The sequence below is a fragment of the Choloepus didactylus genome, chromosome 3 (genome assembly GCF_015220235.1).
Source record: "Choloepus didactylus isolate mChoDid1 chromosome 3, mChoDid1.pri, whole genome shotgun sequence".
Lineage (NCBI taxonomy): Eukaryota > Metazoa > Chordata > Mammalia > Pilosa > Megalonychidae > Choloepus > Choloepus didactylus.
In genome coordinates, this window is record NC_051309.1 from 82,869,729 (window position 1) to 83,114,431 (window position 244,703).

At 36.8% G+C, this 244,703-nt stretch overlaps 1 protein-coding gene and 1 pseudogene across 1 annotated transcript; both read right to left on the reverse strand.

Moving 5' to 3' along the window:
• Nucleotides 1–30,893: 30,893 nt before the first annotated feature.
• Nucleotides 30,894–207,495, reverse strand: CNOT6L (CCR4-NOT transcription complex subunit 6 like). The gene is given in 14 exon segments (XM_037830059.1): nucleotides 30,894–38,223; nucleotides 42,663–42,865; nucleotides 70,857–70,925; nucleotides 70,928–70,961; nucleotides 70,964–71,085; nucleotides 73,603–73,754; nucleotides 99,358–99,512; nucleotides 101,456–101,613; nucleotides 104,670–104,738; nucleotides 138,327–138,416; nucleotides 158,731–158,816; nucleotides 160,124–160,310; nucleotides 166,085–166,206; nucleotides 207,213–207,495. Coding segments are annotated over 13 exon segments (1,650 nt in total). The 5' UTR covers nucleotides 166,197–166,206; nucleotides 207,213–207,495; the 3' UTR covers nucleotides 30,894–38,010.
• On the reverse strand, nucleotides 121,985–124,367 carry LOC119529556 (annotated as a pseudogene).
• Nucleotides 207,496–244,703: the final 37,208 nt, after the last annotated feature.

Here is a 244,703-nt window from a genome sequence, read left to right on the forward strand (position 1 = left end):
GAAACCCCATTAACTGTCTACATACTTCCTTTTCCTTCTCAGCCTCTCAGTTAATGGCCTTCCCTTCTCCCACCCCAGCCCAAAACTGAGCCAGGAGATATGGTTAGTATTCTCCTCACTGAATATGAGCTTCCAGACCATAGCTCCCTAATATCAATAAATAATCCCACTTACTCAGTCCATATGGGATTCTCTCAACATTCCTGTGGCAGTCAGCCATCAGCTTGCAGGATGCCTCAGTTTCCTCCATGTAAAGTTCACTGTTTTCATTTCTACCACATACCTTATCATCTTCTTGGTGAGTGTTCTGCTTTGCTAATGCTGCCATTATGCAAAATACCAAAAATGGATTGGCTTTTATAAAGGGGGTTTATTTGGTTACAAAGTTACAGTCTTAAGGCCATAAAAGTGTCCAAGCTAAGGGGTCAACAAAAGGGTACCTTCACTGAAGGATGGCCAATGGTGTCCGGAAAACCTCTGTTAGCTTGGAAGGCACATGGCTGGTGTCTGCTTGCTCCCAGGTTGTGTTTCAAAATGGCATTCTCCAAAGTGTTGCTCTTGGAGTTTTTTGTCATCCCTTAGATGCAGCTGCTCTTCAAAATGTCACTCTTAGTTGCTCTGAGCTCCTTCTGACTGTGAACTCCTTTTATAGGACTCCAGTGATTTAATAAAGACCCACCCTGAATGGGTGGGGTAACCCCTCCATGGAAATTATCCAATTAAAGATCTTGTCCAGTTGATTGAGTCACATCTCCATGGAAACATTCAACCAAAGATTCCAACCTAATCAACACTATGTCTGCCCCCACAAAATTGCATCAAAGATAATGGTGTTTTGGGGGACATAATACATCCAAACTGGCACAGTGGGGTACAGTATCAGAGTTGACAATTCAGCCAAACTTCTGGCCTCACAGCTTCTCAGAACTTTCCTCTTTGACTCTCTAATCCCCTCCACCTTGGTGTTTCCCCTGCCCTCACACCTTGCCTTACCTCCACCCCAAAACACACAGCCATGCCTTAAAGGTTTATATGGGATATTGAACAATTTGAGCTGCTTTCAAAAGTGAATCTGACTTCCTTCCAAAGAGCACAATAGGATGGGGGGACAAAATGGAGGAATAGGGAGGAAGCAGCAGAACCTACTTCTCTCCCAAAAGCAGTGAGTAGCTATGCAGAAGCTGTATGAATCAACTGTTTTGGGGATTCAGAGACTGGGGGAGTTGAGTACACCATCCAAGGGAAGTGCAGGACAAAGAAACTAAGAAACCATGGTCAGAGACTGTGAATCACAGCACACACCTTGGAATTTTGGAGAAAAACCCTGTCAACCTCTGCAGATAACTACTCTCATTTTGAGAAATAGCTTTTGGCTTGCTACCAGGCCTTGGTAGAGACTGAGCAATTAACCATGGGCTACCAAGTTACCATGAGGCCTGATTTGCCTATTATGAACTGAGTGTTATCTCATCCACCAGGCCATAAAGTTGGGCATACACAGCAGAACTCCATTATTGAATAGATGTGGTATATACATGATAGGACTCAAATGGACCCTGAAGACACAAGTAAGATACATGAGGAATGGCCCAAACACCCATGGCCCTCATGCCTGCCACATTACTTTCTCTTTCCCAGCCCACAGCTGTGGCCTCATGGAGAGTTCCCTATGATTAGTTGACTGAGGAAGAGAAAACTTGGGCCTAGTTTACACACAGTTCTGCATGAGATACAAGCACCACCCAAAATTGGACAGCTGCAACACTATAGCCCCTTTCTGGGACATCCCTGAAGGACAGTGGTGAAGGAAAATCCTTTAAGTGGGCAGAATTTTGAGCAGTGCACCTGGTTGTTCATTTTGCTTGGAGAAGAAAATGCCAGAGGTACTTTTTGTATACTGATTCATGGGCTCTGGCAAATAGTTTGACTGGGTGGTCCGGGTCTTTGGAGGAACATGACCAGAAAATTGGTAACAAAGAGGTCTGGGAGAAGTATGTGAATAGATCATTCTGAAATGGCAAAAACATGAACATATTTGTGTCCCATATGAATGCTCACTAGAGGGTAACTTCAGCAGAGGAATATTTTAATAATCAAATGGCTAGGATGACCCAACCTGTGGATACCAATCAGCCTCTTTCCCCAGCAACTCCTGTCATCATTGTCTCATGAACAAAGTAGCCATCATGGTAGGGATGGAGGTTATGCATGGGCTCAGCAATATGGACTTCCACTCACCAAAGTTTTTGACCCAGCTACAGCCACTGCTGAGAGCCCAATCTTCTAGCAGCAGAAACCTACACTCAGTCCCCAATAGGGTACAATTTTCTAAGGTGATCAGCCAGCTACCTGGTGACAGGTTGGACAACTTTCATTATGGAAGGGGTAGTATTTTGTTCTAGTTACAACAGACAAATACTCCAGATATAGATTTGCCTTTTCCGCTCTACTAGTCAGGGTTCTATAGGGAAATGGAACTGACAGGAGATACATATGTTTGTGTGTGTGTGCATGTGTATTATGTAAATATTACAAGATTTTTTTATAGAAATTGACTTACATGGCTATAGGAATGGGCAAGTCCAAATTTCATAGGGCAGGCCAAAAGCTGGAACACTGATGAATATTTTCGAAGAATTCCTCAGAAACTGGCTGGCTGATGTAGAGATGAAAATTCTCCCTTATGACTGCTGAAATAATCACTTCTCCTTTGAAAGCTTTCAACTGATTGGATGAGACTTCTCTCATTGTTGAAAGTGGTCTCCTCAGTTGACTGTAGTTGTAATCAACTTACAGGTGAATTATGTCCAGGGAATATCCTCACAGTATAATCAGTCCAAAGCTTGCTTGACCAAACAACTGGACATCCTAACCTGGCCAAGTTGACACATGAACTTAACCATCACACCTGCACACAATGCTTCTGCCAGAACTACCATCTGTGGACTTACAGAGTGCCCTATTCACTGTCATGGAATTACACACAGCATTGCTTCTGATCAAGGAACCCACTTCACAGCAGATGAAGTACAGGAATGGGTACACGCTCATGGGATTCACTGGCCTTACCATGTTCCCTATCATCCTGAAACAGCTGGACTGATAGAATGGTGGAATGGCCTTTTGAAGACTTGATTATGGCACCAACTAGGGGACAATACCTTGTTGGGCTGGGACAAAATTCTCCAGGACGCTGTATATGTTCTAAATCAGCACCTATAGTGCTGTTTCTCCCAGCCAAGATTCATGGGCCCTGAATTGCTTAAAATGGGAGCAACATCACTCATTATTACCCCTAGTTATCCACTAGAAAAAATAATTTTCCTATCCCTGGACCCTAAGCTTGCTGGTCTACAAGTTTTAGTTCCAAAAGGAGGAGTGCTTCCACAGTGATAATTCCATTGAACTGGAAGCTATGACTGTCATTTGGCTACTGTGGGCTCCTGATGCCTCTGAATTAATAGACAAAGAATGGAATTACTCTACTGGATGGGATGATTGATTCTGATTATCAAGGCAAATAGGACTTCTTCACAATGGAGATAAGGAAGAGTTTGCTTGGATACAGGAAAACCCTTAGGGCATCTCTTAGTACTATCATGCCCTCTATCAAAAGCTAACATTCTGCCACACTTGCTCAAAATTGTTTTTCAAGGAAATTGTCAAAATAATTAAGACCTCCTGTATACCCCTCCCTATACCATTCACTTCTCTTATTTATAGATAGTTTTAGTTTCCTGGGCTGATCCAGCAAATACCATGAAATGGGTTGGGTAAAATAATGGGAATTTATTTGCTCATGATTTTGAGGCTAAAAGAAAGTCCAAATCAATGCATCATCAAAGCAATGCTTTCTTCCCAAAGACTGGCATTCTGTGGCTAGCTGCTGGTGATCCTTGTCTTGACTTTTCTGTCACCTGGCAATGAACATGATGACCTCTCATTTCTCTTTTGGGTTCCTTTGATGTTTGGCTTCTGGCTGCTTCCTCTGGCTGTCTCTCTCTGTCTGAATTTCATTCCACTTATAAAGGACTCCCGTAATAGGATTAAGACCCATTTGATTGGGCTGGGCCATACCTTAACTGAAGTAACCTCATCAAAAAGTCCTACTTAAAATAGGTTCACATCCACATGAATGGATTAGATTTAAGAACATGTTTTTCTGGGGTACAGAGAATTTCAAACCACCAAAGATAGTATCATCAGTATTTGAATGGCATCATAATATATCCCTCCGGAATTTTTTTTTTTTTTTTTTTTTTTTTTGGCTTAATATGTTTTTGAGATTTATCCATGCTGGTAAATTCTGTATGATGTACCATTTTCTGAATATTCCATAATTTGTTTATTCTGTTTCTTTTTGACAAATACTTTGGTTGTTTCCAATTTTCTGCAGTTACAAACTACATTGCAATGAACATCCTTGTGCTTGAAAGTCTCACCACTTTTTGGCTGAGGTCAGATTTTGAAAGGCCTGGAATACCACTGTACCCTCCTAACTTCACCTCCTTCCAACCCCTTCCTTCTTTATTCTCCTGCCACAGATGTATGTTAAGTATAACATACATCTTTGGAGTAAAAAGGGGAGGAGTATTGGAGGCAGCTTGCTTTAGAGAGATGCCTTATCAGCTGTATTGAGGCATGTGTTGGATAATTCAGGTGGACTAGTTCCCCTCACAGGCCACATGCTTTCCAAACTGGGGAAGAGAAAAAGCTAAGCCATGGAGGTTTGAATGTGTGAGAGATTTTCTAGCTATTATAACCCAGAAGTGGACCTGCTGGGTCTAGGGATCTAAGAAACTTCAACTTTACTCAATATTGCCAAATTTTGCAAAATATTTCCAAAAATTTTCCAAGGTGGTTGTTCCAATTTCTACTTCACTTAAAATTTTTTCCCAGATGAAAATATATTATCAAGTTAAGAAAGAAAAGAACCAGTTATTCTAGTGACCACATAACAGAAAAAGTACACTGGTCTTAAAGTGTAGGAACCTTTAAGAGGTGGGAAATGAACATTTATTGAAGACCTGCTATGTGCCAGGCCCTATGTTAGGTGAATTACATTTGCTCTTTCAATGAATCCCATTACCTATCAGTCACCAAATCCTCCTAATTCTACCTCCAAAAGTGTCTTTTAAATCCATCCCTTTCATAACTTTCTTAAGAAGGTTTTGCAAAGGTACAAATGATGCCTGCTACATCACCAACTAGTCTCCTTGCTTCTAGTCTTTGTTCTTACCAATCCATTCTTTACAGTTGTGAGAACTGTTTTTCTAAAAGCACAAATGGTACCTTAACTCTCCCCTCCATGAAAACTTTTTAGAGGTTTCACATTGACTAGAGGATAACTTCTCACTTGTTTGTTGTGACCAGATTTTGAAAGGCCTTGAATAGCACTAGACCCTTTCAACTTCACCCCCTTTCCACCCCTTCACTTTTTATTCTCCTGCCACACCAGTTGGACTAGATCCCCAAATATTCCATGCACTTTTCAAACTTGCAGAGCACATAACAAAACCATGGAAGTTTGAATGTTCTCTCTACCAACCTCACCTCTGGGATGTTAACTATAACATACATCTTTGGAATGGGAAGTGGAGGAGTATTGGAGGCACTTGCTTTAGAGAGATGCCTTATCAGCTGTATTGAGGAATGCGTTGGATAATTCAGCTATGTGTCTGGGCTGGAGGGACCATAAAACTTAAAATAATTTAACTTGTATTAAACATAAAATTCAACTGGGTCACTTTTGAAAGCCAAAGGGAGGAGGATAAAAACTTTTTGGAATTCGCTTATTAGCGAACATTGACTTTGCTATATTGGTAGACCTATAAAATAGTTCTATTTAAAATTATTAGTGATGAAAGTGACATCAATTTATGTATATTAAACCAAAATATCTTAACTATAAAAGTAAATGTATCTTTAATGTTGACAATTGCAACTGAATTTGCAGTAGCATTCACAGTTATTAGAGTTGTTTCACTTTCAACAGAAGGACCATCCAACCTCAATTCCCTGTAGTAGATTAAAACAAAGCCAATACGAACTTAACCTATCTCTTTGAAGCATCTGAAGACATATAAAGCTGGTATCATTTAATACTGAGAAGTTCTGCTAATAGAGCCAACACACTTCCAGTTCTCAATTCATTTTTGCACATGCAAAGAACACTTGGAATTGAAAATGAGAAAAATAATTTAGAAGTTTGCTCTAAATTAAAAGTAATACTTCATGGGGTAAAAGTTAGCATTAACTTCTGAGACTGCACATGTTAAATTGGCTTCTTTAACACAGTCTTTTATAATACCCATTGACTTTTTTAAAAGGCAGTATACTGTCATTTTTAGCAAAAATTCTAAGAAACTACACAGATTATAAAAATTCTAAGAAACTACACAGATGATAAGTATGGAGCCCAATGAATATGCTAAGATAACCACCACTGAGATCAAGAAATAGTATGTTAGCAAGACCCCTTTTTCCCAGCCATTATACACCCTCTTTGCCAAGGGTAATCATTATTTTGGCCCCATACACTATCATTCAGTTTTGTCTACTTTTGAAATTTAAATAAATGGCATCACACATTGTGTATTTTTTGCTTCTGGGTTCTTTTCCTCAATACATTTTTGTAATTCAACCATGCTGCCATATAGCAGGAGTTTTTTCTTTGCTGCAAAGTATTCCTTTGTGTGAATGCCACAATCTATTTAGCTATTCTCCTGTCAATAGATATTTGATTTCTTTCCAGTTTTGACTATTGTGAGTAATGCTGTTATGAACATTATTGCATCTTTGCTGAGTAAATACAGAGGAGTAGAATAGCTGGGTCATAGGGTAAGCATATGTACAGCTTTAATAAGTATGAAAAACTAGTTTTCCAATATAACTGCACCAATACTAATTCCCTGTAGCAGTGTCCACATTTTCCACATTTTCACCAACTCTTAGTATTTCCAGTATTTTAATTTTAGAAAATCATGACTACTTCTTGGTGTGGGTGCTGATGCTACCTCAGTGGATTGTGTCTTCTGGTTTTCATATCATCAATATTATCATTATGGCCTCCATAGTAGGTGGTAAAGGTAGACAAATGCTTTATACAAGTAACATGTTCATCATCAAATTTCTTGAAAAACTGAATTACAATATTTAAGCATTTTAGACTTGTTGCTGCTGACAGGATTTCTTGCAAAACAAGCAACTTCATCAACTAATAAAATTTAAAAATTGTTGTAGATTTATATGATACAGAAATGACAACACTATGCTCTGCATCAGGATTGCTTCAGCTTCTATTTCCTACACACAATTCAGCTATTTTTGACCTGTGACTTCCCCTGTTTCCTGGCTGGATGCCTGATGGCTTAGGCATCTTAGTCTGGGGCATGGGCCACAGCATAATTAGCTGAATTACCAAGTAGACATAAAAGAAGGAAGCATGGAATACTTCCCTCTTCTCATTTCTTTGTAGGGGAGGGGTAAACCTGATTTGTTCTCCCCGAAGACCAGGAAGTAGGGGAGGGTGAGTGTATTAGTAAGGGTTCTCTGGGGTAACAGAACTGATAGGATATATTTGTAATATATCCTGTAATAATGATACTTATTATAGGAATTGGCTAATGCAACTGTGGGGTTTGGAACATCCAAATTCCATTGGGTAGGCCATAAGCTAGAACTCCAACAAAGATTTTGATGAATTACCCAAGAGAAGCTGACTGGCTGAAGTAGCAATGGAAAATTTTCTTTCCGAATGCTGAAATTGTCAGTTCTCCCTTTAAGGCCAGTAACTGATTGGATAAGACTTCTCTTGTTGCCGAAAGCAAGCTCCTTTATTGACTGCAGATGTAATCAGCCATAGATGCAATCAACTGACTGATGATTGAAATCCATGAAATAGTCTCACAATAACAATCAGGTCAGTGCTTGCTTGACCAAACAAATGGACACCATAACCTAGCCAAACTGACACAAGAACTTAACCATCACAGTCCATCCATTGTCAACTTGGAATCCATATACATCTCCTTAAACCATACTCTTTTCTTTCATTAGAGAAGTTGTAGGCTTACACAAAAATCATGCAGAAAATTCAGACTTCCCACCTGTGATGGTTTGAAGTTGCATGTACTCCAGAAAAATATGTTCTTAAATCTAATCCATTCCTGTGAGTATAAACCCATTGTAGGTAGGATCTTTTGATTAGGCTACTTCAGTTAAAGTGTGACCCACCTCATTCAGTACTGGCCTTAATCCTATTACTGGAGTTCTTTATAAACAGAATGAAACAGAGAGAAAGTCATGGAAGAAAGAAGCCAAAATCAATGCAACCTGGCAGAGAAAGGGAGAGACAAGTAGATGCTACCCTGTGACTTGCCACGTGGCAGAAGAACCAAGGATCACCAGCAGCTGGTCTTCAGGAAGAAAGTATCACTTTCATGATGCCTTGCTTTGGACATTTTACCATATTCTAACTGTAAGCAAATAAATCCTCATTGTTTAAACTGAACCTATTTCATGGTATTGCTTTAAGTACCCTAGAAAATTAAAACACCACCCCATTATTAACATTTTGCATTAGTGTGGCACCTTTATTGCAATTGCTGAGATAATATTATAATTGTACTCTTAACTATACTCCATGGTTTACATTAGGGTTCACTGTGTTGTACACTCCTATAGTTTTTGTTTTTTTTTTTCAATTTTATTCTAATAATACAACCTAAAATTTCCCTTTAATTATATTCAAATATATAATTCAGTGGTGTTAATTACATTCACAGTGTAGTGCTACCATCACTACCATCCATTACCATAACATTTCCATAAAACAAAACAGAAATTCTCTGCACATTAAGCATTAACTCCTCAATCTCTATCACCAAACTGGCCCCTGGTAACTTGTATTCTGGCTTTTGACTCTATGTACTTGCTTAGCCTAATTATTTCATATCAGTGAGATAAATACATATTTGTCCTTTTGTGTCTGACTTATTTCAGTAAACTTGTTGCCTTCAAGGGTCATCCATGTTGTCACGTGTATAAGAACTTCATTTCTTTTCACAGCTAAATAATAATCTGTTCTACATATATGCCACATTGTGTTTATCCATTCATTGGTTGAGGAACACTTGGGTTGCTTCATTCTTTGGGCTATATGCCACTATGAATATTGCTGTGCCAATATCTATTCAAATCCCTGCTTTCAATTCTTTGGGGTATATATTTAGAAATGGGATTGTCAGATCATGTAGTAATTCTATACTTTCTGAGAAATGGTGACATTATTTTCCACAATGGCTACACCATTTCACATTTCCGCCAACAATGAATGAGTGTTCCTGTTTCTCCACATCCTCCCCAACCCTTGTTATTTTCTATTGATTCTTTTAAAAAAATAGTAGCTATGCTAGTGGGAATGAAATAGTATCTCATTGTGGTTTTAATTTGTATTTCCCTAATGCCTAATGATGTTGAACATCTTTTCATGTACTTTGAGGCATTTGTGTATCATCTTGGCAGAAATGTCTATTCACATATTTTGTCCATTTTTAATTGGGTTGTTTGCCTGTTGTTGAGTTGTGGGATTTCTTTATCTATTCTGGATATTAAACATATCAGATACGTGGTTTCCAAATATTTTTTCCATTTTTTAGGTTGCCTTTTTACTTTCATAATGAAGTCCTTTGATGCGTAAAAGTTTTACATTTTGATTAGGTCCCATGTATATGTTTTTTCTTTTGTTGCTCACACTTTTGTTGTCAAGTCTAAAAAAAATCATTGCATAACATAAGGTCCTGAAGATGCTTCACTATGGTTTTCTCCTAGGAGTTTTATAATTTAGGTTCTTATGGTCTTTGATCCATTTTGAGTTAATTTTTGCATATAGTGTGAGTTAGAAGCCTGCCTTCATTCTCTGCATATGGGTATCCAGTTTTTTCAGCACCATTTGTTGAAGAGACTATTTTCTCCCAATTGAGTGGACTCGGTACCCTTGTCAAACAATTGGCAATAGATACAAGCAAGATGGCAGAGTGGTGAGGTGTGGCATTTAGTTATTCCTTGGGGGCAGTTGATAGAAAGCCAGGAACTGAATGGACTTGACACCTCATAGGAATTTGAGTTTGGACATACTTCATACAACACCCAAAAACATGTGCAGCAACTGAGATCAGCAAAATCTTTAAGTTCTTGTGGCCAGGGGGCCCATGTCCCTCCCTGCCAGGCATAATCCTGAGGGAGGAGGGGCTGTCAGTGCTGGGAACCGGAAGGGAGAACTGCATTTACAGTACTGATTAAAAACTCAGATGGCTGATCAAAAACTCCAACCATAAATAGACTGAGACCAGACACCAGAGAATCTGGGAGCAGTCAGTCTAGTGGAGAGGAGATAGGTCCAGCAAAAACAGCAAAAAATAAATAAATAAATAAATAAACAAATAAAATAAAATAAAATAAAATAAAATAAAATAAAATAAAATAAAATAAAAACAGAGACTTTTTTGGAGTTGGGATGAACATAATACAGAGAAGAGTTGGGCTCAAACAGAGTCAGGCACACATGCAAATCCAAAACCCTGCTCTAAAAAGCCAGTTTCTCTGCTTTCTTTTTTAATTTTTTTATAGAGATTGTTCACATACCATACAATTATCCAAAGATCCAAAGTATACAATCAGCTGCCCATGGTCCCATCATACAGCTGTGCATCCATCACAATTAATTTTTTTCAATTTTAGTACATTTTCATTACTCCAGAAAAGAAATAAAGACAAAAAAAAAAGGAAACTCAAATCCTCCCATACCCCTAACCACCCCCACTCTATTATTGATTCATAGTTTTGGTATAGTACATTTGCTACTGTTGAAAGAATGTGAAAATACTACTAACTGTAGTATACAGTTTGCAATAGGTATATTTTTTCCCTATATGCTCCTCTATTATTAACTTCTGGTTATAGCATCATACATTTGTTCTAGTTCATGAGAGAGATTTCTAATATTTGAACAGCTAATCATGGACATTGTCCACCACAAGATTCACTGTTTTATATATTCACATCTTTTAACCTCCAACTTTCCTTCTGGTGACATACATGACTCTGAGCTTACCCTTTCCACCACCTGCACACACTGTTAGTTATTTTCACAATGTGCTACCATCACCTCTGTCCATTTCCAAACATTTAAGTTTACCCTAGTTGAACATCATGCTCATAATAAGCAACCACTCCTCATTCTTTAGCCTTGTTCTATATCCTGGTAACTTATATTTCATGTCTATGAGTTTACATATTATAATTAGTTCATATCAGTAAGACCCTGCAATAATTGTCCTTGTGTGTCTGTCTTATTTCACTCAAAATAGTGCTCTCAAGGTTTCTTCATCAACCCATTTCTTTTAAGATGGTTTTGTTCACACACCATACATTCCATCTTAAGTAAACAATTGTTGGTTCCCTGTATAGTCATGTATTTATGTATTCAGCACCATTGCCACTATCTATATAAGGACATCTCCATTTCTTCCACACAAAAAAAGGAGGAACAGTCAAAGAAGTTAGAGGGACAAAAGAAAAAGAAAAAGAGAGATGGGAAAAAACCATGATAGCTAGAAAGCAATAAAAAGAAAAAGAACATTACACTGAAGTAGAATAAAGAATCAGACAACATCACCAATGCCAGGAGTCCCATACCTTTCCCCTATGTCTGCCTCCCATATGCATTTAGCTTTGGTATATTGCCTTTGTCATATTAAGGGAAGAATAATACAATGTTTCTGTTAATTATAGTCTCTAGTTTGCATTGATTGTGTTTCCCCCCAATCCACCCTATTTTAACACCTTGCAATGTTGACATTCATTTGTTCTACCTCATGTAAAAACATATTTGTACCTTTTATTCCAATTGTTGAGCACCCTAGGTTTCACTGGGTTATACAGTCCCAGTCTTTATCTTTTGTCTTTTGTTCTGATGTCCCACATGCTCCTAACTTTCCTCTTTCAACCATGCTCACAGTCATCTTTGTTCAGTGTACTTATATTGCTGTGCTACTGTCTCCCGAAATTGTTTTCTAAACCTCTCACTCCTGTCTTTTTCTTTCTGTCTGTAGTGCTTCCTTTAGTGTTTCCTGTAGAGCAGGTATCTTGTTCACAAACTCTGTCATTGTCTGTTTGTCTGAGAATATTTTAAGCTCTCCCTCATATTCGAAGGACAGTTTTGCCAGATATAGGATTCTTGGTTGGTGGTTTTTCTCTTTTGGTATCTTAAATATATCACACCATTTACTTCTTGCCTTCATGGTTTCAATTGAGAAATCCACACATAGTCTTACCAAGCTTCCTCTGTATGTGATGGATCACTTTTCTCTTGCTTTTAGGATTCTCTCTTTGTCTTTGATGTTGATAATCTGATTATTAAGTGTCTCGGTGTAGGCCTATTCAGATCTATTCTGTTTGGGGCATGCTGCACTTCTTGGATCTGTAATTTTATGTCTTTCATAAGAGATGGGAAATATTCATTAATTATTTCCTGTATTATTGTTTCTGCCCCTTTTCCCTTCTCTTCTTCTTCTGGGACATCAATGACATGTACATTCCTGCATTTCATTATGTCCTTAAGTTCCCAGAGATGTTGCTCATATTTTTCCATTCTTTTCTCTATCTGTTCTTTTGTGTGAAGGCTTTCAGGTGTCTTGTTCTCCAGTTTCTGAGTGTTTTCTTCTGCCTCTTGAGATATGCTGTTGTATGTTTCCATTGTCTTTCATCTCTTGTGTTGTGCCTTTCATTTCCATAGATTCTGCCAGTTGTTTTTTTCAAACTTTCAATTTCTACCTTATGTACACCTAGTGTTTTCATTATATGCTTCATCTCTTTTGCCATATCTTCTCTAAACTTTTTGAATTCATTTAGTATTAGTTGTTTAAATTCCTGTATCTCATTTGAAGTGTAAGTCTGTTCCTTTGACTGGGCCATAATTTCATTTTTCTTAGTGTAGGTTGTAGTTTTCTGTTGTCTAGGCATCTAGTTTCCTTGGTTACCCCAATCAGGTTTCCCAGACAAGAACAGGCTCATGTCTTGGAAGGATGAAATAGTATCCAGTTTTCCTGAGGGTGTCTTAGAAGATTAGTACTCCCTGTGAGGCCTCAACTCACTGTGCTTCCCCAACCAGCAGGTGGAACCTATCAGCCTGTAGCTCCAGCCTGGTGTAAAGAGGTGTGGCCTGTGGCTGTTTAACCCCAGGCTCTGGGGTCCAGTTCTGAATGGAAGGTGGGTAGTAGAGCTTGGCACCACCTTCTTCCTCTTAGGGAAGATACACCCCCTAGGGAGAGGTCATTTACATTTGAGTAGTCTCTCTGCCAGTGCTATCCTCACCCTTTTCTGGGTCAGAGCTCTGGGAACTGAAAATGGCTGAGGCTTTCTCCACTGAGCTGAAAAAGGGACTAAAAGCCCCCTTCAGGGCCAGTCCACCACCACCCTCCAGCTTTCCAAGGTCAGTCATCACCAAAAGCCTCTGTTGGCTTGTTTGGGATAAGTATCTTGTATTGACCAGTCCACATTTGCTAATTAAAACCCCAGTTGGAGCTTAGCTGTGCTATATTGGCTTGTTCTGAGAGCGCTGCTCTCTAGCACTGTGAGGCTTTCAGTTCAGGCTGTGGGGTGAGGAGGCTCCCAGCTTGATTCACAGTTTTTAGTTACAGATTTTATGCTGCAATCTTGGGCTTTCTTCCCAATTCAGATTGGTGCATGATGAGTAGACTATCACTTTTGTCTCCCCACCATTATTCCAGATTATTTGCTAGTTGTTCCTAGTTGTTTATTAGTTGTTTCAGGGTGACAAACTAGATTCCACTTTTCTCTATGCCACCAGCTTCTTCCATTTCCTCTCTGCTTTCTTGATTGTTCCTTAATTGTCTTCAAGTCCTTGTCTTTTAGCATTTCAATAACCCAGCAGTACTGCAAGGACTGTAAATAGTCCATACTGGGCCTTTCTTTTTCTTTTTCCTTTTTTATCTTTTTCTCTCTCCTTTTTTTAAATAACTATTCTAAGAAGCCCATTACAGAAAGCCTCAAAGACTTGCAATTTGGGCCCAGGCAAGAGCAGAGTTAAGATAGCTCCAAGAGAAAATGCAATGTCTAGAAAATTTGGTTAACACCATAAGTTCCCAAGAAAAGGTGGATGTGGCCCAGCTCCACTGGTAGCCCTCCTATTGGGAACTCAGACCCCAGGGGCTGGAATTCAGAAACCAGCTTCAGTCAGCCATGCTCCTAACAGGGTCAAGGTCACTGGTGGGGGAGCTGTGGGTTGGCAGGCACTAACTGCTGGACAGCAAAGGAAAAGCACTGAGTCTAGAGGACTCACAGGAGGGTCTCATTCTCAAGGAATCTCCATATGCTCCTCCTGAGACCTGGGCCTCTCTGGTCTGGGAAACTCTGACTGGGGCTGACCATATCTGAGGAGACCCTCACACAAAGAGGCTACATTGAGTCAGGGAAAGAAACAGTAAAACAAGAGGTGAAAAACTCTGACCAACTAAATAGAACCTAAGTTAGAGGCATAGAATAAGCTGAACTAAACATCAGAGGTTAGAGAACAAAACCAACCAACAAGAAAACCCTAGGTAAAAGAGAGAAAATGAGCTCCAGAATAAACTAATCAAGAAAGTCAGATGCCTAGACAGCTCAAGATTACAAGCCATACTAGGAAACATGAGAATATGGACCAACCAAAAGAACAAACTAATAGTTCAACCAAGAGTTGAGAAAACTAATGCTAAATCAATACAATGAACTGAAGGAAGAACTAATTAAAGATGTTAAAACAAATCTCCTAAATCAATTCAAGAATCAAGTCAATGAACTGAGGGAAGAGACAGAAAAAGGGATGAAGGATATAAGGAAGACATAAAAAAGAATTCATAAACTTGAAAAAACAAATGGGAGAACTTATGGGAATGAAGGGCATAATGGAGGAGATGAAAAAGACAATGGAGGGATACAATAGAAGATTTGAACAGACAGAAGAAAGGATCATTGAATTGGAAGACCAGACATTTGAATTCATGCACACAAAAGAACAGATGGTGAGAAGAATGGAAAAATATGAGCAGGGTCTTAGGGAGCTGAGTGAAAACATGAAATGCACAAATATCCATGTTATGGGTGTCCCAGAGGGAGAAGAGAAGGGAAAGGGGGCAGAAAGAATAATAGAAGAAATAATCATTGAGAATTTCCCAACTCTTATGAAAGACAGAAAATTAGAGATTCAAGAAGTACAGCATACCCCAAACAGAATAGACCCCAATAGACCTACTCCAAGACACTTACTGATCAGATTGTCCAATGTCAAACACAAAGAGAGAATTCTGAAAGCACCAAGAGCAAAGCAATCCATCACATACAAGGGAAGCTCAATAAGACTATGTACAGATTTTTCCATGAAACCAGGGAGGTGAGAAGACAGTGGTATTATATATTTAAGGTACTGATAGAGAAGAACTGCCAGCCAAGAATCCTATATCCAGCAAAACTGTCCTTCATAAATGAGGGTGAGATTAAAATATTTTCAGACAGACACTGAGAGAGTTTGTGAATAGGAGACCAGTGCTACAAGAAATACTAAAGGGAGTGCTACAGGCTGATAGGCAAAGACAGGAGAGAGAGGTTTGGAGAAGAGTGTAGAAAGGAAGATTACCAGGAAGGGTAAAAAGAGAGAGAGGAAAAATTAAGACATGACATATAAAATCCAAAAGACAAAATGGTAGAAGAAAGTACTGCCCTTACAATAACAATGCTAAATGTTAATGGATTAATCTCCCCAATAAAAAGACACAGATAGGCAGAATGGATTAAAAAAACAGGACCCATCTATATACTGTCTATAAGAAACTCACTTTGGACACAAGGACAAAAATAGGCTGAAACTGAAAGGTTGGAAAAAGATATTTCATGCAAGCAGCAACCAGAAAAAAGTAGGATTAGCTATATTATTATCAGACAAAGTAAACTTCAAAAGTAAAACAATTAAAAGAGACAAAGAAGGACACTATATATTAATAAAGGGGTCAATCATCAAGAAAATATAACAATCATAAATATTTATGCACAAAGCCAGAGTACTCCAAAATCTGTGAGGCAAACAGTGAGAACACTGAAAGGAGAGGTAGATAACTCCACAATAACAGTTGGAGACTTCAATACACCACTCTTATTAATGGAGAGAACATCTAGACAGAGGATCAATAAGGAAACAGAGATGTTGAATTGTGTGATAAATGAACTAGAATTGACAGATATTTATAGAACACTGCATCCCACAAAAGCAGGATACACATTTTTCTCAAGTGTACAACTCTGCTGGCTTCCAGTAGTGCTCTATCTTCCACTGGCTAGCAAGACCTGGGTTTGTTTTGGTGCCCTGCTTTAACAGCTGGGTCTTCCCTATTTCTTAGCTAAAATAGGGCTGGGTTTCCATACAGGGTGTGTAGACTGTCCAGCAGATGGCCCTGTTCAGTAATTTAATCATCCTCAGAGTCTGTTTTGCCTCAGAGCACAGGCTTTGTCTGACCCAGCAGGGTGAGATTGCAAGATTCCTATGCCCTTTCCTCCCCCCATCCCCACCCCCCCAGGCCCTCGGGTGTGAGTTCTTTGAGGGAGGGCTGCCACTTTAGTGGGCCCTGCTCCCCTTTTCTTAGAGAAGATACATACCCCCCAGGGAGTTATCTTCTACACTTGAATTCCTCCTTTGTCTCTCTGACTCTTAAATCCACCCTTGCCTGGGTCAGTGCAGACAATTGAAAATGCCTGAAGCTTTCTCTAACGAGCTGCTTAGAATGAGAGGAAAAAAAGGAAAAAGAGTGAAAGCTCCCTTTCAGAGCCAGTTCCCAGCCCCTCAGTTTCACTGGTCAACCAGTGTTTGTACACAGTTCTATGTGCCCCTTTTCTTGGGACACAGCCATTTTCCAATATTCTGAGCCTCTTTTTTATTTAGTTATGTATTTCTTTTTTCTTCAGCCCTGCCCCCTCTCTGCAGGGAGGGTCCTCAGATTCCTCTTGCTCAGGGCTTATCTGTGCTTGTAGCTTGTGTTCAGTAGTCCAAATTTGTTAAATTAAAACCACAATTGGAGTTTGGTTGAGCTACATTCCCTTGCTCCCGACAGGGACTGCTTCTTTCTCCCATAGCAAAGTTTTGCGACACAGCCTTCTGTGCCAGGAGGGAGGGGTATCAGCTCTGAGTCTTACAGTTTTTATGCTGCCATCTCTGCCATTCCACCCATTCCTGACTGGTGTACAATGTGTAAATAGCCATAGATGTCCCCCAAGTTGTTACAGACCATTTACTAGTTGTTCCTGGCTATTTACTAGTTGCTCTAGCGGACTAACTAAAATACACATCTCTTTATGCCACCATCTTGCCCTGTCCTCAAATTCTCTCAATTTTTAAATTCTCTATTTCATTTATCTCTGCTTTAATCTTTATTTCCTTCCTTCTTCTCACTTTGGGTTTAGTTTGATCTACTTTTTCTAGATCCTCTTATTTGAAATATTTCTTCTTTTTTAATGTAAGCACTTAGAGATATAAATTTCCCTCTCAGCTCTGCCTTTGCTGCATCCCATATATTTTGGTATGTTGTGTTTTCATTTCCATTCACCTCCAGGTATTTTCAAATTTCCCTTGTGATTTCTTCCTTCATCCATTCCTTGTTTAAGAATGCATTGTTTAATTTCCACATATTTTTGAATTTCCCAATTCTCCCTCTCTTATTGATTTCTAGTTTCATTCCATTTTGGTCAGAGAAAAGACATGGCTTTATTTCAGTATACCTGTCTTAGTTTGCTAACGCTGCAGAATGCAAAACACCAGAGATGGATAGGCTTTTATAAAACGGGGGTTTATTTTGCTACACAGTTACAGTCTTAAGGCCACAAAACGTCCAAGGTAACACCTCAGCAATCGGGTACCTTCACCGGAGGATGGCCAATGGCGTCTGGAAAACCTCCGCTAGCTAGGAAGGCAGCTGGCGTCTGCTCCAAAGCTCCGGCCTCAAAACGGCTTTCTCCTCGGACGTTCCTCTCTAGCAAGCTTGCTCCTCTTCAAAACATCACTCCCAGCTGCACTCCATTAATTCTCTCTCTCTGAGTCAGCTCATTTATATGGCTCCACTGATCAAGGCCCACCCCGAATGGGCGGGGCCACACCTCCATGGGAACATCTCGTCAAAATCATCTCCCACAGCTGGGTGGGGCACAGTCCAAGCAAATCTAACCAGCACCAAAATTTCTGCCCCACACAGGACCACAAAGATAATGGCATTTGGGGAACACAATACATTCAAACCGGCACAATACCTAAATTTACTGACTTGTTTTGTGACCAAACATGTGGTCTATCCTGGAGAATGGTCCATGTGCACTAGAGAAGAATGTGCATCCTGCTGCTGCTATTGGCTGAAGTGTTCTATATATGTCTGTTAGGTCTAGTTGCATAATGTATTATTCAAGTCTTCTATTTCCTTATAGATCTTTTGTCTATATGTTTCATCCATTTTTGAAAGTGGTATGTTCAAGTCTCCTACTATTAATGTTGAACCATCAATTTCTCCTTTCAAAACTGTCAATATTTGCTTCATGTATTTGGGCCTCTGCCATTAGATGCATATATATTTATAGTTGCTATGTCTTCTTTTGTTGAATTGACCATTGAAGACAAATATCTTTATCAGTGTATTGTGACTTTCTTTGTCCCTCATAAGTTTTTCACTTAAAGTCTATTTTATCTGATATTAATACCATTATCCCAGCCCTCTTTTGGTTACTATTTGCATGGAATATTTTTTCTACCCTTCCATTTTCATTCTACTTGAATTTAAGGTGATCTCTTAAAAGTAGCATATCGTTGGGTCATGCTTTTTTATCCATTGTTCAATCTCAGCCTTTTGACTGGAGAGTTAATCTGTTTACATTTAAAGTAACTACCAATAATGTAGGACTTCTGCAATTTTGCTATATGGTATGCGTAAGTCTTATATTTCTTGTCCCTCAATTCTCCCATTAATGTCCACTTTCATATTTATTTAATTGTACCATTTTGAGTCCCTTCATGTTTCTTTCTTTATATATTTATTTTCATATTTTTCTTTGTAGTTACCATGGGTCTGAAATTTAACATCCTAAATCTATAAAAATTACATTTGATTTGATACCATCTTAATTACAATAGCATATGCATACATTGTTCCTATACCCTATAATCCCACTCACATTTATGTTGCATTTGTTGCAATTTATATCTTTATACATTGTATGTCCCAAATCATACATTTATCACTACTTTTTCTGCATTTACATTTTCTTCAGGCCACTCTTTGTTTCTTACAGTGCTTTATCTGTGGGCAAGCTACACATACTTTTAAGGCAAGCCTGAGACAAGTTTCCTAGATTAGTGTTTAAGGCTATACCACCTGACTGATCGGCACTTACATAAAGGCAGTGCAGTATTTACATAGGGGTCACTCTGCTTCTGCCAGAAAAGAGCCTAGGACCCACTATGGGAGCACAGGCGGGCTCCACACCACACAGTGGCTGGTGGTGGGGCAGGCAGGCAGCAAGACATCCACAAGCTTCTCCTGCTGCTTTTAAAGCTGCATATTCTTGGTTCGGCACTCACACAGTTACTGCAACCCTGTCTTCAGAGTATTGAGGAAAATGGCTTTGCCAGTTTTTGCTAGTCATTCAAAGATTCTGTGGCGGAATGGTACTCTAAAATGTCTCATGTCACCATCTTGGTCAACCAGAAGTCACATATCTTTAATGTTGAGAGATCTCCTCAGTACAGCAAACTGAGAAATAGGTGCTCATTTGGCTCTGACCTTGAGAAACTCACTCATTATTTGTTTTCCAAACTTGAGCGATTCATTTTATTTTGGCCCTCAATTGCTTCTCTCTATAGATCCAATCAATAAAGCTAAGGTGACTGAATCTTACAGTGAATCTTAAAAATAATAAGGAAGAAAAAATAATAACAAGCAGTGCTATTACTATGTGCCATAGACCCCGATAAGCTCTTTAATTATTTGGATTGAATGGGACAATGCATTCATATCCTGCTATTAAACCTATTTTATATAGCAGGAAACTAAGGCTTAGAAAAGTTACCTGACTTGCCAAGGACACACGGAGCAGGGATTTTTAACCCAAATACATATGCCACATTCTGACATCAAAGCCTATGGTCTTATCCAGACCCAAGGAGTCTTCCTAGGTCAATCTGTGCTCTTAGGAAGTATTTTTCCTAGTGTTCAGAGTAGGGTGGCCATGTAACTTAGCCCTCAAACTGGAATACTGTGAGAGTAAAAGGGAGAGCTAGTAATAATTACACAGTAACCACAGACATAAACCAGGACTGTCCCAGTTTACCCTACTTCTGACCTCTAGCAAACAACAAATTCCAAGAGTCTTCAGAGATAACTTACACACACAGTGGTTTTCTAGTACTAAACAAGCAGATTCATTTAGATGCCTAATCTAAGGTTCTGTTGCTATATTAACACCAGAAGTCTTCCTAACCCAGCTGGCAGAAATAGATCCCTGGAATGGTGCCTTCATACACAGCTGTTGCCCATTCAGGGGCATAGCATCTGCTCCAAAGTCCCACCACGGTTTATCTCTTACTGCCCTATTAATGTTCTGGAGGATAGTTTCTATTTACTCCATTGCTGAAGCATTTAGAAGATTCCTGTTTGCAAAACAGGTTCTCATTCCTGGAAGCCTTTGATATGATATGGAATAATATTGCCCTCTGGTGTTACCAAGGAGGTAGCGAGCAGCTGCACATATTTGGTCCAGAGGAGGGACTGAGGTGAAGACAAGGAAAGCAAAACCTAGCTCTTACCAAACAAGTGTAACACATATTTTCCTATTTAATCCTTACAACTTTGTAATGTCCATTATCATATACCCTATTTTTATCAATAAGAAAACTATTCAGAGAGACTAATTTATTCAGTGTCACACAGGTAAGAAATGGATTTGAAATTTGAACCTAAGTATGTCTGGCACTTTTCCATTGAACCATATGATAGGCCATATAAAACTGGGTCTCCAGATTTTCAAACATATTTATTGATCACCCATTTATGCAAAAAATTGAACTTGAAGGATAGGTAGATTTATTCCATAAAGTGACCACATGTTTTTTTTAAAAGGAAGTGTATGCACAGTGTGTGTGTGTGTGTGTGTGAGAGAGAGAGAGAGAGAGAGAGAGAGAGAGACAGGAAACAGGGCCTCAGTGTCTTTGATCATGTGATTTCTTTCACCTGTAATGCCTTCCTACCATTCTGTTCATATTTTTCTCTCTCCTTCATAAAAATTCAGTGTTCTTCATTGATCCTTCTCTTTCATTTACTTTTGAACTCCTATCATAACTTTATACTAGTTGTCTTACCTTGTATTATAGACATGAATTTGTGTCTAATTCCCTTTTTCATCCTCCTTTTAGAAAATATACTACTTGAGAGATGAGGCTATGTCTTACTTTTTAAATATTCAAACCCCTATAGCACCTATCACAGTGCTCCACAAAGAATAAACACTCAAGACATTTTTGAATTTGGACAGCAATAGATGTCACCCACTGTCATTGATGAGAACTTAATCCCAAGAAATTAATGTCATTTTCCAATTTGATAACTTCCCATTGTTGCCTTTTACAAGGTAAACTATCCATATTAAATGTCTAACAACCTGGCAGGAACCAACCTCTCCTAACTCACATGCACGTTCTGGTGAACATATAAGAACCTAGTTGTTGGGAGATGGGCTGGAGCTGTTGTCTCCTTCCTTACCTCAAGTGTGGAGGCTGTAGGGGCAGTGTTCTGCCATCCTGGGTTTATGTCTTCCTTCACTTAACTATTATCCTCCTCCATATTTGGTAGTTATTCTGTTCTACCCTAGCACCATCTTATTCTCTCATTTAATTGCTTCCTTAAATAGAGCTTTCTGTCTTTTCCTTTCCCTAAACGGCTTTCACTGATCCTCACTCTGGTGTGTCCTCTGTTTTCCGGGTAACGTGATTAACCTCCTGATCTCAAATTCTGTTATAGACCAGCTGTCTTCCCACAGGCCATATAAGCAAGTCCTTAAATTCCTGGGAGGTTCAGTCAGCAGCATATTAACAGCAGCACCATATGGTAGGGATTTAACCAATGGTGGAAGTAGATTAGAAACCTAAGCTTCCATATGTGGCTATGTATGAGTCACATAATATCTTAATGCTCTTCTGTAATTCCATTCATTCTAAGTGTTAGGCAAGTAAGTCTGATATTGAAAAGGAAAATTTTTAGTACATTTTGGTTAGTTTCAGTAATATGTATTACACAATATTAAAAGCAATTTAAATACTTAATAAATACACAATTCAGTCACATGACAGCAGACTAAAACATTTTGAATGTTTTTGTAATATTCTGCGGTTTTAAAGAATACTTATTAGCCTGGAGAAATGCTTAAGTTAGAATGTTAAGTGGGAAAATAGCAGGATGTAAAAATGAATTAAAAAGTAGCCACGATGTTGACATATTTCCATCTAAACATTTTTTCCTACACATACAGATTTTAAAACAGAAGAACTTGCTATTAGTTTAAAAAGAACTTTTACATATCCATAGTCATAACAAATCAATGCTGATATAATTCTGTTACGAGTACTGCATGCTAATCAGCATAAACTCATAGCCAATAGATGGGAAGAACCACTTTATTGTTTCACCAGTTCCTGGAACTTTTTTCTACTACTGAATTCTTCAACAATAACACCATAAAAAACCAACCCTTTCATTTCTCTAATTTCTTCACAAAGTCATCCTAGGCCCTTCTTTTTGGAATCTCTCTGGGTCATAGATAAGGGGAATAGAAAAGCAAAGCAGAGCAAACCCTTCTCCCATGTCATCTTTTCAACACGACTGTCCTCCATATGTCACTGAAAAGACACAGGACACTGTCACTAGAGAGAAAGTGGTTGCCCCTGAGTACACAAGTCCATTAGAAGGTGACAATCCCACCACCACCATTTCAAACAAGCAATGTCAGAAGTTTGTATAGTAATTGCCTAATTCTGGCAAACAGGCAAAAAAAAATTACATTTGCTTTTAAAAACCATTGATGATAACAGAATAATTAAAAAAAAAAAACTTAGAACTACATAACACAAACAGTACACTCTAATCCAAATTATTGGCTATAATTACTAGTATGATCATAATAATATGATTTCATCAATTGTAACAAAGGTACCACTAACACTAATTATCATTAACACTAATGCGAAGTGTTAATAAAAGGGAAAATTGTGTGTTGGGGGCATATATGAGAACTCTGTACTTTCTGCATGATTCTTCTATAAGCCCACAACTGCTGTACTTAAAAACAAAACAAAACAACAACCCACCCACTCTAAGACATTGTTACACCCTGACACACATGCTGAAAGGATTTTATATTCCTTTTTCTGGTGTTTGCTTTCAGGATATGGTGAGAAGAGCTGAGAGCCCACATAACATAACACTTGTCCCTCCAGACAGCTGAGTATTTCCACAGGAGGACCACGGCATCTACTTGGGACTTCTTAAATATGTATTCCAATAGCAGGTGTTCAAAACACAGTTCAGTCCTTCCAGACAAAGAGCCATTTCCAATCATTCCATTTGTATTCAGAATGCAATCAAGTCAGAGGAATACCTCTAGATAATGTTAGAGAAAAGGAGAAGGTCAGTATAGAACAATATAGCCCATCCTTCATGGCTTGGAATTTATGGAAGAAGTATACAGAGGAGAGGTACACTTTCAGTTAGTTCTTTGATGTCTTCCATTTTTATGAGTTCCCATGCCTGACCATATATCATTGCTGTTATTCTATTACAGCAAACACACTAATACACCACCGCCAACTGTTGAGATTAAGTTCTCAAATAGTCACCAAAACAATGACCCTTATAAATAAAACAGCACAATAAATCAAGAGACTATCACCAAACTTTCGTACAACTTAAATTAGTAATAATGAGTCTATCCTTAATAAAATGGAGAAAAGATATTAGTTACCAGGTCCTACTGATTATACATCTGTAATATATCTGTCTGACCTTTCTTCCCATGGCTCCCAAACCTTACTCCAGTCTTGAGTAGAATCTTTTACTCACCTTTTACTCACCCAAGATACAAAAGAGGATAAACAGGATTGAGGATGGAAAGATTTATTTAATTTGGAATACAATAAAATTAGTTGTGCCCAGGAATTTCCAAGGAGGGGTTAGAAGTGGAGGACTATAAACACAGATTAGGGTGGAAATGGACATTAGGGAGTCATCTAAATAGTAATGATGGATGGGATAATGAAAAATAAACGATGCAAGCAGAGCTGCAGCTTGGGATAATTCAAGCACAGTGGAGGGAGAAAGAAAAGAAACGAGACATATACAGGAGAAGTAATTTTTCCTCTGGTTCATATTCAAGTCTGAAGGTCCACAGAAGAGAATGGAAAGAGGGCTTAAAGAGTGAGTGAGCAATGAGGAAAACAAGAACAAGAGAGTAGACTGTCCTTGCCCTTTACTACCAAACTTGTTATTGCCCACCTTCTCTATCAAGATGAGGGGGTAGTGAAATCAAAGGAACTTTGTATAGAATGAAAGAGATTTAATTATGTTTAAGAGGCTGAGCGGTTGTTCAATTACACCATATAAGTAAACAAATAATCTATGACACTTCCTTCAGTCTGGGTTTTATTTAAATTCTTTGCATACCTTGAAGACATTTTTTACTAATAATGACAAACATAACTATCTTGTGAAAATGAAAATTGAAGATTCTACAATTTTAAAGGGCAGAGTAGGAAGTCTAATCATTGGTCATTTAGCCTGATCAATTACAGAGACCATATTTTTCTCCTATGGTATTTCCAGAAGTAGTAGCAGGGAAGTCTCTGTGAGTAAATTTTTAAACACTTCTAAGAATTTAAAAACTCTCCCTTTTATTATTCAGTGTGACTTTAAGGGGAGCAAAACTAAGAATAAAATGTGGCTATTATAGAGAGGATCAACTTATTTCCTTTCCCATATAACAATTCTCATATATTTGAAGAGCTGCCATATTTCTAAGCCTTTTAAAACATTTATTGAGGGCACTGTGCAAAAGTGAGAAAAATTCAAAACAGCCTCACCTTTCAAAATTGGGGAGTTGCAAACAGAATCAAGTCGGATATCCTATCCCCTCTTCAACATATCCTATCCCTTTCTGAATGCCCCTAAGCCTTTTTTTCCCCTGAAAGTGTACCTAGGGTCTGCCCTGAATCAGGAAGTAGAAGAAACATTCATCCTTTACCTTCTTCACCAGAATCCAGTATTCAGTGTCACAGCTTGTAAGTGGTGAGTCTGTAGGCACTTAGTAACGCTCTTAGGCTCACCCAAAAGTCAGATGTTTATGGTGATTAATCAAAGATAGTCCCTTGGCTCTAATGAAGGCATTACCTTGTAAAATGGAGAAACTGGCCAAGGGGATAGCATCCAAGACTCTTCAGAAACAACTGCTTGGCCAGTTGTGTTAGGGAGAAACCCAGTTTGATGGGTTGAAGGAAGCAGCATATTCTCACACTGTTGGCACCTCCAGTAAATTTTTCTTCCTTTCACTGGAAAAAAAGTGGAAGTAGTTCCATGGACCATTAGATGGATGCCTAAATCTAACTTCATAACCACAAATTCACAACATGAAGACTTTTTTTCAAAAGCTTGGTATAGAATGTAAGGGTACAAACTTTTAAATTTATCTGATTTTTGTAGATACAGCTCAGACTATTAAAGGCATAAGCAAAAAGTTTGGCTAGAGTATTTTTGACTTATAATAAGACTCTTAAAACAGGTTTTCTTTTTTTTCTCCAGATTATTTAATTGATGTGGAAATAAATATCTCTAAGTAGGATTCTCCATAGTATTTCTTCTCCATATGTTTAGCACCTCATTTTCACATATTATTTGTGTTCTACTAAATTTAGGCAAATCATCTTGGCTATTCAGTTGCAAATCACCAAAGAAAGCCAAGCTTATAGAAGAGACTATGTATGTTATTCTTTGTATTTTCTTTTTTTCTCCCGTCAGGAAGAATTTTTAACAAAGTAGTCAGAATAAGGAAACTCAGGTAGAATCTTATTTAAAAGCTTGCTATTTTTAAGTATTTTTATTCCTTTCATAAAATATCTATAACGATTTCTCCTATATATAAAAAATGTAGGTGGCCCTGCCAGAAATAATGCTGAGGTTACACAAGATTTATCTGGCATTCTTGCTGTTACTAATGGCAAATATGTATCAATAGCACACAGCCATATATTTGCAGGTTGTTCTGAAGCATCTATGAATCCATTCCACGTTATCTAGTGTGCTCGTCAACTGCCTGCTTTTGCTCAGATTCATTCCTGATCCTTCTTCAGTTCTGCCTGTATCTCAAGTCTACATTTCCCAGGTTCCCTTGACAAGTGTCTTGTGAGGAGGGTTGTCTAAAGGAGAAGTCTTGTCAGATTACTTGGGGTGGGAGCAGGGAAGAAGCCAGAAAGTTTCTACTCTTTCTCTACTTTGGTGGTATCTTTGAGAGTGGCTGTATTTCCTCTGTAATACCAGTTCTCATTGTATAATCCCTTCCTGTGTATTCCCAGATCTCACAAAATAGTCATTGGGAAGTTCCAGCCTCTATAAGATGGCTCGGCTTCCAAGCTCTATTAATACAAGTCTTCCTTACATCTCACCAGCCCAAATGGTAGTAGCAGTTTTCTGCTTTTCCTAATTTCAGGATTGCCTCGATTTCTTCTTATTGGGCTTCCCAGGTCTTCCATTCTCTATGTAACCAGTTCCCAGGACTAAGTTTCTTTTGTTTGATATACCCAGAAGAAGTGGTTTCTATTTTTATGAATGGCTCCCTACTGATAACGCTCTTTGTACCAGAAATCGTCCCAGAAAACTGATACTCAACTTTGAAACTTTGGGATTGTATTGACCATGAAAGCAGTGATGACCTCCTTACAGGCAATAACTGAAACACTAGTAATCTGTAGTATGCAGTGGAATCACAATTACTTAAACTATAAACTGAGATTTCTTGAAGCAAGACATAGCTTTGCAAAGAAACTGCTGCACTTGATGATTATGACAGCAATTATGATTAACAAGGATTATTATGAGGGATGGATGCTTCTGACTATCCTGAAGATAAGCCTAGAGCCTTGAATTTTTAACACAAAAGCATAACAAATTCCAAAGCCATGTATCCATAGAGCAGACATGACTGAGAATCAGGCCCAAGGCTTGACTGTACAGGTTGCAAAGTTGCAACATGACTTATATGCACAGCCCTATCAGGTATCTTACTCTAAGGGCCCTGGTTGGAAAGGGGTGAAGCAGCTCACAACCAATCTTCACTTGCATAGAATCCTTTACTTGATTTCTCTTGTGGCAGCTGAGAAATAAACCGAAGATACTTATTCTCCTCAGAACCCATTCTAATCACCCATCACCATCTCTAGTCCCATAAAAAGAGTTCAATCCCAACATAGCCCAGACAGAAAAGTGCATGGTCTACCCCTAGAAAAGACAGCAAATACACCAAAGGAGTTGCAGAATCTTGTCAACTTGTATTGGAAGAAATCTGGGGAACAAATATGGGAATGTAAGACTGTTAAGAAAAGGTGTTTCTTAACACTTTGGTGAAAGGAGTGACCTCTGGGTCCTTTAGGTGAGGATATGGTTGGGAGTGGCTAATCATTTACACATTAAGAATTCATGAAGAAGGGAGCATATTTGCATAAAAGGTAGTTGCATCCTGTTAAAAGTAGAAGCATTAGGCTGTGGTTGTACTGAAGTTAAACAATGGTTAGAAGTATGAGAGCAGATGCTGAGTAATAAAAAAGGTAGTGTATTAGTAATTTCCTTGCTTGCTTACTCTCTGAATGTACAGCCTTGAAGGAGGTAGGGAATAGATCCAAGCCTCTAAAGCCTGGGATGGGGACATTTGGGTAGAAAAGCCTGAGAGGCTTGAGTCCCGATATCCCTCAACCTGCAAGGCCAGCAGATACTTCTGACTCTTCCTCCCTAGAGGAAAGAAGCTTCCATTTGCCTGAATAACCTGCAAGGTCCTCACCTAAAGTAGATTCCTCACAAGATGATGCTTGTCTTCCTTAAGATCCACCCCTGCCTCCTCATTGACTTAAGACCAGTAATAATGGTCACATCATAGTATATATAGCCTGAGCAGATGCTCAGCCTTCCTTATACAGAAGAAAACGGCTTACACACCAAAATACCTGGGCTAATGTTATGACCAGAAACTGGAGAAACATATGTGGAAGTGGATATTGAAAATGTTGGACCAGGGAAAACAACTGCATAAGGAACAACTAATCAAAATGGCAGCACTCTCCAGTGATTCAGGATTGTCTTAGCAAAGTCCTGGAGCCAGTCCTAATATGCTACTGGCATGACTCTTTGGAACTTGGTGTTGCAGGTTGTGTTCCATGGGCAGCAGACTCTGAGATGGAGATTAGGAAATTTATTAGTGAGTGCTCTCAGGATCAACACATGTGAAAGGAAAGGAATCAGTATTGAACCAAGGGAGGAGTTAGGGTACAATGCAGTCTCAACAAAAGCACACAGGAGGTAATTTATACCTATGCATTGCCCAGGCATTGGATGTAGGCTGCCCTCAGGAAGAGGTCATTTTGGGCTCATAATGTTGTACAAGCAAAGAAAATATTCATCATATTGGCAGGAAGAAGCAAGCTTGGAACACAGGGAATTCTATGGGCATCTCTTGGTGCTTTCTTACCCAGGGATACACAGGCAAATTCAGCAACCATGGCCCAACAGGTATAAAGCAAGTAATGGCTCTGGCAGAGATGAAAGTCTGGGTCACCCAACTCCAGGAAAGCAACCCAACCACGAACAACTGGTGCAAAGCTGAGTAAAATCTGGAATGCATGAGGAGGAGGGAGATGATACATGAATCATAGCCTCGGAACCATTTTTTTGTTGTTGTTGAGCTACAGTCAACCACCAGAGAACCCTCTGATGAAATAGATTTAAACTTGGGCCCAAATAGATCTGAGTGGTACAGTGGTACACTGTACTGGACTGCTCTTGTGCTCTGCCTCACATCCTCTCAGCTCACTTTCTTACTTCCAGCATTGCTTTGGCAACATGCAGCACACAGATATAACCTTATAGCAATTTGCCTCAGTTGCTCCAAATGTTTCTTGCTTTCTACACCATTCCCCTTCTCCCCTCCACTGTGAGACACCTATAGAAACCCACTTAGTGAATATGACACATGCACAACATGGATGGGGAAAGGACTTAATACCAAGGAGTAACCCTTGAGTCACGGGAGATAGAAGCCAATAAATAAAATCTCCCCTTCCCCATCCCCCATGAAGACAATTTTGAGGTGCATTCTACTCAGCTTCTCAGAAGGTCCTTGGAAAGATTATGCCACAGTTGCCCACAGTGGTTTATCAGTCCGGTAATGCAACCCTGGCTTTCCTTCATTCCCAGTTGTCCACTCTGCTTTTGAGATCACTTCCCCAAATAAATTCCTGCATGGAAGCCATCTTGGTCTCTGCCTTTTTTGAGAATCATTTTATGAAATTCCTATCACCATTCATCAACAGTCAGAAGGTATAATTTTTTTCTTACCCAAGGTCAGAAGGTAGAATGCCGGACACTTGGTTAATGTCTTGAATGTCCTATCTTTGGAAAATCTTCTTAATAAGGCAGTATCTTGAAATCTGGACCCTTTACAATCCACTTCAGGATGCATAATTCCACTTTAGGAAGAACTTCATAAAGGTGTGACCAACATAAAGGGCAAGTCCTTGTTAAGAGAGGGTCTTTAATGTCATCCTTAGTAGGGAAGAATGAATCAGTAGACGAACTCTCAGCCTAGGGACTTCTGATGTTGGCAATCTGTTCTATAATGATCTATTATCCTCCCCAAGCACTTGACTAAGCTAGACAGTTGTTTCTTGTTTTACTCTCTTCAAGAATAATCTGTTCTCAATCACACCATATCTTAAAATCATTTTCAATTTAATTATCCCAAGCATATTTGCAGAATTCCTAATTATTTCACTGTGTGCCTTTCCCTCCCCCTTCCCAACATTCTAAGGTTTAAAATACCCTATTCTGACTAAAACACTTCTATATATTCTGTTCCACAAATAGTAGAGTGTTTGGAATTTGATCTCTTGGAAGATGGGTAGTCTGTCTTTTATTTACATATCTCCAGTGTTCATAGTAGATTCTTGAAAGTTTGTTGAATGAATTTACTCCAGGTCCTGGCAAGTTCAGCTGTTGAGTTTATTTGGTCAATAATGACAAGTCAGTCAGGATGGCCTACATTATGTGAATAACAAACCTTGGTTTTATTGAGACACTGAGATTTGACTGTTGTTTCTCATACCACATCTCTGATGTAAGTCAGCAGGGGAGCTCTGAGCTCTGTTCATCAACATCACTCAGTGATTTAGGATTAGAGGTTTCCTCTCAACCCAGACTTCCATGATCACTGAGGCAAAAAAAAGAGGCAGAAGGAAAAATGTACAGTGGCTCTTAAAGCTCTACTTGGACATAAAATGTTTGCTTGCTCAGATTTCTTCAACCAAAACAAGCCACATAACTATGATTAACTTCAGAATCTATTCTTTAAAAAGTACTTGTAGTTTTCACCAGAATAATGTAGCACGAATTCATAATTATTTTTCATGAATTATCTTGGCTCCCTACTTGATTTTACACGAGAAGTACTGGCCTAGAAGCAGAAACTTACACTGCACAGATAAGAGTCAAAAAACCAAGACAAAGGTATGCAGTTGCAAAATGGCCATTTATTGCCTACAGAGGAGGGTAAGGGAGGGATAGAAGGGGAAGTACACAGGTGCAAGGAAACAAGCATATATTTAGCCCTATACATCATGTGTGAGCAGTACCCAATCTCCAAAATGGAAAAAAGTATTTTGTCATCTGACATAGTAGTTAAGGTTCTTAAGCACCTCCCTTCTGAGCTGCCACAAGATTTAAAAGGCAGGACTGCTTTGTTTAGTCAATGTTCACATTAATGAAAAAAATACTACCACCCAACTGTGTCCTTTTGCACACATATTTTGTACAGTGTCTACTGCAAAAAACATCTCAGCTGAGCAGTTTGGTCAAGATTCAGATCTTTTCAACTTTTTAACTATAATAAATAGAAAAATAAAGCAGCTGGTGATTTTGTCAGAGAGAATGTGTTCAATAAGAGTAAAACCACTTTCTCCAGGGATGACAGTGTTAAATGATGAGAACACCACAGAACCGGTCTATTAAACATTAGCAAGCTACAATTACATGGCACTTCATTAAATCCCCTATAATTCAAAAAAAGAAAAAGAAAAAGAAAAAGAAAATCCTAAATTTTAAACTGATTACTGGAACACAATAAAACATGGACTTAATTGTTTGGCTTTTTCTTAGGACAAAAGCAAACTAAACACAACCTAAAACAGTAGAATTTTGGAATAGTACCAATAGAAACTATCAAATATTTATAAAAAAAATCACTAAAAAAATTGTTCAGTTTTAAACTCCTGTGCTTCACTTTCCAACAATTAGAATTAGATAGTTACAAAAACAATTCATAGGCCACAGAATGACTCAATTGCAAGCAAAACAATGAAATATTCAATTTAGTGCCAGGTAATGAAAATAAATGGACCATTCCCTACTCAAATGGTAAACTGAGTGGAAGAGTAGATCATCTCATGGACAATTAGTTGGCACTTGTGAATGGTTGAAAGTAATCACAATAAGAGATATAAATTAATCCATGGTGAATCTGACCAACACCCTGGCCTTTTCTGAAAAAAAAAAGATACACATACACACTTCCTAAAACATAAAAACTTGCATACCACTGTAACCCAGAGTACTTGAAACATTCACCCTCTTTGAATTCTATTTCTCAGCTTCTCCTAGATGAAAGAATTGCTTTCATTTGGACAACCGTACGAATGCCCATTGTGCACTTCTCAGTGCTGCTGGTGTTTAAGAAATTTGCCACTTACAACACTGAACAATTCCAGATCCAGTGTGCAAGTAACACAGCCACCCATACCCCCCACCCCAACCCGCTTTAAAAGTTGGTAGAGCACCGCTCAGGAATTTCACAGGTAAGGGAATATATTTTTAGCAAGTTAAGCACAGAGAAAGGACAGTACAGTTTCTGAATAAATACAAACCCAGACACTGCATCATTTACTGCATCAAGATTGAAACAAGTAGCAGGATGCTAAGCCTGTTCAGTAAGAAGCAAAGCCACTGTTTGTCACATCAACACTGAGTCAATTTTGTGAGTTTAGATAACTATAGGCAAATTAAACAAATGTGGTACATACAATGATTGACAGCTTGAAAGAAAATACAGTCATATATCAGTAATTAGAAATTAACACAAAACTGAAATGAGGAAGAAAGGGCCATTTCTAGGAGGGATACCATGATTCTTATGCTTTAGAATTAAAAGTGACACAGAAACAGGGAAGTCATTTAAATTTGGGGAGAGGGTTATGACAAAAATAACTAGTATTAGGTGCTAAACTATGCCTTTGGAAAGATTTTGAAAACCGCATGTACTATATACTGTGCCAAAAGAGTCATATCACTCGGCATTTGCATACTCTTTTCACAATGTGATTTATTTCTGATGACACCATTTCTAATTTCAGTACAATGCTATTGAGTTGTGTGCCATGAAATTAACATTTAACAGCAGTAATGCCTTTCAGATGCTTTGAAAATGGAAGCTATTTTACTGAAAAATATTGTTACTATGATGTCATGTTTGTTGAATGAAAACTCAACATGTGTATTTCCTTTGGTGCCAAGAATAACCCAAGTCTATCCAAACATATTTATGCCAAAATAAGTTACTAACTAGGCTAAATAAAGCTCACTTTTCCTGATCTCTCCCTCTTTCTTATTGTAGGGCTTGTGGTTTAACAGAAATTTACATCAAGAAGGTTATTTGGTTAAAATAAGAAATATGCATGCCCTCTATTACCACCTTCCTGAAAAGAACTTTTTCTTCCTGACTCTAAATCTTGTTCAGAGCATCCTGCAGTACCCTCAAGCTTTAAAGGTGACACTTATAAAATAAGATTTGCATACTATTAATATGAAAGATGCTCTTGGCATCTCATTCTTAAACAGATTACAACTTTGGTAAATAAGCCAGGTTAAAGGTGTACTGATTTACTTAAGTTTGAGTTGCAAATTAGGGGTTCAAGATGCTATTTAAAAATTTAAATCACCCAAAGCAACCATAAACACAAAAGTTCTCATCTGTCTTCAAAGGAAAACTTTAGCTGTAGATCCTGGCTTAGAAAAATATTCTTACTTCCTTAGTTAATTTGTCTACCTACAATTCACAAAGTTCTACAAACATGATACAATTCAGAAGGAAAGAGGCAAACATTTTGGTATCTTGAATTAAGCAAAAGACTATTCTACAACTTCCTTCCTACCTTTGGAAGCTTGAGCTGAATCCTCCACACATCTGAAAAGTGATTTTTTATAAAGGGAGGGCAGGTGGGAGAGACAGAAAAAAAGAGAACACCTTACAAATGTGAGACTTCACATTTCTGTCAACATGAGTGCTATTTTGAAAATGTGCCATAAAGTCTTGCTCATTACAAAACCATTACTCTTCTTATGGGCTGCCAAATGAATCGGAAACTAATCACACTTTCTGTGAATGCAGCTACTGATCAGTAAGGGTATCTTGAAAAGCTATTTAAACATCACAGAAACTCAGAATATAGACCTTTGATCAAATAAATTTTGGGACCCAGTCAATTTTATTGCTAGAAACTCTAGCCTTGTATTATGAATAACTAACCATATACGTCTCTTCCTCCAAAGTACATATTCAACCTATTTTTCCCTTGTGCTTTCTCTACTCCTTGCTATTTGATATTTTATAGATGGCATTAGTGATTTTTAGAAACTCTTAAGAATGCAAATAGAGACTTAAATTTTCACCCATTTAACAACAGATACTTAGAAGATAAAAGTTTAAAATGGAACACAATATGTTTGCCCATGTTCTCATTTTAATGTGCCATACTCTCAATTCTAGAATTGAATCAAGTGATATGAGCCTTGGATATCTTTCAACTTTCCCTCTTGCTTCTCTGTGATTTTATATATAACTTTAAGACACCAAAGAACAGGGACAAATAAGAAACTGAGCTTTTATATTTCTGCAAACTACAACACTAAAACATAGTGGCTTCTTTAATACATTCACACAAGATGCTTGTTAGTAAAATTAAATATTTGTCTATGAATATCAGAACAGCAATTTGAAAAGAAAAAGCGTGGAACAAGGCAAATGGGAGGAGGGAAAAAGCTGGTCTCAGAACCCATTGTGCCATACCTGACTTTAACATGTGATATTCAAATGTTCACACACCTTACATCAAAGAAATGAAACAAAAATATTCAGCTACATTGTACAAAATTTTTTTTACATAAAACATCATAAATCTTGAACAGATTTACTATATCTGAAGTCTAAAAAGTTGCCTATAGAATGGTGCTGGGATTCTGTTCTCTGCTTGCTTTTAGGCAGTGCTGTTGCTTAAAAGTTGACACCAGGCACAATATTTTAAAACAAAGTCAACAAGCAAGGAGCAGTAAGTGGATGTGAGCCTTTCCCAGATGTCAGTCCTGAGGATGCTGCAATATTCCCCCATCAAAATGTGTAAAGCTATGAGGTGGACACTGATGCCTGAGAGAGTGGGTGACTTGACATGCACTTGTATGACAGTTGTAATGGCGAACAGTGCAGTTTTCCTTTCCTCAAACAACACTGGTTATGATAAATTTAAAGAACACTCCAGTTCTTAGACAAATATCAGAAATCATATTTAACAGCTTAAAAAAACACATATACCAAGATCTAAAAATGCCCAATTTTTCTTTTAACTTCAGATAAAATATGCAGCAGCCCCATGGAATAAAGCTTATTAACTTATTCTGAGAACTAGAAAGTATATGAAAACATATTTTACTTTCACTGAATATATACCATATGTCATTCACCTCTTCCTTTTGGCTTCTCACTGCCAAAGTTCCAAATGGCAAGCATTTTAACAAGACAATACTGAGGAGAGCAGCATTTCTGATCATCTGAATTGGCAGCTCAAAACAGATACCACTCCTTTTACAAAGGGAACAAAAGGTGAAGGGTGTGTGAAATTTGGGCAATGGGCTAAAGGGAAACTGTGCACATGAAATTTGGGTCACCATGCCCCAAGTGTGCGCCACCCTAAACGACACATTACCTACTTCAAAGAGCTACTGCCGACATTTACTAAAACCACATTAAAAATACACAGGATAATGAATGGTTGAAAGAGTGCATTTGGAAGCAGAGAGAACCCAATTACACACCTTCCTGCAACAGAGTGCCTCGATCATACACAAAATAAACTTAAGCTGTTTACAATGTTTCCCAATTTTTTTTTATTTTTTCCCTCTACATTTAACTATTAAAAAAGTTTTTATTAATAAATGGGCTCCTCTGTGGTTCATATACAATCATAAGTGAACTTTAAATTCCATTTTATACAAACATCTCAAAAAATATTGGGAGTGAAGTATGGTAGGAAATATTGCTCACATTGCTAATTAACATGCGTATATGGAAGGAGGAAAATGTTTTGTTAGTGCATATACCTCCAGAGAAGAAAACCCACCCAAAACAAAGGGTTTAAAAATAAAACATACAGTAGCTGATTACAAAAAAAGGTAATGTCCACAAAATTAAGTTTTTCATGCTATTCTACTTTCCAGTACTATGCTTCAGGTAATCAATTTGCATGGCTAGATGTTGAATGCTTGAGGTATATAAGAAAGGATACCTGCACACTGAGGAAAATCTGTCATCTCAAGGGTTGTTTCTTTATATTTGTTAGTTTATTCTGGTACTTTAACATAGTTAAAAGAATATTTTATTTACATTAAACTTGACTCAACTACAATGGCATTCCAATTATAACAAAAGACAACGCCTCTAACACTAGGCACTTTAAAAAAGGGAATTAGGCTTTACAGAACCCTTCTGATGCAATCTCATAGATGATATTACATCATCCCACCACCCTCATCCTACTAAAATTACCCTCAGGGGAAATAATATTTTATATAGCCTGATTAATTTACTATGGAAGAAATTAGTATAAAATGACCAAAGGAAATGCATCATTTAAGACTAATAAAATAGCCTAAGATGTCAGGTTTGAAAGAGGAGACAAATTGAATATATTTAAAACTAATTAAATAATTTAAATTTGACCTGTACTTTATATATTAAATGAGACACAAATATAGGCTATTTTCTTCTAAAATTTCATTCACATAATGGAAAATTTCTCGTTTATTAAAAATATCACATTTTGAGACTAGAAACAGTAAAGTGCATGAAAGGTTTAAAATATAAATTTCAGAAACTCTTATAGCAGCAAAAAAGCAGAATAAAGAAAAACTTAACAACACAGACACAACCTTTTCCTGTTACTGTGCCATAATTAACATCAAGCAGCCAACCAATTTTTCCCCCAGAAAATGATATTACATACACTGTCTTTTAAGTCACAGATTTTAAACTGGCCCCTCCAGGGCCAAAAAAGGATTCCAACAATATCTAAAGAGCGTCAACAGCTGGGAATAAACCAGTAGCTTCTTAATTCAACCCTGACAGACAACGGAAACAAAGATTAAAAGCATATGATGGCCATTTGGCAGCTAGAGTCAGGAAAAATGAGCCAAGGTTTTCAGATACTCCCTACTATCTATGTTCTCTTCTTCCCCAAAATCCCTTTCACTGTCAGTTCAAAATAACCAAAACCAACAGCCACTTAACCTACTTTAGGAAGCACATGAAATCTCAATTTACATGGTTTTCCCCTTTTAAAACTTTGATCAGGAATTTCTTATTCAGAATACTTATTTTTTAACAGCAAAAATGATACAAGTCATATAATATTTGTTTTTCCAGCACAACCAGACAGAAAAGAAGGGTAGATGGTAATCAATGAAAAATACTGGACACTAATTTTCTGAGCTTCCTAAAGAAAATTTTTTCAAGATGTGTGGCAGTATAAATTACTTGCTGTTTCCCCATAAATAAACTGGAAAGACAGGCTTAAACTTAATACTTCAAATAAAGTTATAATTAATAGGGGGACAAAAAGTAGAATGATTCCTCAAAAACAAAACAAAAACCCCAAAAACCAGCATTTGCACAATAAACTGTCATGTGCTTTTAACTGCTTAATTTTGATAGCATATTGTGCAACCATCTTTCTCAGTTTTTCTTTATAGCTAGAGGCTATTCCATGGTTTACATACAAAACAAGTAAATTTAAGTGCTTTGTTAATGTGCCAACGACTTGGGGGAGCCAAAATTCAGTTTGCTATAAAGGAAAACAGAAATTCAAGAAAGTTTTCCCTGTAAGGCATACCATCATTCAGTTTAAAATCTTGTATTTACAGTTTTAAAAAACTGCCTTTCACAAAAGTGGCCGACTCACTTGAAACCAAAGGAAAGTATTTGTTTTGGAAAAACAAATACACTGTTGTTGGGCCTGTAATTGGTGATTTATCAATTATGAATGCTGACTCCTAATATAATATGAAGAAGGTCCAATTTTAAAAATGTTAAATTTAAAAATTTGAAAAGAGATTAATACTTTGGTTCTTGCCCTAGTGCCAAATGATACCAATATGCACAAAAATGTACAAGATCTTATTAGAGCAACACATAATGAAAGGAACCTGAAGAAGCAGCTTAAGGATGGCCATACTTCACTCCTACATACTTTGATTTACAACTGTACAGGTCCATAGCAACAGATCCCCGTCCTTACGGGGCAGTACTCCACTACCTCCGATTAGGCAAGTGAACACCATTGACAAGAGGCAGGAGTGGAGGGTGGAGTTCAAGTTGTGTTAACAGTGAGAAGTGGTCTGAAGGGATGTGAGGGTGCGGACACCCAGTGATGTTGTTCTCAACCAGCCATTGAGGATCTAAAGGCCCTAGGACACCAAGCACGTTCATATGAGTCTTGGAATAGAAAATGTAGTCAATCACACCCTGGAAAGAGATTGGGGATTGGGAAAAAAAAAATATGCTTTTTAAAAAAAAGAATAATTCAAGATACATAAAGAACAATCCACAATTTTTCAAAGTCAAATAACCTGGTAATCTGTACTTCTGGTACCTACTGTCTTAACAGTGGGTCAAATAAGGCTTGTTTTAATGTGTATTACATGAAATAAAGGTGGCTCAACACGGAAGCACAGCACCCAGCCTTGAATTTGTGCATAAGTGATAAACAAACTGAGAAGCTAAAGACACTAAATTAAGTTGAGATATTTTTAGAACTGGCCTGCTTGGTTTAGTGAAATCTAACATATCAACACAAATATTTTGGAAACTGCATTAACTATCATTTACAATAAGTGAATGTAAGGGTATTTATATAAACACATACATAGTTAATGAAAAGATATGACTCGAATTAATTTCGTTAACAATAATTGGCATATTTTCAATTATTTGCACATCAAGATATCCAAACACATCTGAATGAAGCTCCAGTAAAACATGTTTTCAGATTTGCTAATCCTAGTTCAGTTTTCCAAGATTTGCTACATACATACAAAACACTACAGAGAGTAGACTTTTCTAATATATTCTCTAATTTAGAATACTCATTTTCACTACTCCTGGTGGACTGTAAATATGGATTTTTTTGCTACCCAAGGATAAATCAGAGAAAAAAAAAATTCAGCAGGGATCCATATATGTCAGTTGTATCTTTCAGAAATAGATGATTTGGTTTGTCTAACCGATAAATCTCAAAATCAGTGTGCCTTTATTGCCTCAGAGTAAAGTCAAATTTCTTCCTATCTAGTTCCTATCCTAATCAAGACAGCCCAAGTCAAGATATGGGGAAATATTTCCATACCTAGAAACATCTATTGACAAATACTATGCATAATGAGTTCCATCCAAAACTTTAAATGGTATTACAGTGAAATGAGCTACCTTTAAAAGATAACTTTTAATGGAAAAAAAAAAAAAAAACCTTTATATTGCGAAGTTTCGGAAACAATTTTAAGTAAGACATTCCCTTCAGCATGCTGAGTTTAAAATGACCAAGAACCAAATACCAAAATAGTTCTCTTGTGGGAGAAAGTCTTATTCAACATTAGGTAACCTTAAACTTACTCAAAAATTGATATGGTATTCAAGAAATATGATCACAAGCTATTATCCCTTCATTTAGACTAATGCCTAGTTTTGCAATGACATTTCAGGAAAAGAGTTATAAGGGTTAGGGTGATTTTACTTCCCCTTACAAGACCATTCTATTCTTCAACTAGAAAGTAAATACAACAAAAATGAAATATTTTTGATTAATAAAATCTCCTATCTCTTCTAACTTTATTAGAATGCAATAATTCACATCAGCTGCTAGAGTTACAGAATATTCTGCAAACATAAGCCCCAAGAGAAATATTAAGCACTCTAGAAAATAAGATATATTTAATTGGAGGCATTACTTGTAACTATTTTCTTGGTTTGAAATGTTCAGAATAACAGCTCTTATCAAAACCCTTGGCAAGACCATGTTTGTGAACTCACCCAAATAACTGCACATATGTGTATGTGGGGTGGGTTCTTAAGTTTGTCATTTTCACATAAGAGGCTATGGACTTGTGATTCTTAACTTTTTTTGATTCAAACTGTGTCTTTTATAAAAGACTATAATGTTTACATGGACAGGGATGATTTTTAGTCATTAACTCTGACGGGTAAAGAAGGAAAAGACAATGTTTGCATATGAAGATGGTTTCCTACTGTATTTATTTTTTAAACAGGAGAATTACTGTGGTCAAATGTAGTCTGATGTTTTTCACTACTATACACAATATATTTTTATTTTTTAAAAGACTATAATGTGTAAAAATAAAATCCTTATATTAATAAAGACTGTATTGTTTTAAGTTTATAGAACAGTATTTGAGGGAAAAAACAGTAAAAATAGTTTACAAGTTAGCATTATGCTAAGATTTGTTTTTTATAAGAATGTGAGAAAATTTTATGATACAAATCTGATAATGTAAATGAAAGCACTACTACCTGACATTTAGGAAAGTTGTCCTTGCTCTTCTCATTAAATGATTCAGGCATACTCTCACATTCAGGGGGTAGGGGAAAGAGCAGTAGAGTTTGAATTAAGTTGTTTACTTACCTTGTCTGCGAGTAATGGTACGAAAGGAGTAATTTTCTCCTAACTCCTTACCCTTCAGTTCACCCCAGATCAGTTCTAGATTACACGAATTTGAGTTCTAAATACCATTCTTCTACATTTCTATCTTATTCAAGGGACCAGGAAAGTAAACAAATGCTAACCAAGTAAGAACTAGATGGCTACTGGGCTTGTATCCATATTTAACGTTGATCACAAGACAGTTTATATTTCATGTTACCTATTCTTTTCTACTGATTGCCTTCAATGTTTGTACAGCATTAGTTACATAAAATGTTTTGTATAAATTGAAAAGATCTGTTACTGAGACCAAAAAAAGTGCAATTCTTTCTGGTCAGGTGTGCCCTTAGTTCATTCTCTGGCCATCCTTCCTTCTACTCTCCCATCCCATCCATCCACCCATCCACCCAACCCTTTTATCTTCCTACAGATATCTCTTCTCTCACATCTATTTATTGTTCTCTCCTTCTTTCCCATCCAATGCCATATATCCAAAAATCAAACACTCTCTGAGCTAGACACTTTTGGTTCTTTAACTGGACTTTCTTAGGCAATGTAAATGGCTCAGTAAGAATTAAATTATTATCATGTGTGAAATCTTTCTATGAAACATCAACAAAGATTTTAAACCATTTCAGATGACTGAAGAAGATGGTTTAGATTAATATCCCAAATTTGATTTCTGATTCTTGCTTTATGAACAAGGGAAAAGTAATATTAAAAAAAATAGGTGAGGTAGAAATTATATGATCTTTTTACCTACACACATATCAAAACAACAATAATAGGTATAAAATTACTGAACACTTATTTGGGGGAACATTATTATGGGTTTTCTGGGTTATGCTGACAGAGACGTGTTATATATCATCAAAGTAACGATAGGATTAAATCTATAGTAAAGTATATATCATTAAATCTAGAGGTCTTCCTTTATGCCTACATAAGAGCAGCGATGTGCTGGAGCTGGCTCATACCAGCTTTCTTGTATATTCCTTCCTGACTCCACCATCAGTGACATTATGTTGGATGTTGAAATCTGCTACAGGGGGAGTAATTATACCACAGAAACCAGCACACACTACAAATAGGGACTTCTTTTTAACAGAAAGCTAGTTGTTAAATATTTACCAGGATGTAACTACATATAAGTGACTCAAACAAAATGAACTATCACTGATAGAATGATCCACTCTAATTAATAGTGAGAACAAAAATTAGACTCAATTTCTTCTAAGGAATTTTTTTTTCATTTCATGATTACAAAGGCTTGTTAATAATACCAACACATGAATTTCCTTTCTTCTCCTATTCCTTTCTCAGAAAAGGGGCTAATAAACACTCAAAGTGGACAACGTTATTGGAAATGTGAACAAGCCTATTTCACAAATTTCCTTTGGTATTTTACTAAATTCATTCTAGGCTTCTTATATCAAATCATTTTCTAACATATACACTTTTTCAGAATAGTATAAGATTTTAGTACAGATGCATGAAATGTCAGAAGGTCATATAGAGGTTGATGAAGTGATCAGAAAATTTACAAAAGGAAAAGGATTAACTATGGAAAGCTACCAAAATCAAACTTTCTAAATAGCTGGTCCTGTATAACAGGCTTCCCATTTTTTCTTATTTTGCTAAAGTATCTTTCTTTTCCATTTTTAAGCTGGAGTGTTTCATTGCCTGGCAATGTATTAGCAGTAATACATGCATGTAAACAGAACCTAAGTACAATCCTCTTTAAATTCCATCCCCATAAGAAATTTGGAAAATTTAAAGACAAATGAGATATCAGTTGAAAATAAAATGAGGTATCAGTCAAAAGTACTGAGAAATTTTTGAAGGAATAATAAAATAAATTTATTCAAGGTGAGCCTGGCTATATTGGGTACTTATTATTTGGAATCCTTGCGGAAAGTTAGGGGTGGTATGTACAAGTGAGGATTAACTGTATTAATAAACATAGAGTACTTTCAACAGTGCCTGACACATGGTAAGCACTTTTCAAGTTTTTACAATGATCATTATTTGAAATTTGAGCAAACAAGGGTTTAAAAAGAATTCTCAAGACAATAACCACCACAAAACCCAACAAACCTCCTTACATTTAGGTGCATACTTAGCCTAGACATTCTGAGACTCTAAAAACTTCTGAAGATTATAAAATTATGCATAAATGAAGAATTTAGACCTTTCTTGTTGCATGCTTGTATTTAAAAATGATTTGTATATCAGCCCAGAGGCTGCCACTCACTTTGAAATCAAAGGTGTAATTGGTATAAGGCATCAAGTTATTTTCATAGGCGCTCTTAAGTTGGAAGCCATGTGTGATTCTCCCTTCTGAGCTTCCATTCTTTCCATTGCAGCTGAAGTTCATAAGACACTCATTGTACCTTAGTTCCTTGAAGTCTTTATGGTTGTCAGCAACTCCTCCATTGCTTAAATATTCCACAACACCTAGTGGAGTAAAGAAAGAACACTACCATTTAGTATTTATTTCTCATACAAGACTTCATAGTTAAGACGCACTGCCAGGTGGAGGCACCAAGTTCAGAGTGGTATTATTAGGTTGAGCCACATGAAGCTGGAAATTTTTTGTTGTTGTTAAAGATAATGGAATATAAGCAGTTTCATATGGTTCAACCTAATTGAATGAAGGGTACTCCTATATCAGAGCAAACTATCAGGATCATGAACAGTTTTTTTTTTTTCAATTTTCTTAATGGCTCTTCAGACTAAAGATGATTCCCAGGGCATTACAGGGTGACATTCACCAGCAAAGTGTTCATCCTACATTTTTTTTAGAATATTATATCAACCCAATGTCTCTTTATTATTTTTCTGTTCTGTGTAGTCAATGAACAATGTTGGGAATACATAAAATGTAGTACACAGAATAAAAAATCATTTACAACAAAAATAGATTTTGCATCTTCAACATTTCAATGGCTAATGTCAACTAAGCAACATCACTATTTTGAGGCAGAATGAGTTTCTTCAGTCTGACACTATAAAAAACACATTATGCTAGAGGTATTCTACTTGGTCAAAAAGCTTAGATGTGCCTAAAAAGCTGAAGAGAGTAGAAGAATTCAAAGAAGTATACTGCTTCCATTGAACGTCAGAGAAAAAGTATCAAAACCTTTCTTTTTAATATTATTAGTGAACAATGTTAGTCATCTCTTTCTATTTGTGATAGCAAGGAATGACAGCAAAACATACTGAGCAAGTGAAGAGCACAGTATCAATACTCTGGATAGTTGAAAAGGAGATACTTAACTAGCATTTACTACGTGCCACATACTGTTCTAAGTGTTTTACACACTATAACCTTAAGAGGTGGAGAAAATTATTATCCACTTATTACAAATGAGGAACTTAGTCATAGACTGCACAGCTAGTAAGTTGCAGAACTAGATCCAATCCTGACAGTCTAATTCCAGAGTCAGCTCTCTATGCTGTCCTAATTGGCTTAAACAAAACCACGCTTCTCCACTGTATCCTGTGCCTCAGCAAGCTGGCCTTTATTGCATCAACTTTGTAAACCCGTTCCCACTAGCTTCCACCTGGATTTGGTAAATGGGCAGTACTAGCAGGACAACAGAAGACACTGAGCAGAGTGAGGTGGAAGTACATATTCCTCTGGCTCTTGCTGATTTGCCAGAGATTGGAAGCATCCCCAATTCACCCCTCCCATTATGTGACCCTCTCCTAATATTTTAACTATTTTTTCCAAATTCTAATGACAATTCTCATTGCTATCACCCTTGGGCATAGCAGGTTGGCAAAGGGACCTTAACTCCCCAGATTACTGCATCATTCATTGTTGGTTTCCCTTTGCCCTGCCCATATTTTTGGAAAATAGCTTCTTATTAAAGTCTCCTCATCCTACCCCTTGTATTCTGACTGATACACTCCCTAATTTAGAAGAAAAATGCTCTACTCAAAAGTTAGGAGCTAGCTAGCCTTTCAATTAAAAATAAAAGCGGCACATCATACATCAGCCAGAAACGAGTGGAAGTGCAAGGCTGATAAATCACATCGAAGAGCTCATGCTGTAGAGGCCGATGTCCCTCCCTCACTGACATAGACAGCTGACTCAGAGTCACCCCCTAGTGGGAAAAAGAAGCCCCCTATACAAGGAGCAAGAGAAGGAAGCTCAGCCAGGCTCCAATTGAGGATTTGATTAACGAATTTGGACTACTGAATATCAGCTCTGAGCACAAAGGTACAACACAAAGAAAGAAACCAGGAGTTCTGTTTCAGTCCTGCTCCCAGCAGGGAGAAAGCAAGGCTGATGGGGGGAAAAAAAAGATTTCTGGAGTTGGCTGAGTTCAGTTTGCTGGAAAAGGGCTGTGCCGAAAAAAAAGGGGCGTGCCCAAAGAAAAGGGGCATACAGAGCCAGATACCAACTCCAGCTCTTGACTGACAAACCCAGGAGGCTGGGACAAGCTCTTAGAACAGCTTTTTCTTTTTCTTTTCTTTTTTTTTTTAAGCAGCCCATTAAAGAAACCAGCCAGCATTCTTCAACTATTAAAGAAAGCAGCCAGCATTCTCCATTTTTAGCCCTACACCAGGCAGGGGCAAAAATAGAGTTGAATGAAAGATAAAATAACCAATCAGGTAGAGGAGGTAGTTCCTTAAAGGGCATAACTTCCCCCCAAAAAATGGAGGGGTGGGGAACAGAGCCCAGAACAAGTGGCAAATGGCATCTCTCATTCAGAGAATTTAGACCCCAGGGCTGGGATATCACCAACAGTTTCAATCTACAAAAAGTGGTGCCCAGGATGTCTCAAACACACTCCGGCAGGGGCAAAGTGGGGATGCTCGAGAGTCCTGTAACTTTTCCAACCACTGGGGAACAGGGGGCTGAAGAGCAGTTCCTCCCCAAGAAAAGCAGAGGGACAAGGCTCAGCACAGGCGGTGAATATCATTTAGAGAATTCAGACCCCAGGAGCTGGGAAAACAGAAACAGTTCAAACCCACCTCCCCCTTAGCCTCTGTCTCAACCATGCCCCTGGCAGAGGCGGGGTCTGCTGAAAACTAAAGGCACAGTACCACTTTGGGCATGTGGGGAGAGGCAGGCTGACAAGAGCCATCTGCTGTGCAGGACAGGAAAAGCAGAGAATGAGGAGGTTTCAAAGGAAAGACTGGCACCCTCCTGGGTCTCATCCCCAGGGAACCTTGATATCAATCTACACCCCCTTTATGAGCCCTGGACTTGTCTTGTCTGGGTAAAACTTACTAGGGTAGGTCGTCTCTGGGGGGACCCTCCTCCCAGAATCAGCTGTCCAGGTAAAAGTTGTTAGAGGTAACAAAAAGAGTGTTGAAAACATATAGAAGCAAAAAACAAAAACAAAAAACAAACAACAAAAACAAATCAACATTCCCTGAGGAGGAAGAGAAAAGAGGAAGCTTTCTCCTGGGGGAAAACAACTGCACAAAAAAGGCCAATCTCAAAAAAACAAAAAAAAACAAAAAAAAAAACATTCCATATACATAGGGGCAAGAATCAGAAAAATAAGAGCTGAAAAAATTCTGATCAGTTAAACAGGAGCTATGCTCTCTAGCAGAATAAGGTGAATCAAATATCGAAGGATAGAGAACGAAGCCAACCAAAACAAAACTCCAAACAAAAGAGAGAAAACAACCTCCAGAATAAATTAATCAGGAAAAGTAGATGCCTAGACACCAGCAAAAAATCACAAGACACACTAGAAAGCACAAAGATACAGCCCAGTCAAAGGAATAAATTAAAAATTCAGATGAGATACAGGAGTTGAAACAACTAATTAAAGATGTTTAAACAAATTTTTAGATCAATTCAATGAGTTGAAGGAAAATGTGGCAAAAGAGATTAAGAATAGAAAGAAGACACTGGGTTAATAAAAAGTAAAATTTGGAAGCTTACAAAAAAAAACCAGATAGACAGTATGAGAATAAAACGCACAACAGAAGAGATGAAAAACACAATGGAGACTTACAACAGAAGATTTGAAGAGGTAGAAGAAAGGATTAATGAACTAGAGGAAAATATAACAAATTTTACAAAAGAACAGACAGGAAAAAGAATGGAAAAATTTCAGCAGGGTGGCAAGGAATTGAATAACACAAAGCACGAGAAAATACGTGTTTGGGCATCCCAGAAGGAGAAGAGAAAGGAAAAGGGGCAGAAAGAATAACTGAGGAAATAATAGCTGAAAAATTCCCATGTCATATGAAAGACATCAAATTACAGGTATAAGAAGCAAAATGTACCTCAAACAGAATGCATCTGAATAGACCTACTCCAAGATACTTACTGATCAGACTGTCAAATGCCAAAGACAGAGAGAGAATTTTGAAAGCAGCAGGAGAAAATGATACATCACATAAAAGGGAAACTCAATAAGACTAGGTATGGATTTCTCAGCAGAAACCATGGAGGCAAGAAGGCACTGATATGACATATTTAAGATACTGAAAGAGAAAAACTGCCAACCAAGAATTCAATATTGGGCAAAACTGCCTTTAAAAATGACGGAGAGTTTAAATTATTTATGGATAAACAGACATTGAGAGAGTTCATGAACAAGAGACCTCTTTATAAGAAATACTAAATGTACCACTACAGGCAGACAGGAAAAGACAGGATAGAGAGGTTTGGAGAAGAGGGTAGAAATGAACACTATCAGGAAGGGTAAAAAGAGAGAGAGGAAAAAAATATCACATAAAAAATCCAAAAGAAAAAATGGTAGGAGAAAGTACTGCCCTTACAGTAATAACATTAAATAGTAATGGATTAAACTCAGGCAAAAAGGACAAAAAAAAAAAAAACAGGATCCATCTATATGCTGTCTACAGGAGACTCCCTTTAGGCACAAGGACAAAAATAGGTTGAAAGTGAAAGGTTGGAAAAGATGTTTCACACAAACAACAACCAGGAAAGAGCAGGGGTAGCTATACTAATACCAGACAAATTAGACTTTAAATGTAAAAGTTAAAAGAGTCAAACAAGGACAATATGAATTATTAAAAGGGACAACTCATCAAGATTAACAATCTTAAATATTTTTACACCTAACCAGAGTCCCCAAAATACATGAGGCAAACACTGACAACAGAAAAGGGAGAAACAGACACCTCTATAATAACAGCTGGAAACTTCAACACACCACTTTAATCAATGGATAGAACATCCAGACAAGGATCAATAAGGAAACAGAGATCTTGAATAATATGATAAATGAACTACACTTACAAATTTACAGAACACTGCACTGCACAACAGCAGTGCATTTCTCTCAAGTGCTCAGGGATGATTCTCCAGGATAGACCACATGTTGGGTCACAAAGCAGGTCTCCATAAATCTAAAAAGATTGAAATTATGCAAATTACAGTCTCAGATCATAATGGAATGAAGTTGGAACTCAATAAAAGTGGAGGGGAAACTAAGATGGCAGCTAGCTGAGACAGGGCGAAAAAAACACCTCCGTGAAAAACACTAACTAAAAACCAGAAAGTGACCCAGAATACCGGTTACAGCAATGCGTCAGCTGGACGAGGGCTCCTAGCTCCAGAGGGGCCGTACACTTGGTGAAACCGGGAGTCGACATTCTGAAACGAGTAAGCTGGCTGGAAGACCCGCAGCGGCGTGGTGGTCTGGGGAAGCCAAGGTTCAGCATTTGGAGACCAGATGGCTCTTTTTTTTTAAAAAAAAGGGAAAAACCCAGGAGAGCCTCCAGCTGCGATTGTGGGAACTACACAGTAAAACACAGCAAGAGGGGGCTGGGCTGGCCTCTCGGTGTCTGGCCGGGAAGATAGCCCGCAGCAGATACCCTTGGGTCCGGGGGAATGGAGGGGAGAACTGGAGGCAGAAAGAAACCCTGCGGCTAGCAGCTGGCCCCCCGGAGGGCTGGATAAACTCCTGCCCAGGGCCGTGCCCACAGCCCAGAGCCCCGCCAGTTGTCCCGGAGCTGGGAAGGAGGAACTGTGCGAGGAGGAGGGGTCTGAGACACTCCATTCAGCCATTTTTGCTTCAGGCTGAGAGCGCGCACCCACATGGCCCAGTGGCCTGGGGCTTCCCTTGAGGGATGGCACGCACTGGTGACGTAGCACGGCATTCCCTCGGCTGAACTCCTGGAGGATCACGGCTGGGAGGGGGGACCCGCTCGGAGAACCCAGGGACGCTACGCCAAGTCCGGTGGTTTGTGGATCAGCAAGAGAGAGGGTCTGGGGCTGAACTGAAATGAAGCCTTAGACTCTTGTGGCGGCCTTGAATCTCTGGGATCCTGGGGGATTTGAACATTAAAACCGCCCTTCCTCCCTGGCCACCCGTACACACGCCCCAAATTCAGGGCAGACGGCTCCAGCAACACATCCAAACTGAGTTCTCCAACTGAACCCACAAGAATCATTTCCACACACAATGCAGGAACAAGGTTGAGAACTGACTTCAGGGATACAGGTGACTCACAGACACCATCTGCTGGTTAGAGAAAGTGTACGTCACCAAACTGTGTTTCTGAAAAATTAGATCGATATCCCTTTTTTTTTTTTTTTTTTTTTTTTACAACTTGAAAGAACCCTATCAAGCAAAACAAATGCCAAGAGGCCAAAAACAACAGAAAATCTTAATTCATATGATAAAACCACAACATATGGAGAATCCAACTCCAAACACACAAATCAAAATATCGGAAGATACACAGTACCTTGCAAAATTAATCAAAGAACTACAATCGAGGAACGAAAACATGGCAAAGGATTTAAAGGACATCAAGAAGACAATGGCCCAGGATATAAGTGACATAAAGAAGACCCTAGAAGAACATAAAGAAGACATTGCAAGAGTAAATAAAAAAATACAAGATCTTATGGAAATAAAAGAAACTGTTGGCCAAATTAAAAAGACTCTGAATATTCTCAATACAAGACTAAAGATTCTGGACACTCATAGTACAAGACTAGAGGAAGTTAACAACGAATCAGTGACCTGGAAGATGACAGAATGGAAAATCAAAGCATAAAAGAAAGAATGGGGAAAAAAATTGAAAAAATCGAAATGGACCTTAGAGATATGATAGATAATATGAAACGTCCGAATATAAGACTCATTGGTGTCCCAGAAGAGGAAGAAAAGGGTAAAGGTCTAGGAAGAGTATTCAAAGAAATTGTTGGGGAAAACTTCCCAAATCTTCTAAACAACATAAATACACAAATCATAAATGCTCAGGGAACTCCAAATAGAATAAATCCAAATAAACCCACTCCGAGACATATACTGATCACACTGTCAAACACAGAAGAGAAGGAGCAAGTTCTGAAAGCAGCAAGAGAAAAGCAATTCACCACATACAAAGGAAACAGCATAAGACTAAGTAGTGACTACTCAGCAGCCACCATGGAGGCGAGAAGTCAGTGGCACAATATATTTAAAATTCTGAGTGAGAAAAATTTCCAGCCAAGAATACTTTATCCAGCAAAGCTCTCCTTCAAATTTGAGGGAGAGCTTAAATGTTTCACAGACAAACAAATGCTGAGAGAATTTGCTAACAAGAGACCTGCCTACTGGAGATACTAAAGGGAGCCCTACAGACAGAGAAACAAAGAAAGGACAGAGAGACTTGGAGAAAGGTTCAGTACTAAAGAGATTCGGTATGGGTACAATAACGGATATTAATAGAGAGAGGGGAAAAATATGACAAACATAAACCAAAGGATAAGATGGCTGATCCAAGAAATGCCTTCACGGTTGTAACAATGAATGTAAATGGATTAAACTCCCCAATTAAAAGATATAGATTCGCAGAATGGATCAAAAAAAATGAACCATCAATATGTTGCATACAAGAGACTCATCTTAGACACAGGGACACAAAGAAACTGAAAGTGAAAGGATGGAAAAAAATATTTCATGCAAGCTACAGCCAAAAGAAAGCAGGTGTAGCAATCTTAATCTCAGATAAAATAGACTTCAAATGCAGGGATGTTTTGAGAGACAAAGAAGGCCACTGCGTACTAATAAAAGGGGCAATTCAGCAAGAAGAAATAACAATCGTAAATGTCTATGCATCCAATCAAGGTGCCACAAAATACATGAGAGAAACACTGGCAAAACTAAAGGAAGCAATTGATGTTTCCACAATAATTGTGGGAGACTTCAACACATCACTCTCTCCTATAGATAGATCAACCAGACAGAAGACCAATAAGGAAATTGAAAACCTAAACAATCTGATAAATGAATTAGATTTAACAGACATATACAGGACATTACATCCCAAATCACCAGGATACACATACTTTTCTAGTGCTCATGGAACTTTCTCCAGAATAGATCATATGCTGGGACATAAAACAAGCCTCAATAAATTTAAAAAGATTGAAATTATTCAAAGCACATTCTCTGACCACAATGGAATACAATTAGAAGTCAATAACCATCAGAGACTTAGAAAATTCACAAATACCTGGAGGTTAAACAACACACTCCTAAACAATCAGTGGGTTAAAGAAGAAATAGCAAGAGAAATTGCTAAATATATAGAGACGAATGAAAATGAGAACACAACATACCAAAAAACTATGGGATGCAGCAAAAGCAGTGCTAAGGGGGAAATTTATAGCACTAAACGCATATATTAAAAAGGAAGAAAGAGCCAAAATCAAAGAACTAATGGATCAACTGAAGAAGCTAGAAAATGAGCAGCAAACCAATCCTAAACCAAGTACAAGAAAAGAAATAACAAGGATTAAAGCAGAAATAAATGACATAGAGAACAAAAAAACAATAGAGAGGATAAATATCACCAAAAGTTGGTTCTTTGAGAAGATCAACAAGATTGACAAGCCCCTAGCTAGACTGACAAAATCAAAAAGAGAGAAGACCCATATAAACAAAATAATGAATGAAAAAGGTGACATAACTGCAGATCCTGAAGAAATTAAAAAAATTATAAGAGGATACTATGAACAACTGTATGGCAACAAAGGGGATAACGCAGAGGAAATGGACAATTTCCTGGAAACATACGAACAACCTAGACTGACCAGAGAAGAAATAGAAGACCTCAACCAACCCATCACAAGCAAAGAGATCCAATCAGTCATCAAAAATCTTCCCACAAATAAATGCCCAGGGCCAGATGGCTTCACAGGGGAATTCTACCAAACTTTCCAGAAAGAACTGACACTAATCTTACTCAAACTCTTTCAAAACATTGAAGAAAATGGAACACTACCTAACTCATTTTATGAAGCTAACATCAATCTAATACCAAAACCAGGCAAAGATGCTACAAAAAAGGAAAACTACCGGACAATCTCCCTAATGAATATAGATGCAAAAATCCTCAACAAAATACTTGCAATTCGAATCCAAAGACACATTAAAAAAATCATACACCATGACCAACTGGGGTTCATTCCAGGCATGCAAGGATGGTTCAACATAAGAAAAACAATCAATGTATTACAACACATTAAAAACTCGAAAGGGAAAAATCAATTGATCATCTCAATAGATGCTGAAAAAGCATTTGACAAAATCCAACATCCCTTTTTGATAAAAACACTTCAAAAGGTAGGAATTGAAGGAAACTTCCTCAACATGATAAAGAACGCACAGCCAGCATAGTACTCAATGGTGAGAGACTGAAAGCCTTCCCTCTAAGATCAGGAACAAGACAAGGATGCCCGCTGTCACCACTGTTATTCAACATTGTGCTGGAAGTGCTAGCCAGGGCAATCCAGCAAGACAAAGAAATAAAAGGCATCCAAATTGGAAAAGAAGAAGTAAAACTGTCATTGTTTGCAGATGATATGATCTTATATCTAGAAAACCCTGAGAAATCAACGATACACCTACTAGAGCTAATAAACAAATTTAGCAAACTAGCGGGATACAAGATTAATGCACATAAGTCAGTAATGTTTCTACATGCTAGAAATGAACAAACTGAAGAGACACTCAAGAAAAAGATACCATTTTCAATAGCAACTAAAAAAATCAAGTACCTAGGAATAAACTTAACCAAAGATGTAAAAGACCTATACAAAGAAAACTACATAACCCTACTAAAAGAAATAGAAGGGGACCTTAAAAGATGGAAAAATATTCCATGTTCATGGATAGGAAGGCTAAATGTCATTAAGATATCCATTCTACCCAAAATCATCTACAGATTCAATGCAATCCCAATCAAAATTCCAACAACCTACTTTGCAGACTTGGAAAAGCTAGTTATCAAATTTATTTGGAAAGGGAAGACACCTCGAATTGCTAAAGACACTCTAAAAAAGAAAAATGAAGTGGGAGGACTTACACTCCCTGACTTTGAAGCTTATTATAAAGCCACAGTTGCCAAAACAGCATGGTACTGGCACAAAGATAGACATATAGATCAATCGAATCGAATTGAGAATTCAGAGATAGACCCTCAGATCTATGGCCGACTGATCTTTGATAAGGCCTCCAAAGTCACTGAACTGAGCCATAATGGTCTTTTCAACAAATGGGGCTGGGAGAGTTGGATATCCATATCCAAAAGAATGAAAGAGGACCCCTACCTCACCCTCTACACAAAAATTAACTCAAAATGGACCAAAGATCTCAATATAAAAGAAAGTACCATAAAACTCCTAGAAGATAATGTAGGAAAACATCTTCAAGACCTTGTATTAGGCGGCCACTTCCTAGACTTTACACCCAAAGCACAAGCAACAAAAGAGAAAATAGATAAATGGGAACTCCTCAAGCTTAGAAGTTTCTGCACCTCAAAAGAATTTCTCAAAAAGGTAAAGAGGCAGCCAACTCAATGGGAAAAAATTTTTGGAAACCATGTATCTGACAAAAGACTGATATCTTGCATATACAAAGAAATCCTACAACTCAATGACAATAGTACAGACAGCCCAAGTATAAAATGGGCAAAAGATATGAAAAGACAGTTCACTGAAGAGGAAATACAAATGGCCAAGAAACACATGAAAAAATGTTCAGCTTCACTAGCTATTAGAGAGATGCAAATTAAGACCACAATGAGATACCATCTAACACCGGTTAGAATGGCTGCCATTAAACAAACAGGAAACTACAAATGCTGGAGGGGATGTGGAGAAATTGGAACTCTTATTCATTGTTGGTGGGACTGTATAATGGTTCAGCCACTCTGGAAGTCAGTCTGGCAGTTCCTTAGAAAACTAGATATAGAGCTACCATTTGATCCAGCGATCGCACTTCTCGGTATATACCCGGAAGATCGGAAAGCAGTGACACGAACAGATATCTGCACGCCAATGTTCATAGCAGCATTATTCACAATTGCCAAGAGATGGAAACAACCCAAATGTCCTTCAACAGATGAGTGGATAAATAAAATGTGGTATATACACACGATGGAATACTACGCGGCAGTAAGAAGGAACGATCTCGTGAAACATATGACAACATGGATGAACCTTGAAGACATAATGCTAAGCGAAATAAGCCAGGCACAAAAAGAGAAATATTATATGCTACCACTAATGTGAACTTTGAAAAATGTAAAACAAATGGTTTATAACGTAGAATGTAGGGGAACTAGCAGTAGAGAGCAATTAAGGAAGGGGGAACAATAATCCAAGAACAACAGATAAGCTATTTAACGTTCTGGGGATGCCCAGAAATGACTATGGTCTGTTAATTTCTGATGGATATAGTAGGAACAAGTTCACAGAAATGTTGCTATATTATGTAACTTTCTTGGGGTAAAGTAGGAACATGTTGGAAGTTAAGCAGTTATCTTAGGTTAGTTGTCTTTTTCTTACCCCCTTGTTATGGTCTCTTTGAAATGTTCTTTTATTGTATGTTTGTTTTCTTTTTAACTTTTTTTTTCATACAGTTGATTTAAAAAAGAAGGGAAAGTTAAAAAAAAAAAGAAAAAAGAAAAACAAGGAAAAAAAAAAAAGATGTAGTGCCCCCTTGAGGAGCCTGTGGAGAATGCAGGGGTATTCGCCTACCCCACCTCCATGGTTGCTAACATGACCACAGACATAGGGGACTGGTGGTTTTATGGGTTGAGCCCTCTACCATAAGTTTTACCCTTGGGAAGACGGTTGCTGCAAAGGAGAGGCTAGGCCTCCCTATATTTGTGCCTAAGAGTCTCCTCCTGAATGCCTCTTTGTTGCTCAGATGTGGCCCTCTCTCTCTGGCTAAGCCAACTTGAAAGGTGAAATCACTGCCCTCCCCTCTACGTGGGATCAGAAACCCAGGGGAGTGAATCTCCCTGGCAACGTGGAATATGACTCCCGGGGAGGAATGTAGACCCGGCATCGTGGGACGGAGAACATCTTCTTGACCAAAAGGGGGATGTGAAAGGAAATGAAATAAGCTTCAGTGGCAGAGAGATTCCAAAACGAGCCGAGAGATCACTCTGGTGGGCACTCTTACGCACACTTTAGACAACCTTTTTTAGGTTCTAAAGAATTGGGGTAGCTGGTGGTAGACACCTGAAACTATTAAACTACAACCCAGAACCCATGAATCTCGAAGACAGTTGTATAAAAATGTAGCTTATGAGGGGTGACAGTGGGATTGGGAATGCCATAAGGACCAAACTCCACTTTGTCTAGTTTATGGATGGATGTGTAGAAAAGTAGGGGAAGCAAACAAACAGACAAAGGTACCTAGTGTTCTTTTTTACTTCAATTGCTCTTTTTCACTCTAATTATTATTCTTGTTATTTTTGTGTGTGTGCTAATGAAGGTGTCAGGGATTGATTTAGGTGATGAATGTACAACTATGTAATGGTACTGTAAACAATCGAAAGTACAATTTGTTTTGTATGACTGCGTGGTATGTGAATATATCTCAATAAAATGATGATTAAAAAAAAAAAAAAAAAGAAGGGAAAGTTAAAAAAAAAAAGAAAAAAGAAAAACAAGGAAAAAAAAAAAGATGTAGTGCCCCCTTGAGGAGCCTGTGGAGAATGCAGGGGTATTCGCCTACCCCACCTCCATGGTTGCTAACATGACCACAGACATAGGGGACTGGTGGTTTGATGGGTTGAGCCCTCTACCATAAGTTTTACCCTTGGGAAGACGGTTGCTGCAAAGGAGAAGCTAGGCCTCCCTATATTTGTGCCTAAGAGTCTCCTCCTGAATGCCTCTTTGTTGCTCAGATGTGGCCCTCTCTCTCTGGCTAAGCCAACTTGAAAGGTGAAATCACTGCCCTCCCCTCTACGTGGGATCAGACACCCAGGGGAGTGAATCTCCCTGGCAACGTGGAATATGACTCCCGGGGAGGAATGTAGACCCGGCATCGTGGGACGGAGAACATCTTCTTGACCAAAAGGGGGATGTGAAAGGAAATGAAATAAGCTTCAGTGGCAGAGAGATTCCAAAACGAGCCGAGAGATCACTCTGGTGGGCACTCTTACGCACACTTTAGACAACCCTTTTTAGGTTGTAAAGAATTGGGGTAGCTGGTGGTGGATACCTGAAACTATCAAACTACAACCCAGAACCCATGAATCTCGAAGACAGTTGTATAAAAATGTAGCTTATGAGGGGTGACAATGGGATTGGGAAAGCCATAAGGACCAAACTCCACTTTGCCTAGTTTATGGATGGATGTGTAGAAAAGTAGGGGAAGGAAACAAACAGACAGAGGTACCCAGTGTTCTTTTTTGCTTCAATTGCTCTTTTTCACTCTAATTATTATTCTTGTTATTTTTGTGTGTGTGCTAATGAAGGTGTCAGGGATTGATTTAGGTGATGAATGTACAACTATGTAATGGTACTGTAAACAATCGAAAGTACAGTTTGTTTTGTATGACTGCGTGGTATGTGAATATATCTCAATAAAAAGATGATAAAAAAAAAAAAGAAAAGAAATAACAAGGATTAAAGCAGAAATAAATGACATAGAGAACAAAAAAACAATAGAGAGGATAAATATCACCAAAAGTTGGTTCTTTGAGAAGATCAACAAGATTGACAAGCCCCTAGCTAGACTGACAAAATCAAAAAGAGAGAAGACCCATATAAACAAAATAATGAATGAAAAAGGTGACATAACTGCAGATCCTGAAGAAATTAAAAAAATTATAAGAGGATATTATGAATAACTGTATGGCAACAAACTGGATAATGTAGAAGAAATGGACAATTTCCTGGAAACATATGAACAACCTAGACTGACCAGAGAAGAAATAGAAGACCTCAACCAACCCATCACAAGCAAAGAGATCCAATCAGTCATCAAAAATCTTCCCACAAATAAATGCCCAGGGCCAGATGGCTTCACAGGGGAATTCTACCAAACTTTCCAGAAAGAACTGACACTAATCTTACTCAAACTCTTTCAAAACATTGAAGAAAATGGAACACTACCTAACTCATTTTATGAAGCTAACATCAATCTAATACCAAAACCAGGCAAAGATGCTACAAAAAAGGAAAACTACTGGCCAATCTCCCTAATGAATATAGATGCAAAAATCCTCAACAAAATACTTGCAAATCGAATCCAAAGACACATTAAAAAAATCATACACCATGACCAAGTGGGGTTCATTCCAGGCATGCAAGGATGGTTCAACATAAGAAAATCAATCAATGTATTACAACACATTAACAAGTCAAAAGGGAAAAATCAATTGATCATCTCAATAGATGCTGAAAAAGCATTTGACAAAATCCAACATCCGTTTTTGATAAAAACACTTCAAAAGGTAGGAATTGAAGGAAACTTCCTCAACATGATAAAGAGCATATATGAAAAACCCACAGCCAGCATAGTACTCAATGGTGAGAGACTGAAAGCCTTCCCTCTAAGATCAGGAACAAGACAAGGATGCCCGCTGTCACCACTGTTATTCAACATTGTGCTGGAAGTGCTAGCCAGGGTAATCCGGCAAGACAAAGAAATAAAAGGCATCCAAATTGGAAAAGAAGAAGTAAAACTTTCATTGTTTGCAGATGATATGATCTTATATCTAGAAAACCCCGAGAAATCGACGATACAGCTACTAGAGCTAATAAACAAATTTAGCAAAGTAGCGGGATACAAGATTAATGCACATAAGTCAGTAATGTTTCTATATGCTAGAAATGAACAAACTGAAGAGACACTCAAGAAAAAGATACCATTTTCAATAGCAACTAAAAAAATCAAGTACCTAGGAATAAACTTAACCAAAGACATAAAAGACCTATACAAAGAAAACTACATAACTCTACTAAAAGAAATAGAAGGGGACCTTAAAAGATGGAAAAATATTCCATGTTCATGGATAGGAAGGCTAAATGTCATTAAGATGTCAATTCTACCCAAACTCATCTACAGATTCAATGCAATCTCAATCAAAATTCCAACAACCTACTTTGCAGACTTGGAAAAGCTAGTCATCAAATCTGTTTGGAAAGGGAAGATGCCTCGAATTGCTAAAGACACTCTAAAAAAGAAAAACGAAGTGGGAGGACTTACACTCCCTGACTTTGAAGCTTATTATAAAGCCACAGTTGCCAAAACAGCATGGTACTGGCACAAAGATAGACATATAGATCAATGGAATCGAATTGAGAATTCAGAGATAGACCCTCAGATCTACGGCCGACTGATCTTTGATAAGGCCCCCAAAGACACTGAACTGAGTCAGAATGGTCTTTTCAACAAATGGGGCTCGGAGAGTTGGATATCCAAATCCAAAAGAATGAAAGAGGACCCCTACCTCACCCCCTACACAAAAATTAACTCAAAATGGACCAAAGATCTCAATATAAAAGAAAGTACCATAAAACTCCTAGAAGATAATGTAGGAAAACATCTTCAAGACCTTGTATTAGGCGGCCACTTCCTAGACTTTACACCCAAAGCACAAGCAACAAAAGAGAAAATAGATAAATGGGAACTCCTCAAGCTTAGAAGTTTCTGCACCTCAAAGGAATTTCTCAAAAAGATAAAGAGGCAGCCAACTCAATGGGAAAAAATTTTTGGAAACCATGTATCTGACAAAAGACTGATATCTTGCATATATAAAGAAATCCTACAACTCAATGACAATAGTACAGACAGCCCAAGTATAAAATGGGCAAAAGATATGAAAAGACAGTTCTCTGAAGAGGAAATACAAATGGCCAAGAAACACATGAAAAAATGTTCAGCTTCACTAGCTATTAGAGAGATGCAAATTAAGACCACAATGAGATACCATCTAACACCGGTTAGAATGGCTGCCATTAAACAAACAGGAAACTACAAATGCTGGAGGGGATGTGGAGAAATTGGAACTCTTATTCATTGTTGGTGGGACTGTATAATGGTTCAGCCACTCTGGAAGTCAGTCTGGCAGTTCCTTAGAAAACTAGATATAGAGTTACCATTCAATCCAGCGATTGCACTTCTCAGTATATACCCGGAAGATTGGAAAGCAGTGACACGAACAGATATCTGCACGCCAATGTTCATAGCAGAATTATTCACAATTGCCAAGAGATGGAAACAACCCAAATGTCCTTCAACAGATGAGTGGATAAATAAAATGTGGTATATACACACGATGGAGTACTACGCGGCAGTAAGAAGGAACGATCTCGTGAAACATATGACAACATGGATGAACCTTGAAGACATAATGCTGAGCGAAATAAGCCAGGCACAAAAAGAGAAATATTATATGCTACCACTAATGTGAACTTTGAAAAATCTAAAACAAATGGTTTATAATGTAGAATGTAGGGGAACTAAGAGTAGAGAGCAATTAAGGAAGGGGGAACAATAATTCAAGGAGAACAGATAAGCTATTTAATGTTCTGGGGATGCCCAGGAATGACTATGGTCTGTTAATTTCTGATGGATATAGTAGGAACAAGTTCACAGAAATGTTGCTGTATTATGTAACTTTCTTGGGGTAAAGTAGGAACAGGGTGGAAGTTTAGCAGTTATCTTAGGTTAGTTGTCTCTCTCTTACTCCCTTGTTATGGTCTCTTTGAAATGTTCTTTTATTGTATGTTTGTTTTTTTTTTAACTTTTTTTCATACAGTTGATTTAAAAAAGAAGGGAAAGTTAAAAAAAAAAAAGAAAAACAAGGAAAAAAAGATGTAGTGCCCCCTTGAGGAGCCTGTGGAGAATGCAGGGGTATTTGCCTACCCCACCTCCATGGTTGCTAACATGACCACAGACATAGGGGACTGGTGGTTTGATGGGTTGAGCCCTCTACCATAAGTTTTACCCTTGGGAAGACGGTTGCTGCAAAGGAGAGGCTAGGCCTCCCTATGGTTGTGCCTAAGAGCCTCCTCCCGAATGCCTCTTTGTTGCTCAGATGTGGCCCTCTCTCTCTGGCTAAGCCAACTTGAAAGGTGAAATCACTGCCCTCCCCTCTACGTGGGATCAGACACCCAGGGGAGTGAATCTCCCTCGCAACGTGGAATATGACTCCCGGGGAGGAATGTAGACCCGGCATTGTGGGACGGAGAACATCTTCTTGACCAAAAGGGGGATGTGAAAGGAAATGAAATAAGCTTCAGTGGCAGAGAGATTCCAAAAGGAGCCGAGAGGTCACTCTGGTGGGCACTCTTACGCACACTTTAGACAACCCTTTTTAGGTTCTAAAGAATTGGGATAGCTGGTGGTGGATACCTGAAACTATCAAACTACAACCCAGAACCCATGAATCTCGAAGACAGTTGTATAAAAATGTAGCTTATGAGGGGTGACAATGGGATTGGGAAAGCCATAAGGACCACACTCCACTTTGTCTAGTTTATGGATGGATGAGTAGAAAAATAGGGGAAGGAAACAAACAGACAAAGGTACCCAGTGTTCTTTTTTACTTCAATTGCTCTTTTTCACTCTAATTATTATTCTTGTTATTTTTGTGTGTGTGCTAATGAAGGTGTCAGGGTTTGATTTAGGTGATGAATGTAGAACTATGTGATGGTACTGTAAACAATCGAAAGTACGATTTGTTTTGTATGACTGCGTGGTATGTGAATATATCTCAATAAAATGAAGATTAAAAAAAAAGCCTCATTAAAAAAAAATATTGAATATACTCAAAGCACATTCTCCAACCACAATGAAATACAAATAGAAGTCATTAATTTTTGAACTGCAACTCCACTGTTTACTTCCTACATGATATAAAATACACCAACTCTAAGGAGAAATCAGCGGTTTTCAACTCAATGTAAAACATGTAACTTTAGACAACTATATAAAGGTGAGGGAATGGAGGACTATAGGAACATAGTTTATGTGCCCTATTGAAGTGAAGGTGGTATCAAAGAAAAACAAGATTGATATGGATTTAAGAGGCTAATTTTAAGCCCCACAGTAAACATAAAGAAATTATCAGAGAATATAACCATAGAGATGACAAGCAGAGTTTGGGTTAAGAGAAATGGGGAAAGGGGCAATGGGGAGTTAAGAAATGAGTGTAGGGTTGCTGTCTGAGGTGAGGGGAAATTTCTAGTGATGGATGGTGGGAAAGAGCATTACAACATTCTAAATGTGATTAACCCCACTAATGAAAGGCTAGGGAGGGGGTGGAATGGGAAGATTTAGGTTGTATATATGTTTCCACAACTGAAAAAAAAAAAAAAAGACAGTCTAACTAGATGACAATTGAATGCTAAGGATGAACTTGGATGGGATTGGAGGATAGAGGACAGGTGGCTCAAAGGGACACAGTTGAGATGTAAGGAAAAGGAAATATAGAATGTAAGCTTTGTATCATTGTTAAATCTATTGTACTTCTTAGCTGCGCTTAATGGAATTGCATAAAAGAATGTTCATGGGAAGTGTATACGTGAATTATAGTGTAAGTTCAAGAATGTGTGCAGCTAACTCTCATATGTTCAGAAGACAGAGCAATAGATGATGGATGATAGATAGGGAGGGAAAGAAATAGTAATGTGACAGCATGTTAAAGTTGGTGGATTGAGCTATCGGGGGAGGCAGGTCAGAGTATGATGGAATTCTGTGTATGGGGCTAGTATTGTAGTATTGTTTTTTCAACTGTTCCTATAACTTTGAATTTATTTCAAAAAAAAAAAAAAAAACATAGTAAAAAAAAAAAGTGGAGGGCTGGAAAATTCAAAAAGATATGGAGGCTAAACAACTCACTCTTAAACAACCAATGGGTCAAGGAAGAAATAACAAGAGAAATCAGCAAGTATCTTGATGCAAATGAAAATGAGAACACAGCATTATCAAAACTTATGGGATGCAGCGAAGGCAGTGCTGTGAGGGAAATTTATTGCCCTAGAAGCCTATATTAAAAAAAGAAGAAACCAAAAATTGAGGAGTTAACTGTTCACCTGGAGGAACTAGAAAAAGAACAGGAAACTAACCCCAAAGAAACAGAGGGAAAGAATTAACAAAGATTAGAGCAGAAATAAATGAAATTGAGAACATGAAAACAATAGAGAGAATCAACAAAACCAGAAGTTAGTTCTTTGAGAAAATCTGTAAAATTGATGGACCCTTAGCTAGGTGGACAAAGGAAAAAGGAGAGAGGATGCAAATAAACAAAAACAGAAATGGGAGAGGGAACTTACTAATGACCCCGCATAAATAAAGAGATAGAGAGGATACCATGAGCAACTGTATGCTAACGAACTAGACAACTCAGACAAAATGGACAACTTCCTAGAAATACATGAACAACCAAAACTGTCTCAAGAAGAAACAGAAGACCTCAACAAACCAATCACAAATAAAGAGACTGGATCAGTCATCAAAAACCTCCCAAGAAAGAAAAGTCCAGGCCAGATGGCTTAAAAACTGAATTCTACCAAGAATTCGAGAAAGAATTATTACCTATCCTGCTCAAAACCCTCCAAAAATTTGAAGCGGGAAAGCTACCTAACTCATTCTATGAAGCCAACATCACCCTAATACCAAAGCCAGACAAAGATACTACAAGAAAAGAAAATTACAGAACAATCTCTCTAATGAATACAGATGCAAAAATTCCAACAACATACTTGCTAATCAAATCCAGAAGCACATTAAAAGAATTATACACTGTGACCAAGTGGGTTTTATTCCAGGTATGCAAGGGTGGTTTTCAACACAAAAAATTAAGTAACATAACGCATCACAAATCAAAAGGGAAAAACCAGGATCATCTCAATTGGTACAGAAAAAGCATTTGAAAAATTCAGCATCCTTTCCTGATGAAAACCTTCAAAGGACAGGAATAGAAGAACTCCCACAACATGATAAAGGGAATATATGAAAAGGACATAGGTACATCATACTTAATGGGGAAAGACTGAAAGCTTCACTCTAAGATCTGGAACAACAAGGATGCCCACTGTCACCACCATTATTCAACACTGTGCTGGAAATTCTAGCTAGAGCAATTAGGCAAGAAAAGAAACAAAGGCATCCAACTGGAAAAAGAAGTAAAACTTGCACTGTTTGCAGATGACATGATCCTATATGTAGAAATCCAAAAATCTACAGCAAAGCTACTAGAGCTAATACGCGAGTTCAGCAAAGTGGCAGGATACCAGATCAACATGCATAAATCAGCATTCTATACATGAGTAATGAGCAATCTGAGAAGAAATCAAAAAAAATTCTATTTACAATAGTAACCAAAAAGAAACAAATACTTAGGAATAATTTAACCAAAGATAAAGACCTATAACCTATACACAGAACAAAGAAACATTGCTAAAGAAATCAAGGAAAACCTAAATAAATGGAAGGATATAACCGTTATGGATTTAAGACTAAAAGGTGTCAGTTCACCCAAAATATTTATAGATTCAACGCAATACTAATCAAAATCTCAACAACTTACCATGCAAAAATAGAAAAACCAATAATCAAATTTACTTGGAAGGACAGGGTGCCCGAATACCTAAAAACATCTTGAAAAAAACACAGTGATGCTCGAGATCTCACACTAACTGTCTTTAAAGCATATTACAAAGCTACGGCGGTCAAAACAGCATGGTACTGGCATTAAGATAGATACATTGACCAATGGAATCAAATTGAGAGCTCAGAAATAGACCTTCTCATCTACGGACAATTGACTTTTGACAAGGAGGCCAACTCAGCTCAACTAGGACAGAGCAGCCTCTTCAACAAATGGTGCTTGGAGAACTGGATATCCATATTCAAAAGATGAAAGAGGACCACTAGTTCACATCTTATACAAAAATTAACTCAAAATGGATCAAAGACCTAAACATTAAAGCTAAGACCATAAAATTCTTAGAAGAAAATGTAGGGAAATACATTAAAGATCTTGTGATAGGAGGTGGTTTCCTAGACCTTACACCCAAAGTGAAAGCAATGAAATAAGATAAATGGGATCTCCTCAAAATTGAATACTTTTGTGCATCAAAGGAATTTGTCAGAATAAAAAGCCAGCCTACTCTATGGGAGACAGTACTTGAAAACTATGTTTCTGATATGAGCTTAATATCCAGATATATAAAGAGATCCTAAAACTCAACAACAAAAAGAGAAAAACCTAATTTAAAAATCGGCAAAAGACACAAAGAGACACTTTTCCAAAGAAGAAATTCAAATGGCTCAAAAGCACATGAAAAGATGGCTCAAATTCACTGGCTATTATGGAACTGCAAACCAAAACTGTGAGATATCATCTCGCACCTACCAGAAAGGCCATTATCAAAAAAACAGAAACCTACAAGTGCTGGAGAGGATGTGGGAAAGAGGCACACTTATTTACTGTTGGTGGGAATATAGAATGGTGCAAACACTCTGGAATCCAGTATGGCGATTCCTCAGAAAACTTAGTATAGAATTGTCACATGATCCAGCAATCCCATTACTATGTATATATTCAGAGAAATGTAAGATAGGGACACGAAAGGACATTTTCACATTGATATTTATAGCGGCATTATTCACAACTGCCAAGAGATGGAAAAGCCCAAATGTCCATCAATGGACCAGTGGATAAAAAACTGGTATACATATGATGGAATATTACACACCTGTAAGACAGAATAAAGTCATGAAGCATGCAACAATGTGGATGAATCTTAAGGACATTATGTTGAGTGAAATTAGCCAGAAACAAAAGGACAAATACTGTGTGGTCTCACAAATATAATCTAACTATAATGAGCAAACTCTGTGAGTTAAAGTTGAGAACACAGGTTATCAGAAGATAGAAAGAGGGTAGAGTTTAGGCACCCAATGCTGAAGGAGTAGAGAATGTTCAACAGCATTAATTTTTTTTTTTTTAAGTTTTAATTTTTTTTACTATGTCAAGTCTAAACTAATGATTCTGAAACCTGGCTACATATAAGAAAAAGAAGCAGTTTAAAAACATAGAGTCCTGGGTTCTACCACCATCTTCCTGGAGCAGAATCTCCAGATTTCTGGTGCAGGGATCTGTATTTTTTAAGACATTCTGCAGGCTTTTTTTTTTCTATAGTTTGCAATAGGTATGTACTTTTTTCCTTCATGCCTCTGTATCATTAACTTCTAGTTATAGTGTCATACATTTGTTCTAGTTCATGAAAGAGATTTCTAATATTTGTATAGTTAATCACGGACATTGTCTACCACAAGATTCACTGCTTTATACATTCCCATCTTTTAACCTCCAGCTTTCCTTCTGGTGACATACATGACTCTGAGCTTACCCTTTCCACCACCTTCACACATCTTTCAGCACTACTAGTTATTCTCACAACATGCTACCATCACCTCTGTCCATTTCCAAACATTTAAGTTCACCCTAGTCGAACATTCTGCTCATAATAAGCAACTGCTCCCCATTCTTTAGTGTCATTCTATATCCTGGCAACTTATATTTCATGTCTATGAGTTTACATATTATAATTAGTTCATATCAGTGAGACCCTGCAATATTTGTCTTTATGCATCTGTCTTACTTCACTCAATATAGGGCCCTCAAGGTTTCCTCATCAACCCATTTATTTTAAGATGGTTTTGTTCACATGCCATACATTCCATCCTAAGTAAACAAATGTCAGTTCCTTGTATAGTCATGTATTTATGTATTCAGCACCATCACCACTAGCTATGTAAGGACATCTCCATTTCTTCCCAAAAAAGGAAGAAGAGTCAAAGAAGGCAGAGAGAGAAAAAAAAAGAAAAGAGAAAGAGGGAAAACAAAAAACATGACAGCTAGAAAGCAAGAAAAGGAAAGACAGCATTAATCTTAAGTATAATAGTCAGACAACATCACCAATGCCAGGAGTCCCATACCCTTCCCCTATGTCTGCCCCCCATATGCATTTAGCTTTGGTATATTGCCTTTGTTATATTAAAGGAAGCATAATACAATGTTTCTGTTAATTATAGTCTCTAGTTTGCATTGATTGTATTTCCCCCCAATCCCACCCTGTTTTTAACACCTTGCAATTTTGACATTCATTTGTTCCACCTCATGTAAAAACATATTTGTACCTTTTATTACAATCATTGAGCACCCCCCTACATTTCATTGAGTTATACAGTCCCAGTCTTTACCTTTCATCTTTTGTTCTGGTGTCACACATGGTCCTAACTTCCTCTTTCAACCATTTTCACAGTCATCTTTGTTCACTGTACTTACATTGCTGTAAGTACTATCTCCCAAAATTGTTTTCTAAACTTCTCACTCCTGTCTTTTCCTTTCTTTCTGCATTACTTCCTTTAGTGTTTCCTGTAGAGGAGGTATCTTGTTCACAAACTGTCACTGTCTATTTGTCAGAGAATATCTTAAGCACTCCCTCATATTTGAAGGACAGATTTGCTGCATATAGGATTCTTGGTTGGTGGTTTTTCTCTTTCAGTATCTTAAATACATCACACCACTTCCTTCTTGCCTCCATCGTGGAGAAATCCTCACATAGTCTTATCAAGCTTCCTTTGTATGTGATGGTTCACTTTTCTCTTGCTGCTTTCAGGATTATCTCTGTCTTTGATGTTTGAAAATCTGATTATTAAGTGTCTCGGTGTAGGCCTATTCAGATCTATTCTGTTTGGGGATATGCTGCACTTCTTGGATCTGCAATCTTATGTCTTTCATAAGAGATGGGAAATTTTCATTGATTATTTCCTCTATTATTGCTTCTGCCCCCTTTCCCTTCTCTTCTCCTTCTGGGACACCAATGACACGTATATGCCTGCTTTTCGTTTTGTCCTTAAGTTCCCGGAGACCTTGCTCATATTTTTCCATTCTTTTCTCTCTCTGTTCTTTTGTGTGTAGGCTTTCAGGTGCCATGTTCTCCAGTTTCTGAGTGTTTTCTTCTGCCTCTTGAGATATGCTGTTGTATGTTTCCACTGTCTCTTTCATCTCGTGTTGTGCCTTTCATTTCCATAGTTTTCTGCCAGTTGGTTTTTCGAACTTTCAATTTCTCTACCTTATGTTTGCCTGTTTTCATTATACAGTTCATCTCTTTTGCCGTATCTTCCCTAAACTTTTTGAATTGATTTAGAATTAGCTGTTTAAATTCCTGTATCTCAGTTGAAGTGGAAGTTTGTTCCTCTGACTGCATCATAACTTTATTTTTCTTAGTGTAGGTTGTAGTTTCTGTTGTCTAGGCATGGTTTCCTTGGCTACCCCAATCAGGTTTTCCCAGACCAAAACAGGCTCCGGTACCAGAAGGAAGAAACATTCATTATCTGGTTTCCCTGACCATGTCTTAGAAAATTGGTACACCTTGTGAGACCTCAGGTCACTGTGCTTTTCTGCCCAGCAGGTGGCACCTGTCAGACTGTAACTCCAGACTGGTGTAAGGAGTTGTGGCCTGTGGCTGTTTTCCCCCAGGCTCCGGGGTCTGGATCTGAATGGAAGGTGGGTAGTAGAGCTGGGCCCCACCTCTTTCCTCTTAGGGAAGACAGTCCCCCTAGGGAGAGGTCATCAGCATTTGAACCGTCTCTCTCTGCATGTGCCATCCCCACCCCACTCTGGGTCAGAGAGCTGGGAACTGAAAATGGCTGCAGGTTTCTCCACTGAGCCGAAATAGGGACAGAGAGCCCCCTTCAGGGCCAGTCCACAGCCACCCTCTGGCTCCCCAAGATCAGCCGCCACCCAAAGCCTCTGTTTGCTTGTAGGGGATTCATAGCTTATATCGAGCAGTCCACGTTTGTCAATTAAAACCCCAGCTGGAGCTCAGCTGAGCTGCACTCACCTGCTCAGAGAGAACTGCTCTCCAGCACCATGAGGCCCCGCAGTTCGGGCCGTGGGGGGAGGGGGCTCATGGCTTGGATACGCAGTTTCCACCCACAGACTTCATGCTGCAGCCTCAGGCACCCCTCCCAATCCAGACAGGTGCATGATGAGTGGACGGCCATGCCCGTCCCCCCGCAGTCACTCCGGATCATTCACCATTTGCTCCTGGTTGTCCACCAGCCGTTCCAGGGGGACCAACCTGCCCCCCACCCCTCTCCACGCCGCCACCCTAGGGCTGTGTGCCAATCTGACTGTACTATGTCCCCCCAAAATGCCAGTATCTTTGATGCAATCCTGTGTGAGCAGATGTATTAATGTTGATTAGACTGGAATTCTTTGAATGTTCCATGGAGATGTGACCCACCCAACTGTGGGTGATAACTCTGATTAGATAATTTCCATGGAGGTGTGGCCCCACCCATTCAGCATGGGCCTTGATTAGTTTACTAGAGCCCTACATAAGCTCACACAAAAGGAACAAGCTTGCTACAGCCAAGAGGGATATGGTGAAGAATGCACAGGACCTGAGAGAGGAGCTTCAGCTTACAGAGACATTTTGGAGATGACCTTTGAAAGCAGACACCAGCTGCATGCCTTCCCAGCTAACAGAGGTTTTCTGGATGCCATTGGCCATCCTCCAGTAAATGTGCCCAACTGTTGATGCATTACCTTGGACACTTTATGGCCTTAAGACTGTAACTGTGTAACCAAATAAACCCTCTTTATAAAAGCCAATCCATAATCTGGTATTTTGCATCCCGGCAGCATTAGCCAACTGGAACAAGTCTCTATCCAGGATTAATTTTAAAGATCCAGAAATGAATAGCACAATACTATGTGATGGTTACACAATACTGTAAGCATAATGAACAAAGCTGAAGGTAAATATGGTTGAAAGAGGAAAGCTAGGGGTATTTATGACACCAGAAGGAAAGAGGGTAAAAACTGGGGCTGTATAACATAGCAAAACTGGAACCTAGAGTGGACAAGATGGTGACAAAATGTACAAGTATAAGAAAGTGTTTACCTGAGGGAGAACAATTGAATGTAACCACTGCAAGGTGTTAAAAATGGGATAGTATATGGGAAAAAGAAAATATTTAATGCAAACTAAGGTCTATGGTCTACAGTAACATTGTAGTGTTTTTTTCATTATTTGTTACAAAGGCAATTTACCAAAGCTAACTGTTAATAAGGGGGATTTAAGGGAAAGGTATGGGATTCTTGTCGTTTCTCTTTTTTCTCTTCTTTCTTTATGGAAGAAATGAAAATATTCTCATACAGATTGTGGTGCTGAATGCATAATTATGTGATTATGCTGAGAACCACTGATTGTACACTTAGGATGATTGTACACTTAGGATGGATTGTATGGTATATGAAATAAAACTGCTTAAAAAAATAAACAGAGATAGAAGTGCTGGAGAAGAAGTGAAGAAGGAGATGTACCTATTCAGTGTTAGTGGGGAAGTGAAATGGTACAGCCCCTCTGGAGGACAGTGTGGTGGTCCACAGGGAGGCTAAGTATAGGGATGCCACATGATCCTGCAATCCCATTATTAGACAAAGACTTGGAAGAACTAAAAGCAGGGACATGAACAAGCATTTCCATACTAATTTTTAAGAAGGCATTATTCACATTTTGAAATGGATGGAGGTGATCTAAGGGCAGATTGACTGATGAACAGAAGGGTGAATTGTGGTATACACATACAACAGAATATTAAGCAGCAGCAGGAAGGAATAAAGTCGTGTGGCATGCAACTAGGTGCATGAACCTTGAGGACAAGTAATGTATGGTGTCACTAATATGAACTAGCTATAATGAACAAACTCTGAGAACTGAATTTTAGTGCACAGGTTATCAAGAGATAGAAGTGGGCAAATAACGGATAATTAATGATTAACGAGTACAGAATGTTCAAATAAGACCCACTGTTAAGGTTCCTAGATTGTCAGCTCTTACAGCAATCACATCTATTCCTGAGTTTTAACTATTTCTAAATTCTGAGATGCTATGCTCTTTATGTATAACCTGGTAGCTCCCTGGAACACTGGATATCTGTGTGACATCTAAGACTCTTTAGAATTCTGCAGCTGTGAAAGTCAGCGTTACTCCATATAGCAATTGTTAAAAAAGCTGAAAAGAGACCTCAATTAGAGATATGAATGAAACTGATCTGGTTAGGATTAAGGCAAATCACACTAAAGGGTAAAAGACAATACTGACTGTGTTTTAAAACTTTAACATCTGTGTGACATCAAAGGAAGAGATGTGTATTTGGTGCAAAATTTAGATTTTCTGTAGCACACTATCTAATTTAACTTGTATGATCTGTTTACTTGAATACCATAATTATATGGAAGCTTGAATAGGGAGTGAGATCTTGTTGGTTTGTAAAGGTTAGTGTGATGCCTAATACATCCCAGAGTAATTTGGTAAAGAACAAAAAGGTTTTTGCAAAAGCCCCCTTGAGGGGACTGGAGAAAAATGTGGGAAATATTAAACCATCCCCACTTGTCGAATTCCTGATACACTTACAAGCATTGGGGGACCTACCACTTTAGATAGGCCAAGCCTCAATCTTGGGGCGTGCCCTTATGAAACTTACTCCTGTAAAGGAGAAGCTAAGCCTACTTACGTTTAACAAGATTGATTGTAAAGGTTCAGAAATGGATAGCACAATACTGTGTGATGGTAGCACAATATTGTAAGTATAATGAACAAAGCTGAGTGAGAATATGGTTGAAAGAGGAAGGGAGGAAGGCTAGGGGCATGTATGGCATCAGAAGGAAAGACAGAGGATAAAAACTGGGACCGTTAACTTAGTGAACCTAGAGTAGACACTGATGGTGGGTTAATTGTATAAATTTTAAGAGGGTTCTTACATGAACTAGAACAAACATATGTCACTATTACAAGGTGCTAATAATAGGGTGCTACATGAGAAAAAACACAATTAATGTACACTAAGGTCTATAGTTAACAGTAACATTGTAATATTTATTCTTTAATTAATTGTAAGAAAGGCACTCTAACAAAGCTAAATGTCAATAAGATGGGATATTAAGGGAAGGGTATGGGATTTTTTCCTTTGGAAGAAATGAGAATATTCTCATACTGACTGTAGGCAGTGAATGCGTAACTATTTGATTATATCAAGAGCCCGCTGATTGTATCACTTAGGATGGACTGCATGGTGTGTGAATAAAACTGTTTAAAAAACTAAAAACATGCCTTCAAACAAAAAAAAGTAAAAGCAAAACTGAAAGCAAAAGTGTAAATGGGTATCATAAATACCTGAATCTGGCAATGAGTTAAGATCTGCACATAGCACCAGCGGGATGGAATTAGGATCTGCAGCTGGCTGCCAGGCCTACTAGAGGCTTTCTCCAGAATGTTTTTAAAACCTCTGAGACAAACATCATGGTCTGGATGAGTTTCACATCAGAATACTCTGGGTCCCAATGCATGTGGGCATTTGCCACGATAAGCAGCTGTTTGTCTGCAGCATGAATAGGCTTCATACCTAAATGCAAACATTAGAAAAAGGAGGATAAGGTTATGCTTTATGTGTAAAGATCTTTCTCCCAAAGATCCATAGCCACTTTTTTTACTCTTCTCCATGAATCTATACCTTTATTTTTAACCTCATGATGTAATTCTTAGAAGCTGAAGTGTTAAGATTACGGTAATCCTAATCTAGGAAATACTCCTCTAGATAGCAATCTGCAACACATGAGCTAAATCTGGCTCACAGCCTGTTTCTGTACAGTTTGTGTGAGCTAATGATGGTTTCACATTTTTAAAGGGTTGTAGGAACAGAAACCATGTGGCCCACAGAGCCAAAAATATTTTCTATCTGGCCCTTTACAGTAAGTTTGCTGACACCTGCCCTACATGCCCAAATTAGAAATCATACCACAATATAATTAACATTTGATTATAGTACCGTGCATTTGTTGAGTTCTTAGTTTTACAGGCATTTAAAATCTGTCATTTAAATATCACAATAACCTAGTGAGGCAAGTTTTGGTTATTTGAGTTACCTGAACCTTAATTTAACTCTTCCCACTGCCCAGTACTCATTTACCTTGCATATCCTGAGCACATCAATGACAGGACAGAATTAAAAGACATTCATATATTAGCATATACAAAATAAATTCAGGAAGTGAATTTGCTACCAAAGCAAATTCATACTGCAAACCAATATAAAGTAATTTTTTTAAAATGAGGATTAGGAAGTAGTGTACCCTCTAAGTTTGGACACTTAGGTTTTCCACTTGGCTTTATTACTAAAATTATTTTGCATGGTCTTGAGCCAGAAACTTGACCTATTTTGAGTTCAGGTTCATTTGGAAAATGAGACATTCAGCTAGAAAATCTCTAATGTTCTTTGTTTTCCGTAAAATCCTGTGTTTTTTAATTCTGTAAAGAATACATACTAATATAAGGAAGATGTCCATAAAATATCAAGACATGAAGTTCAATATGCATGGTATGATGCCATTTAAATAAAATACATTCTATATATGTTAGTGTGTGTATAGAGAAATGAATAATAACTATCCCTCATAGTGTGAATGTATGAGGGAACTCTCGCTTCTTAGTTTTCATATTTTTCTACTGTTGGAACATTAGTGAACATACAAATTCAATTATTCAATTGAAATTTTCTATAGAAAGTTCTCAAATTTTTCCACTGAAAAATAAACTTTGCAGAAAAAGACCTAATATTCTAAGTAACTATTTTGGTAAATATAAGTTTCCTTCTAATCTTTCCAAGTTATAATTACTTTCCATGTTGAGAAAATAAGTAACTAAAATCTGTTACATGTGACAGAAATAGTCACTTTTCAAAGCAATTTGACCATAAGATAAAAACCTGCAGGCAAAATTCTTAAGCTGTCTTGTTTTCCTAGAAGTTTTACACAGTCAATTTTAGCTATGGATTAAATGTTCAATGTATTAAATATTCTTAAAAAAGGATCCTTTAAGGAGCCATAGGCATCTTTTACATTATTAAATTCTTCTTCTAGGAGTGTAAGAGATACATATTTTAGAATGTGAAGCATCCACTGTACAAATTATATTTATTCTTCTGAAAATTTTTTCAAAGGAAAGTAAACTCCAAAAGAAATCTGATTTTCTATTACCAGCAAAAAAAAAAATACCAACTTTTGAAAAGAATGGGATTGGAAAGAACAAAAAAGTAGATAAAAATGGAGAGGTTAAAAAGAAGAGGAAAGAATTTAAATCTCATATCAAAACTGATTATCTTTGATGATGGATAAACTGAAGAATGATAAGAAAAGGAGGTTTGCTAGATACGCATGGTCTAAATAATCAAATCAATAGTGAAGGCAAAAAGGCAAAAATCTCTTCTGCTGCTGCTAGCAGGTACAGAAAAAAAAAAAAAAAAAAAAAACAAATTGATTTGGCCTTAACTCTTCTCCTTGCTCTTGACTAAAATATACTAAGTAAACAATGAAAATGCTCCAAGGCAAGCAGTAAAAAAGAGAAAAAAGGTCTGGATAATGCAAAGTACATAATGAATTTCTTACTCTGAAAGAAGCTATAAATAATCTAAACACTAAAGAAAAGTACCAGGTAGATAAAAGATCCTGCTTCTATTCTGACAATGACTGAAATATATCACAAGGAAAACAGGGAAAACATGCCAAGTACTTAACCTTAAAAACAAAAGATTCACCATCAAGAAGTTAAAAAACATGGCTTAAAAAAGAACCAAGCCATCATAATTTCCAATTCAGTCCAACCAAAACATTGCCTATTTCAAAGACCTTTTAGAATTAATGGCATATTAAAAAGACTTTCTTTTACACAGATTACCTGATAAGAAACATTCCAAGAAGAGTATGATCTTTCACACAATTAGGGTTACCTTCCTGCCTATTTTCCCTTAACTTTCCTCAAAAGATAATACAAGAAAATATGCAATAAATAACAGCAAGATTCTCTGCAGCGCTTTGAGATGGAAAACTTGGGATGTGTTTATTTTTATTATTTTAAATGCACTCACCTGCTCCAAATAGTTCTTTGTGGACCTCTAATACCACAGCAACACCAATGTTATCTTTTGTCATCACTCTGTTCAGCATAGCTTCGGATCCATCTGAATTAGCCATTGCCACTTGGTTAAATTCCACTGTATGCTTCTGCACCAATGTAAATCTAAAAGGTACAGTTCATTATTATGCTGATTTTAGGTACCTGGACTATCACATTAAAGGAAATTAAATAAAGGGGACATGAGATACAGACACTATTCCTTGTTTCCCTAGTCATTTTCTAGCTGCAAGTCGCCATGAGATGCAGTTCTGGCCAATGAGACATAAGAAGTCTAATGCAAAAACTTTCTTGAAAGCCCCGCCAGGAAAGATGGCATATCTCTTTGCCCTTTTGTACCTTTGCCCCATCCAGTGCCTGAAAGATTAATAACATCTTGTGACCATGTGGTGAGAAGCGGGAGGTTGAAAACTAACCCACTAAAGATGGGGAAGCAGCTAAAACAGTTCTGGAGTGCCTATTTCTGGACTTTGTGTGTGATAATATTACCCTTCTCCCATTTATTTAAGCTACTGTTGGATTTTCTGGTATTTAAAAGCAAACACAATCATATTTGAGTACTTTAAAAGTAAACACAATTCTATTTGAGTCCACAAGTTAAGGAAGAAGAGAAGAATAAAATCTACCTACCCTGTTTGCAGTTTTATTCTCATCACTTCTAAGAGATTTGTCAAAGAACAGAAACAAACAAACAAAAAACAGGGACACACCCTATCTCAGCTAAGGAGTTAACAGTTTTCCATATGGCTTTTACTAGAAAGCTGAAATTTAATATAAGCCTTCAGAGGCTTATAAATGAAAAAATTGCTCTTCCTATGATTATGTCTTTGTACTAATAGTATTTTCTTATCTTAGTGCCAAATTGTTAAGCATTGTAGGATTGTAGGACTTAACAGAACTGAACATAGTACTAACATTTAATAGCAGTGTGGCCTCGGTCAAGCCAATTAACCTTTTTCAGCCTAATTTTATTAATTTTGTGAAATATTTATAAACCTACTAAATATACTGACTAGTTTTCACCAGGTGTTAAGATGAAGAGAAGACATCTTTGCTCTCATAACTGTCACCCTCCTCATCTTCCACCTGGCTTTGAAACAGTAGCAGGCACACATAACTTCAAAAATATTAACTAAAAGCCCACTATGTGGCAGGACACTGTGCTAGATGAAATACTTTCCTACCTGCTCCAATTCTGAACATCTCAGATGTGCTGAGAAGAGAAAAGGAAAGGCTCACGTGCCTATTTCTAACCAAGATTGCTGCTTAAAGGAATCAGTCATGTAAAGAGTGGAACTAAGAACAATCAGGAAAGAAGGAAGAACTGAAAAGGTTTTGAGACAGCGAAGAGCCTTGTATGTTTCTCGATTAGCAAAGAACGGGTACAAAATGTGTTAAGGGTGACAGGAAGAAAGTTTTCCAGGTTTGGATGAGGGGTGAGAGGTGATAGTGGCTTGGACTAAGGCTGAAGAAATAAAGAGAAGCAGTCTGATTCAACATATGTTCTGTAGGTAGATTGAATGATCCTCTACATCAAATTTTTTCAACGGTTTTTAAGTAGTGGAATACCTTTTTCAAACATAATTTCGGGTGAAATTACCACATATTGAAGCACATCAAAGCAGTATTATCTTGGAATAAATCAATCGCTGAAAACAATGAATGTATTTTCATAAATATAAAATTTGAAATCAAAGGTTACAGATGTTAATTATAGTCAGATCAGTAGCAGCATTCAATTAATTTCTGTATATTGTTGTGATTACAAAGTGTAATAATCTAAGAACAGATATTTTTCTAGTATGAGTCACACAGATACACAGGTACAAGTGGTAAATAGATTAACAACTGGCTTTGCACTCAGAAAAGACAAGAAGGAAGGTAGAAATCCAATCAGAGTTCTGCATCAAAAGAGGGCGGCTAAGCAGCACAAATCAGGAACATGCTAGTGATTTCCAAACTGCTAAAATTTGGTATTTGAAACATTTGAGTGAACATGTTATTTTTAAATTACAGTTCAATTTACTTGTATTTAATTACTGAAATATCTTCTAAATATTTGCAGAAGTCCTAAAGCTTATTTACAGGAACCTGAGATTCTGCAGAAAAAACTGAAAATCCTGAATATTTTTAATATTGGACTATTTTACTTCTACCAAAGTATAGGCCATTCTATTTTTGGGAGGTGGGGAGGTGAGGGGGGAAGAATCACTTTAATTAGAAATATCTTCCTTAACAAAAATTTGCTTCCCTATCTTTTTCCCATTAAACCTAGATCTAGATTTTTTTTCTTTAAAGGAATATAAAATGAATCCAATTTCTCTTTCACTTGATATTCCTTTAAATATCTGACAAGATCTGTCAATAATCTTCTACACCTCTAATCTTCTCCAGAAAGGAAATGGTCAATTTCTTATGTGACATCTGGCTTTAAGACAGTTGTTCATTTGAACAACTTGGGTTTACCTAAGTCTATCCAAGGGTGAAAACTTACAGTACAGTACCTAGAACTGAACATAAATGAACTTTTGCCTTATTCATTCTGGACTCCATTTTTGTTAATAAATACTGAAATTGTACTTTGGGGACAGCCATATTAGTTATAAACTATTATCAGAATATATATCTAAAACCTTTTGTACTGTTTCACGCTTAAACCAGGTCTCCTCAGTCCTGAGCATTTACAAATGCTTAAAAACACAAACAAGTGGGGTGGAGGGGGCAAGATGGCAGAAGAGAGAGGAGTGGAATTTAATTAGTCTCCTGGAACAACTAATAAACAACCAGGAACAACCAGAAAATAATTTGGAATAACTGCTGGGGGACAACTGTGACTGTCCACACATCCTACACCAAGAAGGACTGGGAACAATGCTTGAGATCGCAGCATAAAATCTGTAAGTAAAAACTGCGGAATTGTGCCGGGAGCCCCTACCCCCACAGCAAGCTGAGCTGTAAAACCTCGCTGTGGTAGAAAGCAGCATTCTCTGAGCAAGCGAATATAGCTCAACTGAGCTTCAAATGGGGTTTTATTAACAAGTGTGAACTGCTGAGTACAAGCTAGAAACCTCAACAAGCAGACAGAGGCTTTTAGCAACAACTTACCTTAAATAACCAGAAGACTCATTTGTCCTGGGGTGGGGAGCCCAGAAGACCAAGTGTTAACACTGGCTGACGGGTGAAACTGGGGGGCCATGTATGGGCTCTAAAAGGGGGCTTTCTGTCCCTTTTTCTCTCTCTCAACCTGAGGGGCTCAGTGAAGAGAGCCTCAGCCGTTATCAGTTCACAGAGCTCTGACCCAGACAGAGATGGAGATAACAGAGTCAGAGAGACAACAATTCAAATGCACATGATAACTCCCTAGGGGGTATATTTTCCCTAAGAGTAAGGAGGTGGAGCCCAGCTCTACTACCAGTCTTCCCTTCAGAACCAGACCCCAGAGACTGGGAGAAAACAACCAAAAAAGAAACTAAAGGGTCACGCAGATCTCAAGAGGCAGAAGAAAATACTCAGGAGTTGGAGAACAAGACACCTGAAATCCTACACACAAAAGAACAGATAGGAAAAAGAATGAAAAATATAAGCAATGTCTCAGGGAACTGAATGACAACATGAAGCACATAAATGTGTCATAGGTGACCCAGAAGAAGAGACGGGAAAGGGGGCAGAAGCAACAATAGAGGAAATAATCAATGAAAATTTCCCATCTCTTATGAAAGACATAAAATTGCAGATTCAAGAAGTGCAGCATAACCCAAACAGAATAGATCTGAATAGGCCTATGCCAAGACACTTAATAATCAGATTATCAAACGTCAAAGACAGAGATAATCCTGAAAGCAGCAAGAGAAAAGCGATTCATCACATACAAAGGAAGCTTCGTAAGACTATGTGAGGATTTCTCAGCAGAAACCATGGAGGCAAGAAAGAATTGGTATGATATAGTTAAGATACTGAAAGAGAAAAACCGCCAACCAAGAACCTTATAACCAGCAAAACTGTCCTTCAAATATGAGGGAGAGTTTAAAATATTCTCTGACAAACAGACAATGACACAGTCTGTGAACAAGATACCTGCTCTACAGGAAATACTAAAGGAAGCACAGATAGGAAAAGACAGGAGTGAGAGGTCTGGAACGTGGTTTTGGGTGATGGTAGCACAGCAATGTAAGTACAGTGAACAAAGACGACTGTGAGTATGGTTGAAAGAAGAAGGTAGGAGCATGTGGGAGACCAGAAGGAAAGAGGAAAGATAAAGACTGGGACCGTATAATTCAGTGAACCCTAGAGTGCTCAACAATGGTAATCAAGTGTACAAATATGTTTTCACATGAGGTAGAATAAATGAATGTCAACCGTGCAAGGTTTTAAAAACAGGGTGGTATTGGGGAAAAATACAATTAATGCAAACTAGAGACTATAGTTAACAGAAACACTGTATTATGCTTCCTTTAATGCAACAAAGGCAATATCCCAAAGCTAAATGCCTATGAGAGGGGGATATAAGGGAGGGGTATGGGACTCTTGGCATTGGTGATGTTGCCTGACTCTTTTACTGTACCTTAGTTTAATTCTATCCTTTTGTTGCTTTTTAGCTGTCATATTTTTTTTCTTTCTTTTTATTTTATCTCTCTACCTTCTTTGACTCTTCCTCCTTCCTTGTGGAAGAAATGAAGATGTCTTTATATAAACAGTGGTTGGTGATGGTGGTGAATACATAAATATATGACTATACAGGGAACCACTGATTGTTTACTTAGGACGGAAAGTATGCTGGGTGAACAAAACCATCTAAAAAAAAAAAACAGGTTAATGAAAGAAACCTTGACAGCAATATACTGAGTAAAGTAAGTCAGGCACATAAGGACAAACATTGCATGGTCTCACTGATGCGAATTAATTATAATATGCCAACTCACAGACACGAAATATAAGTGTTCTAGTTTGCTAATGCTGCAGAATGCAAAACACCAGAGATGGATAGGCTTTTATAAAACAGGGGTTTATTTCACTACACAATTACAGTCTTAAGGCCACAAAGCATCCAGAAAACCTCTGTTAGCTGGGAAGGCAGCTGACATCTGCTCCAAAGCTCCGGCCTCAAAACGGTTTTCTCCCAGGACGTTCCTTTCTAGCAAGCTTGCTTCTCTTCAAAACATCACTCCCAGCTGCACTCTCTTTCCTCCCCCCCGAGTCAGCTCATTTATACAGCTCCACTGATAAAGGCCCACCCTGAATGGGTGGGGCCACGCCTCCATGGGAACATCTCATCAAAATTATCTCCCACAGCTGGGTGGGGCACACTCCAAGCAAATCCAACCAGCACCAAAAACGTTTGCCCCACACAAGACCACAAAGATAATGGCATTTGGGGGACACAATACACTCAAACTGGCACATATAAGTAACCAGGATATGGAATGAGGCTAAAGAATGGAGAGCGGTTGCTTATTATGAGCAGAATGTTCAACTAGGTTGAACTTCAGTGTTTGGAAACAGAGAGAAGTGACGATAGCACATTATTGTGAGAATAAATAACAGAGCTGAATGGTGTGTGAAGGTGGTAGAAAGGGGTAGCTTAGAGTCTTGTATGTCACCAGAAGGAAAGTTGGAGGTTAAAAGATGGGAATGTATAAAACAGTGAATCCTGTGGTGGACAATGTCTGTGATTAACTGTACAAATATTAGAAATCTCTTTCATGAACTAGAACAAATGTATGACTATAGTTAGAAGTTAACAATAGAGGGGTATATAGGGAAAAAATACCTACTGCAAACTATGTACTACAGTTAGTAGTATTTGAACATTCTTTAATCAATAGTAACAAATGTAGTATACCAATATGAGTCAATAATGGAGGGGGGGTGGCTAGGGGTATGGGAGAATTTCAGTTATATTTTTTGACTCTATTTCTTTTCTGGCATTATGAAAATATTCTAAAAATTGAAAAAAAATTTATTGTGGTGATGGATGCACAGGTGTATTTTGGTACCATGGGCAACTGATTGTGCACTTTGGATCTTTGGATAATTTTATGGTATGTGAACAATCTCAATAAAGTTAAATTTAAAAAAAAGTGAAAAAGCTGAGTCTATTAAGTTAAATATGTTCATAGTAGATTTGGGGAAAAAGCAAAAGTATAAAGCAAATTTAAAGTTACCTGTAATCCAACACCTCCATTAACAAGTGAATACATTCCCTCAGTCTTTTCTCTATGCATACGCACACAAATATTTTTACACAACTAGGATAATACTCCATAAGTTTATATTTGGTTTACTGATGAATATTATATCATGGACACTGCCCTATATCATTGAATATACTTCAAAATCAATTTTAATGGCTACATTATCACATTTATTTAATTATTCTGTTAGACATTTAAGTTTTTTTCCATTTGAGTTATTGCAATAATGCTGTGATGAACATTTACACATGTAAACATATTTCTGTACTCCCAGTTGATTTTCTTCTCCCTTCCTCTCCCTTTTCATTCCCTTAATATTCTAAGAACAGATGTTATTTACCTCTGTTAAGTTTCTTTCCATGACCTTCTGCCCATCATTTCACTCATTCAGATATTAAGTGCACTCTGAAATTTCATTCTACTTTACCAGAGGATTAAATATTCTTAACAGCTTTTTGGCTTTTATAATTGTATGTGCATGCATTCTATTTTCTCTTAATCAAAATTCTCAATAGGACAGAGGGAATAATAAAAATACCCACAACAAAAGCAGCCACTACTGAGGATCTATTCTGTATCCATACTTATTAGTACTAAAATTTGTAAAAACTTTGCAAAGGAGATAAGGTGGACATGAAGGTTCCTCATCAAGGAAAAACTTGCTACTCCAGCTTCTGGGAGTGCTATCAGCCTCATCAGGGATTCCTTCAACTACAGAGAGCTGTCTTCCCCAAGGTCATACATTCTGGGAGTGGCCTATATCCAACTATAGATCAAAGCAAAAGATAAAGGTCCAGCTATTTTGGTGCAATATGAGTTAAACACACAGGTCATTTCTGTTCCAAAGCTCAATTTGGATTCAGCTGAAGCTGTCAGGCCTGTAACCCAACTCAACTTCTCTTCTGTCCAACCCTGGTACCACTCCCTCCTTTCCACAGATGTTGAGCCCTAATAAATTCCTGAAGACCAAACTCTATTTCAGCCTTCTTTCTGGAGAACCTAAGTTGTAAGAGGAGAGGTCGTACTATTCCCATTACACAGATGAAGACGACTAAGGATGGGAACTGTGGAAGTCTTTTTGAAAAAATTGGATGTGAATCTATCTCCAATATTCTAGAACTTCTCCTATAACTCCAATATTCAAAAAAGATTACTCATGCCAGTTCTCTAATCACATTTTTGTAAGATATTTCAATACCATGAGATATAATTTATCTTGATTTGGAAACCTACCAATCTCAACTTCTTGGTTTACCAATCTCTTCTTCACCTGGTCTATCTCAGGCTTTCCACTTTGAAGATAATTCTCCTCAATAGAGATCATGAAAGAAAACTGATGTTGTATAGCTCTGTTTTTTCTCAACCATCAACTAATGACTGCACATCCTGCAGTGGTCTGCCCCTTCTTTGTTCTTTACAGTTCATAAAGACAGTTAAAATACCATCCTCATTCATTTCCTTAGCACTTTCACAAAGTTTTAGCTTTTTCTTGGTTTTAAATTTCTTGGCAATGATTAGATTCTTAAAACCCTTTTTAAAATCTATGTTTAACTTCATTCAAAAAAATATAGTAATTGGGTTTTCTAGATATCTTCCCCACTCCTTTAACTTTTGTCCTCACCCTATATTTCCCTATTTTTTACTTTTAAACTTTCCAATTTTCTTGAAGTATCTTCTTTTTAATATCTTGCATTTCAAAAAGTTCAGAAAAACAAAGGCAGCTTTACTAAACAAGCTACATAGGTCATTATGCTGAACATTCTCTCCCATGGCTCACAGAAACTCCAGAAGAGACAGAGTCAGGACGGAGGGCAAGATGGCAGCAAAGGGAAGTGTGGAATTTAGTTAGACCTCTGGAACAACTACCATACAGCAGGAACAACTACTAACTAGTCTGGAACATCTGTAACCAGACAAACACTGCACACCAGTTAGGAATGGTGAGATCACAGCATAAGAACTATAAGTAAAGCTCCTGAAACTATGGAGCTGGTGCCCCTCCCCCACAGGCACAGCAGACTGAGTTGGAACACTTCCCTGTGGAAAAAGGAAGCAATCTACTAGGAGGAAGGGACAATATCTCAACCAAGCTCCAATAGCAGTTTTAATTAATGAATCTGGACTACCGAATACAAACTACAAATACAGATAAATCTGGAGCAAACAGGAGGGGAACCCAGAGGTTCCTTCTGGCAGAGAAGAGGTGGAAGTGACAGAAAGAAAATGAGTAAATAAAACCAGAGGCTTCTGCAATTGGGTGAGCTCAGAATACTGGAAAAGGGTAGTGTCCCAAGAAAAGGGGCACACAGAACTGGCACCAACTCCTGTTCTTGACTGGTAACTGGGGAGCTGGGGACTGGCTCTGAAAAGGGGTATCTTTTTTCCTTTATTTTTCTCTCAGTCTAAGTAGCTCATTAGAAAAAGCCTCAGGCATTTTCAATTGTCACTGCTGACCCAGGCAAGGGTAGAGTTAAGATAGTCAGAGAATCAAAGGAAGAAATCAAGTGTAGGTGATAAATCCCTAAAGGACTTATCTTCCCTAAGAAAAGTGAGAGGCAGGGCCCAGTTCAATGGGTTGCCCTCCCTCAGAAACTCAGACCCTAGGGGAAAAAAAATAGAACACTTAAACTTGGCTTCTGACACTCTCAGATCCTGGCAGGGACAGGGTCTACTGAGAATTAAAGGCACTGCACCTCTTTACACCAGTGGGGAGCTATAGGCTGACAAGTGTCACCTGCTGGGCACAATAGGAAAAGCACCATGTCAAGTGGCCTCACAGGAAAATCTAACAACTGGCTAGGCCTCAACTTCAGGGAAACCTGGTACTGATTACATCCTCTTCCTGAGATGTGAGCCCATCTGGTCTGGGAAAATCTTATTGGGGTAATCAAGGAAACCAGATGCCTATACAACAAAAAATTATGTATCAGACTAGAAAAAAACAAAGACATGGTCTAGTCAAAGGAACAAACTTACACTTCAAATGAGATACAGGAGTTGAAACTAATTAAAGATCTTCAAACAAATATGTTAAATCAAAAATCAAAAATTCAATTCAAAAATCAAATCAACCAGTTGTGGGAAGATATGGCAAAAGAGATTAAGGATATAAAGAAGACAATGGCGAACATAAGGAAGGACTTGAAAGTTTGAAAAAAGAATTTGCAGAACTTATGGGAATGAAAGGCTAAACAGAAGAAATGAAAGACAATGGAGACATATAACAGCAGATTTGAAGAGGCAGAAGAAAGGATTTAGGAACTAGAAGAGAGGTCATCTGAAACCCTACACAAAAAAGAATAGATAGGGAAAAGAATGGAAAAATATGAGCACAGTCTCAGGGAACTGAATGACTACATGAAGCACATGAATATATGTCATGGGTATCTGAGAAGAGAAAGGAAAAGGGGCCGAAACAATAATGGAGGAAATAATCACTGAAAATTTCCCATTTCTTATGAAAGACATAAAGTTGCAGATCCAAGAAACGCAGCATACCTGAAACAGATCCGAATAGACCTACTCCAAGACACTTAATAATCAGATTATTGAATGTCAAAGACAAAGAAAGAATTCTTACAGCAGCAAAAAAAAGCAATCCATCACATACAAGGGAAGATCAATAAGATTATGTGTAGATTTCTCAGTAGAAACCATGGTGGTGAGAAGGCAGTGGCAACATACATTAAAGATACTGAAAGAGAAAAACTGCAAACCAAGAATTCTACATCTGGGAAAACTGTCCTTCAGAAATGAGGGAGAGTTTAAAATATTTTCAGACAAACAGATACTTAAAGTTCGTGAACAGGATACAAGAAATACTATAGGGAGCACTACAGGCAGACAGGAAAGGACAGGAGAGAGAGGTTTGGAGAACAGTACAGAAATGAAGACTATCGGCAAGAGTAAAAAGAGAGAAAGTAAAAATAAGATATGACATATAAAATCGAAAAGACAAAATGGTAGACAGTAGACATTACATTGAGTGAAATTAGCCAGAAATAAAAGGACGGATACTCTATGGACTCGCTAATATGAACTAATATTGATGAGCGAAACTTGAGCGTTCAAGTTGACAAGACAGGTTGACAGAAGATAGAAGGAAGTTAGAAAATGGGCATTTGATGCTGAAGGGGTACAGAAGGTTCAACAGGATTGATTGTATACAGCCATAAATGGATAGCATAATACTGTGTGATGGGAGCACAATATTGTAAGTACTCTGAACAAAGATGAGTGTGATATGGTTGAAAGTTGAAGGCCAGGGGCATGTATGACACCAGAAAGGAAGAGAAGATAAATACTGGGATTCTGTAACTTAGCAAAACCTAGAGTGGTCAATGCTGGTGATTAAATTTATAAATATAAGAGTATCTTTAAAATGAATGTCTACATTCCAAGGTGTTTAAAATAGGATAGTATAGGGAAAAATACAATCAATGCAAACTAGAAGCTATAGTTAACAGTAACATTGTAAAGTGCTTCCCCTAATTGCAACAAAGGCAATATAACAAAGCTAAAGGTCTGTAAGAGGGGGAAGTAAGTGAGTGATTTGGGATTCTTGGTGATATCACTGTTGTCTGACTTTTTCATTGTATTTTATTTTTTTTTATTTTCTTCTATCTTTTGTATTTTCAGTCTTCATTTTTATTCTCCTTTTTCTCTTTCTTTGTGGAAGAAATGGAAATGTCCTCATATAGATTATGGTGGTGAATGCATAATTATGTGATTATACCGGGAATCACTGATTGTATACATAGAATGGATTGCATGGTATATGAATAGAACTGTTTAAAAAAAAAAAGAAAAAAAAAAACAGAAGGATACAAATGCCGGAGAAAATGTGGAAAGAGGGACATACCTATTCACTTTTGGTAGGGAAGTAGAATGGGGAAGCCCATCTGGAGGGTGGTTCCTCAGGAAGCTAACACAGGGTTGCCATACGGACCTGAGACCCTGTTACTCGGTATATAATTGGAAGAACTGAGAGCAAGGACATTAATGGACATTGCACGCTGGTGTTTATGGTGACAGTAATCATGATGCACAATGGATGGAGGAGACCTAAGGGTACACCAACTAGTAAACGGAATGGTGAACTGCGGTGCATACATACAATGGAATACGGAGTGGCAGCAGAAACAAACAAACAAAAAACAAACAAAAAAAATGAAGTTGTGAGGTATGCAACTAGGGGAATAGACCTTGAGAACAGTATGTTGAGTGAAATAAGCCAGAATCAAAAAGACAAACATTATAATGCCTCACTAATATGAACTAACTTTAATGTGCGAACACTGAGAATTGAATCTAAGAACATGGGTTCTCAAGGAAAGGCTTATGGTAAAGGTTCCTAGATTGCAAGTTCTTATAGTAATCACATCTATTCATGAGTTGTAATGGTTATTTCTAAATTCTGAGATGATGAGCTGTTTGTGTATAACCTGGTTGGTCCCTGGAACTTTGGGTATCTGTGTGATACCTAGACCTCGTCATAGTTCAGTAGCTGGCACGTGGGACGGACTCCGGGGATGAGAAAGAAGGTCAGTCATGGATTGAGAAAGCCTTCTGGAGCAAAAGAAGGAAGAGAAACAAAACAAAATAAAGTTGCAGTAGCTGAGAGATTTAAAATGGAGTTGAGAGGCCATTCTGAGGTTATTCTTATGCATTATACAAGCATCCCTTTTTAGTTTTTAGTGTATTAGAATAGAAGGAAATACCTGAAACTGTTCAACCACAATCCAGTATCCTTTATTCCTTTTTTTAATTAAGATTTATTCACATTACCATACAATCATCCAAAGTATATAATCCATTCATCACATTACCATCATATAGTTGTTCATTCATCACCCCGATCTATATATTTTTTTAACATTTTCCTTGTACCAGAAAAAGTGAAAGAATAAAAACTTAGGAGTGAAAATAGAACACCCAAATTGTTCCCTTCCCACCCTATTTTTGCTTTAGTTTTCCTGCCCCAGTTTTTCCACTCATCCATCCATACACTGGATAAAGGGCAGTGTGATCCACATGGCTTTCACAATCATACTGTCATCCCTTACAAGCTCCACTGATAGACAATCATCTTCAAGATTCAAGGCTACCAGGTTGTAATTTGATAGTTTCAGGTATTTACTACTAGCTATTCCAATTCATTAAAACCTAAAGAGAGTTATCTATATTATTCGTAAGAGTGCCCACCAGAGTGACCTCTCAGCTCCTTTTGGAATCTCTCAGCCACTGAAACTTCATTTCATTTCATTTCACATCCTCCTTTTGGTCAAGAAGATGTTCTCCATCCCATGATGCCAGGTATAGATTCCTTCCCGGGAGGCATATTCCATGTTGCAGGGAGATTGACACCCCTGGGTGTCAGATCCCATGTAGGGGGAAGGGTAGTAATTTCACATGCCAAGTTGATTTAGCCAAACAGAGGGGGCCACATCTGGGCAACAAAGAGGCATTCAGGGGGAGACTCTTAGGCACAATTATTAGCAGGCCTAGCTTCTCCTTCGTGGCCAAAAGGCCTCCCAGGGGCAAGTCCTGTGATAGAGAGTTTGGCACATCAAACCGCCAGTACTCAATGTTTGTGAGCACATCAGCAACCATCCAGGTGAGGAATCTCAACTCCTCTGCATTTTCCCCCAGCCCCTCAGGGGGGCTCTGCATACTTTTTCCACTTTTTTTTAATTAACTATTAACTATATCAAAAAATTGTTAAAAGCCGTACAATAAAAAGACATTTCAAACAAACCAAGGGAATAAGAAAGACACATAACCTAAAATAACTACATTGCTTCCAACATGTTCCTATTCTACCCCAAGAAAATATACAGAGTATGAACCAGGAAACAAATAAGAAAGAAAGATAACCTAAGATAACAACATTTCTGTGAACTTCTTCCTACTATACCCACAAGAAATTAACAAAACACAGTCATTCCTGGGCATTTCCAGGACATCAAATTTACCCACAATAACTTATCTGTTCTTATTAGATTATCATTCCCCCTTCACTAATTGCTATCTATAGCTAGGTCTCCTACATTCAACATTATAAACCATTTATTTCACATTTTTCAATGTTCACATTAGTGGTAGCATATAATATTTTCCTTTTTGTCCCTGGCTTATTTCGCTCAGCATTATGTCTTCAAGGTTCATCCATGCTGTCATATGTTTCACAACATTGTTCCTTCTTCCTGCCTAGTATTCCATCTTTGTATGTATCACATGTTATTTATCTACTCAACTATTGAAGGACATTTGGGTTGTTTCCATCTCTTGGCAATTGTGAATATTGCTGCTATGAACATTGGCTTGCATATATCTGTTTATTGTCACTGCTTTCAGATCTTCCAGGTATATACCGAGACTGTGATTGCTGGATCAAAGGGTAACTGTATCTAGTTTCTAAGGAACTGCCAGACTGTCTTCCAGAGCGGCTGAACCATTATACAGTCCCACCACAAATGAATAAGAGTTCCAATTTCTCCACAACCTCTCTGGCATCTGTAGTTTATCTATTGTTTAATGGCAGCCATTCTAATTTTTGTGAGATGGTATCTCATTGTTGTCTTAATTTGTATCTCTCTAACAGCTAGTGAAGCTGAACATTTTTTTCATGTGTTTTTTTGGGCCTTTTTATTTCCTCTTCAGAGAACTGTCTCTTCATATCTTTTGCCCATTTTATAATTGGGCTGCCTGTACTACTGTCATTGAGTTGTAGGATTTCTTTATATACGCAAGATATCAGTCTTTTATCAGATACATGGTTTCCAAAAATTTTTTCCCACTGAGTTGGCTACCTTTTCACCTTTTTGACAAATTCCTTTGACGTACAGAAACTTCTAAGCTTGTGGAGTACACATTAGTTTATTTTCTCTTTGTTGCTTCTGCTTTGGGCATAAGGTCTAGGAAGTGACCACCTAATACAAGGTCTTGAAGATGTTTCCTACATTATCTTCTAGGAGTTTATGGTAATGGTCTCTTATGTTGAAGTCATTAACCCATTTTGAGTTAATTTTTGTGTAGGGTGTGAGGTTCAGGTCCTCTTTCATTCTTTTGGACATGGATATCCAACTTGCCCAACCCCATTTGTTGAAAAGACTGTTATATCCCAGTTCAGTGGCTTTGGGGGCCTTATCAAAGATCAGCAGACCGGAGACCTGGGGGTCTATCCCCGAATTCTCAATTTGACTCCATTGATCAACATGTCTGTCTTTGTGCCACTACCATGCCGTTTTGACTACTGTGGTTTATAATAAGTTTCAAAGTCAGAGAGTGTGAGTCCACCGGCTTCATTTTTCTTTTTTAGAGTGCTTTTAGCAATTCAAGGCATCTTCCCTTTCCAAATAAATTTGACAACTAGCTTGTCCAAGAATACAAAGTAGGTTGTTGGAATTTTGATCAGGATTGCATTGAATCTGTAGATGAGTTTGGGTACAACTGACATCCTAATGACATTTAGCCTTTCTATCCTTGAACATGGAATATTTTTCCATCTTTAAAGATCCCTTTCTATTTCTTTTAGTAGAGTTATGTAGTTTTCTTTGTATACGTCTTTTACATCTTTGGTTAAGTTTATTCCTAGGTACTTGATTTTTTTAGTTGGTATTCAAAATGGTATCTTTTTCTTGGGTGTCTCTTCTGTTTGGTCTTTTCTAGTGAATAGGAACATGACTTATGTGCATTAATCTTGTATCCCGTTACTTTGCTAAATTTGTTTATTAGCTCTAATAGCTTTATCATCGATTTCTCAGGGTTTTCCAGATATAAGATCATATCATCTGCAAACAATGACAGTTTTACTTCTTCCTTTCCAATTTGGATGCCTTTTATGTCTTTGTCTTGCCAGACTGCCCTGGCTAGCACTTCCAGCACAATGCTGAATAACAGTGGTGACAGTGGGCATCCTTGTCTCATTCCTGATCTTGGAGGGAATGCTTTCAGTCTTGTGCCACTGACTACTATGCTGGCTGTGGGTTTTTCATATATGCTCTTTATCATATTGAGGAAGTTGCCTTCAATTCCTACCTTTTGAAGTGTTTATATCAAGATTGGATGTTGGACTTTGTCGAATGCTTTTTCAGCATCTATTGCGATGATCATTTGATTTTTCTCTTTTGATTTATTAATGTGTTGTAATACATTGATTAATTTTCTTATGGTGAATCATTCTTGCATGTCTGGAATGAACCCCACTTGGTCATGGTGTATGATTTTTTTAATGTGTCTCTGGATTCGATGGCAAGTGTTTTGTTGAGAATTTTGCATCTATATTCATTAGGGAGACTGGCCTGTAGTTTTCCTTTTCTGTAGCATCTTTGCCTGGTTTTGGTATTAGTGTGATGTTAGCTTCATAAAATGTGTTAGGCAGTGTTCCATTTTCTTCAGTGTTTTGAAAGAGTTTAAGTAAGATTTGTGTCAGTTCTTGTCAGTTCTTCTTGGAAAGTTTGGTAGAATTTCCCTGTGAAGCCATCTGGCTCTGGGCATTAATTTGTGGGAAGCTCTCAGATGACTGACTGGATGGATCTCTTTGCTTGTGATTGTTTGCTTGAGGTCTTCTGTTTCTTCTCTGGTCAGTTCATGTTGTTCATATGTTTCCAGGAAATTGTCCATTTCCTCTACATTATCTAGTTTCTTAGCATACAGTTGTTTATAGTATCCTCTTATAATTTTCTATATTTAATGCAGTAATGTGACCTCCCTCATTCATCGTTTTGTTTATTTCAGTCTCTCTTTTTCATTTTGTCTGTCTAGCTGGGGCTTGTCAATCTTGTTGATCTTCTCAAAGAGGCAACTTTAGTGTTATTTATTCTATTGTTTTTTTGTTCTCTATGTCATTTATTTCTGCTTTAATCCTTGTCATTTCTTTTCTTCTACTTGGTTTGGGATTAGTTTGCTGTTCATTTTCTAGATTCTTCAGTTGCTCCATTAGTTCTTTGATTTTGGCTTTCTTCCTTTTTAATGTATGCATTTAGCACTAGAAATTTCCCCCACAGTACAGATTTTGCTGTATCCCATAGGTTTTGATATGTTGTGTTGTCGTTTTCATTCGTCTCTACATATTTAGCAATTTCTCCTGCTATTTCTTCTTTAACCCACTGATTGTTTAGAAGTTTGTTGTTTAACTTCCAAGTGTTTTTGAATTTCTAAGTCTCTGATGCTTATTGAGTTCTAATTATTTTCTATTGTGATCAGAGAATGTGCTTTGAATAATTTCAATTTTTAAAAATTTATTGAGGTTTTATGTCCCAGCATATGATCTATTCTGGAGAGAGTTCCCTGAGCACTGGACAACAGTGTGTATCCTGGTGATTTGGGATGTAATATTCTATATTGTCTGTTAATTCAAATTCACTTATGATTGTTTAGGTTTTCAATTTCCTTATTGGTCTTCTGTCTGGTTGATCTATTTATAGGAGAGAGTGCTGTGCTGAAGTCTCCCACAATTATTGTGGAAACATCAATTGCTTCCTTTAGTTTTGCCAATGTTTGTCTCATGTATTTTGGGGCACCTTGATTGGGTGCATAAACATTTATGATTGTTATTTCTTCTTGTTGAATCATCCCTTTTATTAGTATGCAGTGGCCTTCTTTGTCTCTCATAATATCCTTGCATTTAAAGTCTATTTTATCTGAGATTAATATTGCTACTCCTGCTTTCTTTTGGCTGTAGCTTGTATGAAAGAATTTTTCCATCCTTTCACTTTCAATTTCTTTGTGTCCCTGTGTCTAAGATGAGTCTCTTGCATGCAACATATTGATGGATCATATTTTTTGATCAATTCTGGCAATTGATATATTTTGATTGGGGAATTTAATCCATTCACATTGAACATTATTACATTGAAGGCATTTCATGAAATAGTCATCTTATCCTTTGGTTTATGCTTGTCAGATATATTTTTTCCCTCTCTTATTTTCCTTTAATGAACCAATATTGAATCTCTTTAGTACTGAACCTTTCTCCATCTATCTCTCTCATTTCTTTGTTTCTCTGCTGGTAGGTCTCCCTTTAGTATCTCAAGTAGGGCAGGTCTCTTGTTAGCAAAATCTCTCAACATTTGTTTCTGTGAAAAACTTAAGCTCTCCCTCAAATCTGAAGGAGAGCACTGCTGGATAAAGAATTCTTGGTTGGAAATTTTTCTCTTTCAGAATTTTAAATATGTCATGCCACTGCCTTCTCACCTCCATGGTGGCCGCTGAGTAGTCACTACTTAGTCCTATGTTGTTTTCTTTGTAAGTGGTGAATTGCTTTTCACTTGCTGCTTTCAGAACTTGCTCTTCTCTTCAGCATTTGACAATCTGATAAGATTATGTCTCAGAGTGGGTTTATTTGGATTTATTCTGTCTGGAGTTTGCTGGGCATTTATGATTTGTGTATTTATATTGTTTAGGAGGTTTGGGAAGTTTTTCCCAACAATTTTTTTTAATACTCTTCCTAGACCTTTACCCTTCTCTTCCCCTTTGGGAACAACAATGGCTTTTATATTTGGATGTTTTATATTGTCCATCATACCCCTGAGGTCCATTTCAATTTTTTTTATTTTTTTCCCCATTCCTTCTTTTGTTCTTTCACTTTCTGTTCCGTCTTCTTTGAGGTCACCAATTCCAAGTTCAGCTTCCTCTAATCTAGTACTGTATGGTACTGTAAGTATCCAGAATATTTTTAATTTGTTTGACACTTTCTTTGATTTCCATAAGATTGTCTATTTTTTTTATTTACTCTTGCAATTTCTTATTTATGCTCTTCTAGGGTCTTCTTCATGTCTTTTATATCCTGTGCCACACTCTTGTTGTTTGTTTTTAGTTCTCTGATTAATTGCTTCAAGTACTGTGTCTCCTCTGATCTTCTGTTTCGGTGTTTGGGTTTGGGTTATCCATATTGTCTGTTTTTTTCATATGCTTTACAAGTTTCTGTTGTTTCTGACCTCTTGGCATTTGCTTAACTTGACAGGGTTTGTACTGGTTTGTATATATTACGCCCCAGAAAAAGCCATGTTCTTTGATGCAATCTTGTGGGGGTAGACATATTAGTGGGGATTAAGTTGGAACCTTTGGATTAGCTTGTTTCTATGGAAATGTGCCCCACCCAACTGTGGGTGATGACTCTGATGGGATACTTTCCCTGGAGGCGTGACCCCACCCATTCAGGGTGGGTCTGAATTAGTTCACTGGAGCACTATATAAGCTCAGACAGAAGGAGCGAGCTTGCTACAGCCAAGAGGGACACTTTGAAGAATGCACTGGAACTGAGAGAGGAGCTTCAGCTTACAGAGACATTTTGGAGCTGGCCTTTGAAAGCAGACTTTGCTCCAGAGAAGCAAAGGGAGGACAAACACCCGAAGAGCAAGTAAGAGTGAAATTTTTGAGGAGCTGAAGCCTAGAGAGGAATGTCCTGGGAGAAAGCCATTTTGAAACCAGAACTTGGAGCAGACGCTGGCCACATCCCTTCCCAGCTAACAGAGGTTTTTCAGATGCTATCGGCCATCCTCCGGTGAAGGTACCCGATTGTTGATGCGTTACCTTGGACACTTTATGGCCTTAAGACTGTAACTGTGTAACCAAATAAACTCCCGTTTATAAAAGTCAATCCATTTCTGGGGTTTTGCATTCCAGCAGCCTTAGCAAACTAGAACAGGGTTCTTTTAGGATATGTAGGTTTATTAGAACAATTATCTCTAATTTGTCAGATCTACAGCTTGCTGGAGTATACTTTCTCTAACTAACCAGCAGGTGGCATCTGTGATCCACCTATTCCCCTCAAGCCAGTTCTCCCCAACTTTGTCTTTGTGGTGCGTGGGGGTCTGAATCTTGTGGGGGTCCAATTGGTGCACCAAGTTCCCGTGTGTAGTTGGTGCTGCCTGCCCTGCAGGCAGGGTGTGTGTCTGAGCGGTTAGGCTTTAATAATCACATCTCCAAGATGTTCCTGGAGACTTAAAGCTGTTGCAGGAGTCTAAACCTTCAGTTCATATTCGCCACAGTTTGTGTCTGCCGCTGACCCACAAGTCCTTGGCGTTGGTGTATGTTCCCTGGGACTTCCCAGTGGGTCCATCTTCCAAGCCATGCCCTCCAAGAACCTCTGCTGAGGGAAGACTGTGCTACGTCACAGTGAGTGCATCCCCCCAAGGGAAGTTCTGGGCTGCAGGGCCATGTAGGGGTGTTCCCAGCCCGCTGAAAGGATGGCTGTAAGGGGCACGTTAATTTCCCCTTTTTCGCATTCCTCTGCATTCCCAGCTCTGGGACAATTAGCTGAAGGTGTGCGAAAGGCTATAGTCCATGCCAGCTATTGGCACATGTGCGCATGTTGCTGGAAACAGTTTCTGCCACGCTGGGTTGTGTGGCAAGGCTCTGGGCCGTGACGCCAGGCGCCAGGCACCAGTCAGGAGCGTTCCCAGTCTGCCAGGAAGATGGCTGTATGGGGCATGGTTATTTTCCCATTTTTCACTGACCTCCACCTTTCTAGCTCCAAGACTATTAGCTGCAGGTATGCGAAAGGCTATTGTCCACGCCAGATATTGAGGCGTGCCCACAGGTTGTGGGGAAGCAACTCCCGCTGTGCTTTACTGTGCAGCTCTCACTGCTGGATCCGCAGCCACTTCTGGGTTTTTAAAACTAATCCGACTCCACACGCCAAACCCTGGTTTCCCAGATTGTGGCGTGGCCACCAGTTCTCCAGCAGGCTCACTCACTTGTTTCAGAACGCAGACTCCTGGTTTCACCAAGTGCATGGACCCCGAGGATCTAGCAAACCTTGTCCAGCTCATGCCTCAATGGAAATGGTGCTCTGGATCGCTTTCTGTCTTTTATTGAGTATTTTTCATGGAGACTTTTTTTGCCCTGTCTCTCCTAATCCGCCATCTTCTGGAACCCCTTTATTCTTGAAGGGGATTGTATAACTACATAGCTTATATGGGATGACTGTGTGACTGTAAAAACCCTGTAGCTGAAACTTCCCTCATCCAGTATATGGACAGATGAGTAGAAAAAAAGGGGGACAAAAAGGAAATGAATAATAGGGAGGGAAAAGGAGTATGAGATGTTCTGGGTGTTCTTTTTTACTTTTATTTTTATTCTTATTTTTATTTTCATTTCTTGGAGTAATGAAAATGTTCAAAAAATTGGTTGTGGTAATGAACGCACAACTATATGATGATACCGTGAACAACAACATTAGATGATTTTATGGTATGTGACTATATCTCAATAAAATTGTGTAAAAAATAAAAAAATTTAAAAATTTAAAAAGACAGACTCACACTCTCAAATTTTATCACTTCAATTTCACCAATAGTTAATGAATCAAAGAGAGTTCCGTCTTTCAAGTGACAGGTGAATAAGAGTATGCATCTGCTTCTTGAACCTTAAGAATTTATCAGGTACTTTGCTTTTAGAAGAATAAGGTTTCTAGTCTAAGTGCTGATAATTACAATCTGCTACTACTTACCTCATTTCTATGTTCATTTTATAATGTATTTATAATACATTAAGAAATAATTATCCATATCTATTCATACTATCTGAACAATAGTACTACTTCATACTTTTCCCTCCCATATGCAATATATGCACTCTACTCTGCTTCTCCTTTTTGTTTCACAGATTTCCACACAGGTGATATCTTGATATATAAAGGTCTTCCTTCATTCCTTCTATTAGATGTTTCTTTTGAATAAGACATACTGGTTCATAGTTATTTTCCAGTCATTAAACCAAGTCCATCAAGCCTTGAAAATACCTAAAATCTTAAACTTGCCTCTGTATTTTAATATTTCAGTTCATTTTATTATTCTTACTCTGTAGCTGTTATACAGATGCTATAAGCATTATTTCTGATGCTATTTTCTTTTATGTTATTCTACAAACAGAATACATTCTGTATATTCACCTTTTTGAAAATTCTTAAGAGAAGACCAAATGGGTATGAAAGAGAACATACACAACAAAGATTATTGATATGGCCAAAGAAAGAAAAAAAAAAAATTCTTACATGATTTGAGAAGGATTATTAGGATGAATGTTTCAAATACAGGGAACATACCCAAAGAGCCCTTCATAAAGAACAAGTAAAGAAATAATTCCATTTCTTAGCAACTTGAAGTCTAAAAGTAATTTTATGGGCTGTGATGTGATTAAATTAATGCCATAGAAAGGATAGTGAATGCTAACTAGGAGGACTTAAGTAAACTCCCCCCACCCAATTCATTTACAAGCAGAAAGGAATAGTGTAGCACATAGTCAGGAAGACAGTAAAACCACACAAAAGTTAATTCTGACGCTTTCTGGATCACACCTCAGAACTTTTAAACCCAAACTGAATAGAGGTTTTTATATAAACTCAGTTCTTAGGTCCCTTCAGGTAATCATGGGAGTACCAGAAAATCATTTACTAGAAAAGGAAAGCTTAGAGAATGCGATAAATGGAAGGAAAAGTAGATAAACACCATCTTAAATTTGTACAGCTCTTTTAACTACTGAAGGCACTTTCACATTCTTTATTTAGCTCCATAAGATGCCTCTGAAGTTAGGAAGATCAGTTATTATCCATATTTGAAAAGTAAAGGAAATTGTGGCACAAAGCAATAATTGTATGAAGCGGACTGAATTAAAGGGAAAGCTGACATTAGAAGTCAGAAACCAAAATCTCATTTTTTAAAAACCATGTAGACAAATTCTAAATGCACTCACCACGTATGACAGAGCAATCTTAATAACTGAGAGACCAATGAGATAGTATTATCACAATAGTCCATTTTGAAATGACACTATAATCACCTCTGAATGTTCCCTTCTCAAGCAAAAAACTGCCTGTAATCATATGGGATGGAAATGCAAGGACCTGGCCTTACCTGGAATCTCTGACACTGGAAGCAGGTTAGAGAGTAGAGGCAATATAGCTAGGACCAAGTACCATGAAAACCTAGTTTTCAAACGTGTGAGAAGAATTTGCCTCTTCAGAGTGCAACAGCCACACTGCTCTAAAATTGCTGTTCTCATCTTTCCCTTTCTCATTGCTTTGAAATAAAACATGATCAGAAGATCAGAACTGCTAACCTCAGGAAGATCAAGTAAGTCTAGGTCTGGTTTTCATCTCCCTTTTCTCCACTTTGGATTTCTTCAAGTTGTGTATCTGGTTCCAAAACCCCATTTCTATTAACTGTTAAGTCTATAGGACAAAACATGGCAAAAAAGAAATTTAAATTGAGTCTAAAAAAATTTATCTACAATAAATCAGCAGTCTCTCCATATGTACACACATATATACTTTGGACTGAAGATAATACTTGTTGAGATAAAGGACAAAGGAAAATCTGATTTCTGGCATTTAATCAACCAAAATTTATGTTTTCTAGCATTTCTATGTAGGTAACTTCCAAACAACAACAAAACGATGTTCATAAGGACCACAAGGTACTGTCAAATCTTGAAGTGCCTTCTGAATCCCCAAAGAAAGATTAAAGTAAAACCAGAATGAATATGATCTAAAGAATATTTTATTCTTATTCTAATTTATTACATATTGCTAATCTGTACCCTAACCTTTACTAAGCAACCTTATCCCTTCATTATGATTGAGAAACAATTTTTACTGCAATACTTTGCTAAGAAGTCATTATTAAGTTTCCATTTATTGGTACCTATTCTGTACCATTGATTTCCATGAAGGATAAAACCATCATCAATGAAGACAAGGAATTTTCAGATAATGTGCTCTGGTTTCAGAAGAATGAGGCTTTGACAATTAGTACAGAGAGCTGAGGCATTCTTCCATAGCTATCTTTTGACCTTATTAATTCTGTAAACTATATAAAGAAATGATCTTACAAGGTAATGATATACAAATGAGGAAACAGGTCCAGAAAGACTCCTCCAAGGTTATACAGCTAAATAAGGGGGAGAACCAACTGGCTTCAAAATTCACAGTCTTTTCTTTGCATTATATTATCTCTCCAATCTAAACAAAGAATAGAAGACAGGTAGGATGGTATACTTCGTGTTAAATTCCAAACAGTTTGGCATTGGATAGTAGCTAGTATGTCATGACTAAATAGTTGGTATTGAGTCAAATATTGGGTGGTTTTAGTCTATCCACTATAGTAGGTATAGACCTGCTATTCCAGGAAAGAAGTTCAGAAGAAATACAACGTAATACTGTATCACATTCAAATTCTTCATCTGTTGTTTAGTCCATGTTACCACTTAGGAAAAAAGCACTGAGAAAAGGAAGAAATGCAGAGGATGGGTCTAAGAATTTCCTGTGTAGTCATCTCTTAACTAGTTCTAGGCATATTTAATAATCCAAGAATCAATTTTTCAAATATTCAGTGTTTACAGTTTCCTAAATAATAGTTATAACTGTTAGTTCAAAAACCTTAACTACCTCCAGTAAATTATCAATGAATTTTAGATTTTCCTTTCAAAACTGTGAGAAAAAAACAACAGCAGATGGAAGAAGAACTTGACATTAGATGTCTCAGTGTTATCGGTACATTTTTTTAAAATTATGGTGTTTATGAGAAATTTGTGTATAAACACAGGAAACAAACATCATATTCACAACAATTTTTCCAAATGAGGTAACTTCATAAGAGGTACAGGTAATATTGGAAGTCAATCCAAAAGCCTAGAGATTCAGTTTAGTATTACAATTAAAAGCATGAACTATGAAGCCAAAGTGCTGTGTAACCTTGGACAAGTTATTAATCTCTCTGTGCCTTGGCATCCTCTATGAAAACAAGTAAATAGCTGTATACCTACCTATTAAGATTGTTTTAAAAATTAAGTAAGATAATCCATATAAATACTTGAACAGATCTGACACATGATAAATGCTATCAAAGTAATAGCCATGGTTATTTTTTAATTTTGTAAAAAAAAAAAAAAATTAAAAATAACAAAACCACCAGAAGATTAGTATACTGACCTAAAATACTATTGGACTGTACAGTAATTATTAACCAGAACAAGAATAAATCTACTAAAACTCCATGCAAAAGATAAGAAAGAAGGTACAGGTAAATAAGTAGTGAGTAAAATTTCTTTCCAATTCATGGATTAATTTACTTAATATAACAATTTAACATGTCATTCTCGTAATAAGCTTCTATCAATAGAAACACTGACTGGCTTTGTTATAACGGGTGTCAAAAACAGGGAAATATCGAAAAATAATATAAGCATGGATATCCTATAAGTAGATGATCCCCTATTTAATGAATCAAATCCAAATTATTAACCATAGGATTCAACTTCTATCAAATTTCTCCACACACTTCAATCTTCTGTTAGAGGTTTCTTCAAATTTCCTACTCTAAAATCAGGAGCCTTTTAGAGGCAAAAATATGCTGCTTTCTTTTCCTCAAGTCTTTCATCAAGATGATAACCAGAAAAACTATCTTTAACGATCTGGTCACTTAGCCAGCACGCAGAGATCACCAACTGAGCATGTTATAGCACCCAGAACTGTTCCTTGAATAGGAAGTGCAGTTCTTAAATCTCATGCAGAGGACATAACAAACCCACCAAGAGAGAAATAATAAAATTTAAAAAGACTATAAAGAAATGTGACAATAATAAAAATGTTATTTTTCTTCCAAGTCAATGTTTCACAAAGTACTTACCCATCCATTTCATTTCATTCATTCTTGGAACTACCTCTGAGATAAGCAGGCTGAACAGACACTGTTTTCCATTTTAAAATTAAGATATTAAAGCACAGAGGGATCTACAAGATTGTTTATGTATTTTGATAAACAGATTCATAATATTCTTATCTTTGACTATACTTTCATCAACTTTTATCAACAAGCCCTGAAAAAACACAGGCCATATTTTCTGCATGTTTGATAATGACTACTTTCCATTGTCCTGCTCCAATTAATCCTTAAGCTTCCCTACCTCTATAAGTTCTATACCTCTATTTTGTCCTCCCTTATCTATGCATACATCTACCTTACAAATATATTATATTATATATATCTTATATGCTTACCTTTTCCTACTAGACTTGAACTCTGAATAAGACTAGGAACTATGTCTTGGCTATCTTTGTGTCCATTGCCAGCACAGCACTTGTCACCGAGCAAACACTCAGCAAACATTTAGTGAATAAATGATTAAATAAATGTATGAAATGTTAATTGAGAAAAATGAAATGTTTGATAAAGTGAATAAGTCTGAGAAAGATGAAAAAAAAAACTAAAAACCCATAGAAAAAAAAAACCCAGATCAGTTAATTTCTAATTTAAAAGGTACCATCATTTTCTTATAACAACATATTCAGATCTACACTGCTAAAATTTTTAGTACAATTTGATAATAAAAGCATAAAGAATAATACAATAAACATATTTGTTCTCAATCCACAACCTTAGAGATAAAACATTACCAACAGAGTTTTAACTTGCTTTCTAGCTTTTTGTTTATTTTATAGGGGTAGACTAAAGACAATTTCAAATATATGACAAAGAAATAAGTTTACAGAACTGTACTTTGTGTCCTTAACTCACTTTTCCGTTTTGAAGAATATTGCACAACCGTCCACATGCTTTCTCTCCTGCTCAGACATGATTTTGGCACGTGACTTTGGAGAAAAAAATCCATCATATCCACGCTCCTTCAACGCTGGCAGAAAGAGAGTGAAGTATTGCTCTGTTTCCACTTCCTGAGATGAAAGAAAAGTTATCATCTACATGACAGTGGAAACTGATTAAAATAAAAAATTCTTAGCATTATGAGTAAAGTTTAATATAAAATAAATTATGTAACAAAAGTTATCTATTCTTACCTTATTGTTAGCAGCTGCCATTTCAGCTTTTAAAAGCTGAAAGAACCAGAAAGGTTACATGATTTTCTCATGCTCACACACAGCTAGTTAGTAGCAGGTGTAGGACTACATTTCAGGTCTCTTGACTCCCAACTGAGAGTTCATTCCACTATACTTCATTTCCTCAAGACTAATTATTAAACAAAGAAAGTTGATCATATGATAGATCAGGTGGTAGGGAATAGTAAATTTTATATTTAAAAAAGGTAATTTTAAAAATTATTCATCCTTCTCAACTCTGGTTGAAAGGAATAACCAAGAGTGAGAAGGATAAGATCTAGAAAAAAAAAAATTCTACTTTAAGGAATTTTGAGGTATCGGGATACACCAATCACCACTGGTCTCTGCTAACTTAGTAATTATTAAGTTAGACTATTTTATTCTTTGACCCATAAAAATATAACAGATCTTTCCAAATGAAATAATCAAATAAGAAGACAATGACCTATGTACGAATGCTCAAAATGGCATTATTTTATAACCACCAAAACCCATAAACAGCCAAAAATGTTCAACAGTAGGCAAAAGGCTAAATTAAGATATATTCATATAACTAATTGTTTTTGGAGAATTTTCATAACAAAGTATACTAAGTGAAATCAACAAGAAACAAAATGTCAACAATGTGATTCCAATTTTACTCTGAAAATATATCTGTAAATAAATAGATAAAGTAGGGGAAAAAAAAAACTGTCTAGAAGAAAATACACCAGAAATTTTAATACAGCAATTATCTCTGCAATATGGATTTACGCAATTCCGCCCCATCATGCTTTGTTTTTTCAAAGTTTTAACTTCTCTATAATAAATGTTTTTATAATATACTATGACTTTCATTAAGAAAACATTTTTTAAAATTCTTTTTATCCTTCAAACTATGCTTGAAGGTTGTAAGATTGTTATTACTAAAATATTCAATTAAAAGGAGGAAAATAAAGTAACTACAAAAGCCTACTTTTGTTTTGCCTCCTCCTACCCCCGTTATGTGTCATTTCTGAGTATAGAAAAAGATGTTTACTTCTTGTTTTTTCCCAGGAAGTCATAAGAACTACAGACAAAATAAAAGAAAATTATCAAATTACTCTAGCAGGAAAAAAAAAATTAAGTATTTTTCCTCAGACTATGCTGGAAAGGATAAGTGAAATTATAACATTAAAAAAAAATTTTAACATCTTTAAGCACTTAATATGCTTTGAAAGTTGCTAGGAAAAAAAACATTAAAATCTTCTCATAAACCTTGGCTAATAATTACCTAAGTTTTAAAAAGAAGCAAGAAAGGTGCTGATTCTTCAGTTATATTCATTATAACAAAGTGTTATCAAACAGAAGAGTTTAAATCCCAGAGGTGGTCTTTAGAGTAAGACAAAAAACACATTCTAGTACAATATTTTTAAATATTTTAAATGTTTATCTTTAGGGACAACTATGTGCAAAAACTATTTTGTTTGTTTTTACAGATTCCATTCTAAGTTAAAATTATATTCCTGAAAGATCAGCAGTCTTCTGCAGTTTTCTTTTCAGTAATACCAGTGATTTTTTTAATAGGTGAGTTATTTTCACTTAAGAAAGTAATAATGAAGAAAAGTGGATGGCTATACTAAGTCAGCAAAACTGTTTTGCTGTAGAAATGTCTTAAATGCCTGTCCTTTTGTTAAGAGCAGGAGAGAAAACAATTCCTTCGGAGTGCTGGTTTGAACACAGTATCTCTCCCAAAGGTAAGGATTTCTAAAATTTTTAAGTTCACCTTTAAGTTAAAGATAATTTAATTTCTATAGTGTTACCTGAAGACTAATGATATCTGCATCACAGTTAACAATTTCTTCCATAATTCCCTTTTTCCTGTATTCCCAGTTTAATGCCCAGGATGGGCAATAGCCATATAGCTGCCGGGTGGCGTATTTATCACATAACACATTGTAACACATAACCGTGAATGATGCTAAGAAGTGGGAGAAAAAAACAGACAAAAGGGAGAAAATTAGGCATCTTTTGCTAAAGCAATATCACGAGTATACCAGCACAAGCACACACACCACATACTCCAAATATCATCATTGTGAAATGCCTACAGCAAGATTTGTCTGTTAATCTATATCTACTAAAACATCACTGGAATCCATCATACAAAAGTTCTTTTACTAGTCTGGAATTAGACTAAAGGTTCACATTTGAGATTTTTAGGAAATTTATTTTAACAAATAATTCAAATTTTAAATCAGAATGCTAATTCTTTGCATGTAATTTACTGTGCAAAGCTTCTCTCCATAAATGGAACAAAAGTAAACTTAAGCTTTGTTCAAATTAAAGGACTCTAATTTCATGATTTTTTCTTAACAAAATATCCATACTTAATACTTCTTTGGGCCTCTCTCTGCTCCAAGCCAGGAGGGGATGGACTAACAGAGTTTAATTATAAGAGAATTTCTTTTTGCCAAATCAAATGTTCATTTCTGAAATAAAATTCTCCCTTTAAAATGTCCTCGAACTGTAAAAGGATTGTAAGCAAATTGAGCCAGGAGAAGATCGTTTGTATCCTTGCTCTTCAAAGTGTGCTCTAAGGACCACCAGCATCATCTACCTTCTAGGAACTTAGAGATGCAGAATCTCAGCTGACCAAGAACTAGTGAATCAGCATTAGCAATTTAACAAAAACACCAAATGTTTCACATGCAAGTTAAAGTTTGAAAAGCCCTGATTTTTATCAGCAATTCTCTATCCTGGCTGTCCATTAGAATCATTCTGTAACACTTTGGAGAAAAAATGCTGATATCCAGGGCCCCACTTCAGACTAATTAAGGTAGAATACTGGGGTCTGGGTATTCATATTTTTAAAAAGCATCCCAGGAGATTATAACAGGCAAGCATGGATGAGTATCATTCATTTAGATAAAATGTGAGGGATCCAATGTAAAATAACATTTGAGGTTGGTGTCAGATTTATATGACTGGAAAGGTAGTAAGAGAAACTTATTTTTCAATGGTCACCTGTGATTCTGATTGGTGGCCAGGTTGTATACTGGGGCATAAATTTCAGTTTGAGATAATTTGTATCCTCTGGTTATTTATCTGGGAAATAATCCCAAGGCATTTAATATCTTCAGAGTCACTACATTCTGAAGTGAGCACCCTGAGTTCACCTAACCCCTCTTGATTTAAAATGTCCTTTAGAAGTGAAGGGAAAAGTAAGGCAGATGGTTACTTGCCTCATTCAGTTTTTCTTCAAGACTTTGTGATTTTTGATATTTTACAGAAAAGGCCAGAGATTGCAATTCTATAATACATACAAAACTCCTTATACTACAGCCAATGCCTGAAACTGAACCAGCAATTTTTAAACAGGAGAAAATTAATTAAGTCACTATTATAGCTACTCTCTTACACCTTTTTATACCTGGAAGCTTTTCATTATCTTTGGTTTGATTCCTACACTGTTCAGTTACTATTATTGTTTTATGGCTACAAACCATGTTTAACTGGCCATTTATTATACACATACTCTCCATGTAGCAGAAGTAGTACAAGGTATTTTTTAATAATCTCTTTTTTAGCACTCAAATTCTACTCAATGAAGAACCACACATTCCAAGAAAAATCCATACAAGGAAAACCCAAGAACATATTACTTTTAGATTACAGCAACTAATGAAAATTTGTTTCTGTTGTTCCTTTTCTTAATGGATAGTAGCTCTGTAAAATTAAGAAAGCTTTTCTTCAAGAATGTGTTCACTCCTGCTCAAAAAGGGATTACTGTGAAAATTAGAAAATGGCCTTTTTACTATCAGAAGAAAGAATTACACACTAGGGAAGGTCAAGTATAAAATAAGTCCACCTAACTTAAGGCTTTGTAGAAAACCTTAGGTATTCCTTTCACTCAGAGCATCAATATGCATCCTGATAATATTAGTGTTATTTGTGATAACACTGACAGATGCCTCCTGTAGCAGACTCATACTATGGCTCTGTGGTGTGGTGGTGTAAAAATTATTACCTCTGGAAGATACAGAAATATATTGTATATTACAATACTTCTCAGTGTTAAAATACAAACAGAACCATGAAGATGTTACACTTCCCATAGTTTCAAATACATCATTACCCCAATACCAAAGCAAACAATTTGTTCTGAATCCTTTATTTCTTAACTTAAAAAAATGAAAAACAAAAATCACCTAACAAATACAGGGCTTTAAACTGTTAAAAATGTACACAATAAATCTTAAAAACTGTGATTTACTCTTTAAAAATTACTGATTTGACCTTCATATTGAAACAGTAAAATTTTCGTTTGTTAATTTTAACTTAAATTTGTTAATTTCATGAAATTAGATAACATGAAAACTACTCTTGTGTTTAAAAAAGATATTTGGAGAAATACTAATTTATAACTTATTTTAAGTAGACGCTCCAACCCAAAAACGTCTGATCTGCTTAAGCCATATAAGTGTCAAATCATTATTGGTCCCCTGAAAAAGATAAAATTTTATATTTTCTAGACTAGATACAGTTCTAGAAATGCTAGATTATACCCTTAAATTACTCAAATACTTACCCTGTACCATTTCTGCACCCATGGATTGGTGTCATATTTTATTGCCAATACAGCAAATAAATACCCCAGTCTAAATTATTCTTCCAAAAGAATGCTAATATCAGTACCTACATAGTTTAAAATTTTTCAAAAGAAAATTCTTTACTGCTCATTTTCTCAAATCACCCAATACAACATGTGAAGGTGTTCTTCAGAAAGCAGCATTACAAGGAATAATTTTAAAATCAAGAGCAGCATCAAGGTATGAGATATTGCTACATAAACCCATCTTTGTGTTGACCTATTTTTTTTTAAATGCTGACTTTTTAAAGTCTATCCATTAATATGTTTAAACTCATCTCCCTGCAGGAGGTAAAAGGAAGCCCTGTTAATTATAGATCACAAAGCCCAGTTGGTATTCCAAGTATTTCTAAAAAAGTCAAGGAAGAAAAAGAAAAACTGTTTACCTGAGGGCAGAATTTGGTCTCGTTCTTTTAATGTAATCCATGGCCTCGGAGGAAGCTGCTCTGGGTGAACTGGAAAAAGAATTGCTTTAAACATTAGTTAATTGCATGTGTTTCTAAAATTAGTATCATTTACTTTATAATATCAAATTAGCTTTTGCTTTCTCTTCAGCTCTAATGGTCTACAAACTGACTTAGAAACTTAACACTGACATTTACTGAAGATTTAGAAACCAAAGAAGTTTAAGAACAGCTAGGCATAAAACACAGAACTAATATCAGAAAAGAATACTAGGGAACTCATCAATGGGGTTTCCACTTATGTGGTATTTATGAAAAGTAACTATTTAAAACGTTAAGTACAATCTTATGTTTTAATTACATATATAAATTGTATTGACTCAGCCTTGCTCCTGCTGAGAAAACAAAGCCAGGTGAAGCTCTAACATACTGATGAACAAAACACTCAAACATCTTAAAAAAAAAAAAAAAAAAACATAGAATAATTGAATATTTTAATGAAGCTTTTGTTTCCTAATTTTAATCTCTCTCTCCTAATGCCAATGTAAAGCAGGAGATAAAAATAGAACACTGTACAGACAAAAAAGCACTGGTTAAATATTAATTGCTCAGATATGCTTATCAATACCAAAGAACTATAAGCTGCCCAACCACCAGATGAAAAAAAATACACTGAAGTTAAGATTTTTCTTCTTCCTCTTAAAAATCTTTGCAATTACAGGACAACTTGAGTCAAGATTCCAAAATTTTCCAGGGGATACAAGGAAATGTGTTCCTTTAAAACAAAACAACCCATCTTCAACAAGTCACTGTCAAATTTTGACCAAAGTATCCAAGATCTTAAAAAGTATCACTTCACTAGCCATTCTGGTATTCCATAGGTCTACCTGGAGGACGTCTGTTTTAGCATCCAGACTTTTCAGAGAGGAATGAATATTATTTGGCATATTCTGTATCTTGCCAAGAAAGGAATAAAGGTTATCATAAAATGACAAACAAATCCCCAGCTGGTTCAACATACTGAATCCTGGAAAATGATGTTGCCTGCTATGAGTGCCATGCCAGGATCTTTGCAACTGTCTCAAAATGGAAAGCTCAAGATAAAAATAAAATGAAGAGGAAACAAGCAGGTTTCTAGATGTTGGGATCCTTATCAGCAAATTAAACCTAACCTGGCTTGGTTAAAAATTCAGAAATCATGAAATTTCTCTAAATAAAATAAGTAAAGTCAACATTCTGGTGCTTCCCAAATCTTAACTAATACATCACAATATATCAGGTAAGTAAAATGCCTAGTATCTGCCAGTAAAATTCACAGAGCCAATACACATTTAATAAGACTCTCTATATTTTACCAGTAACTAGGAAAATTTCAAAGATGAAATAGCATGTTTATTTGCTCTGACTGACAACAAATTTTGAAGTTTAATAATATCTAGAGTTGGTGATGGTGATAAGAAACAGCGACTTGCATGTAAAGCTGATGGGACTATAAATTGGCACAGCTACCTGGGAGGGAAAATTGGCATCATCTTACAAATTTAAAACAGGCATGTCCCTATGACCCAGCAATTCTATTTCCTGGGATCAGCCCTATCACATATCTGCTTAAAGTAGCATTAAAAAATATATTACATATACCACGTTTATAATAGAAAAATAATGGGAAATGACTATGTAATAGACATATTAAGGAATTCTATGCTGCAGTTTAAAATAAAAGGAATAGATATATGTGCTAAAGTATTGAGTAAAAAGAAGCAGAAAATATACATCATAATAAAATGTGATATATTTTACTAGACAATAAAAAACCCACTTGTAAAGTAATACTACAAAATTTCCACTAGTATATAGTTTTTAATTTTAATATTTACTTAATCCCTTATATAAAAATATTGTAATTCAGCATGTAATCGATATGAAAATTATTGAGATATATTACACTTCTTTCTGTTCCTATGTCTTCAACATCTGGTGTTCATTTTTCACTCACAGCGCATCTCATTCAGACATCATTTTCATCGGACATACTTGATATTTGGAATTTGCAAAATTTTTTAACTGCAATTTTATTGAGATACATTCACATAACATACCAGTATAATTTCTGTATGTAAATGCCTACAAAAAAGCCTGTAAGGAAACACTCAATTTACAAGTGTTACCTACATGGAGAAGACAGGGACTAAGGGTGGCAGTCAAAGGAAATATTAGCCTTAATAGGAATTTTAACATTTTTACAAGGAGGATAATACATTCATTTGTGGAATATATTTAAAATTAATTTTTTAAAAAGATAAAACTTTATGGCCAATGAAGGATAGGAAGACAAAGTTATATCAGCTACCATCAAATAAAATAAAGACTGTTTAATAGGTAAATCCATATGGTCCTACACACGGTACCAGAATTTGGATTAAAATTGAAGAGAAATCTGTCTTTATTATGAATAGAAAGGAAGATATAATAGTTAACATCTTAATTTATCTCTTAGCATCATAGTTGAAATTTGATGAAACAGTAATTCTCAGCAAGGAAAGGAAGAAACATGCCCTAGGGAGGATTCTCAGAACCATATAAAGGACCGCTATGCTAAAGAATACAGTCCATCACGAGAGAACAACTTGGTCTTTGCCAAGCTTTCAAGAAAGTCAGCAACCAGACATAACACAAAGATGTGCCAAATATCTCTGACAAATAACTAAGAAACTACTAAGAGTTGTAAATGATGAAGATGGTTGATACTTTTCTTAGCCTGGAGCAATCCCTCTGTTTATGACGCACTGAAGAAATGCCACTTGAATTCAAATACTTATTACCACATCTTCAAAACAGGATTGCTCTTTTACCTTACCACTGTCAAAATCTTTACCAAAGTCTTTATGTACAACTTATTTCATTAACACTATTAGTTCTCAGAATTATAAGAACATGGAAAAACAACCAGGAACATTACAGCGGAGTATATTATAACCTTAAAGAAAACAATACCAAAATATTTATATTATACTCATGAACTTCATGGGAAATGATGTAAATGGCAGATCCAGAGTCTTATCAATTATTCTTAAAATCTGGCTATCCAGGTTCCACTTTTAGAAATCATAAAATAGCTTCAGAACAACACTATCATTAAGAACAATTTAAAGTTCTTGACAAGCTACTAAAAGCATTTGTTTGAAGCAATAGGGGATTTAGCAAGTGAAGAATTACTAGCCACATTCCTGGAGAAGAAGGAAATCCAGAGAGATTCTGGGGGCCACTTTGTTCCCAGGAACATCTACTGATACCAGAAGAGACAGGTGACAGTATGAGAACCGACGAGAACTTTAGACAGATTCATAAAACTAATGGGATAAAACCGGGGTTCAGGATCTACCAAGAAAGGTAGGTAAAATTCCCCAGATTTGGACTTGGAATCTAAAAGACCTATACTCGGAGTAAATGTGAACAAAAACAGACATGCACTCAAAGGGATGGAAGCTCAGCTTCAAATAATTTCATTTCTTAATTGCTTTAAAGTGATCCAGGATTGTTAGTGACCTTAGCCAACCACCAGAAGCACACATAACACTATTACTTAAGTGAAAAAAAAAAAAAAAAAAAAAGCCAAATATATAAGAACAAAACACTATTTAGTGAAAACAAAGAAATACAACAACAACAACAACAAAATAGAAACAGAACCATAGTGGATCCAGATAATGTTCTTTTAAACAAAACTAAGGTAAGAAAAGACAAGATTGGGAGTGTTACAGACAAGTGAAAATTTAAAAATAATCAAACTGAAATTAAAATACTGAAAAATCCAATAATTGAAACTAAGAAATCAGTAGACGATTTTAACAGATTATACTCAGCTGAAGAGAAAATTAGCGAATTTGCTTCATCCTGGATATTTTCTAATTTTACAGAGACAAGAGGATGGGAAATAAAGAAAAGAACATAAGATATATAGAAGATATAGTGAAAATATCAATCATAAACATACTAGTGTCTCAAAAAAAAAAAAAGATGAAGCAGCAATATTTGAAGAAATAATGACAGAATTTACCAAAACTGACCACCAATTCAAGAAGCAATTCAAGAAAACAAAATCAGGCATAGGTATGTAAGGTAAACTGAAAGAAAAAGGAAAAAATCTTAACTGCAGAAAGAGGAAAAAACTGAAGGAAGCCTTTATGAGAAAGAAGACTTTTATTTTATATCAATTCAAGTTAACATTGTCAAACTGAAACTTAAGTGAGGCAAAAAGGAGGCACAAAATTTAGGGAAGTTCCAAAAAACTCAGTAATCAAGATAAATAATAAATAATGTTTCAATGCAATATTTTTAAAATAAAATTAATGCTAAAAAATTCATAATGAACAAAGTATTAAAAATTTAAATAAGACAGGATCCAAAACTGTACTTGCCTCATCCTAATCCTAGCCCTGGGTCACAGGTCATAGTTTGTCAAATTGATTTTTTTTTTAATATTGCATTACAATATTATTTATCCTAATTATTGAGTTTTTTGATGACTCTTTAAATTTTCCAACTGAGGCAAGTGTATCCCTTGCCAAACCCTAAGCCTGACCCTGGTTCAAGATCACAAAGCAATGGCTAGGTCAGAACTCTTCAAAGGAGCAACAATAAGACTAATATCTGACTTCCTGAGAGAGAAAATAGAAGCCAGAAAAAAAAACAGAATGCTTTTTTTCAATATGCTGAAAGAAAAGTACCAACCTAGAATTCTATATCCAGAGAAAATATCTATCAAAAATGAATATGAAATAAAGATGTTTGCAGACAAATAAAGATTAGCATGAATAGAATTGCTAAAGGATATTCTTCAGGCAGAAGAAAACTGATTCCAGGTGGAAGCTCAGGGATGCAAACAGGAATGAAGAGCAACAAAATGTAAATGTGTGAAAAATCTAAAAAAATGTTTATTGTATAAAGCAATAATATTAATGGATTTTAAAATATATATGTAATTAAAATATATATGGTAAGTGGAGTTAAGAATTTTTAAGCCTTACATTGTTCAGAAAGAGGTAAAATTACTCATTCATAATCGAGTTTCATAAATCAAGGATGAATTTCATAATCTTTAGGATAACTACTAAAAGAATAAAAGACAGTGTAACTACCAAACTGATAGAGGGCAAAACTGAAATAGCAAATTAAAAAAAAAAAAAAAATCCAAAGGAGAGGCAAGAAAGAAGAAAAAATGAATCTAAAACAGGCATGACAAACAGAAAGCAAACAGTAAATTGGTATATTTAAAACCCAGTATGTCAATAGTTTCATTAAATTAATAGACTAAATGCTCTAAATAAAAGACAGAAATTGCCACACATTCAATATTACATTGTTTAAAAGAGACACTCTAAAATATAGAGAAACTGGCTTCCATTTCTGGAACAGGATGATACAGACACAACTTTCTCTCCACCTCCCCTTCAAATACAGTTAAATATCCTAAAAATAATTCAATAGATAATTAGTTACAAAAGGACTCTGATGAAAGGTAGAAAGAGGAAGTAGAGTAGCTAGGGACACTGGGACTTAAAGAAAGATACTTTGGTGTATTCCCTTGGTTTATTTTTATCTCCCATACATACCTCGCTATGAGCTAAAGAGCCCTGCAATCCGGAGACACCAGGACTAGAGGAGGGAAACAAACAAATAAACCAAACACACACCAAAAAAACAAGAAAACCCTGATTTCTCTGACCAGGAGGAGAAGCCCAGTAGAAACTAGGTGGAGCAGCGATGGCTCAATCTGCCCAAGGCAGCATCTCCAGCCCGAGTCCAAGAGGGCTAACTCACCCCACACATCACAGTGGCTAGCAGCATAGGACCTGATTTGCCCATAGTGAGGGTGTCAGCTGAGCCCAGGAGGCCTGCCAGAACCTAGACCCTAAACATATGCAGTGTAATTGCCACTAAAATAGAAGATTTCAATAGGATCAAGAATTTCTTAATGTAATATCCAAAATGTCCAGGGTGCAATAAAAAATTACTAGCTATACCAAGAGACCAGGAAAATCACAACTTAAGTGAGAAAAGACCATTGACAGATACCAACACTGAGCTAAATCAAATGTAAGAATTATCTGACAGAGATTTGAGCAGCCATCATAAAACTGCTTCAACAAGTTAATTGCAAATTCCCTTGCAAAAATGCTAAAATCAGGAAACTTGAGAACAAATCAACAGAATTTACTCAATGTGAACAACAGAGAGAAAATAGCCTGAAAAAATGAGCAGAGCCTCAGTGACCCATAGGACTATAATAAAAGATCTAACATTCATACATCAGAGTCCCAGAAGAAGAGAAAGAATGTGGTGCTGAAAAAGAATTCTAAGAAATAATGGCTGAAATGTTTCCAAATGTGTCAAAACATACAAACCTATAAATTCAAGAATGCAAGCACTCCAAATAGAATAAACCCAAAGAAATCCACACCAAAACACATCATAATTAAATTTCTGAAAACTAAAGACAATGAAAATCTTAAAAAAAAAAAAAAAAAAACAATGATGCATATACCAATTACAATGAGAGTGAAATTTTCATCTTAAACCATGGAGGCCAGAAAGAAGTGGTACAACATTTTTCAAGTGCTGAAAGAAAAAAACTATTAACTGCAAAATCTATAGTACTGAAACTATCCTTCAGAAATGAAGGAGAAATCAAGACAGTCTCAGACAAAAAAAACAAAAAAAACAAAAAACAGACATTGTCACTAGCAGACCTGTCCTTAAAAAATGGCTAAAGGAAGCTCTCCAAAAAAAAGTACATTGCAGAAGAACTGGAAATTCAAAAAGAAAAGAAAAACGGAACATATAAAATTAGGTAAATATATAGATTATCCTTCTCCACTTATGATGGTGAAGCAAAAATTAAATCATCTATTGTGATCCTCAATGTAGATAGAAAATTAAATTAGAGAAAATTATATTTTTAAAAGTGGGAGTGGGGGGTGGTGTGGTGAAGGGACCTAAGTGGAAGTAAAGCTTTAATACTTCACTTGAATTGGTAAAACATCATAATTTGTAGCATATAAGTTGTGTATGTATATTGTAATATCAAGAACAAGCATTAAGAAAATGATACAAAACAATATATTCAAAACAGCATAAATACAAGATAGAAGCCAAGAAAAGAGAGAGGAAAAAAAACAAAATAATTAATAAACATGGCAGAATTAAATTCTAGCATATCAATAATCACTTTAATGTAAATGCTGTAAATATGCAATTTAAAATACAAAGACTGGCTGAGCGGATTAAAAACATGGCATATGGTCCAAATATATACTGTCTTTAAGAAACTCACCTCAAATTTTACAACAACACAGGTAGGCTGAAAGTAAGAGAGTGGAGAAACATATACCATGCTAACAATTAAAAAAAAAAAAAAAAAAAAAGCAAGTGTGGCCATATTAATATCAGATAAAACAGACTTCAAAGCAAAGAAAACTACAAGGGACAAAGGCAGCCATTACATAATGATAGAAGGATTGATCTACCAAAAGATGTAGTGACCTTAAATGTGTACTAACCAAACAACAGGGCTTCAAATACATGAAGCAAAAAATGACAAAAGCTGAAAGGAGAAACAAACCCATAACTATAGTTGTGGATATCAACACCCCAATATAAGCAATTGATAGAAATACTACATAGAAATTAGCGAAGATATAGAAGGAGAGAACACCAAATGACCAATATGATCTAATTTACAGCTATAGAACACTCCACACAACAATGCAAATTACACATTCTTTTCAAGCATCCATGCAATATTCAACAAGATAGGCCATATCCTGGATCACAAAGCAGACTTCAACAAATTTAAAATACTTGAAATAACAAAAAATATGGTTTCCAACCATAATAGAATCAAAAAAATCAGTAACAGAAAGAAAACAGGAAAATCAAAAACAATTGGAAATTAAACGATATATTTCCAAATAATCCATTGGTCAAAGATGAAGTCTAATGAAATTTTTAAGAATATATTAAACTGAATGAAAATGAAAATAAAACATACCAAAATTTCTGGGATGCAGATAAAGCAGCACTGAGAAGGAAATTTATGGTGCTAAAGGAAAAGGATTAAATCAATTACATAAGTTCCTAGTTCAAGAAACTAAAAAAAAGAACAAAATAAACCCAAAGCAATCAGAAGGAAGGAAATAAGGTACTAGTGACACATGAAAAGAACAGAAACAGATACACAATGTAAATTCTAACCAAAAGAGAACTCATGTAGCTATACCAACATCAAAGAAGATTTTAAGGAAAAGAGCAGCAGAATGATAAAAGGTTCAAATCACCAGGAAGATAAAACACATGATAACATACCCTCAACATATATAATTTAAAAGATGAAAGAACTACAAAAAGAAGTAGACAAATCTACAAAGTCGGAGATTTTAACATAGCTCTATCAGTAATGAATGAATAGACCATACAGACAAGCATTAACTATAAAGAAAAAACAAACAATACAATTAACAAACTTCAAAAAAGATACATAGAGTACTGCCCTGAACAACTGCAGAATGCACATTCTTCTCAAGTACACACACAACATTTATAATTAAGCAAGTGCTGGACAATAAATAACAAATTTTTAAGGCTCTAAATCATATCAGAGTTCTCTGATCACAATGGAACTAGGCAAAGAATCTATGACACAGTCAGGGACAACTAGTAAATAGTCTGGAATAACCGTTTGGGGGAAATCCATGATTGGACACACATCATATACCAGTCTGGAATGGGTAAAAGGACGGAGACCACGACATAGAACTGTGAGTAAAACCCCCTGACACTGTGGAGGCAGTGCCCCTCTAGCACACGGCAGGCTGAGTCGGAACTTGTCTGTGGGAATAAGAAGCATTCTCTACTGGAAGCAAGGAAAGGTAACTCAACCAAGTTCCAATACGGGTTTTAATTACCAAATTTGGTCTACAAGCACAGATAAACCCAGAGCAAGCAAAAAAGGAACCCTAAGGTCTCTCCCAGCAGAGAGGAGGTGGGGCTGACAGAAAAATAGAAAAATAAATAAACAAACAAACAGAGGCTTTTGGAGACAGCTGAGCTCAGAATACTGGAAAAAGGCTGTGTCGCAAGAAAAGGGGCCCACGGAACCAGGTACCAACTTCAGCTCTTGGCTAGAGAAACTGGGAGGCTGGGGACTGGTTCTGAAAAGGGGATTTCTTTCTTTTTTCTTTTTTTTCTCTCATTCTAAATAGCTCATTAGAGAAAGCCTCAGATATTTTCAATTTTCAGCACTGACCTAGGCAAGTGTGGAGTTAAGATAATCAGAAAGACTCAAGAAGTCAAGCGAAGGAGATAATTCCCTAAAGAGCATAACTTCCTAGAAGAAGGGGGGAGGGCAGCTCAACTGGCTGCCTTGGCTCAGAGAATTCAGACCCCAGGGCCTGGAGGCGGTGGGTGGTGGAACAGCTTAAGCCTAAGTTTGGCTTCTTGACCACTCCCCTCCTCAGCAGGGACAGGAGCTGCTGAAAATCAGAAGCACTGCACTGCTTTATGCCAGTGGGGAGCTGTAGGCTGAAAATTGCTACCTGCTGGACAGGACAGGAAAAACACAGCTTCTAGAGGCCTCACAGGAAAGTGTGACAATCTTCTGGGGCTCCTCCTCAGGGAAACTTGATACTGATTACAACCTCCTCCTGAGACCCAGGCACATCTGGTCCGGGAAAATCTGATTGGGGGAATCAAGGAAACCAGATGCCTAGACAACAAAAAATTACAAGTCACCCAAGGAAAAATTAAGATATGGCCAACTTAAAGGAACAAACTTACACTTCAAATAAAATACAGGAGTTGAAACAACTAATTAAAGATGTTTAAACAAATATGCTAAAACAAATCAACGAGCTGAAGGAAAATGTGGCAAAAAAAGATGAAGGATATAAAGATGACACTGGGTGATCATAAAGAAGAACTTGTAAGCTTGAAAAAGCAAATGGCAGAACCTATGGGAATGAAGGCACAATAGAAGAGATGAAAAACACAATGGAGACATACAACAGATTTGAAGAAGCAGAAGAAAGAATTCATGAACTAGAGGACAGATCACCTGAAATCCTATACACAAAAGAACAGATAGGGAAAAGAATGGAAAAATATGAACAGCATCTCAGGGAACTGAATGACAATATGAAGCACAGGAATATACATGCCATGTGTGTCCCAGAAGGAGAAGAGAAGGGAAAAGCAGCAGAAACAATAATGGAGGAAACAATCACTGAAAATTTTCCCATCTTTTACGAAAGACATAAAACTACAGATCCAAGAAGCCCAACATACCCCAAACAAAATAGAATTGAATACACCTATTCCAAGACACATACTGATCAGATTATCAAATGTCAAAGACAAAGAATTCTGAAAGCAGCAAGAGAAAACTGATCCATCGCATACAAGGGAAACTCAATAAGACTATGTGTGGTTATCTCAGTAGAAACCATGGGGGCTAGAAATCAGTGGTAGGATATGTTTAAGATACTGAATGAGAAAAACTGCCAACCAAGAATTCTATAACCGGTAAAACTGTCCTTCAAAAATTAGAGAAAGTTTAAAATATTTTCAGACAGACAGACACTGAGAGAGTTTGTGAAAAAGATACCTGCTCTACAAGAAATACCAAAAGGAACACTATGGGCAGATAGGAAAAGACAGGAAAGAGAGGTTTGAGAGGCTAAAGGAAAGACAAAAGATAAAAACTGGGACTGTATAACTTAGTGAAACCTAGAGTAGTCAGTGATGATGATTAAATGTACTAATATAAGAATCTTTTTACAAATGAATGTCAACATTGCAAGGCTTGAAAACTGGATGGTACACAGGAAAAAAATACAATCAATGCAACCTAAAGTCTATAGTTAACAATAACATTGTAATATGCTTCCATTAATTGTAGTAAAGGCAATATACCAAAGCTAAATGTCTATAAGAGGGGGATAGAATGGAGTGGTATGGGATTCTTGGCATTGTTGTTTTATATTACCTTTTCATTGTATTTTATTTTACTTCAGTTTTTTCTTCTATTTTTTTAATTCCTCATTTTTTTTTCTCCTCTTCCTCTTTCTGTTGTAGAAACGGAAATGTCCTCATATGGATTGCATTTGTAAATATATAGCTATGTGATTATACCAGGAATCACTGATTGTTTACTTAGTACGGATAGTATAATGTGGGAATAAAATTGTTTAAAAAATAAACAGAGGGATTTAAGTGCTGGAGAAAATGTAGAGAGAGGGATGCACCAATTCACTGTTGGTAGGGAAGTAGAATGGTGCAGCCTATCTGGAGGGCAGTGTGGTGGTTCCACAGGAAGCTAAGTGTGGGGTTGCCATATGGTCCTGCAACCCTGCTATTGAGAGCAGGGACACAAGTGGACATTTGCACACTGGATGAAGGTGGCCTAAGGGTACACTGACTGAAAAATGGAATGGTGAATGGTGGTGTATACATCAAGGGAATACTGAGCGGTGGCAAGAATGAATGAAGTTGTAAGGCATGTAACTAGGTGAATGTACCTTGAGGACAGTATGTTGAATGAAATAAGCCAGAAACGAAAAGACAAACATTATAACACCTCATTAATATGTACTAGCAATAATGTGCAAACTCTGAGAACTGAATGTGGGAGCATCAGTTATCAGAAGGCTTACTGTAAAGGTTCCTAGACTGTAAGCTCTTACAGCAGTCACATCTATTCATGAGTTGTAGTGGTAATTTCTAAATTCTGAGATGCTGAGTTGTTTGTGTGTGACCTGGTCAGTCCCCAGAGCTTCAGGTTTCTAGTTGACACCTCAGACTGTGAGTGTTGGCATTGTCCCATCAAACAACTCTTAAAGAGGCTGAAAAGGAGATCAGACTTCAATTGGAGATGTGAATGAAATAGACTTGGTCGAGACTGGAGTTAGATCAGACTAATGGGTAGAGAATGATATGAGTAGAGAGGTCATTCTGTACTGGAGGTTACTCTCATGCGTTAGAGAGATCCCCTTTTAGTTTTTAGTTTATTAGAATAGCTAGAAGGAAATGTCTGAAACTGTTAAACTGCAATCTAATATCCTTGGTTCTTGAAGATGAGTGTATAACTATACAGCTTATACAGTGTGAATGTGTGATTATGAAAACGTTATGGCTCACACTCCCTTTATCCAGTGAATGGACAGATGAAAAGAAAAATGGGGGGAAAAAGTAAATGAATAACAGTGGGGGAAGAGGGGTAGAGGATGTTTTGGGTGTTCTTTTTTACCTTTATTTTTATTCTTATTTTTACTTTTAGTTTTTGAAGTAATGAAAATGTTCAAAAATTGATTGTGGTAATGAACACACACTTAAATGATGATACTGTGAACAACTGTTGTACACTTTGGATGACTGTATACGAACAGATTTCAATAAAATTGCATTTAAAAAAAAAAAAGAATCTATGACAAAGAAAACTAGAAGAACTCACCCTTGGAAAAGAAACTCCTAAATGACTCGAGTCAAAGAAGAAATGCTGATGGCTAGTAAAATATATTCTGAACTAAATGATAATGGAAAAAATAGAAATTAAAACTTGTGGAATATACATAAAAGCCATGTTTAGAGGGCAATTTATAAATGTATATATTGGGGAAAGAAAGAAAAACTAAAAGTTAATGATTTAGGTGTTCATCTCAAGAAGTTAGAAAAACAAGAGCAAATGAAACCCCAATAAAGTGAAAGGAAATAATGAAGATAAGAAATTAACGATATTGAAAACATATAATGACGAGAACCAACAAAGCTAAAAATTGGCTCTATTTTTCAAAGAAAAATAAACTGATAAATCCCTGGACAATACTAAACATAAAGAAAATAGATAAGACACATATAACTAATATTTGGAATGGAAATAAGAAATCGCTATGCATCCTACAGACATTAAAATGTCATAAAATTCCAAACAACATGACAATAAATTTGAAGATTTAAAGTGTGCCAATTTCCAGAAAACACAGCTTTCAGACACTGATACAAGGAGAAATGGAAAATAAGAATATTCCTACAGTATTAAAGAAATTACCAGTAATTAAAAGTTTCCTACCAAGAAACTTCAGAACCAGATATATTCTACCAAACATTTAAGAAAGAAATAACCTCAATCTTATAACTGAACTTCCAAATAATAGAAAATGATGAAATACTTCCCAAAAATTTTTATCAACACTTGAAAAGGACAAGGAAAATTACTGACCAATCTCAGGCACAATCACAGATGCAAAAAACCCTAAGTAAAATATTAGCAAACTCAATCTAGGATTATATAAGAAAGATAATAATATATCACAACCATGTTGGGTTTCTTTGAGGAATTCAAAGGTAGCATAAAAAAACAAAAGCAATGTAGTTACCATACCAATAGAATAAGGGATTAAAAACATACTCCTATCAAGGATGTGTTAAAATTCAATATCCACTCATGTTTAAAAAAAAAAACAAAACACCTAGAAAGCTAGGAATAGAACAAAACTTCTTTAATCTGATAAAGGTTATCTACACAAAAATGATAGCCAACATCATAATTAAAAATTATTAAAAGTCAGGAATGAGACAAGGGTGTCCATTATCACCAATTTTAGTTAGCATCTTACTGTTGGTCCCAGCATTAAATATAAGGCAAGAAAAAGAAATAAAATATATAAAGTTTACAAAGAAAGTGACAAAACGGTCATTATTTGCAGATGATATGATTGTAAAAATGAAATATGAAATAAATATTTATTAGAGTACACCAATTTTCATAGCAGCATTATTTAAAATACCTAAAAGGTAGAAGCAACTCAAATGTCCATTAGTAGGTGAATGGATAAACCAAATGTGCTATAAACATACAATGGGATATTGTAAGGAATGAAGGAATGAAGTTCTGATACCATGCTAATACATGGATAAACCCTGAAGACATCATATTGAATAAAATAAGTCAGACACAAAAGGACAATTACTGTATGATTCTACTTATATGAAATATTTAGAATATGCAAATTCAGAGCCAGAAAGTAGAGTAGTTTCTCTTTGGGAGTGATGAGAAAGGTCTAGTGGAGAGGACAGAATAAGATTGTGATTAATCCCTACGAATGGTCCTAGGGAGTGGTTTCAGTGTTTCCATGATTAAAAAATAAATAAATTAATTAAAGCAGCAACTAAAGAGACAATGGAAATTAATGAAAGACATGATCCTGGCCTGGATCTAATAATAGAGGAGGACAGGCCAAAAAGGAAATTATTGAGACATATGAAAAACTGGAATATAGACTGTAAGATTTAAATTCCTATAAATTCCTGAACTCGGCAACTGTACTTAAGATGACTACATAAATGAATACCCTTGTTCTTAGGATATGTACATGGAAATATTAAATATTTAAGGAGCATGATACATGCAATCTATTCTCAAGGTTTTAGAAAACAGGCAAAAAGACAGAGACAGAGAAGCTAACAGACATATAATAATACAGCAAATGTGGCAAAAATTTTTAAAAAAACCCTGGTAGATCTGGGGGGGGGAGGGGCGGGCAGGACACTGGAGTTCTCTGTATAGGTTTTGTATTATTTTTGCAACTGTTCAATAAGTTGGAAATTATTTTGAAACAAAAAATTTAAAGAAAATAGAGAAAAATTTATTAGAATTAAAAAGTGTTTAGCAAAGTGATGAATACACATTTAGCAAGGTATTTGGCAAGTGTTTAGCAAGGTGACTGAATACAACCAACATACAAAGCTTAACTGTGTTCCATTTTAGCAGCAACTTTTTAAAAAATAAAATTTATTTAAAAATGCTATTTACAAGAACAACAAAAAAATACTTAGAATAAATGTAATGCAAAATTTGCAAAACCACTACAAAGAAACCTAAAACTCAATATAGAGAGAAATTACAAAAGGCACAATAAATGGAACAATATTATTCTACACTGTTAATTACAAGACCCAGTGTTTTAAACACGTCAGTTCTTTCAAAGCAATCTACAGACAGATCCAGTACAATCCCTGAAAATTTTGGGGAGGGAGGATGTGCCAGTTTGAATGTATTATGTCCCCCAAAACACCATGTTCTCTGATGCAGTCTTATGGGGGCAGATGTATTTAGTGTCGATTAGATTTGAATTCTTTGATTGAGTGTTTCCATGGAGATGTGACTCAATCAACTGTGAGGGAAATGTTTGATTGGATAATTTCCATGCAGGTGTTACCCCGCCCATTCAGGCTGAGTGTTAACTGGATCACTGGAGTACTTTAAAAAGAGCCACACATGCCCAGATGCTTGCTACAGCCAAGAGGGACACTTGGAAGAAAGCACAGGAGCTGCAGATTAGAGACAGTTTGAAGACAGCCGTTGAAAGCAGACTCTTGCTCTGGAGAAGCTAAGAGAGGACAAACGCCACAAGAGCATCTGAGAGTGACATTGTGAAGAGGAGCTGCAGCCTAGAGAGGAATGTCCTGGGAGAAAGCCATTTTGAAACCAGAACTTGGAGAAGATGCCAGCCATGTGCCTTCCCAGCTAACAGAGGTCTTCCAGACGCCATCGGCCATCCTCCAGTGAAGGTACCCAATTGTTGATGATTTACCTTGGACACTTTATGGCCTTAAGACTGTAACCTTGTAACCAAATAAACCCCCTTTATAAAAGCCAATCCATTTCTGGTGTTTTACATCCAGGCAGCATTAACAAACCAGAACAGATGAGAACTGAAAAGCTGATTCTAAAAATATAAATGAAAATGCAAGGCAGAAAATTGTAAGGAGACAAAACTAGCCAAGACTCTTTAAATCAGATGAAGAGGGAAGATTTACTCTACTGGATCTCAAGACTTTTAGGAAAGCTACTGTTCCGGATTGCTAATGCAATCTAATCAACACTAATACGTCTGCCCACACAAGATTGCATCAAAGGTAATGGTGTTTTGGGGGACATAATACATTCAAACTGGCATAGCTACCGTAAGTAAAGACATTGTTATACTGCTATAAAGATAATGGACAAGAAAAGAGAATTCAGAAACAACCCACACATACAAGGAAACTTGATTTAAGACAAAGATGACATTATAATGCAGTAAGGAGACAACAGTCTTCAATAAATGGTTCAGGATTAGTTTGATACACAATACGGAAAACTCTCGAAACTTGAATCCTACTTTAAACAAGCATCAATTACAGGAAGACTGTAGATCTAAATGTTGCAAGTTGTGGTGGTCTGAGCTATGTACCCCAGAAAGACATGTTCTTAAACTTAATCCATTACTGTGAGTGTGAGCCCATTATCAGGAGAACCTTTGATGAGGTTATTTCAGTTAAGGTGTGGCCCAACTCAATCAACACAGATTTTAATCCTATTACTTAAGGCCTTATAGGGAAGGCCACAGAGACATGAAAAAGCCACAGAGGGAGCAGCCAGAAGCTGAAAGTCAATGGAACCAGGAAGAGAAGGACAGGCCAGGAGAGGCCACCATGTGCTTTACCATGTATCAGAGTAGCTCAGGAACAAGGATAGCCAGCAGCCCAGAATGCCAGTCATTGGGAGGAGAGCACTGCCTTGATGACCCCTGAGTTGAACTTACCCAAGCCCCAAAAGCATGAGAAAATAAATTCTCACTGTTTAAGCCAATCCATTGTGTGGTATTTGCTTTAGCAATGAGGAAACTAAAACACAAGTAAAAACTAGAAATTCTAAATGATAATATAAAATATTCATGACCTTGAAGTAGGGAAAAAAATCTTAAACAGGACACAAAAAGGACTACTCATAAAAGAAAATATTGATAAATTGGACTATATTAAAGTTTTTCTGTCCATGAAAAGATATAAGACTGGAAGCAAACAATAGGATAGGAGAAGATATTTGCAACAAATATACCAAAGGGCTACTACCTAAGGCATATGATGAGAACTTACCCATACACAATACACATATGCCATATGACTAGGTCAATCAGCTGTATCTACACAGATAAGAAAGAGAATTCATTTTAAAGCAAGAAGGAAAACAAATACACATGCTAATATACACAGCTTAACTAAACTGTCACATATTCCTGATTATTTACTAAAAAGACCTCTTTAAAACATCTACCTATTTTCAATTTTGTCTTTTTTGGCCAAATTTTAAAATAGTAAAGTATTAAACTTTTAAAATTATTACATTAAATTTTATTTTGTTATGCATTAATAATTAAAAACTATTTTAATTATTAATTATAATCAAAATGTGAGATTTTTAAAATAGCATTCATTTGGTTTTTGATTATTGACTATATTTTTAAAATTAAATATGTGATTATCTTCTATAAGGGATAGAATTGTAAAGATTACAGCTAAAATATTATGATAATGTCCTCTATTCTGGAACCTAGATTTTCCTAGCTCTGTTTCAAGATTCTGAATTTTCAAAAGCCCAAGGAAAATATCTGTAACTAGTAGCATCTCCATACTTTTACTAGTATTTTGACTGTTTAAGGAAAACATGTTTTAAGTCAAATACTTAATAGCCTTCTTTTTTTTTTAGGGAGAAAGAGGTTTTATTATATTGCTAATCCATAGTGAAATTACAGTACTCATAAACTTATTTTTTTTTTTGGAGGGACTGGTTCTTTATTTCAAAAAGAAATTTGTCAATTTTCAGTATCAAAATAGTTGCATTATTGGTTTCTCTTTCTCCCAATCTGCCCCCAAAAGAGACCACACCAAGGAGCGTACATTTTAAGCCAATAAGCTGCAGGATGCACACCTAACAGATCTCACAGAAACCTCACCAAAAAGGGAGAACCTGGGTGGGGAAAGGAATTGTAAAAGATCAGCATACTGCCAGCCCACAGAGTAGAGAGCACTCACAGCCAGATGGGGTGGCCAGTGCTCTGCAACCCCAAAGAAGCAAAGTTTCAAAATAATATAAAAAAAGTTTTGTACATAAGCTATTCAAGATTTCTCCAGCACTGGCTGACACAAAGCATGAGATGGCACTTTAAAGAGTCAGCAGCTTCAGACCCAGAAAAGGGTGAGGAGATGTTTCATATGGCTAAATCAGTGGCAAAAATATAATTTTCTTTACTTTCCTTTTCTAAAGGGAGGCAGTAGAGTACATCAGTGGTCACCCTAACATAAGGGGCACATGATCCATTCTGTAGCTGTTGGGGAGGGGGTAGAGAAAGGAGGGGACAAAGATTTGGTCTCAGAGGTCTCACCATATTAATTTGGTCACTTTGGATGAGGAAAAAAATAATAAACTTGCCCTAAGATACCTTAAAGCTGAAAACCTGAACAGTACTTTTTTTTTTTTAGGCTAACTCCTGGAATCACCTTTCTGGTTTGGCTGGTGCTTTGTATGGAGCAATGAGGTTTCCCACAATGGAGTCTTTTCCTGTACTATATTTGGTTCTCAGTGAGGCAGGCCCATACCTCTTTCCCTCCTCTATGGAGAGAGCAATATGTATTAAGCTGAAAAGTTACCTTCCAAAAAGGAGAAAGGGATTAGACTGCTGCTTCAGAGCTGTGCAATTATTTGGAATGTTTTACAAATGATTGCTACAACAAAAAGGGGGATAATTACAAAATGTATACATCACAACATGCTTTTAAAGACACTTGCATTGTGCTCACATTCCCTTAAATGTTGTTCCCAAAGGTGCTCAGCCCCTAGCCCAGCTGCAATCTCTGGGAGAGGTAGAGGCAGTTTAGTGAAAAATACACAGGGCCAGGGATGGGTGGGTCTGTGTGTAGGTGCATGGGGAGAGGAGAAAGCAGCCTTCCAGTTAAAGACCAGCTCTCAGTTTAAAGGTCAGCTTCGGGCAGGCTAGCCTCAGGCAGAGTCGGGGTGAAAGGGAGGAGCAGCGGCAGGGTGGGACTGGGGTGCTCTACATCTCATTCAGGTCAAGCAGAGTCTGGTCCAGCATTCTTTGTGTACAGAGGTGCTCCTCTTTGGTGCATTTCAGTTTATCTTCCAAATCAATTGTCTTTTCCAGCTTGGCTACTGATCTCTCAGCAAACTCAGCATGGGGCTCTGCCTCCTTAAGTTTATCAGTAAGAATCTTCATCTCTTCTTCATATTTGTATTCTTTTTGGGATACTTTTCTTCAGCAGCACTCAGCAGCAGCACTCAGACACTTCAGGTTCTGGTCCATCAGACTGATCTGCTCATCCTTCTCTCAGCAACGGGACTCTGCCAGCTCAGTTCATCCCTAAGTGAGTTCCAAGTCCCCTTCAATAATTACCAACTTACAAGCCACCTCCTCATACTTCCGATCTGCCTCTTCTGCAATGTGTTTAGCTTCTTTGAGTTGGATTTCCTGGAGTTCCATCTTTTCTTCATCTTTTAAAGCCCGGTTTTCAATAACCTTCATACTTCTCGCTCTCATCAGCACCTTTGTCCGCTTCCTCCAATTTCTGCAGGGCAGTGGCCAGGTGTGCCTGAGCTTGGTCCAGCTCCTCTTCAACCAGCTAGATCTGACAGTTCAAGGAGGCCACCTCAGCCTCAGGCTGTTCCCGGGCCCACCTTTCTCCTTCCACTTCCCGCTGGAGGTGCTAGGGTCTCTCCTCAGCATCATCTGCCTGCTGCTGTAGAACCTGGATCTTGCGCTTCACCGCCTCGATGGTGGTGATACCCGCCATGATGCCCACCCAACAGTCACTCCCGCTCAGGTTCCTGCCTCCTCCACTTGGCTTTGCAGCCACTTCTCCACTCATAAACTTTTATGTACTGTGTAACACAGCACGAAAATGCTAAAATATACACACTTGGAATTCAAGGAAACATGTCAGAACTCCAACTGTAATGGAAGATTTTAATACATCTGCCTAATATTGGTTTATTTTGGCGTACTGGTGAGGAACAAAGGAGGATACAAACTTCAAAATTGACAAAATAGTAAAAATACGTGACAAAGAGTTTGAATAAATATAATTTAAAACATGAATTAACATTCAACTAACTAGCATTCAAGTTCAATAATAAAAACTATATGCTAACTATAGAACTAGATTATGGGGGGGGTGCTTAATACACCCACTTTTGTGATTAATATGGAAATATTTCCAAAACGGATCATATATAGGTCCCAAAGAAAGCACCAGAGAATTTCAAAAAGCAGAAATTGTAAAGGCTACATATCTCTACCGCAAATGTAATACACCTGGAAATTAATAACAAAAATTTAAAGAACAGCAACAACAACAAACATCAAGAACCTTGGGAATTTTAAAATGCTCTAATTAATAAGGTCAAAGAAGTCAAAATATTAATTATATGTTTGCTTTTACACTTGAGCTTCTAATTCTATGGATAAAATTTTCTCTATATATAAAAAGAATGTTTTGTCTGATTAACAAAATCATATAAATATATAAAATATATATAAACACATTCATAACAAAATCATATAAATATATAAAATATATATAAACATATTCATATACAAATTTAAAAAAATGTTTTTTATATTCAGACAGTTCATAAATAATATAATTTGAAAACTTAAAGTCCCAATAATCCTGTATTCCGGAGAAAATCTGATTTTTCTTTTTGGCTTTGAAACACATACATAAGCAAAAAAAATTACATTTATTCATGCCAAGCAAATGTCCCTTGTTCTTAAAAACCACCTCCTTCTAGTGTATCCCATCTTTGGAGAGAGATGGGGGTGGGGGTGGTAAACTCTTGTCAAAACCTGAGTTATTCTCTCCACAGAACCAATGCCACTTGGTTTACTTTAGTGGGGAAATAATTCCATTTGAAATGACATTTCCTTGGCTATCTGGCTCCCAGCTGACAAAAGTGCCCTGGGAGAACCTGAGTTCTGCAGCTCACTGGAGTACCCACTTCTGTACCCAGGATCCCTGGGGTAGGAGGTCGAACCTGTTAAATATGATGAGGAAAGCGCAACAGTCCAAGTTCCATCATTTTAGTGTCATTTAACCTGGATTCTTCTCTGACCGCCAGTTTTAAATTGCTACCTCCTCAGCACTCTCTATTTTTCTCTTCCCAGGTTAATTTTTCCCAATAGCACTTAGCCAAACATTTCACTTATTTCTCTAGTTTACTGTCACTCTCTCCAGGTTAAAAAGGGAGCTCCACGAAAGTGCCATATTTTGTCTCGCTGGATCATGACAGTCTTGCCACATAGAAGGTCCTCAACAAATATTTTTTATGCAAGAAAAAAATGAAGATATTTTATAATGTTCCTTTCTTTCCTCTGATACAGCAATTTATTTTCCCTTTTTTGAAAAACCATTAGAAATTTACATTTTATAGGCTATACTATAGTGTATTTTTTAATTCAATTTTATTGAGATATATTTACATACCATGTAGTCATACACAGCATACATTCACTTGTTCACAGTACCATTATACAGCTGTGCATTCATCACCAAAATTAACTTTTGAACATTTTCACCACCACAAACACAGAAACAATAAGAATAAAAATTAAAGTGAAAAAGAACAATCAAAGCAAAAAAGAACACTGGGTGCCTTTTTTTTTTTTTTGCCCCCATTTTTCTACTCATTCATACATACACAGGACAAGGGGAGTGTGGTCCATATGGCTTCCCCAATCACATTGTCACCCCACATAAGCTACATTTTTATACAACTGTCTTCAAGATTTAAGGGTTCTGGGTTGTAGTTTGATAGTTTCAGGCATTTACTGATAGCTAGTCCAATTCATTAGAACCTATTGTGCGTAAGAGTGCCCACTAGAGTGACCTCTCAGCTCCTCTTGGAATCTCTCTGCCACTGAAGCTTATTTCATTTCCTTTCACATCCCAATTTTGGTCAAGAAGATGTCCTCCATCCCACGATGCCAAGTCTAGATTCCTTCCCGGGAGTCATATTCCATGTTGCCAGGGAGACATTCCCCTGGGTGTCAGATTCGCTGTTAACAGGGAGGGCAAAGATTTCACCTGCCAAGTTGGCTTAGCTAAATAGAGAGGGCCACATCTGAGCAACAAAGAGGCATTCAGGAGGAGACTCTTAGGCACAATTATAGACAGGTCTAGCCTCTCCTTTGCAGCAACAGTCTTCCCAACAGCAAGTCCCATGGTAGAGGGCTCAGTCCATCAAACCACCAGTCTCCTACGTCTGTGAGCACAACAGCAACCATCGAGGTGGGGGAGCCCAACACCCCTGCATTTTCCACCAGCTCTTCAGGGGGGCTCCACATATTTTTTCATTTTTTTTCTTTTAAATTAATCCTTTTTTATTTAATTTTAAAAAATAAAAAAAAACACCATACAATAAAAAACATTTCAAACAAACCTAAGAAGGGAGTAAGAAAAAGACAACTAACCTAAGTTAATTACTTTACTTCAAACATGTTCCTACTCTACCCAAAGAAAATAACCTAATATAGCAACATTTAACTTGTTCCTACCTTACCCACCAGAAATTAACAAACCATAGTCATTCCTGGGCATTCCTGGGAAGTTAAATTTACCAATGATAGCTTATTTGTTCTTACTGGGTTATCGTTACCCCTTCATTAATTGGTCTCTATCGCTAGCTCCCATACGTTCTACATTATAAACCATTTACTTTACATTTTTCAATGTTCACATTAGTAGTGGCATATAATAGTTCTCTTTTTCTGCCTAGCTTATTTCTTTTGGCATTTTGTCTTCAAGGCTCATCCATGCTGTCATGTTTCACGACATCGTTCCTTCTTACTGCCGCATAGTATTTCATCATGTGCATATACCAACTTTTATTTATCCACTCATCTGCTGAAGGACATATGGGTTGCTTCCATCTCTTGGCAATTGTGAATAATGCTGCCATGAGCACTGGCGCACAGATACGTGTTCGTGTCACTGCTTTCAGACCTTCCGGGTATATACCAACAAGTGCAATTGCTGGATCAAAGGTTAACTCTATATCTAGTTTTCTAAGGAACTGCCAGACTGACCAAGAGTGGCTAAACCATTACACAGTCCCGTCAACAATGAATAAGAGTTTCAATTTCTCCAGATCCTTTCCAGCATTTGTAGTTTCCTGTTTGTTTAATGGCAGCCATTCTAATTGGTATGAGATGGTATCTTGTTGTAGTCTTAATTTGCATCTCTCTAATAGCTAGTGAAGCCGAGCACTTTTTCAAGTGTTTCTTGGCCATTTGTATTTCCTCTTCAGAGAACTGTCTTTTCATATCTTTGCCCATTTTATAATTGGGCTGTCTGTACTATTGCCATTGAGTTGTAGGATTTCTTTATATATGCAAGATATCAGACTTTTGTCAGATACATGGCTTCCAAAAATTTTTTCCCATTGAGTTGGCTACCTCTTCATCTTTTTGACAACTATCTTTGAGATGTAGAAACTTCTATATCTTTGAGATGCAGAAACTTCTAACTTTGAGGAGTTCCCATTTATCTATTTTTTCTTTTGTTGCTTCTGCTTTGGGTGTAAGGTCTAGGAAGTGACCGCCTAATACAAGGTCTTGAAGAAGTCTCTCTATGTTATCTTCTAGGAGTTTTACAGTACTGTCTTTTATATTGAGGTATTTGATCCACTTTGAGGTAAATTTTTACATAGGGTGCGAGGTAGGAGTCCCTCTTTCATTCTTTTGCATATGGATATCCAATTCCCCCAGCACCATTTGTTGAAAAGAATGCTATGTCCCAGTTCAGTGGCTTTGGGGGCCTTATCAAAGATGAGTCGGCCATAGATCTGGAGTCTATCTCAGAATTCTCAATTAGATTCCATTGATCAATATGTCTATCTTTGTGCCAGTACCGTGCTATTTTGAGTACTGTGGCTTTATAATAAGCTGCAAAGTCAGGTAGTGTAAATCCTCCCGCTAAGTTTTTCTTTTTTAGAGTGTTTTTAGCAATTCAAGGCATCTTCCCTTTCCAAATAAATTTGATAACTAGCTTTTTCAAGTCAGCAAAGTAGGTTGTTGGAATTTTGATTGGGATTGCATTGAATCTGTAGACAAGTTTGGATAGAATTGACAGCTTAATGACATTTAGCCTCCCTACCCATGAACATGGAATATTTTTCGATCTTTTAAGGTCCCTTTCTAGTTCTTTCAGTAGAGTTAAGTAGTTTTCTTTGTATAGGTCTCATAGCTTTCGTTAAGTTTATTCCTAGGAACTTGATTTTTTTAGTTGGTATTCAAAATGGTATCTTTTTCTTGAGTGTCTATTCAATATGTTCATTTTTAGCATATAGAAACATTACTGACTTATGTGCATTAATCTTGTATCCCGCTACTTTGCTAATTTTTTTCATTAGCTCTAGTAGCTGTATCATTGATTTCTCAGGGTTTTCAGATATACGATCATATAATCTGCAGATAATGACAAGTTTCCTTCTTCCTTTCCAATTTGGATGCCTTTTATTTCTTTGTCTTGCTGGATTGCACTGGCAAGCACTTCTATCACAATGTTGAATAACAGTGGTGACAGCAGGCATCCTTGTCTCATTCCTGATCTTAGAGAGAAGGCTTTCAGTCTCTAGCCATTGAGTACTACACTAGCTGTGGGTTTTTCAAATATGCTTTTTATCATATTGAGGACGTTTCCTTCAATTCCTACCTTCTGAAGTGTTTATATCAAGAAGGGATGCTGGATCTTTTTGAATGCTTTTTCAGCATCTATTGAGATGATCATTTGATTTTTCTTTTATGATTTGTTAATGTGTTGTAATACATTGACTGATTTTCTTATGTTGAAACATCCTTGCATGCCTGGAATGAACCCCACTTGGTCATGGTGTATGATTTTTTAATGTGTCTTTGGATTCAATTTGCAAGTATTTTGTTCAGAATTTTTGCATCTATATTTATCAGGGAGATGGGCCTGTAGTTTTCCTTTTTTGAAGCATCGTTGCCTGGTTTTGGTATTATATTGATGTTAGCTTCATAAAATGTGTTAGGCAGTATTCCATTTTCTTCAATGTTTTGAAAGAGTCTAAGTAAGATTGGTGTCAGTTCTTTTTGGAAAGTTTGGTAGAATTCCCGTGAAGCCATCTGGAGCTGGGCATTTACTTGCAGGAAGCTTTTTGATGACTGATTGGATCTCTTTGCTATTGATTGGTTGCTCGAGGTCTTCTATTTCTTCTCTGGTCAGTCTAGGTTGTTCATATGCTTCCAGGAAATTGTCCATTTCCTGTACATTATCCAGTTTGTTGGCATACAGTTGTTCATAGTATTGTCTAATAATTTTTTTTTAATTTCGTCAGGATCCACAGTAATGTCACCTTTCTCATTCATTATATTGTTTATATGGGTCTTCTCTGTTTTTGATTTTGTGAGTCTAGCTAGGGGCTTGTCAATCTTGTTGATCTTCTCAAAGAACCAACTTCTGGTGTTATTTATTCTCTCTACTGTTTTTTTTTTTTTTGTTCTCTATGTCATTTATTTCTGCTTTAATCCTTGTTATTTCTTTTCTTCTACTTGGTTTAAGACTGGTTTGCTGTTCATTTTCTAGCTGCTTCGGTTGCTCCATTAGTTCTTTGATTTTAGCTCCTGCTTCCTTTTTGAAGTATGCATTTAGCGCTATGAATTTCCACCCAACCACTCCCACCCACCCCCAGCATGGCTTTTGCTGCATCCCGTAGGTTTTGATATGTTTTGTTCTCATTTTCATTCATCTCTAAATATTTAGTAATTTTTCTTGCTATTTCTTCTTTAACTCACTAATTGTTTATGAGTGTATTGTTTAACCTCGAGGCATTTGTGAATTTTCTAAGTTTCTGATGGTTATAAACTTCTAAATGTATTCCATTATGGTGAGAGAATGTGCTTTGAATAATTTCAATTTTTTTAGATTTATTGAGGCTTGTTTTATGTCCCAGCATATGATCTATTCTGGAGAAAGTTCTGTGAGCACTAGACAAGAATGTGTATCCTGGTGATTTGGGATGTAATGTTCTATATATGTCTGTTAAACCAAATTTATTTATCAGATTGTTTAGGTTTTCAATTTCCTTATTGGTTGTTCTAGTTTGTTAATGCTGCCAGAATGCAAAACACCAGAGATGGATCGGCTTTTATAAAAGGGGGTTTATTTGGTTACACAGTTACAGTCTTAAAGCCATAAAGTGTCCAAGGTAACACATCAGCAATCGGGTACCTTCACTGGAGGATGGCCAATGGTGTCCAGAAAACCTGTTAGCTGGGAAGGCACGTGGCTGGCGTCTGCTCCAAAGTTCTGGTTTCAAAATGACTTTCTCCCAGGACGTTCCTCTCTAGGCTGCAGTTCCTCAAAAATGTCACTCTTAGTTGCACTTGGGGTATCTGTCCTCTCTTAGTTTCTCCGGAGCAAGAGTCTGCTTTCAATGGCCGTCTTCAAAATATCTCTCATCAGCAGTTCCTGTGCTTTCTTCAAAGTGTCCCTCTTGGCTGTAGCTCCTCTTCAAAACATCACTCACTGCTGCAGCTGCACTTAGTTCCTTCTGTCTGTCAGCCCATTTATATGGCTCCACTGATCAAGTCCCACCCTGAATGGGTGGGGCCACACCTCCATGGAAATATCTCATCAGAGTTATCACCTACAATTAGGTGGAGCACATTTCCATGCAAACACTCAAAGAATTACAACCTAATTAACACTGACAGGTCTGCCCACACAAGTTTACATCAAAGATAATGGCGTTTGGGGGGACATTCAAACTGGCACATTGGTCTTCTGTCTGGTTGATCTATCTATAGGCAAGAGTGATATGTTGCAGTCTCTCACAATTGTTATGGAAATATCAATTGCTTCCTTTAGTTCCGTCAGCGTTTGTCTCATGTATTTTGCGGTATCTTGATTTGGTGCATACATATTTATGACTGTTATTTCTCCCTGTTGAATTGCCCCTTTTATTAGTGTATAGTGGCCTTCTTGGTCACTCATAACATCCTTACATTTAAAGTCTATTTTATCTGAGATTATTGCTACTCCTGCTTTCTTTTGGCTGTAGCTTGCATGAAATAATTTTTTCCATCCTTTCACTTTCAATTTCTTTGTGTCCCTGTGTCTGAGTCTCTTGTATGCAACATATTGATGGTTCAGATTTTTTGATCCATTCTTCCAATCTATATCTTTCAATTGGGGAGTTTAATCCATTTATGTTCAATATTACTGTGAAGACATTTCTTGAAACAGCCATTCTATCCTTTGGTTTATGTTTGTAAGATATATTTTCCCCCCTCTCTCTTAATGTCCTTTAACGTACCCATACTGAATCTCTTTAGTACTGAACCTTTCTCCATATCTTTCTCTTACTTCTTTGTATCTCTATCGGTAGGGCTCCCTTTAGTATCTCAAGTAGGGCAGGTCTCTTGTCAGCATAGTCTCTCAACATTTGTTTGCCTGTGAAAAATTTAAGCTCTCCCTCAAATCTGAAGGAGAGCTTTGCTGGATAAAGAATTCTTGGTAGGCAATTTTTCTCTCTCAGAATTTTAAATATGTCATGCCACTGCCTATGGTGGCCGCTGAGCAGCCACTGCTTAGTCTTATGTTGTTTCCCTTTTATGTGGTGAATTGCTTCTCTCTTTCTGCTTTCAGAGCTTGCTCCTTCTCTTCAGTATTTGACAGTCTGATCAGAATATGTCTTGGAGTGGATTTGTTTGGATTTATTCTATTTGGAGTTCGCTGGGAATTTATAATTTGTTTATTTATGTTGTGTAGAAGGTTTGGGAAGTTCTCCCCAACAATTTCTTTGAATACTCTTCCTAGACCTTCACCCTTCTCCTCCCCTCCTGGGACACCCATTACTCTTATATTTGGATGTTTTATATTATCTATCATATTCCTGAGGTCCATGTTGATTTTTTCCCCATTCTTTCTTTTGCTCTTTCATTTTCCGTTCTGTCATCCTTGAGTTCACTGATTCGCTGTTCAGCTTCCTCTAGTCTTGTACTATGAGTATCCAGGATCTTTTTAATTTAGTTGACAGTTTCTTTTATTTCCATAAGATCGTCTATTTTTTTATTTACTCTTGCAGTTTCTTCTTTATGTTCTTCTAGGGTCTTCTTCATGTCCTTCATATACTGTGCCATGCTCTCATTGTTTGTCTTTAGTTCTTTGATTAATTGCTCCAAGTACTGTGTCTCCTCTGATCTTCTGATATGAGTGTTTGGGTTTGGGTTATCGATATCGCCTGGTTTTTTCATATGCTTTAAAATTTTCTGTTGTTTTTGGCCTCTTGGCATTTGCTTGACTTGATAGGGTTCTTTTAGGATATGGAGAATGATTCAAACACTTATCTCTAATTTCTCAGATTTACAGCTTGGTGGAGTACACTTTCTGTAACTAACCAACAGGTGGCATCCATGAGCCACCTACTCCCCTCAAGCCAGTTCTCCCCAATTGTGTCTTTGTGGCGAGTGGGAGTCTGAGTCTTGTGGGGGTTCAACTGGTGAACCAAGTTTGTGTGCGTAGTTGGTGCTGCCTGCCCTGGAGAACGAGACACCTGAAATACTACACACAAATGGATAGGAAAAAGAATGGAAAAATATGAGCAGTGTTTCAGGGAACTGAATGACAACATGAAATGCGTGAATGTACATCCCAGAAGGAGAAGAGAAGGGAAAAGGGGCAGAAGCAATAAGAGAATAAATAATCAATGAAAATTTCCCATAGGTTATGAAAGACATAAAACTACAGACCCAAGAAGCGCAGCCTACTCCAAACAGAATAGATCTGAGTAGACCTCTGCCAAGACACTTAATACTCCGAGTATCAAACATCAAAGACAAAGAGAGAATCCTGACAGCAGCAAGAGAAAAGCAATTCATCACATACAAAGGAAGCTTGATAACAATATGTGTGGATTTCTCAGCAGAAACCATGGAGGCAAGAAGGAAGTGGTGTGATATATTTAAGACACTGAAAGAGAAAAACCACCAACCAAGAATCCTATATCTGGCAAAACTGTCCTTCAAATATGAGGGAGAGTTTAAAATATTCTCTGACAAACAGACAATGACACAGTCTGTGAACAAGATACCTGCTCTACAGGAAATACTAAAGGAAGCACAGATAGGAAAAGACAGGAGTGAGAGGTCTGGAACGTGGTTTTGGGTGATGGTAGCACAGCAATGTAAGTACAGTGAACAAAGATGACTGTAAGTATGGTTGAAAGAGGAAGGTTAGGAGCATGTGGGAGACCAGAATGAAAGAGGAAAGATAAAGACTGGGACCATATAATTCAGTGAACTCTATAGAGTGCTCAACAATGGTAATAAAATGTACAAATATGTTTTTACATGAGGTAGAATAAATGAATGTCAACCGTGCAAGGTTTTAAAAACAGGGTGGTATTGGGGAAAAATACAATCAATGCAAACTAGAGACTATAGTTAACAGAAACACTGTATTATGCTTCCTTTAATGCAACAAAGGCAATATACCAAAGCTACGTGCATATGAGAGGGGGGATATAAAGGAGGGGTATGGGACTCTTGGCATTGGTGATGCTGTCTGACTCTTTTATTCTACTTTAGTTTAATTCTATCCTTTTGTTGCTTTTTAGCTGTCATATTCTTTTTTCTTTCTTTTTTTTTTATCTCTCTACCTTCTTTGACTCTTCCTCCTTCTTTGTTGAAGAAATGGAGATGCCCTTATATAGATAGTGGTGATGGTGGTGAAGACATAAACATGTGACAATACAGGGAACCATTGATTGTTTACCTAGGATGGAATGTATGGTGGGTGAACAAAACCATCTTACAAAAATAAAAAAAAAAATAAAAATAAAAAAAAAAAAAACGGGCTCATGAAGAAACATGTGGGCACTATTTTGAGTGAAATGTCAGACACATAAGGACAAATTATAAAATTATAAAATTTAAAAAGATCACTAAAAGAAATTAAAAAGGATGTAAATAGGTGGAAAGATATTCCATGTTCATGGATAGGAAGGCTAAACATCGATAAGATGTCAATTTACCCAATCTGATCCACAGATTCAATGCAAGTCCGATCAAAAGTCCAACAACCTATATTGCAGACTTGGAAAAGCTATTTATACAATTTATTTGTAAGGGAAAGATACCTTGAATTGCTAAAAACATCCTAAAAAAGAAAAACAAAGTGGAGGACTCACACTTTCAGACTTTGAAGCCTACTGTAAAGCCACAGAGGTCAAAACAGCAATGTACTGGCACAAATACAGACATATTGATCAATGGAATTGAATTGGGAGTTCGGAAATAGACCCCCAGATTTACGGTTGACTGAATTCTGTTAAGGCTCCCAAATCCACTGAACTGGGACAGAACAGTCTCTTCAACAAATGGGTCTGGAAGAACTGGATATACATAACCAAAAGAATTAAAGAGAATCCCTACTTCACACCCTATACAAAAATTAAGTGAATCAAAGACCTCAATATAAGAGACAGCACAATAAAACTATTAGAAGATAATATAGGAAAACATCTTCAAGACCTAGGAATAGGAGGTAGCTTTTTAGATCTTATGCCGAAAGCACAACAACAAAAATGCATAAATGGGAATTCCTCAAATCAGAAGCTTCTGCACCTCAAAAGTCTTTGTCAAAAAGGTGACGAGGCAGCCAAATCAATGTGAGAAAATATTTGGAAACCATATATCTGATGAGACTGATATCCTGCATATGTAAAGAAATCTTACAACTCAACAAGAATAGTACAAACAGCCCAATTATATAATGAGCAAAAGATATGAGAAGATATTTTTCTGCAGAGGAAATACAAATGGCTAAAAAACAAATGAAATACTGTTCATCTTCACTATTAGGGAAACACAAGTCAAAACCACCATCAGATATGATCTCACACCAGTAAGAATGGCTGCCATTAAGCAAACAGGAAACAATAAATGCTGTAGAGGATGTGGAGAAATTGGAACTCTTATTCATTGCTGGTGGGAATGTGTAATGGTATAGACACCATGGAAGACAGTTTGGTGGTTTCTCAGAAAACTAGATACTGAATTACCCTATGATCTGGCAATTCTACTTCTCGACATATACCTAGAAGATCTGAAAGCAGTGACATGAACAGACATTTGCACACCGATATTCATAATGGCATTGTTCACAATTGCCAAGAGATGGAAACAATCCAAGTGTCCTTCAACAGATGTGTGGATAAACGAAATGTGGTATATACATATGATGGAATACTATGCAGCAGTAAGAAGGAACAAGGTCCTGAAACATGGCAACATGGATGAACTTTGAAGATTTAATGCTGAGTGAAATAACTCAGACACAAAAGGAGAGGTATTGTGTTACCATTACTATAAACTCCCTGAACAATGTAAAATCAGTATCTTATAATGCAGAACAATTGGGTACCTAGGGATAGACAGAAGACAGTGGAGGGGAGATAACAGTAACATTCAGATATGTTAATGAGGGTAAATTCAAAGGTATGGGAATGGATAGGAGTGATGACTGTTTGTTAATGGGATTATGAGTATCAGAGCTGTACTGAAAGCAAATAGGATTAAAAGGGGTTTTTAAAGGCATATATCCCACAGATCAGCACTACAAATACAGATAGCTGTTTGCATTATATACTTCTATAGGTATGACACTAGTACAGAGAGTTGACAACAGAATGGTATATGGGAAAAATCTACCCATTCATACTAGGGAGTATAATTAATAGGAATACCTTACTAGTACCACACAAATACTAGGAACACATAATTAAGGGCTGTACCAGTTTGCATACATATATTATGTCCCCCAGAAAAAGGCATGTTCTTTGATGTAATCTTGTATGGGCAGACGTATCAGTGCTGATTAGATATTAATTCTTTGAGTGTTTCTGTGGAAATGTGCCCCACCCAACTATGGGTGATGTCTCTGACGGGATAATTTCTATGGAGATATTAACCCACACATTCAGGGTGGGTCTAAATTAAATCACTGGAGTCATACAAATGAGCTGACAAACAGAAGAAACTCAGTGCAGCTGAGAGTCACATTTTGAAGAGGAGCTACAGCCAAGACGGACACTTTGAAGAATGCACTGGAACTGAGAGAGGAGCTTCAACTTACAGAGACATTTTGGAGAAGGCCGTTGAAAGCAGACTTTTGCTCTGGAGAACCTAAGAGAGGAAAACGCCCCAAGAACAACTAAGAGTAACATTTTTGGGGAGCTGGAGAGGAACATCTTGGGAGAAAGCCATTTTGAAAGCAGAACTCTGGAGCAGACACTGGCCAACTGCCTTCCCAGCTAACAGGTTTTTCCAGACACCACTGGCCATCCTCCAGTGAAGGTAGCCAACTGCTGATGTGTTACCTTGAACACTTTATGGCCTTAAGACTGTAACTGTGTAACCAAATAAACCCCCTTTATAAAAGCCAATCCATGTCTGGTGTTTTGCATGCCAGCAGCATTAGCAAACTAGAACAAGGGTTGAAAAGAGATATGGGGTGTTTTGGGTCATGAGCATTGTTTAAAATGTAGAGTGATGAGGATTGTACAACTAAGTGATGATAATGTGAGATATGGATGGATTATCGTGGACATAACATATGCTATGTGAACTTAGGAACCCCCTACTTTACAAGTCAGGCCCTTGATCTTGAGAGTTGTTCTTCTGAAACTTATGGTTGTAAAGGGGAGGAAAAGTCCACCTATAATTACACCTAGGAGTCACCTCCAGAGAACCTCTTATGTTGCTCAAATGTGGACTTTCTCTAAGCCCAACTCTGCAAATAAATTGCAGGTGAAGGAGTCTTTTTGGCGATGTGGGACATGGTTCAAGGGGTTGAGAATGGCTTTTCAACCGAAAGGGGGAAAACAAAGGCAACAAAGTAAGGTTTCAGTGGCTAAAAGAATTCAAATCGAGTCATAAGGCTGTCATAGAGGTCACTCCTATGCAAGCTTCAGCTATGTATGCTAAATGGCCACAGTATGATAAGACCAAGTCAACAGTAGTCCCTAAAACCCTGAAGAATACCCAGCTCCCTATCTGAGATCTATAAAAGTTTCATTCACTAAATTTATTCTTCAGAAACTTAAATCCTCCAGAGAACTCCTATGTCAGCTAAGTCCCAAAACCCAGAGGCAATAGCCTCTTAAAGAACATCAACCAGATGTGTCCCCTTTCCCCATAATGTTGACACCTCTTTTCAACATGAACAAGTTAAGGTGGTCACTGCCTAGACATCCCTGAAGATTGGAAGAGATTAAACTAGAGGAAGGGGCAGCAATAGACAAGATGAATTTAACAAAGGATTATGAAAACTGAATCTCAATAAAATTTTCTTTTTCTTAGTTGCTAGGGAATTAGAATAGCTAGAAGGAAGGAATTGAAATGGTGGAACTATAAGCCATAACATTCCTTGAAATTTGCTCTATAGCTCCTTGTTAAATTGTAATTTGAAAGTTACTACCTTTTTACCTATGTGTTATATTTCAAAATAAGGAAGTAACTGAAACTCTGGAACTGTAACCCATAATATTCTTTGAAATTTTCTATCTACTCATTAAATTGTACTTGGAAAGTTATCACTTCAATATATATATGTTATATTCCACAATGAAAAACATGATTAAAAAATGGTCAGATGTTCTTAAGCAACATGTGATACACAGTAAGTAGTAGCAGCTATAGAATTCTTTGCTTTATCATTAATAATTACCTGCAAGATTGTCAAGCATGAAGTTCAGTAGCTTTCTGGTTCCATCTGGGTCCTGGTATAAATTGAGAATATCCTGTGATAAAGGATTGCCTAAAGCAGAAGACAAATAGTAAAAACTCTAAGACTTAAAATTGCAAGACATGACAGAAATGTACACTACAAAATAATTCATTTTCTAGATGGAATTCTACCATATTTAATTCATTATATAAATTTAAAGAAAATATATAAATTTCAAGAAATATTCTCTGAGAAAGTCATAAAGAAAAACAGAATATACTGTTTGCACTTGGTAATAAAATTTAGGCAAACCAAAACACAACACACACACAAACACATATGAATCTTGGTCAGCTGTGAAGTAATATCACAACCTAGCTCCTTGAAGAAACCCTTATAGTTTCTACATTTATCTTTAAAGACATAGCTATCTAGCTGAAAGACAAACAGCCCAATAAGAGAAAGAATAAATGAGTGACATCATAGAGAAGAGATTATTCTCTTAGCATATTTATATTACATATGGGGCAAGGGAAGATATTTCAAGTGAGAAGAAAACCTGTTACCAAGATGAATTACTGAAATGTGAGAGGAAAATAAGAACTTTATTACAGCGATAAGGGATAACTAAGAATTAAAGGTATAAACTTTTCCTTTATGAAGAAATAAAAGGAGGTTTTCATTAAGAAAAGCAGGTGTCAACAGACCACCAAACAGAGCTGGGGACAAAAAACAGGCGGAACTTCTAGGAATAAAAGTTTTTAATGGTTAAAACAGACAAAAGTTTCAACACAGCACATATTCACCAAAATGGCTAAAATTTAAAAACATGGACCAACCAAGTGTTAGAAAGCACGTGTAGTACCTGGAACTGTCATATATTGCTGCTAGAAGTGTAAAATGGTACAAATATTTTGTAAATCTGCCTGGACCTTTCTAAATTGACATTAAAGTGGAAAATGAAACTTCCTGGGTGATGAAAATGCTCAATATCTTGATCTAGGTGATAGCTAACAAGAGTATACCTTTGTCAAAATTCATCAAGCTGGATACTTAAATATTTGGGTACTTCACTGTATTTAATTATTATTCAATAAACTACTAAAAAAAAAATCTTGATGGATAGATACACCTAGATCACATAAAGCTGAAAAGAAAATTAGTGAAATGGAAAATATATCCAAAGAAATTACCCAAAATATATCACTAAGAGATAAAGATATGGAAAGCATGAAATATTAAAATTTATGGAAGAGTAAAAAGCTTAATATACATTATACAGAAATTATAGAAAGAGAATAAAAGGTGAGAATTGAAAAAAGGCATTATTTGAAAAGAAAAAGAATCAAAAACTTAAAAAAGCTAATTGAAGAAATGAATAACTGAAACAAGCAGCAACAGTCAATGCAAAGCAGTTCATGAAAGAATTTCATTTTATCAAAATGCATTATAGTGGTGTGCTGGTTTGAATGTATTATGTCCCCCAGAAAAAGCCATATCCTTTAATGCAGTCTTGTGGGGCAGACATTTTGGTGCTGATTAGATTTGCATGGAAATGTGCCCCACCCAACTGTAGGTGATAACTCTGAAGAGATATCTCCATGGAGGTGTGGCCCCACCCATTCAGGGTGGGCCTTGATCAGTGGAGCCATATAAATGAGCTGATGGGCAGCGGGAACTCAATGCAGCTGTGAGTGATGTTCTGAAGAGGAGCTACAGCCAAGAGGGACACTTTGAGGAAAGCACACGAGCTGCTCTCACAGCTGAGAGAAAGTTTGAAGATGGCTGCTGAAAGTAGACTCTTGCTCCAGAGAAGCTAAAAGAGGACAAATACCCCAAGTCCAACTAAGAGTGACATTTTTGAGGAACTACAGCCTAGAGAGGAACATCCTGGGAGAAAGCCATTTTGAAACCAGAACTTTGGAGCAGATGCCAGCCGCATCCCTTCCCAGCTAACAGAGATTTTCCAGACACCATTGGTCATCCTCCAGTGAAGGTACCCAATTGCTGATGTGTTACCTTGGACACTTTATGGCCTTGAGACTGTAACTGTGTAACCAAATAAACCCCCTTTTATAAAAGCCAATCCATCTCTGGTGTTTTGCATTCTAGCAGCATTAGCAAACTAGAACAAGTGGTAAATAGAGAATACCAAAGACAAATAGAAGATTTAAAAACAAAATGATGTTCAGTCATTGCAGAATACTCAAAATAATGACAATGAACTACAACAACAATGGAAGCTACAATACAGAATAATTATCTTAAAAGAGTTAAGATGGTATTGAAGACTTCAGCACTACTCTCACAGTTATCAATAGAAAACACAAACAGAAAATCAATAAGGATGGAGAAGGTAAGTACAACAGTGTCAACCAAGTTGACCTAACTGATGTTTACATAGTACTCCACTCAAAAACAGAAGAACATTCTTTTTAAGTGCACACAATCCATTCATCAAGATAGAACAACACATTCTAGGCCAGAAAACAAAGTGCAACATATTTAAAAGAAATGAAATTGTACGAAGTATTTTTTCTGACTGTAATAGAGTAAAACATGGAATCAATAAGAGCCAGTTACCTTTGTAGTTCCCAAATACTTTCAAATTAAATATCACACTTCTAAATAAACCATAAACGAAAAAGGAATTCACAAGGGAATTTAAATTCTTAAGTTAAAATGAAACTACAACATAAAATTTGTAGATTGTAGCTAAAGCAGTGTTTAGAAGGAAACTTATAGCATTGATTGATTATATTAGGAAAGAAAGGTCTCAAATCAATGATCTAACTTTCATATTAAGAACTTAGAAAAAGGAAAGCAAATGAAACCCAAAGTGAGCAAAAGGAAGGAAACAATAAAGAACAGAAACCAATGAAATTTAAAACAGAAAAATAACAGATTATCAATGAACTCAAAAGATGGTATTCTGAGGAGGGGGATAGAGCCATAAAACTGATAAACCTCTTTTTAGCAAGGGCAAAAAAGAAACAAATTATAAGCAGCAAGAATGAAATAGGGGGCATTCCAAAAGAAATCAAAAGGACAATAAGGGAATATTAAGAACAATTTTATGCCCATAATTTAACAACTTAAAAGAATGGACAATTTCCTTGAAAAGCAAAATCTACCAAAATTCATTCTGATTTGAACTCTGAAAAATTTCCCCTCCATAAAAGCAATGAAGAACTAGTCAGATGACCTTTTTCAGAATAAGACAAGCAGTAAAACAAGGAGCATTTATTTTAAATTAATAGAAAAATTTTTAAAAGACACAATGTTTGTAAAATCAGCGAGCTTTGTGGTGGTTTTTTGTTTGTTTTTTGTTTTGGGGGATTTTGGGGGCAGTGTTTTAACTTGCAGGATCCCTGTCCTAGCACTGCATTCCAGGGCAGTAAAGACAGCCACTGGAATAAACAAAACTGAGCTGGACCTCTTTTAAAGTCTCATTTCAAAGAATACTAATTATCTGACATGGCTGGTAGATTCCTGACCCTTATACCCAGCGCTAAAATACTTCTCCCTGAGAGGTGGGGTGGAAAGTATGTTGTTAAGGAAGAAAAAAAAGTTCTCTATTCACAGAGGACAAGTCTGTCTTTGTAGAAAATCCTAAAGATTCTGCTAATAACACCTACAAGTTATTTAAACTTGTTGTTAGATATAAGTTCAATATATACAAAAATCAATTTTATTTTAATGCTATATATGATCAGTGAATAACTGGAAATTTAAAAAAACAGTACCAGTTACAATATCTGATTACCAAAAAACCCAGATAATTAGGTATAAATCTAGATAAATATTTGCAAGATCTGCAAATTGAAAACTACAAAACATTAAAGAAAGAAATCAAAGAAGACCTATGTAAAATGGAGATAAATATTGCATTCATAGATTGCAAAACTCAATATTGAGACATCAATTCGCCCCAAACTGATCTATATATTCAACACAATCCCAATAAAAATCCCAGCAGAATATTCTGCACAAATCACAAGCTGATTCTAAAATTTATATGGAAATGCAAAGTGTCCAGAAGTGTCAAACCAATTTTGAAAAATAAGAACAGAAGTTGAAAGAGTCACAATATCTAACATAAAGATTAATCATAATTCCAAACCAACAGAAAGAATACAAAATGAGAAGAAAAAAATTATTTTTAGAAAGCCAAGAAAGGAGAGAAAAAACAGAGAGATGGCAGTAACAATTACAAACATATTAATAACTACAATATAGGTAAGGTAATTGGACTGAAACCACACAATAAAAATGAAAATAATGTCAGAATTATAAAAAACAAAGTCAAGCTAAATACTATGCATAAGAGACACACATAAGCACAAGTATACAGAAAGGCTGAACATAAATGGCTAAGAAAAGATATACTAAGCAAATAGGAACCAAAAGAAAACTACACAACTATAATATTAGACAAAATGGACTCTAAGACAAAAAATCTAAAAAGGGAGGATAAATCTCATTACCTAATATCAAATTCAATTCACTGGAAGATAGAGCAATTTTAAGTTGGTAAAAACCTAATAAAAGAACTTCACAGTGAATAAAGTAAGATCCGAATGAAGTACATGGAGAAATGAACAAATCCACCATTTTAATGGAAATTTTAACATATATCTCTTAATTGTTAAAAGATCAAAGTCAAAAGTTTGAGCAATACAATGACTAATTCAAACTAAGGAACAAATACATAATCCTAAACCCAACAATTAGAGAATACACATACTTTTCAGATACAGGTATGACATTCACAAAAACTGGTCAGAAATTAGCCCATAAAGCAAGAATCAGTGAATGTCAGAGACTGGGTTTCACAATGGCTACCTTATATGTCTATAATCCAATTAAATTTAAAGCAAACATAAAAAAAGCAGAATTTAAAATCTCACATGTATACAAATTTTAAAACATTTAAATAACTGATGAGTCAAAGAAGACGATAACTCATTTAAAATATGCAGAACAAAAAATTAATGAAAACATCACATCAAAACTTGTGGGATGAAACAAAAACAATACTGAGACAAATGTATAACCTTAAATGCTTGTATTTGAAAATAGCTAAATCTAAATATGAAAATGCCATGTGTCCAGTGTAGAAGGAAAAAGAAAATATATAACAAATCCAGACAAAGTAGAATAAAGAAATAAAATTAAAAACAGAAATGAATTAGCTTTAAATAATAAAAGCCAACACTGATTCATTGAAAGACTAAGTCTATGGTCTTTCAATGACACTACTTAGAAAAAAGGATAGAAGGAACAAATAAACAATATTTAAAATGAAGAGGGGTTGTATGCCAATGTTCATAGCAGCATTTTTTACAATAGCCAAAAGGTGGAAACAAAGTATCCAAAAACAGATGAACAGATGAACACAATATGGTATATACATACAATGGAACATTATTCAGCCATAAAAAGGAACAGTACAACAAGGATGAACCTCAAAAAAGTTATGCTAAGTGAAATAAGTTAAACACAAAAGGACAAATACAATTTCATTCCACTTACATGAAATATATAGAATAAGCAAATTCATTGAGACAGAAAATAGATTAGAGGTAACAAGGAGCTGGGGGATTGGGAAGGAGGAGTCTGCTTACTGGATACAGAGTCCGTTTGGGGTGACGACAAGTTTTAGTAATGGATGATGGTGACGGTAGCAGAAAATTGTAGACGTAATTAACGCCACTGGACTTATACACTTGCAAATGGTTAAAATGGCAAATTTTATGGCAAATTGTATATATGTTACCATGATAAAAATTTTTTTATAAAAGTGAAGAGGGTTATAGCTACAAAAGAAGAATCTAAAAAGACATCAAGAGGATATTATGAGTAATGTTACATAAATTTGAAAATTTAGAAAAACTGAAAATTCCTTTAGACACGGTCCAACAAAACTGAATCCCTAATAAGAAAGCCTTAATAGTTCCTGCAATTACAAATACATTGAGATGGTAGTTAAATGACCACAGAGAAAACAACTGCCAATGATAGTTTATAGGACTGCTCTACAAAAATTTCAAGGAACAGATTAGTTCAATCTTACACAAACTCTTTCAGAGAACTGAAAAATAAAGAACTTTTCCCACTGTTTCTAAGGCCAGTATAAACCTAAACAAGAACATCTGAATAAGGATAAGGAAAAACACAAGTCTACCTCATTCATGAATATGTATGAGAAAATCCCAACTAAAATACTGTTGTGAGATACAGCCCACCATGGGCCCTACACATCCTTCACATTCCTGATGTGTGTGCCAGATTCTAAGGTGGGTAGATGCAACCTGCCATGGGCCTTACGCCTCCTTCCTGTTTCTGATGAGTGCACCAGATTGTAAGATTCATCTGTCTCCTAATGCTTAGCAGTTTCTGTAGCTAAACTACAACTAAACTAGATGAAAGCAACCACAGAATGATTACCAAGTAACTGCTTATTTCCTGGAGGAAATAGGACTGCCTTGTTGCTGCTTGCTATAATATTTCCTGCTTGCTCTAGAAGTGCTGGGCCCTTAGAACCTGATTCCTCACTTGGAAAAAAACACAGCATGCATCTGGGTCCATCTTGTCTGAGTAATAACAGCCTTTGTTGCTAACCCAGGAGTCTCATGTCTTCTGCCAACAACCATGAAATAGTGAGTAGGATTAAAAAAAACTCAGACCCTTCACAGTTTTTGACAAATATTAGCAAATTAAATCCAGTAGTAGATAAAAGCAAAATAACAACATGACCAAGTTGGATTTATTTCAGAAATGCAAGTGTGGTTTAAACTGGGAAAAAAAAATCTATACAGTTAATTTACTATTTCAATCATCTCAACAGACAGAGAAAAGGCATTTGATAGAACTCAACTGATCAGAGTAGGAATGGAAGGAAGCATCCAGAATCTAAAAAATGGTTTGTACCAGCAACATAGAGCACGTATTCTTTTTTTTTTTTTTAAATCATCATTTTATTGAGATATATTCACATACCACGCAGTCATACAAAACAAATTGTACTTTCGATTGTTTACAGTACCATTACATAGTTGTACATTCATCACCTAAATCAATCCCTGACACCTTCATTAGCACACACACAAAAATAACAAGAATAATAATTAGAGTGAAAAAGAGCAATTGAAGTAAAAAAGAACACTGGGTACCTTTGTCTGTTTGTTTGCTTCCCCTACTTTTCTACACATCCATCCATAAACTAGACAAAGTGGAGTTTGGTCCTTATGGCATTCCCAATCCCACTGTCACCCCTCATAAGCTACATTTTTATACAACTGTCTTCGAGATTCATGGGTTCTGGGTTGTAGTTTAATAGTTTCAGGTATCCACCACCAGCTACCCCAATTCTTTAGAACCTAAAAAGGTTGTCTAAAGTGTGCGTAAGAGTGCCCACCAGAGTGATCTCTCGGCTCGTTTTGGAATCTCTCTGCCACTGAAGCTTATTTCATTTCCTTTCACATCCCCCTTTTGGTCAAGAAGATGTTCTCCGTCCCACGATGCCGGGTCTACATTCCTCCCCGGGAGTCATATTCCACGTTGCCAGGGAGATTCACTTCCCTGGGTGTCTGATCCCACGTAGGGGGGAGGGCAGTGATTTCACCTTTCAAGTTGGCTTAGCCAGAGAGAGAGGGCCACATCTGAGCAACAAAGAGGCATTCAGGAGGAGACTCTTAGGCACAAATACAGGGAGGCCTAGCCTCTCCTTTGCAGCAACCGTCTTCCCAAGGGTAAAACTTATGGTAGAGGGTACAGCACGTATTCTTACACAGAAAAATATTAGAAGCAAGAACTAGTAACAATAGAAGCATGCCCAGTAGTAATGCTTCTATACTTAATATAAGGCAAAAAACTTAAATACATTAGAATCAGAAAGAAACAAAACTGCTGACTTTCAGATGAAATTATTATCTTTAAAAAAAAAAAAAAAAACCCAGAAGAATTTGCAGACACATTTTTAGAATGAATGAATTTAGCCAAGAAGGCCTATTATAAGATTAATAAACAATAACAACAAAAAAATGTATTTCTATACCCTAACTGCAGACAAGCAGGAAAAAAAAAAAAACAACTTAAAAAAAGAAAAGAGGACATGGTTTACAATAGGAACAAAAAATGCATAAGGTACCCAGAAATAAATCTAACAAAAGATATCCTTGGCCAGTATGCAGGAGTTATAAAACTTTACTCAAAGGCATTATTTCAATAAGATCTAAATAAATGGAGAGAGAACCAAGACTCAGTATCATAAAGATGTCAATTCTTCCTAAATTGTTTTAGAGATTCAATGTTATTCCCAAGTCCCATTGCAGTTTTCAGGAAACTTATCAAGCTGTTTCCTATGTTTAAGGAATTGTCAAGGCACCCAAACTACCAAGAACTGTTGAAGGAAAAAAATGTGATTAATTTCCAAAACCAGATATCAAGTCTTGAATATAAAGCCATAAAATTAAGACAATGTACTAACTGGTACAGGGTTTAGCAAATTGAACATTGGAACAGAATAAAGATCCCAAAATAGAAGTACACATATAGTTAGTTTATATATAGAAAGGTGACACTGCAGATCAGTGAGGAAAGGGAAAACTAGTCACTAAATGATATCGAGACAAATGGCTATCCAGAAGGGAAAAGACAAAACTAGATCCCTATCGTCACACCAGATACAAAAAGAAATTCCAAATGAATCATAGAATTAAATATGAATAGTAAACCTTTGTAATATGAGAGAATATATTTATGCCCTGGGATAGGGCGGGGTTTCTTATAAAAGGTATAAATTTCAGTAACCATAAAAGAAAAGATTTTTACCTTCAATTACAATGAAATTAACAAATCTATTCATTAAAAGACCACATAGAAAACAACAAGAAAAGCCACACAATAGAAGACATTTACAATACAAAAGAGACAAAAGTTAAGAACCCCTACAAATCAATAAAAAATAATACCACTGAAAATGGGCAAAATACATCAACAGTAATTTCACAGAAGAAAAAACAATAATGGCCAACAGCCAATAAATATAGGAAAAGTTGCTCAATCTCATTAGAAATGAGGAAAGTGGAAATTACAAGTACAATTACAAATTATTTCATATTCTACAACCGGCAAAACTTAAATTCTTCTGATAACAAGTGCTAGAAAGAAAACAGAGCAATGGAAACCATGATATATTACTTTTGGGACTGTATTTTGGTAAAATTACTTTGAAAAACATTTTGGCATTACCCAATAAAGCTAAAGATGTGCAGACCTTTACAATCCAACAATTCCATTCCTAGGAATTGTACAAGAGACATGTACAAGAATGTTCAGAGCTGCATTGTTTATAATAGCCAAAAATGGAAACAATTTAAGTATCTATGTATAGTGGAATGAATAAATTACAGCACATTCATATATCAGAATATAACATAGCAATGAAACAAATGACATACAATTACATACCTGAATCAACATGGCTGAATAGTGAAAACTTAATTTTAAATGAAATGCAAGTCACAGAAAAGTACATTCATAAGGATCCCACATATATAAAGGTTAAACAGCATTAAATGATAAATGTATAACTCTAGCCTTCAACACATAGTAGGTATAGATGAATTTTTGTTGAGTGAAAGAAAAGGAATAACTAACACAAAATTCAGGACAGTACTAACCTCTGGGAGAAGGGAGGAAGATTCATTAAAGGGCACACAGGGAACTAATAAGGTATAGTGAAACTACACAAATAAGGTATGATTGTGCCTTTTCCCCTACACACTCACCAAAAGTGTTTTATTAAATTTTTGAATTCTTCCAATCTGATAGGTGAAAACTGGTAATTGAATAACTTTCAATTTGCATTATTATTATGCATAAAGTTAATCTACTTTCGATATTTTAGAGTCATCTGTATATTATCTTATGTGAACTGTCAATATGATTTTTCTTGATTTCAAGGACCTCATTATGTAATATAGAAATAAATACTTTCCTCATATATAAAAGAAAATTAGGACTTGCAGAAAGATGGTGGATTAGAAAAGACAGAGCAAATTCTCCTCCATAAAAAACACTAGATAAAGGACAGAAAGTACTCCAGAAGAGAAGTATAAGGGTTCCACCAGCTGGGCAGGGACTTCTATCTCACACAGTGAGTACGTACCTGGAAAGGCCGAGAGACTGCGTTTAAGACTGGTGAATGTTTGCCCCGAACGCCAATGGGGAATGGGCGGTTGGAAGTGGCTGACAAGCGTGGTGGGAAGCAGCCTTCCATGCCCTGTGCACCCTCCTCAGCAACTTGACTGGAGTGATAATCCTTCACAGACACGCGGCCAAGAGCCCCCTGCCAGGGATTAGCAGAGCAGGCAGACAAGTGTGGAAGGGGGCAGCTTTCCACACCCTCTGCAGCCATCTTAGCAGTTGGATGGGAAGATAACTCTTCACAGCCCTGCGGCTGAGAGCACCCTTGAAGAAATTCAGGATTCAGCGGACTTGTGACAGCATCTACTCTTCCTCCACAGAAACCCAAGGTGTGTACACCCTAGAGGCAAGGGCGCCACACGGAAGTACCAGGAGCCCTCTGCCAATCCCAGGGACTGGTTACTGCATGGCAGACAGGGACTGGGGGGCACTTGAGCTAGAAGATGAGATGCGCAACCCTGCAACGCCAGAGTATACCACCAAAGCCCCAGGAACAGCCAGGACCACTGTGTCCTGGAGCAGACTCCCTGCCAAACAGCACAGGGCATGACTCTAACCAATGGGGCTGGCAGTCCCCAGTGCACATGGAAAACTGGTGCACTGATTGAATTTCAACATGGTTTGGACCCCCACTCAGTGCACAGACAAAGTTGGGGGAGAAATGGCATGATAAATGTTCAAATAATCCTGCATATCCTAAAAGAATCCTATCAAGATAAGCAATTGCCAAGATGCCAAAAACAACAGAAAATTACAAACCATATGAAGAAACCAGAAGATATGGACAACCCAAACATCCAAATTAAGTCAGAGGAGACACAGAACGTGGAACAATTAATCAAAGAAATATACACAAACATCAATGTCATGGCTAATATATAGAGAACATCAAGAAGACAACAGAGGAGCATAAAGAAGAATTGGCAAGAGTAAATTTAAAAATAGCAGATCTTATGGAAATAAAAGATGCTGTTGATCAAATTCAAAATATTCTTGAGACACATAACAGCACATTTGAAGAGGCAGAGGAAGGAAATAGCAAAATCAAGGACAAGGCAACGGAATGAGAAAGAAAAAAAGAATGAATGGTAAAAAAAAAATCAAAAAATTTGACATGGATCTCAGGAAAATAATGGACAATATGAAGCACGCCAATATCACAATTACTGGTGTCTCAGAAGGTAAAGAGAAGAGTAAAGGGCTAGAAAGAGTATTCAAAGACTTTGTGGGGGAAAACATTTCAACCCTTCTAAACAACATAAATATGCAAATCAAAGATGCCCAATGAACTCCAAATAGAATAAATCCAACTAAACCTGCTCCAAGACATACTCTAATCATTGTCAAAGATTGGGGGAAAAGAGAAAGTTCTGAAAGCAGCAAGAGAGATGTGATTTACCACATACAAGGGAAAAAACATAAGAATAAGTACTGACTACTAAACGGGCACCATGGATGCGAGAAGGCAGTGGTATGACATATTCTAAATTCTGAAAGAGAAAAATTGTCACCCAGCAAAGCTCTCCTTCAAAATAGAGGGAAAGCTTAAAATTTTCACAAACAAATGCTGAGAGAATCTGTTAATAAGAAACCTGTGCTACAAGAAATATTAAAAGGGAGCTCTACCAGCTGTGAAAAAAAAGAAAAAAGACAGGAGAGAGTGGCCTGGAGAAGGGCATGGAACTGAAGAGTATTAGTAAGGGGAACTTAAAGGAAATAAAGAGAGAGTGGGGAAAAATAGATCTGACAACTAAAAACCAAACGATTAGATGGCTATTAGAACTGCCTTTACATTAACAACATTAAATGTGAATGGATGAAACTCCCCAATTAAAAGATATTGGCAGAATGCATGAAAAATAGGAATAATCAATATGTTGTTTACAAGAGACTCATCTCAGGCCAAGTGACACAAAGAGATTGAAAGTGAAAGGATGTAAAAAAAATATTCCATGCAAGTTACAGCCAAAAGAAAGCACAGATAGCAATAAAAATTACAGATAAAATAGTCTCAATGCAAGAATGTCGTAAGAGACAAAGGAGTACACTATATACCAATGAAAGGGATAATTCACCAAGAGGAAATGACAATCATAACTGTTTATGCACCCAATCATGGTGCTTCAAAGTACATGAGACAAACACTGGCAAACCTGAAGGAAGTAATAGATGTTTCCACAATAACAGTGGGAGCCTTCAATATAACACTCTCACCTATCGACAGAAAAACCAGACACAGCAACAATAAGGAAACTGAGAATCTAAACAATGTGATAAGCAAATTAGACTTAGCAGACATATACAGAGCATTACATCCCAAATTAAAAGGATACATATTCTTCTCTAGGGATCATGGGACTTTCTCCAGGATAGATCACATACTGATGCATAAAACAAGCCTCAATGAATTTAAAAAAGACTGAAATTACTCAAAGCACATTCTCTGACCACAATGGAATGCAACTAGAAGTCAATAACCATCAAGGATCTAGAATATACACAAATACCTGGAGACTAAACAACACACTCCTAAACAATCAGTGGGTCAAAGAAGAAATTGCAAGCGAAATTGCTAAGTATCTAGATACGAATGAAAATGAGAACATAACATAACAAAACATATGGGATGAGGCAAAGGCAGTGTTGAGGAGGAAATTTAGAGCTCTAAATGAATACATTAAAAAGGAAGAAAGAGCTAAAATCAAAGAACTAAAGGAACTAAAGAAGCAAGAGAATGATCACAAAGCTAATATTAAAGCAACCAGAAGAAATGAAACAACAAGAAATAAATGATATGGAGGAAAAAAAAAAAACCAAGAGAATAAATAAAACCAAAAGTTGGTTTCTTGAGAAGATCAACAAGTTACACATACCCTTAACTAGACTGCCGAAGTCAAAAAGAGAGAAGACCCCCCCCCAAAAAAAAATAAATGAGAAAGGGGACATTACTGTGGATCCCAAAGAAATTTTAAAAATCATAAGAAGATACTATGAACAACTGTATGCCAACAACCTAGACAAGTTAGAAGAAATGGACAATTTACGGGAACACATGAACAACCTAGACTGACCAGAGAAGAAACAGAAGACCTCAACAAACCACTCACAAGTAAAGAGACAGAAACAGTCATCAAAAAGCTTCCTACAAATAAAAGCCGAGGACCAAATGGCTTCTCAGGGGAATTTTACCAAATTTTCCGAAAAGAACTGACACAATTACTACTCAAACTCTTTCAAAACACTGAAGAAAATGGAACACTTCCTAACTCATTTTATGAAGCCAACATTACTCTAACACCGAAACCAGATGATGACACTTAAAAAACGAAAACTATAGGCCAATCAACCTAATGATATAGCCACAAAAACTTCTGAAAAAAATACTTGCAAAGCAAATTCAAAGACAGATTAAACAAATCATACACCATGACCAAGTGGGGTTCATCCCAAGCATGCAAGGGTGGTTCAACATAATAAAATCAATAAATGCAGTACAACACATGAACAAATCAAAAGGGAAAAATCAAATGATCATCTCAATAGATGCTAAAAAAGTATTCAACAAAAATTAAGCAGCCATTTTTGATAAAGATACTTCAAAAGGTAAACAGAAAATATAAAAACCCACTGTCAGCATAGTACCCAAGGGTGACAGACTGAAGGCCATCCCTCTGAGACCAATGAGACAAGCATGCCCATTGTCACCACTATTAATCAACATTGTGCTAGAAGTTCTAGCCAGAGTAATCTGGGAAGACAAAGAAATAAAAGGAATCCAAATTGGAAAAGAAAAGTAAAACTGTCATTATTTGCAAAGGATATGATCTTATATTTGGAAAATTCTGAAAAACTGATGACATAGCTACTTGAGCTCATAAACACATTCAGCAAAGTGGCAGGATACATGATTAAAGAACACAAGTCAGTAATGTTCCTATACACTAGAAATGACTTAACAAAAGAGACACTGAAGAAAAAGATTTCGTTCCCAATAGCAATTTAAAAAATCAAGTACTTAGGAATATACTTAACCAAGGATGTAAAAGACAGAAAATTACATAACTTCACTAAAAGAAATAAAAGGGGATTTAAAAAGATGGAAAGATATTCCATGCTCATGGACAGGAAGGCTAAACATCATTAAGATGTCAATCCTACTGAAACTGATTTACAGATTTAATGTAATTCCAATCAAAAGTCCAATAATCTACTGTGCAATCTTGGAACAGCAGTTATCAAATTTATTTGGAAGGGATAGGGGCTCTGAATTGCTAAAAACATTCTAAAAAAAGAAAAACGAAGTGGAACGACTTACACTTCCTGACTTTGAAGCATATTATAAAGCCACAGTAGTCAAAACAGCATGGTATTAGCACAAAGACAGAGATACTGATCAATGGAATCAAACCGATAATTCAGAAATACACACCCAGATCTACAGTCAACTGATTTTTGATAAGACCCCAAATCCACTGAATTGGGGCAGAACAGTCTCCTCAACAAATGGGGCTGGGAGAACAGGATATTCATATCCAGAAAAATGAAACACGACCCCTACCTCACAGCCTATACAAAATTTAACTCAAACTGGATCAAATACCTCAATGTAAAAGACAGTACCATAAAACTCCCAGAATATAAGGAAATATCTTCAAGACCTAGTATTAGGAGGTAGCTTCTTAGACCTTACACCCACAGCACAAGCAATGAAAGAAAAAATAGATAAATGGGAAGTCTTCAAAATCAAAAGCTTCTGTATCTCAAAGGAATTTATCAAAAAGATGAAGAGGCAACCAACTCAATGAGAGAAAGTATTTGGAAACCATGTATCTGATAAAAAGATTGATATCTTGCATATATAAAGAAATCCTACAAATCAATGACAATAGTACAAACGGCCCAATTATAAAATGGGCAAAAGATATGAAAAGAGTCAGAGTAACACCACACAATGAAATAAGTGTTAGCATGATATACTTAAAATGTATGACACTGGTGCAGAGAGTTAACAACAGAGGGGTATATGAAAAAACTACCCATTACATATTATAGACTACATTTAATAGGACTATCTTACCAACATTACACTAATACTAGGTATAAATAATTAGCAGCTGATAAGAGCTCTGGGATGTCCTATGTTATGATAATTATTTAAAGTTAGAGTGATGATGATTATAAAACTAAGTGAAGATAATGTAAGAAACTGACTGCTAACCTTGGGATAGGACATATATTAAGTTAAATTAGGAACCCACTACTTAATAAATCAGACCCTCTACTTGAGACTTGCTCTGTGAAACTTAGGGCTGTAATTGGGGGGCTGAGTCTTCATATTATTATGCCTAGAGGCACCTCCAGGGAACCCCTTTTGTTGCTCAGATGTGGCCTTTCTTTCTCTAAGCCCAACTCGGCAAATAAATTCATTAACCTACCACTGCCCCCACAAAGGACATGAGTCCCAGGGGAGTGAATCTCCATGGCAACATGGGACATGACTCCCAGCAATGAGTCTGGCCCTGGCAAGAAGGGATTGAAAATACCTACTTAACTAAAAGGGGGACAAAAGAAAGGTAACAAGTTGAGGTCACAGTGGATGAGAGATCCCAAATAGAGTTGAGAGGCTATTCTGCAGATTTCCCTTATGCAAGCTCCAGCTAGACATCCCAAATGACCACAGCATGCCATGCCCTTACCAAAAATAGACCCCAAATACCTAGATCCCTACATGAGATTCTATAAAAGATTCACTCATTAAGTTTCATCTCTCAGAAACTTAAATCCAGCAGAGTATTCTTACACCAGTCAAGTCCAAAATCCCAGAGGCAACAGCCTCTTTAGGAACAACAATCAGATGCAGCCTCCTTCCCCATACTGTGGACACCCCCTTTCAACATGAACAAGTTAGGGTGCTCACTGCCTAGACACCCTGAAGATGGAGAAAGAGATTAAGTGAGAGGAAGGCAGAGCAACAAACAAGATAAGATTTAAGAACAGACTATGAATGCTGAAACTTAAAATAAACATATTTTTTTTAGATGCTGGGGTACTAGAATAGCTGGAAGGAGGTAAATGACATGATGGAACTGTAACCCATAACATTCACTGAAATTTGCACTGCAGGTACTTGTTGAATTGTGCTTTGAAACCTTTCTGTATATACCCTATACTTCATAATAAGGAAAGAACTGAAACCCATAACAATTTTTGAAATTACCTATACAATTGCTTGTTGAGCTGTACATCGCAAGTTAACACCTTTCTGTACATATGTTGTATTTTACGATAATGGAAATAGCTGAAGTTGTGGAACTGTGACCCATGATATTCTCTGAAACTTGTACTCTAAGTACTTGTTAAATCGTACTTTGAAATTTATTACTGTTATGTACATATGTTAAAGTTCACAACAAAAACATAAAAAAAAAAATTACATTTTCTAAAAGCATTTCTGAAAAAGGTCCTTAAAATGTTGGGTTATAGGTATTGTGCTGTTTTGAATCTGTTATGTACCCTACAAAAGACTATGTTCTGTTGGAGGAGCTAAGATGGCAGCATAGAGAGTTGTGGAATTTAGTTAGTCCCTGAAGCAACTTATAAACAACCAGGAACAGCTAATAAATAATCTGGAACAACTGTTGGGAGACAACTGGGACTGCCCACACATTGTACACCAATCTGGCTTGGGTGGAAATGGCTGAGATCACAGCATAAAATCTGTAAGTAAAAAGTGTGGACCCGTGCCGAAAGCCTCCTCTCCCCCACGGCAGGCTGAGCTGCACGACCTCACTGTGAGAGAAAGCAGCATTCTTGGAGCATGAGAATACAGCTCAGCCCAGCTCCACCTGGGGTTTTAATTAACAAATGTGGACACTATATACAAGCTACAAACATAGACAAAAGCCTCACAAGCAGCAAAGTACCCTGAGACAGCTCCCAGTGGAGAGGAGGTGGAGCCGATAAGGGAAAAAAAATTAATTAAAAGAAAAAAGAAAAAAAAATACAGAGGCTTTTAGAGACTGACCTTAGAGAACCAGAAAACACCTGTGCCCTGGGAAAGGAAGCCCAGAAGACAGGGTGCTCTCTCTGATGGGCAAAACTGGGGGACCATGGACAGGCTCTGAAAGGGGCTTTCTTTCCCTTTTCTCTCTCTCAACCTGAGTGGCTCAGTGGAGAGAGCCTCAGCCATTTTCAGTTCGCAGGGCTCTGACCAAGACAGGGTGGAGTTAACTGAGTCAGAGAGACAAAGAAGTAATTCAAATGCAGAGGATAACTCCCAAGAGGAAAGAGGTGGGGCCAAGCTAAAGGGCCTGACCTCCCCTCAGAACTCAGACCTCAGGGCCTGGGTGGAAACAGTCAAAGCTAAGAATTAAAGGGGCTACACCTCTTTACACCAGTTGGGAGCACAGGCTGAGAGGCACCACCTGCTGGGCAGGTTAGGAAAAGCACAGAAGCTAGAGGCTTCACAGGAAAGTCTCAATCTTCTAAGACACACCCTCAGGGAAACTTGACTCTGTATATAGCCCCACTCTTGAGACTTGAACCAGTCTGGTCTGGGAAAATCATACTCAATGGTGAAAGACTGAAAGCTTTCCTCCTAAGATCAGGAACAAGACAAGGATGCCTACCATACTGAAGTTCTAGCCAGAGTTATCAGGCAAGAAAAAGAAATAAAGGGCATCAAAATTGGAAGGAAGAAGTAAAACTCTTATCTGTAGATGACATGATCCTAAATTCAGAAAAATCCACAACAAAGCCACTAGAGCTAATGTACCACTTTGGATATATTATGACTCCCTGAAAAGCCATGTTCTTTAATGCAATTTTGTGGGCCAGACTTATTAGTCTTGATTAGGGTGTGAACTTTTGATTGAATGTTTCCATGGAGACGTGATCCACTCAATTGTGGCTGAGAATTCTGATTAAAATTGTTTCCATGGAGGTGTGAACCCTGTCCATTAAGGGTGGGGCTTGATTAGTTCACCAGAATATTTAAGAGAGCTAAGAGCCGACACAGACACTGGATGCTGAGATGCTTGGAGTTGAGGACAGAAAGACGTTTGAAGATACTAAGCTAAAATATGAAGCCCAAAGTCTGCACCGGAGAAGCTAAGAGAGGACCCCCAGATGCTTAGAGAGAAACACCCTGAGAGAAAGAAACAAGGATGCACAGGAGATGTGAAAGAGGAGCTAAGACAAAAGCCCAGGGACATTCTGGAGAAAGCCATTTTGAAACACAACCTGGGAGCAAAGACCAGCAGATGCTAGCCACATGCCTTCCCAGCTGACAGAGGTATTCTAGATGCCATCAGCCGTTCTCCAGTGAAGATATTCTCCTGTTGATACCTTACTTTGGACACTTTTATGGCCTTAGAATTATAAATTTGTAACCCGATAAATCCCCTTTATAAAAGCCAACTCATTTCTGGTATTTTGCATAACAGCAGCATTAGCACACCCAAACAGCTAATATATGATTCAGCAAAATATAAGATCAACACACAAAGGTAAAAAAAATAAAAAAAATAAAAAAAATAAAAAACAGTAGTGTTTCTATACACTAGTAGTGAACAATCTGAAGAGTATATCAAGAAAAAAAATCCATTTATTATAGTAACTAAAAGAATCAAATATCTAAGGAATAAATTTAACCAAGGATGTAAAAGATGTATATATGGAAAACTAGAAAACACTAACAAAAGATATTAAAGAACACCTAAATAAATGGAGAGACATTACAAGTTCATGGATTGGAAGACTAAATATTGTTGAGATGTCTATAATACCTGTGATGGTTAGGTTCATGTGTCAACTTGGCCAGGTAATAGTACCCAGCTGTCTGGTCAAGCAAACACTGGCCTAACAATTGCTGTGAGGATGCTTCTGGCTGATCAATAAACCAACAGGCTGGTTTATTAAATCATCAGTCAATTGACTGCAGCTGTGACTGATGACTCACCAAAGGGCATGTCTTCCACAATGAGAGAATGCAATTGGCTGGATTTAATCCAATTAATCAGTTGAAGACTTATAAGCCAGACAGATAGGGGACCTTCACTTCTTCTTTGGCTGCCCAGCGAAGTGTTTCCCAAGGAGTTCATTGGAGTTGCCAGTTAGTTTCCTGAGGAGTTCATCGAACACATTCGTCGAAGATCCCAGTTCATTTCCTGAGGACTTCGTCGAAGTTGCCGGTTCGTTTCCTGAGGAGTTCATCGGACATCTTCCTTGGAGTTGACAGTCTGCTGACTGCTCTACAGAATTTGGACTCGTGCATATCCACAGTTGCGTGAGTCACTTTTATAAATTTTATAGTCATAGACACCTCTCATTGATTCTGTTACCCTAGAGAACCCTAACTAATACAATACCCAAAGGAATTTATAGATTCAGTGCAACCCCACTCAAAATTTATAGATACAATACAATCCCTATTTCCAACAGTCTTCTTTACAGAAACGGAAAAGGCAATCATCAAATTTATATGTAAGGGTAAGGGGCCCCGAATAGCCAAAATCATCTTGAAAAAGAAGAATGAAGTTAGAGGACTCACACTTACTGATTTTAAAACTTATTACAACACTACAGTACTCAAAACGGCATGGTACTGGCACAAGGACAGACATATAGACAAACAGAATCAAATAGAGAGTTCAGAAATAAACCCTCACACCTCTGACCAAATGACCAAGTCTCCTCTATGAAAAATGAGTACTCTCTTCAACAAATGGTGCTGGGAGAATTGGATAGTTGAATGCAAAAGAATGAAGGTGAACTTCTACCTCATATCATATATAAAAATTAACTCAAAATCGATCAAAGACCTAAATATAACAACTCTTATATGAGAACTCTGTACTTTCTGCATGATTTTTCTCTAAATTTAAAATGTTTTAACAAAAAAATAAATAAATATAAATAAAAAATAAAATAAAAAGTGATTTAGAAATTATTTCAAGTTTTACCTTCTAAAAATATAAAGCTGTCATTCATTAGGGATATTTTATTCCTCCAATGCTTCATGAAGACACTGCTATTCTTACCATCTTAAATTTTTGAAAAAAAAGACAGGAAGGGCTCTGGATTTCTTAAAGTTATTTGCTTTTCTGTACGGAATCATTTGAATAGAAAGTAGCACTGCTCAGAACACTTCAATTCTGAATGTTAACAGTGTCGTATTTTTTAAATCACTCACCTTTCAAACCTAGAGTTTGTAGCTGGAAAAGCCGACCAAGTTCATAAGGCAAAACCCGTAACAGATTGTTATTTAAAAGCAATTCCCTGTTTAAAAACAAACAAAAAAAAGACTAATTTGTTTTAAATATACCAAACTTTATTAATATCTACAATTGTGGTTTTAACCTTCCTTCCAACACATCGTGAGCAATGTTTACATTCAAAGCACATTTCTATATGCTTATCCAAAAACATCATGCAATATTAAGGTACTAGAAAATATGTAATTGCCACAATTGTTAATAGTATTCATATGGTTTACTCCTTTCTCTAGCACAACTTAAAGTTAAAAGTGAAGGAACTGCCTAGCATTCTCAGGCTAAGCCTACCCCTTTTCCTTCTCACCCAAAATGCCTACCAGATTTAAATTGTAGTGGCATATACAGATAGTCTTGAAACCAGTTTAACTCATAGAAAAAAAAGAAAATTATTTTACAAACTTCAAGACTTAACTATAATTTGTGGCCAATCACCTACATCATTTTTCCTAACTCATTACAATTATAATTACATCAAGATACTATGATGTATGTACAATCACTATATACAACATAAATAATAAAATAAAGCATGAGATGCACAGATAAAATCTAAAACATAGATAAAATCTAACTTTATGGCTGTGAAACTTTGGACAGAACAGAGAAAAAAATAAATAGCTCCCTCATAATTAAATGGCCAAAGAAATTTAAAAAAAAACAACAAAAACACACAGTTAAGGGATGGTGAAGAGCAACATTCTAAAACACTATGAATGTTTAATTTTAAACATGTAACAGCAATATTTTAAAGTTAATTCTCAGAAGATAAACAAGATAGAAACACAATTCTTGTTTAAAACATTTATATAAGGTCTCAAAATACCCTACAATATTTTCTCCTTATGAAGAAATTTTTAAAGGATTCTAAAGACTTTGTACTATCTTTGTACTATCAGGTTTCAAGGTTTCCTTAAGGAATTGTAATATAAAATAAAGAACACCTTACCTTATGTAATAGAGATAAGTTCCTAAAAATTTTTACTTATAAGCAAATCATACTTTCCCTATTATTTCTGTTTAGACTTATCAAATACTTAAGCCTAAATTGAAGCTTATTTTTTTTTTTAACCCCATCCCATCTCAAGTCTGTCCAAAGAAGTTGATAACATAACTACACTTTTAGCCAGGAATCTCCAACTTAAAAAGAAGGAAAAGAAATGTTCATTGTAGTACAACTCAAGCACTGTGTATGTTACATCATTCGATCTTCACACACAGAAATCCAACTGTAAGATAAGTAACATCCCATCATTTACTTATTTGAAAAATTAAGATTTTATATAGTGAGTCATATCTATAATCTTTCCTCACCTGAGAGACACCATGTTTCCTAGTTCTGCTGGTAAACTTCTGAGTTTATTGGATGACAGATCCAGGTAAACCAGATTATGAAGCTTGGCAATATCAGGTGGAATGCGACTAAGGTAATTGTCATTCAGGTGCAGCGCTGTCAAGTGGGTCAATGACCAAAGTGATGTACTTAAGCTCCGCACTCTACCTAAAAGGCAAAATATCGAGGTATAAAAGTCTAGGTTCAGGTCAAAGAATACAAAACTGGAAGGACTAAAAAGTATTGGAAGAGGCTGCAAATATATACAGATATTGTATCTTTGACATTTTAATCTTGTGTTTAATGCCATTTGATTGCTTTGAAACACATTCAGTCCTCTTTAATTTCATACCACTTTCTCCTGAGAACTACTCTTTCCTCATTATACTCCAGGTATTAAATGAGATCTGGCATAATGAAGAGCCAAGGTAATTATATGGTCTCAAGGAGAAAGCATGGGGCTGAACTGAGCTGAACTGAGCTTTTGTGGTAGAACAGCCCTAAGGATTTTTTTTAAGTCATAGTCCTAACAAAATACATCTCACATATTCCAAGAAAATTAATAGTACAAAGTTTATCCATTTCCAGGGCCTGGATTAGTCTACAAACTTTAAACAGACAAGAATAACTACTATGACTTAGAACCACTCTTAGATTAGTCACCAGGAAAACCATTTTATCCCAAAAGGAGACTTCTTCCCCAGTGTGCCAGCTTGGATACATTATATCCTCCAGAAAAAGTCATGTTCTTTGATGCAATCTTGCAGGGGAAGATGTATTAGTGTTGATTAGGTTGGAACTTTTGATTGACTGTTCCCATGGAGATGTGACTCAATCAACTATGGACAAGGCCTTTGATTGGGTAACTTCCATGGAGGTGTTATCCCACCCATTCAGAGCAGGTCTTAATTAAATCACTGAAGCCATATAAAAGGGCTGACAAACAGAAGGAACTTAATGCGCTGCAGCTGAGAGACACATTTGGAAGACAGCCATTGACATTTTGGAGAATGCCATTTTGAAACACAACCTGGGAGCAAACAGACACCAGCCACGTGCCTTCACAGCTAACAGAGGTTTTTGGACATCATCAACAAGGCCTTTGATTGGGTAACTTCCATGGAGGTGTTATCCCACCCATTCAGAGCAGGTCTTAATTAAATCACTGAAGCCATATAAAAGGGCTGACAAACAGAAGGAACTTAATGCGCTGCAGCTGAGAGACACATTTGGAAGACAGCCATTGACATTTTGGAGAATGCCATTTTGAAACACAACCTGGGAGCAAACAGACACCAGCCACGTGCCTTCACAGCTAACAGAGGTTTTTGGACATCATCAACCTTCCTTCAGTAAAGGTACCCTGTTGTTCATGCCTTACCTTGGACACTTTACGGCCTTAAGACTGTAACTTAGTAACCCAATAAACCCCCTATATAAAACCCAATCTGTTTTTGGTATTTTGCAAAATAGCAGCACTGGCAAACCGGAACACCCAGGTTTCATTCTTTATTTTTTTTTTAGTTTAAATTAATTGTATTATTGTATTTTTTTTCCTATAACACTCTATTATTAACACCCTGTGATAGTGACGTATGTTGTTCTAATTTACGTAAGAACTCTCTTATATTTATGTAATTAACCACCACCATCACCCACTCTGGGTTTTACTAAATTATAGTCTCAGTTTTTATCCTTTAGCTTTCCTTCTGGTGACATACATGACTTTGGCCTTCCTCTTTCAACCATACTCACACACTACTTTGTTAATTACACTTACAGTATTGTGCTACCATCATGCAGAATTGTGCTCTTCATTTCCAAACCTTTACAATGAGCCTTACTGAACACTCTGCACTCCTTAGTCATCAACTGCCCAATCTCTGCCCACCTTCTATCTGCTGATAACTATGCGTGCGAATTTAATTCTTAAGAGTTTGCTCATTATAGCTAGTTTATATTAGTGAGACCCTACAAAATTTGTCTTTTGTTTCTGGCTTATTTCACTCAACATAATGTCCTCAAGGTTCATTCACCTCACTGCATACCTCACAACTTCATTCCTTTCTGCAGCTGCACAATATTCCATCATATATATATATACACCACAGTTCACCCTTCCACTCATAGGTCAATTGTCCCTTGGGCCACCTTCATCCATTGGCAATTGTGAATAATGCTGCCATAAACATCAGTGTACAAATGTCTGTTCGTGTCCCTGCTTTCAGGTTTTCCAAGTATATACCCAGTAACTTTCCCCAGGCCTCTGATGCCACAATTATATACATTAACAACTCTGACTTAAGATTTTGCAATAAATCAAAATTCTCAAGGAAATAGTCACACATTAAGCTTTATCAATCAGTCAGCATCTGACAGCTATGGAGGAACAGGTGCTAGAAAAGCTAGAAGACCTGGTTCAGGTAGCTGTATAAGCCTGGGCAAAAAATCTATCCTAGCATCTATAAAATAGAATATTATCTAATCTACCTTACCTTTAAAAAAAAGGATTAATTATACAAAATAATTTATATGAAGAAATTTTGTAAACTTTACAAAGGTAAAGTCATATTTTAATTATATGTAGCACTTTCCAAACAACAGATTTTTATAAGAGTGCAGTGGAAGGTAAAGGGAGCACCAAGTCTCAAAAGAGAAATGTTACTTTGCATTTAGCTATTTAGCAGTAGATTCAAACTCAGACCTTCTTTCCAGGATTCTTTCTACCACAGGTTCCTTCCTGCTGCCTATAATCAGACTTGAGAGTGCCAATTAGGATTTTGCACTTTAATAGGAAACAAAGTTTTCAACGCAAGAGAGGCTCTGGTAAAAGACAAACATTTTAGTTTTACCCATGTCCCCAAAGATAAATGTCCCCAAGGACACTTCACAATGTCTGGAGACATTTTTGGTTGTCATAAATAGAAGGGCACTACTGGCATCTAGTGGGCAGAGGCCAGGAATACTGTTAAACATCCTAGAATGCACACAAGAATCTCCCATCACAAAGAATTATTCAGCCCAAAGTGAATACTGCTGAGGTTGAGAACACTGATTAAACCTAATAGGATTTGCTCTTGCCTATTCTTTTGAATATTATGGAAATAAGTACACTTCTAATGCCATCACCCAGATGCCTTTTAGCTAAATTTAGTAGAACTTTTTGCTATTGACATCATAAAGTGGGTTAACTCTTCCAAACAAAAGCCTACTGGAGATACTGGAGACACAGCCTATCCTGTCTCTGCATTATGAACTGCACTTTCCAGGCCTTCTTCACTTGTACCAATGCCAGTCTCCGCCCAGCCTATGAGATGCTCATGATGGAACACAAGGTGGCCATGCTGGGGGGCCCTTCCACAGCTCTGCCCTGGTCGTGTTCACAGCGATCAACATTTCCAGTGAGCTCTCCATGCTTGAGAGTGTCATGTCATCTGGTCCGTGTTCAACACATTCTTCACGAACTGGTGCTGCCAGGGGTTAACAGCCTTCACCTACTCCATGAAGTCTAGGGACCAGAAGATCGTGGGTGATGTGACTGGGAGTACTGCCTCCATCAAGTGCCTGAACATCTGTATCCTGGTCTTCATCATTCTTTTTGTCTCCAGACTCAGTGATAAGCTTCCAACCATTTACCATCACATACAGGATCATGGAAGCTACTAAAAGCTGCCCTGGCCCTTGTCTCATGCCCTTCACCATCCACTGCATGCCCTCCCATGAAGTGTTGATCCTGCTCCATATCCCTCCATTTTACCTTGGTTGATGACACACACACACATACAAACACATACACATCTGTCCACTATTGAAATCAAAGTGTACATGCATGTTCAAATAAAAAAAAAAAAAAAAAAAGAGCCTACTGGCAAAAAACAACATTCTATAGATATTCTGCATTGCACCAATTCATAAAATAAAAACAATGCTTATGTGGTGATTTGGAGCTGTGTGTACCCCAAAGAAATATGGTTTTAAACTTAATCCATTCTTGTGAGTGTGAAACACTGTAAGTAGGACCTTTTGATGAGGTTACTTCAACTAAGGTGTGGCCCAGTTCAATCAAGATGAGTCTTAATCCTATTACCGGAGTCCTTTACAAGCAGAATGAAATTCAAATAGAGAGAAAGCCACAGGAAGTAAGAGGCTGAAATTCAAAGGTAACTGAAAGAGAAATGACAGGTCAAGAAAGGCTATCATGTGCATTGCCACATGACAGAGGAGCCAAGGACCAAGGGTTGCCAGCAGCCAGCCCCAAAACGCCACAGGCTTTGGAAAGAAAGCACTGCTTGATGATTCCTTGATTTGTACTTTTTCCTGGTCTCAAATTCATATGTCATTAAATTCCCATTGTTTAAGCCATCCCTTTGTATGGTGTTTGCTTGAGCAGCCTAGGAAACTAAAACAACTTATATTCTATTTTTAAATAAACATTTAATTTTGAATAATTTTAGATTCACAAAAAAGTTACCATGATAATACATTCAATTTCCCCTAACACTCTTATATTACCATGGTATATTTGTCAAAACTAAGAAACCAACATTACTATGAACTAAACTATGTTCCAGTTTGCTAATGCTGCCAGAATGCAAAACACCAGAGACGGATTGGCTTTTATAAAAGGGGGTTTATTTGGTTACACAGTTACAGTCTTAAGGCCATAAAGTGTCCAAGGTAACACATCAGCAATCAGGTATCTTCACTGGAGGATGGCCAATGGTGTCCAGAAAACCTCTGTTAGCAGGGAAGGCACGTGGCTGGTGTCTGCTCCAAAGTTCTGGTTTCAAAACAGCTTTCTCCCAGGATGTTCCTCTCTAGGCTGCAGTTCCTCAAAAGTGTCAGTCTTAGTTGCACTTGGGATATTGGTCCTCTCTCAGCTTCTCTGGAGCAAGAGTCTGCTTTCAATGGCCGTTTTCAAACTGTCTCTCATCTGCAGCTCCTGTGCTTTCTTCAAAGTGTCCCTCTTGGCTGTAGCTCCTCTTCAAAGCATCACTCAGCTGCAGTTGCACTGAGTTCCCTCTGCCCGTCAGCTCGTTTATATGGCTCCACTGATCAAGGCTCACCCTGAATGGGTGGGGCCACATCTCCATGGAAATTATCTCATCAGAGTTATCACCCACAGTTGGGTGGGGCACAGTCCATGGAAACACTCAAAGAATTCCAATCTAATCAGCACTAAAATGTCTTCCCCACAAGATTGCATCAAAGATAATGGCGTTTGGGGGACATAATACATTCAAACCGGCACAACAATATTCTTTTTTTTTTAATTTTTACACTTTTTTCTGCTCCATGATCCAATCCAGAACACCACATTTAGTCACCTTGTTTCCTTAGGCTCCACTGGTCTGTAACAGTTTCTCAGTCTTTCCTTGTTTTTCATGACTTTGACAATTTTGAGGATTAGTAATTAGTTAGGTAATTTGTAGAATGTCTTCCAATTTGGGTCTATGTGATGTTTCTCATGATTAGACTAGGGCTGCAAGTCTTGAGAATTTAATTCTATTTTAACAAATACATAACACGTATTAAAGTTCCATAAGACAGTTACCACATATTGTGTTAGAATAGATGACTTCTAGGTTTCCTACTCTACCAACACTGGGATTACAGGAAAATGACAAAGATTACAATTTGAAAAATAACAAAAGCCAAAACAAAATCTATTAAATCAAAGAAACTGATTTTTACCTAGAAATTAAACTTCTAAAGTCCCCAATTCAGATGCCAACTATGTCTCAAGTTCTTTAATTTCAAAAGGTGGGAGTGAAGATATTTAACCACAGATAAAATGAATAAATTAAACATTAGTACCTCAGCATCTTGTATTTTTTTCTATTAGTCCATCTAATTAAAAATATACAAGAAGAAATAAATATAGCAATATTCAACTCTTGTTATTATTATTTCCAAATTAAATGCTTTCAGTTGCCACTCACCCGAGATTTCTAATTCTGCCCAGTGAGATTTTTTCCCATTGGCTACCTCCTCTGCTGACATGATGGTATAAATTCTGCGAGGATCTGGAGGATCATATTTTTCCTTTGGCATCCCTATTAGTCTGTTTAAGAAAGAAAAAAATATATATACATCAACAATTATTATGGTTTAAAAAAAAAATTTGCCAGGATAGTAAGTCATTTTTTTTTTTACTACAAATTCTCACTTGAAGGAAAACACATCATCTAGTGTGTAAGGATACTGTAGAAACTCAGTAACAGATGCCTAAAGGAAAATGCAAATAAGCAATAACACTGGACTTCTCAGGAAACACTGTGATTCCCTGAACACTATTCCTCTCATTCCCCTTCATTTAGCTGCCTTCCTTTCCTAGACCAGTGACCCCATGCCAGTTTCCTAAATGGACTAATCTAAGAGAATCAGGGTAATCCCATCCTCTTTGCCCCAGTGATATTCAGATATTCCACACATAAGACAAGCAGTGCATGACATTCCTGTGGGATGGAGATAAATGAGGAAGAATATTGCAGCCATCTAACAACTATAGCCATAGAAGCCATAGAAGGCAGAGTCTAGAAATTCTCTAAACAAAGCCAGAGTGCTCACTGCCAATAGCACTCCCTAACACTGGTCTTTTCAGATACATGAACCAACATATTTCCGTTACTGTTTTAGCTAGATTGAGTTGTCTTTTCTGTTACATGCAATCAAAAGCATCCTCAAGTGACCACATATCTTGGTTTGCCTGGGCCAGTATTGGTTTATACCTGTTTTGATTATTAACAACATACCTTTTCTCTCTCAAAAGTGTCCAATTTGGACAATGAATTAAATTGCAACCCTAATCAAAACTAATATTATGCAGTTTTCTTCATGTAATTGCCAAAATATCACTAAACACTCATTAATGAGGTCCGACAAGACATGTAACTCCTCAAATGTGCAATGTACAAAGCAGATAGATGACAAAGGACCCGAAAAGTAACCATTCAAGAAGTTCAATATAAGAATTATTATGGTAAATGGCAGAAAATAAAATCCAGTTCAAATCTAACAAGAATAGCATGTTATTGGTTAATTGCCACACAGTATTTGTAGTTGGTTCTCTGTTCCTATTTTAACATGTACAGATCAAAACTAAGTGTCTAAATCTGGGACTGTTTCTAAATAGAGTTTAGAAGATATACTCCAAATGATAAGAGTTACTTTTGGGTGGTCTGAAACTTGTTACATTTATAGAATTAAGAAAAATTCTCCATCACTTATCAAGATACATTCCATCATGTATCAAGAAACCAAAGCTAGATTAGGAGTACAATCAACAATCTCCCACACCAAAACTTTCCCTCATATTTCTGAAGTGAAGAGTCATTCCTTCTTACTTACTAAGAGGCAAAAGTGGCAAAGAGAAAGTTTCCAGACATGTTCCATCTACTAATAGTAATTAGCTACCGAGTTTCCACATTAAGCTCTTCAACTCTCCATAGTCTTATCATACAAGTTGAGTAATGCTAAACCATACTTTATTTTCCATAAATGTCCTAGAACAGTACAAATAATCTAATCATTTTCCCCAAGGCAAAAACTGCTATCACATATAGCCTGTATAAAATGCTTTTGAAAATAAAGTTTTTGGATAACAAGTTATTCAGAAGTTCTGTGCACCATACAACACATGGTTTTCTGTGGATACTTCTGCATTCTAAAACAAGATTCTACATAAGCAAAGCCAAAGCAAACACATCCCAATCCAAAGACATGCTATATAATCCATTACCTACAATGAGGATGGGTGTGCCAGTTTGAATGTATTATGTCCCCCAAATGCCACTATCTTTGATGTAATCTTGTGTGGGCAGAACTATCAGTTTTGATTAGATTGTGATTCTTTGAGTGTTTCCATGGAGATGTGCCCCAGCCAACTGTGGGTGATGACTCTAACTGGATAATTTCCATGGAAGTGTTGACCCACCCATTCAGGATGGGTCTGAATTAAATTACTGGAGCACTATATAAGCTCAGACAGAAGAAGCAAGCTTGCTACAGCCAACAGGGACACTTGGAAGAAAGCTCAGGAGCTGCAGATGAGAGAAAGTTTGAAGACAGCCGTTGAAAGCAGACTCTTGCTCCGGAGAAGCTGAGAGAGGACAAATATCCCAATTGCAACTAAGAGTGACATTTTTGAAGAACTGCAGCCTAGAGAGGAACATCCTGGGAGAAACCATTTTGAAACCAGAACTTTGGAGCAGAGGCCAACCATGTGCCTTCCTGGCTAACAGAGGTTTTTGGGACACCACTGGCCATCCTCCCGTGAAGGTACCTGATTGCTGATATGTTACCTTGGACACTTTACGGCCTCTAGACTGTTACTGTGTAACCAAATAAACCTCCTTTTATAAAAGCCAATCCATCTCTGGTGTTTTGCATTCCGGCAGCTTTAGCAAACTAGAACAATGGGTAAAAGACAGACTACTAAATTTGTAAATACCTAGGTTTCATTAATTTTAGATAATTTTTATAAACCATGGGGTGCAGGATTAGAGGTCACCTTAATTTGATCATTTCATCATGGCTCCCAATAGATGGTATGTTCCATAAGGGTTATTTTTGTGTGTACGCATACCCTTTTTACATCCCCATGTAGTTACCGCCAGATAGTAGACATTTCATATGTTTTCACGGAACGATCATATGCCTTATAACCCTAAAATCTACCACCTTCCTCTCATCTTTCCCATCCCATAGCCAATTAACAGCCAATAGTTTTGTAAATTAATTTCAAGAAAATCTATTTAATCCATGTGTTCAATTTTCCAAAATATATTTAAAATCTAGGCAGAAGAGAGATTAATAATTACCATTTTTTCTGGCTCCTCCAATTCTAATATCTGAAATAGCTACTATATAGAACTATATTTCTTTTTGTTTATTTTTTGCAAGTTTCTATCTTTGTAAGTCCACTAAATCTTACAAAATCACTTCCTGCAAAACAGATCCCTAAAAAGTTTACCAACGTCTTTAATATATAATAGCAAAAGTAATATCAATACTGCATTGTTAGAAGCCAAAGGTCCTTTCTAGATTTGATTAGGATGCCAAAAAGAAAACAAGTCACTTAATTCTTCAAAATGAATCTATCTGGATAGTCTGATTGAAGCTAAAACATTTTTCATTAGGTTAACTAATTTAAGTAAAATCTATAGTTCTGGGAATCACTGATATTCCAAAACTCAGGTTTCCAACTATGCTATTAAAAACTCAAATGCAGCATTACTCAAACTCAAATGCAGCATTATTGAATCTTCCTCTTCAGCTTCATTTTCCCCCTCAGTTCCTCAGCATCAACTTTCCACCTTGGAGACATATCACAAAAACCTGTTTCAAAGTAATTTAAACTAATGAAATAATAATTGAAATGTAATTTAAATCTCTAAATGTAGCATTGATGATGTGGTTTCTAATAGCTTTATATATTAGTAAGTCCAAGGCTTAAATACTAAGTAGTCAGCACTTTAAGAAACAGAAATGCTTTCTTTTGGAAAGCTTAGTAGTCAATTCCTTTCCCTATCTTTCTTTTCAAATTGATGAAGATGCAGATGTATGAATTGGCTTTTCCAAGAGTTTCTAATTTCTACAACATCTTACATCAGTTCCCAGAGGATCCTCCGATTACATCAACCTGATTTATACTGGGAATCCTGATTACATAACAAGGTAAAACTAAAGCCCCTTGACAACATAACCCTTTTCAATTTCCCAGTCTTCAACCCCAGGTTAACACTATGAAAAATGATTCCACACAGTCCCCAAATAACTACACAAGCTACTTTGAACTTGCTATCCAATCTCCACTCCTTGGATTTTAACATATCCCCTAAGCAGTCCTCCCGGACTCTACTGACAAATTTTTGAGAGTAACTATCAGTCCTGGACAAACAGCCTGGTTATCTCCTACTTCTTATTCTTAATCCCTAGGTAAGCTATACTGAACGTAAACAAGTTTTAATATCCATCACTGAAGGATGGTTAATCATTACCATACAGTGAAGACTTCCATAAACTTATTTCTCGGTCTTCTGTTCCACCAAACAAAAACTTCAGATAAGCTTCTAAAATAATTGACTTCATGGAAAATGTATTTCAGTATCTTAAATTACAAGCAATATTATAGGTAGCACTAGAGATAGTCCACATAGAAATTTTTAAGTTGGAGTTTCTAAAACTGTAAATAAAGTACAAGATATCCATGAAACAGTCTATGTCAATTTATAGCATTTTACAAAATATATATGACACATACTCAAATACGCTACCACTAAGCAACTCCAAATCTCAGGTTCTTAAACTGTAGCTAGGAAGATAAAACAGCATACCTCCCCCCACCCAATTAAAAAAAAAAAAAAATCTGAGCCAAATCAAAGCAAATTATTAAAGGCTGAACTTCTGTAGATACAGCAGTCATCTAGAGCAGCTTATAAAAATAGCAGCTACTATTGTGTACATAAAGATATAAGTCCTTCTGCTATTAAACCACAGCTTTCCCTTCACCACACTAAGTTTAAGGTCATTTGATCTCAGACTACAGTTCAGTGCAATTAAAGTTATTTCATTTAGGATTGAGACTAAGAAGGCAACTCTAGCTAGAAAGAGAATGCTACAACAACCAAAGAGTGCCTCATAATGAATCAGACACCTCCAACTCAGTTACTCCAACCCTAAAACACAAATCACTAGACATGCACTTATTTCCATAGAAATATTAAGTGGTCATCTAAACAGTAGTTTGCAGAAGCAATCTTAGGCAGTTCCCAGAATTAGAAAAGCCCCAAATTAAACCTATATTAGATATTTCTGCTTACATTTTAGAGCAAGAGGTCAATGTCTTATTACATTGTATATGTTCTCAGATAAATCTGTCTTAAATTTGTATTTATTCCCAAAGGTCATATAAGGGAAAACCGATTATTTGTTATTTACTGAATATCCACCTTGACAAATGTCCCTCCTACCCCTTAACCAGTATGAGTTTCCTTTCTGGGGGGAAAAAAAAAGTGTCTAAGTTTACCTTCTTTAACAAAGCAAAATAACCCTTACCTTTTTGAGGTTTCTATTTCTTCACCCATTTTTAACTATTAATCATTACAACTGTCATACAAATTTATCCCATAACTGAACGGCTCAACAGCTATACTAAAAAACACCCAGCAAATCACACTGCATATAGTAGTACCAACCTGATTTAGAAAAAGAGCTACTGATGGCCATCATAAGAGCTTAAAAAACACCCTGGGATAAGGCATAATTTCATTAGCAATGCAATTCTACTTCCATATGAAGGGCCTCTAAATAGCATTTTTCTTTAAGGATGCATTCATCAACTAAATAAAGTCAACAGATGATAAGTGCAAACATAGCAAAAGATCTCCATTCAAAGTTTTCTTGATACCTCCAACTCTGTGACCTCTCTAAACAAAATGAACAAAACAAAGTCTTCTGTTTTGATAGTAAACTCTCACACCATTATGAAAAAAAAATTACTTTCAGACTTTTGGAGTCTGTTTCAGACCTGTTTAACATTCAACAAATAATACTGCATGCCTCCTACTGCCATTTATTGTACCAAGCACTAGGAATTCAACAATGAACAAGATGGACATGGTCCTTGCCCTAATGGAGTTTATACCATTTTCATGGCACTACTTGAAAAAATAAAATTATAAAATCTTTAATTTTATAAGGAGTTTCGTATTTCTTCTTGTTACTATGACTTCTTCCCTCACCAGGTGGTTGCACTGTTCCCTGCTGTCACTATTCTGAAATGAGTAGAACTACAGGGAAAACAAAACATCCCTACAACAAAGGAAGAGGGTGATAAATAAAAAGTAAGCTCTAAAATGGTCTAGGATAGATGGATAAAGTAGAGTTCCAAAGACAAGAGTAGCAAGTTGTAAATAGCCTAATATTGGGGAAACAGGACTAAAGATTACCAGGTTAAACCCATTTCAATACATCTAACTTCGGATGATAGCAACTGGTTTTCTAATCCAATAATCATATTTTTTTTACCAACAATTATTTCCACAATCCTTATCGGCAAATTAAATAATTAAATACCACCACTCACAAAGACTCTTGATCTACAGAAATACTTGGAATCAATATCTCTAGGCAGTTGATTCTTAGGGATCTACTTTATATTCCACATCAAACTAGGTATCTACCCGAACAAAACGCATAGATATATGTGGTAATAAATCTCCTGGGTAAATATGAGAAGATCGTATTGGTTGTTATACTTCCATCCAAAGGTACTGACTTGTTCTAGTTTGCAAATGCTGCGAGAATGCAAAACACCAGAAATGGACTGGCTTTTATAAAGGGCGTTTATTTGGTTACAAAGTTACAGTCTTAAGGCCATAAAGTGTCCAAGTTAACATATCAGCAATCAGGAACCTTCACTGGAGGATGGCCAATGGTTTCCAGAAAACCTCCGTTAGCCGGGAAGGCACGTGGCTGGCATCTGCTCCAAAGTTCTGGTTTCAAAATGGCTTTCTCCCAGGATGTTCCTCTCTAGGCTGCAGTTCCTCAAAAATGTCACTCTTAGTTGCACTTGGGGTATTTGTCCTCTCTTAGCTTCTCCGGAGCAAGAGTCTGCTTTCAACGGCTGTCTTCAAACTGTCTCTCATCTGCAGCTCCTGTGCTTTCTTCAAAGTGTCCCTCTTGGCTGTAGCTCCTCTTCAAAATGTCACTCACAGCTGCACTGAGTTTCCTCTGCCCGTCAGCTCATTTATATGGCTCCACTGATCAAGGCCCATCCTGAATGGGTAGGGCTATGCCTCCAAGGAAACATCTCATCAGAGTTATCACCGACAGTTGGGTGGGGCATATTTCCATGCAAACAACCTAATCCAAACATTCCAACTTAATCCCCACTAATATACTTGCCCCACAAGATTGCATCAAAGAATATGGCTTTTTCTGGGGGATATAATACATTCAAACCAGCACATGACTTTATGGTAATCCAAAAATAACTAAAGGAAGCTTCTGACTCCGGAAAGAGGTGACAGCACAGTCTACTTGGGAGTTAAAGTGCTACTGAGAAGAACTAGAAAGTAGAATTAGAATCATATCTTCTCTGCATATTTAGAAATCCCTCCCCTACCCCACAGCCATATTTGGGTTACCAGAAATAAGCAACAACAGCAACACAAAACATAAATAAACACTAAAAGGAAAAATGATGACCTGGAGTTATAAATATACCAACCACTTCAAAATTCCAAAATAATGGTACTATTAGACAAGATCCATTTTATTTCATTAGCAATCAACTTGGACAACCAAAGCTTATGACTTTTCTATCATTTCAATTAGGTCTTAGTTTCTACATAACAATCAACATGCTTTAATGTCTTTTATATCTAAAGACATTGAATCAGATCTAATTATCTTAAAGATAATGAGAGATAATGAGTAAGGAAATGCAATCCCCCACTCCCCTTCACGGGAGGGTAATAAAAAGGCAATTTGCCTCAAAGTGTCAATTTTTTTTTTTAACTTTGCAAAGCATACTCTGTAAAAAATTTTAGTCCCCATGCTTTTGGAGGTTTCCATACAGAAATTACAGGCATCTTGAAACCCTTCTATTTATGCCTAAATAACCTTAATAAATATAAATGCATGAGGTCTGGTGTACTGTTCACTAAAATAGTAAATTTTTTGAATTTCTGTTTCCTGAATATTGTTTAATTAAAATGACTTACTTCTGCTTGCACTGAGGCAATTTTCATGTTTTCTAAGACAATATATACTCACTTGTGCTTCTAAAGTAAGGCCAAATATCAAAAATATTCTTATCTTTAAGATCCTTTTGAGAAACAAAATGAGATTTGCAGTTTATAATTCTATCAACTAAACAAATGTCTCTTATGTATCAAGAACTATGCTCAATATTGGGGATGCAAAAAATAAGTAAGAGGCAGTCTCTGCCTAGAGATGATAATCACAATCTACTTCTGGAAACAGATACAAATGATTATTATAAAATAGAGTACTGGGTGCAATCATAAATTTTTATGCACAGTTACTTTCAGAACCCAGAAGAGAGGCATCTAAAGAGAAAAAAATGCTGGAGTAGAAGAGCTGACACAAAACTTCCAAGAGGCAGTGAATCTTAAAGGAATAACTAAGTCAAGGGAAAAGGGGTTGAGGGTGAGGTGGGAACAGGCAATCAAAGCAAAAATAAAAGCATAAGAAAAAAAAAACATAAATAAGAAATAGTATGAACAGAGGAGCAGGGACAATACCAACAAGCATTCAAAGCTGCTAACAAATATCACCTGCGACAAGATCATAGAAAGTGTCAAAAATCTCTCTGTTTTTCTCTTTCCTGTAGATCATTTTTCTAATATTAAGAACTGCCAGCTATAAGAGAGACCAATAATAAACATACTATCAATCCTAGCTGTCACCTTTCTTCATTCCTATTTACTTTCTTCCAAGAAAGTAAAATGGATCGACAGCATTTCTTCTAGTGAGACTTCAAGTAGGCCTATATCCCCTACTGATTTAGTTGTCACATTTTTGAAAGAAAATACAAAAGCCTTAAAACCCCTATACTTGCATGAAACATAAATATATTCTTGTCACTCCCCAACATGAAAGGAAATGACAGCATAGCATTTAACTATCATCACATTTAACCCTGGTTTTTCAGCATGCACAATTATAATCATTAATGTACTGAACAGATTCAGTTAGCACAATTTCCAATTCCAAAATATGTACTCAAATTCTTCTTTGAAACTGAGAAGATACAATTAAAGCAGACTACTCTACACTATCTCTTCATTAGGATTCATTAGAGGCAGCATATGATGGATGATGTCAGTAATCACCAATACCACAACTATCACCTAGTAGTATCTTCTACATATAAGTGATTTACCTAACTTTATTTAACTCATTTCTCACTTACAGTTATTATTTGAATTCCAGAATTCAGAAAACTATTTGAAAGCAATTTAGAAGCTTGCTGGTAAGCAGTAGGATTGGAATTCAAATTCAACTTACACTGATTTGCCTCAGATTTTTGCCTTCAATAAATCCTTTGTCATTAAAAGAAAACCACTGAGGCGGGGCAACATGGCAGACTGGTGAGCTGTATGTTTTAGTTACTCCTCCAGGAAAGTAGGTAGAAAGCCAGGAACTGCATGGACTGGACACCACAGAGCAATCTGACTTTGGGCATACTTCATACAACACTCATGAAAACGTGGAACTACTGAGATCAGCGAAATCTGTAAGTTTTTGCGGCCAGGGGACCCGCGACCCTCCCTGCCAGGCTCAGTCCCGGGGGAGGAGGGGCTGTCAGCTCCGGGAAGGAGAAGGGAGAACTGCAGTGGCAGCCCTTATCGGAAACTCATTCTACTGATTCAAACTCCAACCATAGATAGACTGAGACCAGACACCAGAGAATCTGAGAGCAGCCAGCCCAGCAGAGAGGAGACAGGCATAGAAAAAAAACAACACGAAAAACTCCAAAATAAAAGCGGAGGATTTTTGGAGTTCTGGTGAACATAGAAAGGGGAAGGGCCCTGAGGCGCATATGCAAATCCTGAAGAAAAGCTGATCTCTCTGCCCTGTGGACCTTTCCTTAATGGCCCTGGTTGCTTTGTCTCTTAGCATTTCAATAACCCATTAGATCTCTGAGGAGGGCCCGTTTTGTTTTTTTTTTTGTTTTGTTTTGTTTTGTTTTGTTTTTTAATCCTTTTTTCTTTTTCTAAAACAATTACTCTAAGAAGCCCAATACAGAAAGCTTCAAAGACTTGCTATTTGGGCAGGTCAAGTCAAGAGCAGAGCTAGGAGAGCTCTGAGACAAAACACAATAATCCAGTGGCTGAGAAAATTCACTAAACACCACAACTTCCCAAGAAAAGGGGGGTGTCCGCTCACAGCCATCATCCTGGTGGACAGGAAACACTCCTGCCCATCGCCAGCCCCATAGCCCAGAACTGCCCCAGACAACCCAGTGTGACGGAAGTGCTTCAAATAACAGGCACACACCACAAAACTGGGCGTGGACATTAGCCTTCCCTGCAACCTCAGCTGATTGTCCCAGAGTTGGGAAGGTGGAGCAGTGTGAATTAACAAAGCCCCATTCAGCCATCATTTCAGCAGACTGGGAGCCTCCCTACACAGCCCAGCAGCCCAGAACTGCCCTGGGGGGATGGCACTCACCTGTGACATAGCACAGTCATCCCTCAACAGAGGACCCAGGGTGCACGGCCTGGAAGAGGGGCCCACTTGCCAGTCTCAGGAGCCATATGCCAATACCAAGGACTTGTGGGTCAGTGGCAGAGACGAACTGTGGCAGGACTGAACTGAAGGATTAGACTAAGCAGCAGCTTTAAAACTCTAGGATCACCAGGGAGATTTGATTGTTAGAGCCACCCCCCCCCCCCGACTGCCCAGAAACACGCCCCATATACAGGGCAGGCAACACCAACTACACACGCAAGCTTGGTACACCAATTGGACCCCACAAGACTCACTCCCCCACTCACCAAAAAAGCTAAGCAGGGGAGAACTGGCTTGTGGAGAACAGGTGGCTCGTGGACGCCACCTGCTGGTTAGTTAGAGAAAGTGTACTCCACAAAGCTGTAGATCTGATAAATTAGAGATAAGGACTTCAATTGGTCTACAAATCCTAAAAGAACCCTATCAAGTTCAGCAAATGCCACGAGGCCAAAAACAACAGAAAATTATAAAGCATATGAAAAAACCAGACGATATGGAAAACCCAAGCCCAAGCACCCAAATCAAAAGACCAGAAGAGACACAGCATCTAGAGCAACTACTCAAACAACTAAAGATGAACAATGAGACCATAGTACGGGAGATAAAGGAAATCAAGAAGACCCTAGAAGAGCATAAAGAAGACATTGCAAGACTAAATAAAAAAATGGATGATCTTATGGAAATTAAAGAAACTGTTGACCAAATTAAAAAGATTCTGGACACTCATAGTACAAGACTAGAGGAAGCTGAACAACGAATCAGTGACCTCGAAGATGACAGAATGGAAAATGAAACCATAAAAGAAAGAATGGGGAAAAAAATTGAAAAAATCGAAATGGACCTCAGGGATATGATAGATAATATGAAACGTCCAAATATAAGACTCATTGGTGTCCCAGAAGGGGAAGAAAAGGGTAAAGGTCTAGGAAGAGTATTCAAAGAAATTGTTGCGGAAAACTTCCCAAATCTTCTAAACAACATAAATACACAAATCATAAATGCTCAGCGAACTCCAAATAGAATAAATCCAAATAAACCCACTCCGAGACATATACTGATCACACTGTCAAACACAGAAGAGAAGGAGCAAGTTCTGAAAGCAGCAACAGAAAAGCAATTCACCACATACAAAGGAAACAGCATAAGACTAAGTAGTGACTACTCAGCAGCCACCATGGAGGCAAGAAGGCAGTGGCACAATATATTTAAAATTCTGAGTGAGAAAAATTTCCAGCCAAGAATACTTTATCCAGCAAAGCTCTCCTTCAAATTTGAAGGAGAGCTTAAATTTTTCACAGACAAACAAATGCTGAGAGAATTTGCTAACAAGAGACCTGCCTTACTGGAGATACTCAAGGGAGCCCTACACACAGAGAAACAAAGAAAGGACAGAGAGACTTGGAGAAAGGTTCAGTACTAAAGAGATTTGGTATGGGTACAATAAAGGATATTAATAGACAAAGGGGAAAAATATGACAAACATAAACCAAAGGATAAGATGGCTGATTCAAGAAATGCCTTCACGGTTATAACGTTGAATGTAAAAGGATTAAACTCCCCAATTAAAAGATATAGATTCGCAGAATGGATCAAAAAAAAATGAACCATCAATATGTTGCATACAAGAGACTCATCTTAGACACAGGGACACAAAGAAACTGAAAGTGAAAGGATGGAAAAAAATATTTCATGCAAGCTACAGCCAAAGAAAGTAGGTGTAGCAATATTAATCTCAGATAAAATAGACTTCAAATGCAGGGATGTTTTGAGAGACAAAGAAGGCCACTACGTACCAATAAAAGGGGCAATTCAGCAAGAAGAAATAACAATCGTAAATGTCTATGCACCCAACCAAGGTGCCACAAAATACATGAGAGAAACACTGGCAAAACTAAAGGAAGCAATTGATGTTTCCACAATAATTGTGGGAGACTTCAACACATCACTCTCTCCTATAGATAGATCAACCAGACAGAAGACCAATAAGGAAATTGAAAACCTAAACAATCTGATAAATGAATTAGATTTAACAGACATATACAGGACATTACATTCCAAATCACCAGGATACACATACTTTTCTAGTCCTCATGGAACTTTCTCCAGAATAGATCATATGCTGGGACATAAAACAAGCCTCAATAAATTTAAAAAGATTGAAATTATTCAAAGCACATTCTCTGACCACAATGGAATACAATTAGAAGTCAATAACCATCAGAGACTTAGAAAATTCACAAATACCTGGAGGTTAAACAACACACTCCTAAACAATCAGTGGGTTAACAAAGAAATAGCAAGAGAAATTGCTAAATATATAGAGACGAATGAAAATGAGAACACAACATACCAAAACCTATGGGATGCAGCAAAAGCAGTGCTAAGGGGGAAATTTAAAGCACTAAACGCATATATTAAAAAGGAAGAAAGAGCCAAAATCAAAGAACTAATGGATCAACTGAAGAAGCTAGAAAATGAGCAGCAAACCAATCCTAAACCAAGTAGAAGAAAAGAAATAACAAGGATTAAAGCAGAAATAAATGACATAGAGAACAAAAAAACAATAGAGAGGATAAATATCACCAAAAGTTGGTTCTTTGAGAAGATCAACAAGATTGACAAGCCCCTAGCTAGACTGACAAAATCAAAAAGAGAGAAGACACATATAAACAAAATAATGAATGAAAAAGGTGACATAACTGCAGATCCTGAAGAAATTAAAAAAATTATAAGAGGATATTATGAACGACTGTATGGCAGCAAACTGGATAATGTAGAAGAAATGGACAATTTCCTGGAAACATATGAACAACCTAGACTGACCAGAGAAGAAATAGAAGACCTCAACCAACCCTTCACAAGCAAAGAGATCCAATCAGTCATCAGAAATCTTCCCACAAATAAATGCCCAGGGCCAGATGGCTTCACAGGGGAATTCTACCAAACTTTCCAGAAAGAACTGACACCAATCTTACTCAAACTCTTTCAAAACATTGAAGAAAATGGAACACTACCGAACTCATTTATGAAGCTAACATCAATCTAATACCAAAACCAGGCAAAGATGTTACAAAAAAGGAAAACTACCGGCCAATCTCCCTAATGAATATAGATGCAAAAATCCTCAACAAAATACTTGCAAATCGAATCCAAAGACACATTAAAAAAATCATACACCATGACCAAGTGGGGTTTATTCCAGGCATGCAAGGATGGTTCAACATAAGAAAATTAATCAATGTATTACAACACATTAACAAGTCAAAAGGGAAAAATCAATTGATCATCTCAATAGATGCTGAAAAAGCATTTGACAAAATCCAACATCCGTTTTTGATAAAAACACTTCAAAAGGTAGGAATTGAAGGAAACTTCCTCAACATGATAAAGAGCATATATGAAAAACCCACAGCCAGCATAGTACTCAATGGTGAGAGACTGAAAGCCTTCCCTCTAAGATCAGGAACAAGACAAGGATGCCCGCTATCACCAATGTTATTCAACATTGTGCTGGAAGTGCTAGCCAGGGCAATCCGGCAAGACAAAGAAATAAAAGGCATCCAAATTGGAAAAGAAGAAGTAAAACTGTCATTGTTTGCAGATGATATGATTTTATATCTAGAAAACCCTGAGAAATCGACGATACAGCTAGTAGAGCTAATAAACAAATTTAGCAAAGTAGCGGGATACAAGGTTAATGCACATAAGTCCGTAATGTTTCTATATGCTAGAAATGAACAAACTGAAGAGACACTCAAGAAAAAGATACCATTTTCAATAGCAACTAAAAAAATCAAGTACCTAGGAATAAACTTAACCAAAGATGTAAAAGACCTATACAAAGAAAACTACATAACTCTACTAAAAGAAATAGAAGGGGACCTTAAAAGATGGAAAAATATTCCATGTTCATGGATAGGAAGACTAAATGTCATTAAGATGTCAATTCTACCCAAACTCATCTACAGATTCAATGCAATCCCAATCAAAATTCCAACAACCTACTTTGCAGACTTGGAAAAGCTAGTTATCAAATTTATTTGGAAAGGGAAGATGCCTCGAATTGCTAAAGACACTCTAAAAAAGAAAACGAAGTGGGAGGACTTACACTCCCTGACTTTGAAGCTTATTATAAAGCCACAGTTGCCAAAACAGCATGGTACTGGCACAAAGATAGACATATAGATCAATGGAATCGAATTGAGAATTCGGAGACAGACCCTCAGATCTATGGCCGACTGATCTTTGATAAGGCCCCCAAAGTCACTGAACTGAGTCATAATGGTCTTTTCAACAAATGGGGCTGGGAGAGTTGGATATCCATATCCAAAAGAATGAAAGAGGACCCCTACCTCACCCCCTACACAAAAATTAACTCAAAATGGACCAAAGATCTCAATATAAAAGAAAGTACCATAAAACTCCTAGAAGATAATGTAGGAAAACATCTTCAAGACCTTGTATTAGGCGGCCACTTCCTAGACTTTACACCCAAAGCACAAGCAACAAAAGAAAAAATAGATAAATGGGAACTCCTCAAGCTTAGAAGTTTCTGCACCTCAAAGGAATTTCTCAAAAGGTAAAGAGGCAGCCAACTCAATGGGAAAAAATTTTTGGAAACCATGTATCTGACAAAAGACTGATATCTTGCATATATAAAGAAATCCTACAACTCAATGACAATAGTACAGTCGGCCCAATTATAAAATGGGCAAAAGATATGAAAAGACAGTTCTCTGAAGAGGAAATACAAATGGCCAAGAAACACATGAAGAAATGTTCAGCTTCACTAGCTATTAGAGAGATGCAAATTAAGACCACAATGAGATACCATCTAACACCGGTTAGAATGGCTGTCATTAAACAAACAGGAAACTACAAATGCTGGAGGGGATGTGGAGAAATTGGAACTCTTATTCACTGTTGGTGGGACTGTATAATGGTTCAGCCACTCTGGAAGTCAGTCTGGCAGTTCCTTAGAAAACTAGATACAGAGTTACCATTCGATCCAGCGATTGCACTTCTCGGTATATACCCGGAAGATCGGAAAGCAGTGACACGAACAGATATCTGCATGCCAATGTTCATAGCAGCATTATTCACAATTGCCAAAAGATGGAAACAACCCAAATGTCCTTCAACAGATGAGTGGATAAATAAAATGTGGTATATACACACGATGGAATACTACGCGGCAGTAAGAAGGAACGATCTGGTGAAACATATGACAACATGGATGAACCTTGAGGACATAATGCTAAGCGAAATAAGCCAGGCACAAAAAGAGAAATATTATATGCTACCACTAATGTGAACTTTGAAAAATGTAAAACAAATGGCTTATAATGTAGAATGCAGGGGAACTAGCAATAGAGAGCAATTAAGGAAGGGGGAACAATAATCCAAGAAGAACAGATAAGCTATTTAACGTTCTGGGGATGCCCAGGAATGACTATGGTCTGCTAATTTCTGATGGATATAGTAGGAGCAAGTTCACAGAAATGTTGCTATATTAGGTAACTTTCTTGGGGTAAAGTAGGAACATGTTGGAAGTTAAGCAGTTATCTTAGGTTAGTTGTCTTTTTCTTACTCCCTTGTTATGGTCTCTTTGAAATGTTCTTTTATTGTATGTTTGTTTTCTTTTTAACTTTTTTTTCATACAGTTGATTTATAAAAGAAGGGAAAGTTAAAAAAAAAAAAAAAAAACAAGGAAAAAAAAAAAGATGTAGTGCCCCCTTGAGGAGCCTGTGGAGAATGCAGGGGTATTCGCCTACCCCACCTCCATGGTTGCTAACATGACCACAGACATAGGGGACTGGTGGTTTGATGGGTTGGGCCCTCTACCACAGGTTTTACCCTTGGGAAGACGGTTGCTGCAAAAGAGAGGCTAGGCCTCCCTATGGTTGTGCCTAAGAGCCTCCTCCCGAATGCCTCTTTGTTGCTCAGATGTGGCCCTGTCTCTCTAACTAAGCCAACTTGAAAGGTGAAATCACTGCCCTCCCCCCTACGTGGGATCAGACACCCAGGGGAGTGAATCTCCCTGGCAACGTGGAATATGACTCCCGGGGAGGAATGTAGACCTGGCATCGTGGGACGGAGAACATCTTCTTGACCAAAAGAGGGATGTGAAAGGAAATGAAATAAGCTTCAGTGGCAGAGAGAATCCAAAAGGAGCCGAGAGGTCACTCTGGTGGGCACTCTTATGCACACTTTAGACAACCCTTTTTAGGTTCTAAAGAATTGGGATAGCTGGTGGTGGATACCTGAAACTATCAAACTACAACCCAGAACCCATGAATCTCGAAGACAGTTGTATAAAAATGTAGCTTATGAGGGGTGACAAGGGGATTGGGAAAGCCATAAGGACCACACTCCACTTCGTCTAGTTTATGGATGGATGAGTAGAAAAATAGGGGAAGGAAACAAACAGACAAAGGTACCCAGTGTTCTTTTTTACTTCAATTGCTCTTTTTCACTCTAATTATTATTCTTGTTATTCTTGTGTGTGTGCTAATGAAGGTGTCAGGGATTGATTTGGGTGATGAATGTACAACTATGTAATGGTACTGTGAACAATCGAAAGTACAATTTGTTTTGTATGACTGCGTGGTATATGAATATATCTCAATAAAATGAAGATTAAAAAAAAAAAAGAAAAAAGAAAACCACTAAAATACTCTCTCAAATTATTATCATAAATCTGAAAACTTATCTTCTTGGATTAAACACTCTAATTTTGTTATTGGGAAGATCTATATTCTACAAACAGCCAACGATTTGGAAAAAATAAATTAAAATACATCACACCAACATTTCATTCCAACATTTAATCAATACATTCAACATATAACTTTTCTATGTATTACGATAAATATTTTTAAAAACCCTGAGATGGAAAAGGTTTCTACAGACAGGAATTCAAAGGCAGAAACATGAAGAATATGATTTATGTATAGTATTACTTAAAAATTCAAACCTCTACATTAAATAAAAAATACAATGAAAAGCAAATAAAGTGGGGAAAATAGTTACAATATACATAATAAAAAAAATACAATAAGATCGCATGTTCTGTCTGTAAAAATCAATAACAATGTTTTTTAAAAATTATACCTAATATTGGCGAGGGAAGAAGGAAAGCAGCACTCTCACTGCCAGTGAAAATGTAATTGTAAGGAAAAAAAAAATCATACCCATTAACTCTGAATGCCATTTCGAGTAATTTACACTAAGCCTAAAAATAAGAATTTATCCTCCAACAACAAAGTTGATTAAATGAAATACAATATAGCCATATAACCTACACCAAGCCTCCTTCCTCTCTTCTTTTTATGATTTAATCTACTACTGATTAACAAAACTAATAACACTTTTATGCTAACAGCCCATAATAAGTTTTCTTTAATAGCCAACTTAAAATCTATTCTTTATTTAAATAAACATGTGGGTTTCAAAGAATATGAGAGTTTTTCAAACACCAGTTGCCTTCAATTTATATATTCAAGACCATATTCTTCCCAGGCAGAGAATATACATATACATGCATATACCTAAAGAATAAAGATTATATTCAAAAGCATGCTAAAAAACTTATTACCAAGAAAACTTTACACTGTATTTAAGTATCAATTGTTCAATAATTTTAAATTCAAATAAAATTCTAGAAAAATACCCCAGGTTTTTTGTTGTTGCTGTTTTGAAGAGCCTAAAGGTCACTTATAAATGCCTAAGGACAATAAACTAACTTCAAGCAATAATTTCCTTTCCCTTTCCTGGGGTAAGAAATATCTGTTTTCCCAACTAGCTCTGGGCATAACATAAGAAATGAAATCATTGATAAGTTATGTGATTCCCTGTCTCTTTTTTGTAAATTCAAAGAGCAATGACATACCAAAAAAATATATATTTTTTAGTCTTGGGTGTTGTTATCCATTGAAATCTTCCCTAGATGCCTAAATATATGGAATCTGTACAAGACAGAAAGGATTTTTTTAACCCATCAGTTGAGCAGTCATCAGAAATGAAGAGATGCCACCCAATTGCAGCAACGAAATCAAGTAGCTCTATGGAGTAAAAACATGAGAAAGGTCTAATGGCAGCCTGAAAAAATAGGTATTCATGAATAAAACTGACATGGCTCTAAAAAATACTAAAATAACAAATCCCAGCCTGATATCACGGCATGCTTTGAAGTCTTCTCTAAAACCAGAGGCGACCCCACCACCATTGCCCAGCCCTGGGAACATTTGTCAATGTTTGGAGATATTTTGGTTGTCACAACTTGGGGGTAGGGTGTTAGTGGCATCTAGGAGGTAGAGGTCAGAGATGATGCTAAATATCCTATAATGCACAAGACAGTTCCCCACAACAAGGAATTATCTGATCCCAAATGTCAACAATGCCAAGGTTTTCTATGATATGAAATATTCAGAACAGCTAAACCCATAGAGACAGAACATAGAGTAGTGGTTGCCTGTGGTTAGGGGAAAAGGGAAATGGGGAGTAATTGCTTAATGAGTACTGGGTTTCCTTTTGGGGTGATGAAAATGTTTTGGAACTAGATAGAGATTGTGGTTGTACAATATTGTGAATGCACAAAATGATGGTGAATTGTTCACTTTAAAATGGTTAATTTAATGTTACGTGAATTTCACCTCATTAAAAAATTTAAAAACACATAGTGCCAAGGTTGAGAATCTCTGCACAAAAATGACCTAAACACGAATCAACAGTATTGCACATGTTAAACAAGGGTTTAAAAAATTAAGTACTACTGCAAAGAAATCACTTAGGCCAGAGATAAAGGAAAAGCCTTAAAGTTATTGAGTTCTATTATTCATAAATCCCTTGACTAAAGATAATGCCCTGTCCAATTAAAGTTCTGTCTAGGTGCTAAGAGGGGCAGCTGAGCATTCCAGAGCAAAACTATCATTAGATGAGCACCAACTATGTAAGCAATATTATTCAAAATGCTTTCCATGCATTAAATTCTATTAGTAATCACAACAACCCTACCTATGATGTAGGTATTTTAATTATCTCTATTTTAGAGAGGCACGACGGTTCTGTAACTTGGCTTTAGTTACATGACTAGTGGGTGGCAAAGCTGGGAATTAACCTAGGCAGTCCGGCTCTAAGGTCCCCAGTCTTATCCACTACATTGCCTCATATACTGGGTTGGGAAAATCTAAGGGAGTAGCAGAACAGAGAAAAACATCAGGCACTCTGGTCCTGACACTGATAACTAAGCAACAGTTAGCCATTGCTGGGTGTTGGGCAGGGAGCTGAGAAAGACACAGCCAATATAACTAGCTATAGTATCAGAAGATGGATAAGCTCTCTGGGAAAAAAATGTATTTATTGTAAATTTTGCTAATATAAAATATGTGTGCCAAAAATTACAAATAACAATAAAATATACAATAGCCTTTACTGTAAATCCCATATAGCCAAATGGGTCCAAAAAATATTTCAGTTGATTTTTACTGATAAATAGCATCTATGAAAAGCCTATAGTTAACATCATACTTAATGGTGAAATTCTGAATGCTTTCCTCCTAAGATCAAGAACAAGCCAAGCAAAGGTGGTATCAAAGAAAAACAAGATTGATATGGATTTAAGAGGCTAATTTTAAGCCCCACAGTAAACACAAAGAAATTATCAGAGAATATAACCGTAGAGATGAAAAGTAGAGTTTGGGTTAAGAGAAATGGGGGAAGGGGCAATGGGGAGTTAAGAAATGAGTGTAGGGTTGCTGTTTGAGGTGAAGGGAAATTTCTAGTAATGGATGATGGGACAGAGCATTACAACATTCTAAATGTGATTAATCCCACTAATGGAAGGCTAGGGAGGGGGTGGAATGGGAAGATTAGGCTGTATATATGTCTCCACAATTGAAAAAAAAAAAAAAAAAAAAGACAGTCTAAATAGATGACAATTGAATGCCAAGGATGAACTTGGATGGGATTGGAGGATAGAGGACAGGTGGCTCAAAGGGACACAGTTGAGACATAAGGAAAAGGAAATATAGAACGTAAGCTTCGTATCATTGTTGAATCTCTCATACTTCTTAGCTGCACTTAATGGGATTGCATAAAAGAATGTTCTTGTTCATGGGAAGTGTATAAGTGAATTATAGTTTATGTTCAAGGATGTGTGCAGCTAGCTCTCATATGTTCAGAAGACAGAGCAATAGATGATGGATGATAGGGAGGGAGGGAGGGAGGGAAAGAAATAGTGATGTGACAGCATGTTAAAGTTGGTGGACTGAGCTATCGGGGGAGGGGGGTCAGGGTATGATGGAATTCTGTGTATGGGGTTAGTATTGTTTTTGCAACTGTTCCTATAACTTTGAATTTATTTCAAAATTCAAAAAAAAAAAAAAAAAAAAAAGGAACAAGCCAAGTATGTCTACTCTCATTACTTCTAGTCAACTTTGTACTGAAGGCTCTAGCCTATGTAATCAGGCAAGAAAAAGGCATAAACAGCACTGAGACTGGCTGGAAGGAAAAATTAAACCTATCTTTATTCACAAACAATATCATATTAATGTAGAAGATTCTACAAAATCTTTTTTAAAAAAAGCTCTACAGCTAATGGATAAGTTTAGCAAAGCTACAAGATAAATATACAAAAAAATCAATTGTATTTCTATATTCATGAACAGGCAATTCGAAATTGAAAAATTTTTTATGCCTTTTACTACAGCATCAAAATTATAAGATACTTAGGAATTAATATTAAAAGAAGATTTGCAAGTCCTATACACTGAAAATTACAACACGTCACTGAGAGCTAAATAAATGGAGATACACTTTCATATACACAGATCAGAAGATTCACAATATTAAGAGATTAATTCTCCACAAATTGATCTATAGGGTTGATTAGATTCCAATCAAATCCCAGAAAAAAGTTTTGTAGAAATTAATAAGCTTATTCTAAAATTCATAAGGAAATCTAAAGAACCTAGAACAGCCAGGACAATTTGAAAAAGAAAAGTAAGATCAGACAGCTTAGGTGACCTAATTTTATGACTTATTATAAGGCTACAGTAATCATGGCAGAGAGGTACTGGCATAAAGAGAGACAAATAGAACAGAACAGAAAATCTAGAAGTAGACCCATATGCATATGATCAATTAATTTTCAACAAAGGTTTCAAGGTAATTCAATGGGGAAATAATCTTTAACAAATGGTGCTAGAACAAGTAGACAAAGGGAGTGTTTGTTAAAAAAAAAAAAAAGACACTGTTAAGAAAAAAGATCAAAGCCACATACTAGGAAAAAATATTTTTCAAATCAAATATATCATAAGAATGTGTATCCAGCATAAACAAAGAACTCTCAAAACTCAGTAATAAGAAAAAAAAATTTCTATAGGCAAAAGATTTTAAAAGATACTTCATCAAAGATATGGATGGTAAATAAACACATGAAAAGATGCCCAATGTCATTAGGGAAATGAAAGCTAAACCATAATGAGATACCACGATACACCTATTAGAATGGCTAAAATTAAACAGACTGGCCAGGTGAGGACATAGAGCAACCTGGAATTCTCATACAGTCAGGCAAGAAAGCAAAATAGTACAATCACTTAGGTAAACAGTCTGGCAGTTTCTAAAGCTATGCATTCCATTTCCGGATATTTGCCCAAGAAAAATGAAAACATATGTCCACACAAGGACTTGAACCCAAATGTTAGCAGCTTTATTTGTAATAGCCAAAAAACTGGAAACAACCCAAATGTCTATCAAGAAGCTAACAGATAAATAAACTGTGGTAAATCCATACAATGAAATGCTACTCAGCAATAAAAAGGAATAAATTCTTGATACACATAACAGCATGGATAAATTTCAAAATAATTTTGCTGAGTGACAGAAACCAGACAATTTTGACAATTTTAACAAATTGATTCTTAGGCAAATTGACATTCAAAAAATTGATCTATAAGTAGGGAAGTTGAGAAGTAGGAGCCTTTAAGAGGCCTTAATTTTAAACAGCCCCGCATAAACAGTACATATTTATAGGTTGGTAATTCAATTTTCATTTTTCTTTATACATAGAGACTCCTCGGGGAGCCCAACGAGAGGGGTAACTGACAGGACAGATGATACCATAGCTAGAGACCCACGAATATCCAAATCCTATTATACCCTAACATCCTGAATCCAAGTAACCTGAATAGAGTACACAGTGACTCAGAATGAGTTCACTTTTTTGACATATGAACATTATAGTACAGCTTAAAACAGATTTAAAGATAACAAAAGAGAAAACTATGTCTCCATTTCCTTAATGAATATGTATATTGGTAGTTTCTCTCTTTCATTTCCTACTTCAGTCACTAATTGGAAAACTGGAAAATAAATTTAAAAAGTGACGTGAGATTTATTTGTACTGTTGTCTTCCAAATTCTGTCAGCCTACCCCAATAGACCTCTATATTCCTCTTAAAGGAATGGTGGTAAGATATCCAGGTAAGGCAGGAAAAAAAAAGCCACAGAAAGAAACAGTTTTCACTGATATGTACAAAGATGCTATTATAGTCAAGATAGATCTAAAACCTCTGGCATAAACACGTAATGCCATTTGTCTGTTCTCCAGCATTCTCTTTAACATACTGATCAGCAAAGACCATCTGATGGCTGCAAATTCTCCTTTGAATTCCTCTTTTCCATTACAGTTAATCTACTAAGGTTTAATGGAAGAAGGAAAAAAAAAAAAGGGGGCAGCAGCAGCAAGAGTATTCTTAATGTCTACAATTTAAGAAGATCAGACAATTTACTGAGAATATTCTCCTAAAACTGCTAATCATTAGCAAGTCCAAAGTTAATTATTCTCCTAAATTAATGGCTATGCAGTCTGAAAAATATAAACAACAATCCACAGCACAGTCTGTGTCAAATCCACCAGAAATGAAAACATCTTTGCTGCTATAAACAAAGTCAAGAGAAAGTATGTTCAGACCCAAACTGAGACAAGTTGCAAGAGCAGTAGTAAAAGGATCACAGATCATGTAGATAAGCCAGAGTGTTAAGAAGTATATCGTGAGTATGAGGGTTTTGATCATTAACAATACAAATCTATTACAAAAATCGGACACAGTCCAATATGTTTAAATGTGAAAAAAGGTGAAGCAACATTCTAACACTTCACACAAAGTCCTTTTTCTTTTTCTTCTCCTACCTTCCAACTTCCACCCTCCATCTATAGTGGTATATAAAATTAAAGAGTTAAGAAATATTTCACGAATATATCTGAGTTTCTGTAAATAAAAAAAAATCTATATATAAACTAAGAAAGTCATGTTGCATCAAGAAAATTTAAACACTAATTCAAAAAATTGTTTGGTTTAAATTATCAGAAAACTCAACTTGATAGTACCAAAAACTAATGGCTTAACTAATGAATCCTTTTCATAATGAATAACTTTTCTAATTATTATAGCTTTTCTTCCATTTCTTTGGGAAAATGTTTTTAATTAAATCTGGAATAAAAATCTTAAGCAACATGAAAGTCTGAGAGTAACCTATTAGCTGTCCCATATTTTTGAGCTGAATCAAATTATACAATGCTCCTGAAGTTTGATGAACACAGAAAAATACATAAAAAGTGTGTTAAAAACCAGTTTTACTATTCTGAGAACCAGCGTTTAGAATTTGGGAAAGCCATATCCCAATCTACAAGTCTGCATTAAAAAACGGTGGAGTAAAATCAGAAAAACCTTAGCAACTAAACTCTATCTGGGATAAATCTTGATAAAAAACAAAGAAAAGCTCCATCCAGGAAAGGGTTCCAAGGTGCCAACATCTTCATTTTGAAAGAATTTAAAAGAAAGGTAGGGCCAATGTTGACTCACATTGATCCAAAACAGATAGCATTAAACAAAGAACTAATCCTTAACTTTCTGGCACAAATAAATGCCTAACAAGAGTACCCCCTCTACTCATACAAATGACTGCCAAAAAGGTGGTGTGCTTTGTATTGAGCGGAAAAGGTTTGAAGGGAAGGGATGTCAGCTTTAAAATAGTTCCTAAAATAGATGATTAAAGAATTAATGATAAAAGAATAAGAGAACTTACAAAGGCTTTGAGAAGAGCTTGGTTCCAGGAAAAAGATAGTTTGGCCCTATGTGAAAGCAAAAACCAGCCATTGTAAAATACAGATAGCCAGATTTTGTCAGCAGAAGAGTATTGTTCATCATTTCTCACAAAGGTATCAGAGTCTTTAACTTGGATTTCTATGTTTTCCCAGCAGGTAGATAACTTTGCAAAAGCAACAAAGCAAACTAAATATAATGCTCTTTTGAATTTCAATCCAGTAGTCAAAATACCAACTTCACAAACTCATGAAAGGTCACAGAGGAGCCAATTTCTTGTTTGTTACTTAAACTCATTACCTTTCTCCCAAACTAGCCAATACACAACTTCCTTCTTATTTTGAAGCTGACAAAATAAAGACAGTATACATGCAATATAGTAGGAAAAATACACAGTACCCAGTTATTTTCTGAAACCCAGTTTACATAATCCAAATTTATTATTTATCCACTTGAGGAAGAGCTACACATCCATTTTGCTTAATAAATTTTTAAAAGTTAGTTGTTTTACAAAAAGAGGAAAAGAAAATGTAATGTTTTATAAACATTTATTAAAAACGCATGATGTTAGAACATGGGAACATAACAGTGAATCTTGTGGTGGACAATGCCTGTGATTAACTATACAAATATAAAAACGTTCTTTCCTGAACTAGAGCAGATGTACAACATCTCATAATTAATAATAGAAGAGTATATGGGAAAAAATAAAAGTAATATTTTAATACTCTTTCATCAACAGTAACAGATATACCACACCAATACTAACGGTCAATAATATGGGTAGATAAGGAGGCATGGGAAGATTAAGGTTTTCTTTTTTCTTTTTATTTCTTTTCTGGAGTAATGAAAATGTTGTAAATTTGATTATGGAGCTAGATGCACAAATAGGTGATAGTACTGTGAATCAGTGATTTTGTACTTCAGATAGTTTCTATGCTGTATGAATACTTCTCAATAAAATTGCATTAAAAAAAAAAAAAACATTATGTAAAAGAACTGTGTCCCCTGCCTTTAAAACCTTTTACTCAAGGAAAGAAAATGAGAAAAATGTAACCAATTATTACTATACTGTAAAAATGTATCTATTTTTTAATCTCTTTCCCAAAAAATGTATACAAAATTGCTCTCCACAAAGGACATAACACTGTTTAAAAATGAATGTAATTTAATGACGAATGTGTGTAAATTCCATAAAAGAGCTACTAAGAACAACAAAATCTGAATGGGGCAGTTCTTGAGCCAGCTGATTAATTTTTAAATGTGTTACAAATAGTGTAGCTTATAACTAATAATAAGAAAAATCATGGTGTACAATTTAGTCACACAATAAATATAAATATACTGTATATATTAGTATTGCTATCCCTGTGTTCCCACTAGCATTCCAACAACGAGAGAAAAAGGAACCATTTTAACTATTTCTCCCAGGTATTATAAATAATGATGGATACATATTGCAAATGAACATACCATCCTTCATGTATGTTGTGTGGCTTTATTTAGTCCTGATTCTATTGAAATATGACTGCCTCTATTCATCACTACTGAAAAATGTTCCCACTAATACAAATGACTTACTAATTACTAAATTTAATTTTTCATTTCCTTTTTTCAGTCAGTCCTCAGCTTGAATGGCATCTCTGATTTTTAAAATTCAGGACCACCCTCTATTTCTTAAGACTTTCACCTCCTTTTCCGTCTGGGCTAGATTTTAATAGTCTGCAGAAAGATCGAGATTATGAGTGGGAGAGAAAAGAAAGCATTCACTGAATGCCTACTTTCTGTCCAGGCACTGTGCTAGAAAAAACTTACATGCATTCATCACATTTAATTAATTTCATTAAATGAAAAAATCAACCACAAATTATTTTATAATAATATTATTAATTGCCATTTTACAGATGAAGAGAAGCTGCTGTACAGAGAAGTTTGTGACATATTCAATACCTCACAGCTAATAAATGACTGTGGACTAGAATTTGAATGCAGGTCAGTTTAACGACAAAATTCAAGCTTCTTTTACTATACCACTATAAGTTCAATTTTAAAACATTCCTAAGAAGAAAATACAGAAAAGTTTCTTACAATCCTGGGGTTGTAAAAAACTTCTCTAAGCAAGGCAAAAACCACAAAGAAAAAGAACAGCAGATTAAACAACAAAAAATTTTTTAATGTCTGTAAGACAGAGAACTTGTCAAAGTCAAAAGCTAAATAGGAAACAGTTTACAAAAAGTTTCTGCAATATCTATTATGGACAATGAAATAATGTTTCTAAAACATAAACAGCTCTTACAAGTAAATAAGAAAAAATAATAAAACACCCCTAAAAAATTTGGGTAAAGGCAAATCAGAAAAGAATAAACGCAGGTGGCCAGAAAAATGTGAAAAAAATTAAACCCACTATTGTTGGGGACTGAATCATGTTCACCACCAAAAGGCAATTCAGGCTCCAGTCCTGTGGGTGTGAACCCATTTGTAAATAGGACCTTTGCAGATTTATTAGTTAAGGTATGAACAAAGTGCATGAGGATAAGCCTTAACCCAATGTGGCTGAAGCCCTTATAAGCAAAGGAAATTGGACATTGAGAGAGAGGCCACAGGAAGCAGCCAGAAGCTGGAATTCAAAAGAACTTGGAACAGAGAGGAGAAGACACCACCCTGTGTATTGCCATGTGACAGAAAAGCCAAGGACCAAGGACTGCTGGCAGCCAGCTTCAGAATACCACAGTCTTTGGGGAGAAAGCATCGCCTTCTCCTAGCCTCAAAACCAAGAGCCAATAAATTCAAGTTGTTTAAGCTAACCCATTCATTACATGGCATTTGTTTTAGCAGCTAAGATACTAAAACACTATTAGCCAAATAACTGCACATTTAAAAATATATTTGACTTTTATTATCAAAATGACAAAGATTGATAATATAAATAAGAGTTGGGAGGGAGTACAAACATGGTATACAGAAGTCTTTTCATCGCATTTGTGTTGATATAAATTGCCAAAAATACAGAAATTAATAATTGTCAATCAGTATGGGACTGAATAACTAAATTATGGAACCTCCATAAATGGTATATTAAAATTCAACCATTAAAAGCATGAGATGTGGGAATGTAAAATGGTACAGCCACTTTGAAAAAAGTTTGGCAGTTCCTCAAAAAAGTTAAAGATTAGAGTTACCATATGACCCAGCAATTCCACTTCTAAGTATCTACCTGAGAGAAGAATTATGAACAAATGTCCACTCAAAAAATGTGTACATAAATAATTCATACTAGCATTATTCATAATAGCCACACAGTGGAAACACCCCAATTTTCTATCATCCAGCTGAAGAATGGATAACCAAAATATGGTTATACACATATGATAGAAAATTATTCAGTCACAAAAGGAAAGAACTAACTATTACATGCTACAATATGGATGAACCCAGAAAATATTATGCTAAGTGAAAAAGAAAAAAACGTCCATAATAGGCAAATTCATAGAGTCAGAAAGATTAGTCTGGGGATGGGAGAGTTTGGGGAACTGGGATTAACTGCTAATAGGTACTGCGTTTCTTTTTGGGATAATGAAAATGTTCTGGAATCAGATAATGGTGGAGGTTCACAACATAGTGAACATATTAAAAATCAATGAAGCATACAATTAAAAACGGTGAATTTTGTTATTTGATGCATACTCCAATTTTTTAAAATGCTCTCAATTTTTTAAAAGCATGAATATATTACATGCAATATATGGGAAATTGGCCATATGTCATTAAATGAAAAGCAAGTTAAAGAAGAGTACACACAATATGATTCTATTTATGTGTATTTAGGTGGTATATAAGCACATACTGCCAAAAATGTATATAATGGTACTATATATATTACACTAACAGTGTATTAATCTCCATGACATAGGACAATGAAAAACTATGCTCTTCAGTACCATTTGAATTTTTTAAAGAATAGCATACATTACTTCTAAAAGCAGAAATGAAAAAAAAATTACCACCAGCAAAGAAAAGCACATAAATATGTCAAAAATGCACAGAATAGAATGAAACCAGGAGACATTACAAGCAAAGATTACTAACCAGTACATCGACCTCAGGGAATCTGTGAATTTGTATAGGAAAAAAATTACATCTTTATTTTCACCAACCATTAATTAAAATTTAGTATTTCTTTCAATTAGACCTACATAATAGTATTAGCAGTACCTGCGTTTTGTTACTAACAGAAATTATATATTCATATCACATTACATTTGTTACAGATATTTCAAAGCATCATCCACACACATCCACTACTTTCAAAATTATGGCAGTTATTAGGACTCAATTGCCAGATCTTAGTATTTAAATGCATTAATAAAGAAGCATATATATTACTATATCACAAATTTGTTTGTTTTTATATTTTTTGGTATTTCAATATCGTAGGTTCCGTTGTAATCCTATTTCTTTTCTTTCATTCACTTAAAATCCATAGCACCAAGAATCTATGCATTACAGGCAGAGAGACTAATCATGATGGTATTTTAATTATTCAGGCATAAATTAGGGCCTAAATTCAGGAAATGATGTAAATCTCTCCAATTTTAATCAATTTGTCTAACACAAAAACTCAAAATTTTCTTCCCCAAACTTCTCTTCCTGATTTCTCAGTCACCTCTGACTTCTCCTTTCATGTTCAATCATTAATGTCACTTATAAGCTTTCCTTTCTATCCCAACTGATACAGGTCTATTCCTTGACCTATAAATTTATATTTTAATTCTTTAAAAAAAGAGCCTTCCCCCTCCATTCCCATCTCCTCAAATGATTCTGCATACCTCAACCAGATTAATCTTTTTAAAAAAACATTTTCAGAAGGCCACCAACCCACTCAAAGCCATTCAATGGCTCCCAATGCCTTTAATAACAGCACTGATAGTTATGGGATTCTAGAGTCACATTTGCAGTCACTATCATCCCTATCCTTGAAAATCTCACAATCTAATGGAAAATCAGAGACATAAGCCAGATAAATACAAAACAATGTAATAAGTGCTATGAAAGAGGAATACACAGGACACACAGGATGCTAGGGGAGCACAGAAAAAGAACATACAAAAGAAAGACTGGAGGTGTCAGGTAAGGATTCCCACAGTAGGAATGATCTGAAATGAATTATTAAATAAGTCAGTGAAGTAATAAAATATAAGGTATTGTAGGCACAATTAAAGCATAGACCAGCTATAAGTTACTCAGCATGGCTAGGCTAGTGAATATGTTACCAGAGACAGGAGTTACAAAGAACAAAACTGAAGAAGCAAGGACAAGATCATAATGGGCCTTACATATAATGCTATGTAACCTGCAGCAGGATATCCTGGAAAGTACACAGGTTTAGGTCCAATGACCTATATCTGAATTCTAGCTCTGTTACTTACTTGCTATGTTATCTTCATCAAATTACTTCTCCAAGCTTCAGTTTCCTCAACCAGAAAATAAGGATTAATAATATCAACTATACGAGAACTATAACAGGGAGAAATGAGATAATTCATGTAAAGCTAGCACAGAGATCAGGCTGACAAGCCAGCAAAGAATGGTTTTTACATTTTTAAGGGACTGTTAAACAAATGTAGTAGTAGTAGTAGTAGTAGTAGTAGTGGTAGTGGTAGTGGTAGTGGTAGTGGTAGTGGTAGTAGTAGTAGTAGTAATACAAAACAATAAAACGAAGACTATACAACAGAGACCTTATGTGGCCTACAAATACAAAATATATACTACCTGGCCCTTTACAGAGAAAGCTTATGACTCCTCTTCTAGCACAAAGTAGGCAAGAAACAAATAGTAACTATTACATTATTGAATGATTTTGAGTAGAGAATTTCAGCAAAGTCTAATGGATTTTAAGGTTTCTCTGGTGACAATGTATCTAAAGGAACAGAAGTTAAACAAGCAATAATGGAAATTAGAAGACTATCAAGGAAGATGTTGCAGTGATCCATTAACTTTTCCCTTCCTTCTCCTAACCATAAAGCCAAGATCAACTTCTATCTCCTCTCTTATTCACCGTTGTATGTTACAAATGCTTAAGTATTCTGCATGTTGCAGCACTCAATGTTCCTTTGTCACTTAGCACCTTCTGTCTTCAATTATTTGCTGTTTGTCCAGGCTTAAATGTCCTATAAACATAAGTGTTTTGGAATATTGGTTCTACCAATATTTAAGATATGTATTCTTGGACATATTATTGTCATGTTTCCTAACAAGAAGGAACAATAATAGTTAATACATATTAAGATAAAAAATCAAAAAAAAAAAAAAAAAAAAGACTATTATTATTCCCCCATTACAGATGAGGAAAACGAAGCAAGGAGAAGTTTTAAAAATTTTTCCAAGAGATGAAAAGTAGAGGATTCAAAGCTCACATTCTTAACCAGATATAGAAGGAGAATAATACTGTCTTTCTCACAGGATTTTCATGAAGACTAATTTAGATTACATATTTAAAGGGAGAAGGAGATTTTCACAGTAGTACTGAGGCCCTCAGTAGTCCAATAAATATTAGGTCCATTTCCTTATAGGAAAGACTCCATTTTAAACTTCTTTATATTCTTGAGAACACGGAATACCAAAGCTTGTGGAAAGTAGAAGCTGAATAAATACATTATTCAGATACACTCTTGGTGATTCAAATTTTTGTCATGTCTCAAGGTTATCACATTATATTGTTTCACAGATTTATATGTAGATGTTGCAAAACTCTGCACTAAAATGAACATAGGGCATAACATACCCTGTGGGTAATTTTTTGTTTTGCTTTGTTTAAATAAAAACATTATGATCAGACAGAAACAGGTATCCACAGAGATTCAAATGAAGTTTTTTTTTTTTTTTTTTTTTTCAAATGAAGTTTTTATATAGAGAAACAGTAAATTCAGTATAGCCTAAATTAAGTTCTATCCTTTAGGCAGTATTTGTTGCAGGTATTCGATATTCTGGTCTACGTTACCCAATTTAGAGAAATCTATTTAAGCAATATGGGAAAAGAGAAACAAAAAGATTCTAAACTGTAAGATTACAGAGAGATTCTCTCTGCAAAAGATAAATATAAGGAAGATAAAATGTTATAACCTCTATATTGTATCACCAATTTCAACTGATAAATGAAAACAATATGAAAGCCCCAAATTACCAGAGCTCCATTCAGTGTGAATGATGAGTCTTTCATATAGTGATCTATTTCCTTCAAAGAAATTAGAAATATATTTTAGTCTGTAAAGAAATTTTTAAGTGGACTGAAAAATATTAATGAAAACTAATATCTTAATACCAAAAAGAAAACAAAACAAAAATTCTTTTGCCACTTTCCAATTCCACCTTGTAAACAGGAAGATTCTTAGCCAACCCCAAAGTTATTTTAACCTCTGAAGCCCCGAAGGACAAAAATAATTTTTTTAAAGTATTGTCAAATCAGCTGCATGGAAACACAATTAAAATTTCAAATATTAAACAAAAGGTAATTACCAAATCAAATGATACATAACTTTACCTTGTAGAGCAAAATTTCCCAAGATTTCTATTACATTTTTTTTAGAACTCCATAAAGAAAACTTACAAAAAAAAAAATTGATGAATTTTTTGGGGGGTGGTGGCAGAAGGGGAAGGAGTCGGTTGACAACCAGGTCCCAAGTATATTATTTAAACATGAAATTGTTTAAACCCCATTCCCAAATGTTTGATCCCTTCTTTTTAATTCTAACGCTTAGCACTTCATTTATGATTTAGTGTTCCCCTTACTTCTGCTATCTCCTTCCAATCTAGGCTATCAACTACTCAGAAAAAAATTCTCCACACTGTTAATAGTAAATGTTTCTCAAATGAAACAATACTCACCACTGGTCAAGAAACCTAAATAATTAAAAAAAAAAAAAACACCCCAGTAAAGGGTTAAGTACCCTCCAAATGTGTTTATGAACTGATGGGAGGATTATTAGAGACCATGAAAACAATGAGGTGGGGAGGAAAAAAAGCAGAGGGAGAGACAAGATACAAAAAAAAAAAAAAAAACAAAACAAAACAAAAAACTCCAGCCCCTCTTTTCCAAACAAGTTAAGCATTATCTGCCACTCATTACTGGACTATTCCATAACAACTTCACTTTTCTGATCCAAATTTCATACTTCACGGAAAACTCAAGCCTAACACACCCTTCATGATAAAAACACTCAACAAACTAGGAATGGAAGACAAATTTCCTCAACCTGATAAAGAGCATTTATGAAAACCTCATAGCTAAGATCATACTTAATGGTAAAGGATGAATATTTTCCCCCTACAATCAGGCTTAAGACAAGGATATTTGCTCTCACTAGTTCTTTTCACCGCTGTACCGGAGGTTCTCATCAGGGCAACTAGGCAAGAAAATGAAATAAAATGCATTGATTGAAAAGGAAGAAATAAATCTATCACTATTTGCAAATAACATGATCTGGTATACAGAAAATCCTAAAGAATTCACTAAAACACTATTAGTACAAATAAATAAGCTCAAATAAACAAGGTTGGAGGATACAAAATCAACGTACAAAAATCAATTGTTTTTAAACACTTTGCAATAAACAATCCAAAAATGAGACTAAGAAAACAATTCTATTTACAATGGCATCTCAAAGAATCAAATATTTACCAATAAATGTCACAAAAGCGGTGCAAAACATTTTCTCTGAAAACTACATAACATTGTTCAAAGAAATTAAAGAAGATCTAAATAAATGGGAAGACATCCCATGTTCATAGATAAAAAGATTAATATTGCTCAGATGGGAACTCCTCAAATTGATCCATAGATTCAACACAATCCCTATGAAAATCTCAGCTGGCTTCTTTGCAGAAATTGTTAAGCTGATATTAAAGTTCATAAGGAAATTCAAGGATCCTGAAATAGCCAAAACAATCTTGAAAATGAAAAACAAAGAGAACTCATGCTTCTTGACTACAAAGCTATAGTAATCAAGAGTTTGTGGTACTGGCATGACGACAGACATGTAGATAAATGGAATAGAAAGTCCAGAAGTAAACCTTAACATTTTCAGGCAACTGATTTTCAACAAGGTGCCAAGACAATTTGATGGGGAAAGACCAGTTTTTCAACAAATGGTTCTGGGACAACTGAATAGTCACATGCAAAGGAATGAAGCTGGATCCCTACATCACACCATATACAGAAATTAACTAAAAATGGATCAAAGATCTAAATGTAAGAGTTAATGCTATAAAACTCTTAGGATAAAAACAGGGGTAAATCTTTGTGACCTTAGATTAGGCAATGGTTTCTTAGATATGACACTGAAAGTTAAGCAACAAAAGAAAAAATAAATTGGACTTCATCAAAATTATAAACTTTCGTGTTTCGAAAGACACCATCAAAAGTGAAATATTCAACAGATGAGTGGATAGACAAAATGTGGTACATACACATGATGGAATACTACACACCAGTTAGAAGGAACGAGGTCGTGAAACATAGGACAACATGGTTGAACCTGGAAGACATAATGCTGAGTGAAATAAGCCAGACACAAGAAGAGAGATATTGTATGTTACCACTAATGTGAACTTTGTGAAAAATATAAAATAAATATTTTATATTGTAGAATGTAGGAGACCTAGAGATAGACAGCAACTAGTAAAGGGGGAATGATAATCTAAAAAGAACAGATAAGCTATTGAGGATAATCTCAATGTTATGGGAATGCTCAGGAATGATCACGGTTTGCAAACTTTCTTGGGTATGGGAGGATCACGTTGGAAGCAATGTAGTTATTTTAGGTTATTTGTTTTTCTTATTCCTTTGTTTTGTTAGGGTTAATTTTCTTGGGATATGGTAGGGACATGTTGGAATCAGTACAGTTATTTTAGGTTATTTGCTTTTCTTATTCCTTTGTTTTGTTTCAATTGCTTTTTTTATTTTTTGATAAGGTAAAAAAAAAAAAAAGCTATTGCATTTAAACAAAATGTAATTAACTGAAGATAGTCTGTGCTATGGAACAAGTTAACTAGCTTTGAGACTGAGCACACCCAAGTTTTTAAATCCTGATTATGTGATCAATGTCTGGATTATCTGGTTTGTGGTGTGTTTAGATCTTTGCTCAATATAGTGATCTCAGATGGGAAGAACAGGGTCTCTGGAGACAGTGAGACCTGGGCTCGGCTCTCAGCTTTGCCATTTAACCAGTCTTTGTAAATCAGGTAACCTCTGTCAGCCTCCTTCTCTTTAGCTGTAAAACAAGTATTATCAGATACACTCCCCGCAATGTGTGAATATTAAATGAGATAATGTTTATAAAGTGCCCAAACATTAACCGGCACTTGGTGGTTAATAAAGGTGTCCCTCTGTTGGGGGGGAAAAAAAAGACTGAAATAATCCACAGAATGGGAGAAAGCATTTGCAATCACATATGTGACAAGAGACTTGTATCTGTAATATATAAAGACTCTTACAACTCAATAGTAAAACGATAACCCAATTTTAAAATGAGCAAAGGATCAGAATAGTCATCTCTGTAAAGAAGATATACAAATGGACAATAAACACATGAAAAGATGCTCACTATCATTAGCCATCAGGGAAATGCAAATCAAAACCACTATGAGGTATCACCACACCCACTAAGATGGCTAGGATCAAAAAAAAAAGATGGTATGTGTTGACAAGGATGTGGAAAAATTGGAGCCCCCATACACTCCTGGTGAGGATGTAAAATGGTGAAACCAGTCAGTACACAGTCTGGGAGTTCCTTAGAAGGTTAAATATAGAGGTGACATATGATGCAGCAATTCCACTCCTGGGTATATACCCTAGAGAATTGAAAACATGTGTCCACACAAACAACATGCACGTGAATGTTCTCAGCAGCAGCAGTCACAATAGCCAAAAAGTGGAAACAAAACAAACGTCTATCAACAGATAAACAAACAAAATTTGATATATCCATACAGTGGAATATTATTCAGCCATAAAAAGAAGAAAGTAATATTACATGTTGCAACATGGATGAACCTAGGTTAACATCACGCTAAATGAAAGAAGCCAATCACAGAAGACCACATATTATGATTCTATTTATATGAAATGCCCAGAATAGGCAAATAGAGACAGAAAGTAGATTAGTAATTGCCTACAAATGGGGAGATGAGGGAATGGGAAGGGACTCCTAAAGGATACAGGGTTTATTTTTGGTAATGAAAAATTTCTAAAGTTGATTCTGGTATGGGTTGCACAACTGTGAATATACTAAACCCCAATGAATTATACACTTCATATGGGTTAATTTGATAGGGTATAAATTATATATGAATAAAGCTGTTACAAAAAAACAAACAAAAATACCCCAACCCTTCCTTCAAAATATTCCTGATCCACCTGTCATTTCATTTTATTTCACTCTTCTCAGAATGTATGTGAACAGTTTATACCATATGGGCTTCCACTTGTACACTTATTGTTTTGAAATAACTAAATTATATTTTATCTCCCTTGATTATAAGTTATAAGCTTTGCAAAGACTTCATCTTCTTTCCTGTTTCTCTCTAAAACCGAGTATAATAATGAGAACATGGTGGATTCTCAAATATGGTTTTTAATTTTTAAAATGCTAAATATTAGAAATCTTTAGCATGGAGAAGTTAAACAGAATACTCAAAAATCTTTTTTTCGGGGAATACACACATGTAGACACACATACACATAATACCCCAGGTCCTTAACCTAACTTTTTAGAATAGAAATAAGCAAAGGTGACAGAAACCTGAGGTTTCACAGTACAATAATTCTGGGCAATGAAAGGATAAGTTGTAATTCAAATACAATTAAAGTTGCCAAGAGATAAAATTCATTTAGTGCGTTAGAGGTTCAATGTTATTGCAGCTAGTCAAAAGAAACTTGTAGTATTTTCATCATGAAGCATGAACACAAGTTAATAATTCAGCCTTTGTTATTTTCTTGATAGTTTTAATGTTCTCTCTGGGTTAAGGCCCATATATATCACAATGATTTTAGAGTTTCAAAAATCAGCAACAGAAAACAATAAAACTTGGTAAGGTCCTCCTAAATGACATATCTTTAAAGTATAAAGTAATAATAATAATACTATACCCCACAACAGAGAAAGAAAATTCAGAAAGTGTGTTTCCTATGAAACCAGACCCCAAAAATTGAAATTCAGAGTCTTGTCCTACTGAACTCAACTAATTTCAAAGTACATAGAGAAATAACTCAACAGCAAGAACCCAGTACACCAAAATGACAAATCAATAACTACACAGTAAAAGAAGAGACCAAGTTAAGGTTATAAAATCCAACTGTAATGTTGTCCATAAAAATTGTATCTTTAAATAGCTAACATTCAACTGTCATTCAAAATTCCTCATAGAAGGGCAAGCTCTTTCTTTCTTCCTTCTCCTGGAGCATACTCCTACTCCTACTTCTCCTCCCTTCCTTCCCCTCTCGTGTGTGTGTGTGTGTGTGTGTGTGTGTGTGTGTGTGTGTGTGCATGTGCGCACACACACACACTTTTACTCTAGGAAGATAAAGAGTCCAAGGAAAGCAATTCTTAAGTATTATGATTTACCTCAGACATAATTTCATACATACATGGTACCACCTAAAATAACATTATCAAATGCCCCTTGTGGCAGAAGCCAAGCTGCCCACCAGGCAGGGACGACATTTCCCATACCCCTTGCATTCCAACCAGGCCCTGACATAAATGCTCACTAACGAAACGTGGGCAGATATTTTTCACTTTAAGTATAGGGGTTCTCAAGAAATGGTCTGTGGGCAATAAACAGTACTCCACGGCCCTGGGGAATAGGGGAGCCACAGATGGAAGGAACTTGGTTCCCTAAAATTACCACATGAAAGAAAGCCATAGGCCTGCTAACCAGGGGCACCTGCCTTGGAGAGTTATGTGAACAAAAAATAAACTACTATGTGTTAAGCTACTGAGATTTAGGAGTGTATTTATTACCCTAGTCAGCATTACCCAAACCAATACATGTACAAATCCTTAAGTATTTCAATTCTCCCTAATTAAAGACATTTATAACAGACATTTTGCAAACTGTTTAAAGCTTATCTAAGTAACATTACATTTTAAAACCTAAACAATTTTCTACCTTGATTTTGTTGTAATGTAATTCCTTCAGCTTAAACATGTTAGCATCTCCAGTTCCAATGTTAATAATAAATTCCAATGTCCAAATAGCTTAATAGTTCAATATTATGTTTTCATGATTATTACAGAGAAATATTCTCCCCAATTCTCCCAAACTAAAAAAAAATTATGAAGCATTTTAAAATACTATAATTCATAATGTTTAATGAAAATTACCAAATATCTACTGATAAGGAAAAGTCATTTTTATTCTACTGTTTTTAAAGTATTAAAAATGACCATTTGTGGTTTTCACAGACTTCTCCCTTCACATATAACCATATGGCAGATGATTCTCATTGTAAATACACATACAACTACAATAAACACTTTATTTTACAAAAGCATGACATCCTAATAAAGTTGTCCCTATTACCCTTCACATAAATTTATATATATATATATATATATATATAAATGACATTGAATGTGTTGAAATTTAGTGATTTAAAGGTTTTTTAAAAATGATAAGAAAAGATTATCATTACTGACATAAAACAATAATGATATGAGGTGTAATGGGAAAACTTGGCATTTGTAAACAGGGATGTTCCAAACTTAAACCAATGAGGCTCCTCCCACATTCTCTTCATGCTGCCTTCACAAAAAGAAAAAAAAAATCCTTTAATTAACCCCTCAGTTTCTTTTACCTTAAACTCCCTACCATTCTTTTTCTACCACAGTACAGTTAAAATTTAATGAACAGCACATTTATTACTCCACACATACAAGAATGGAAGAGTACTGAAAGGTAAATATATAGAAGATTTTAGCTTACATTAGATAAATATTCCAAAGGGCTCTGTTTACTGGAATTAGCCAACACAAACTAAAAGAATTATATAGCAATTTTTGTGGCACTTACACTTTGTGGATCCATATAAAGTAAACTTCAGTTCCCTGGTCCTTTTTAATGTTTGATTTATTGGTTCCCTGGTCCTTTTTAATGTTTGCTTTACTGGAACATATATGTGCTATATATAACTAAATTTTTTTCAGGATTACACAGCAAGAACTCATAAAAAGAATAATGAAACAACTGGGCTATTTGCAAATATAAAAAAAATAAGGATGACTATATTCTCTATAAACTAGTATATTAGGCTATTTCAATGGCAAATTTATTTCTAGAAAAAAGATTTCCAACATACAACATTCAGAAGTTGTTTATATATATATGTATGTATGTACACACCTTATGTGTATGAAAGGACTCTGAACTGTCCTGTTTTCATTTTAACTTACAGTTACATAATATTGCTTTAGATAAATGAGTATTTGTACTTACAAATGTTTTTCAATGCCCACAGTCAGGGCTGCAGGAGCTAAAATTCAACTAAGAATCTACTATGTGCCAACATGTTATCTCATTCTATCCTCATAATAACCATACTATAAAGATATTATTATCCCTCTGTTACAGATGAGAAAACTGAGACTTACAGATATTAGGTACCTTGCCTAAGGTCAAACAGTTAAGAAAAATAGCACAGCCAAGGTTCTGAGGTCTGTAAAACACGTTCTTTTTCGATTACCACTGCATGTGTAAAGCTGTTTTTCCAGTAGTGGTAATAGAAAAAAGCGCTCCACCCCTCCCACCCTTCCCCTCATTTCCCAGTGAATAGCTTGCACGATTTCTTTGTGAGACCAGGTTCAGAGAACAGCCATCTCTGGCCATCATACAGAGCATGGACTACAAGTCTGTATCATAACTTTATCTATAGAGTTCTAGCTAAATGAGCTAACTAGATACAAATGGAAAGGGGGCACGGGTACATAAAGTAAATCAGCAATAATTATCCAAATACCACTTATATTTGGTTTTAAAATGCATTATCTGTGTGCCTATTGGAAGCAGATTTATCTTTATAATTGCGTTTTGCTTTGGCTAGTCTCAAAATAGTATTCCAGGAGTACACACAGGTTAGACAATAGAAGCTACCTGTTCCTGGTTTTGGGACTGCGAGGACACTGAGGAAAGCGTGGATGACTATCTTGACTGCAAGTTAAGATAACCAGGGGCAATAAAGGAGTCTCACCTAAAATGCAGTACTGTGCTTTCAGTGTGTACAAACGGCTTGGCTAAACTCCCTGAACACAAGTCATCTGAACAGCCTGAGCTAAACATTCAGTAGTTAAGGAGGATGACAGCTCCAGTAACTTCCTCTTACTCGCCAACCTCCCTCAGCTTGGCATGTACACGCCTTTCCCCCTAGGAGGCAGGATAAAACAATTTCAAATGCACAAAATCGATCCAAACCCACCAATACCATAGGCCAGGGAGGCCAGCTTCCTCTTCCTCCCCCGCCCTTCCAAGAAAAAACTTACAATAATTTAAAAGGCATACATTTTACCGATCAGAAAGTATTTACAAAGAAAAACGCAAATATTGACTCAGTCCCACCACACACCCTTAAGGGAGATAGAGAAGGGACCTCGACACCGAGTATTCCCGAGATTTGCTGCTTTGATTCACTTTCCCTCGAGTCCCACCGCCCGCCAGAGGGTAAAGCTTGCAGTTCCAACGCCAAAACAAGCCTTCGCTTCTCGCTGAGCAGACGCGGAGGCGGCTGAGGCGACGGGAATCAGCGCTTTCCGCCTCCGACCCTCACCTGCCCAGGCCCGAAGCAGCGCTCCCGGCCCGCGCCGGCCCGACGTCCGGGGAGGTGTCCCGGGAGGCGGGCGGACGCCGAGACGGTTAGGCCGCGCTGCAGACTGGCGCGCTTCCTGCCGCGGCCCCAGGAACGGCGGCACAGCCCCGGCCCGCCGCTTTCCGGGCCGGGTCTCTGTGCGTCTAGCGCACAGACTCTCCCTCCCCTGCCCCCGCTGAGCAGCTCTCACCTGCGAGGCTCCGGATCTGTCTACCACAAAGGGTGAGGGACACGCTACTCGGGTGTTCTGCACACACAGAACCCACCCCCGAAGTCCCGGACCCTAAGAGCGAACCCCCCGCCCTACACACACACACACACCCCTGAACCTTCTCTCGCCTCGCGACTGTGACTGTGGGTCAGCCCCATCCGCCTTCTCCAGTCACCCGACACACACCCACTCCTCGCGGTGGGTCTTCGGACCTCCTCCCCGCCCGCCAAGGTCCCAACTCGCACACCCACACACACACATTTGTCCCTTTTCCACCTCATTTTCCCAGAGGACGCGCTCTCTCTTCCTAACACTCGCGAACCTACTCGGAGACACAAAAACACTCTACCTCATTCTCTTCCTCTGGCCCAGAAGGAGCAACAGCAGCCATTTCCCTGTGGCAGGGGAAACACACATACACAAACGCGCGCGCGCGCACACACCAGCCCCCCACAGATGCTTCCCCTCCAGAGCTGTGGCCGCAGACGCAAACACAAACACCCACTAGCGGGCCTCGCTCCCGCCCGCCGGGACAGGAAGCTGCCGCGGCAGGCAGGGCCTGCGCTCGCTAGCAGGCTGGTGCGCAGGACGCCGGGGCCTGGAGTCTCCGAGCGGCCTGTGCCCCCTCCTCACCTGCATTCAGCGCGCCGGGGTCCGGGCGGCGGCGGCGACGGCGGCGGCGAGGCGGCTGGTGCTGGTGCTGCGGCGGCGGGGGAGGCGGCGGCGGCGGTGGCGGCGGGGCTGAGGGCAGCAAAGACATGCAGGCAGCCCGCCGGGGGGAGAGGCACCGGCCGGAGGGGACGCGGGGCAGGAAGGCCGGGCCGGGCCGCCTGGGGAACGGCAGAGGCGACGGTGAGGAGGACGGCTGGAGGGGAAGAGAAGGAGACAGCTCCGGGGATGGGGAAGGGGATGAGGGCCGACCCTTAAGACTTCAAGGACGGTGACCCTGGGCGCGCAGGAGGGGCCCCGCGGCCGCCAACGAGAAGGGCCCCGCCGGAGGAAGCTGCGCCCACCCCCCCCTCCAGCCGCCGGAGCCGCTGCTGTTACTCCAGGAGCCGCGCTGAGCCTGGCCTTGGCCTTGGCCTCCTGGCGCTGGAGCTGCCGCCGCTGCGGGGGTTGTTGCTGCGACTGCTGCTGTCGAGACCGAGCCTGCTGTATAGAGACGCCAGCTTTCGGTGTCTTCGCTCGCGCTCACACACGTTCACACCCCCGAGGGCCGGGGGAGAGGCGTCCGGGCGATATCGGTGTTGAGATTAATAACAAGGTGCAGAGAGTGCGAGAAGGAGGAGGGTTGATTGACGTGGAGGGGATGGCGGGAGTCAGTCACTCCCCAACGCTTAAGGGGTGGGGTGGGGGGAAGAGGCGGAGTAGCGACGGGGCGGAGCTCCAGCGCCGCGTCTTGGCCCCGCCCCTTGGACGCTGTACTCTGATCTGCGCGTGCGCCTGCTGTGGGCCGGGATTTTTCTTGTTTTCTCCTTTAGGGTTACTGTTTTCTTTCTCTCTTTCTCTGGCTTGGGTGACAAGCAGAGCTGGGAACGTCGGTGGGGTGGCAAAAACACACATATACAAAGCCATGCTGGCGAAACCGCCTTCCCCGGTATTCTTAAGTCAACTCGGTGCTGTATACTTTGCGCTCGCCCAAGGCGGCCTGACCTCGAAGCAGAGCGTTGGAGTGGGTGACTAGTGAAACACCAGGTGAGGTGAACGAAGAAAATGCTTCCTGACACCGTCAAGGGGCTTTTTTAAAATGTGGAACATCTGTGAGTTGTATAGTGAAAGGTTAAAAAAAAACCTGTGACGCTCTGAGATAACCCCGTCCTATTTTCTAATTCTCCCTTCTCGAGATACATTACCTTTGTTTGGCAGTTTATCGGTGCCAGCCACAGAATGAAAACATTAGAATGTAAACTAGAAATACTCATGTTTACTTGGTGAATGTGGTGTTGACATTTTAGTTTCCTGGAGTTTAATTTTGTTTTGGGGGGTCAGCTTCTGCTTTTACCACCAGCAATCCCAACAAATGACACCGGCTCTAGGGGCAGAATACTGCTGTTGCAGTTTTGCACGATTTCAGTTTCTCAATGCATGCTTCGGGCTTGTGTATTAACTAGTGTTGGTCAAGGGTATATTAATAGTATTCAGTATTTTTTTCTCCCAGGGGTGTTGTTTAGCACACGAAGCACGTTGTGTTGGCTGCAATTAATCTTAGGCCCTGTTATCGAATGTAAAATGCCTTCTTCCCTTGGGAAAAAAAAAAAAGGTGTGGTGAAAATGCAAATCACTGAACCAGAACTGAAAAGCTATTAAACGAGTCCACCACTGCAGAAGAACAATTGCACCACTTTCATCTTTGTCACCAGAAAGTGTGAGTGAGTGATACAAGAAACCCCTCAGGACAGATAAGACCACTGACTTTACTTTGTTTTCCATGAGCATTAAGTTTCCACTTCCCTTCTTAGCAACAACACACCATGCCACTTTCTGTCATAGGTATCAAAATGGACTTAATGCAGGAAGAAGTCTCACTCTTTCCCAACTATCTTCAGTCTACACTGACATAAAATTAATAATTATCTTGGGCTTTGTAAGCAACAAAGCCAAACAAGTCAGTTCAGGATCCGGAATGGTTAACCTTCCTTAATGGCATCTTGCCACAGCATTTCTCCTTGGCACACAAACTCTCTTCCCCAAGGAGGAATACTACCAAATATTGAAGAAAAGAGATAAATTGAAAAAATATAAATCAGATTATGCTAGATCCTCCCAGATTTAAGTTTCTTCTAATATCTAGAGATATATGGATTCCTAGCTATTCACTCATACAATAAAAAAAATATATGGAGAGTGTATTATGTTCTAGACACTGTATTTGGCATTGGAAATAGAAAGTCAAGCATATCTAGTCGCTATCCTTAAGTAGTTCACAACCGTTGTAGGGGAAACAGATGTACATAAACAGGATATTCTTACAGAGCAAACCAGAAATGGAAGTGTAAATGCTGATGCAAAATTAATAGTAACAACAATGGCCTAGGAAGATAAGTCTGATGCGATAGCACTGACATTTTCACTTGAGTCATATTATACCTGCCCATCCTAACAGACTGATTAGCAGTAGAGACTGGGGTAGGGGAAGAAGGGAGGGCAGCTATGGATATTAAAGAAGCACTAATAAATGGGGTTTGCTCATCCTGAAGCTCAGGTTTATATACGGGATATTCATTATTGACCCTTGATTTTAAATAATAATTGCATCACAATCCATTGAAAGAAGGATAAATATAAAAGTTAGAGTTAAGAAAAGCAGATTTTATTATTAAAAAGGCCAATTGAATACAATTTAAATAATTTCTGCTCTCCAGGATATTGCCTTTATACCATAACAAATAGATTGACTCACTGTAAACAGAAGGAAAGCAATACATTTATATATTGACTAATATAACTATATTATCTGAAAAACAGATTGCTGTTTTTCTCATTTTTAAATAGTTGGCACTGGACAAGTTGTATTAGCTGAGAAATTAAATCATTGTTGATATTTTTTTAAAACTCCCTCATGAGACTCCAATTCAAAAGACAAATGCCAACAACAACAACAAAAGAGTAGCACTTTAGCCTTTAAAAAAAAAAAAAAAAACAGTTTTATAGTAGACCAAGGTTTGAAACAAAATAGCAATCTGCTTTTGTATCTTTTCAAATAAGATCTTCATGAGAATTATTCGTATTTGTCAGATATAAATTTTATTAAGATTAGAAATAAGAATGCAATGAGAAAAGTCTCTTTTTAAAGAAATGATTTGTCCACTTGAGGCCTTCTGGCTTAAGTAAGGCCTTTTTGACCAAATTGGTTTAATAATAGCCATATGGACAATTTGTCCTGAAACAACATTTATGTTTATTTGTACTATTTCAGACCTGATTCACTTTCAATTAAAACAAAAAATACTTGATAGTCTAGAGACCACCTGTGTCTTTTCCAAATTAGCAGTTAATATTTGATCAGAAAAAATCTTTTTATCTCTCTTTTTTTGCTGTTGTTGGTGGTAGCATAGGTAACTGGACCTAGGATAATCCTTTTTCTTTTCCTTTAACACTGTTCTTTTGTCTCCTCTGAAATTCTGTTGAGCAGCTTGCACAAAAGGCAAAGATTTACATTTTTAAGAATATTATTGTTATATGATAAAGAATCAACTAAATTAGATTTTACTGATTTTAACCCATACATTTATATTAATAGCTACATAACTTTTCAAGAACTGTCGTATTTAAATGTTTTTAGTAAGTTGAATGAGTTAAATAAGTAAATGTAATTTTATCTGATATTCATTAGTACAATAACTTTTACACAAGTGTTAATCAGGATAATCTTGGATGTTTACCTCCCAGACCTCCTAACAGGGCTCCAAACTATATTGTAGTAACATAGTCGACGTTTCACTGAACTACACTCTTCTCCATCTTCCCATCTTTTTTATTCATCTCATTCCTCTTCCTCTCTCTCTCTCTTGCTCTCTCTCACTTTCTCTCTCCCCCATTCTTTATTTCTTATATGTCTTTGAGGTACCATCTACCGTGGATGTTTTCATCCAAGGAAGGTAGCTTTACTGATTGCCTTTGCCCTCTCCGTGTCCATCAACTCTCTCTTTCCATCTACCTCTCCTTTTTTCTTTTCCCCAGAACAACTACAGATGACACAAAGGAACATCCCACTATCTTAGCCAAAGATGAACATTTTCTGCCATTGTATTATTTTGTTGTATGATACCTTAGTCCTGGATAAAATAGTAAATTGGGCAAAGGTCATTTTGGTGCTCTCCACAATCCCCTTCTCAAGTCTCTTGACCCCTGAATATTCTGAATCTCCACTCCAACCCCATCAACATCAGCACCACTCTCTCTAGTATTTCCTTATATTCCAGGAATTTTCTACTGGGCAAGCACCACTACCACCAGCAACAATAATAAATATCCCATGCCTCTGCATCACTTAGTAAACTAATGACAGCCAAGGGTGAACAACAGAATTTGTCAGTGAAGCAGATCAGATTCTGATTTGATAGGCAGCCCATCATTGAAACAGGCACACCTGCACAGTTGGAAATGGAGGCTGGAGGTACAATTGATGTGTTCCAGTAGCAGATAGGCAGTGTCTACTAAAAAGACCAAGAATACGTTCTTGATTAGAAAACTGCAATCTGGTTCTACCACATCCTGACTAGGACAGTATAGTTTTCTCTCTTCTTTCATCTTCCCCTTCCCCATTCCTTTATTGTACATAAAGTGACTTGTGTATGTCCATGAGCATATTGCATTTCTTTTTCTAAATGGCCAGTGTATGTTTTGAATGAGATCAAATGAAGATGTGATGAGGAAAATATTGGTTCTGTGAAAATACCCATTTCTCTATTACTTGCATGTTCATGCAGCCCTTATCTTTAGATACCAGTAAGTTATTTTGCTCTCACTGTTCAACAAAAATGAAAAACATAAATCCTTTCATACCTCGCTTGATTGGAGAATTTTAATATTTTTCATTTTAAAACTAGAACAGATTTACAACTTTTTAAAAATGTAGCTGTTACATGTAAGGAAATCTGCCTTTAAGTAGGGGTAACTTGCTCTAAAAGAAATGAATCCTAGGTAGTTCCCCCAAGTCAAGCATCTTATTATTTAAATAAGCTTCATTTTTTAAAATGAAAAACACTGAAGGCACATTGCTCAATCTGGGCCAATAAGAATCAACCTTGCACCTTTTTCTGGAATGTTCAGGAAAGAGGCCCTCTTCCTCTGACAGTTTTGCCAATCAGGAGATGCTGGAGGTCGTCTTGGCCAGCACATGCAGAAAAGCCTGCCCAAGAATGAAGCCAAGGCCACAGAAAGCAGAACCAAGTGGTAGAGAGACAAGTTCACTTGCACACCTAGATCCAGCTATGCCTGAACCCCAATGAACTTTTCAGTTAAGTGAAACATAAATACTCTTTTAAGCCAAAAAATAAAATTAAAAAAAAAAAAATCCATGCCTCAATTAGTCAAGGACTTGGAAATAATTGGCATGCTCTGCAATCAATAAAATCAATTTTACTGCTCTAGTCCGAGGGTCCTCTTGGAGTCTGCAGAGTAGCTTCAGTAGTACACAGAGGGGACCAGGTAGGTGGGTCCTCAACTAGAATATCTCTTTTGTGTGTTTGACATATTGGCCATTGATTTTTCAGCCAAGTAACCTTCCTTTTTTGTGTGAACAAGGCTCCCTTTCTTTGGGGAAGCTATTCCTGCCTATACTATAAATAGGTGATTTCAGTGGTGACTGCAGTCCAAGAGAGTCCCCCAGCTTCTTGGCTAAATGTGGGCAAATCGACTCAACCCAAAGCAAGCAAAGTTCTTCCCCAAGGTGTTTTTAGGTAGAATGAAGGGAAGAAAGGCTGTTCCACTGTAGTGTTATATTAGCTAAGAAGGAGGCCTGAGAGTGGCCAGTGGCCTCATACTGCCTTGTGTAGAGTGGAGCCAGTGACAGAGAAGAAAAGTGTAGAAAGCAAGGCCTGGCAGTGCTCCAGTCTCTGGTCTCAGTCATCCCTGGGTCCAGCTGAACTTTTTCTCATAGTGTAGTTAAATTAACTAGCACATTCTATTCAACATCCAAACTAATTTGAGTTGGATCTCTGGAACCAAAACATCTTAATACATTGTGTTTCTGTTTGAGAGTTCTTTCAGAGAAGGCTAACTGCTGCTAAAATAAGTGTGAAAATCACTGAACTAAATTACATCAAGATGTCATTTGTTGAATTGTAGTCTACCAAACTTTAAAGATCACCTACCTAGTTCTACTTCTTATTTTCCAAATGAGTAACTTGAGACAAAATGATTTGCTGAACATCACCCAGACAAGTCAATGACAAAGTCAATGTTAGAAACTGGTCTCTAGATACCTAGTTAAGTTTTTCTATTCATTATACTACTGTGTCATCTGTTTTATTCCTCCCAAGGGTATTTTTAAGAGGCAATTACTTGGAAATGCAGCCTTAACTGAAAAGAATACATCACCAACAATAGTAATTTCAGACACCTACTGCTTAGTGGGAAGATATTTGGTGGCATGGAGGCCTTAATGGATGCATTTTCCTACTTGAGCCTCTCAAAAGTTTTTCATATTGAACTTGAACATACTCTTTGAGTCTCTCGTTGGCACATCTACAACTTTAAACTACCATCTTTATGCTTATGACTCCAGAAATTTACATCCCCAATCCAGAGTTCTCTCTACCCACTCAGATCTATATTGCCAGTTTCCCCCTGGATATTTCCACCTGGACAGTCTATACACATTTTGAGCTCAGTATGTCTAAAACTGAATTCATCATCTCTCCTTCAAAATCTATTCCTGGCTTTGTATGACTTTTTCTCTTAAAATTGGGAACACCATGCTAATGGTCGTGTAATCATTTGAATGGTAACCCAATACAGAATCCTTTTGTATTATGGATTAGCTTTTCTTTGACTCCCTCATTAAGATTTACCAATTCTACATCTTAAAGATTTTCATTATTCTATGCCCTTTTCTCTGTACTGACACACTGCCAGTGTCTTAAGTCAGCTTGTCACTTGCCTAAACTTTTGCATTTTGTCTATTAATTTGACTCTCTACTAAGTATAATCCTATCATCCCCCTAAAACTTATTCTGTTCCTATTACTTATCCTTCACTAAGTCCCCAAAATTTATTAAAAAAAAGCCAAACTTCACAAGCATATGTGTTCCTTAATGATCTGCCTCTCTCTTACTATCAGCTCCTGTACCTACTTAACCATCATCTTCTCTCTCATCCCTGCCTTTAATGAACTACTTGTCATTTCTGAAATAAGACATGCTGTTTCTTCAGCATGGTATGGTCTTTCCCATTTTGTTCTCCTCTTGAAATCATCCTTCAAGTTTTTGCTAAAGCATCACTTCCCCTGTAAAGACTTCTCTAAAAACCCTACTCTACGTCTTTCGCACACTGTAGCCACCTCTGTTTTAACAAGAGAGGCACCCCATTTGTTCAGATGAATTAGAAACGTTTCCCCTTTGAATGGATGCAGTCCGTCAAAGCACAGATCACACTCACCTCTTGGTCAGATGTCTTTGTGCAATATGCAAACTGAACAACCATATCACAGTACGCTGTAATTACCTGCTTATGTACACATCTGTCTTTCATATCCTAGACTGTAAGCGCCATCTTTATCCCTAGCACATCAGAGTGACACATGATTCTCAAGGAACATTTGTTTAATTAACTCTTGTTAGCACTTTTAAAATCATACCTTGTGGTCTTAGTTTACTAGCAATTAGCTGCTGGTAAAGGAAATCAGAAATAACAGGAACTTAAAGTTTCTTTTTCTCCTACATAAAAGAAGTCTGAAAGCAGTCAATGCAGGGCTGATATATAGTATCTGTGATGAGCAGAGATGCAACTCCTATCTTGGTGTTTGCTATCTTTAGAATATGGTGTCTAGTTCTGCCTCAATGCCCAATGTGGCAGTCATGGCCACAGTGTGGTTGTGCAGTTTGTAAGCTATACTATGACACCTGTCAAGAAGTGACTGGTGGACTCTGTACTCTGAGAGAAAGCATCTACCAAGAGGCAGGGCTTTTTCTAATTCACATTCAGGGTGGGTGTTTCTTCCTATTCTATTCAAAGGCACTGAAGAAATTAGCAGACATCTTATGTCCATTGGGATACTAGCATAACCACCCATTTTCCTGGAAGGGGCAAAAATTACCACCACCATCAACACCCAAATACTTACCTGGAAATCCCACCCCCAGAAATATCTGCTTAGATTTCATTGGCCAAAACTTAACAACAAGACACAACTAGCTGAAAGGGAGGCTGGGAAACATAGTGTTTCAGTTGTATACAGTGCCACCATAAATAAACTACTGGGCAACCTCAGTATAGGTGTCGCATAGATACAACCTCTCATGTTGACACAGGATGGTTGGTGAGACCAAAGAAATAGAGTTAAAGCATTCTATTGAATTTCATAACTAAAAGTTTTAACTCTAGAAAAACAAACTTACAATTGCATATATTTAAATTACAGTAAGACACTTTCAACAAAATTTGCATGGTCTGTTTTTAGAAGCCAATAATAACCCTCTCTTTCTCCCTCCTTCCTTTTCTCTTCCTCTTTCCTTTTCTCCCTTTCTTTCTTTCTTTCCTTCTTTCTTTCTTGAAAGGTCAGTAAAGTTTGTTTTGGGTATCCCAAATAACCTCTCTTTAAATTCTGAGCCCTTGAGTAAAAGGATTCCATTTCTCTTTATAACCTAAAAAAATTTGAAAAAAAAAGTCTTCAAGAAGAGGGTCCTCCTTTCCCATAAACCATTGAAATTTTAGGTCTATGTGTTTTACAGTCACACCTGTGTTTCTAAGCCAATGGTAATTATTAAAAGCTGTCCACTGCCTTTCATTCAAGGATCTTTATAACCTGGACTCAAACATCTTTTGAAACTTAGCACATTTCTCCTTCACTCACCCTAGGTTCCATACAAACTTTTCTCTTATGTATACCCTGACTTTCCCACTATGTACCTATGCTTACATTGTTCTTGGCTTCCATTTCTATATAACCAAAACAGGCACATCCTTCAAGCACTTGCTTCAGTGCTTCTTTGATGAAGCCTTACTTGATGCAAAGTAAGATATAGCTTCCTCCCCATCTACAAGCCCACAGCACTTTAAGAGTAGGAACTCTTACCACATGCTGTAGACTTCTAACTTTTCCCTTTGCCATATAGTTATTTGTGTACATGGATCATCTGTTCCAATAGGCTCTTTTTTTTAACTTTTTTATTTTTAATTTTGGTAAAATACACAAAACATAAAAATAAGTTTAGACATTTTAAGTGGACAATTCTTTGACATTAGTACATTGACAATACTGTGTAACTTCACCACTATCTCTTTCCAGACTATTTTCATCATCCCAAGCTAAAACACATACTCATTTAGTAATAACTCCCCATTTCCCTTCCCTGCACCCCTGGTAACCACTATTCTGCATTCTATCTCTATTTATTTGCTTGTTTTAAGTATTTAGTATAAGAGAAATCATACTGTTTTTGCTGTTTTGTGTCTAGCTTATTTCACTCAACTACTATTGATTTCTAGATTTATTATATTCTAGTCTGAGATGATACTTGGTATTATTTCAGTACTTTCCAGTTTATTAAGATTTGATTCATGCCCTAACGTGGTCTATTCTGGAAAATGTTTCATGTGCAGTTGAGTAAAATGTGTATACTTCTGTTGTTGTATATAATGTTCTGTATATGTCCATTATACAGAACACTACATACATGGTTAATGGTGGTGTTCATGTTTTCAGTTTCTCATTGATCTTCTGTTTATATGTTCTAACAATTATTGCAAATTATGTATTAAAGTTTCCAATTATTATTGTAGAACTATCTATTTCTCCCTTCAATTCTGACAATTTTTGCTTCATATATTTTGATGCTCCATCTGAGTTGCGTATATATTTATAATTGTTATATCTTCTTGCTAGATTGAAAATTTTATCAGTATATAATATCATTCTTTGTCTCTTTTAATTTTTTAAAAAATTTTTTATTAAAGAAGTTGTGGGTTTATAGAACAGTCATGCATAAAATACAGTATTCACACATACCACACCACTACCAATGCTTTGCATTGGTGTGGAACATTTGTTACAACTGATGATACCACTTTTTTATAATTGTACTGTTTTTTAAGCAGTGCTTACCTTTGTTACAATTGATGAAAGATTATTAAAATAGTGCTATTAACTATTGTTTACATAAGGTGTATTCATGAAAGAGCCGCCTTATGCTTGTACTATAAACTATAGTCCATCATATACAATAGGGTTCACTGTGTTATACAATCCTATGCTTTGTCTTTAAATTTTATTCTAGTAACATATATGACCTAAAGTTTCCCCTTTTAACCACATTCACCTACATAATTCATTACTGTTAAATACACTCACAATAATGTGCTGTCATTACCACTATCCATTTTCAAACCTTTACAACCAACATAAATAGAAATTCTGTACAAATTAAGCATCAGCTCTCCATGTCTAACCCCAAACTATCCCCTGGAGCCTGTATTCTAGATTATATCTCTATTAGTTTGCTTATTATAATTAATTTACATCAGTGAAATTGTACAATTTGTCCTTTTGTGCCTCGCTGTTTCACTCAGCATAATGTCCTCAAGGTTCATCCATGTTGCTGCTTGCATCAGGGCTTCATTCCTTCCTATGGCTGAATAATAATCCATTGTATGTATATACCACACTTCATTTATCCATTCATCTGTTGATGGACACTTGAGTTGCTTCCATCAATTGGCAATTGTGAATAATGCCGCTAAGACCATTGATGTGCAAACATCTATTCGAGTCCCTGCTTTCAGTACTTCTATATACCTAGTAGCAGTATTGCCAGGTTATATGGTAATTCAGTACTTAGCTTCCTGAGAAACTGCCAAACTGTCCTCCACAGCAGCTGCACCATTTTACATTGCCACCAGCAGTAAATGAGTGTTCCTTATTTCTCCACATCCTCTCCAACACTTATAATTTTCTGTTTTTTTAAATATTAGCCATTCTAGTGGGTGTGAAATGGTTTCTCATTATGGTTTTGATTTGCAGTTCCCTAATAGCTAGTGATGTTGAGCCATCTTTTCATGTGCTTTGTAGCCATTTGTATATTCTCTTTGGAGAAATGTCTATTCAAGTCTTCTTGCCCATTTTTTAATTGGGTTGTTTGTCTTTTTATTGTTGCCTTAAAGTCTGTTTTGTCTGATAATAATATAGTCACTCTGGCTTTCTTTTGATTGATTTTTGCATGGGATATCTGTTTCTACCCTTTTACTTACAACATCTTTGTGACTTTGTATGAAAAATGAGTTTCTTGTACACAGCATATAGATAGATCATGCTTTTTCATTCAGTCTGCCGATTTCTGCCTTTTAATAGGGGAGTTTAATCCATTGACATTTAAGGTAATAACTGAGAAGGATTTACTTCTGCCATTTAACTATTTGTTTTCTGTATGCCTTGTATGTTTTCTGTTCTTCAGTTGCTCTATTACTGCCTTCTTTTATATTTTAGTTGTGTTCTTATAGTATAACCTTTTGATTCCCTTCTTCTTTCCTTTTCTCTATATTTTTTATTTATTGTTTTAGGAGATGCCTTTGTAATTTTCATTAACAGCTTAAACTAATGACAACCTGGTTTGACATAGTACCAACCTAGTTTCACTAGTATACAAACTCTCTACCCGTATATATCTTGATCTCTCTCACTTTATATTGATATTGTCTCAGATTACATCTTTATAAATTGTATGCCCACTAATATAGATTTTAAATGTTTTTTACACATTTGCCTATTAAACAAACCAGAAGTACAATAATACAGGTTTTCTAATTACCTATGCAGTTACCCTTATCCATGTTTTTATTTCTTCTTATGGCTTTGAGTTAGTCTACTGTTCTTTTATTTCAGCATGCAGGATTCCCTTTAGCATTTCTTATAGGGCAGGTCTTCATGCAGTGAACTCTTTTGGCTTTTATTTGTCTGTAAATGTCTTAATTTCTCCTTCATTTTAAAGGATAATTTTGCTGGATGTAGAATTCTTCATTGACAGTTTTTTTTCTTAAGGACTTCACATATGTCCTCCCCCTGTCTTCTTGTCTCCATGGTTTCTGAAGAGAAATCCTCTGTTAATCTTATTGAGGATCCCTTTTATGTGACAAGTTCTCTTGCTTCTCTCTTGCTGCTGTAAATATCCTCTGTTTGTCTTTGGATTTTGTCTATTTTGCTATAATGTGTCTTGGTGTAGAACTCTTAGAGTCCATCCTCCTTGGAGTTCATTGAGCTTCCTGGGTGTATATATGCATGTCTTTCATCAGATTTGGAAGTTTTCAGCCATTATTTCCTCAAATACTTTTCTGCCCCTTTCTCTCTCTCTTGTCCCCCTGGGACTCCATTCATGTATATGCTGGTATGCTTGATAGTGTTCAACAGGCTCTGTTCATTTTTCTTCATTAGTTTTTTTTTTTTCCTGCTCCTCACATAGGAGAATTTCAAATGTCTGGTTTTCAAGATCACTGAGCCTTTTTTCTGCCTGTTCAAATCTGCTGTTGAATCTGCCTAATGAATTTTTTCATTTCAATTGCTGTACTTTGCAACTGCATGAAGGGTAACAGTCACCAATATTTACTGCAATTTACCACCTCTTCCTCAGCACTTTCCTGGATGCTGCACAATATTCAGCTAGATGCCAGAGTTCCAAAATAGTTAATTCAAACAGTTTCTGCCAGTTCAATGGTTGTTTTGGTGGAGCTTCCTACTCTGATTCCTGGAGCTTCCTACTCTGCCATCTTCCCACAATCCAAAATCCCAGTAAACTCTTTGAGAGAAGGTACTCTGACTTGTAAACTTGGTAGGAAATTCTGTTCTTTCAGAGTCAGGACAATTCTGGGTATAAATTCTGGCACTGAACTTACTATATGATCCCAGGCAAATTGCTCAACTTTTTCTGGTACATACATATAATATCTCTTTGCATGTTAGCATGAAAACAAATGAAATAGTGAATGTTAAGTGCTAAATGTTTCTTGACTAAGTTAATCAATATAGTATAGGTGCTATTGCTAAGTTATATTTAATATTGTGGATTTTTCAAAGAATGCCTTCAAGGAGGCACTTCTTTTATAAGAAGCACATAATATTTTATAAAAAGTAAAAAAAAAATCATAAAAGCAAAACACATCAACATAACTAGAAGACATAACTACTAGCAGAAAATACTTAATGTATATGTTTAATTCAAAACTTTCTTCACAAATGATCTCCAGCTAACCATAGCTGAAAAATTATGGAAATATGCAGACTTATTTGTGCTGGATTGGGAAGCAGTAGAAAGGTAGTCTACTTCTGATTCTGACATTGAATAGTCTTGCCACCTTTGGCAATTTAACAGAATCTTTGTTTCTCAATTTCTTCATCTATCAAAACAGGGAGATAAAGAAAAAAAAAAAAAACAGGGGGATAAAAACAGGATATTATATACCCTAAACACCTTCAAGATGGTATAAGATTACCAAGTGAAAATAGGAGAAAGAATAAATTTTTTTAAATGCTACATATTTTTCTTGTAATTGTTTTATTATAATAAGACATATAAATAATTAAAAGAAGTATTCTCTTCTTGACTCTCCTGCTACAAAAAGTTTCTTCATTATGAGCTATTAGTGTCTTTCCTTTAATAAGAACACATTCTTCTTGGTTCCCCAGAACCAATCTATACCCTCCTACCTGCTTTCTTTCCTTCCTCTGTTCCGTTATTAGTGTAGCATTTACACTTGTCCAATCATTTAAACTAATATTTTCATCTGACCAACTCTTTTGGTGGATAGAAGATTACATATCAATGCAAGGATAACCGACATAATTGTTTTAACAAAAATGCCAGATGTCACTGTGTTCTCATGCTAAAAGCACTGAGGTATGCTTTTTTGTTTCCCTTTTTCTAGTTTTTCAAGGCAACCTGCGATTTTGTGTAATAAGCTTGAGATGGAGATTGAAATCATGGAAAGATTATATGACATCAACCAAGCCTCACGGTGATAAGCAAATCAATTAGTAAATTTATAACCAGTTGTTATAGGGATGATTTTTCAGATGAGAACTTTCCATGAAATTCTTGTTTATTTTAATTATTAATAAAAAAATCAGTGTTCAGATTTGGACTTTTGTTCTTGTTTTTTGTTTTTGTATGCTTTTTAATTAAAATTCCATAGCACATTCAATAGAAAAGCAGGAGTACAAAGGAAAAAGAGGGGTGGGAAGACATGTATTGAGATTTTACTACATGGGATAAAATTCTGAAAATACTGCATAATAACATAACCCTAAAATATCATGAGGAATGGCTAATTCAAGTGCCATAAATTTTCTATTTGAAGCATTTTTTTATATTTTTTTCAGAAACCAAGTTCATTTTTCTGGGATTTTTTGTGTCAACAAAAGGCCTTTAAATATAGCCTCTAAAAATAAATCCAATACTATGCTAAAGAGAGTGCTGTACTAGCTACACCATTTGGCTAAGGCCAAATGAGGGGATTCCTTCCTGCTGAAATGAAAACACCTTGGTACGTTGACTTACCCCATCGAAGGTGAGAAGCCAGAACAGCAAGAGGAATGGTGGCAGCTACAGGTGAAACAGAGAATGGTAGGCCTCTTCCTCACAGTAGAAGGCCCTGAAGAAGGTCATCCAGATGTGCTAACATACTGAGCTGGAACCACAGTCCACTGCATCAAAGGTGGAAAAAAAAAAAAGGTGCGGAATTGCTCTGTTTAGGCCCAGCAATCCCATCCACCAGTAAAATGTGCTCTAATGAATACTGAGCTCTGGCCTGTCTGATTGGCCACTCCTCTTTTTTTTGGGACCACCAGAGAAAAGGTTCTATCAAACATTTCCTAGAGTGGAAAGAGAAGCTGAAGTTCCTTTCTCTGCGTGTCTTTAGGAGACAGGGAGACTATTTCACTCTTAACTTGTAGAAGACTTCCAGAAATATCTGGCAGATAGAGGAATGAAGGGATAGAATTGGGATGACATAGAAATATTTTGCAAGGAACTAGAGGCCCAGCATTCACCTGTGGAATCAACACCCAGTAAAATTTGATTTTTGTCACATTCCCTTCCTAATATACAGGCTAGTAAGTCATAAGGAAACTACCATTTCCTTGAGGGCCATTATGTTATTGTTGTTGTTAATAGCCTTTTGCTAATGAATTTGTTTAGAAAATTAGAGAATAGAGACAAGATGAAACAAAAAATTATATTTCCACTATATTTAACACCTTAGTGGTATTTATCATTCAAAATCTCTATTTTTTTAACTAATTAAATTGAAATCATATATGTTATTTCATAACCTGCTTTTAGACAATGATAATCCAACTATTTGTCTTATATATTATACAGAATATATGTTTATTTGAACTTTTTATTTTGAAATAACTTTAAACTTACAGAAAAATTGCAAAAATAATATAAAAACAATACATAGATCTCCAACAAACCACCCACTCAGATACCTAAATTTATTAGCATGTTGCCATATTTGTTACGTCATGCCCCCCCTCAGCTGTCTGGCTATCTGTCTTCTAAATATTTGAAAGTAGGTTGTGTACATCATGCACATGACACTTAAAACTTCCATGTACAATGACACTCACTTATGAAACCAACTTAAATTCAAGTAATTTAACAATGATATAAAGCATATAATCCATATTCCAATTTTTTCAGTCTTACCAATAATGTCCTTTTGGGAATAGTGTCTTCCCTTATTAGTTCCAGTCAAGGATCATGTAGTACATTTAATTGTAATTGTCTCTTTAGTCTCTCTTTCTTTTATTTAATGCAATTTTGTTGAGATATACTCACAAAGTGTATAATCTATCCAAAGTATACAATCAGTGGCTCATAGTATCACCGTATAGTTGTGTATTCATCATCACAATCAATTTTAGAACATTTTCATTTCTCCAAAAAGAAACATAAAAATAAAAAAGAACACCCAAAACATCGCATACCCCTTGTCCCACCCACCTCCATTATTTATATATTTTTTGTATTTATTTTATTACTCATCTGCCCATACACTGTATAAAGGAAGTGTCAGTCACAAGATTTTCACAATCACACAGTCACACGATAAAAGCTGTATAGCTATACAATCATCATCAAGAATCAAGTCTACTGGATTACAGTTCACCTCTCTCTTTTTAAATTGTGGTAACATACATAAAACATAAAATTTCCCATCTAAACCATTCCTAAGCATATGATTCAGTAGCATTAATCACATTCAGAATGCTGTGGTACATTTCACTTCATCTATTGCCAAAACTTTCCATTCTCTCAAACAGAAACCCGACCACTATTCTGCATCAACTCCCCATTTTCCTTACCCCCCACTGCCACCCTTGGTAACATATACTTTATTTTGTGTCTTGTGAATTTATTTGCATATTCTCATTAGCTCATATAACTGGAATCATACAATATCTGACCTCATTATCTCATATTACTGGAATCATGCAATATCTGACCTTTTTATATGACTTATTTCACTCAACATGTCTTCAAGGTTTATCCAGAAAAACTTCATTCTTTTTTACATCTGAGTGTTATTCCATTGTCTGTATATACCACATTTTGTTTATCCCTATACAGAATATATTTTTAAAATTCCTCAGTGACACAAAAATGCCCTTTAGAGTTGATTTGTCCAAACCAGCCTCCAGTCCAGGACCACACATTGCATCCAGCTATTACGGCTCTCAAGTCTCTCTTGACCAGCACTGTACCCCCTTTTTTTTTATAGCTATGACTGAAGGGATCTGGAAAATGTCACACTTCCTGAATTGTCTAATTGCTTCCTTGTGTTATTTGTTCTCCTATTCCCTGTATTTTTTCTAAACTGAATGTTATGTCTAAAGGCTTAATGGATTCAAATGAAACATTTTGGCAACCTCATGGGTAAATTCTGTATTTCATATTGCATCACATCAGAGGACACAATTTCTCTATAACCTACCATAAATGATGTTGAATTCAGACCCTGGAATAAGGTGATGACAATTTCCCTCCAGAAATCTAGCTCAGTAGCTTGCATGTGTAGGAACTTAAAAACTGGTGAAATATGGAGTTCAATATTGTTTTTGCCCTTGAGGATTTTTACATGTTAGTGAAGAAAGAATCCTTAATTTGATTTTAGAATCCATAATATAACCTTTTGTTTTTGTTTTTATTTTGATAGATTTAATTTTGTGATTACATTTTTCTTTGTATGTTACTAAAATTAGTTTTCTCCCAACCTTGTGCTGAGAGACTGTGGTCCAGAAGCAGACTGTATGGTAGGGGTAATAAACCAGATATTAAATTTTGCAACAGATATTCCATCTGTTGATCTACATTTTGAAACCTGAGATTCATGTAATCTGGAATAGCTCTTTAAATGTCAGGCATTGGTATTTTTTAACTAATACCAACTGTTGATACACCTACACAAAACAAATTCAGTGAACTTCCACCGGCTGACCTTTATAATAATCATTAAATAAAAGTATGCTCTTTTCTGCAACAGGGATAATCTTTATTTGTTATTTGTGTTCTTTCCAGAACAATGCTCTCCTCTTTATGTAGTTTGTCTATATTGGTGGCCTAATCCCAAAAAACAACAAAGTCAGTACATGTCTAATATTTCAAATTATCTAACTTCTTACTATATATTTTCCATATATGACAGTTTTTGTATATCTATACCATGTTCAGTATTCCTGTTTTGCTGCAATCAACTTCTCAGATTTAACTATTTTAAATGAATAGGCCAGCCAAACCTATTTCTTTGACAGAATTTTTGAAATAGAGTGAATCTTCCGATGTGACAATAGAGCCTCTTCCACTCTTTAGTTCTAAAATGACTCATTCTCATCACATATATTAATTTTGTGTTTTTTGTTAATATTTTGAGCTCCCTCTTCCTGTCAACCAGAACTTAAAAGTGGTTTAAGATACAGGCAAACCTCAGAGATATTGCGGGATCAGTTCCAGACCACCTTAATAAAGCAAATATCACATTAAAGCAAGTCATACAATATTTTTGATTTCCCAGTGCATATAAAAGTTGTTTTTTACACTATATTGTTTACACTATACTGTAGTCTATTAAGTGTGTGCCAGCATTATGTCTAAAAAAACAATGTACATACCTTAATTTAAAAATACTTTATTGCTAAAAAATGCTAACCACCATCCGTGCCTCCAAGAACTGTAATTTTTTGCTGTTGGAGGGTCTTGCCTGGATGTTAATGACTGCTGACTGATCAGGGAGGTGGTTGCTGAAGGTTGGGGCAGCTGTGGCAATTTCTTAAAATAAGACAATAAAGTTGACCACATTGATTGACTCTTCCTTTCACAAAAGATTTCTCCATAGCATGTGATGCTGTTTGACAGTATTTTACCCACAGTGGAATTTTTACCCACTGTGGTGTCAACCCTCTCAAACCCTGCCACTGCTTTATCAAGTTGATGTCATATTCTAAATCCTTTGTTGTGCTGGTTTGGATGTATTATGTCCCCCAAAACACCACGTTCTTTAATGCAGTCTTGTGGGGGCAGATGTATTGGTGTTGATTAGGATGGAATCTTTGGATTAGTTGTTTCCATGGGGATGTGACCCACCCAACTGTGGGTAATACCTTTGATTAGATTATTTCCATGGAGGTGTGGCCCCACCCATTCAGCATGGATCTTGATTAGTTTACTGCAGCCCTGTAAGAGCTCAGACAGAAGGAGTTCACTGCTTCAGCTTAAAGAGACATTTTGGAGATGGCCTTTGAAAGCAGACTTTTGCTGACACTTTGCTCTGGAGAAGCTAAGAGAGGACAAAGCGCCCCAAGAGCAACATTTTGAAGAATGCACAGGAGCTGAGAGAGGAGCTGAAACACAACCCAGGATCCGCAGACACCAGCTACATGCCTTCCTAGGTAACAGTTTTTCCAGACACCATCGGTGTTCTTCAGTGAAGGTATACTCATGTTGATACCTTAATTTGGACATTTACATGGCCTTCAGACTGTAAATTTGTAAACAAATAAATCCAATTTGTTTAAAAGCCAATCCATTTTTGGTATTTTGCATAACAGCAGCATTAGTAAACCGGAACAGTTGTCATTTCAACAATGTTCATAGCATCTTCACCAGGAGTCAATTCCATCTCAAGAAACCACTTTCTTTGCTCTTCTTTCAGAAGCAACTTCTCACCCATTTAAGTTTTATCATGAGATTGCACCAAGTCAGCCCATATTTTCAGGCTCCATTTCTAATTCTAGTTCTCTTGCTATTTCTACCTGCACTTCCTCCACTGAAGTCTTAAACCACTCAAATTCATCCATGAGAGTTGGAATCAACTTCTAAACTCCTGTTAATTTGGATATTTTTACATCCTCCCATGAATCACCCAATGATTTTAGTGGCATCTAGAATGGCAAATCCTTTCCAGAAGGTTTTCAATTGACTTTGCTCAGATCCATGAGAAGAATCACTATCTATGGCAGCTATAGCATTATGAAATGTATTTCTTCAATATTAAGACTTGCAAGTTGAAATTACTCCTTGATCCATAGGCTGCAGAATGAATATTGTGTCAGCAGGCATGAAAACAACATTCATCTCATTGCATGTCTCCATCAGAGCTCTTGCGTGATCAAGTGCATTGTCAATGAGCAGTAATATTTTGAAAGGAATACTTTTTTCTGAGCAGTAGGTCTCATGGTAGGCTTAAAATATCCAGTAAACCATGCCTCACTAATATGGACTAACTACCCATTTCAAGGGAAGTCTTTTTGTAAAGGTTCCTAGATTGTATGCTTTTACCACAGAAACAGATATTCCTGAGTTGTAATGGCTATTTCTAAATTCTAAGATGCTGAGCTCTTGTGTATAACTTGGTCAGTCCCTGGAACTCTGGGTATCTTTGTGACACCTAAGACTCAGAGCTAGAGTCCAGCAGCTATGAATGTCAGCATTACCCCATGCAGCAAATGTTAAAGAGTTTGAAAAAAAAAAAGATCACACTTCAATGAGAGATGTCAACAAAATGGACTTGGTTAGGACTAAGATAAATCAGACTAGAAAGTAGAGGACAATATTGACAGTGCTGGTAGACCTGCTCAATGTAGGGTTGCCACAAACCTTCAATTTGTAAAAACTACAGTATCTACAAAGTGCAGAAGCACAAGGTAGGCCAGTAATCACTACACAAAACTCTTTCCCCCCTTGTTTGTTACAAGGCCTGAAAATCCACCATAAGGATACAGTCTTCTGATAATAAAAGCTCTCTAAAATACCACATTAAAATTTGTATCATTTTAAATTAATATGTCCTAATAGCTGTTGTGCAGAATATTACTTCCATCATATTCTTGTAATATGTGGTCACATAAGTATAGGAAATGCTACAGACTGCATTTTTCTCTTGAAAATGCTCAATACTATGGCTTAACAAGAAAATAAAGAAGTCTTTCCTTAAAAAACGTTTTTAACTTTGTTTAACCTAATGTGTCTCAAATATATTTACTATAGAGCTCTTGTTACTTAAGACATATAAATGCCTTATAGTACCAATATTCTATGGAGCATACTTTGGGAAACACCACCTAAACCTATAATCACCAAAGCTGTGCTTTAGAATCATAGAACTATGACACTGGGAATCTTATGTTATTGATAATGTAGTTTTTAAGTCTCAGGTAATAAGTTGATAAAAGATGATTTAGCTTAAATAATAAAGCCAGAATTGAAACCCATATTTCCTATCTGATACCTGGGAATCCAAACAATCCACTTCCATAATTCTATAATTGAAATGAAGCACACAAATTATTTGTTCAAAATGTTAATGTAATGGGAAGGTGGGGCAAGATGGCAGCATAGGGAGATGTGGAATTTAATTAGTCCTCTAGAGCAGCTAGAAAATAGCCAGGAACAACTAGTAAGTAGTCTATAACAACTGTTTGGGGGACATCCATAACCAGACACATCTTACACCAGTCTGGAATGGGTGGAAGGGCTGAGATCATAGCATAGAACTGTAAGAAAAGCCCCCAAACTGTGGAGGCTGACACCCCTCTGCCATTGGCTTGTCTGGCTGAGTTGGAACACTTCCCTTTGGGTAAAAGAAGCAGTCTTTACTAGAAACAAGGGAAGGTAGCTCAACCAAGCTCCAAGTGCAGTTTTAATTAACAAATTTGGACTACCAGATACAAGCTATGAGCACAGATAAACCTGGAGCAAGCAAGAAAGTAACCCTGAGGTCTCTCTCTGCAGAGAGGAGGCAGGGCTGATGGAAAAAAAAATAAAACAAATAAAAATAGAGGGTTTTTGAGTCAGCTGAGTTCACAATAGTGTACAATGGCTGTGCCCCAAGAAAAGGGGCACATACAGCTGGGTACAAACTCCAGCTGTTGACTGGTGAAACTTAGGGAATAGGGACTGGCTCTGAAAAGGGGATTTCTTTTTTTACTTTTTTCAACTAATCTAAGTAGCTGATTAAAGAAAGCCTAAGGCATTCTCAGTTATCAATTCTGACCCAGGCAAGGGTGGAGTTAAGATAGGCCTGAGAGACAAATTAAGGACTCAAGTGAAGGAGATAATACCCTAAAGGGCATATCTTCCCAAAGAAAAGTGGGGACCATGGTCCAGCTCAAGCGGCAGCCCTCCTTCAGAGAATTAAGACCCCAGGGACTGGAAAAACAAAACAAAACAAAACATCTTAAGCTTGCCTTAACCACACCCTTGGCAGAGACAGGGACTGCTGAAAATTAAAGTCACCACAACTCTTTACGTTGGTGGGAAGCTGTGGGCTGACAAGCACCACCTGCTAGGCAGGGTAGGAAAAGCACAGTTTAGAGGCCTCACAGGAAAGTCTGACAACCTGCTGGGTCTCATCCTCCAGAAAACTTGATACTGATTACACTCTCCTCCTGAGACCTGGGGCTGCTGCCTGGTCTGGGAAAATTTGATTGGGTTTGATCATATCCAGTTAGACCCTCAAAAAAAAAAAACTTCCATATAGTCAGGGCAAGAATCAGGATAATAAGAGGTGAAAAATTCTGATCAGTTAAACAGAAGCTATGCTGGAGATCTAGAATAAGCTGAAAATGAACACTGAAGAATGGAGAACAAAGCCAAACAACAAGAAAACCCTAGTTTAAAGAGTGAAAACAACCTCCAGAATAAACTAATCAAGGAAACCAGATGCCTAGACACCAACAAAAAATTACAAGTCACACCAGGAACAATGAAGACATGGCCCAGTGAAAGGAACAGCCTCATACTTCAGAGAGACAGGAGTTGAAACAACTAATTAAAGATGTTCAAACAAGCATCTAAAACAATTCAAAAATCAAATCAATGAGTTAAGGGAAGATATAGCAATAGAGAAGAAGGATATAAAGAAGCCATTGGGCAAAAATAAGGAAGAACTCAAAAGTTTGAAAAAATAGCAGAGCTTATGGGAATGAAACGGACAACAGAAGAGATGAAAAACACAATGAAGACTTACAACAGCAGATTTGAAGAGGCAGAAGAAAGGATTCGTGTACTAGAGGACAGATTGTCTGAAATCCTACACACAGAAGAAGAGATAGGGAAAAGACTGGAAAAATATGAGCAGGCTTTCAGGGCATTGAATGACAATATGAAGCACACAAATATACATGTCATGTATCACAGAAGGAGAAGAGAAGGGGAAAGGGGCAGAAAGAATAATGGAGGAAATAATCACTGAAACTTCCTATCTCTTATGAAAGACATAAAATTAAAGGTCTAAGAAGCGCAGCATACCACAAACAGAATAGATCTGAATACACATACTCCAAGACACTAATCAGATTGTCAAATATCAAAGACAAAAAGGGAATTCTGAAAGCAGCAAGAGAAAACTGATCCATCACATACAAAGGAAGCTTGATAAGACTATGTGCGGATTTCTCAGCAGAAACCATATGGGGGAGAAGGCAGTGGTACGATATATTTAAGATGCTGAAAGAGAAACACTGCCAACAAAGAATTCTATATCCATCAAAACTGTCCTTCAGAAAGGAGGGAGGGTTTAAAATATTTTCAAGCAAACAGACATTGAGAGAGTTTGTGAACAAGAGATCTGCTCTTCAAGAAATACCAGAGCAGGCATATAGGAAAGACAGGAGAGAGAGGTTTGGATAAGAATGTAAAAATGAAGACTATGAGTAAGGGTAAAAAGAGAGAGAACTTTGACAGTTCAAGTTGAGAACACAGGTTACCAGGAAATAGAAAGGGGGTAGAAATTGGGCATTTGATGCTGTAGTACAGAATGTTCAAAATGATTGATTGCAAACACACATAAATGGATAGCACAATGCTATCCAATGGTGGCATGTTGAACCAAGCTGAGTGTGAGTACGGTTGAAAGAGGAAGGCTAGGGACATGTATTAGACAGAAGGAAAGATAGAAGATAAAGACTTGGACTGTATAACTTAGTGAAACCTAGAGTGGACAATCATGGTGAATAAATGTACAAATATAACATTGTTTTTACATGAAGGAGAACAAATGAATGTCAATATTGCAAGGTGTTGAATATGGGATGGTATATGGAAAATAAAATCAATGCAAATTAGAGTCTATAGTTAACAGTAACATTATAATATACTTCCATGAAATGTAACAAAGGCAATATACAAAAGCTAAGTGTCAATAAGAGGTATTATTGGTGTTATTATTATTGGTGGTGTTGTTTCTCCTTCTTATTTTATTCTTTATTCTTCATTATTTTCCTCTTCTTCTTTCCTTGCAGAAGAAATAGAAATGTCCTCATATAGATAATGGTGGTGAATGCATAACTATGTGATTATACCAGGAACCATTGATTGTTTACTTAGGATGGATTGTACGGTGTGTGAATAAAACTATTAAAAAAAATAAACAGAAAGAAACAAGTGCTGGAGAATATGTGGAGAGAGGGATATACTTATTCACTGTTGTTAGGGAATAGAATTGTGCAGCCCATCACAGGTGGCTAAGTATAGGCTTGCCATATGATCCTGCAACCCTGTTATTCGGTATATACTTGGAAGAACTGAAAGCAGGGACATTAATGGACATTTGCACACTGATGTTTATGGTGGCAGTATTCCCAATTTGCAATGCATGGAAGTGGCCTAAGAGTACATCAACTATGGATGGAATGGTGAACTGTGGTGTATACATACAATGGAATACTGGGACTGCAAAAAGGAATGAAGTTGTAGGACATGCAACTAGGTGAATGAACTTTGAGGACAGCATGTTGAGTGAAATAAGCTAGAAACAAAAACACAAATATTATAATGTCTAATATAGACTAACAATAATGTCAAAACTCTAAGAATTGAATCTGAGAGCATAGGTTATCATGGGAAGGCTTATTGTAAAAGTTCCTAGATTGTAAGCTCTTACAGCAGTGACATCTATTCCTGAGTTTCACAGTTATTTCTAAATTCTGAGATGCTGAGTTCTTTGTGTATAACCTTGTCATTCCTTGGAACTCTGGGAATCTGTGTGACACCTGAGACTCAGAGCTAGAGTTCTGCAGCTATGAAAGTCAGCATTACCCCATGCAGCAACTATTAAAAAAAAACTGAAAAAGAGATCAGACTTCAATTAGAGCTATGAATGAAGCAGATCTAGTTAGGACTAAGGCAAATCAGACTAAAGGGTAAAGGATGATATTGACTGTGTTTTAAAACCTCAACTTCTGTGTGAGATCAAAGGAAGAGATGTTTATTTGGTGCAAAATTTATATTTTCTGTAGCACACTATTTAATTTAACTTGTATTGTCAGTTTCTTTAAACACCATAATTATATGGAACTTTGAATAGGGAGTTAGAACTTATTGGTTTGTACAAGTTAGTGTGATACCCCAGTGTGCCATTTTGAATGTATTATGTCCCCCCAAACATCATTATCTTTGATGTAATCTTGTGTGGGCAGACCTATCAGTGTTAATTACATTGTAATTCTTTGAGTGTTTCCATGGAGATGCACCCCACCCAACTGTGAGTGATGACTCTGATTGGATAATTTCCATGGAGGTGTTGGCCTGCCCATTCAGGGTGGGTCTGAATTAAATTACTGGAGCACTATATAAGATCAGACAGAAGGAGCAAGCTGCTACAGCCAAGAGGGACACTTTGAAGAATGCACAGAAGCTAAGAGAGTAGCTACAGATGAGAGACAGTTTGAAGATGGCCATTGAAAGTAGATTTTTGCTCTGGAGAAGCTAAGAGAGGAGAAACACCCCAAGAGCAACTGAGAATGACATTTTTGAGGAACTGCAGCCTAGAGAGGAACATCCTGGGAGAAATCCATTTTGAACCCAGAACTTTGGAGCAGATGCCGGCCACATGCCTTCCCAGCTAACAGGTTTTCCAGACACCATTGGCCATCCTCCAGTGAAGGTACCTGATTGTTGATGTGTTACCTTGGACACTTTATGGCCTTGAGACTGTAACTGTGTAACCAAATAAACCCCCCTTTTTTTTAATTAAATTCAGTTTTATTGAAATACATTCACACACCATACAATTATCCATGGTATACAATCCACTGTCCACAGTATGATAACACAGTTATGCGTTCATCACCACAATCTATCTCTGAACATTTTCCTTACATCAGAAAGAACCAGAACAAGAATAAAAAATAAAAGTGAAAAAAGAACACCCAAATCATCCCCCCATCCCACCCCATTTGTCCTTTAGTTTTTATCCCCATTTTTCTACTCATCCATACACTAGATAAAGGGGGTGTGATCCACAAGGTCTTCACAATCACACTGTCACCCCTTGTAATCTACATTATTATATAATTGTCTTCAGGAGTCCAGACTGCTGGGTTGGAGTTTGGTAGTTTCAGGTATTTACTTCTAGCTATTCCAATACATTAAAGCCTAAGAGGTGTTATCTATATAGTGCATAAGAATGTCCACCAGAGTGACCTCTCGACTCCATCTGAAATCTCTCAGCCACTGAAACTATTTTGTCTCATTTTGCATCCCTCTTTTGGTCAAGAAGATACTCTCAGTCCCACGATGCCAGGTCCACATTCATCCCCGGGAGTCATGTTCTGCATTGCCAGGGAGATTTACAACCCTGGGAGTCAGGTCCCACGTAGAGGGGAGGGCAGTGAGTTCACCTGTTGAGATGGCTCAGAGAGAGAGAGGGCCACATCTGAGCAACAAAGAGGTACTCAGGGGGAGACTCTTAGGCACCATTACATGCAAGTTTAGACTCTCCTTTGTGGTAATGAACTTCATAAGGGCAAGTCCCGTGCTTGAGGGCTCAGCTCATCAAACCGCCAGTCCCAATGTTTGTGACAACATCAACACCAGTGCAGGTGAGGATGTCCAACACATCCGCACCTTCCCCCAGATCCTTGGGGCTGGGGAGGGGGAGGCTGTAAATATATTTTTTATTATCTGCCCAGATTACTCTGGGATGTGTCACTATTTCACTCCAGCCTATACTGACCTACCGTATCTCACTTCCTATTCAAAGTTCCATGCAATTTAAACCCCCTTTTATAAAAGCCAAACCATCTCTGGTGTTTTGCATTCTGGCAGCATTAGCAAACTAGACTACCCAGTACATCCCAGAGTAATTTGGGCAGAGAATAAAGAAGTATTTGTAAAGCCCCTGTGCTGGTTTAGATGTATTATGTCTCCCAAAATGACATGTTCTTTGATGCAATCTTGTAGGGGCAGAACATATTAGTGTTGATTAGGTTGGAACCTCTTTAGTGAATGTTTCCATGAAGATATGGACCCTGCCCATTCAGGGGGTGTCTTGATTTAATCACTGGAGTCCTATAAAAAGAGCTCACAAACAGAAGGACCTCAGAGCAGCTTAGAGAGACATTTTGAAGATGGCCATTGAAGCTGACACTGACATTTTGAAGAATGCCATTTTGAAATGTAACCTAGGAGCATGCAGACACTGGCCACATGCCTTCCCATCTAACAGAGGTTTTCCGGATGCCATTGGCCTTCCTTCACTGAAGGTATACTTGTGTTGATACCTTAATTTGGACATTTTTATGGCCTTCGGACTGTAAACTTGTAACCAAATAAACCCATGTATAAAAGCCAATCCATTTCTGGTGGTTTGCCAAATGGCAGCATTAGCAAACTGGAATAGCCCTCTTGAGGGACTGGGGGAAATGTGGAAATATTAAACTTCCCCACCTGGGGAATTCCAGATATTCTCACAAGCATTAGGGACTACCAATTTAAGAGACCAAGCCCTTGATCTTGGGGCTTGCCTTTATGAAACTTATTCCTGTAAAGGAAAAGCTAAGCATACTTATAATTATGCCTAAGAGTCACCCCCAGAGAACCTCTTTTGTTACTCAGATGTGGCCTCTCTCTCTAAGCCAACTCTGCATTTAAACTCACTGCCTTCACCCCTATGTGGGACATGACTCCAAGGGGTGTAAATCTCCCTGGCAATGTGGGACATGACTCCCAGGGATGAACCTAGCCCTAGTATCATGGGATTGAGAAAGCCTTCTTGGACCAAAAGGGAGAAGAGAAATGAAACAAAATAAAGTTTCAGTAGCTGAGAGATTTCAAATAGAGACAAGAAGTCATTCTGGATATTATTCTTATGCATTATATAGATATCCATTTTTAGTTTTTAGTGTATCAAGTAGCTAGAGGGAAATACCTAAAACTGTTGAAGTGTAATCCAGCAGCCTTGTTTCTTGAAGATGATTTAATAACTATATAGCTTTTATGGTGTGAGTATGTAATTGTGAAAACCTTGTGATTGACTCCCTTTATCCAGAGTATGGACAGAATATAAAGACAAAGAATAAATAACTAATGGAGGGATAAGGGGTATGGGATGTTTTGGGTGTTCCTTTTATTTTGTTTTTATTTTTACTCTTTTTATATTTTTGGAATAATGAAAATGTTCAAAATTTGATTGTGGTGATGAATTCACAACTATATGATGATACCATGAACTACTGATTGTACACTTGGGATGATTATCAGGTATGTGAATATATCTCAATGAAATTGCATTTAAAAAAAGCCTGATACTTGATTCATTTTCTGGAAAACTTTTCAGTATGTTTGGGACCACTTGGGTATGTGAATCTACTTTTTCAAATGTGAATTTTATGAAATTTAAATATAGATCAAGTATTTCTGTTGAAAATTTGGCATATGAATTGAAATATGCAACAAGTATAAAATACCTACTGGATTTTGAAGACAGTATAAAAAAAGAGTGTAAAGTAGCTCATTATTAATATTTTTTTTTTTTTTTGGCTTTTATAAAGGGGGTTTATTTTCTTACAAAGGTACATTTTTTTTTTTTTTTTTTACAAAACAAATCATACTTTCGATTGTTCACAGTACCATTACATAGTTGTACATTCATCACCTAAATCAATCCCTGACACCTTCATTAGCACACACACAAAAATAACAAGAATAATAATTAGAGTGAAAAAGAGCAATCGAAGTAAAAAAGAACACTGGGTACCTTTGTCTGTTTGTTTCCTTCCCCTATTTTTCTACTCATCCATCCATAAACTAGACAAAGTGGAGTTTGGTCCTTATGGCTTTCCCAATCCCATTGTCACCCCTCATAAGCTACATTTTTATACAACTGTCTTCTAGATTCATGGGTTCTGGGTTGTAGTTTAATAGTTTCAGGTATCCACCACCAGCTACCCCAATTCTTTAGAACCTAAAAAGGGTTGTCTAAAGTGTGCGTAAGACTGCCCACCAGAGTGACCTCTCGGCTCCTTTTGGAATCTCTCTGCCACTGAAGCTTGTTTCATTCCCTTTCACATCCCCCTTTTGGTCAAGAAGATGTTCTCCGTCCCACGATGCCGGGTCTACATTCCTCCCCGGGAGTCATATTCCACGTTGCCAGGGAGATTCACTCCCCTGGGTGTCTGATCCCACGTAGGGGGGAGGGCAGTGATTTCACCTTTCAAGTTGGCTTAGCCAGAGAGAGAGGGCCACATCTGAGCAACAAAGAGGCATTCAGGAGGAGACTCTTAGGCACAAATATAGGGAGGCCTAGCCTCTCCTTTGCAGCAACCGTCTTCCCAAGGGTAAAACTTATGGTAGAGGGCTCAACCCATCAAACCACCAGTCCCCTATGTCTGTGGTCATGTTAGCAACCATGGAGGTGGGGTAGGCGAATACCCCTGCATTCTCCACAGGCTCCTCAAGGGGGCACTACATATTTTTTTCCTTGTTTTTCTTTTTTTTTTTTTAACTTTCCCTTCTTTTTTAAATCAACTGTATGAAAAAAAGTTAAAAAGAAAACAAACATACAACAAAAGAACATTTCAAAGAGACCATAACAAGGGAGTAAGAAAAAGACAACTAACCTAAGATAACTGCTTAACTTCCAACATGTTCCTACTTTACCCCAAGAAAGTTACCTAATATAGCAACATTTCTGTGAACTTGTTCCTACTATATCCATCAGAAATTAACAGACCATAGTCATTCCTGGGCATCCCCAGAACGTTAAATAGCTTATCTGTTCTTCTTGGATTATTGTTCCCCCTTCCTTAATTGCTCTCTATTGCTAGTTCCCCTACATTCTACATTATAAACCATTTGTTTTACATTTTTCAAAGTTCACATTAGTGGTAGCATATAATATTTCTCTTTTTGTGCCTGGCTTATTTCGCTCAGCATTATGTCTTCAAGGTTCATCCATGTTGTCATATGTTTCACGAGATCATTCCTATTAATATTTTTATATTGATTTATTTTGAAATGATAATTTTTGGAAAATTGGTTTAAATAAAATATATCATTAACATTTGTTAAAGAAGTTATGTAACTATGGTGCACATAAGATGAAGCCTCCTTACCTAGGTTACTGGTTTTCTTATTTATTTGATCCCTTAAGATATTGTAGGGGTAGGGATGTGAATTCTTGTGGTCTTTATATTTGTTTGCTTACAAAAATGGGATCAACCCATACATAATGCGGAAATTTACTTTTTTTCCACTTGATCTTATATTGTTTATATATTTTCTTCCCATTACATATAATCCTAGAACTTGGTTCTCAACACTGTCAGACCAAACACTCCCTTTTAGAATCAAATGTTTTGTAATGCCTCCTTTATTATCCTGAGATGAAATGCATAGACAATATATTCTATGTACCTAAACAATTTATAAACAAGCAATGTAATACCTTAGGTGTAATATATAGGGTAATTAAAGGGAAAGTAATTTACAATGAAGTAATACAATGAACTGCTCAGGCAAGCCTACGTTAGAAGTCATAGTGAAGGAGTTGGATACTTGTTCCCATATGTAGCATTAATGCAAATGCCATGGCTACAAAAGCAGATCGATACTGATGTGTTGATTTGGCATAGGAGTGACCCTGCCATGGGTGATGTGATTTTTGCAAAGTGCTGAATTTCTCTTGCTAAAATTCCAAGGAGAACAATTATGTCCTTTCCTCCATCATTCCTGAAAACCATCTTTTATAAGTAAAATGGAGTTAGGTTTTAGGTTTAGATCATTATGAACAAACAGGTTTTCCACCTACATGAATGTCCAGAGGGACATTTGAAAAATATGTAGGATGCATGGACCTGCATCCTTCTATGTATGGGACTTTTCTGAAAATTCTGGGACATCTAGCACACCCAGTCCCTGTTCACTAATCCCAAATAGCACTCCCTCTACTTCCCTCTCATCCTTGTGCTGTCCCAAAGCCTTCCATACAAACTTTAAAAGTGCCCCCACCCATGAGTAGGAATACTCTAGTTAAGAACCATTTTTGTACAATGTATTTTAAAGGCTGCCAAGTGTATTGGTCTGAATATTGCCCCCCATCCTCAAATTCCAAATATGACCTTATTTGGAAATAGGATCTTTGTAGATGTAATTAGTAAGGGTGAGGTAATACTGGATTAGGATGAGCCCAAAATCCAATGACTAGTGTCTTTATAAGAAAGCCATGTGAAGACTCAGACACATACACAGGGAAGAAAGTCATGTCATGGAAGCAGATACTGGAATGATGCATCTACAAGGAAAGGAATGCCAAGGATTGCCAGCAAACACCAGAATCTGGAAGAAGCTAAGAAAGATCTTCTTAGAAGAGCCTTCAAAGCAAGCGGGGCCCTACAGACAACTTGATTTTGTACTTCCAGCCTCCAGAACTCTAAAAGAATACATTTTTATTATTTTAAGATACCCAGTTTGTGGTACTTTGTTATGGCAGCCCTAGGAAACTAATACTTATAGCATCTCATTTAATGAATACAGTGCTAGTGGGAAAATATTAGATTACCTACTATTCATTAAACTCAAGTTCACAATCTCCTTAAATCACTGCACAATCACAATAGGAGCCACTACTGGGAGCTCACAATATCCCGGACATTTTATTGTCATTTGCCTTTTTCATGTTTACAACCTCCATATAAAGTAAGTATTTTTATTGTTTCTCCCGTTTTATGGATGAGGAAACTGAGGCTCAAAGATGTCAATTAACTTTTCTTCAGGGGAGCCAGGATCCATCGCCAGACCTAAGCTCATGTTTAAGCCCATGTTCTTAGTTATTACACCGTATTGCCCAATGTAATTTTTATTGGTTTTTAGAGTAGCCATTCTCTTTCTGTTCAATGTTTTTCTTACTTTCTTGTGCAGCTTCTCTTTGTAATTGTCTTTCCTTTTTGATCTTTCTGTAACAATTCTTTTCTGGAAACATGTGAGACTGTCCCCAAATTCCTCCTCCCATGTCTTTCAAAGTGGAAATCTGTGCTAGATTTAGATCTACTACAATTGGTTCTAATTAATTTCCTTACCCTCAGGCTGTCTCTGAATGAATGACTCAATATAGCTGAGCAAATTCAATTTTTAAAGGAACTTGAGAATTTTTAACCTGAACTAACAAGTCCTGGGAGTGTACATGTTCATTTCCTGTTTTTCCTCACCAGCCATTTGTTTTTCAAACTACTGGATTGTTGCTTCTGCCACTATTATTTCATCTGAAAATATTATTTCAGAGGTTATGAATGACCTTTTCAATAGTGGAGTGTTTTTTTTTCCTCCATTACTAGAGTGGAAGAAATTTGAGGACAGAGGATGTGTGCCACTTTGTTTCCTCTACAATGCTTATACATAGTAAATTCACAGTAAATATATCCTGAATGATTACGTGAAGTTTGAGTTCAGTATAATTTACCACAGTAATTATAAGTTAAACATAAACAGACTTCTTCACTTAGACCCCTTGTGTTTTGTTTTCCACCTCTATAAAATGAGCATAATACTTCATACTTCACAGGATTGTTGTGAAACTTCATGAGATGATATTTGTGAAAACAGCTAGAACTATATCAGCACATAGGAGACATTCAAAAAGAATAGCTTCTCTTACCCTCTCTGTCCTATCCCCATAACCCTTTACCCTTCACAAAGTACATTGAGCAGAATGGTTGAGGGTTCAAATTTTGAACCTGTGCATATATAGTTTTTTTTTAAATTTGCTTTCTTCATGACATACATATGGATTCTGGTGGGATTTCTAGACATAATCAATAAATTTTAAGTCTTATAAAAGTTTAAAGAGCTCCTATCCCTAATTAAAGTTGGAAGAGAAACTAGAGTCAAGTGCACTCATGGTAATGAACTAAGTTTCCCACCCACCATAGCTGTATGTGTGTATTTCTTTGGGGAATGTTCAATTTATTGTGTTGTACAGAGATGTACTTATCCAGTGGTGCCCATAAGAGTAAAGCCTCAGCTCTGGTAATAGGCTCTTGTTTGTAGGACCAGGTCTTTCCTGCTGCAATTTCCAACTAAAGAGACTAGTCTTCAGGCAGGAAAGTTTGAGTATGTGGCCAAATTGATATGAGACAGATGTCACCTCCAAAGGTCAGGGTATCAGAATGTTTGGAAGTATACTCTTGAATAGTTGCTATTAAAGATGGTTCCTTTGAACATGGTAGCAAACTGGGGATAAAAAAGGAAGAATACAGACAAGATTTGTTTGCTTGTCTTGTTTTCCCTGCAGGGTAGCACATGAGCTTTGCAAAGCAAGGTATAACTTCAACCCTGATTATCCCAATTCATGATTTTTTTAAAATTTATTTTCTTTTTGTTATCCTCAGTTTTTATTTAAGTCCCTCCCCTATTCCTCCTAGTCCTGTGTAGTCATTGCAGTGGAAATCATTTTAATTATCCCAATGGCAAGGGAAAGTTGGGGGAAACAGGCAGGGCCATGTGGTCCAGTTGTCTTTTGATCATTTGAAAATTCTACTTCTAATGCTAGGATCTGGATTGTACTTTTGTAAAGAAAAACGGAATCATAACACAAATGATTCATTGTTGCTTTATCTCAGAGTCTTCCTGGCATATAATGCTCACCAATAATTTGTAGAATGAATAAATGAGCCAGCATATATTTATTGAGATTTAGCTTGCCTTCTTCCTATTATGTGTTTCATAGCCAGCCATCTAACCCATGGTATAGGTACTTTTATTCAGGTTCAGTTCAACACCCATTGAGCACTTCTACAAACAAGGAACTGAGCGAGCTGAATAAGATGAGCTTGCTTTAATGACCTAAAGATCTAGTGGTGGAGATAGACACAGACATAAATAACTCTCTCTTTCAAGTGTAACCTCAGAGATGTCTGAAGTTCCCCAACTCATTACCTTTTCTCTTGTTATAAGCTTTTTTCAAATTCTCTCTCCCTTGAGAACACTTGTACTTTTGTGCCTAATCTTCCTTGCCTGATTCACTCCCTTGATACCATTCTTACATGTTTTCATATCAACTATTCTTATTGCTCAAATAGCTCTTTCCTATCTCTTTCAAGTAAGCTTTGAGAACAACCTTCTTGACTGGAGAAAAGACTTCCCTGGAGTCTTTTCTTTGATTGTCTTTCAAGTTTTTTTATTTTTTTATTTTTTCATTTTCTTTCAACCTTTTCTGTACTTCAAGTTGGCTGTTCTTAACTTTTCATAGAACAGCCCTCTTTAGATTTTCCCCAGAAGATACTTAGTGAATGTTTTATCAGTAAAGTGAAAAGTCTGTGCCTAATGTGCTGCTTCTTTTTTTTCTTTAAGATGTAATATAATACAGAAGCTGGTGTTAGTTTTTAATGGTGGATATATGCACACTAATAATAAACAATATAAACAATATTGTCTAATTAGAACTAGATGAAACAATAATAATAATTATCTGAAATCTGTGTTGTGTAGCAAAGGCGCAAAACATTACAATGCCATTCTAAACCTCTCCAGTTTTGGTGAAAAAAAAAAGAGAGAATGAAATATTACTTTGCATTTTTGTATATATTTCATTACTAATTTTCTGATTATGTATAGCACTTTACAATTCACAAAACTTTTGACATACATCAGCTCTTTGATCTTCACAACGACTGTGTTGTGAGGAAATTAGAGACGTCATGACTGTCATTTTTAGGAAATAAGAAAACTCAGAGATGCCAAATGTCTCCAAATTCACTAGATCTGCTTGGATGTGGCAGAACTAGGTCTCAAAACCATGTATTCTTACCTTTATAACATGATCCTTCTGCTTTCTCCATGCTATACATTATTTCATCAGGCCATATTATATTTACCTTTAAGTGTGATTTTACTTATCCACAGCTGCAATAGAGATTCTGATCTACAACCTCTGTATTAGAGACACTTTTTTTACTAAGGCTTTGTATAGAAAATCTGTATATTAGGGTTCTGCAGAGAAACAGAAGTATATTATATTTATACAAAGATTTGGCTCACATGACCATGGGATTGGCAAGTTCAAATTCTGTAAGGAAGGTTGCAAGCTGGAAACTTTATAAAAGGTGGTTCTGAAATCTGATGCATCAAACCTCTCTAGGCAGGCTGCAAGCTGGGGACTCCAATGAAGGTGGTGCATTCCTCAGGAGAAGTTGGCTGACTGAACAAAAAGCAGAAGTTCTTTCTAACTGTAGAACTCAGTTCTTGCTTTATTGCCTCCGATTGATTGGATGAGACTCCCTCATTGCTGAAGACAATCTCCTTTGTTGATTGCAGATGTGATCAGGTGTAGAAGGGATCACCTGACTAATGATTTAAATCCATCTTTGAAAAACTCTCTTATAGAAACAATCAGGCCTGTGTTTGCTTGACCAAACAACTGGATACCAAAACCTAGCCAAGTTGACACATGAAGTTAACCATCAACATTAGAATGGGTTATGATAATACAGTGGGACTAAACTTCTCACCATATAGAATCCAGACTGTAGCAATTAGTAATGCAGATGGCACATCTTGAAGCTAGGAGCTGGAGACACTCAGGAAATGGGCTTTATAGATCCAGATATTTCCACTGGATCCAAAGAAAGTGAATAAACTCTATTTCAAAGACTGCATTACAGTGAGAACACTGACCCAATTGTCTATGTCAACAAGTTAACACCAATGCTAAATGCAAACTATTGGAGAATTAAGGGGCTGTTATATTATTAAATTAATGTAACAGTAATCTGAATTTTCATTCAAATTAAACTTTGTGAGCTAATATATTCATCTCAGTGAAACAATATGGGGCAACTTGATAATTATTAGAAGTCAAGGTAAATGAATAGAAATTATCAGAGTTCTCTAACAGAAGGATTAGATGGAAATCACAAACTAAAAATGAGGTAAAATGGCTCTATATTGCATTACCTCCAAAAATTTTCATCAGTCTCACATATGTCTGTCACATAAGACTAAGTCTCACATATGCACTTAACTGCCTGCCATACTGAAAGACATATTGCAAATCAGATAATAAAAATTTTAAAAACCCCTTCTTTCCCATGCCTTTTACATAAGACCAGGCCGCAACTAAAAATTTCCCTTCCAAAAGTTTATTTTTAAGATAGCTGTGTAACACCCCATTTCACATCCTGGGTTTTTATGTTGGATTTTTGTCACTCAGAGGGTATAACAATGTCAAAATCAGGTAAGAAAATTTAGTTAGGTCATTTAAGATGTGGTTTAAAATTTCTGTCAGCTCTTATTTCTACCATATTTTTATTCCTAAGATTATGCATTTATAGACTAAGATGTGGCATAAAGCAAAGAGAGCATTAGAAAAGTAATGTGTCAGCATCAATTTAATCCTTCATATAATTGAAAATAGGGCCTGACCCAGGATACTTAATAAATGTATGGACTCGTCAGGTACTCCTAGAATCTAGCACTGGGTTTGTTATGGCTGCTGGAAAGTCTGTGATAGAAAACATCTTGTAAGCAGTTTATATGGGAATATAGGGGATTTTGCTTAAAATGGAGACCAAATTTTTAATCCTACCTTTGATGTTTCTTATACATTGCTCTATTTTCCTGCTCCCAGTAATCTGTTAATCACCTAAGCATGCTACATTTTGTATAGTTACCTTAAAATGTTAGGTTTTCTCAAATTATGTCTCATTTTCTTGAGGACCGTACACCTCTTAGAAGCTTCTTTCCCTGCTGCAGCACCCTAACCTGGATACAGACTGAGGTCCTGAGATAAATCTGTTTAATCAGCTAAGGGATAATGGAAAGAGTTCTTCACCTCTTGGTCCTCAGTTTTCTTACTTATAAAATAAAAAGTTTGGCCTCAGTGTATTCTCAGGAATCTTCTTAAATATTCATTGACATAAAGTACGTGTCCAAAAATACTAGTTGAAGGAACAAATATCAGCCGTTTTCTGCATGCTTGTTTTGTCCAGAATTATGAGGGTCCCTCTGACATTCATATAATGAGAGGACTGACTGGGAAAGAGGGCATGTTAAAGGCCTCCCTGCTGAAAATATCCAACATTTGGTGTCATGAAGTTCAAGTCTAAGAACCATTAAGAGGTGGAGACCTAACCTCAAATCTGAGATTATTTGTTCAGATCGTACTTTTGGGATATCAGCAAGACTAGGAAGGGGTTGAAGAAATGTGTTCTCTGTACCCTGCTACTCATACACTAGTGTGGCAAGGAAGCACAACAGACCACTGATCAACTGGTAGAGCCATACAATATTGGCAATCCTAGGATAACTTATGATTCTCTTGGGCTCTCATCAATTCTAGAACTTTTACTATCAAATTTCCCAGTTCTTTGGAAATGTCTATTCTCTGATCACTTATTATAATTTGTTGTATAGAAATAAAAGTCTGGATAAATATACATGTTAACGGTGATTACTCCTAGGGAGTAGTATTACTGGGAGAGACTTCTATTTTTACTTTACATTCTTTGAGATTATTTGTTTTACTTTTGTTATAAGAATTTTTTAATATGCTATGTATCAAACATCCAAAACTGAAAACAGGTTTGCTATCCAAGCATTCCAGTTCATCTATGTGACTTTCAGACAAAGAAAGAAAGGAAGGAAGGAAGGAGGGAAGGAAGAAGGGAAGAAAGAAAAGAATTATTCTCTACCAATATGGGTTAAG